At 44.1% G+C, this 251,744-nt stretch overlaps 13 protein-coding genes and 2 long non-coding RNA genes across 35 annotated transcripts; 10 read left to right on the forward strand and 5 right to left on the reverse strand.

Moving 5' to 3' along the window:
- The first annotated feature begins 1,677 nt into the window (after positions 1-1,677).
- SPTAN1 (spectrin alpha, non-erythrocytic 1) lies at positions 1,678-53,241 on the forward strand. 13 transcript variants are annotated; one of them, XM_075112402.1, is made up of 58 exons: positions 1,678-1,780; positions 10,318-10,557; positions 11,183-11,308; positions 13,831-13,971; positions 15,085-15,231; positions 15,846-15,979; positions 16,776-16,920; positions 17,015-17,169; positions 18,438-18,573; positions 19,121-19,222; positions 20,003-20,140; positions 20,592-20,702; positions 21,157-21,234; positions 21,407-21,562; positions 21,909-22,113; positions 22,250-22,431; positions 23,253-23,496; positions 23,822-23,944; positions 24,737-24,954; positions 25,721-25,813; positions 26,190-26,324; positions 26,826-26,974; positions 28,334-28,393; positions 30,660-30,858; positions 32,113-32,217; positions 33,018-33,041; positions 33,385-33,420; positions 34,095-34,142; positions 34,769-34,860; positions 35,254-35,398; positions 35,516-35,697; positions 35,881-35,980; positions 36,121-36,318; positions 36,441-36,587; positions 37,140-37,243; positions 37,352-37,514; positions 37,998-38,012; positions 39,754-39,885; positions 40,242-40,379; positions 40,742-40,846; positions 41,065-41,273; positions 42,154-42,274; positions 42,413-42,534; positions 43,087-43,219; positions 43,686-43,784; positions 44,066-44,225; positions 44,456-44,532; positions 44,697-44,906; positions 45,172-45,468; positions 45,967-46,079; positions 46,861-46,878; positions 48,687-48,749; positions 50,032-50,086; positions 50,596-50,792; positions 51,200-51,253; positions 51,726-51,872; positions 52,056-52,203; positions 52,926-53,241. In XM_075112402.1, exons 2-58 carry the CDS (start codon positions 10,321-10,323, stop codon positions 53,049-53,051), a joined length of 7,497 nt encoding a protein of 2,498 aa, XP_074968503.1. In that variant the 5' UTR covers positions 1,678-1,780; positions 10,318-10,320; the 3' UTR covers positions 53,052-53,241. The 13 variants fall into 13 exon arrangements, with proteins under 13 accessions (XP_074968503.1, XP_074968493.1, XP_074968490.1 ...); XM_075112392.1 differs by lacking the exon at positions 48,687-48,749 and having other exon boundaries at positions 1,691-1,780; XM_075112389.1 differs by lacking the exon at positions 37,998-38,012 and having other exon boundaries at positions 1,691-1,780.
- DYNC2I2 (dynein 2 intermediate chain 2) lies at positions 53,235-61,431 on the reverse strand. Its single transcript, XM_075112409.1, is given in 11 exon segments — positions 53,235-53,648; positions 54,226-54,383; positions 55,188-55,420; positions 55,863-56,030; positions 56,774-56,883; positions 57,443-57,600; positions 59,362-59,471; positions 60,209-60,463; positions 61,183-61,274; positions 61,277-61,385; positions 61,387-61,431. Coding segments are annotated over 11 exon segments (1,653 nt in total). The 5' UTR covers positions 61,408-61,431; the 3' UTR covers positions 53,235-53,409.
- LOC142065784 (uncharacterized) lies at positions 61,232-73,104 on the forward strand. Its single transcript, XR_012663537.1, has 3 exons — positions 61,232-61,367; positions 71,671-72,279; positions 72,664-73,104. It is a non-coding gene; the product is annotated as an uncharacterized LOC142065784 (long non-coding RNA).
- Positions 63,464-64,288, forward strand: LOC142065785 (uncharacterized). Its single transcript, XR_012663538.1, has 2 exons — positions 63,464-63,600; positions 64,065-64,288. It is a non-coding gene; the product is annotated as an uncharacterized LOC142065785 (long non-coding RNA).
- Positions 73,105-76,748: 3,644 nt separating the features above from the next.
- SET (SET nuclear proto-oncogene) lies at positions 76,749-85,055 on the forward strand. Its single transcript, XM_075112408.1, is given in 10 exon segments — positions 76,749-77,179; positions 77,181-77,279; positions 77,281-77,416; positions 78,824-78,881; positions 79,911-80,053; positions 80,775-80,878; positions 81,058-81,171; positions 82,733-82,903; positions 83,004-83,150; positions 84,160-85,055. Coding segments are annotated over 10 exon segments (1,395 nt in total). The 5' UTR covers positions 76,749-76,780; the 3' UTR covers positions 84,184-85,055.
- A 5,025-nt stretch (positions 85,056-90,080) lies between these two features.
- PKN3 (protein kinase N3) lies at positions 90,081-110,736 on the forward strand. Of its 2 annotated transcripts, none has more exons than XM_075112404.1 (22): positions 90,081-90,474; positions 93,948-94,230; positions 94,791-94,939; positions 96,410-96,539; positions 96,654-96,805; positions 97,176-97,371; positions 97,679-97,870; positions 98,131-98,240; positions 98,731-98,874; positions 99,814-99,889; positions 100,868-101,054; positions 102,121-102,232; positions 103,129-103,205; positions 104,700-104,766; positions 105,364-105,455; positions 105,812-105,988; positions 106,078-106,140; positions 106,698-106,774; positions 107,349-107,491; positions 107,727-107,834; positions 108,414-108,494; positions 109,511-110,736. In XM_075112404.1, exons 1-22 carry the CDS (start codon positions 90,454-90,456, stop codon positions 109,721-109,723), a joined length of 2,850 nt encoding a protein of 949 aa, XP_074968505.1. In that variant the 5' UTR covers positions 90,081-90,453; the 3' UTR covers positions 109,724-110,736. The 2 variants fall into 2 exon arrangements, with proteins under 2 accessions (XP_074968505.1, XP_074968504.1); XM_075112403.1 differs by lacking the exon at positions 90,081-90,474 and adding an exon at positions 90,728-90,750.
- A 570-nt stretch (positions 110,737-111,306) lies between these two features.
- On the reverse strand, positions 111,307-117,609 carry ZDHHC12 (zDHHC palmitoyltransferase 12). Its single transcript, XM_075112410.1, has 5 exons — positions 117,474-117,609; positions 117,016-117,152; positions 115,936-116,022; positions 114,432-114,598; positions 111,307-113,822 (listed from the first exon to the last, which is right to left on the reverse strand). The coding sequence occupies exons 1-5, from the start codon at positions 117,556-117,558 to the stop codon at positions 113,513-113,515; spliced, it is 786 nt and encodes a 261-aa protein (XP_074968511.1). The 5' UTR covers positions 117,559-117,609; the 3' UTR covers positions 111,307-113,512.
- Positions 117,610-122,834: 5,225 nt separating this feature from the next.
- On the reverse strand, positions 122,835-141,613 carry ZER1 (zyg-11 related cell cycle regulator). 2 transcript variants are annotated; one of them, XM_075112405.1, is made up of 16 exons: positions 141,473-141,613; positions 136,413-136,676; positions 135,394-135,544; positions 134,656-135,092; positions 132,873-133,049; positions 131,648-131,762; positions 130,986-131,132; positions 130,544-130,717; positions 129,639-129,854; positions 128,912-128,953; positions 128,456-128,575; positions 127,883-127,998; positions 127,563-127,751; positions 126,488-126,585; positions 125,984-126,086; positions 122,835-124,875 (listed from the first exon to the last, which is right to left on the reverse strand). In XM_075112405.1, exons 2-16 carry the CDS (start codon positions 136,568-136,570, stop codon positions 124,818-124,820), a joined length of 2,301 nt encoding a protein of 766 aa, XP_074968506.1. In that variant the 5' UTR covers positions 136,571-136,676; positions 141,473-141,613; the 3' UTR covers positions 122,835-124,817. The 2 variants fall into 2 exon arrangements, with proteins under 2 accessions (XP_074968506.1, XP_074968508.1); XM_075112407.1 differs by lacking the exon at positions 141,473-141,613 and adding an exon at positions 137,975-138,113.
- A 1,179-nt stretch (positions 141,614-142,792) lies between these two features.
- Positions 142,793-156,125, forward strand: TBC1D13 (TBC1 domain family member 13). 2 transcript variants are annotated; one of them, XM_075112633.1, is made up of 12 exons: positions 142,793-142,929; positions 143,050-143,123; positions 143,705-143,745; positions 144,238-144,299; positions 144,591-144,690; positions 146,824-146,906; positions 147,065-147,224; positions 148,040-148,247; positions 148,946-149,109; positions 150,594-150,754; positions 150,985-151,042; positions 151,747-156,125. In XM_075112633.1, the coding sequence occupies exons 1-12, from the start codon at positions 142,907-142,909 to the stop codon at positions 151,810-151,812; spliced, it is 1,200 nt and encodes a 399-aa protein (XP_074968734.1). In that variant the 5' UTR covers positions 142,793-142,906; the 3' UTR covers positions 151,813-156,125. The 2 variants fall into 2 exon arrangements, with proteins under 2 accessions (XP_074968734.1, XP_074968735.1); XM_075112634.1 differs by lacking the exon at positions 143,705-143,745 and having other exon boundaries at positions 142,860-142,929.
- A 143-nt stretch (positions 156,126-156,268) lies between these two features.
- On the forward strand, positions 156,269-165,452 carry ENDOG (endonuclease G). 3 transcript variants are annotated; one of them, XM_075112637.1, is made up of 4 exons: positions 156,269-156,788; positions 157,302-157,411; positions 158,127-158,433; positions 165,328-165,452. In XM_075112637.1, the coding sequence occupies exons 1-3, from the start codon at positions 156,300-156,302 to the stop codon at positions 158,410-158,412; spliced, it is 885 nt and encodes a 294-aa protein (XP_074968738.1). In that variant the 5' UTR covers positions 156,269-156,299; the 3' UTR covers positions 158,413-158,433; positions 165,328-165,452. The 3 variants fall into 3 exon arrangements, with proteins under 3 accessions (XP_074968738.1, XP_074968737.1, XP_074968736.1); XM_075112636.1 differs by lacking the exon at positions 165,328-165,452 and adding an exon at positions 158,557-158,859; XM_075112635.1 differs by lacking the exon at positions 165,328-165,452 and having other exon boundaries at positions 156,270-156,788; positions 158,127-158,859.
- LOC142065834 (kynurenine--oxoglutarate transaminase 3-like) lies at positions 159,256-176,762 on the reverse strand. Its single transcript, XM_075112509.1, has 26 exons — positions 176,662-176,762; positions 174,546-174,667; positions 172,118-172,176; positions 170,992-171,142; positions 170,533-170,682; positions 170,080-170,166; positions 169,828-169,956; positions 169,364-169,484; positions 168,615-168,691; positions 168,270-168,359; positions 167,704-167,890; positions 167,406-167,482; positions 167,032-167,118; positions 166,536-166,601; positions 164,898-164,996; positions 164,768-164,810; positions 164,445-164,564; positions 163,796-163,955; positions 163,069-163,158; positions 162,674-162,723; positions 162,303-162,433; positions 161,815-161,887; positions 161,360-161,458; positions 160,554-160,656; positions 159,835-159,982; positions 159,256-159,643 (listed from the first exon to the last, which is right to left on the reverse strand). The coding sequence occupies exons 2-26, from the start codon at positions 174,627-174,629 to the stop codon at positions 159,569-159,571; spliced, it is 2,556 nt and encodes an 851-aa protein (XP_074968610.1). The 5' UTR covers positions 174,630-174,667; positions 176,662-176,762; the 3' UTR covers positions 159,256-159,568.
- A 3,722-nt stretch (positions 176,763-180,484) lies between these two features.
- On the forward strand, positions 180,485-203,221 carry LRRC8A (leucine rich repeat containing 8 VRAC subunit A). The gene is made up of 5 exons (XM_075112639.1): positions 180,485-180,568; positions 181,050-181,204; positions 182,128-182,253; positions 192,310-194,473; positions 197,652-203,221. The coding sequence occupies exons 4-5, from the start codon at positions 192,317-192,319 to the stop codon at positions 197,925-197,927; spliced, it is 2,433 nt and encodes an 810-aa protein (XP_074968740.1). The 5' UTR covers positions 180,485-180,568; positions 181,050-181,204; positions 182,128-182,253; positions 192,310-192,316; the 3' UTR covers positions 197,928-203,221.
- Positions 203,222-206,770: 3,549 nt separating this feature from the next.
- Positions 206,771-216,013, forward strand: PHYHD1 (phytanoyl-CoA dioxygenase domain containing 1). Of its 2 annotated transcripts, XM_075112643.1 has the most exons (11): positions 207,003-207,121; positions 207,932-208,090; positions 208,643-208,718; positions 208,848-208,895; positions 210,533-210,588; positions 210,776-210,838; positions 210,940-210,961; positions 211,314-211,442; positions 213,046-213,162; positions 213,330-213,456; positions 213,646-216,013. In XM_075112643.1, exons 1-11 carry the CDS (start codon positions 207,089-207,091, stop codon positions 213,689-213,691), a joined length of 876 nt encoding a protein of 291 aa, XP_074968744.1. In that variant the 5' UTR covers positions 207,003-207,088; the 3' UTR covers positions 213,692-216,013. The 2 variants fall into 2 exon arrangements, with proteins under 2 accessions (XP_074968745.1, XP_074968744.1); XM_075112644.1 differs by lacking the exon at positions 213,046-213,162 and having other exon boundaries at positions 206,771-207,121.
- DOLK (dolichol kinase) lies at positions 215,867-221,427 on the reverse strand. Of its 3 annotated transcripts, none has more exons than XM_075112640.1 (3): positions 221,360-221,419; positions 220,532-220,753; positions 215,867-218,343 (listed from the first exon to the last, which is right to left on the reverse strand). In XM_075112640.1, the coding sequence occupies exon 3, from the start codon at positions 218,236-218,238 to the stop codon at positions 216,667-216,669; it is 1,572 nt and encodes a 523-aa protein (XP_074968741.1). In that variant the 5' UTR covers positions 218,239-218,343; positions 220,532-220,753; positions 221,360-221,419; the 3' UTR covers positions 215,867-216,666. The 3 variants fall into 3 exon arrangements, with proteins under 3 accessions (XP_074968741.1, XP_074968742.1, XP_074968743.1); XM_075112641.1 differs by having other exon boundaries at positions 220,532-220,601; positions 221,360-221,405; XM_075112642.1 differs by lacking the exon at positions 220,532-220,753 and having other exon boundaries at positions 221,360-221,427.
- A 56-nt stretch (positions 221,428-221,483) lies between these two features.
- NUP188 (nucleoporin 188) lies at positions 221,484-250,607 on the forward strand. The gene is made up of 44 exons (XM_075112638.1): positions 221,484-221,541; positions 223,447-223,501; positions 224,105-224,178; positions 224,770-224,854; positions 225,520-225,600; positions 226,057-226,101; positions 226,731-226,823; positions 226,982-227,101; positions 227,513-227,724; positions 228,494-228,608; positions 229,131-229,331; positions 230,053-230,142; positions 230,712-230,777; positions 231,296-231,415; positions 231,871-231,997; positions 232,134-232,289; positions 232,662-232,788; positions 233,421-233,508; positions 233,601-233,677; positions 233,843-233,957; positions 234,289-234,409; positions 234,641-234,707; positions 235,140-235,268; positions 236,455-236,588; positions 236,972-237,078; positions 237,914-238,120; positions 238,777-238,946; positions 239,288-239,357; positions 240,017-240,084; positions 240,705-240,900; positions 241,411-241,488; positions 241,844-241,929; positions 242,366-242,511; positions 243,636-243,817; positions 244,201-244,401; positions 245,077-245,169; positions 245,382-245,540; positions 246,327-246,464; positions 246,849-246,923; positions 247,654-247,863; positions 248,605-248,736; positions 248,878-248,948; positions 249,390-249,519; positions 249,749-250,607. The coding sequence occupies exons 1-44, from the start codon at positions 221,516-221,518 to the stop codon at positions 249,917-249,919; spliced, it is 5,214 nt and encodes a 1,737-aa protein (XP_074968739.1). The 5' UTR covers positions 221,484-221,515; the 3' UTR covers positions 249,920-250,607.
- The last annotated feature ends 1,137 nt before the right edge of the window (positions 250,608-251,744 follow it).

Genomic DNA, 251,744 nt, shown 5'->3' on the forward strand with positions numbered 1-251,744 from the left:
GGCTGTAAATGTACTTTGGAAGTCAGGCCTTTAAAACCTTTAACCTTGACTTTGAAATTGACTGGTAAATCAATTAAATTTATATTTGGAGTATATATTTTATAAACTGACTCTGGAATTCTTTAGACTGGTGTTACTGGTGATTGTTCTGGGATGCTGGAAATCTTCCAGTATCCTTTTACCAGATAACACTGACATAATACCAGTTTCATTAGTATACTTGAAAATGTTCAGCTTTTCTTATACTGAGCGGAGATGTTTTAATGCATCGTGTGCATCTGCAGTTACGCTGGAGACTCACTTTAGCCAAGGTGTTAAGTGGCACTGGCTGTTTGAAAGAGTTGCTTGCCTGTGCCAGAACACAAGGAGGGATTTGATGGTCTATACAATAGCTTTCTTTTTTTGCTGGCAGGTACTAGGGTTTTCTAACATTTGGGAGAGGGGTGGGAATATAAGCATATATTTTTGTAAATAACAAAGGTGATATCCTTTTGTGCCTCAGTAAAGTGCATCCAGATACTTAATATTTAAAATATTTAAAATTTAAAATATTTTTAAAAACACTAATAATTTTTCATGTAATAATGAGCGCACATCAAAAGAATCCTAATAAATCAATATTTATTTTTAGATGTAGCTGAAGATTGCATCTACTGCTTGGACTGGTGGTTGACATGTGTTATGCTATTCTGTTTTTTGTCACTTTAGCAGTGCTATAAGGTCTTATGCATCCATTAATGGTATTTTCATATGCATATTCGTATCAAATATGACAAAAGGAGAGCATGTCAGATGTGAAAATATAGTGCATTCAGGACAAGATCCATTAAAATTGCTGTGAGTCATACTCTTCCTTGGAGACAATAGTTCCAGGCAGTCCCACGGGTTGTGGTGCAATGTCACTGCAAATGTGTTTTTTCCATTTAAGTGCTTTTTTTATGAAAGAGAGTGTCAGTAGCTCAAAAATCACTCAAACCCACTCACTACTTTGATCCCATAAAATTCTTTCTGCCTTACCCAGCCTCTTAAAAAAAAAAAAGAGAGTAGAGTAGAATTTCTTTGCCATGTCTATTTTAAACATCTAGTTCATACTAAAGTCTCATTTTTCTTTTGAATTTATGCATAGGCTTCTCAAAACTACATTTTCCTTGCCAAGCATTTGCAGGCTTCTTTGTGATTGTGACATTCTGCGCTGCTTCAGAAGGACAACGGTACCCATATATATTTTTAATAATGTAAAACTAATAAGGCTGCTCCTTTTTGTCTGGCCTCTTGATTTAAATTGTAAAACCTATCACCCATCTGCTGCAGCAGCTCTGGTCTCCAGGAGCCTGGGTTGACTCTGGCTGAGGAGAAGGGGGCAGAAAACGCAGTTGCCACCGTGCTGCACGGACATTTTAACTGCTTCCTAATGTAATCTTGTATTTTTTTCCCGTGTCCCAGGCTGGTCACCTCAGGGCCGTGAGGCAATGCCAAAGCCCCAACGCTAAGGGGGCGGGGGGGACGAACGCCCTGACCCGCCTCTCGGCTCTTTCCGGAACCGCTCGGCTCGCTCCGGTTCTCCCCGCAGCTCGCCGGCTGAGCTCGGGTGGGTGGGGCCCTGCCCCTCCCCCGGCTCCCGAGTCTTTCCGAAGCCCTTCGGCCCTTTCCGTCGGCTGGGAGACCGTTCTGCGGCGCTGACGTCACCTCCGGGCCGCCCTATAAAAGGGCGGGCGCGGGCGGCGCGCTGTGTCCGTGGCGAGGGCGCGGAGTCGGCGGGGGAGAGCTGCGCACCGGCCCGGTGAGGCGGCGGGAGGGCGGGGGAGGGGGGCGCCGCGCTCGCCTTCGTCCCACCCCGCTTGGGTACACAGACCCCCTCCGCACCCGCTTCTCGTTCCGCCGCTGCGGGGACAGGTGTAGGGGTGCGCGGGGGAGTCTGGGGCCGGCCCTGCCTCCGGGGGCTCACCGCGGATACCGCTCCCTCTCGCCCCTCGCGGCGGCTGCTGCCGCGGGGGTGTGTGTATATATTTATCTATCTATCTATCTGTCCGCGGCCCTCAGGGGAGGGAGGGCGGGGGAGCAGCCCCGGGCTCGGCGCGGATAAAAGGTCGGCGGCGAGGAGCGGCGGGATCCGCCCAGGGCAGCCTCGACCCGCGGCAGGAATTTCATTCAGCGCCCTGGGGAGGGGATGAAGAGGCGAGTAAATATTAGTGACAGCGAATCTCCGTCCCTGCGGGCACAGCGAGAGGCCCCCCGCCCCGCCCGCCCTTCCCTTCGCCCGTGTCCGGTGAGGTTTGCGGTGAGACCCTGCCGCTCCCCGCCCTGAGGGAGAGATGCCGGGGGACAGATGGAGAGAGAGCCTGGCGCTGTGCGGCAGCCCGGCGGAGGGGATTCATTGCACAGCAATGGCTTCCCTCGGCTCTCAGCAGCTCAGCCCTGTCCAAGGTCAGGAGATGCAGCGAGGAGCGGGTGTGAGGGGAGAGAAGGGAAGGGGGCGAGCGAGGGGCCGCCGGGTTCGGCCATGGCTGGCGAACCCTCTCCTCAAGGAGGGAGATCGGTAGGGAGATCGCTGTGTGAAAGGACGAGCGCGTAAATGGCTTGTGCAACAGAATTGTCCAGCCAAGCAGGAAGGCATGTAAAAGAAATCCTCCCAACCTGTGTTCCTTTCATATATGTGTCACTTTGGTATATAGGTCAAGTGCTACGGTTTCCTTCATAAAAGAATCAGGATTTGTTCCTCCCCTGATTAATATTTTTTTTTTTAATTTTAACATAAATCAAAGTAATGATGGTAAATTTTTTCTCAGTTAATTGCCCACATACACCTTATCTGGTTATGATGATATAAATCTGTATTGCTAGGTCATAAATATATACCAATAAGGTAATCATTTGACCTGATATTCAAGGAAAGGCATAAGCAATTACCACTGCATTTTTTTCAGCAGGTCCATGTTGGGATTTTTAGTAGCTATTTTACCATAGACCAGCTACATGTTCCAGGCTGAAATGTACGTGACTGTTGAGCAGTCTTTCATACATATTTAAAGACGTGCTGAAGAGCAGTTGTCTGGAGATGGCGAATGAACACATTAAGGGGGGAAAAAAGCCCAACCCCAAACCAAAAACACCAACTCAGCCTGAAATGGTTCTGTATCTTTCTGGAAAAATACCAATCCATTTTCTTCTGGCATTTTGTTTTCAGCAAAGTGCCAGAAGATTCTGATGACTCTATTCACTGAAAGGCCTTGGTCAGGGATTCAGATTTGTTCAAAACAAATATTAAATCCCACTGTGCGATTTTTATGCATTTAAATGCAACTGGCAATGAGTTCTTCTATGAAATCTTCATTTGTCCTTACTTACAAATTGTCATGAGAAAATAATGAACAAAGATTGAAATGGGATGCTCTCTGCTGCATTGTGTGCAGGAGCTCTACTAATGGGATTGTTAAGCTCTGGAAAATACTTGAACTAAGATAGTGGGTTACATTGTTCACAAGAAGTAATTATTTCTATTCCTGTTGAAGAATACATCTGTATTGGTCGGACTGAAATAGAAATTTTACTTTAAAATCAGATTTAGATGTTAGGTTTCTGTGAGATCCATAGTTGACGAAGTTAGCAAACATGGGTTTTTTAATTACAAAAAAACCCCGTAGCAACAATAACAAAAATGTTGAATGTCTAACACTGTCTTTTAAGCATTTTTTTACATGTTTTTTTCCTGCACGGCAGGAGAAGCCTTAAATCTTTTGAGACAGTGTATGTCTTGGTATGACATTCCTATTTCTCAACTGTTAAATTTATAACTAACCTTAGTAATTTATTGCAAATATCTTATATCTTTGCTGCATTATTTTTGTCTACTGAATGTATTTATGGGGTTCTAATTGTTTTATTCGTAAATACAGTGCTTTTTGGGGGTAATTGCTTCTCCTGTATTGGAGAAAATAGTGTGAATTCCTCCCCTTTCTCCAGTGCATGTTATTATAGTGTGGGAGTTTGTTTTTTCCATTTGTCCCTGGAGTGTAGGCAGCAGAAAAATGGGGTGGAGCAGCCTGCAGATGCTGTTGATGGAGATTGCCAAGCGTAGTCCAGCATAGTGCTCCCATAGCTGACCATGGATCAAACGGAGTGGCAAGCTGCCTTCTCGCTGCTGCAACTGATACACGTTAAGCTATGCAAATGCCACGAGAGATATGCACTAGCTTCAGCAGGCACAAAGGCACCTAACTGCAGTTGTCAGTGAACCACTTCAGGGGTTGCAACGTACTCAGGGGGAAAATGTAGGGTTAGAGAGGCAAGGAAATTTTCAGCTAAAAATTCAGTGTGTTAGATATGCTTAACGGCTGCGCAATTAGCCATCTCAAAAAATACCTTCTGCCACAATAGTTGTGTGCCTGTGTTTTTCTGTGGCACTTGAAAGCAAACATCTTTGTAGATATTTATATTCAAAACCTTCTTACTGAGTTTGTGTCTTTAAAGTAAGCCACCCCACTTGATTACATTGTGGCAAGAAGTGTAATTTGCCAAGTCCAGATAACTTTACTTTCAGTTTTGACCTTCAGGTTATGGTAGTATTTTTTTTAACTAACTGGAAAGGTTAGTACCTATGAGGCTAATTAAGTTTTCCGGTTGATATTTGTAATCTTTTCTACATGGGGAGGTCTGTCGCTTACAATAGCTGGTGTAACAATTGTTGTATGTGGCAAGGAACCAAAAGGAAAGTATGAAACGTGTACTGTTACGGAATATGTATTTTGAAAAAAGAAAAAAATAATTGAGCCATGTCCTTATGCTAGTCATTAGTTGAACGTTATCTTGATTTCCCCCTCCCTTTTAGACTCTACATTCCTCCATCATGTTGTCATCGTTTCGTAAAGTCAAAGTCCAGGTATTTTTACATATTGCATGAAGTGTCAGCGCCATACTTGCCTGCCTTTATTGCAATGACCTGTTTGTTACAAAAAGCCATTCGTTCAAGAGTTTGTTCTATAAAACAGGTGCTTTATTTGTACTTCAGTGCTGAGTCTGACCTGCCTTTCCTTTAATACTTTGAATTTCCTAATTTCTGTCTGTGATGCATGATGTGTGAAAATTTTATAGTTCTTACAGTTCAGTATGATAGGCTTTGGTGTGGATTAATCTTCTAAGAGATTTTTATTTTAAAAAGTACTTGAGCAGTATCTATTTACTTACAGCATCTAAAAATCAATCGTGATAAGATTTACATTGTAGAACACTATGCATTTGCAGTGGGCTTTGGTTCCTGTTCCATCCACTTGCATGAATTTATAATCCTTGTATTGTTGTGGGTAACGGTTCATACATCTGTGTTGTTTTCTGTTCAGTCATGGTAAAATAAATAGGATGTGTGGACCAAACATAGCTGGGTAACACAAGCAACTAGATTTTATTTTGAAATGATAGTAATGTGATTGTTTATACTACAGTTAAAATTCTAATGAAAAGATAACAAATGGAAAATGCTGGGGCTAATTATATAATATCACATTACCTGTAAACTCTGCATTTCTGCAATGCAGTCAAGGTAGTTTGCTTTCTCAGGAGTCTCAGCAGAGTGCAGTCCTTGCCAGCCCTGCATAGTTTTATCAAAGGTCTGTGGTGATATTAAAAACAAAACAAAGCCAAAAAAACCCTTGTACATAAAAGCACCAAAATCAGATAGACAGTTCTGTTGCTCTTATATGAATAGTAGAATTAAAATTTTAAGACTAAATGCATAAAAATGAATGGGTCTTTAATAGTCTTCTGTATTTCAAAAGAGCATAGTTAAGGCTGTGCACAAGCCCTCTAGTCAGCCTAAATCACTAGGTTTGCAGCTTGCTTTAGTTCAAACATAATTTACCTTTCTTTTTTCTTTTAATACTATAGTTTCTTGTATCCCTGTGATCCCAGACTTACATTTTCGGGCTTGTTTGAATTATATCTGTGCTGCGGTTAGTCTGTATGAGACCACGGCATTAAGCAGTGGCTTCAACACATCTTGGGGTTTGTACTGCAGCACTTGACTTATTTTTCTGGCTTGGAATTCATAGAGGTTTGAGGCTGTGGGTGACCTTCCCTAACACCAGCCAGGAGTATTTGGACACAGGGTTCTGCTGCACATAGTCCACCCTTAAAATGCCTTTATTTTGTGGATTTAAGTTCCTAACAAACCAAACAACTGGGCATTAATTTTGTGGTTTAAATCTCTAGTATAGGGTATATGATACGACATCCTTCAGTTACTTCTTAGTAACACAATATGCTTATGTGGTTCCCTCTGCAAAAGCAGGAGCCAGGGCTGCGTGTAATTTTCAGAAGGATTCTCTTTTATTTACCTGCACTATTAGTACATACTGGCTTAGCACTAAACTAAACGAGGCAGTTGTGGTGTTTTTGTGTTTGAGACATATGTAGTGGCTTACTTCTTCCCTAGCATTTTGAGGAAGCTGTGAACGGAAGAAATGAAAGTTGGAAAAGTATATGTTATTTTTTTCCTTCTGTCCTTCCCTTTTGAAGGTTATTTTCACATCCAATATTAGAATTTTTTTTTCCCTTAAAGAAGATCGGCAATTGTGCTGGTTTTGGCTGGGATAGAGTTCCGTTCCTGTCCCCCAAGAGGGAGGCAGGAGGGAGTAGCTAATACAATGAATGCAAAGAAATGCATCAAGCTGCTCATGTGTGCATACTGGGGAAGCAGGGAGTATTTGGTAGAGAAAGTATTTTTATTACAGGCTATTACTAGGGTCATGCATGCTGAATATATGTAACACACATCAGGACTTGTCTTAAGAGAAAGTCATTATTTTACTACATCTGAAGATAGTGATCTTTACATACTGATATCTGATTGCTTTTCAGGCAAAAGAGTGTAATTCTTTAAGCTTCATGTAATTGTGTTTAAAAATATGCTAAAGTCTTTTGTGTAGTGCTGAATGTATTTCACAGTTGAGTTTTCAAATCCCTGAAAACGTGTTTTGGTAAGGGAAATGCTGACAGCACTTATGTGTGTCTGCCCTGGTGGCACCGCTGTAATTCCTGTTCAACCCACCTCGATACCGCTGTTTCCTGAGCTTGAATGATGTTGCTGACATCATTGTTGTTGCACTGCGGTGTCTATAAATACCTGTAGTCGTGTATTCCCACGCAAATTTTAGTGTACCATTATGCATAGTTTGTATCATCTGACGAAGGCTAATCATTTTAGATTGAAGGATGAGAGTAATAAATTGTTTTGGTGTTTTTTTTAATCTTAAATTTACTTTTTTGTTGGAATGCTGGTTTTTGGTTGGTTGGTTAGTTTGTTTTAAATACCACCACAATAGTACAGTGTAAAGAAGCATTTCTGTTTATTTTTTAGTTAGACATAAGCTGCGGAGTGGCTTTCTAAAGTTAGTCATACAGCATAAAAGTGCAGTGGCAAACGCCTCCAGGGCAGTTAGGATCTGCTGGTTTGGGGACGTCTTTGCGATGACGCCTGCCTTGGCTGCCTGGAAGGCCGAGGCTCTGGCCAGGAGCCGGCCGGTGCCGCTCCTGCTGCCTGCACCGCCTGGAAGGTTCGCTCTGCCTGACCTTATCAGCCGGCGCAGGCGGTGGCAGCGATGTGGAGAATGTTGTCTATGCGCACAGCGCCGGGGACAGGCCGGTTATCTGGGGTCGGGCTGGGCATTCACGTCCATCCCAATACAAGCTATGTTTTTTCACGTTAAAAACATGAAGCACAACTTCTTGTTGGCGGTTCTCTTGTTAGGGCTGCAGAGATGTATCAGATGCCTTCGAATGATGTAGTTGAACCAAGAAGTTTTAGAAACATCTTGGAGAACTGCTTCATATTCAAGGGGGGTGCTGCAGTTCTAGCGTGAAAACACCAGAGGTAGACTGCATCATTCTGCAGCATCGATGACTTTTGAGTTCAGAGCTCCCTGGTGACTGCTGATCGTGCTCTGGCAGCACACAGCCTTGCTGACGTCAGCTGATCTGCTGCAGGAAAGAACAGTCTATTATTGCTAGACCAAAGCACTTCTTTTACAATTGACTAGCTCAACTTACTGTAGTTATAAAAGGAGCCTTTCTTTTAACGAATTCCAGCAAAAAGATGAGCCAGATTGCAAGACTTGTGTGGTGAGAGGCAAACCAGCCACCAGCCTAAATTACAGGAGGTCTCCTATTTGGTTTTTTAAAATATAAAAATAACTTAAATTATAATTTAAATAATTTAATTATTTGCATAATTTAATTTAAATATTTTACTATATTAAAGTGATTTAAAATCACTTGGGCTGTGGAGGTTACTTCTAATACTGAAATAGAAGTTGACAGCAAAAGACCATACCATCTTCCAAACTAGACTAACGAGGATTTAATTTTTTCTCTGTAACATAACCACAATAAGCAGAGAGACAGGCTTCAGCCATGCAGTGCATTTAGACCAACTGCCAGTTTGTTATTCCTGAACGCAATTCAGTTTAAAAGAAGTGTGGTTGGAATTCAAACACAGTGTGACAGTGCAGGAAAGGAGGTTTTTAGCAATAGCTTGCTCTCCTGGAGGGAAAAGGCTGTTTGAAAGAATGCTTGAAAAAACAGCTGCTTTCTCAGGGAAACAGATTTGTGGTTGGGCTCAGGTTATGTTCAGGGTTTTGATCTTCTAATACTCGGATACACTAATCAAGTGGAGCTGTTGGTACCACTGCCAGATGAAACCTGGACTTCATTTATGTAACAGTCTATGCCGACTGGGTTGGGTTTTTTTTTTCCCCTTGCCCTCTTTTGACAATAATGAATGGAACACCCGGGCTTGGAAGAGAAAGCAAAGCTGAATTTTCTTTCCTTCCTTAAACTGCCGCAATGCAGTTGGGGCTCTGAGTTCACTGGAGTAACGACTGCTGTTGAAATGGCTGTCCTTGCAGGGTGGGACTGTTGGAAGAGAGCTCAGGAATGTGTGAATTCGCCCCCATATGTTCCTTTCTATCAGCTGGTCCCTTTACAAGTGCTTGGAAACCAAACAGAAAACACGGCCATATAGATCGCTTTCCAACCTGTGGGGTTTTTCATACGATTACGCAAGATACGTGTCTAATTAAAGCATGTGGCGAAGTAATTACTAAATAAAAATTTAATATTTAACAATGCAAGATTGCCTGTGTCTTTTAGTATGCGGCTGTAGAATGGGTTTCTTCCCTATCTTTGATAGGATCGATGGGAAGTACATTTAACTTGATGCCTACAAAATTTTTAATACAAGCGTTAAGTGAGCTATACATGTAAATGCTTCGACATCAAAACATTAATTGCATAATTGTTCAAGCACAGTGTTTGTTGCAACAGCTTCTTGATATGCAGAGTGAGTTGTCAAGTAAGTGGGTAAATATCCAAACTCTGATGACAATAACGATACTACTTTTTTAATTTGTGTAAGAGTTCCGTTCCAATGCACAGACATCTTTTTGAAAATCAAATTGCTCTTTGAAAGTTTAGGAACTGCAAATTAAAGGTTATCCCAGTTTTGATAGAAAGGCGATAAAGCAGAACAGTAGTCAGTTCTTCGCTGTCTGTGGTAACTGTAACAGGTTTTAGCATATAAAACACAAGGATTTTTAGTTGAAGTGGTCAGAGCAAGATCACTAGTTACATGGAATGTGCCTTGAGTTGTCTAAGGGCAGATTTAAGAAGCAGTGTGAGCTTCTGTACTGGCTTTTGAAAGGCTATGTAGGAAGTGGCAGGGTGGGCTTGTAACTTGTTTTTAATTGTCTGAGCGAACAGAGAGGAGATGCATTACACACATGGAGGCGTGTGGGTGTATATATATGTATAATATATATAGATATGTGTATATATGTACATATACATACTTATGTGGACCAGTTAGCTGTTGTTTAAAGAACAATAGTATTCTTACTTTAGTTTATCTATATCGGGTATTTTAAATAAAATGCTTCCAGATTTTATATGTTGTACAAGAAACATGTCTATATATCTACATATATATATGTGCACAGAAACACATTTTTAACATTTGTATTAGGCACTTGCATGCCACAGTTTGAGATGACATGGCCTTTATATGACTGCAGCCATATTTTTCCAAAACAAGTAGAAGTTAAATGTCTTTGTAAATATTCCTTTTCCATTATTTTCAGCTAGAAGTGTGCTTTTATTTATTTATATGTATAATATTTATATCTTTTATACGTACCTATGCACACACAGTAAGACTGTAAGTAAAGCACATGAGAGTTTGAAAAAACCAGGCTTTTCTTTCATGGATCTCTTCCTACCCTACCATTGTTTTATAATACAAACAAAATGTTGGGGTGTTTTTTTGGCTTTCAGAAAATGGATCCGAGTGGTGTAAAAGTGTTGGAAACAGCAGAAGATATCCAAGAAAGGCGTCAACAAGTTTTGGACCGTTACCACAGGTTCAAGGAACTATCTTCTCTAAGGCGCCAAAAACTTGAAGATTCCTATCGATTCCAGTTTTTCCAGCGTGATGCAGATGAGCTTGAAAAATGGATCCAAGAGAAACTGCAGATAGCATCTGATGAAAACTACAAAGACCCAAGCAATTTACAGGCAAGTCCTACTGCCGTTTTATGTTCCTGTACTATTAATATTAGGGTGTTCCAGGTCAACTGGGATAGACAGAACAAACACATAAATGTAACTTGATCTGAGAGTGGTGAAGAAAGATGGATGCAAATACATGCAGCCTTGCAAAGCGTATTTCAAAAGCCTAGTTTCTTTGCTGATATAATTGGAATATTTCTAATAATGGATTAGATGCTACATCAGCATAGAAGAAGTTACATGGTGCAATGTAGTGTAAAATCAGCTTTGTTTAATCCTAGAATTTGTTGGATGCTTTGGCTCTGTAAAGAAATGTGAATTAACTCTTACTGCTTCCACAAATAAAAGGTATTTGTAGGAAATTAACTTGTGTGGGTGGAGCTAGCTGATGGGTTCTCAGATGTTTGAATGCTCCAGTGTACAAGAGAAAACACAATAATGAAATAACTAAAATTGGGATGTTTGAATCCACCCATGAAACATACGGTACAGCTATGATTTCAGCTGTGCTATTTTATTGTTTGTTTGTCGGTATTGAATATGCATAAAATACACTAAAAATCTTCATGCTGGGAAATGTGGAGGAGGGCTGTGCACCAAATCTCAGTCATGTTCTGTGTTTTACTTGTAGGGGAAGCTGCAGAAGCACCAAGCCTTTGAAGCTGAGGTGCAGGCCAATTCAGGGGCTATCATTAAACTGGATGAGACTGGAAATCAGATGATTAATGAAGGCCATTTTGCATCTGAAACCATTAGAGTAAGTTCTAAAACTTCCCCCTCTTCGTTAACATGCTTTTCCTTCAACGCTTTGTACAGATTGCATGGATAACTCTATATTCTAAAACTGTAAAATTCAACTAGTATTTGATTAGTGAAATCGTAAGAGAATTAATTTGTATTTGTAAAGCTTACAGATATTTTTCACTTTCATGAGCACCCAGCTGGTATCTTTTCTTGGATCCAGTTCTGAGGTGAACTATCTGCCAATGGAGTCCAGGAACTTGGACTGGAAAATCGTCAGTAATTCAAAGATGTGTTGAAAGTCACAAGGCAAATGATTAATTATACTTGTGGTTCTTCCCAAAATGGCACAATATCAAGAAGCAGCAAATTCACAAGGCCTGGTGTCAGGGATGTTGACTGCTTTTTTTTTTTTGTTTATACATTGCATTTTTATTTTCTGCAATAATAATTATAAGCAACACAAGCAACCATACCAGTAAACTTCACACATCTATTTTCTGTGTGCTCTGGCTCAGATCAGGTCTCTAGTGATCTTTAGTTTCTGCTTAAGTTGTACTGTCCATACATTCAAATCTCTTCGAATTTGCATTCCACTGCTTTTTCAGTGAGCTCCAAGTACAGTGCTCTGACTTCTCTGTTTATGCAGCAGTGACCATCTATTAGGACAGCTGCTTCCTCAATAACAAGTAGTAAGCTTTCTTCAAATCCTTTTCTGAAATCTACTGTTGTTTTTTCTTTCTTTCTAAGTCTCCCAACCCGTATAATGCAACGACAAATGTGCTTTTTAACTTATTGCTGCTGTACTAGATAGGTTTACATTTGACGTTATCCGAGTGATTATCAATGTTTTAAGAAGCCTGAGCAAACTAAATTATAAGCAATGACTTCACTTTTACTCCTTCTCCTATGAGTTCTCATTTTTTCTCTGGTTACGTTAGTGTGTTCTCTCTTTATTCCCACACACACACAGACGCACGTTCATGCACGTACCACACCAGTAAACACTTACTTTTGTTCTGCATCCCAACTTCTTCCTTAGGACTCATTTTGTTAAATCTGCTGTTTCTGGGCCTCAGTTGCTTCAGTGTTGTTTATGGTTGTGTTTGTCTTTAATGCAAAGAACTCTCCTTAGGGTTGTTTAAAGCTTTTTCCTTTATCAGATTTGTATGTGAGCAGTTATAACTTTTCAAAAGGAGAACTCTTGTGATATTTTTATAGTGATTTTCTGCTCAACTGATATGTTAATAATTTCATTTTAACCAAGATGGTGAATAAGAAAAGCAGAAAATTTTTTATACATTATATAATAAAAAAAACCGTAAGGTAATGACTAGTTTAGACATCTCATTGTGATCATATAATCTTTACCACAAATAGGGGGAAAAAACCCAAACAAACCATGCTTTCTGTTTGGGTGTTCTTAAATAATACTGTGCCTTAGCTGCTCAATATAAGTTATTTGTGTTCTGTCTGGAGTGGTAATTTGCCTTTTAATGGTTCAGTCTTTCACGCCATACCGGACTGCACAGCGCCCAATTGTAACGGCCACCCAAGTTGGGTTCCACATACGAGTAGGTAAAACTTTTGGCTGTGCAGTGCAACTTCTTTTTGCAATGTCTTCTTTCTTCCTTGGTTGATGGTTTGTGCTGTCCTTTTGGGCAGTGCTAGGAAACAGTGTGAGCTCTTTCCTCCCTTGAAACGTACCTAGCCGAAGTTCTCTAAATGGATTGAATGGGTACCCGCCCATGCTAAATGTTCAAAAGCTTCTCTAGCATGACTTTCAAGTTTCAGATCTCGATGAGCAAAGCATTATAGACGATGGGTGTAGCAGATACTTTCCTGTTTTGCAAGTTGCGTTTCTGTGTGGGAGTGTGGTTTTCCTTTTAATTGTCTATAAAATTTCTGGTTGCTTCCAACAGTTTAGAAAAGCAGAGTGCAGCCCGAGACTCAATATTAAAACTAGCAATTGCTTCTAGTATTTCAGTATTATGTTGCTTAATAATGTTGGGTAAACGTATTCACCAGACTAATGCGAAGAGAAATGGTTGAAATACTGTAAAGTGGTACAAGTTTGACTTGAAAAAAAAATGCATGGTCTTAAATAAAAATTAATTCCAAAATGAAGATGAGATTTGCTTATTGGTAGTTGAATACCATGTAGAAGACTGAATATTTGAAGGGGACAGCAGCAAATCGTTTTTGGTCTGACTTCATGCTAGCATAGAATTTTAAATCAAATCTTACCTCAAAATTTTTACCTCAGTTATGTAAGCGTAACTATTAGATAGCTTTTATTAATTAATAACAGGTGTTTAAATACTCAAGTAATTTCTAATTTTGTGTTGTTACATCACTTTACATCATTTGAAAACTACTGACTGGGATGAAATTGTTATGAGGTTTGTCCACCTTTTCTCTAATGTAAGGTTGGATGTACAACTTCAGGGGAAAAAAAATCTTCTGTTAAGGTCAGGAAAGGAATAAATCTAATCTTCTCTGATACAGGAGTTTAGTAACAATATCCTGTCGTTCTAGACTCGGCTGCAGGAGCTGCACCGACTGTGGGAATTACTGTTGGAAAAGATGAGAGAGAAGGGAGTCAAATTGTTGCAAGCACAGAAGCTGGTGCAATACTTACGGGAATGTGAAGATGTCTTGGACTGGATCAATGACAAGGTATAATTATTACCTGCCTTTACTGTGTTATTGATGGAAAATTTGATGTGTTTGTGTGGAAATTTTCTATCAACACGTAGTTGCTAGAGTTCAGGTAGTCACAGAGAGCTTTATTTAGGTTATTCGTATTGCAGTAGGTATGGAAATTACTATTCCTTCTTTTGCAGCCACAAAAAAAGGTAGTAGACTAAGGGAGGAAGCCTGCATGTTGGAGAGCATAGTTAACGTAATTAGTTCTTCCTTTGTTTTGAGGAGACTTTCATATTTCTCATAGTAATCAAGTTTCCTGTAAGGGAAATCTACAACATGTAAAAGCAGATGTTTTTTAGAAATGTTCTGAATGATCTCTTATAGAAAGTAGCCAGCCTAACCAGCAAGCAGCGTGTATGTAATTAGTTAATGATTGGAATATCTTTAGATGTACATTGTAAGGACATTTGCTGCAAGAGAACCGTTGGCTCTTGAGTCTTTGAACTCTGAGGAAACAGGCCACAAACTACACTATCAAGGAAAAAAGCCACAAAATGATCATATAGGTTTTCTTAATGATGGCTTGCTATTTTATGTCACTGTGGGTTCAAACTATAAACCCTGCATAACTGTTACTTAATATGATGATGCACTTTTCATAACAAAATCTTGCATCAGAAGCCTACAGCAAATGCTCTTAAACAATCTAAAAATGTAAACAAGTTCTAGTCACTGTGTGTGCTCCAAAATAGCATGGGCAGTTATTGTGTAGTTTTACAAGTATGCTTTTTCTGTGCATATTTCCTTTCAGTAATTTAGGTGGTTGTAATAGTGATCATCGTGCACAGAAAACTTATGATAGTAGAATTAGTTATACTCAGTAACTTAAAAACTTGACCAAGCAAGATGAAAAAATAATACCCTTAGTGATCTCACATGTTTTCTGCAATAATAGAAAGATGTTGGTGGGGTTGGAGTTTAAAGGAGGAAATGGTGCTGTTTTAAATCTGACTTTAAATGCAGTGGTTGTAACTGTCTTTTGACCTACTCAAAATTAGGACAGTTTGCTTCCCAGTTCCTAGTACTGATTTCCCATAGGTTATACTGAAATCGAGGTGGGTTTTTTTTTCCTCAATGTGCTAGGAAGCAATAGTGACCTCAGAAGAGCTTGGGCAGGACTTGGAGCACGTTGAGGTTTTGCAAAAGAAGTTTGAAGAGTTCCAGACAGACCTTGCAGCTCATGAGGAAAGAGTAAATGAAGTGAACCAGTTTGCTGGCAAACTTATCCAGGTAAACATTCATGTGTGTTGAAAATCTCTCTTGGCAAGTCTGGTATGACATGGCAAACTTTTGTCTGCGACTTCCTCTTTTTCCCCCTGGTTTGGTAGTGGATCTTTTAAGTTTTACTCTACATGTGCCTAGATCTTTGGCTGTCTTGATCTTCAATGATCATCATTTGATTCACTTGTTCTTGTGCTGAACAGCTTGAGTAACTGCCCCAGCTGAGAATGTTCCTGAAAATGTAGAGAGTAGTGGTTAGTAATTGGGGTTTAAATGTATTTCCCTTGGATGACCAGGATTAATATATCTTTTCTTCTGGTATATCATCTGGGGCATGATCAAGGAGGGAGACAAGGCAGGAAACATTGCATTTCAGGAAAACAGAGGTTCTGTTTACAGCCCTCTTCCCATTGACTAATTAGTGCATACGGAAACTTAAACTACTGCAATAATATTGAATATTTATACAGTGAGGTTTCAGGAAAACTATCAAATTGAATGATCATCTGGAAAGTACAGTTATTATAAATAGACCTCTTGAAAACCTGCGGTATTTCGAGGTTCTGTCAATGGACGTAAAATCACAGAGCAGGTGAAAATAGCATTTTTCCTTTGCTTGCTAGGAGCAGCACCCTGAAGAAGAACAAATAAAGTCCAAACAGGATGAAGTAAATGCAAGCTGGCAGCGTCTTAAGGGGCTTGCCCTTCAGAGGCAAGGAAAGCTCTTTGGGGCAGCTGAAGTTCAGCGTTTCAACAGGTACGATCTTGGCTGGATCTGCTGATGTGATGTAATGTTTGTGTGGTTTGGTGATGCATTCAGCTGCATACGGTATTATGAGAAGAGCTACTGTTGTCTGTTATGTTTTTGCTTTATTCTTCCTTTTGACTTGTTGAATGAGGACTTTGTTCTAGAATTATCTTAGAATAGTCATTCTCATTTAGCTTTTCAACACTTGGCAGTTTTGTCATTCTTACCAGTGGCAGTTTTGCTTCCCTTTCCTCTGAGGGCTTTTTCCTCCAATTCTGTCCTAGATGAACCTTAAAAGGGGTGGTTTTCTTGTCAAATGGATGTCAGTCCAATTGTTCTAGGGGTCTTTGAGCAGTGTCTGTCTGTCCTCATTTCCAACTACATCATTTTGAGATTTGCTGTAATTAAGTCAGAGAAGGGTCCAGAGCGGGAAATGGACCTACTAGGTAATGGTGCTCAGTGGTGCTATAATTCCTTGTTCGCATCTGGAGACACCATGTGAAGAATGACCTGCCAATACACTTCAAGGTTTTTTGAGATTTAAAAACCAAAAACAGTCTGATTTTTTGTTTTGTTTTGTTTTGGTGTGTGTGGGTGTTTTGTATTTATAATTGGGTTTGTTTGTTTGTTTTTATTATTTTTGTTTGGGTGTTTTTGTCTTTAAAGGATGACTGTAGTTGACTGCAGTGTTTATATATATATGAGTTTGTATGCCAGCATATCTGGCAAAAATACAGGAAAACATCCTGCTTTCTTCCTTTTCCATACAAGATAGACTGCTTTCAATTTGTGCTTTGTTTTGAAGGGATGTGGATGAAACAATCAGCTGGATTAAGGAGAAAGGGCAGTTGATGGCCTCAGACGATTTTGGCAGAGACTTAGCCAGTGTGCAGGCTTTATTGCGTAAGCATGAAGGCCTGGAAAGAGATCTTGCAGCTCTGGAAGATAAGGTACCCATATGAGATGCATTTTACCTACAGTTTAAATGAGGTAACCTGCTAGTAAAAGGCTAGAAGCTTACTCACTGTTTGTGACTGTGTTTAGGTTAAGGCCCTTTGTGCAGAAGCTGACCGTTTGCAGCAGTCTCACCCAATAAATGCTTCTCAAATTCAAGTGAAACGGGAGGAGCTGATTGCCAACTGGGAACAGATCCGAACTCTGGCAGCAGAGAGGCATGCTCGCCTTAATGACTCCTACAGGTAGGAATACTGTTATGCTGAAGTGACCTTTCTTCCTTATTCAAATTCAACAGAGGGCTCTTGGGGGGAGGAGGAGAAAAGGATGCTGTTTCCAAATTTTTTTTATGATTCTGGTGTTTTCAGAAGTTTTTTTCACCAAGTTACATTTTACAATAACTTCTTGTAGTAAAATAAATATTTATAGGATAAACACAGCTTTTGATCAGTCTCTGGATGCGGATCAATTGTAAAAATAGACACACTGATGTTTTAGGACATGTGCTTTTTTCCCATCTGAGTTGATACCTGCATTTTGAAGTATGGTGTCTGACAATACTTCAGTTTTGGTAGGGGTTTTTAATACACGTATTAGAAATCTGTTAACCATGGAGTCCTTATGATTCTCTGTGAAGACTAATGTATGGTATATTGTTAGATGTCATGTTCTAGACTAAATGAAGCATCTGTCTCTGTGATAGTTGCTTTGTTGCTGTGGCATTTTTCTTCATCCAACTTGTTTCAATACTAGGCTGGTTGTCTATGAAACATAATCTGTTAGATCACTGTTGAGAAGCCATACTGAAAATAAACTTATCTTAATGTGGTGGTTAGTTTACATCCTTTCTGGTTTTGTTTTTCTGCTGTTTGTTCCCTCCCATGATGCAAGATTTATGGTGGTGCAGACCCACACAAGGAATCATTTTTCCTTTGCCTTCCCTGTCATAACCTCTTCAAATCATTTAACAGCAAATTTAAAAGGGAAACAGAAACTGATCACACTTGCTGATAAGTGTTAAGCATATGCCAAAGGCAATAACCATGAAGGCATGCTGAAACGAATCTGAGAATTTATTTGCTTGTTTTAAGGCTGAGGCATGTGCAGTTGAAAGTTTCTGTCTGTTCCCCCTACACATGCACTGTGTTATGGCTGTGACAGAAGCAGCCCTGTGGGCTATCTTGAAACACTCTGCTTGAGAATGGTTTGATTTCTGTTGTCTTCAACATACGGGCTTGTAGTTACAAATATTCCTTTTACTTTCAATATAAGTTATATGCAAAGCATGTCTTTGAGAAATTGATTTTGAACCTGGCGTTTTCATAACTTTAAAAGGCTTCTTTTTTTTTGATTGAGAGCATATTTAGTTATTTAATATTCTGATTTGATTTTGGTATTGTTTTGTTTCTGTCTGAGGAACAGCTTTTATGTTTGTAGCCCTTTCTTTGAGGTAAGGATGTGAAATCATGCAAACAAATCATTCCAAGCCATTTTTTTCTTTTGCTTTCTTAAGGCTGCAGCGCTTTCTTGCAGACTTCCGAGACCTCACCAGCTGGGTGACTGAGATGAAGGCTCTGATAAATGCTGATGAACTTGCCAATGATGTGGCTGGAGCAGAAGCCCTTCTGGATAGACATCAGGAACATAAGGTATAATGGTTATACAGCCAAATCCAGTCAGCAACCCTCAACAACCGATTTGTGTGTCTAATACAGTCTTTGAGTCAGAACTGCTGATGTTGTATCACTAGAATCCTTGGATCATGCAACTAACACAGTACTAGATTGCTGTCCTGAGTTAGTATTTTTACTTTGTTTCTTGATAGCCAATATACACTAATAAACAAGTATTTAAGGATGCTTATGGTTATATTTTATAAAAAATAATTAGACCTGATAGTCAGTTGGGCTATTGTCTATTTTAGTCCTCCATCATGAGGAATTGCTATAAGTAAGCAGAAGGACTGCAGCTTAAAACCAACCTTTGGTTTCATTTTAATCTGTGAATTTATACTTACCTGCATTGTAAAGTAATACTTTTCATTCTAGTTTTCATGTTAAGTGTAATGTATTTAAAGATAATTGAATGTTTATCATTTAGGTATCCCGAGTGTTGTCTCTGTGTTGTTTTCAATAGCAGTTTTCATATTCTGACACTCTATTCTAAGATACATTTTGGTAACATCCCCTTTCATAGGGAGAAATTGATGCCCACGAAGATAGCTTCAAATCTGCTGATGAGTCTGGCCAGGCTTTGCTTGCTGCTGGGCACTATGCTTCTGATGAAGTTAAAGAAAAGGTAAGTTGAGAGCAAGAGCTCCTAGAAGAATTTTGTCTTTCTTCTGTGTCCCTTAATTTAAAAGTTCATTTCTTGTTGAGATTGTGAGCTGCAAAGTATCATCCCTCTAGGTTACAGGGCTTTTTAAACGTATTTAAGTAATATGTGTTTTTCATTCTCAGATTGACAGCTTCTGCCTATCCATTAGTAGGAACTATTAGGACTGTTAGTACTATCTATTAGGAGCTATTAGTCTATCTTTCCTCAGAAGAAAAAAATGGGTTATCTGTTCATCTAAGTTTAGGTTTGCTATCAGAGGTGTCAGTAAATTTTTTGTGTTTCTGAATTTTGACTTTCAAACTAATGGGGCCTCTCATGAAGTCTGCATATTGAAACATTGGTAAGTCAGACAGTTCAAATGCTGTGAGTGTGCACCAAAGAGATTTCAGAGGCTGAGAGAGCAGGATGGTTTGCTGAAGAGCCTCTTTTACAAATAAGTCTGCAATCAAAAAGAGCACTTGTCCATTAAATATCTCTGTGTAGATTTAATTTGGAAAAGGAGAGATTTCTGACTGAAGTCAGAAGGTTGTAGCCACTACTCGAGCTTGATAAGCTGAGGAAAGGCTTGCCCTGTATGAGGATGATGATGTCAGTAACAGGGGAATGATTCTTTACACTGGAGGTCATTTTCAGTCCCGCGTTAACCACTTTTTTAGAGCCGCAACTTGATATTACACTGAGATGGAAATGAACCAGACTTTTAAATAAAATTATTATATATTCCTCTTCCCAATCCATTAGCTGACCATCCTCTCAGATGAACGATCTGCCTTGCTAGAACTATGGGAGCTTCGCAGACAACAGTACGAACAGTGCATGGACCTGCAGCTTTTCTACAGAGATACTGAACAAGTTGACAACTGGATGAGCAAACAAGAAGTGAGTGCATATCTTTGAACTCTCCAGATATGGCTGACTTTAATTTCTGGCTAGTCTTCTGTAGACTTAAACAATTGGTATTTACTGGTGGCAGTAAATATGCCACTAAACATGCACTGGTGAGCAGGGTGCTGTGCAGAGTTATTTATCTGACTGCCCAAGCTGCTTCAATGACTGTTTCCATCTAGTGCTGAAACTAATAGTTGTGGCAAGTTGGTTTGACATTGCTTTTATGTGTGCTAACTCTTGTAAAATGCTGTTCGAACAGGAAGCTAAAAAGAATTATTCAGAGCCTTTGGCTGTTAGAGGTGTACAGGGAAACACCATCCCAATATATCATCCTTTACATTTCAGTAATATCGTATGGTAGGAAACATCACTGGCCATGCTTGAGTTGACTCAGAGCAGCTGAGCATGGAAACATTAAAATGTGTTTGTTTCCTTACTTTAGGCATTTCTGCTGAATGAAGACCTTGGTGATTCTCTGGACAGTGTGGAGGCTCTTCTAAAGAAGCATGAAGACTTTGAGAAATCCCTAAGTGCACAAGAGGAGAAAATCACAGTAAGACTTTCACATTAGGTGATCGCTAAATGGGCCAGAAATGAAACAAGTTAATTTGTTCACTGGGGAGGAGACACTGCTGGAGGATGATAGAGAAGGATGGGGTTTGCTCTGCAGAATGATCTACTGTTATGTGGGTTGTATTACCTGTAAATTATGAGTGTTGTCTCTAAAATGGAAAATAGTGGAAAAGATAGGATAGGGCTCGATTGCTGCCTCCGAGAGCATATCATGCCAGCACATGTGTGAATGAAGATTTGTCAAAAATCTGCACTCTTCCACATGCAAGGAGATGGTACGGATGCAAAAAGGTGTAACAGTACCCATCTTAATGGCTTTCTGTTAGTTTTACTGTGATAAACTTTTGAGAACTTATCCACGAAGTAAATTTGCACCAAGTAAATGGAAACAATTTTTATTGCACCAAGTAAATGGAAAACTGTTTTCTCTTTAGGCATTAGATGAATTTGCTACTAAATTGATTCAGAATAACCATTATGCCATGGATGACGTTGCTACACGCAGAGATGCTGTAAGTATTTAAAATAGAATTGGACTATAGATTTTAAACCGTGTTCTGATTTATTATTTTAAATGGTACAACTGCAATGTATGATAAGTCAGTGAGCTCTCCCAAAAGTACAGGCGCAGCAGTGGTCCTTACAAGCTTAAAGAGTTTAAAAACCTTTACTTTTATTTTTTAGCTGCTTAGCCGCCGAAATGCCCTTCATGAAAGAGCTATGTACCGCCGTGCTCAACTTGCAGATTCGTTCCATCTGCAGCAGTTTTTCCGAGACTCTGATGAGCTAAAGAGTTGGGTTAATGAAAAAATGAAAACTGCAACAGATGAGGCATACAAGGTAAACACAAAGAACAATGTTAGAGTAATTTTAAGGCAATCCCAGGCTCAGTGTAATCGCTCTAATGATACGAAGCAGTGGCAGCCAAAATGTTGCTGCTGATAGGCAGTATTAATGGCAACAGGAGGAACTTTTTTCCCAGACCCCAACGGGGTTTTTCCCATGATGCTGTAATTGTGCTTATTGAATAACTTAACTGTTCTGATTTCAAAGGCCTATTTTTGGCACCAGATTGTCTTTTGTCACGTTGGCATGTATATGAATTTAGTCTAATTCCAAAAATTCTTCAGAGACCTATAGATAATAATTTTGGATTGAAAGGTTGTTATTCTTTCTTCATCTGTAGGATCCATCAAACTTGCAAGGTAAAGTTCAGAAACATCAGGCTTTTGAAGCAGAGCTTTCTGCTAATCAGAGTCGTATTGATGCATTGGAGAAAGCTGGCCAGAAGTTGATTGATGTCAATCACTATGCATCTGATGAAGTGGCTGCTCGAATGAATGAAGTTATCAGCTTGTGGAAAAAACTTCTGGAGGCCACTGAGCTCAAAGGTACGACTTGCTCAGAAGAATATGGGCAATTCTTTTTCTAGACAGTTTAGCTGGGAGAAGACTGGAAATTAGTTAAATGAAGTGAAAATGTAAGTCATCTTTCCCTCTTTTCTTCTTGCCACTCTGTCTCGGTCAGGTATAAAACTGCGTGAAGCCAATCAACAGCAGCAGTTTAATCGCAATGTGGAAGACATTGAGCTGTGGCTGTATGAAGTAGAGGGACACTTGGCTTCTGATGATTATGGAAAAGATCTTACTAATGTTCAGAATCTTCAGAAGAAACATGCCCTGCTGGAGGCAGATGTTGCTGCCCATCAGGTAAGGGAAATAATTTTTCTTCCTGCTCTTTCAGATCTGCTCACTCAAAAGTATTCACTGCAGAGACCTTAGCCGGTCTGTAATTTCATAATTTTTGTAGCTTTTGCCGTTGCAGTTTATTTATCAGAAATAGGTTTGAACTGAAATGTAAATTGTATGTTTCTAAGAACAGTATCTTCATGACTTTGCCAAGATTAGCTTTTTGAAAAAGTAAAATGATTCCACACTGTGACCTGCTGACAGCACAGCATTGTTTTGTGCTGTGAATACCAACTTAAAAAGATGTGCTGTGCTTTGTGTAGGAAATAATTCCCCTTAGACTCCCCATTTGTGAACAGCTTATCCTTGTTCAATTTGCTTTCATATAGCTCTAAGAAATGGGAGGAAAGGGAGAACAGATCAGTTTTTAGGTATAGAACTTTACAATGAATGGTTCCTACATTTGCAAATGATCTTTAGGGGAATTAAATCCACAGCAAGACAATCAACAAAATCTGAGTTCCCACAATTGGAATTGTCAGTTGTTAACAATTGAAAAGCGGTTCCTCTAGAGTAGCACATCTGTATAGCCAATGTAATTTCAAAAATATTTTGTTTATTAAATTGACAGATTAAACCCAATTACATTTACATAATGTATTGAATATTATCCAGGACATAATTATTACCAGAATTACTGCACTGGTAGTGTGCAGCTGAGGTTCTCTTATTCTGTCATAACATAACTTATTACCTAAGACCTGAAAATACTTTCAAATGTTTTCAGTCACTGCAGCCATCTTCCAGAGATTCTGACAATGCTGTTGCTGTATTCATTTTAGGATCGTATAGATGGCATTACCATCCAGGCACGCCAGTTCCAAGATGCTGGGCACTTTGATGCTGACAATATCAAGAAGAAACAAGAAGCTTTAGTAGCTCGTTATGAAGCTCTAAAGGATCCCATGGTAGCTCGCAAGCAGAAACTCGCAGATTCTCTTCGCCTGCAGCAGCTTTTCCGTGACATTGAGGATGAAGAGACCTGGATTAGGGAAAAAGAACCTATTGCAGCTTCAACAAACCGAGGTTGGTCCATCCCGACATGTCCAGAATTTAGATGTCAGGATTGCTCTGTTATAACTTGTCGTTTTATGGAACATTCCTGGGAAATTTCTGAAATGTTTAGTGTAGTTAACATTCCCTGGAGTTACATATTTGCCATCACCCCTGGTTCTTTAACTGTTATGTTACTTTTACAATACCAATGGGCAACTTAGTTTCCATAGTGCTCTGTCTTCATTGTGGTAGTACTTATTCTGCAAGTTTGTCTAGCACTGGTTGCAGCTTCACTGAAATTTTTGTTTAGTCTAATGACTCTGAATTAGCTGATTAACTATTTTATGTCTTTCAGGCAAGGACTTAATCGGTGTCCAGAATCTGCTAAAGAAGCACCAGGCTTTGCAGGCAGAAATTGCAGGCCATGAGCCCCGCATTAAAGCAGTCACACAGAAAGGAAATGCTATGGTGGAGGAGGGTACGTCTCAATGTTTTTTAACTCTTCCTCTTTCAGAAATCCATGTCTTTGTTGCTGGACTTCATTTTCTGACCCTGTACAATTAAGAATCGCTGCCTGGTTTTATCCAAGTGATAGACAGGTACCTGCTAGCAGGATCAACTTCTGGTCATTCTTTCATCTGAAAATAAAAATAGGTTCCTTGATGGGAACCCGTCACGATTTTCACAGATCTCCATCTGCTCTTGACAAACGTATACGAGCCCTATATTCAACAGCTTTGTGCCTATGATATTTAGTCTCCCTTTTTAAATCTATTAAAGGCTTGCATCTGAGACACATAATCATGACGAGAGAGGTCCACAAAGACAGTAAGTGTCGGTCATTCCTGCTTTTAAATAAGTATGTATCTTTATTTCTGACTGGGTGTTCTTAACACCAGAATACTAGAAGGAAAAACATCCTTCTAGTATTCCAGGATCCAGAATGCAAATCTGAAATAATACTTGTCTGTTTTCAAAACTCTGCCACTGGAAAGAGATGACCTCTCCTGTTTCATCGTTGAGAAGAAATGTTGTGATGTGTCTTGTTTTGTTCTTCATGATTCAAGTATTCGTAGTACAGTTTGATTGACAGGTTCAGTCTGAGGCAAAAGGACAAGCCAACTTGTGATTTAATTTTTCTAGTGAGAATGGGCTACATAGGTTTAAACAGGTCCAATTTCTATGACTTTCAAGCAGTACAAGTCATCTTTCAGTGTGTAGTATTTATGCCTCCTTAAGTCCATCTGTTCCTTCTCTTTTTGTTACGTAGGTCATTTTGCAGCTGAGGATGTGAAAATCAAATTGAATGAGCTAAATCAAAAATGGGACTCTCTGAAAGCTAAAGCATCTCAGCGTCGACAAGACCTAGAGGATTCCCTGCAAGCTCAGCAGTACTTTGCTGATGCTAATGAAGCAGAATCGTGGATGAGGGAAAAGGAGCCCATTGTAGGCAGTACAGACTATGGAAAAGATGAAGACTCTGCTGAGGTATTTGAGATTGTTGTTTGAAGTAGTTTTGCATAATCACAGCGGGGATTTGGCCAGTGGTAAAAAAATAAAGAGCTCTGCTAATTTCAGGATTCTTAAGAAAAAAGGCAGAAGATTCTTGTATCAAGCTGAATTTTGGCTCAGAGTCAAAAGGTGACAGTTTTTCCTGTGTCTTAGTTATTGCACATGAAATCTTGCTGTTCAGCATACTACACCAATTGCGAGGAAACTTTACATTTGTATTCAGTCTTTTACAGGGTTTTGTTTTGGTTTTTTTTGTAAAGTATAATAAGACTAACATCAGCAAATTCCTTATGCGATGTTGCGTTTCAGTATGAGTCTGGTTTTCAGTAGTTCATTGGTCTGGAAGTAATTTTTTGTCTAGAGTTATTTTACTAGTATCATTCTGCAGTCAAACACCATATCCCAGGCACTGCTGACTGACATTTCGTCAAAATGAAGTGCAGTTTAGTTTAAAGGCATACTTTCAAACCTAATGCTATATCCAGAGTGATACGTGATATTCCCAGTCAGGGTCAGAACGAAAGAATGTATTTGAGATAAGGTAGAAAAAAAAGGACCAGAAGCATTTGGACTACTGTCTAGCCTGGGAATAAATAGAAGTAGTTATTCTCAGGGGAGTCACAAGACTGGCAGCTCTGAAAATCCCACATTCCCTGTGTATGGAGCCAAAGTATGTATTTTAAGCAGGGTAGTATTTGTAATATGGCTAGGTGTGCATGTTCTTTTTATCATTCATTTTCAGGCTCTTCTGAAGAAACATGAAGCTTTGATGTCTGATCTTTCTGCTTACGGCAGTAGCATACAGGCGTTAAGGGAACAGGCCCAGTCATGCAGGGTAAGGAAAGATGCTAATCATGTTGCTAAAATTCTTGGGTCAGCAGAAGGTAAAGACAAAGCTTAATAACAGTTTTTGCTTTTGAGAACTTATTGCAGACTGTATTTGATTGTCTCAAAAAATTTAGCGGCCTGTTTTTATAACTATAACAGGCAGCTATGTTGCATTGAAAGAAATAAGTATAATGTGGTGGTTTTCAAGGTTTGAACCCAGACAGCACCTAAAATAAGTCTATCTGCATTACATTTATTTCAGCAAGGATCATTTTAAGGCACTACAGTAGCATTAACTAAGGCTGAAGTATTTTTTAGGACAACTACGTTGATTGTAATAAACCTGGAACAACTCATTTTTTCTTGTGGTCCTTCTTTGTTAGCAACAAGTTGCTCCCACAGATGATGAAACTGGAAAAGAGCTTGTTTTGGCACTCTACGATTACCAAGAGAAGAGTCCCCGGGAGGTGACTATGAAAAAGGGAGATATCCTCACCTTACTCAACAGCACCAACAAGGTACGCTCTTGCCGTCTGCTTTGCTGAGCTGCTTGGCTCAATCGGTGGTGTATGTTCTGCGGAGCATTTTCAGGTTTGTTTTTTTTTTTAATAAGAGCATTCAAAGAAGTTAAAGAATTTGTAAATTTATTCCACATTCCCATTCAGCACATTAGCATACATCTTCGGCTCATTCTCATGACTCCTCTATAGCTGCCAAGTTTTCTAAGTCAGATAAATAACATAAGCTACAGGGCATGTGTCTGTGAGAAAACTTACTTCCCTACATTTGAGGAATTTTTGACCAAGCACAAGGGGAGTCATGGAAGTGAGACCTAGATGTCTTCAAGAGACAGTTTGTTTGAAATAATTGCCAGAAAAAGAGCAAACTGTTGTGAGCGTCGCTGGTTTTCTTGGGTTAATAGAAGCCTCTAATTTGCAGCTTTCAATTGCTCAGCATACTCTATGCTTGATGCTTGCCTCACAGTGGTTGCTTTACACCCCCCTCTCCTTTCTTTCCAGGACTGGTGGAAGGTTGAAGTTAATGACCGTCAGGGCTTTGTACCAGCTGCCTATGTGAAAAAACTAGATCCTGCCCAGTCTGCATCCCGAGAGAATCTCTTGGAAGAGCAAGGCAGCATAGCACTGCGACAGGAGCAAATTGACAACCAGTAAGAGCTAACTGATGAGATATGATGCCTACCCAGCATTTGCTGGCTTGGCTTTTGCCTCACATATGCCAGAAGTTTAGGTTGATGCCTCTTACACTAGGAAGTAATTAATGGGAGCAAAACAAGGGATTCCTTTACCAGGGACACCATACTGAGTTCTTTTATTCTTACTCTAGATTTTCCTGTTGCTTTTTCCATTTTTTAACTGTACAACTCATTACACTAGAGCTCAACTTGCTGTCTGACTTCAGTATTTTATGTGTTCCTTTTGTTGTTGTACCTAACAACTTAAACTTGTTTGTGAGTTATATCTGTCCTAAGCAGCTCTTGTATTTGTAGCTGTCAGTTCTTAATGTGTGATCTGTTTTTGAAAAGCTTTCTTAAATTTGGTTACATAAAGTACAGTACCCTCCCTATATAGGGCTGCCTCTGGAGGTGACCTCCTTGGTGCTAGCTCATTACGTTTTTTCCTGAAACGTGGTGCCAATATTTGTTTCCATTACATGGGGTAAAACATATCCCCCTCCTTTTTTGTTTTCTTTCATTTTGAGAGGAACATGCCATTGCAAATAGAGAAAACTGCATGGCTGCTTGGTAACAACCTCCTGAAGCACATGGTGGTTGTAGATTAGTTCAAGCAAGAGCTGTGCCTGATAGCTGTGAGCTACTGGCTCATCTTATCAAGCCACTTGGAAGCCAAAGCTGAAAGTTTAATGCATGCTGCCATCTGTTTGCACAGCTACGCTGTCACTCTGCATGAGAATTTCTTCCCACTCAGTTGTTTTGAGTCACCAGTTATTACAGTGGCATACAATAATTACTAGCTTTAGTGCTAGAAGTTAAAAAAATAAAAAAAACCACAAAACCAAAACCCACCACACACAAACCCAAACCAAACACCAAACCAACCCCCAAAACCAAACCAACAAACAAAATCTTGTACCAGTGAGAAGAAAGGATGCTGGAAAACTGACACATTGTTCAGGATTTTAATAATGCATGACTTTCTCTGTGGGTCTGCATGCTGCTTTTAAGAACTAGAACAGGGGTTCCCTTCTTTTAGAGCTTAGGAGAGGGGACCACCCTTTAGTTTACAATCACATGGCACAATGATCAGGAAATGAGGAGACCTTATAGAGAGAGTTCAACTGTACTGCTGAGGTTTCTGTATGTGAATTGTACTCCTGGTCTGATTTGCTTTATTTGCTTCTGAATGACACCTAATTTTCTCCATTTAAATGTGAACTCTTAACCATCTCCTACCACAGATGACCCACGGATGGAGCTGCTGCTTTCATTATTTTTGTTAATCTGACTAATTTTTTGCATGCATTTGCTGTGCTCCCTCTGTCTGTGCAGGACTCTCATAACTAAGGAAGTCGGCAGTGTATCTCTGCGTATGAAACAGGTCGAAGAACTGTGAGTAGGATTAGCCCTTTCTAAACCATGCTGTCTCCATACTGTCACTCTTCGTTCTCCTTTTGTTTGTTTCTTTCTTTGGGAAAGCTGCTCCAAAGAGACATGAAGGAAGCAATTACTGCAATGTGAATTATTTTAGTTTAGATGAGTGCTGTGGTGTGTGTTTCATGTGTTCTTTATAGCCAGCCACCCAGCCAGCTGCTTACCTTGTTGGTCACCTCTGTGCTGCTAGATGGGTTGATGACATTATTTTCCATTACACTGATTTTGCTCACCAAGTGAGGTTTTAGTTTTAGTGTTACCTAGACTGTTTTCTTTAAAAAGCATATATTGCATTTTATGAGGTGCAGATAAAAATATTAGTTTTTATATATAAATATATATATAGAATATACATACCAAGTATTACGTTGCATATGAATGCTTGGAGTTTGGGAAGGGTAGGGTGGTCATAGGTAAAGTAACATTTGTGCTGGGTAGTCAAAAATCATTAGTTTGTTTATATAGAATGATTTGTTTAAAATTGTAACATTAATGTAATTTTCAACATTATATTTAAGTCTCCTGGGAAAAAACAAGTTTGTGTCATGTTCTTGAAAGTTGCTGGGAGATACAAAGTAATAGTGTTCATTGGATGTGCCTGACTGTCTTTTCACAGAGGCTATATTTCTTGAGATTTAAAAGTGAAAGTATTTTGTTAATCTCTGAAGTGTTGCAAAGCAACTTTGAGGGAAGGTCTGCTTCTAAAGGAATTTTGCCTCAGACCCTCTGTGAGCTTCACCAGTATTTAATACCTAAAATTGTATGGTGAGGCAAACATCTGCAGTCGGGGCAGGTTTCAAAACAGTGTTTTCCTTGAGTCAGGGTAGAATGTTTCCATTCAAACCTAAATATGAAAGATTCTTAGTCCCCTTCTATCCAGACTTAAGTCAGGATAGACAGGAAGCCACAAAGTCTCTGCTTCCATGGAAAGACTTAAAGTTATCAGTTTGATGTATAGACGTTACAGCCCAAAGTATCAAGGATTTTCTTCAAGAGACTTTGTTGCCTCTGAGCTATTGGTTAGGAAACCGCTGCATCGGTGAACTCTTCAAGGTGGGAGGTTTTATTGCTCAGTATTTGCCTGTGTGCTCCAAGGTGGGAAATGAAAATATTGTAAGGCTGCCCTTTCCCCATTTGAGGCCCTGCAGGTATCTCAGCAGTGTTTTACATAATTTGATTTAGGAACATCAAAATGGATTATCTCGTGGCTTAATAGTGAGAATCAGTTGCTGCTGTTGATCACTGCAGTAGACCGATGTGCAGTCTGATTCCGGATATTACAAAAAAAAAAAATCTGGATGCAGCTAGAATATCTCATCTTCCGTAAGACTCAAAATAGGGTAACAGTTAGAATGGGTGTTAACGGTATGGCTCTTCTGAATGCAGGTTCTTTAAAAACAGGCATTATGCATTGCTAAAAAAAAAATCTGTAATTCATTATCAATGACTGTAAAACTTATGTTGGCTTTTTTCAGCAGCAACTTGAGAAAGGTCTTGTAGAATCATCTGTGTCTACTTGGTTACCAGGAATCAATTAGGAGACATCAGTTTTCTGGTGGTTTTAAATAAACGGCTGGTCTTTTGAGGTTTATTTGCCTGTTCAAACCAATTTAAACATTTTAGAGGTTTTACTTTGCATTTATTCTAATATAAACAAGAAGTAATTTCACTGATGTTGGGAATTCCAGAGATATAAAAACAGTGTATGTGAAATTAGTTTCATGGATTTCCCACATGAATATAGTTGCATTATCAAAGAAATAACACCTTTTTTTAAAACATTCAGCAGATTTTCACTGAATAATGGCTAGGTATTTATGTCAGTAGCTGGGAGGCTAGTGGATTTTAATAATCTGATAGCAAACTCAATGTACTGTAGGAAAATACTTCTCAGAAAGTAAGACCCCCTGGAACCATTCCTGCACTGCAGTGCTCCTGTAGCTTAAGAGCCTACCCCGACCTAAGCTGTGATTTGGGTTTGCTTTTGCCCAGTGAAGTGTTGCATGTGGGATACATCATTTTGGTGTGCATATCCACATAGAGGAGGAAACATGTACAGTTTACATTTACCCAGTCATGTACAAGTAGATCATTCTGTAGAAGAAGAGTGTGTAGACTTCAGGGATTTTCCCATGTCTTTGGGGATACCGGTACTTGGTAAGTTACTGTGACTCTGCTCAGTTCGGTCTGATTGTTCCCTGCTTTCCTTTTTCGCTTGTTCCAGGTATCACTCTCTTCTTGAGCTGGGAGAAAAACGTAAAGGCATGCTAGAAAAAAGCTGCAAAAAATTTATGCTTTTCCGTGAAGCTAATGAGCTTCAACAGTGGATCAATGAGAAGGAAGCTGCACTCACAAATGAGGAAGTGGGTGCTGATCTGGAGCAGGTGGAGGTGCTACAGAAGAAATTTGATGATTTTCAGAAGGTATGGTGTAATGGTGTATAATGAGTGTGTCGGTTTTGGTCTCTCCCCTCGGGCTTTCCGATATTATGTCCGTGATAATTTTTCATGGCTGAGCATAGTTGAAAAGGAAACATAGTTTTGATTGAAAACAGAAAGGTATATATGAATTTTTTTTATTTCGTTTTGTGAGGGTAGAGAGAATCCCACATTCGAAAGTTTTCTGTTTGGTTACAGTCTCCAGGTTGCTACATGCTTCCCAGCTCCCAGAAAACTGAAACTCTCTTCCAATACATTCAAATGTAGAACCTGCTAAGCTTTGGAGGAATTTTGTTTTGTGTAAAGCATAACCTTCAGTTAAGCTATTCCTCCTCCTTCTTGTTGAGAGGAAAGATGCATTTTAGTTTCTATCCATGGAGTGTTTCCCAAGATATGAAAAAAATAATTCTCTGCTTCAAAATGCTGGTAGCATTCCAGTTTTATTTCTTCTCCCAGATTTTGCAACTCTAGTTAATTTTTTTTTCCTTTGTATGAGTTGTGAAAGAGTTGCTTGGACAGATATATTTATTCTGTCTACTTTGGTAAGATACTGAACACTGAAATGCAAAGATGCCTGACCTTATATATTGGGAAAGACAGTGATTTGACAATTCTGTGGACATTATGATGTTTACAGCTTGAAAGTAGGCTAACAAACAATTTAAGCCAACCCAATACTGTAGGTAAGAAGAGGGATAGTAGTTACTGGATTTGGGTTCTTTAAAAATAAGCTGATGGTTGAAGTGAAAATGTGTTGCCTATTAAATCTTAAGTGCAAGTTCTCCACTACTACTTTTTAAACAAGTTCCCTTTCTGCTTTATAGAAAGCTCTCTGTCAGTCTGTTTGGTTGGAAGCATATAAGTGTTTTGGTAAAATTACTTTTTCGATTGGCCTTCTCATGCAGTAATATGGATGATAGCTTTTGATCTTCATGTTGGTAACGTTGTAAACCTGACAGTTTAAAAGTGTATTCCATTCCTGATTGTTAATTAACTTTGTGTACAGAAAGCTCTTAATAGCATGTTTCTTTATTCCACTGATGCTTGGCGCTGGCAGCTGGGGTTTCTTGGCACAGACTCCCATGCCTTGTATATTCACTGGTAACTGTGAAGGTCAAGTTTGCTGAATTCCTGCTGTTTACAAACCACGTACTTTTTGGCACCCCTGATGTGCCAGCTTGTTCCATGTGTTTTGCTTGTGTGAATGTTAATGCTGTGATATTTTACTGTTCTATGCAGGATTTGAAAGCTAACGAGTCACGTCTGAAGGATATAAACAAGGTTGCGAATGACCTGGCGTCAGAAGGGTTGATGGCAGATGAAGTGCAAGCAGTACAGCAACAGGTCCACTTTTTTTCTGACTCAGTCTAATCCTCTTAAAGGAGGAAAGTCTTCTGCTTCTCCTTTTGTCTGTTGTCTTCTGCTTTTTGTGTCATTGCAAGATTCAAGGAGTTTATTTTTTGCTCTCTGGTCTGATAATACTGGTATTCTTACTAGTGATACTTAACGCCTGTTCTGTAGTTGGGCCATCACAAGGGTACCCTTTAAATGATTTCTTTTTAAATAGTGCTATAGCAAATTGCACCACCTAGAGCTTTCTTATTTTCTTCTCTTAGGAATGGAAAGTCTTTAAAATAGTGTTAAAAGTCTTGGAGAATCCATGCATTAGCTTTACTTCATATAAATTTGAAATTTCAGCCTTCATTTCTTTGAAGGAAAGATGGTGAGGAATGCTAGGGGAAAAGAGAAATAAAGTAGAGCTCAATCTACAGTGGGAGGGTTTTTGTGGGCTTTCTGGTTTTTTGTTTTGTTTAGTAACATACACTCCCCACCCCAAGCTTTTCACGTACTTGTGCTATTTCTGTAAATAACTCTATCCAGTTCCAACAGAGTATTGAAGCAGCGTGTTTGTTTTCTGAGCTCGAAGATGATGTGTTGCAGTAGATGGTTGAGTAGTCTAACTCCCATTTCTGCTACACGTTTAGGTTGTACGAGCACTGTTTGGCTTAATGACATGCTGGTAACCCATTTGTAGAAGGACGGAAGCATATCCGCTGCTATCTTCCCTTTCTCAAAAACAGTAAAAACTTACTTTCTATTAGAAAATAACAAGTTGTTTCTGTTTGTCCTTTTTTACTTTGCAGGAAGTCTATGGTATGATGCCCAGGGTAAGTGTCAATTTCTGAGATAGTGTGGCAATTTTAACAGGTTTGGGATGTACAAGTAGAAGTTCAGCCGTAATTGTAGTTCACTTCCATGAAGGAACTCAATAATGACTTTGAATGGACATAAAAAAATTATCTTATCTTTGTTCCATTTATTTCCTGAGTGTCTTACCCCACACCACAAATCAATGCAGAGCAGGATAACCCAAAATGATGCCAATACTTGTAAAAATTTATGTACTCTGTTAAGGATTGAACATGGAGAACTTTCAAAGATTTTTAGTATATTTTGATAGTTTTAGATTTTGCTTCCTGTTTAATGCTGTTTCTTTACATTTTCAAACAGGATGAAACCGATTCTAAGACGGCCTCTCCTTGGAAGGTAGGTGTCATTGCTTAGTAACACACAACAGTAAAGTGAAACAAAAACTACAGCACATCATCTTTTTTAGACCATACACCTTCTGATGACTTTAAAAAAAAAAATGATGATTTTTTTACTGTCCCCATGACTAGGGTGTCCGTTTGGTTGGTTGGGTGGGTGTTTTGTGTGTTTTGTTTTGGGTTTTTTTTTTAATTCACTTACTGAACGTTGACTTTACGTTTTCTCTTTGCTGCCCTTAAGACAGTTATTGTTTGTTTCAATTTACACTAACATGATAGTGCTCGCTTGTAAATTTCTAACTATTCTTACTCTGATCTATAATACCTTGGGTATTGCAACTGATTATTCATAGTTGCTTTTGTAATTTACTTGCAATTATTTTCTTATTGTTTACTTCTTTCATCTTAAACAACAGTGTATTCAAAACACTGTTCTAAAGAAGTATATAAAAATGAAAGAATTCAACAATTTTAATCGAAACCTCTAAAATCTAGGGTGTTTCTCTCCTGCATTGTGGAGCATTGTATATTACAATGTCTGTATTTTTGACTTGGGCCAAGTTGTCATGGATTTTTAAGGAGGTTTTTTCTTCAGTCTGATTTTTGGATCTGATTGGTTAGAGTTGACTTTAATGCTGCATTTTTTTTTTTTATTTCTGCCTCTTCATATAGTCTGCACGTTTGATGGTACACACAGTGGCAACCTTTAACTCAATCAAGGTAACAATACAACTTTTTCCAAGTCATTCTAAAAGCTGAGAACATTGTTTCACTTTCCCTTCCATAGTGTTTGACTTTCGTTGTTCTTTATAAACCCATTTGAATGAACTTACTGAAAGAAGTATCGACATATACAGCATTTGCTTCTCAGGTTACATCAATATCTTACTATATACATAAAATCGTTTGGTTTTCCATCTCAGGAGAAACTCTTGAAAATATTTTATTTAACAAGGCTACTTGAATTTGTGCGTGCTTCTGGAATTAAGCAGAATATAGTACCCTGCACCTGTAGTGAGAGGCCAGTCTTGACTCTTCATTTATCTTATTGACTGATGATGTTTATATACTGTAAAAGAAAGAATCTTCTGGCATTGCTATCAGTATTCTCAGTAGACCCCTGAAATAAAGCCTGTAAAAATGGAGATGAAGATTATTGGCATCTTTGTAAATGTCAGCAGAATGAAGAAGGTGAACAATAGTGAACAAAATGTTACTGGATACTGAAGTTTTCTGTTTGATGTCATAAAGCTTCAGTGGGTCCAGTACATGAGTTTCTCATTTAAACAGAAATGCTATAAAACTGTGGTCTGCAATATCAGCGGGATTTTTTGTTTGTTTTGCAGGAACTGAATGAACGCTGGAGGTCTCTGCAGCAGTTAGCAGAGGAGCGAAGCCAGCTGTTGGGCAGCGCTCACGAAGTCCAGAGATTCCACAGGTGAGGTGTTTGTATCATATTTGGTCTTAATTCAGTAAAATACTGTGTCTATAAGAGTTCTAAAACACAGTGGGACCTATTCTAAACAAATCATGCTTCAATCCCCAGCTTGTTCAGTGGAAGTTGGACCACTGGTGGTCCAACAAGAATTCTTTATATTCTTCCTAGAGAAAGAAAGACTTGTTAATGTAAAAGCATGGGATTTCTGTGGGCTTGAGAGATCTGGACTACTGTCCTCTTTTGTCAAAGTTTGCTTGTGTCATCTTGGGAAATAATTTAATAGAACCATCAACTACTTGAGCTTCTCTGGAAATCAGTGACCTGCTAGGCATCAGAGGTCCTCATGTGACCTCCATTTTAATTCTCTTTTTGCCTTCCCTTCACTCAAATCAGAGATGCTGATGAAACAAAAGAATGGATAGAGGAGAAGAATCAAGCATTAAATACAGACAATTATGGACATGACTTGGCCAGTGTGCAGGCTCTGCAGCGCAAACATGAAGGCTTTGAGAGAGACTTGGCAGCTCTTGGAGACAAGGTGAGGTTGTGAGGAGGACAAAACCCAAAGCTTGCTTTTTATCTAGCAGAAATGATTGAACGATAGAAAAGATGCTTTTTGTCTTCATTGTGTTGATGTCCCTTTCTCTAATTCTAGGTTAATTCTCTTGGTGAAACTGCCCAGCGTCTGATCCAGTCACATCCAGAATCTGCTGAAGATCTCCAAGAAAAATGTACTGAGTTGAATCAGGCTTGGAATAGTCTGGGGAAACGTGCCGACCAGCGCAAAGAGAAGCTTGGAGATTCTCATGACCTGCAGCGTTTCCTCAGTGACTTCAGGTAAAGATGCTGTTCCCCTCCCCCCGCTCCAGGTTCTCTCTCTGGTATATTATTAATGAAGCATATATGCCTTATTGTTTCATGTGAATATTTCTGGGAAAGGTACAGAAAAGGACTGCTTTCCCTGTTCTGACTTATTTCAATGGAGGGAGGGAAAAATTCTCCTTTAATGTGTGTTCACAGGGACCTTATGTCTTGGATCAATGGAATCCGGGGCCTGGTCTCCTCAGATGAACTTGCAAAGGATGTGACTGGAGCTGAAGCTTTATTGGAAAGGCACCAGGTATGTGAAAGATGAGAAGTGTGTATCATAAACATCAACAAATGTTTCTTTTTCTGGCACTTTCCATTTAGAGTTCCAAAAATAGATCAGTTTCAGCTCTGTTGTCTATTTATTTAATAACACATCTCTCTACCTTGCAGGAACACCGTACTGAAATAGATGCAAGGGCTGGCACTTTCCAGGCATTTGAACAGTTTGGACAACAGCTTCTGGCTCATGGACACTATGCCAGCCCAGAGATCAAGGAGAAACTGGATATTCTAGATCAAGAACGGACAGACCTAGAGAAGGCCTGGGTCCAGCGCAGAATGATGCTAGACCAGTGCCTAGAACTACAGGTACTCTGCTGCATTTTTAAAAAGAAAAATAACTCCTCCTTTGTTAGAAAGCTTATTCTTTCATACTGACAAGCAGTGCTCTTGGTCTGTCTTTCTCATGCTTCGGAGTTTTTTCTCTGTAGCTGTTTCATCGGGACTGTGAACAAGCTGAAAACTGGATGGCTGCCCGGGAGGCCTTCCTAAATACAGAAGATAAAGGAGACTCCTTAGACAGTGTGGAGGCACTCATCAAGAAACATGAAGATTTTGATAAGGCAATCAATGTCCAGGTGAGGAGTGTAGCTGAAGTAAGGGGAAAATAGTTTAGTTTTTCTTATGCAGATTATTAGCAAAAGAAGTTACTACCAGTATGGCTTCTGAAGTTCAGTTCTAAGTATTCAGCCCTTTGGGATCTGCTGCAGAAGTTTAGAAGCAGATGGGGTGTATTTCACTGCCTACAAACAGTATACGAATAGTGGTAAGTATTTGTGTAAATCTTACTGGTTTGAAACTATTTTTCTCTTTTGTGGTTTGGGGTTTTTTTGGCAACAGAAAAGGTATATTTTCTGTTTCTTGTAGCACAAAGCTGCCTACTTTTATTGAGAGATCATACTGTTGTAGCTTAAAGTCCAAAAGATACTTTTTTCCTAAATGCCACAGGTGAAAGCTCTTCTGAAGTTGAGCTGTCCAGTCCTGTAGAAGATAGACTTCCTTCATAGAGTCACGTTTATAATAATATACCTGTAAAGAAAAAAAACAAAGTCTTGTTCTGTTACAGACCCTGCTCATTACTTGCCTTTAAAGAACAACAGTTGTAATTTATGGCTTCTTTTTTTTAATAGGAAGAGAAAATTGCTGTCCTACAGTCTTTTGCTGACCAGTTGATCTCTGCTGATCATTATGCAAAAGGAGTCATTGCTAACAGGCGCAATGAGGTTCTGGACAGGTCAGTATTGCCCTATTAGATGGCTTTGGCAACATTATGTAGCTGTTAAATGTGATGCCGTGTGCAGTCCTAGGTTTTAATTCAACATATGTGTTTAATTGCATGCAGGTGGCTTCGTCTGAAAGCTCAAATGATTGAAAAGAGATCGAAGCTAGGAGAATCTCAGACGCTTCAGCAGTTCAGTCGTGATGTGGATGAAATAGAAGCTTGGATCAGTGAAAAGCTCCAAACTGCAAGTGATGAGTCATATAAGGATCCCACAAATATCCAGGTGAATATGGTTCTCGGCTCAAAAGTCAAAATACAATTTTTAACTTTGCAAAGCATACTCTGGTTTGAAAGAACACGCTCAGGAATTCTTGTTCAGTGATAACGGAATTATACACCATGTTGGACGTGGTCTCTGTATAACAAGGAGAAAATGGAAGAAGTTACATTATGCATGAAGGGAGACCCAAAATAGAGCTCACTTGGTAATTATTGATGCATATAATTAATGAGGTATGTGGTATTTGCAGCAGCAAGTTCCATGAAGAAACTTCTGAGTAGCTATTCTATCTTTCTCCCATCTTCTAAATAATAAAATAAGGAAATGGAGTTCTTGGGTCTCATCTCTGTCTTGTGTTCTAAAATGTGAAGTCTCATCTATATTTCAGTATTAAGGAATAATTAATTAAAGTGACCTCTTATGTTTTAATACTGGTTATGAAGTAGTATGAATGCACTGAACTACTTCTCTCGATCTGTTTTATAGCTTTCCAAACTGCTGGTAAGTAGTTTGGACTAGCCCTGGTATGTGAATTTGTTTTCTTTGTATAGCTTATATGTGAGCGCAAGGTCTGGTTGCAGTCTGTTGCTCCATCCATCAGTTCATGCAATCTCTTTGTTTTCTGTTAGCTTTTGACCTACATCCAGGTACAGCTATAGATCTTCATGTTATGGGTGTGGCTTTTTTGTTAATGCCTATTCAGCATCATTTATTTATGTTTTCATTTTGCAGGTGTTCTGCATGATCTGTTTAATTTGTGGTGCATTAGTGATGTAGTTTAATGGGTTTTCTTAGGAGTTAGCCCATGGGAAAATGGCCTTCTATCCTCCTTCTTCAGAAACTTGGCTACTGGGCCTGTCATCCTCCTGCCTGGATCTAGAGTGTGATGATTTAACACGTGACGTAATGTGAACTCTCTTGACTTGCGTTTGTAGAAACAAATGCTGAAGACGGAGGATTCAGTAAAATGATAGACCTAGATGGCTTAGTTCTTGCAGCAGTAGCATAAAAGGGAATAATACAGAAGGAAGACTCTGGGAAAAAGATATGTACCAGAGAGAAAGCTGACAGGACTTGTAAGAATCCAAGAAGTGGAGTAAAATGAGAATGTATGGAAGGAAAAGATAGAACAAAGAAAGGGGAAGCGAACTAGAGTAAGAAAGTAAAGAACTGTTCTTTGTCACTTCAGGCTCAGGGACAGTACTTTTTTTTTTTTTTTTAAATTAGAATTTTGTATTAAACCAAAAAGGCTTGTCTTGGATTTGTTGTCATGGTAATTACATGCAGATATGCAATTGGCAGCTTTTTAATTTAATTTTACATGTTGGTAGATCTAGCTTTGAAGGATATGTTTTTATAACGTCAGCATTCAGGATTAACGGTTCCCAAAATAAAGCAGTTCATGCAGAATTTCTCATGCCAGCGCTATAGTATTTTCCATCTTTTATTTTTAGTCTAACATTTCCCTTCATTCCATTCTCTCAGGGCATCGTATACCCATGTCCAACGTTACTAGCATTTCCAGTTCATACTTGTAAATTCTGTCTTGTCATTTGTGTGCTGTTATCTTCCTGGTGGGTGGGTGGATCACATAGATATATGGGAGAGAACTGCATAATCCCTCTCACACCGAGGCTCCTATTGTTCTCATGGTGCTCTCAACTCAGCAGAGAATTGTTTTTAACAAATAATTCACAGTTATTTTATAGAGTTTACGGTTGTTAATTCATGATTTATGTATATAATGTGGTCATGTATGACCGTCTAATATCAAAACTCTGCAGAAAGCAGCTGCAGCAGTCATGCCTCTTCATTACCTATAGATTAGGAAGGGAAACAGAAATTTGAAATTACTGTAGGAGTAGAAGGATTGATCTACTGTGCTTCTGCTTAGGGTGTGTATAATTGCTACTTTTCACAGGTGATGGCACTGAAAATTAGAAAGCTTTACTTGAGTAACAGCTAAGCTTAATGCAAGGAATGTTGCATGAGCAGCGTAAAACGCCGATGATGTTGCCTGGGTTGTATGTGTCAGCTCACAGTTGTGCTAGGTCAAAGCTTGATGGTTACTCAGATTAATGAGAGCTACTATTTGAGTGTGCAGTAAGTATTCTTACTGAGAGAGAGAACTTCTTTAGACCAGGCTATAAAGAAAGATAACTCATGCTCTCCTCTTGGCCCATGAGAACAATTTAGGAGCCCTTTGTCCAGTCTCTAACAGTTTTGCTTTTGTCGTACTCAGAGCAAACACCAGAAACACCAAGCCTTTGAAGCTGAGCTCCATGCCAATGCAGATCGGATCCGGGGAGTCATTGATATGGGGAACTCCCTGATTGAAAGAGGAGCCTGTGCTGGCAGTGAGGATGCTGTGAAGGTAGGTACAACAAGTCTTAGAAGATTTGCTTAGTTTTTGCTTTGGGAAGTGTTGGGATAACTGGGAGTGGAGAGTGTCCCTCAAAAACAAATCTTGTTTTGTAGAAGCTTTTCTATTTCAGCTATGCAGTAGAAATCCAGGTAATCATTCTGCTTCCTTCTCAAGGGTGACAAGTTCTGCAATCCCATGATCAGGATGTAAAAGTGGAACCGAATTAGAGCTAGGCAGCATGAAATAGTGACTGCGTAATTTGCATATCCAGGATGAGCAGCCACACTTGTACCGTAGTCTGGTTTTGCATTTATCAGAACTTAGGTTTTCAGTTTGTGGCAATTATCTTTTCCATTTTATAACAGGCACGCCTAGCTGCCCTGGCTGACCAATGGCAATTCCTGGTACAGAAATCAGCAGAAAAGAGTCAGAAACTGAAAGAAGCTAATAAGCAACAAAATTTCAATACTGGAATCAAGGACTTTGATTTCTGGCTTTCAGAGGTAAATGAAATTGGGATGACTTACTTGCAAGACTTGTTTTTTTAATTTTTTATTTCCTTTGCTGATGTTAGATTTTGCGGAGCACCGACCACCTTTAAGCAAGTCTGGTTTTATTTTGAAAAAATCTTTATTATGATTGAAAATATGGTGGATATTTTTATACTGTTATTGATAAACAGTAAGGTGAGAAGAAGCGTGTTTGCATAGAATCTGTTAGGAATTAAACAGGTGATGAGGCCAAGGTTTATTCACACTCTAGAAAACTGAGAAAAGAATTTATGCAGTTTTAAAGACACTATAATTTCAAGGGTTTTGTGAAAACACAATTTGTTCTCCATCACGTTTTCCTTCCCCACCCCCAGGTGGAGGCTTTGTTGGCATCTGAAGACTATGGGAAGGACTTGGCATCAGTTAACAACCTTCTGAAGAAACACCAGTTACTGGAAGCTGATATATCTGCTCATGAGGTATTGCTTTCTCTTTTCATTTCGGAAGATCTATCATAGTAGTCAACAAATTCTACATTACCTCTTCAACACATGCTGCAGTCAAATACTTGTTGAAACACGTTTTCTGAATAAAAACTGTGACTCTGCACAGCAGTCAGTTATGATTTTTTTACTGACATAAAAAACACAGAAATGAGATCCAAGCAATTCACACACTTTTTCACCTGCATTTCCAGGATCGTCTGAAGGACCTGAACAGTCAGGCTGACAGTTTGATGACCAGCAGTGCTTTTGATACATCCCAAGTAAAGGATAAACGTGAGACCATTAATGGACGCTTTCAGAGGATTAAGAGTATGGCAGCTGCCCGCCGCGCAAAGCTGAACGAGTCCCACCGTTTGCATCAGTTTTTCCGTGATATGGATGATGAGGAGTCCTGGATCAAGTAAGTTATTTTGGAGGTTCTAAGCTCTGGCACAAGGGCATGTGCTTACTGCCAGCTTGCTAACAACATTTGTAGTCTGTAGTATGGTTTTTTATAACTTGCCTTTTCCACAAGTATGTGTCTCTACACGAAATCACCTTTGCCCCCCAGTCAAGGAAAACGACATTTAAAATGGTTTCAGCACTGGCTTGGGTGTGGCTCCTTATCTACAGTTTTCTGTGGTCAAACCCCAAGAAGGAAAGCTCTGTACTGGAAAAAGTAATGCTGTTTAGACCTGGGCCAGATAAATGAAATTTTACTCTACTCCTTTTGGGAAAGTTCCTCACAAAAATTCAAACCTTACTTTTTCAATCTGAAGTACTTTCACAGTATTTTCACAGAACATTCTGGTAAGTTGTAGTAATTAATCAGATGCTCTTTCCATATTGGTGTTAGTGTCCTGGGAGGAGGGAAGGAACTGAGCCTGATTGTAATTCATCAAATTAGAGCACTTATTTTATCACACCTGTGAAATAAAAGAATAATATTGGATAACGGCAGGTAAACTTTACAAAAGGTATCTATCTTCTTAGAAGGAAAACAGTACAGAGAAACACTATCCTTCAGAAAGAAATCATAGACCCTCTGCTTCCTTCTTTCTTTCCCCCACACATGACTCCTGAATGTGCTGCCAGGAGCTAGCTGCTGTTTGCTGATAACTTGTGTAGACAATTTTTTACATCCAAGATTTTTGTGCTGTGGGGAGCATTTCCTTATTTGTAGTGACTTTGGAGTTTTTGTTTCGTTTGGGGTTTTTTTGTTTTTTTTTTTTCTTTTGTCAGGTTTGACCTATAGAAGTAATTTTCAAATTTTCTCTTTCTCTCTTCTCTCCTGAATTTAGAGAGAAGAAACTGTTGGTTAGCTCAGAGGACTATGGCAGAGACCTAACCGGTGTGCAGAACCTTAGGAAAAAACACAAGCGCTTAGAAGCAGAATTAGCTGCCCATGAACCTGCTATCCAGGTAAATGCCTCTCTCCTTGACAGATTTCTTGCTTGCGGCAAATGTAAAAGCCAGTAATAGGTTTACCGGAATCCAAATAGAATGCTTAAGAAGAGAGCAAGTGATATTCCATTAATTATGTGTCTCTCTGCTTCACAGGGTGTTCTAGACACTGGTAAGAAGCTTTCAGATGATAACACAATTGGAAAGGAGGAGATACAGCAGAGACTGGCTCAGTTTGTGGATCACTGGAAAGAGCTAAAACAGTTGGCAGCTGCTAGGTGTGTGAGACATGTTTTTGTAAAAATCAGTATTAATTAAAACAGTTATATGGACTTGTAATGACCAGATTTACTGAATTTCATGGGTTTCAGGTATGGGTCAGTAGTCAGTAATATGATGGAATAGCACAAGTCCCTGATGACAGACTCTTAGAGAATATTTAAAAGACTGTAGTGATAACGTTCCTCAGTAGAGACATGAGTCTTTTTGAGGTATGCTGTGTTTGGCCTTTTCTTGCCCCAGTTGGAAACCGTGGACTTGAAATTAACTGGCTTTAATCCACTACCAGGGTGTTTTTCTGAATAGAAGCTGTTAGGAGAAAATGATCCATTTTAGTCCTTCAGTAGCTGCAGGCTTTGTGGCACCGTGATTTCTAGAGCTGCAGGCATCACAGTCTGCTGCTGGAGAAGTGAAGTGTGAGTGGTTGTGTGTTTACAGTTCAGTCTCTGTACGTTCTTAGGTTTTCTGCTGCTGTAATTTGTTTGAAATCTTATATCTAAAAGCCCTAAAGCAATGCTGTGACTAATTTTACCTTTCTTTTCCCATTCCAGGGGTCAGCGTCTAGAGGAGTCTCTGGAGTACCAGCAGTTTGTAGCAAACGTTGAGGAAGAAGAAGCCTGGATCAACGAGAAAATGACACTGGTAGCCAGCGAGGATTATGGGGACACCCTTGCTGCTATCCAGGTATGGAGAAAGTTGTCAGCTCTTTGTTGTTCTTGTAGCACTATTGTTGGCTAGAGCTTAACGAACCTTTTCTTTTCTGTCTTTCTAATTTAGAGAATTGTTGGTTCCTTTTGAAGGCCTACGCTGTTAAAAAAAAAAAAATTAATGTTACAAAAGCATCCCAAGTATGTTATGTCCTGTAGAAATTACTTGCAATTTGGTGTAGCTTTGTATCTCTTGACCTCTAATGGGCATTCCTGGTTAATTCAATTGGCTGAAGTTATATCGGAAGACAATAAGACAATATAGGTCTCCTGTTGTCCACAGAAAAAGAGCAAGTTGTGCTAACCAGCTAAGATTACTAGTTTTTGTCAGAAAAAGTTTGTGCTAGCTGACCTATAACAATAAATTATTTTCTTGTTTTTTTTATTTTTAGTAAGTGGTGAGAAGTTATTTTAAAGTAAGTGACTGTGTCTCGTGTTTGCAGGGCTTGCTGAAAAAGCACGAAGCATTTGAGACTGATTTTACAGTCCACAAAGACAGAGTGAATGATGTTTGTGCTAATGGAGAGGATCTCATTAAAAAGGTGAGCATAAACTGGTGAGGAAGAACCTTCAAAGGCTACCCAGGACATTTTCATGTCAAAGTAGAATTAACTCCTCTCTGAGGACTGATTTGTCCTCTCTTTGAAAAGAGCTCTTGCTCATTTTTTGTGGCTGAATAAGCTGTCGGTGTTAACTGCTTTCAAAGCTATTTCTCAGACAAAATATTTCAGTTGAAGTCCTTGCTCTGTCACCAACTTACTGGATGCCTTAAGATCATATGGTGTGTGTTTGTTGTTTTTTTTTTTTTCCTCTTGTCATGTAGAACAATCACCATGAGGAGAACATTACTGCCAAGATGAAGGGCCTGAGAGGCAAGGTGTCAGATCTGGAGAAAGCAGCAGCTCAGAGGAAAGCCAAATTGGATGAGAACTCTGCCTTCCTTCAGTTCAATTGGAAAGCAGATGTGGTGGAGTCCTGGATAGGTATGTTCTGTACTGGGGTGCAGTACCCTGTCACAAAAAACCTGAAATGCGACTTCACTTCAGAAGATCTCAAGTAGCTTCTGACTTGCTGATGTAACAAGCAGACCTAAACCCAAAGTAATCAGCAGTGCTATATCCGATTTATGCTTCTGAGTTAACCTGATGTAGAATAGAGGGAATGTCTGAGATGGAGACATTGAAGTTTTTACTAAATTTGTTTCATTTTCCAGGTGAGAAGGAAAACAGTCTGAAGACAGATGATTATGGACGTGACCTCTCTTCTGTGCAAACTCTACTCACCAAACAGGTCAGTGATAATGCTGCTTCCACCCTGTAAGTGATGGAGGGAACAAGAGGACTCTCCTGCAATACACAAGGATCTGGTATTTGTTTGAAATATATGTAGGATATTGGAACAGTTAAATAAAAATGCACTCTGAAATATTTTGTTCTTTGTTTTCAATGCTTCAGGAAACTTTTGATGCTGGGCTTCAGGCCTTCCAGCAGGAGGGAATTGCAAACATCACTGCTCTGAAAGACCAACTACTAGCAGCCAAACATATCCAGTCAAAGGCCATTGAGGCTCGGCATGCTTCCTTGATGAAACGCTGGAATCAGCTACTTGCTAATTCTGCTGCCAGGAAGAAGAAACTCTTGGAGGCTCAGGAGCATTTCAGAAAGGTAAGCGGCCAAACCATGGGGCTACAAAAATCTAATTGTTCTCTTTTTAAAAAAAAATGCAACGTTTGCGACTTCTGCAGCTTTTTCATTTGCTGCTAATGGTATGGAGATCCTGGAGACTTGCCATAAGAATTTTTTAGATGTTTTCATGAAGTAATAAAAGCCAACTGTCATTGATACATGCTAAATCGAGATAAACTCATATTAGAATAGTTACATTCCTGCATAACTGAACTGAACAACTGGATTGTTTTCTCTTCTCAAGGTTGAGGATCTGTTCCTGACTTTTGCAAAGAAGGCATCTGCCTTCAACAGTTGGTTTGAGAACGCTGAAGAGGACCTGACGGATCCTGTGCGCTGTAACTCACTGGAAGAAATCAAAGCACTGCGAGAAGCTCATGATGCGTTCCGTTCTTCACTTAGTTCTGCCCAAGCTGACTTCAACCAGCTGGCAGAGCTTGATCGCCAGATCAAGAGCTTCCGTGTAGCCTCCAACCCATACACTTGGTTTACTATGGAGGCTCTTGAAGAAACCTGGAGGAATCTGCAGAAGATTATCAAGGCAAGTCAGAGGGAGAGAGAGACTCTTTTCATAGTTTGTGACCTTTCAAGTCTTCCCTGGAAGTTGTCCTCTAAGATAATCAGTACAGGAGTTTGTCCCTACTACAGATGGAAATATCGCAAAACTTGGGAGCAAAGAAAAAATCCCATTAGCTATAAACCTGTGCTATTATCAGTTGCTTTCATGGTCTTCTGTTTGCGGTCTTTCAAAAGACAAAGCAGGTGTCCCTTGCTTCCTAACTGTAAAATGTTTAATGTCCCTGCTAAGCAGTGAAGTAACTGCTGGTTCAATTCCAACTCTCAAGACTTCAGTAGGAATGTTCTGTGTTGTCATCTTAGATGATTTTGTCTAGATATCCAGGACGCTCTTTGAGCCCTCAGTCTTGTTTTGAGCTTCAGAACTGTGCTGGTATGCAGCTCTTAGTTTTGGGGTTTTTGTTACAGGATGAGGACAATTGCATTATTTCTCTGTTTGACATTATTTTTGTTCATTTCTTAGGAGCGTGAATTGGAGCTGCAGAAGGAGCAGCGAAGACAGGAAGAAAATGACAAACTACGCCAGGAATTTGCTCAGCATGCTAATGCTTTCCATCAGTGGATTCAGGAGACCAGGTATAGTGCGTCTGCCCAGGAGCTGCCCTTAGAGAATTCCTCAGCCAATATTTGTACCCATCCTACATCTCTTTGGTCTAAGTTGTAAATATCTCCAGGTGAAAAACAGCTATTCAGGACTTGTTCGTTGCCTGCAGTTGGGATTTGAGGGAGGCCCTGTTAGCCATGGGGAAGAGGAAAGCCCTGAAATACCAGACTTCAGTTACTCCTGAACTAGTCTGCAGCACAGCTGGGGGGCTGGGGAACAAATAGCTAGAAGCAGACTGTGTGAAGTGCCGCTGGCGTTTCTGTTAATGCTCCTTTTGTATCAAATAGTATATTAGAAATCCCTTTAGAATTTCAATAGAGAAAGAAGCTGTGAAAAAAGCGTAAGACTATTTTGTAAACAATTAGCAGGAGTGCTGTCTAATAATGTCCTTGCCTAGGGAGAGGGAGTAAAGATTTAACAATCGTGTTAGAAATAAAAAATTTCAAGGTCGAGATTGCAGAGCACTGAAGAGCATGTTTCTGGAAAACAGAGGTAACTGTGCTCAGATAGTGCTGTTAGCCACTTCTGATGTGCTCTGGTTGTGGTTCAGAGGAGGTGAGTTCTGTTTTCATGTAATCCTGTGATCCTCTGTCTCTGTGCGTTTACAAAGAGTTCTGTATGTGTCTTCATGAAATAATGAAATATAAATACAATTTTTAACTTCTTGATGTTTGCTTCCCACCCAAATCTCTGTCCCTCTCTTACTGTCTTGTCTGTCCTGCTGCCTGATGTTTGGATCTTCACATTCTACAGGACTTACCTGCTAGATGGGTTAGTATTGAATTTTATATCTTTAAAAAATTGGTGATGTGTTCTGCTCTGTCTTTGTGTTTTCTTCTTGTCATTACATTGCTTGTGAAAGCTGTGCTGAAACCCCTTTCATTTGAAGAGTGAAATCTGTGGCTGAGGTGCACAGACACAGGAAACAAGATTTTTGGAGTAGATTAAGTATAAACCAGTAGAAACATAAGAATTTCCTAGTCAAAGCAGAAGAAATTATTAATGGATGGCCACTGGCATACCATGGAAGTCCTGCCTTCTGTTCACGCTTTCTCTGAGGGCTTGCACAAGAAAAGGCTCTTAATCTGCTGAGGTATATGAGCACAGAGAATAGTCGGCCTTTGGAAAACAGCTGACATTTCTAGTTTTCCAGCATTCAGAGACTTGCTTAGTGAAATAAACTTTTCCATTATAGCTGTTCTCAAAGCTCCAAAGTATTGACCGTTTTTGGTAAGGAGGAGGGAAGATTCCTATGAAGAGGCTTGACTGAAATTACGTATCTTAAAACTTTGTAGTATGCAAATATGAACGGCCCAGTTTTTAATCTGCTGCATAACCATGCCCCACAAAGATTATGTTCTTGATCGGAGAAAACAAAACCTTCCAACAGGAGCCCATGAACTTGCCTGGGTTTGCAGGCAGTTTGGTGCCTGCAGTTTTAAGTCCACTTAGTTCCTGATGAGGAGGCATGCTGGGCATTTGTCAAGAAGTGGAAGGGAAATAAGATCTTTAAACGTCTCCAGACTGCCAAACCCTCTGAGAGTGTGTCTGTCCATTTAAATCTCTTCAGTATTAAAAATCTGCAGCACAATGGAAGCTTTGTAATAAGACATAATGTAAAATGCGAACAAGTAGTGTATGGGCCTGGCGCAGAGGCCTGCGTGTCAGCCCTGTGTAACGTGCTGGAGAGGAGGCAGGGGCCCTTCTCATGAAGGGAGGAGGCTTTTCATAATAGAAGGGTGGAATCTTTGCAGATAACTCTGCTTCTTATTTGCTCTGTAATGATCACAGTGTCTTGTGTTCTGCTGTTTCTGCCAGACAAAAATAATTTGCCCCAGTTTTGTTGTAAAGTTTAATGGAACTGAGCAGATTTTCCTGGAACGGATGCTGAATTCTCTGCTCCTTTGTAGAGTAGCATTGTAGATTAGTTCTGGTATCCAAGAACAAGCGAACAGAAAGGAGCCATTTACGACAGACGTAGGGTCAGAGTTCGAGATCACCATGCCAAGCCCTTTTGTCGAACAAATTACCAGAAGGCTGCTGATATGCCAGGCAGAGTTTGTCCTTAATTCTGCGTGAATAGATGAAAAAAGCAGATTTAGCTCAAAGATACATTGGTTATGCTTAGCCTTCCTTGGCAGGAGGGCAGGCAGAGCTGCAGAGAATTTTTGAGATAAGAGTTGCCGTGTGTGCACCTTGCTTTTCAGTGTGCTGTAGTCGCTTGTGTGCACCCAGCACTGCCCGAGGGAGCTTTGCTTTGGGGAGGGGAGGAAGGATAATTTGGAGTTCAGGAAGAAGAATGCCTTTAAAGAATCTGTAGATGAGTTAACTGCAAGACTTCATCTCCTAGCGAGACTCTCTTTTTTGTGCCTTACATGAAAATAATAACAGATTATTTTTGTGTATGTGCAGCCAGCATTTGAATAATTTTCTTTCATTAAGCACTTGCTTGTGTTTGCTGCAAGGTGGTGCTGGCTTGGAGTGTGGCTCCACTGCAGTGACCATGTTTGGGTGTGTTCTTTCCTCTGTTCTTTCTTTCTTCCTGTTTGGAATTTATTTGGTTTCTTTTCTTTGACTAGCATAGCGTATCGTCGTGTCATTCGTGTCTATCAGTATGAAGTTGGGGATGATCTATCTGGAAGGTTTTTTCCTCTTATTTTTTTACCTCACTTTGGTTTTCAAACGCACTCTTTAATTCCAAGGCTCGCTTTCCTTCCAACTAACTTTCACGGCTTAAAGATGCTTGGAGGTTTGTTTCCCTGTTGACTCTTTCCTTTCCACGGTTGGTTCCCAGCTTCCTGCTCAGGGGCCTGGGCGTGCGCTTTGTCTCTTTAGACGTGCATTGAATCTGAGCCTTAACCCTGTGGTGAGAAACACTCAGATGCATTTTGATTGCTACAGAGTGATTCAGCGCTTGAAATCCCCTTCTCAAGAAGCTCAAAAGCACGTAGGAGGATAGATTTCAGTGGGCGTGAAAACCTGGTTTAGTGACTTAAATACCAGTGACTTCAGTTTTAGGAACCTAAATATCAGAGAGTCAACGGAGAGGATGGCCCACCTGCACAGCGCCCAGGCTGGCTGGCTGTGCACAGGTTGTTCCTTATGAACTCTCACCATACATGTTGGAAGGAAGAGATTCTTAAAACGCTGCTGCTTAAAGGTTGCTTAGGGCCTTGGGGAGAAAAGCAGCATCCAGAGACTTTCCGTAGCCAGTCCGTATGAAGTAGATCTTGGAGACCATTACCACAGTGGTGGTATTTATGTACTGGTGTGGGGGCTGCAGTGTGCCCAGAGCTCAGTGTGGAAATCAGACTGGGAGGAGTGGGCCATGCCTCAGCTGCTCTGGGCGCAGGGTGGGAGAGGCAACTGTCCACCAGCCACTGCTGCGTAGGAGAGGACTATAGTTTTCTGCAGTGATTGTGCTACATTAAGGTTACTTTTAAACCAAACCAGTAGTTTTCAAGGTCTTTTTTCCCCCCATTTTTTCCCACGTAACACACCTCTGTAGAGCTTCGGTACCTGACTGGCAAATGCAGCCCGTCTGCAGCGAATCACCTGTAGTTCATGTGTGCGTGTGTGTGCTGGGCACGGTGGGGTGGGACGGGACCGCACTAATTTCATTAGGTCCAGTAAAGGGGGCGCTTTGGATCTGGCATGAAGTGTGGTTGCTGATCATGTTGCCTTTCAAATGGGGCTAGAAATTAACTATATAAAGAAATAAGAATCCAACAAGATGTACACATGTCAGTCCAAAATAGGATGAGTCAGAATAAACAAAACACAAAACAACCAGTGTTTAAATATCTACAGGAGAATAATACTGCTGTAAGGACTTTTAATTTCAAGGAAGGACTGTTAATTTCAAGCCCCACCTGCCATTTTTTATGGGATAAGTGCTCTTTCTCACTGTGATTCTCTGTTTAGGTCTTGTATGGTGGAGGAATCGGGAACACTGGAATCGCAGTTGGAAGCTACTAAAGTAAGCAATGCTCACCTGTTGCTAAAACCCCTTTCCCAACTGATGACTTGGGAACACAGGGTGGGAATGGAAATGCGTAGAACTATACGGTAAAATCTTAGTTGATTTTACACATTCTGAGTACTGAAGAGACCTTGGTGATTATGTATTTACATATCTGATGTCTAGTTATATCACAAGCCATTAAACAACACGCTGATGTAGTTTTCCTTTTTGTTCACTTTTTTCTAAATAAGCGGGGTGGGGCGGGGAGGAGGCAGTATTTTCAGCATGTTTCCTGGTAAGAGGGGGTTTTTGTCTCAAGAACCGTTTTGCAAGCCCTGTTGGTTTCCAGTAGTGTGCATGAAAAGGAACCTTGTTTTGAATACTATTTTACAAATCCCAGCAGGAAAAGAAGAGTATAACCCTTCCTCCCCTGCCAGACTGTGTTCTGATTTTTTTTTAAGGTGGGTTGTTTTTTTTCCTGTTGATTTTGGTTTTTTTTTAACCTCTTGCCTCCCTCCTAACAGCGCAAGCACCAGGAGATCCGAGCTATGAGGAGCCAGCTGAAGAAGATTGAGGACCTTGGAGCAGCCATGGAAGAGGCACTTATCTTGGACAACAAATACACAGAACACAGCACCGTGGGGCTGGCACAGCAGTGGGACCAGCTTGACCAGCTGGGGATGAGAATGCAGCACAACCTGGAACAGCAGATTCAAGCTCGGTATTGCCTACCCCATGTGCACTGTAAAGCATGTCCCACCTGGGGGGGCGGGATAAAAGATAGGAGATGCATCTGCCTGTGTCTAAAGACAAACCTTGCATGATCCGTGCTAACGAGGCTCCTCTGTGCCCTGACTAATGGGTATAGTGAGCTTGTAAACCCCATGCCCCACCTCCTGGCTCTCTTCAGAGGGATGAAATCGGCAGTTGTGGAAAGAGTTCCTGTTGGCTATTGGCAACGACCAGATCTTTGAGGAGCTGATCTATTCTATTGAGCTGTGGTGATGCAATGTATTGTTTGCTCATTCCTCCTCACCTTCTAATGCAGATGCTGGTTTGGGGTAGATAGACTCCAGCGGAGATCTGCAGTTTAGGAACTGTTCAATAGCTTTGCTTCTTCCTTTGCAGAAACACGACTGGAGTCACTGAGGAGGCTCTGAAGGAGTTCAGCATGATGTTCAAGTGAGTCGCAGGGAAAGCATGCCAGAGGAATGCTTGTGAGATATTTCTGGCACGTGGGTGGCTCCTGTTCACAGGATTCTCTGACCAATCTCTTTGTGGCTCCTTTGTCTGCCCAGTTTTGCACTGAGCGCTCTGATCTCTGCCAGATGGCAAGAGCCTCCAGAGCCACCCGCTGCTGCTGGGTGCAGCCCCAGCTGCGCAAGAGCCTCTCCTGGGCATGCTCACTCGTGGGCACAGTGGTGTAGGAACGGGGAGTGCCAGTGGTTTCCATCTGGGAATATAGCCAGTTTTTGGACGCTTTTTAAGCAATGTAAAGAACTTGTGCTTACTTTTCATGTATGTTAGGCCTATTTATTGATTCAAGCTTGCGTGTCCAGAATAGTGGGCTAGTTATAATCTGTTCTAGTTTTCAGCAGTTTATAGCTTTCAGTACTCAACAACTGACACTTGAAAATGTGGGCTTTGTTTTTAGGCACTTTGACAAGGACAAGTCTGGACGACTTAATCACCAGGAGTTTAAGTCTTGCTTGCGCTCTCTCGGCTACGACCTGCCTATGGTTGAGGAAGGAGAGCCAGACCCAGAGTTTGAGTCTATTCTTGACACCGTAGATCCCAACAGGTACATGAGTTGGACCTTTTTAGATTGCAAATTAACTTCAAAAAGTGACCTGGTGTTGACAGTCACCTGCATTAAGACTCTCACCCCTCCCAGAAAAGCTGAAGCCGTGCTCAGGAGGTGTGGCAGTGCTGTGCTCTGGATGTTAATGGGCGGCAGTGTTCACATGCTGTGTTTTACTGGCAGGGATGGACACGTCTCGCTGCAGGAGTACATGGCGTTCATGATCAGCAGAGAAACAGAGAATGTGAAATCCAGCGAGGAGATCGAGAGTGCTTTCCGCGCCCTCAGCTCAGAGGGGAAGCCCTACGTGACCAAGGACGAGCTCTACCAAGTGAGTACTGCTCGTGGCCCACCAGGGAGGAACGGACAGAGGCTTTTTGTTTATAGACTGCTAACAAAGCCCAGTGCTGGTTGCTTGGCGATTCATGTCACTGTAGTTGAGTCAGTTGTGACCCTGCAGAGGCATGCTCTGCAGCAAACTCAGAAATGATGTTAACAGCCCTTGCCAGTTGCTTTCTTAGCTCTATAGGGGAAGAGGAAAAGCTTTAAATGCCGAAGAGCTATGCGGGTTGAGTAAAACAAGAGCTACTCAAGGGCCTGAGAAGGGGTTGCATTCACTGTCTATCCTCAGAATATCATCTTTTCCTTTAATCATTTGGGAGACTAGAGGGAGATGTTTCTCCAGACAGTGATTCAAAGGAGAAACTTTTGTATCTAAGCTTAGGCGGTATGAACATCTCCTCCCTCTCACAGCCCTGCCAAGACAGCAAGTTTTTCCTGTCTGAATCCCACCAGCTGGCAGAGCAATAAAGAGGTTGCGCTGCTCCCTTGTATCAGTTACCTGTTCTCTTTGGTGGGAAGACTCAGGTCAGGCCTTCCAAGCCCTAACCAAATAGTGCCAACAGCCAGAGCATTTCCATGCCGGGTGTAGTCCTGCTGCTCTGGCTCCTGCTCCGAGCTGGGAGCCCCTGGGAAAGGGTGGGCTGCTTGTAAACGCCCCGTGCGCAGCCTCAGAGTGCCCGTCTCCATTTCCGCGCTGTCTTTGTCTTTCAGAACCTGACCCGGGAACAAGCCGATTACTGCATTTCTCACATGAAGCCCTACATGGACGGCAAGGGCAGAGAACTTCCCTCTGCCTATGACTACATAGAATTTACGCGTTCACTCTTTGTGAATTGATCTAAAACACTAGTACCGGAAGATGCAAAGAACATGCTCACGTTTGCTGACTGTAGCTCTGCATGTGTCTCTCTTTGTGCTCTACAATAATCAATGTTACTTTATGATGTAACCTTAAACTGCTTAGCTTAAAACTTAGGGAAAACAAACATTGCAGTGTGCTTCAATAAAAGTTACTGGTCGAACCACATCATCTTGTGTTTAATGGCTAAGTGCTGATTTAACTGTTATGTGGATGAAACTCCAGCTGTCAGGGTTACGCGTGTTTTACGGGCCAATGCTGTGGAAGAGGTGAGCAGGCAACTTTCCCTGGAGTTGGTGCAGTAACAAGCTTCACGTGGCTCGTTGTGTCGCTGCCTCAGTCCGTGATCTCACTCGCCAGCTGCTCCAGATGATTAATTTCCCTGGGTCCCTGCTCAGTGAAGTCAGAACTCAGCTGCCAGACTTTGACTGTACCGGCAGCATCCCCTGCTGCCAAGAGCTGAGGTTGCTTGACATTAAATTCAAAGCAGTACACGGGGTTTTCACCCGCAGCCTGCTTTATGGAAACAGCAGGCTTCTGCAAGCTCTTCTCAAAGTCAAAGAGGTGCACAGCTCCTGTAAAGAAGAAACATTTATTGCACCTTTATGGCAACAGACTTCATATTTAACAGCAGATGAGCATCTGCTTAGTCTGGAACTTCAGAGTTTTTCTTTTTAACCTGTTTCCCCTTCCCTCAGATGGTGTCTAGGCTGAGCCAGGTATCCAACATCGCTGCAAAACAGTGCAGATTTATCCTGCTGTCGGAGACCTGAAACCAGCTTCCTGAAATCTCCCTTCCTTAACTCAGAACTGTTCAGGTTATTTTCTAGGGAGAAAGTTCTTGGTTTAAACCATTAGCTCTAAGAAGTAAATGTCAGAAACAAGGAAGCTGGAAACAAATTTTAGCCGCAGTAATCTTGCCATATTATAGCCCTGTAAATGGCTGCAGCAACAGAAGTGATCAAACATGAAAAATAACAGTGACTGAAATGATCTTGCTCGAGTTAGAAATTACTCCATTACTGCACAGTACGAACAATGGTCATTGCTCTCTGCTTGTGGGAAATGCTAATCAGTACAATTGACTTGTACTAATTAATACCCAGAACAATCTTAATTTTATGTCTGAGAATAGGCCCTGCCGTTACTTGCCTTCCCCAGACGCAGCTGCGAAGACCAGCGGTCGAACTGGAGACCAGCGTACGCAGAAGAGGTACTTCTTCGATAGCTGAAGAGAGACGAGGGGTTGTGCCTGCAACATGGAGTGCAAGTGAACCTGTCCATCGGTCCCACAGCTCAGAAAGAGGTTCCTGGGGGAAGGAGGGAGCAAGAAACAACTTTCTGGGATTTATTGCTAAAGATACAGAACAAAAAAAAAAAATCAGTCAAGGAGTGTAATCTTGGCCAATATTACAGCTTTGCAAAGGTCTGAATGTGTTTCCTAAAGCAGCAATGTCCAAGCTGTACCCTGGGATGTGGTTTGTAGGGACACAGCTTTGTTACTGCCCTCAATTAAGTTTAATGAGGGCTCCTGTTGTCCACCGGGCGCCAAGGGGTTGTGGGCCAGAGCTGCCTGAGAACTGCTGATCTAGACGGGCATTGTTAGCGTCGTGTTTGTCTCATGCACATTCAGCGCAGCCCTGGGCTGTCAGCACGTTTCATAGAAATGGCTTGGGGCCTCTTCTGTGGGCGGTGGGTAAATGCAGACAGAAAGGTGAGCTGCTTTAAATTCGAGCAGCTACTAGTAAGGTTTCTGATGGGCAGTTCACTTAAGCACTGATAAATCAATTCAGCTCCACCCCTTGTCTTTAAATTGCTCTTTAATATTCATGTCTCAGATGATCTAAGGAGGGTGCTAATGTTCTGTGCCTGAGTACAAACGCTAGTTTGGTACTTGTGTTGTGCCCACACGCAGCATATTCGAGTGGGCAGCTTCACCGGCGCCAAGGGACATTGTTTCTCCTACGACAGGAAGTTACTTGATCAAGTTCCCGATGCCAGGTGCCCCTTGTCACACACCCCCACCCCCGGGGGCTATTTGAAAAATGCACATGTAGAGCCAGGCAGTCATTTACGTCCAACATGCAGCAGTGGTGTCAATGCACAGCACTTGCCTGTGGAAGGGCGAGCAGCTCACAGAGTACACCGGCCCACCGTGCGGGGAGAAGGCGAGCTCCGCTGGTGCCCTGAGTGGAACAGAACTGCCCGTCCGATGAAGAGCCAGCGTCTCAGCTGTAGTGGAGCACTTCAGGGAATAGCCACCTTCCACACCGACAACGAACACATGGGGATCGAAGTGTGAAAAAGAGAGCGAGGTCACCCCCACAGCTGCCTCGCCCCAGGCGAACTGAGAGAAAAACAGACACCGCTGTTGTGCAAGCTGGGGGCTCCAGTGAACTGCGCATACCGTTGGAGGGGCATGAGCTGGCCTGCCAGGGACCCACTGAGCTGTTCGCTGCACCCCTTGCACCAGCTACGCTGGTTGTAGCATTGCTCAGCCTTTAACTGCTGCAGCAGCCTCCTACAAGGGGATTAATGTGAATTAATATAAGCAAGTTCCCTTCTCCATCCCAGCAGCTTCTCTTTAGAGTATGGCAAAACCTCAGCTGTTGCCAGTCTTCCAAGGGGTGAGTTCAACATGGGAAAGGAGTTGGGGATCAAGGGTTAGTGCACGTGTTCAGGAGGGGCTTCTCCTGGCCCTTTGCATGTGGAAAGTGAGCTCTGCCACACGGGCTCACGAGTTAAGAGTGGTTTTGTCAAATCATCCCTCTTCAACCTGCTGAACTCACCTTCTTCAGCTGAGTGCTGCGAGGGATCTGCTGAGCCACCATGGCGAAGCCTTTGGCCAAGGCTAGCCGACCGTCTCGATCCTCCCTCCATACCAGGATCTTCCCATCTGTCGACACGCTCAACAGCTGGGCGTGGTTTCTGTGCTTGGCATCAGGTAACCAGTTAACCTGTTCCGAAAGGCACTCATGCCAGTGGGCTGTCACGGCTGCCAATCCCAGGCTCAGCAGCCCCGACCTGCCACAACAATACAGGAGCAGAGCCAGGCCAGTGACCTTGGTGCCAAACCAGCCGCTGCTGGGAGCTGGCACACAGATGCAGACACTAGGAGAGAAATGCTGAACTCCGTATTGCAGTGACTATGGTTCACCTGCCGCTGCTCTTGAGACATGGCATTTATAGCACTTCCACCCAGCTCTCAACAGCAGCATTTTCCTGACTTTCAGATGAGAAGGTACACAGAGTGCCTGGAGTCACAGTACCCCAGAAGGACAAAAAAAAAACGTAAGGAAGCCAGACTGCATGACAAATTGGGACCCTTCATGTAGCTTTAAGCTTCCTACTAACGACCAGTCATGTTTTGCTGCTTACATTTTTAAACCACTACAAGTATTGTTGGCTGCACCTTTATCAATAAACAGTTACAGCATGGGAACAGGCTTTCTCTTCTCTTATCCTGAGTGGAGAGCCGTTACTTTTACTTGCAAGTGTCCTGTTCAGCAAATACCTGTTCAGTAGCTAGAACTGGGAAAAAACAGCCAACCAAAAGAGAACATAACCACTGAAACGTAGCAGCCTGTCTGAGAGCTTCAGGTAAAGCACCAGTACGTTGACTATGAACTGAAGGTATGAAATAGAGCAATGGCAACTCCCGCCTCCCCCAGCTGCGCCCACTGTAGATGTTCTCTGTTACCTGATAGACTGGATCAGTGTGAGTGTCATCCGTCATCCCAGTCCTCCAGATCACAGGGTCTTCTGTTCTGCCAGTATCCCATACTACCAGCTCCCCACTGAACAGGCCACCTGAAAGGACAAACATACCAATAAAACATCTAAGGGCGTTACAGGAGTACCGCAAGAGGCAGTTTGCCCTGTTAGTACAACAGCACTGGGGATAACTTTTCTTACTGCCAATGAGTATGACCAGCGTTCTGGGAGGAGCATTCCTCAGCAGAAAGGGTGACAAATGCACAAATGAAGCTCCAGTGGAAACAGGCCCACCTGCTTCAGAGGTCTGGCAGCTACACACAGGGCACAGTCAGCTCTGGTGTAAGAGAACCTTGCTCTACTGAGGTAAGTACGCTCTTCCCACTTGCACCCAGGGCTGAATTTCCTTCAACCATCTCTCTCTGAGGAGATGATATAAAGACAGATGTCACTGAAAGAGCAAGTCCCAGTTCCCAGTCCAGAAGCAACAGTGCATTTATCAGTGCTCGTGAGCTTTAGTTCCTCAGTTTGAGAAGCTGCAACACCAGCACTTCTGCAAGAAATCTTAGGCTGAGCTGAGAGAGAGAAAAAAATGACCCAAGCTGAAGGAAATAAGGGTGCATTTCAGATAGGCTCTGAGGTAAGAGCAACCTACCAGCTATCAGGGAAGGCTGGGAGGGGTGGAAAGCCAGGCACATAACAGAGCTGGGAACATCCACCACCACGTCAGGGCGCTGTGGATTCAACCCTCTTCTGTCCAGATTCCAGGTACAGACATAGGATTTTTCTGTGCTCCAGTCCCCGGCGCCCAACCTGAAGAAGAGAGAGCTACGTCTTGCCTTGTCTCTTCCTTGGAGGATCCCAGTCTAGCAGAGCTCTGGCGTTCCTGACTTGTCATTTATATGTGCTGCTTTGTGGCTTGAAGGAAAACTGAGCTGAAGGGATCATGAGGTGATGAAACTTCTCTGCAGGCTATTATATACGCACCATGTGTGACTGTACTTAGAGAACAAAGTGCCTGCAAGTTAATCTCAGATATGATTTGCTATTCCAAGACCTACCAACCATTCAAATAATGGGAACACTCTGGAGGGCACATACAGAAAGTTGCTGTGAGTATTTGGGAATGAAAATCCAAGGAGACCAAATTGCTGCTGATTTGCAAACGGGCCGAGTTGCAAACCACGCTTCCTCTAAACAAGGACTCAAAGATCCAGGCTTTCCACAGCAAGGAAATATCTTACCTGGAGGCCAGATAGGGGCTGAAAAGACTTACTGAGTTGTGCTTGGCCTGAGATAAGCAGCATGATTTGAAGTCCAGGTGCCTCCACAGCAACAGAGAACATGCTCACAACTACCAAATGGTGTTGCTGACCCTGCACAAATCGTGCCACGCACCCCAGCTCTAGAGATTTCAATCCAGTCCTAGGCCCATCATACTTGTAGGCCACAAGTGGCTCATGAATTATTATTCTGGGATGCTACGACACACTTGCCACTCTACTTTGTTATTTCTGTTTCATTCATCGCACACCTACCAAAGCGTTACGTGTATTCTGTCACTAGCATCACACTGACCAATGTGATGTCTTGCTACAAGGAGACTATATGGAGGACAGATCTACAGAACAGTCAGTGGCCGGGACAGGAAGCAATTACTTTGAGCCTGACTTCTACTGCCTTCATTTGCTGCTCTTAATTCTTTTATTGTAAGAGATATGACCAAATAAAGGAAGCAATTCTTCATCCAATGGGTAGTTGGTCTGTGAAACTTCTTATTAAAGGATGTTGTAGGTGCTAAAAATTTACACAGATTCACACAGACTGTGTAAGTTCACAGAAGGGAATTCTACCGAGGGTAACCACAGATGGAGAAACCACATGCTAATCTGAAAACAGCTGTAGACTGGGAGAGCAGAAGGGGCAAGAAATATACAGGTTTGCCCTGTTTTACTCGTCCTGATGTATTCACTCATGGATCCCCTTTTTGCTGGGGCTTTTCATCTAAGGAAACAGTATGGAAGGAAAAAGGAATACGGGCAGCAGTTGGGCACAGACAGGAGAGGCTGCTATAGATATTCATGGGATTAGACAAAAGTTTTATCCAACCCTCAGTTCAGAAATTCCTAAATGTTTGTTAGCACGTGTCTGTGGCATCACGCGCATGCGTGAATGGGTTCCAGGTTCATCCGGGGTGCAGAGAGACCACATTAAAACAACACGATCTTCAATGAAGATAAGCACTAAGCACGTACTTCCCAACCTCACCCACACACATTTGCAAGTGCATCGGCTCTTTGTTTTCTTTCCAAACAGAATCTATCTAGAAACAAATCGGTAAGAGAACATGCATTCATTTTCAGGGCAGGGGGGAAGATGGGAGGAATAAAAGCCATCACTTAAGACTGCCCTGAGATTTTGTTTCTTAGAATATTAATTATTTAACTTGCATAAGGTGTGTGTATATATACGTCTAGTTTATTACTGCAGAGGAAACAAACATATCTAAAACTCAGGTCAGCCTGAGACATCACATCAACCTCATCTGCACTCTCAATCTGTTCAGATACTCACCGACCATATGAACACGCAACAACAGAGCCAGTTGCATTCCACGAGACGCTGGTAACCTGTAGGTTTTGATCCTGAGCCTCTGGGTATGACAACGTGTGCAAACACAACACCTGGAAGAGATCAAATTCAAGTACTGAAGCAATAATCTCTGAACACAGAGAAACGAGAGCTGTGCATGCCCCTACATATGATTGTATGGTTACGGTGTAGGCTTTCCCTCTGTCCCAGTAGCAGAGACACATACATGAAAAAGTTTTTTAATTCCTATAGGAATTTCCTATAGGAAAAAAAAAAAAAAACCAACACAAAAAACCCCAAAGATGTGACCCTACCAAACCAACTGTCACTTCTTAATTACCTCTCACAGACTGCTCACTTCAGGGGCTGTGCGACAGGTCTGGAAGTCTAGCACTCACTAAGTTTCACAAGCAATGTTGAAGTACCAACACATACTGACTGACACAAAGTGCTTCCACTCTTGAGCACTGTACACTAAACAAATATAATCTAAATAAGAAGAGCTGCCAAATCACTGACAGCAACTGTTCCAAGATAACTGCTAGGCTGGCATGGTCTAAAGGAGCTCTTGGGAGCTGAAGGTAAGCCTGCCCCAACTGCAGGCTTCCTTCTCACAGAGCTGCTGCAACACAGTCACAAGCAAGAACAATTTTACCAAGCAAGGCCAGGCCACAAGCAAGGGAGAAAGCTGGAGAAAATAACTAGTAATTTCTAATTATTAGAATCTAGAAAGAACAATCACAGAAGTAAGAAATAAAACTAAGGAGTTAGAGCCACTGCAACCAGCTCTGCTTGGGTAATGACAAGGATCTGAATTCTGTCAACTTACTGTTTCATTCTGATCTCTCCAGTTCACTTCAAAGCCATCAAAGGCACGGCTTTTCCAGTTTTTATTTAGCTCTTTGACAACACCATCCTCCACTCTCTGAAGGAATGATAGAAGGCTAGTGTAATCTACTTGGACTTCTTGCTGGAAGTCTTGGACAGCATCTTTACTCTGATCCGTCTGCACACCAGCATCTCGGCTAGTGTGAGATTGTACTGCAGTTTCTGCTGTTGAAATTTTCTCAGTCTGGCAGCTTTTCTAGTAAAAAAAGACAGGCACTCTATAACCCAAACAGAAAAAAACCCAAACAAACCAAAAAACAACAACCACCAAAAAAGAACGGTGCACAGTACAGTCAAAGCATCCTCCCTTTTTGGCACTTCATAGAGACATGCAAGCACATTTGCACCCCTCTGGTTCATGGTTAAAAGCAGGGTGCCTCCGTAACCGCCTGGGTGTCGGTGATGTATTTGTGACCTTAACATGATCTGATATGAGACAGAGACACCCGAATGTCAGTCAGAATCAGGGCATGTACTCTACAGCATGGAACTGGGAGAATGAGAGAACACAAAAAGGCAGCAAGCCTCCAGAGCAAACACAAAACACCGAACGTGATGACTGGCACAGTATTACCGGCTCCCAAACCACCAGCTTCGTGGCAGCCGCACGTGTGATTCTTTTGCAATTTGTATAAAGGGCCTACATTAGTAAAATGCTGCGAAGGGGCAAAGCCAGCAGGCGGCGAGTGGCACCTCGGGCCCGCCGGCCCTGCCCCGGGAGGGATGCAAACTCTGCAGGGAAGATCTCCGTGTCTCTCAGGAGCAGCCACACCTGCGGGGGAGTCAGCAAGCCGGAGCCCAGCCGCCCCTTCAGCGGGAGCAGGCGGAGGGAAGAGGCAGCCCGCCCCGCCCCGCCCCGGCCCCTCCCGGCGGTACAAGAGCGAGGCCGCCCCGGGGCCGCCTGGGATCGCTCACCGGCTCGCAGCGTGCGCTCCGGGCGCTCCTCCACAGCGACTCCACGTCGGCGCCGGGCGCCGTCCGGCCTGCGAACATGGCGGCCAAAGGGGCTCCCACCGCCCGCTCCGCCGGTTCCTATGGAAACGGGAGAGGCGCTGAGGGATGGCGTCACTCCGAGCGACAGGGCCGCCAGCCTGCAGGCGGTAAACAGAGCCGGGCGGGCGCCATGTTGGGGACGGGCATGGTGGGTTTGTGCTGGGCGGGCGGCGGCTCAGTGGGGTGGGGGAGTGCAGTGCAGTCTGGGCCCGGCACCGACGGGTGCCACGGCCGGCACTTTTTTTAGTACTGTGGGTCCGGCGGGGGCTTCTCCTTCCCTTTCGGCCGCCCCAGCCGTGCCGCGCGCCCCAGGCCACACAAGTGGCGGCACAGGCGGGAGGGCGCGGGGGCTGCCAGGAGTTAAGATGGCGCTGGGGGACCCGCGTCGTGCGGGGAACGGTGTTTGAGGAGAAACCCGAAATTCGGCGGCTGCGGCGCGAAGTCCCGCAGCGCTCGGCGGTACAAGCTGCTCCCCTGGTGGCTGCTCTGGAGCCGTGGGCGCCCGTCGCGGGGTGCCGCTGACAGATCCCTTGGGGCACCTCGGAAGCAGGCCCGGGCCTCCGCTCCGGAGGAGAAGGAGGAATTATTAGTGATGCTAAAACCAGGTTTAAGTACGGCGCTTTGGCTAGCCTGTGCTTGCTAAGGAAGTGGGCTGGGGGGTCAACATCAAACGTGTGTGTAAAGCCTGGTGCGCGTTTTGACTTTGCTTTTTACGTTCGCTGGTTTTGATGAGGGAATTATGGTAATTTGTGCTGTGGGTGAATTACTGTTTAACCTCCCTGTGCGCTCGCTGCATGCGAGCTGGGTTGCCAGAGCTGGGCAGCTCTCTCCCCGGGAATCGAGACCACCAGAGAGGTGTAGTTAACCTGGTACAACATCTGCCTGTCGGTGGGCGTGCAGCTGGACAGTAATTGAGCTGCTTGTGTCTGCAGAAACATTTACTGGTGTCACAGCTTCCTTAAGTTTCCTTAAGTAATTATTTATAACAGGTATGACTCTGCTTCTAGGTTTTTTTCTAATTGGAACTCCATTGGAACAACTTTGTGATGAACACACAGGCTAAATTTAGCCCTGGCATAAGCAGGCACAGATGCACTAACTTCAGCGGAGTTATTCCTGCTGTTGCTGGGAAAGAGGTTGGCTAGTGTGTGAAAAATCAAGATTACAGGATACAGAGTAGGCACTCGTGAGAACGGACGTAGTGCTGCTGTAGCACATGTGCATCCATTTATGTCAGAGCCAAGTGCAGTGGTTCTGAGGAATTTAAAATATAAATAATGGTGAAATAAGATTCCCTAAAACTCATGGTAAAGAACTATTCTAGCCATTTTACAGATAGCAAAACTGAAGCAGAAAGAGGTTAAGTGGCACCTCCTGCAAAAGCAAGGGAAAAAGGTCCTATTAGAACTGAAGCCTCCAGGTTTCAAACCCCATACTGTGTATCTCTTGTGATTCTTCACCTGGTTTGTGTGGTCCTTCACAATGCTCCACAGCACAGCTAAGAACATAAATGCGTTCTTGGGGGGGGCTGGTGGTGTGTTCAGCCCCATGGGCTCTCTGATAAGCACAGGAGTTAATCTGAATTTCCAGAGTTCAAGTCCGGTACCTCCTGCAGCTCCAACAGTGGCAGTAGCAGACTGCTTTTCAGTGACAGGATGCCAGTCTGATCCCTTTCCACAGTCCCCTTCCCTTGTAGGCCGGCCCCTGGCACCCCTCTTTTGTCAGAGCCATGAGGCAGTGAATAATGGTCTAGATGGGCCATGGGATTGACCAGGAAGGGTATTTTTTTAATGTACTACTTTGCAGTACAGCTTATCTTTTATTGTTTGAAATGTGAGGACGTGAACTACACTACATAATGACAAAGTATACTCCACTGTCCTTTTCTACCAATTTTCACAAAAGTGAAACGTGTCAAAAGCCACAGCTCTAGAACTCTTTAGATTTTCAACCAGGTGTCTCTTGCTGTGGGTTTGAGACTACTTTGCCATCTTTCATCCAGCTTTCTGTTTCCACCTTGTTTTAAACATTGTTTACAAGCAGCTTTAAAAGACACATGAGTATTGGAAAAAATTCACTAGTTTTGTCACAGCAGGATCCCAGTCTCTTCTCGGGAGAAAATACTTGTTCTGCTTCAGTGTATTAATTCAAGAGCTAGACTGCTAGTTCATAAAGCAGTGCTCAGCTGCTATTATTGGTGAAATCCTAGTACAGTGCTTACTGAGAAATGCTTATTTTTTAAGAGATCAGCTTGAAGATGCAAAACAGTGACAAGATAACCTGTCCCTTCATGAGTGAAATAAATATATTTTCTATTGAAATTCGACAACCCTATTAAAAGTAAGTAAAACAGGCATTGCTGGATCAGGTTTTCTACTGCAAATAGTTAAATGCAGGAAGTAAGGGGATTTTTTTAATCTCAGTTTATTTTGTGTTGAATAACCTGACTGACACTAAATATTTGAACCCAATAGTAGAGTTGTATTTTTTAAGAGGTTCTTAATGTTTAAGATTTATCATCTATAAATAGACCCTCTTAAGTCATCATTAAATTATCTTTAATTGGTATGATTGGAACTGCCAAGGAGTATTACTGTTTGATAGTAGAGTAAATAATACAAGTGTGAATTTATATACAGTCTGCATGATACTAAAAATGCTAAGTGCAGACTGCAATTTAGAAACTTCAAATAACTTGTCAGAGGGAACTTAAGGAGAAAAGTTTGTGTCTGAGATAGCGAAGTGAGATAAGGAAACTGGAATTTTAATATGTGAAACAGAACAAAAATATATCATTTTTTTAGCAAGTAATATGTGAAGTTACTGCAAATGAAGCACACATTCCCTGTAACGTGGTGCATGTCTGGACTTCTTCCCTGAGGATGAGAAAGGCACAAACAGCTCCAGAAGACGACTGTTCTAAGTAATTGCAGCTTAATCCTTCTTTATTCCAATATCTCTGATTTGTTGCGGTTTCAGTATATCAACAGTATTTCAATAAATCACATCTTGCTTTTTCTTTCTGGCATGGCAGCGTCCAATATGGAGATGTCTTTGTTTTAACATAGTAACACTACACTGGAAAGTAGGTAAAATCAGGGAAATTGGGGGAGGGTTGTTACTCGCCTGAGGCTACTAAGTCTCTCTGAAGTGGCTGTTACTACTACTGTGCTGATCTGTGCTTTCTTCTTTGTGCTTCATGATACAAAGTATTAATAAGTTTTCACTTTCACATAATGGAGCAAATCGGCATCAGAAAACAAACAAGAACAAGGGAAGACTGAGGTAAAGAGAAAGTGTGGGAAGAAGCACTGGGGGAGAAAGTATCAGAAAAAAGAATGAGAGGTAACAATAAATGTGCACGCTGGGGGTTTGATTTCTGTGACCTGGAGCAAAACAAATATTCTAAGGTGCATCTCAGTAGAAATTCACCCACTAGTGGGTGCAGTAGCTGCTCTCTTTGTGATGAATGAACCAACTGAGTTGTTGAGGCTCCCGAGAGCAGAATCAGCAGCCTCTACCCAAAACAGACACATAGCTGAGTCTTCCCCTTTTACACCTTCCCCCAATTCCTTCCACCCCAGACAGATGCAAGCAAGGATGAAGAAAACAACATGAGTAGCTCAAACAAGAGTGGAGTGTCAGGCCATGAGGAAGAGCTCTTGGGGCTTAGGTTGGCAGTCGGGCCTGAAATGGGATGAAAGTTATTGCCTGTTAATGGTTCTGTTCAATGAACAGAATTTATGTATTGTCATTTATTAAAGAACCAAAACCAATAACACAGCCAGACAACAAAACTCTTCAAACAATAAAAAGGGTTTGTATCTGTCACTCCAGAACCTACCTGTCTCCCCAGCTAGTATAACCAGCATGACCTAATTCTGTTTCCCTGATTGTTAGTTTCAAACCTGTGTGCTACTGTGTAGCCTAGCATGACAAATTTAGTTTGGATGAGGTCTGGGTACTTAAGTGCATCGCCTTTGAATTAACCTGAGTATGCAATATAGAGTTTGAACTGCCTTTGTGATGATACTTTGTGGTGGCTGTTTGGGTACAGACAACACCTGATCAGTTATTCCTGTACTGTTTAGCTTTGAACTAGACCTTTAGAGTGAGGTGATTTTCTCTACTGATCTAGAAGCTAGTCTCACTGAGGCTCGGAGGTTTGCGTTAAATGGAAATATCTCTAGAGAAAAATAGAGATACTACCCAAAAGGAAAATTACTGGAAAGCCCCTTATGTCTGCAGCATTATTTAAAAGGACACCTTTCTAGTTGATAGCCTGGTGTAGCTCATTCCCTGAAGTTTTTGGTGACAGCAGCACCCTGTCGTGCCACTGTAGGTGGTGATTTTTGGAGTTCAAATATAAGACCAAGAACTAGTGAGTCGACTGAAGTTGGTGCTACCTGTGATACTCATCTCATGCTTGGAACATACCACAAGCATTTATTTTACCCTTGCCAAATCTCTGCAAGGTCAAGAACTGCTGGTGCCATTTTTTGACAGGGCAAATTTCAGCTTTCAGGGTTAGATGACTTGCCAAATCATGCTGGGAATTTATGGCAGAAGAAAGAACAGGACCCAAGTTCCTAAATTGCAGAGTGGTGTTTCAGCCATATCCAATATGTATTTTGTGAATGCATTGCTAATGTGTACATCTTATTTCTTTTTGTTAGAGACTTGTGATTTTTAAAACATCAGGTATTCACACATTCACTAAACCTGAAGGAAAGAAAGGCCATCACAGCTGTTCAGTGTTGAGAACACAGTGTCCCTGTAGACAACCAGGTGCTTGGTAGCTTAATGAGGGTTCAGGTCCTTGTGTGGACTCAGTGTGTTACCTCAAGCTGTGTGAATCCTCCAGCTATTGCTTCTCCAGTGCCATTTGTAAAGGGCTTGTGCATTTTCTCTAATTTCTGACCTCATTTTCCCGGTTCCCCCTCCCAAATGTCCCTGCAAGTGCTGTGCCCTTTTTGCTTTGAACACCTTACTTTCAATTTAGGCAGAAAACATGTTGCCTCATTTCTGAAGTTCTGTTACACCTAGAGACATGATATGTTATAAAAAGAATCCATCTCCATTATCCATCAAAGATCTATTATGCTTTGTAGAATTAGAGTTGGGGGGTCCTTATTAAATATTATGGAGATGATTTCTTGCACTGCACAGGTATTGCTATCCCAAATTCATTCCTTCATTGATAATAATAAGACAAAGATTTTAGTCGAGTGTAACCAAAATGGGAAGGAGCACAGGGAAAGCTTGCTTTGTGGCAGGTGTCAGCAAGCTACCACCACAGGGGCGCAGGGACACCACGCCAGCGGGTTTTGAATGGCAAGCAAGAGCTGGCGCAGGGCCAGGAGCTGTGGCATATTGAGAAAGGAGTCTGTGAAAGGCTCAGGATCCCAATTCCTGGCTGCTGTGGCGCTCCGAACTCGGTGGCAGCTGGGAGCCTCTGTCTTGGACAGAGGCTTGATGCTGTCAACAAGGTGACTGGCAGTGTCTCTCTCCTTTTAGACTCAGCAGCCTCTAGTTCCTGCTGCGTGCATACCAGCATGCCCACCACCTAATCGCAGAAATAAAAGTACAATCTGGCGTGCCACACTTAAAAGGTAGCAGACGCTTTGCAGCGCTGACAACATGGAAGAAAATGCTGAGATCCCTTAAATTAATCCCATAGTCAGTAACCATGTGTGGCTGAAAATTATTTCTGTTCTGTGCATCACTTCATCAATTCATACTACGTCTACAGTATCTCAAGCAGTTGTTGGAATTTTAATTGACATAATAAGGCAGCTGGCTATCTCACAAAGCACTGCAGACAGGTATTATTCATCCGAATAGAATTGGCTGCCCTTTGCAGAAGTGTTGTTTCAGAAAAGGGCATTCAGAAATAAGTAGTTACATTCCACTCTGTAACATCGGATTTATACTTATGTAACGCAAGCAGAATTTGCATGATAGTTCTTGATTCATGACTTGCATGATAGTTCATCAGAAATCTATACGTGTACTTAATTTCAAGCATGCTACTTTCATTTCTTATACATGATTTTTATGAATACGCAATGATCAATAAATACATCATAGCTTTACTGGGGTGCAGATGTGTAATTTAGGAGTGGAGACTAAAATAATGTTCCTACTGTGACGTTAGCTAATACAGTAGGAAAGACCAGTTTGCAAGGACTCCTTTTATTGATAGAAATTTCACCTCTTTTTAGAGGGTTTGCATATTGTCAGTTTAGCTAGACCTGCAAAATCATCTTAGGCTCAGTGTGAAAGCCGCTTCTGAAATGGCAAATAAAAATATCCTGGTTTGATTGGTCTGTTATCCCAAGTATAACAAGGATCCCAAAGGATCCTGGAGCATATTATACAAACGCACACAGAGATAACTTTACAAAATTATGCACGTCAGAAAGATTATCATCTTCTCAAAAGCATATGGAAGATTAAGGGAAGCAGAATATGTTGTATAGACAAATTGGATGCATCAGTATGTTTCGACTGCTACAGATAATGCCCAATGATTTTCAATAATCATTTTATTGCCTTTATGAGAGGTGAGCTTAGGAAAACGACAGGATAGTAGCCTCAAATATTTCTGGTACTCAGAAATAACTGAATGAGCCACCAGTATAGCCAGTTTGTGTAACTTCTTTCTTTAGTGTGTATGCAGGGTTTGCAACGCAAGTACTGACGCCAGTCTAACTTAAGAAAAAAAAAAAAGAGTGAAAACATGACAAAATGGGGTTTAAGAAGGCATGAATGTGGCTCTCTAGGGCGAAGTGTAAAAGACAATTGCACCAATTACACGCTGGTTTTGGAACTCCGTGTAGCCTAAGTCTATTGAAATATATATTTGTAAGCGGGAGCGGTGGGGCGGGAGAATGCACTGGAATGAGGCCTGGAGCTGAAATGCTGTCGTAAAGGCAGTCGGAGGAGGGAGAGCTATAAACTGGCTGCAATCCTCCAATTTAAAAAAAGGTCTGGAAACATTTTAATGCCAGATTATGTGACACCTTTCATTCCTGTTTTTCTTTTGTCCTCAGTTTTCCATTTAATTGATTGAAACTTTTCCTATTTATGCTACCAGTCGTGGAAGCTGGGTTGACTAAAGGCATTTTGATTTTGCTCTATTCTAGCCTGGCAAACTCCTGCTTATGCAACAGCTTATACCTTTAATAACACCAGTAAAACTGCATCAGTACTAAAAAAAACCAAAACACCCAACGGATTTCTCAGCATCAACAAGGCCTGAGAGAACTTGCTGCAGTGCTGGGATGTGACAGGAGGCAATTTATAAGGAATTAACTCTGACAGTCACTTTATACAGCTGATTTTCAAAGATCTAGGCACTAAAGATGTGTTAATGAGGGTACTGAGGCTTCATAATTAATTATATTAGCATCTCTTTGTTACTCCTTACAACAGTAGTGCCTGGTTGACATTTCAATAGAAGTCTGATAGTATTCTTTGTTATTATTATCCAGGAGTACAGTTATACCTTAGCTCCCAGAGGGCAACGTTGCATGTAAATGCCTCTGTGAATTGCAAGGGGCTTTGGATCTCAGCAAAAGCCCCTGAAGGAGACCCTGCTGGATACTGAATGGATGTCAGTAAAATTTCTCTAGTCTGGAATCTCTCTTCAGATATGGACTCTCCTCCCCTTTCATTTCTCCCTGCCCTCCCCCCTTCCTTTCCCCTGTGCTGGTCCTTCTCACAAGGCTTAACAGCAGCAATATCCAGCACTTGCTGAATGTTTAGTTCCAAACCTCTAAAGGAAGGAATACTGACCTGAACGAAACAGTGAACAAAGTAACCTGAAAATAGGGAATATTTTCACATGCTTGAATTTTCAGTGCAATAAAGCCAGTGCTGCCAGAAGGAATCCCAGAAGTGGTGAGTCAGATAATAGATGTACGACTGCGGTGGGAGGGAAATGGTCTCTACTTTGTTTTACACCCCCCCCCTTTGTAAAGGCAATTATTTTCCAGTCATACCACTGCAAAAACAGACATTGGGTTTAAAGGTTATTTCCTTTGTGTGTTTCTGAGAGACGTTATTTTTGAATCTGAAAGGGGAAGGATGACTTTTTGTCAATTATCTCAAATTCTACCCTGAAAACTTCTACAGTATCACCTGAGGTGGCAGATCTGCTTATTTTCTTTATTGATATATTCCACTTGCTTGTGTTAATTTAAGCAAAACTCACACACACACACAGAAAAAGCTGGTTTTTCCCACCGGTTACAACTGCAACCTTGTTATGGTTAGGCGAAGTTAAGGGCACAGTTTGACAAACACCTCCTCTAAGTAAGCAAGGCTTGTGCAATGTGTTCCTTACCCTTACCTTGTTCGTTCCTGCCTTCCTGGGTCCCTTTCTTGTAACACCGTTCACACATCTGCACCAGGGAACCGGATCAGAGTACTAGTCTGAGTTAAAGATCAATAGTTTTTATGGGGACTATTTCTAATTGAAATCAGCTTCCCGATTCAATTTAACATGGGGCTACAGAAAAAAAACCCTGCACCAGCACAGTTCAGGGACAGTGTGAAGGGGAAGAGGGGAGGATGGTGGGGAATGCATAAGTAGGAACTTCTACCAAAAGTAGTTTGTCAAACTATGTCCTGAAAGACTTTACATTCTTCCAAGCCAGAACCAGCTCTTTGCTTTGTGTTCACATAGCACCTTGCGCAAAGAGATCACAGTCGCAGAACTCTCAGGACTCCCAGAGCTATTGTAGCACCAAAAAATAATAAGCATTCCTACAGACTGACACAATTAACCAAATTCCACTTGCAGATCTTCATTGTTGGCAACTCGTGCAGCATTTTATGTAGCTGAAGTTGGAGACTCATTCTATTCCTGAGTTCTGTCTCCAGCTCTAATGAGGAATAACTCTGGATTACTCTGGCATTCAGTTAACCTACCAATAAAAAAATTACTTTCCTCACAGAGCTTTTTATATTTTTTAATGGGCTTTGACATTCTCAGATGAAAAGAATAATGTGTACAATGTATTATTATAGCAAAATCTGTATATGACAGATCCCTACGTATTTTCCTCTTTTGTTTCACCTTTTCTGTCACTACACTCCTACACAAGACTCAAGACACACTGCAAATGTTTGAATAATGCCAACTTGAAACTACAGAATTGTAAATAATGTACTCGCTCTTCACTGAGGAAGTTGTGTGTGTTTATTTTCATCTGATAGTTTCTGGATAGAAACAGAGGTTACTCCCCCTGAGAGTTCAAATAAGATAGTGCTCTACATAACAAGGGAAGTTTTTAATGATTCCCACAAAAACAGCTGCCACTTCGTAACAAGAATGGAATACGCATAGTGTGTAATTTTAGTCTCTGCTGCTGTTCCTGAGGGACCAAATCTTGAAGCGTTACTCAACTTTGTTTAAGATTCAGCAAGAGTTTTCCTGTGTAGGACTGAGGGGATGATAAATAAGAGTTTCAGGAATTGGCCAGAGTTAAAATCCTGGAAAGCAAAGGTTTATAAATTCACTTTGTAGAAAAGTTGGCTCCCTCTTGATTTTCCCATGAGTGGGGAAGAGGGAGAGGATCATCTGAAAATCTCCTTGCAGGAGAATGAAGTATAGTTTTTCCTAGACCTCAACACTGCTTTACCTCTACTGCTTAGTTACCCTAAAACTTCAATTCAGCATTCATATACATTTATAATACTATAACTTCCGTGAATTTTTATCCATATCTATTGTGTCTCATTAGAAAGCCCCTACCTAGCTCTAGAGCTTCTGCCCTAGCTGTGAGGAAATTACAGCCTTTCTTCAGACAGAGCACCCCTGAAGGAAATTGAAGACTAGTAGCTGCTTCCTTTGTGAATTATTTCAGGGCTTTCTACATAAAAATTTGGCTGGCACAGCTATTCCAGAATAACTCCAAGTATAAATACTGCAGCATTCTAGTTTGGAGGTGTTTTTATTTGTGGTTGATCATTCTGCCTAGGAATACTTCTTGTAAGTGGTCAGTTTTTCCAGCAACCTCTGTTTAAAGCTTTCATTACGCAGGACTGTATATAGTAAAACAAAGCCTCAAAGGTAAATACAAAGCCAACCACATATATCACATTTAATCACCAGATGATTCCAAATAAGCATCTTGTTTTTCAGACATTTTCTGTGAAACTGTAGCTGTATTGAGCTTGGTTGAAGTCTTCCATTGCCTTAGTGCCGGATGGATTGGCTCTAATACTGTCCTGCAAAACTTAAAATTGTGTTTCCCTATGGATAGCTTTTGGACATCCACTGTTTGAATGCATCAATGAAGTAAATCTAAGTATCTGCCCTTCTAATGCCCTGCAGATAGTGAAGAGATGCGTTTGCATATGCCAATACATGTTTTCAAACAAAACTTTTGTACTTTTCAGATCCCATCTTGGACTGTGAACTCCTTGGGGAAGAAGAGATGGATATTCACATCTGGACAAGCTGATATGAAACATTTTTGCTTTTAGAAGTTGCAATTCAGTAGCACTGGATTTATAACAGCATCTCTGTATGTGTCTGTTGGCACAGTCGATCAGTAGTTCACAGCCACAGGGCTCCATCTGAGCCAAGTAACAGGACAACATCGATGTCCGAGAGAGAAATTCTGAAAGAAAGTCAAGAAGGGCAGGAAACTCCCGCAATCAAATGACTCTCTGGGCAGGGACTCTTCATTTCACGATGCAGAATGTGACTTCAAGAGAATTCTCCAATAAACAACTTCCCCGAATATTCTGGGGATCAGATCAGTTCAGTTCCCTACAAAATTCACAGCTGTACACCTTCTGTGAAAAATAGCAGCAAAACATTCTTAAGCACCCACGTATCTGAAAAGCTTACGTCTGATGTTCAGAAGTGTCTTAGTTTTCATTGACTTTGAAGTTCTTTTACGATTTTTGAGAGTATTTTGACTGTCTCTGTCTCTAATATGTGGGAATGAGCACGTGTTACATGACCATCCAGCTCTTCACAGATTACAAGGAAGTGCATTGGTAAGTTAAAAATGTTGGTATAGAAAAAAATAAAAATCAGGTTTAGCAACTATGACTAATGGGAACTTTACCAAAAATAATAGAAATAAATTTTTAAAAACCCCACTTAATTTATTCAACTACGTACTATTAGGCACTCCCTGTCGTCTGTGTTACTGAACCACCATCCTGCTCCAAAAGCAGTTATCAGCCCAGAAGTATTTTCATCTGAGTGTTTAAACTGCAACAACTGTAAGGACACATGGAATATTCTTCTGTCATTATCTAAACATTCAGTTCTAATATGAGTGCTCGACTGGGAAGGTCCGTGACTAGTGGAGATGGACAAACAGTTGGATGGGAGGTATTTGACTGTTTAATATATGTGCCGAACTGTCTTTCTAGGGTCACGGAGACTCGGCAGTTCCTGGGGGCTGTCAAACTGATTACACGCAGCAAACCAGCTGGTGTGTTTCTGCCTGCTGCTTAGAGTAAGCACTGATATGCCAGTCAGACCTTACTATCAAATACAAGCTTCTGTGTGCTTGAGATGTTGTGCAGCCTTCAACTCCCTGGTGTATTCAGTAATTTAAAAGCTTTCATATATTCTACAAAATTTTGTCTTGCACTCCAAGGGGGAATCTTTGTTCCTAACACAGAGCCCAAGTCTGCAAGTTCTTTGCGGAGGACCGGGCTCCCAGCATAGATGTACAATTGTTAAGCAGTTGGTTGCATTTCAGCAGTGGTAAAATGATCCTTGTCTTATATTTCTCTACAACAATTTCTGTAAAGGCTGTGAGATTCTTTGGGATGGAAGGCTATAAAAACGTAAGTTGCTATTATTTATATTGACTTGCATGATTTTACAAATGCCCATTTTGCATTGCAGAAGTACTTAGAAGGAAATGTACTCTTCTTTCTTTTCACACTTCATTACATTGTATTTAAGAGGATTTAGCACATTTTCTGATTTCACTTGCTTAATGGGGGTTCGTGTTTAAAATTTATAGCTGACTTGACATTCCAGAAACTAAGCGCGATTACCAATTATGTCTCTGTCTTGTAGTAACATACCTAAGGGAAGAAATACTGGGAGATCTGAACTTTTACATCAAGCAGCAAATACAAGATTATCTTTATGAAGCTGTTTATTCAGTTCTTGAGAAAAACATACAGTTACTGCTACACTCTATGTAAACTGTAAGACCATTAATCATGATTAGCTGCTGCCAACCCCCCTCCCATATATCCAAATATGCATAAAGGAAAACTAGTACATATTTTCTTCATTCATCTGACAAAGTCATTGCCATCCTGAAGGCTGCAAAGATCTAACTCCCTGATTTGTCAACACCAGATTACTCATGCACTGAGTGTGAAAGATGCCACACGCAGTATAGTTTTGCAACTTGAACCGTAAAACCTGAAGTTCAAACAAAAGCAGGAATACTTTTCTTTGGAGTGAAGCAGGGAAAAGAGCTATTTGTGATATAGGCAGCACAGCTATTTGGGCAGGATAGTTCAGGAAAAGATGTTACTGCTCTATTATTTTTAATGCCATCAGAGCTGAGAAAGGTCTTACAAGATGAGAGGAGGAGGACATCATCTTCTCTAAATACATTCACACCCGCCCTACATCATAGGATTATAACTGCGCATTTTAACCCCTCAACAGTTATTCAAGGACTAAAACTGTCCTAGAGGTTAGTTCCGGATAATAAAAAACATTAGAAAGAAGCATTGGGAGGTAACTGAATACTTATAAATTAAACCTCTGAGTCTTTATTATTTTTTTAGTATCAGGGATATTAAACACAGTTGCATATTAGGTATATGCATCACATCTCATTTCTGGAAATCTTTTCTAACAGCAGGTAACGCATGTAGCAACAAGGCTTTATACTATCTAGATATTATTTTCCTTCCTTTGTAATAAAACTACACAGGTTTTGGGGTACCTACACAGAGGAACAGCTTCAGACTGAGCTGAGAGTTGTGCTGCTACTTGCTTCTTCACAAATATTTGAGTCATGTTCCTCCTGAGCGTACATGTTCACAATGCAGCAAGAACAAACAGTGAATCAATTCAGCTGCAAAAGCTGCTGGAGTTGCTCTGCTTTCATCCTTCCTAGGGCTCAACAACTACTCTAACTCAGTGGCTTAGTTTTACAACTTCATTTCTCTGTAAAGTGAGGAGGAGAGTGCAGGGAGGGCATCATGCTGTGGATTGTTGTCAAATTCTTTGAGCCAGGCCCCAAAAGCATGTAAGCACCTGTTGTTTTAAGATAATTTACGAAAAGAACCCAGAAGTTGACTGCAGTTGAACTGTGCAAGTGAGGCTCTCTTTTGAAAAGCAGAAAATACAGGCTGTTAAAGCAATTGTACCTGGTCAGCTGGAGTGAAAGGATCTATAATTGGAGAAGTATTAATGTTAACATAATTCTCCTAACAGGAAGAGAACTAAGGAAGAGTTAAGACAAAAGGTTTATTAGGAAGCTGGGGACAGCACACCACCAGCACTAAACTGAAGAAAGCAAGGAAAAAAGGAAAGTAACTATGGGAAAGAACACTACTTCCTCCAAAAAAAATTAAACTTTCTGCCTTCTCTTTTTGCATGAAAGTATAGGTTTGTACTCTGTGTCTCAAAATTAAATATATTTTAAAAGTTACTCTTTTAATATTAATCATTATAATTAATACTCTTGTTTTCTTGTATAATAGCTAGTTTTAGGGTAGGATAAACAGACTGTGGGAATGTTTTTAACAGTATAGCAATTAAAATTCACGATTACATAACTTTAGATACATTAGCGGAACACCTTAATCAGGTACTTCAAGAATACCTAGTAATTTAAAGACTAAATAAGGGATTCTAGTAGGGAGCAGGCAGGTGCCGCTCAGATCATCGTGTTCCCACTTGGAACTGGCTTTCAAACATATGGCCCATATTTTCAAATTGTGAACCTTCAAAGGCTAATCTAGAGAAAGACAATAGAATAATAAATTACAGGTGAGAAAAAGAGGAAAACAAAATCAAGGAGATACAACTGTATAGTAAAGTGACTCAAAACAGAAGGAAGAAAATGAAGGCACGCACATAGTCTTACCTTGTCTCAACATGAAGATATCCATATTAATTGATCTTGGGATATGCAGACAGAGTATGAGAGGAGTTACCTCACTGCAATGGGCTTCAGTAAGGCCTTGACACATCCCTCTTTGGAAGGCTTTGAGGAAGTTGCACTTCCAAAATTGCAATGCTTTGCTTACCTTACCTTTTGTGCCCAGCAGTTGAGAGCTCATTGCTGTACATGAAAGCAGAGGACTAACGGGTGGCAGCTCCTCTCTCCTGCTGTTTGCACAGGGAAGCAAAACACAAACCGTGGATGTGCCACAGCAGTTGTGGGTGGCAATGGAGGCAAGGACATAGCTGGTGGGAAGTGACAGCTGGGAATACAAAAGAAAAAGCAATTGGGATTTAGAAGCAACAGGTGGGAGCAGGAATCAAAAAACTACAGTAAGACCTCTGAGGAGGCAGGAGCTAATCCAGGCCTTGTTGACTAAGTCCATTGGAAGGGCAACTTGAAGAGATGACCAAAAAGGAAACAAGCAGGGAGAATGGGATAATATTGTGTGACTGGAAAGCAAACACAAAAGGCAAGTTGCTCCTTCATCAAAGCTTTATTTGTTTCTTAGCCTGATCTATAGCATAATATTCATCTGTGGATGATATGCTAGGTATTTGGATAGAAAAGAGCAGGTTGGCTGTTACTTTAAGAGCGAAAGAGGGCTGTAGCTGTGAAGCTGCAATGAGCTCTTCCATGACAGGTGGACAGGAAAGGGACAAAAAGGGTTATTTAAAGTCTGCTTACTCTTGCTGCAGTGGCAGGTGTGCTGGCAGACGGCTGGAGTCAATGACCTTCTAGAGTTGTGATCTCACATTAACCGAGTGGGCTGGATGTGACTGACGGGGCCTCTGTGCCCTTAAAACGTTAACGTCTTAAGGTATTTGCTCTGGGCCGCGTTCCAGCTAAGGGAAGCAGCTCAGTGATATGGGGGTCGCCATGTCCCCCCGAGCGAGGCAGGGTGGAAACGCCACCTCACCTCACGCAGACCCTCCAGATAGGGTAGGCGCTGGGGCTGGTCGGGAGGGGCCACCTCAGGCAACGGGAGGGCCTGGGGCAGCGGCCGGCCTGGGATCATTTGGGGATCGGCGGTCCCAAACGTGTGTGTGGCCCCCATTTTCCCTGGGGGCCCGTGGCCAACCCCCCGAGTGGGGGGATCGCTCCTGTTACCGGCCGCGTCTCCACACGGAGCGGGGGCGGCCCTGAGGGGACGCGCGGCCACGTGCGCCGGGTAACGGCCGCGGCGCGCGCCCGCGTGCGCGCCCCACGCCGTGCGCGCACATCGTCGCGCGCCACCGCCCTACTCCCCCGCCCTTCTCCCGCCTCTCGCGTCGTCCTCTGTGTCTCCGCGCCGAGCCCCGCCTCCCCGCTCCCTCCGAGGGCGCAAGGCGCGGCCAATGAACGCCCAGCGTGGGGTGGTGGGCGGGGCAGGCGGCTGGCGAGCCGCCTATCTGCGGCTGCGCGCGGACCGCCCGCGGCGAGGAGGCGGAGCCGGCGCCTGCGCGGAATGTCCAGCTCACCTCTGTCTCGAGGAGGGGAGCGAAGGGCGCCTGCGTGTTCTGCCGCCCGCCGCCCAGCGGCCGGCAGGGGGGCTCGGTGCGCCTGCGCGCTACGGTCGCCGTCCCCCCCGTGCCCCGGAGGGGGGGTTGCTGCGCATGCGCGCCGCGCTGCCCGCCCCTCGCCAGCAGCAGCAGCAGGAGGAGGCGGCGGTGGTGGTGATTCTGGCCGTGGGGAGCGTGAGGCACAGCGAGCGCCGCTGCCGCCCCCTGTTATCCGGGAGCCCCAGCACCGGGCGGGAGGAGGCGGGAGCGCGCCGGCGGCGGCGGGAGCCAGAGCGGCGGCGGCAGCAGCGGCGGCGGCAGCAGCAGCAGCAGCAGGAGGAGTCAGTGCCCGGCCCCCCCCCTCCGCTCAGTCCCGTTACAGCCCCCCTCCCTCCGCGCTCCGCTCCGCAGCCACCAACATGTCGGCGCCGGCGGCCAAAGTCAGTAAGAAGGAGCTGAACTCCAATCACGATGGGGCCGACGAGACCTCAGGTGAGGCCGCGCCGGGGGCGGGAAGGGAATGGCGGCAGCCGCCGCGGCCTCCGCCTCGCACCGCGCCGCACCGACCGCCATTTTCCCCAGCCACACGGGCCGCGGCCGGGCCGGAGGCGGGAAGAGCGCGGGGTCGGCCGGGCGGATGTGCAGGCCCCAGCGGCAGCAGGAGGAGGCCATGTTAGCGCCCTTTTGTCTCCGCTCCCCGGCCCGGCCTCCTTCCCCACGGGCGCAGGCGGGGCCGGGCGGGGGGCGCTGCGGCCTTGGCGGAGCAGCGGGACCCCCCCGCCCCACCTCCCGGAGCAGCATCCGCGGAGCCTCATTGTGCTCCGCCGCCGCCATGATGCTTCGCCGCCGCCGCCGCCTCCTCCTGGTCTCGGCGCCGCCGCCGCGGCCGCGTGGTGCTGCCCCGCCGTGCGGGGATGGAGCGGCTCCGCCGCCGCCGCCGGGCCCTGCCCGCCCCGGGGAACCACGCGGTGCTCGGCGATGGAGCCGCCGCCGTCCCCCACGTGTGATCGCGGCAGCGATTTTTTTTTTTTTTTAAAAGGTCGCCGCGCCGCGGGTTTCCTCCCGGCTGCCGCCGCGGGAAGGGCGCAGCGTTCTCCTTCCTCCCTGCCATCAACTCCGCCGTCCGCGCCCCGCGGTCCTGCCCCTGTTGCCGGCCTCGGTCCCACGCGTGCTTTCCCTACCCGGCCGCCCTCTCCGTCGTGGGGAAGGGGGAGCAGCGCGTCCCCCCGCGCGAGCTGTCCCCTAACGCGGGCTGAGCCGTGCGGGAAGCTCACGGGGGAGGAGTGAGCCTGCTGCACTGCTCCAGCCACTTCCCGCTGCCCTTCATTCATCTCCCGGCGCGATCGGTAAACACTCCTCCTGTAACCGCGACCCTCGCCGGGCTGCGTCGAGCGCAAGTTCCGAGCAGAAAACACCTGCCAAACGGCGACTTTGGGGTGTTTTTTTGTTCATAACCCTCCCTTCGAACGGTCTTTTTGGTTTTTGGAAGGCAGCACGTTCCCAGTTACGCTATTTCTGTCCTCTCTAAATTATTTAACGTCCCTTCAAATGTGTTGGCCATAGCAAATGCGGCTTACAACTTTTTAATTAAATTGGTATTTATCTCCCATGATTGACTTATCGCTTAAGTTGACTTGTGAAACTGCGTAGGGGAACGTGAGCTATGATTTCTAGAGGTAAACTTGCTTTGCATGCCGTTTTGTCAAAGTTTTCTGTGCTTCAGCTGTAGTACGACCTGGAAGTAGCTGAAGCTTTAAGGCCTAGTAACACTTCAGACACTTGGTAGAAATATGAGTGCTTCTGAAGTAGATCCCTAGAGAAGGTCTTAAGCGAAAACCCCAGGTGATTTGTCAGACTTCGGAATGAAGGGATTTTGATGCATTTTCGTTTGTTTTTCAGAAAAAGAGCAACAGGAAGCAATTGAACACATTGATGAAGTACAGAATGAAATAGACAGGTAAACATTAAACTTTTAAAATGTTCTAGCAGAAATTGAAGCGTAACTTTCAAAAATAAAAATGGTTAGTAAAGTAAGCGCTTGGCAGTAGTTCTTGCTGTCTTTAAATTCCACCAAGATATACTTGTGTTTTGATTTGATTAGATGTAAGAGTTATTTGTGTACGATAAAAAATTTTAAGTAGTATCCTGGTTTCTTGTTTAATTGTGTATAATTAAAAGGGTGGAACTTGGGTTTAACATTTTAAATTAATGGTGATATTTTTAATAATAGAAATGTATTTCTTACTGTTTTTTCAAATTCGTGTGCTGTTTGCAAAAGTATTTTCGTGTTTGTGTGTAGAACCAAAAACTTGGTTGAAAAGTTAGTTTTTATTATGTATCTTTTTAATTATATAGTCATGTGCTTATAGAATAATATGTAGAAAGTGTCACTGAAACATTAGTTTCATATCCCAAAACTCTCTGCGGACTCTGTATTGGTATTTGCCTGGACCTTATCTCCATGCACTCTGTCCTACAAAGGCCACAGGTGACTATTGAGGCTCAGGCCGCATGAAACTGTTGCAGTATCAGGGCTCTGCCTTTCTGCAAAACCAATTAAATGTTATGTCTTAAGATTTTACTTGTGTGGAGTACAAAATAGCTTTACTGTAGCTTATAGACTGCCCAAGACTTACAAAGAGCAGGCGATAGTGTTATGTGTTATCCATCTTCAGGTCTTTTGCAAACAAAATGCTTAAGAGGTAAATACTACTTTGCTTTGCTAAAATAAGGGTCTGTCCCTCATGTAATGCTGCAAAACATGCAATGTGTTTTGAACGTTTCACTAAGATCAGTGAGATTTGCTTCTGGTGGTGTTTCTTAATAGTTGTTACAGGTTTGGGCCTCTCTTTGTTTGAAATGCCCCATTTGTTAAATATGGCAGACTAGTCTAATCAGACCCATTCTGTTTTTAGCTAACTACTGATGATGCATCTCTAAATTTCAGTTGTCTCTCCTATGGTTAACATGGCTCTTTCTATTACAGACTGAATGAACAAGCCAGTGAGGAAATTTTGAAAGTAGAACAGAAATACAATAAACTCCGCCAACCATTCTTCCAGAAGAGGTCAGAATTGATCGCCAAAATCCCAAATTTCTGGGTAACAACATTTGTCAACCACCCACAAGGTATATTCTTAATAGCCCCTTTTTTTCTTTTTGTAAATTCAGTGTTTGCTTGTTTGTTATGTGAGTGTCTTGCAGCTCTGAGGGTTTTCTAGAATTGTTGCTGGGCATATGTTTAAACAGAAGCCTGCTTCATATGCAAACACTTCCTTTTTGTTCTAGAGAGCATTTTATAAGCCCTTTATTTCTTGCATTTGTTGACTAAAGGAACATCTTGTTCACTAAAATCCCGCATTGCTTTTCTTTCTGCATTTTAAATGACAAGTTTCCCACTTTTATTAGGTAACTGGGCCCTTTATAGACGGGAAGAAAAAAAGGATTCTAGTTTGGTGGCTTTTTTTTCTTAATTGGAGGTGAGCTCCTTCAGACCCCTGACAACAGACTTTCTGAGAGGACAAAACAAGTTTGTAGACTGCTTAGACTGGGCAAACTATATGTGTGAAAATATGTTTCAGAGAGAAGGGTAGATATATGCAGATAGCTTTTGCTGCTCTCTGATGTTGAACTACAACAAGGAAACGTAATGTTTTCACCTCAAATGACAAACGACACAAATGCTAATTCAATAGTCTGTTGGCTGGTAACTCAAAAAAAAAAAGAGCTACAAGAAGTTGTCTTGGACAGATGTGTTGCTTTTCAAATCTTACTGTCAACTTCCTGTATTTCATCTGCATGATACATGTTTCGTAGCTTTGTTAATGTGGGGTTTCTAATTCTGTCTTAGTATCTGCACTGCTGGGAGAAGAAGATGAGGAAGCACTGCATTATTTGACCAGAGTTGAGGTGACAGAATTTGAAGACATCAAATCAGGTTACAGAATAGATTTTGTAAGTACTTCAAATAATTTATTCACTTGTGATTTTTCTGTGGTGTTTTTTTTAATGTAATTGCTTATTGGGTTGTAGTTTGTAACTTAATCTCTTCAGTTATCCATTTAATACTGGGTTTGACTTGGCATGTGCCTTTACATTATGTGGGTTCTAACTCTTTGCTTTCAACTCTGCAGTATTTTGATGAGAATCCATACTTTGAAAATAAAGTTCTCTCCAAAGAGTTTCACCTCAATGAAAGTGGAGACCCATCTTCAAAATCAACTGAGATCAAATGGAAATCTGGAAAGGTATGTATCTCCACATCTGGAAGAAGCGATCGCTGCTCTGTGATATCATCACTTCAATTATATTCCTTTTCACTTTTTTCTTTTTATTTTGTATTGAAGCTGCCTTGTCCTCCCTTTTCTTCCCCTCTCAACCCCTTTGATGCTTCTCTACATACATAGGTTTATGCCCATCTTGCAGCATTTGGGACACCCTGTTTACATGAAGATCTGTAGTGAGTTCTAGCTCAGTTGAGCACCACTGTTAGAACAGTGAAAAAGTAAAAGTATGACCAGATGAAGAGATTAACAAGTGCATTAGCTTGTCTCTCTTTGGTGTGGATTTAGACTGTGTTTTGTTGTTTTCTTAAGATAACTCTTGAATTCCAAGGACAGCAGGGCTTTGGGTGGTCAGATGGGGTGTATGAATTTATTTTCCCTCTTTATGTTCTCAACTTCATTTCCAGACACTACATCTTCGTAGAAGTTGCAGCCACACAATAATGTGGGCATGTCTCTCACCCAGACAGTATTCAAACATAATTAACTTGCTGTGATTAGTTTCTGTAAAAGTTGGGAGCGCTTTCATGTTATCCTGAAGTTTTTGAAATGAGTATTTAAAAGTACAACTGAGGGTTGCACTTAAGTCACTGCTTGTTTTTGTCACCCTCAGACTGCAAAAAAAAAACTTAATATTTTTTCATTGAGAACCAGAACTTTTCCTCTTGCCCCAAAAGTTATAGTCCAGTACAAAGTAGCTGAATGATCTTTACAACATATCACAAAATCAATGTGAATTCTGGTATTGTTCTTCATTAACAGTCTAAACATATAAATTATGTGATTGTATCGTGAAAACAAATTCTAGAAGTTTGGAATTACCATATGATCAAAGAAAGAGTGGATTTAAGTAGTGGATAGTAATTTTCTTTTCAGACTTAGCAAACAGATTGTTGCAAACTTAGGAAACTTATGGGGTAAGGTGGTAGATACAGGACTCGTGTGTTCTTGTGACCGTATGTTTTAGCAGTGTTTGTAGGTTTTTTGACTTACTGCAAGGAATGACCTGAAGACTTCAAAGAAGGAAGTGTTAGGATAAGAAGGCTAGGCAGTTCTTTATCTCAAGTTAAAGACAGAGGTGTGGAGATTGAGCATTTCTTAAATTGTGTGTATGTAGTAGCCATAGCATTTAGCTACAAATACAGCTACTCTGAGTAGCATTTAGCCATTGTAAGATCTTTTAAGTTCAATATATCGTTAAACACTTGTTGTACTTGTGCTTCCCTGTGATAGGGAAGCAAAAATCAAAGGTAAGATACTATGAATATTCAGTATTTCAGCGGAGGTCATTAAAAGAAACAGGTGGTTTTACTGTTTTCTGATGTTCTTGAGAAATGCAAGTGGTATCTCTTTCTGTGTCATATTCCAGCTGTTTCTTAAAGACTTCTTCCCTCTAAAAGAGGGAGTAGTAAGTGACTTCTTGTGGTTGTTTAGACAAGTATGGTTCTGAATGGTGCTTATTTAAAAAAAAAAAAAAATCCATGTAAAGACCACTTCTTAGGGGACTTCTTAACTTTGTTTTCAGGATCTGACAAAACGTTCAAGTCAGACACAGAACAAAGCCAGTAGGAAGAGGCAGCATGAAGAGCCAGAAAGCTTCTTTACCTGGTTCACTGACCACTCCGATGCTGGGGCTGATGAACTAGGAGAAGTCATCAAGGATGACATCTGGCCAAATCCGTTACAGTACTACTTGGTACGTGCAGCACTGAGTTGTTGAGCCGTATGCATAATAGCACTGTGCAAGTGAAAGTGAATTTGATCGCTGTAGTTAATGTCACATATGTGTCTTTAAGGTTCCTGATATGGATGATGAAGAGGGGGAGGGAGAGGAGGATGATGACGATGATGAAGAGGAAGAAGGATTGGAGGATATTGATGAAGAAGGAGATGAAGATGAGGGGGAAGAAGATGAAGATGATGATGAGGGAGAGGAAGGAGAGGTGAGTAATCTTACCGCTTCCATCTCTGGTGTATGAGAATTAAAAGAAACTTACAAGAGGGATCTTGTGAAAAGCTGAGCCATTGATACAGAAGTAAAATTGTTCTTCTCTGTGCAATGGCTGGCAAGGTGCTTGCAGGGGAGAAGCAGAGCTCTTGCTACCTGAACTTGTGGAGTGGTTTCAGTGTAGTAATGAGTATGTTTGTGTATGTGAGAGACAGTGCAAATAAATAGTTTTAGTAAATTCGTAAGGGAAATGCTCTAGAAGAGCTAGGATATTAGCGTAACAAAATTCTTATATAATTAGTGAACATTCTAGCAACGCTTTACTTGTAAATGGCTTTTGTTGATGCATCCAGTTCTGTCATCTGTCTCCCACCTGTTGGTTTATTTCTGCTTATGGCCACCTTAGCTGAGACTCTCTGTTGGGTGCAGGAATTAGACATTTCCTTTAGCAGCAAATGGGATTACAGGGACAGTGTTGAGGGTGCTGGTAACTTGAAGTTTAGAATGTCTTTGTTTCATGTATTTGGGCATGGTGTGTCTGCATTTCAGCAGCAAAAAATTACTTGTATTGAGATGGGAGGGCTGTTGTGGGCCCCTGAGTACAGGGCTCTATGACGTAACCCAGAATTTAGCACCTGGAAGTTGAAGTATTTTGGTCCTCAGAGTTTGAAATGAGGGGGGAAAACATGCCCCCTTCACTTTCTAAATGTTAAAGTTACATCAATGTTTGTGGTGATTTTAAGTCACAGTAGTTTTTCAAACCTAATGTTTTTTCCTTGGGACATCCAGTTGTTACCCGATTTCTATGTAGACAGGTTCTCACACCAAGTGTTACTGCTCCTTAGTGAAGAGGGAAAGAGAGGTCGTCATACAGCCTGCTATAAGTAACGCTGTAGGGCTATAGTCTGTAGGGTAGTAAAACATTCTGGTTATTGCATTCGAAAGTTGGTGCTATCTGAAGCTTAGTGATTAGATTTTTTTAATTGTTGCTTATCTTTCAACAGGAGGATGAAGGAGAAGATGACTAATTGAACACTGATGGATTCCAAAACCCCTTTATACCTTTTTAATTTTTCTCCAGTCCCTGGGAGCAAGTTGCTGTCTTTTTTTTCTTGTGCTCAGTCGCCTTGTTCTCTTGAGGTCTCTTTTTCTCTCCTCTACACCATGGCTCACAATTTATTTTGGGGGAAATATCTTGAGCAGAATACAGTGGAAAAGAATCTACCGGTTTCTGTTTCAAGTTCATTTTTATCCCTTTCCGTCTCAAAACAAAAACTGTTTATGGAATCAATACACCATGTTCTGTGGGAAAAAAGAAAACCTTCTGCTCCCTTCACTCTGCTGGAAGCTGAAGAGTGCTAGGCCCCTGTGTAGTAGTGCATAGAATCTAGCTTTTTTCCTTCTTTCTCTGTATATTGGGCTCAGAGATTACACTGTGTCTCTATGTGAATATGGACAGTTAGCATTTACCAACATGTATCTGTCTACTTTCTCTTGTTTAAAAAAAAGAAAAAACTTTTAAAAAAAAAAAGGGTTATAGAAGGTCAGCTGGGGTGGGTTTCAGATGTTTGGGTGGGTTAAGTGGGCATTTTGACAACATGGCTTCTTCTCCTTTGGCATGTTTAATTGTGATGTTTAACAAACATCCTTGCAGTTTAAGATGACACTTTTAAAATAAAATCTTCTCCTAATGATGACTTTGAGCCCTGCCACTTGATGGAGAATCAGCAGAACCTGTAGGATCTTATTTGGAATTGACATTCTCTATTGTAATTTTGTTCTTGTTTATTTTTAAATTCTTTTTTTTTTTGTTTCACTGGAAAGGAAAGAAAGATGCTCAGTTTTAAACGTTAAAGTGTACAAGTTGCTTTGTTACAATAAAACTAAATGTGTACACAAAGGGACTGGTTGGTCTTCACTGAAAGAAACAGTTTTAATATCCTGTTTTGAACTTGCTTGTAGTTTCTTGGCATTTTTGGGGGCATTTGGTCAGTATTAGTGCAATGCAACATTGTGGTTGCGTGGACTGATAATCAGTTAATTTAGTTTCCACTATTTCAGTACTTGTAAACTGTTTCATTTGGTAGTTACTACTGCACACTCTGTTTCTTGAATTACCTAACTGTGTAAGACAGGGCTGTAGGTACACATGCCTTGTGTGAAGACAGAGGTTTATATTAATATTTTTGCAAAAAGAAAAATCACTTGAGTCTTAGATTTTTTTTTTTAGTAACTTGCAGTACTGTATCTCCAGTAAATTAGTTTGCATGAAAATACCATGCAAGCTCAGAATAAAAAGACCAAGGGGTCTCATAATAAGATTTGGGTGTTTTTGTAAGTCTTTTTAGTTGAAAATAAATCTTAAGTGCAAGCTAATTTTTTGGACTATTTCAAAGAGCAAGATTCTTAGCGAAGCTCATGTATAAAAAGTTGCTACTTCACTGCTTTCTTTCCTTGGTAGCAGCATGTATATATGCTTTAGATATACTGTACTCTTTTTCATTTTAAGAGACTGCATTTGAGTAGCTTGTAACAATTTCACGTAGAGGTTGTTGGTATTGGTATTCCACAAAGTGTAATGAAAGTTGTTTTAACATGCTGTGCTTTTGAAATATTTAAAAATATGTTGTATCAGCTAATCTAAAATTCAAACAGCTAGTTCTCTTTGGATGTGTAGAAAAGACTGTCTTCTGGGAAGACTTGCTGTTATATTCTCTGATTCCTTTTCCTCACAGAATTTGCTATAGTCAAATTCAGCTTTTTTTTGATATTTAAGAATATACTTAGCAGAACAAGATTAATCTCTATTTGAGACATGCCCAAATACCGTGCATGGGGGAAACATTCTGTAAGTGTCTGGTCCAGCTTGGATTCAATCCAGTTGTCGGAGACAATACGACGTCCGGTCTGCATGTGATCAATGCAAAAATAAGGCAACCGTTTGCTTTATTCCATCTCAACAAAAGCTTCTGTCCTGATCCTGCTTGAAGAGCAAAGTAAAATGTTAATTCGTTTCTTACCATCTAGAGAGAGAAGGAACAAAACCTATGAAGTGTATAAACTCTAGATTCTTCTTCATTTGATTCCTTTTTGTTGTAAGATTGAAAACTGCTTCCTTTTGTGGTAGAGGGTTGATGTGCTATTACTTGGCCCTGATGCCTTGTTATGTAGTCCTAATTGGTTGTAGTTCTTCAAGGAAAATAATTTTTTCCTAGTCTAATGCTTTAGGAAAAATACCATGCCGTTGTTGCACCCCTGTTGGTTACTAGCAGAAAACCTACAAAAACTGCTTTGAAAGTAATCGGAGCTTCAGATTCTGTAAAATCAAAAACCATGAACAGGAAATGAGAAGTCTGGATAATGAAATGCTACTTCTGAGATTTTTCTTGCACATCCTTCAGGATTTTACAGGGTGCCAGGCCACTTTTGCTACTGTACTGATAATACTGACTTTCCTGTGAATCTTAAGGGTTTACTCCTGGCAATGGCTAAAGAGTAAACTAACATGCAAAAAGAATAAACAGTATTTAAGTGTAATTTTTTTTTCTAGCAATGGAAATGAGTAGGGATTAACACATCTCTGCAACACTGAAAAAGTACTACAGATGGCCATCATGTGCTCTGACTGTTCACTTAATGTCTAATTTGGCTGAATCTATGTAATGGGTGTCCAGTTTTACTTGATTTAATTTGTATATGCGTATAAAAAGTATTTAAAGGTAGACATCCACCTTGGATAAGAATGGGAGATCCATTCTTATTAAATATGTCTATATCATTAATTCCCCATGGCTGCTTGAGCTCACATCCAGTTAATCCTGCTGAGAGAAATTTGTCCCAGGTAGAAGCTGAATTCAGGCTTTGTGGCCTGAGTTTCCAAGGTTTGGATGCAGAGTTGGCAGTGCTTTAATAAAGGTGAAGCAACTGTGCTGGGGCTGTATGACTTAAATGACTCAAAGGTTATTTTTATTTTAAGTTTGAAGTTTAATTGCTATAAAATGGAATCTTCTGTCTGTAATTTCTAGTGCCAAAGGAAAGCAAATACATCCATGTGTGTGTAAATACAGTTAGGGTTTTTTTTAAACGGATTATCTGTGTGTTTATTCATACTTGTCAACATAGTTTTTGTCCCTGTAAACAAGCATTATCTGAATTGATTTCTCAATCATTTATGCCATTCATTTGAATCTGTAAGCTTCTCTTTGTATCACACCCTAAACCAGGTGCATAACGATAGTACTTTGTTTATTGGATACTGTTCCTGAATTTTGAAGCCATGCTTTTTTTTTTTAGTCTGAAATCAATGAAATAACTTCTGATGTATCTTCAAGATATCCTTCTGTTTGAAGGAATTAAAGTACATTTAACTGTTACTTGATGTTACCCTTTCTAAGAGTCTTTTTCAAAAGAATCAGTTCTAGTCCTAAACTCAGCATCATCTTTCAGGGGTGAGGTTGACAGTGCTCACTTCTGTTATGGATGTCACATGCCCAGTGTGATAAGAGTGATGGGAGGTCACAAGTGACTCGAACAAGATGCTTTCTTCTTCTGGGGAACAGATTTATGCTTAATCTCTTGCCCTCCTTCACCTACATAAAAAATGGAAACTTCTAAGGCTTTCTTTTGATCATCACCACCTCTGAGTGAATGTACTCGAGCAGAGGGAGTCCTGTAAGACATAACTCCTGCTGCCTGCTAAGTTGCCTCTGCTTCTTTGCACGGTGGAGCCGGTGGGGGTCCTCTGGCCCCAGGCACAGCCGAGGAGCCGCGGCAGCCCGGCTGCCGCCGGCAGCAGTTCTACAGGGCTGTAGTAGCGCTCCCTCCGGGTGCTGACCCGGGAGGGCTGTTCCCTGGCCGGGAAGGAGCATAAAACGGGAGAGTTGGCCAAGGTAAAAGGCGAGGGCGCTCCGGGAAGCGAGGGCATCCTTCCCCTGCGCTTCCCCCTCACACCCCACAACCGCAGACAAAACGGCAAGAGGCTTTCCTGGAGCCGTCTACAAGCCGGTGCCGCACACGCCCCTTCTCCTCAGGTTCAGCGGAGGACAGGGGCTGCCGGTTCAACGGCAGGGCATGCCTCAGCCCCTCGCACCCCCTCCGGGTGTGGAGACCGCACAGCTCGATCCCGGACCGCCCGCCCCCGGGCCGGTCCCACGCTCCCTCCTCTTCCCTGTGCTGGCAGTACCTAGCTTGGAGCCGCACCTGGAGGGCTGGCCCAGGCCCGGGAGCGTCCCGGCACCCGGAGGAGTGGTTCCCTGCAGGATCCTGGAAGGGCCGGACAGGCACGTCGTGCTCCCAGCTATGACACTCGTCTTCCCGTGGGACAGAGGTTGCTGAGTGGGCAGGAACTGCTGATCCCACACACCAGCCCCCTCCATCCGCAGGATTCGCAGGGGACAGCTGAACCATGCCTGTGGGATGGCCTGAGGCCCCAGATGGGTATCCAGGGACATCTCTGACCAGGAGGCAGGCATCCTCCTCCTCCGGGACCACCCGCGCCCTGAGGGCCAGCCACTGACCAGCCCCATCCCTCAAGGCTGGGGAGCTTGTTCAGGACCTCGGCTGACTGCTCCAGCTCCCCAGGCTCCCTGAGCTGTACCCAGCCCTCTCCCTGCCTCACCCACAGGGGTACAAGACCTGAAGGAAAGAGGGGGAAGTCCTGCTGTGAACCGCGAGGGTGGGCAAACCAACCTCCACCACCACCGAGGGCTCCCACCAACCTCCCTCTGGCTGACTGAGCCAAACACAGTCCTGATCCCTGCCTGCTGAAGCTACGGTAGTGTCCCTGCTCTTCTGAAACTCAATCCACACCTATAGTTTGACCTTACCCTTTCCAGTATTTCCACTGAATGAACAGTCTAATTAAAATAATTCTTTAAACACTAAACAGAGCCTGGCCCACGTTACAAATAGCAACAGGTTCCAGAAGGGTTTTTATTAATCTAATGCACTTGCTTTATTAACAACAGGAGCACGTGAAAAGGTTTTATAGAAGTTTAAGGCTTTACTAATTCAACTAAGTTAAGCTAGATTTAAATTTATCTTTTTCTTATTATTTCCTTTTACTAATTATTCAGTCGCAGATCATTTACAAAATGTTTATGCTAGAAAAAAAACCTGTTCTAATTAAATAAAAGGAAAATATTTCTGTTTATTAGTATATTTCTAAATTTGTATGCAGGGATACTATAGCCTCTGGATGCCTTCTGACTCAAAGATGCATATTGCTCCAGGACTGAAAAAGCATACTAGTGCACTAATAATATTATGCACCACTTCTGAGGAGAGGTCTCACAAGTGATGGTCTTTACCACCTCAAAGCAATAAGTATCTTTTTCACTTGTTTTTACCACTGGGCCTATAGCACACTGCATATTGGTCCTGCATGGCACGATGGCAGTACAGTGGCATGGTGGGTTTAGATTCGTGGTAGCTGTGGGATTGCTGTCAGCCTTGCCAATGCTTTTGCGTTATTTTTTTTCACTCAAATATTTAGCTGAAACCCCAGATCCTACATGCGAGGGGCAGTGCTGCAGAGAAGTTAGTCAAAAACCAGCACTGGAGACAGGCATTGCCCCCTTTCCAAGGAAGCATCCTGCCTAAAGGAGAGTTGCACTTTGCTTGTTCCCTTACAAACGCCAGTTCCTAGTTAATCTGGAGAACTAAAATTGGAAACCACCTGATCGACTCAGCACAGCAAACCGGGCCCAGCCTGGGGCCAGCCGCAGGGATTTTTTCCTCACAGCACCCAGCTCACAGAAGAGGTGTCAAGGACCGAGCAGGGCCCAAGTTAAGGAGATCTGTCACTGCCTATGTACCCGTACCGTCCCTTTGGCACAAACCCACAATTTTTGTGACTACAAAGGACTCTGACACCTCCCTCCCCCCCCAAGCCTCTCCTTCCCTAGCAGCCCGACGCGGAGGGCGATGTCCGCGCTGGGAAGCGGGAGGTACCTCAGTCTCCTCAGCGTCCGGCCTGTCGCGCCTCTCTCCTTCCCGCCGCCTTCCCGGGCGCGCTGCGGGACCTTGCCGCCAGGTCTCGGCTGCGCATTTCCCCTCAGGGCGGGCGAAGGCAGCGGGACCAGCTCCTGACAGGGGTGGGAGCCGCGGCTGGCCGAGGACCCCGCGGGGCAGGGCCGGACGGCGTGCGGGGAAGGAGAGGCTCCCCGCTCCCCCAGGGCGGCCCGCCGGCGGCTCTCCCGGGCCCGCACCCCGCGAGAGGGCGCTGGAGGCGGCACGTCGCTTCCCGGGAAGGCTCAAGTTTGAAAAAGTGCCGGTTGCTGGCGGTGCTGTACGGAGCAATGGCGGCGGGGACCCCGCAGGTGAGCGCCGCGCCGAGGGCTCGGACGGGCGCCGGCATGGCGGGCGGGGTGAGCCTCCCTGAGGCGAGGGGGCTGCCGCACTCCTGGGGGCCCACCAAAAGGGTGGAGGGGGCTCTCCCTCCATCCTCCCGCCGGGAAAGTACAGCTCCCCGCTCCGCCGGAAGCCCCCGGCCCCGGGGAAGGGGTGGCGGTGGTGAGAAGCGGGGTTTCCCGCTGTCTCTCCGCCTCTTGCCGGCGGCCGCGCCCCGGAGAGGTGGGTGAGGTTGCGCGAAGCAGGTGAGATCCCCTAAAAAGTCCCTCCCTGCCTCAGGGAAATGAGGTTCGGGCCAATTTGGTGCCCGCTGAGGAAGTCCCCCCTCGGCATCGAGGGGGTGCTGGGGGCGAGGCGAGTCGAAGCGGGGCGGCTGCTGGGGCTGGCACCCGGGAGCCGGGGGAGGGCAGCCAGCCCTCCACGCTGGGAAAAACATTCATTTCTGGAATAAGCTCCCCGGAGTGGAGGAGATGCCCTGCCCTCTTTCCTCGGGGCGTTTCAAGTCTATTCTGGGAAAGAAGGGTTGGAGACACCCGCACAAAGAGCTGCCAGCGCTGCGGCCTGGCCGCGTTCTCCCCATCTCGGTGCCTCCTGGCCTCGCTGACTTCCACCCTTACCAGCCCTTGCACGGCTCAGAGTGGGAAAGGGGACTGGCTCCAGACAGGATTGCAACTGCTTTTTTCCGAACTTTGCAGTGGCTTTTTCTTGTAAAGAGTGAATGTGGCTAGCATGAGCCTGACTGACACAGGCCTCATCCCTACAGCACAAAGTTGCCGTGAAAGATGTGATTTAAAATGTCCTAGTGAACACGCGTGGTCTGCAGGGGGGCAGCCTCCTCATTGCTAGCTCATCAAATCAAACTGTAAATCAATTTCTGTGGCGGTGGTGAAACTCTAAGGGGCCAGGTCTGCTTGGGGCTTTGTGCAGGTGAGGCTCATTGCCGGCCTGGGCATAACTGAGAGGATGGGATCTCCTTGGGCTGCAATCCAAAGGACTGAGTGGAACTTTGATACTGCTGAAATTTTTGCTAGTTAGGAAGGAGTCTAGACACTTTGGGATGACATGAGTCTAGCAGAACCCCTGGGTGAATTTGGGCAGCCCCACTACAAGTACCAAAAGCAAGCTAATTTAAGCCAGCGTGGGTATTTTCTCGGCAAGCTGTAGATGTGTTTTGGGATTGCGTTGGAGACATACCCTGAAGGAATGACCTTCCCTGGGAACCCAAGAACAGCTGCAGCATGGGCTGTGGCAGTATCCCAACGCCCCATTGAAATTCCAGAGTCAGAATGCAAAACGGATTGACCCAAATGCAAATTCAGCTTTCCCATCCTCCTCAGTAATAGAATATTTTATTCTCCTGGTACAAACAATGTCAATGTTATGGCATGCTATAATCCATAGAGGGGAAGAAGGATCCAGTAAAACATACTGTTCTTACATTCTAAATATATCTAGAAAAATAGCATGGTGCATTAACTGGTATTCAGACTAGCTTTTGACGAGAGTGTTGTAGAGGAAAATTGACCTGAGAACTGCCCAGACTGTACTTGTTCTCTGCATCAATACGCAGGTCCCTGTCTTCAGTACCCTCTATCAGCGTTACTCTTGCAGCACTACTCATTCTATTGCTCTGAGTGAATCAAGAGGGTGGATTGCTTACGCTTATTTGCATAGTTTGGATAGAAAAGAAATCTATATACTTTTTCTAATTTTTTAAATGAGAATTGCTACCAACTACTTCCTTTTAGTCACTTGCTACAGACTGGGTAGAGCTTTCTGATTTTCCAACTTAGAGCTGGTAAAGGTTGCCTGTGACTCAGGAACTCCATGATTCAAGTTCTTCCTCACAAAACTTTGGATGTTTTTCAAAGCTCTGGCTCAGTTCCTGGCTTTACTAATTGGGCGAGAACTTCCTGGAATCGGGATTTTAATCTGAACCTTTTTGTTTTGTTACCAATCTGAACAACTCCTATTTTGGCTATTGTGTATCTGTTGCAGACCCAGCTTGGTTTTAGGCCAACTTTAAAATAGCTTTTTTTTTTCCTTCTTCTTTAATTATTTTGCTATTAGACTTAAATAATAGCAAAAAATGATCAAGGATGTCTGGTTGGTAAAAAAATATACTAATATGATTAAATAATTGTTTCTGTGTGAGCGGCATAGGGTTTGGATGCCTTGCACGCTCTGTAAGTGCAGTGATGTACGCAAGTAATACAAACCCAGTGTGGTTTATTGTTGGAAATGTGGTCAATCGATTGAAGAGTGTGAAAGCAAGTCGGGATTCCTGAGTTCTGTCTTTAGTCACTGATGTGCTGTGTGACATTAAGTTGGTCGCTGTAGTGGGGCTTGACTGTGCAACTGTTTCTTTTGCATTTAAGCAGGACGTATGATGAGTCATTAATGTTAGGCTATTAATATAGTAATTGCTCTCAATGCCTTAAAGCCACTCTTCTGTTGCTTGTATCTGTTTGTTATGGTGTTAGTTGGCATCCTCATGGATAGTTTTTGCTGCTCCTGTCTGAGTTCAGTCCTTTTTTGGTCAGTGAGACACACCACTGCTGCTACTGCCTACACGGTGTGTGTCCAGAGTTTGTAAACAGAGCATCTCTGTCCAGAGCTGTTGATGAGGCATATATCACTAGAAGAAGCAGTATTGAAAATTATGTAAAACAAAGCCCAGAACAAGCTTGAATGCTACTAATGCAACTCAAAATAATCAGCGTTTGAAAGCGGCCTTACTGCCTGTAAATCACAGCAGAACAGAGTTTGAGACAACAGTCTGGTTCCCTTTTCAGATACAGCAGAAAGTTAAGCTTACTCTTTTGCTTGCTTATTTGTAGAAAGAGCTGTAGGTTTTACATTTTCCTTCTTCAGGGGTAACAGCTGAGAGTTAATGTATGCTTGTGACATTCCTAAGAATCTCTAACAGGTTAGTTGAGATATGTCTTTGAACAGTCGGCACGAAGACACATTCAGGTAAAAATCTGTATCTGCTACATCATACTAGTAAAAGTTAATGTTGATCAGAACAAGGGCAAATACTGGCTGGGCTTTGATACTTGGAGAACAAAGTTGTGTGTAGATGTTAAATAACAAGAGGACAAGATGAAGGTTTTTCTCCATTACGGTTTAAAATCAAATTAAAGTATGTCAAGATCAATGTTGTGTTCTGTCCTCTGCGATTTAAATGTAGGTCTGTTCTCCTTGAAAATTTGGTGAAAAGATTGGCTTCAGAATTTGTGTGAACAAGTTTCTAAACAAAAGTGGTGGACTTGGCAGTAATAGGTTAGTGGTTGGACTCAATGATCTTAAGGGTCTTTTCCAACCTTAATGATTCTATGAAAATGAAGAAGTGGAATCTTATGAGTGTATTGCTATATTATAAAAATTGTTGAACTATGTTATCTCTGAAATCCTCTTGCCCAACACTGCTTGATTGCAGGGCAGCTGTCTCTTGCAGCTGGGCAATGGTGTGAACTTGATGGACCCAAGCTTCCAGCAAAAACTGGAGGGTGAGAAGGAACTACTTCGACGTGCTATACAGAAAGAACTGAAGATTAAAGAGGGAGCAGAAAATCTGCGCAAAGCGACAACAGACAGAAAGAATCTTGTTCATATAGAGCATGTGCTGAAGTCTTCCAACCAAAAACTGGAGCAACTGCATTGGGAGCTGCAGGAACTTAATGCAAGGATTGTAATAACAGACAAAGAGGAGATGAAGACAGGTAGGTCTTGGGTCATGATTGGCAGGAAAATTGTGTTATAGTTCTTCAATATTTATACAAATTGAATTGCTATATTTTTCTGTTGAGGACTCACAAGAAGTGGAGGTTTCTCCTGTTGGTATTTAGCTGATGAGGTGATCTGTGCAGAAGAAACTTGTGAATGGGGCAATAAAGGTGAAAGGAGGCAAGAGGAATGATTGGTGTAGGGAGAAGACCAGCTGATAGTGCTGGGCATGGACAATATTTAGAAGCACTCTGTAGGTGGAATTGAAGAGATTTGAATAGAGTTTCTGGGCAGTGGAACATCCAAATATCTTACAGGATGAATGAATAAAAAATTGGTAGAGTGCTTAGGACAGGTTCATCGATAAACTAAGAAATATTTATAGATATGAGCTAGAGTTTCATTTGAAACAGTGCTTTGCAGCCAGTTTTGTAGGCAAGAGCTTTTTGTAACTTATTTTATAACCTAACCTTCTTTTATAGAGTCACCCATCTATAACCCAGTGAAACAACACAAGAAAAGATGTCTAATGGTATTGATTGTATTGTTTGTACAGATGGATCTGTGTCTCCAGATCCTTGTCTCTGGGAAAGAAACCCCGACCCCATGGCAAGGAAGGTTGAAGCTCTGAAAAAGCAGCTGCATGTTGAAATGAAAGTGAAACAAGGAGCTGAGAACATGATCCAAATGTATTCAACATCCAAGGTAAGCAGGAATAAACAACCATTTGGGAACATGTATTCCTAGATCAAAATTGGTATTTAAAGTCCAAAGTCTCCGGTAATTGATGCGTGAAAGAAAATAATTTGCAAAGCTTACTTGACTGAATCCTGAGCATTTTGGTGCTCAGCAAAGTGACAGCATGTCGTGCTACTGCACAGGGTAACCAATACTCCAGTTATGTGTTAGACTTGCATGTTATGGATTTCGGGAGTTTAGCAGGAATCAATAAGGAATTGGATGGTGCAGATTTAATTTGTCAAGCACTTAAGCCAATCTATAATTACTGGATGTTTGGAAAAGGCTATTCTGAAAGTATAGTTTGTTCCACTTTAGCCTGTGATGTGGTTGCCTGTGCCTTTTTCCGAAGCATCTGGCAGTGATCACTGTTAGAGGGGAGTTATTAGACCGTCAGATGGGCATAGTCTGGCAGTTTTGATCTTTTTGGCAGTTCTTACATGGCAGATGCTGATTGTGCTTCTGCTTTTGAATGTTACTTAGCAATATTAATGATAGAGTTGGGAATCACATTGTTTTAACTTAGCCATGTAAATCCTTCTGCAGTCTTAGTGGAAAGTGCTAGGTACGTAGAAAGTCGCTCGTGTTATCATCCCCAAACAGATGAATGGCCCTTTGGAGGGACCTGCCTCTCCCTACCAGCCGCAGATTCTACGTTACTTCTGCGGTGTAGATGCTTAACTTTGCTGGTCAAATGCCAACTTAGGGATGTTAATGCATCTAACCTCAACACTCATAGTGACTCTAGATTAGAGGCAGGAAAAAGTTATCTCACAGGAAGTGGCACAATAGATGTGCTATCTCTAGATAAACTGTTGCAAGCCTGGGAATGTAGTGAGGAGGGTGTAAGAGGTACATTCAGTCACTGGCTTGAGGAAAGAAAGTTTAAAAAGCATTGGTATTGTATGCTGAGTTTTTGATATGTCTAGGTTGTTTAGGATAGAACACATAATGTAATATCTCTTTATATGAAAAAAAATTTCAGTTGTGTACTGGTTTCATATTAATTCCACTTTCTGAGTTTGGCATAATCATATTTAAAAGTCAAAGGAAAACAAAAGAAAATCCAAGTTTATTATGAAGCTTAATTCAGTAAGACCAGCAGCGTAGAGAGTTGTGGTATTTTTATTTCTTCAAAACCTCTGCTCACAAAACACTGTAAGCACTGTTAGCCAGTGAACCACAGGTCTCAGTGACTGCAGGGTTTGGTATTAACTGGACATGTCCTTGACCTGTCCTTTCCCTCTACAAATGGAAAGTGATCTCAAAGTCCTTGATCCTCAGCAGTGTCCTTTACATAACTGCTTATGTATGCCATTTCAGGATCTCTTATGACCCTTCTTGCAGGTACCACCTCATCCACATATGTGAACGCATCATCGTAATAAGTTTTTAATGACCATGGTTTCCTCTCTGCATATGCTTTCTTTTTGGCAGGAGCGGAAGCTGCTGGCTACAGCTCAGCAGATGCTTCAGGACAGCAAGACAAAGATTGAAATAATCCGCATGCACATCGTGAAAGTATCTCAGTCAGCAGGAGGGATGGAAGATACAGTGGATCCAGCAGGTAAGGTGTTTTATGTAACTGACTCAGCGCAGAACAGATGCGTCGAAAGCCCCAAGGTCCAGAATACTCCAGTTAGCTTTCATCCTTGTCTTGTTTTATCTCCAAAATGGCCAGTGAGGATGGGGACTTCCATCAGTGCTTTGGAGCTGCGTATTGAGGAGCTGAGACATCACCTGCGCATTGAAGCTGCTGTAGCCGAGGGGGCAAAGAATGTGCTGAAGATCCTAGGAGGGAGTCGGGTACAGGATCGCAAGTTTTTGCCTGAGGTAAGCACTTATTCAGACCTTCTTGAGAGCATGGTTTTATGCCTCAACATTAGTGATTAGCATGAATGAGTAGAGTTAACCAAGAGTTATTAATTTGGGAAGTTAAGGTTTCTCTGTGAGGACAGACCATTTGGGATCACTTTCCCTTCTAGGGATAACATTCCTTGCTTTGGTGAAGTTTCTCAGGAACATCAGAATTGACATGGATGGGGTGGTCAGGATTTATAGGAAAATATTTCATCTTTTTCCTTTATTAGTAAGATGTTATCTGGTCTTTTTTTTGAAGCTTACTCTAGTAGTTCATAAAGGATTAATAGTACCTGGACTGGGACTGTACATTGAAAATTTCTGTCCTACTTCATATTGCTAGGCTCAGGGTCGTTTGCAAGAGTCCTCTCAGAAGATTGACCTGCTGCGCTTGTCCTTGGAACGTCAGCTTACTGAGCTTTCTCCTGATCACCCAAAAAGAGCACTCATCAAGCAGGAACTAGTTAATACTTCCTCCCTGGGAGCTCAGCATGGCAGCATCCAACCCACTTCAGTCATCAAACCTACAGCCCTTACAGGTACATAAATCTGCATGGCACGTTGTTGAGAGGAGAATAGAAGGGAAAATTAGTTGCGTTTCTTCTCATTGTTGTAATGCCTCTTGTTATATGACATTTGATTTTCTGGGAACTGGGCTTATTTCTTCTAGGCCAGCCAGAGCTTTCTGATCATATGGATTTGCAGTCTATTAATCTGGAGTAGATTTGAGCTATTAACCAAGAAATCATGAATCTGATAAGTTCTTGGACCCCTGTGAGGACAGGCTGACTGGACTCACTTCACCTCTTACATAATAATATTCTTTACTCTCCTGAAATTCCTCAGGAACATTGGAAGTGAGACTGATGGGGTGTCAGGATCTGTTGGAAAATGTTCCAGGACGTTCACGAATGACTAGTTCTTCTCCCATCTGTGGCAGCCCAAGCGATTTGAGGTCCCTTTCCCGAACACGAGTTGGCCTGGGTATCCATGGCCGTAGTGTTGCAGGAAAGTACCTGCGGAATGAAGAGCCTTGTAGTGAGTATGGGGTTCGCTATTGAATTGAGTGGTGTATGGGAGCATGGGGGCTTCTCATCAGGGTACTAGGTTAGCCTGGTATGAGTGTATAAGAAACCTGGTTTCTGCAAAACTCAGGGAGAAAATTAATTGCATTATACCTAGTCCTCCTAGTAGAGAGTACATTTAATTGGAAATTACATTAGATTGCGATATTCACCTTCAGCATGAGAGATTTTCTTTGGTAAAAGAATATAATCCATGCATTCTTCCTTGTCCAGATGAGGTCCTTGCTGTGCTCAAAGTGGACAATAAAGTGGTTGGCCAAACAAACTGGGGACCAGTTAATAACCAAGCATGGGACCAGAGCTTTGTCATTGAACTGGATCGGGTAAGTCTGCCCCAGATTCTGTATGTTGTATTTGTTTTTCCATTTTACCTTACCTGATTTGCTCACCTCGCTGCCATTCCACTTGATTCAACTCTGTGTTGCTGCCGTCCCCATGTCCCTTTATGTGCCAGTTAATCTTAGTCTTCCTCCGAAGACAGTGCATCTCTGGCAGAGATTCAGCCTGAACAGCATCTGTTGTCCTTCTTATCTGAGCAGTTTTATTTCATCTTAACAGCAAAGTGGCTCTCACAGAGATTTCTGAAATGGGAAGCCAAGATGACCATCTCCAAGAGGATCTTTAGCTAGGAAGATCTGAAAACATCAGATAAAGCAGGGAACAGAAGGATTAAAGAAGTTTCTTATGCGTACTATTTAGCTTATTGAATTCTTACAAAAGCGTGCATGTGCTGTTTCCAGAGCATGGGGCGGCATGTAACTCTTCTGCTTTTTTTTTTTTTTTTTTCTCCCCACCACTCACCCATCCCACCAGTCTCGTGAGCTAGAAATTGCAATATATTGGAGAGACTGGAGAGAGCTATGTGCAGTGAAGTTTTTACGTTTGGATGATTTCCTTGATAATGAGCGTCATGGGATGTGCCTCTCACTCGAACCCCAAGGAATGCTTTTTGCAGAGGTATAAATGTCAGCTTTGTTTCTTTTTCAGAGAATTCTTGTTTAGGGTGCCTGTCAAGGGATGGAAAGAGCAGTGATCTAGAAGGGTAGAATGACATCTGAAATCCTTTTGCATCAAGGTCACATATAAGAATAAGGAACAACACAATATAATAGATATACACATACCATAGCCTGGAGTGACTCTTCAGCTGCTCCACTGTAATTATGTGTGTGTGCTGTGAAATCCGCTGGTTTTTATTTGTTTTCATTATGAGTCGTCGGTGACACTTTAATTAAACATATGGCTTAATGGTCAGAATTGAATCACAGAGTCTGTAGAATCAGAGATCCAAATTCCCTCTGGGCATGCTTATTTTATCATCTTTCTGAGGCTAATAATAGTTTGAAGTACCATCAATGAAGAGATCATCCAGATAATCCCTTAAAAGCCACAGTACTTTCTCCTTTGTGTTGTGATGAAAGCTCCTGTGGTTATCTTCCCAAAAGTAGGATCTTGACCTCATGTACCAAAATTTGCTGCCTCTCCCCCTCATCTTGTTTTTTGTGGTTTTGTTTTGTGTAAGTTGTTTTTGGGGTGGGTTTTTTTGGGTTTTTACTTCTGTGCTGTGGACTACTGCATTTTTATCCAGCAAATGGCTGCGTTCTTTATGCATGGCTGGTAATTAGGTTATTTTTGTTTGGGACATGAATTGGTCTTAATTCTGGGATTTTTCTGCATTTCATGTAGCAGAAAATTCCAACATCTAAAACCACAGTTGAAGTAACTGATATTTAGAGGGTGAAGCTAGAATAACGCAGTCTGGAGTCTATGGGAGTGACTCCTAACTTACCAAAAAGATATGAATGGAGAATTTAATGAGAGAGCAGGCATGTGTGAAAGTTTGTGTTCACAGTGTAAATGAAGAATCCTGACAAATCCTCTTTGCATCTCTGACAGGTGATGTTCTGTAATCCTGTCATTGAGAGAAAGCCAAAACTGCAGCGGCAGAAACGCATTTTCCCCAAACAGAAAGGTAGGCTGGTGGAGAACTGACTGCTTACTATCTAGGGTGTGTAGGTGAGGTCAGGGGTTTGCACAAGCAGGCTGGCATGCACTCCTGTCCCATTAAATCTGTGAGACATTTAAATGCTTGCTAATTACTGTGTGTAAGTAGGTGGCTTTTTTAGAATGAGAAAGTTTGTTTGGTTGCAGAAAGTGCAGGTAGCCTGGCTGCAGCATGGTGTGTAATGTGATATAGTGGTGTGTCTATTCACAACTACCATTGTTAGGAAGATATAATTACTAGTTATTTAACAGACTTCTTAGCAAGATACAGGACTCAAGCTGTACTAATTGAACCAGCAATGCTGTTACTGATGAACAGATATTGGAAGGTTTCCTGGAAAACTCTTTGAATTATAGAAGACTATAGCCTGAACAGGCTTCTGATTGTCTGTCAGGTCTTTAGAGCTGGCATCTCAGATTAATAGTTTAGGGACTGGAATAACTTGCTTGCTTACTTTTTTGTCTGCAAATTCTTCCTTGTGAGACTGAATAAGGTAAGACTTTACATACTGAGAACTCCTGGCAGTGGGGATTGATGAGATTTGAATATTTATATTCTTCAGGAAGTAGTAAAAATAATGAAAACATCCCAAAGGTTTTACTCTTTTTAAGACATTTTCAGAAACCTTCTGTTAACAGGCTACATGATTAAAATGCAGTGTTGAAATAGAAGAAAACCTGATTTAAAAGAAAATGAATTTTTAATATTTTATGCAATTTCTACTTGAGGATTGTTATGATATATGGAACTGAATGTAGATGAAATAGTAGATCTGTTTCATCGTCATCATAATTATTAAACTTTCTTCCCTGAAAAAGAGCCCATTCTTCCTAGGGTGGGCTACCTTTTTGAGTAACGCATGGTTGTTCAGGGGAAAACGATAATTTAACATTACGCAAGATTGTAATTTGTAATCTCACTGGTGTTTTTACTCTACTCCTCCAGGGAAGGAATTTCTCCGAGCTCCTCAAATGAACATAAATGTTGCTGCTTGGGGCCGCCTGATGATGAGTTTCCTCCCTCCATGTAGTTCCATGAGCACTCTGAGTCCCCCACTTCATGGTCCCATTCACACAGACTTCCCTCCAGTTCCTCCACAAAGTCATGTTGAATCCATGTCCAAACTGAGTAGGTAAGTCATGCTTTGGGTGTTGCTGGATGACACTCTGGAATGGGTGTTAAATAGATCTTAAAATTCTGTTGCACCTTACTAAGGTGGAAGAAGATATAGGCGTGAAAATTGTATCTGTGGAACTTAATTCAGGATTTTAAGAAAAGCCAATGCTGCCTGAAACGGTGTGGTTTTAGTGGGGTGTTCGGTACGCTGTGGCTAGCTCTGGTTGTTAGCAGTTGGACCGATTTCCTGAATTGCTGTCCTAGCAAGCAGTGTGTTCCAGAGCCTGGGGAACTTATGCAGCTTTCTTTTCCTCTGCAGTAGGATCTGTGGGCATAAAAGAGGTCATAAGTAAACAGTGTGATACAAAAGAAACACAACCCAAAATCAGATTTTCAAAAGTTACTTTATATACACAAAACAATGTACAGGTTCTGCACTGCAAAGGAAAGAGAATTCCACTCCTTAAATGTCTTCCCCAGTACAGTAACTGAACTCTGTCCAAGGTCACAATGTGATTGTTGTGGTAAGAATGCACTCTTCTTTCATGAGGTTACATGAACCCCAACCACTAGCATAATGTAGCACTCAGAAGGTATATAACTAAGCTTTTAAATATGCTCTAGAAGAAAGTTCTTTAAACAATTTTTTAAAATTGTTGGAGTTAATTTTTTGAGAATTAGTCATTCACTGAAAGACACTATTCCCACTGATTCACAAGACCTAGAAAAGAAAAAAAAAAAAATCAGTCAACTACTGTGTTGCTATTAAAATCAAGACTTCCTTTAAATTCTTGACCATAGTGACTTATTTCTACACACCTATGTTTCATTAATTTTGTAGCATCAGAGAGCTACATTGGAATGAGAGTCTAACCATCACCAACTTAATAGCTCCTTTTCTTTTCATTCATTTAGGAGAGCATATGTCTTGCTACTTCACAGACTTGTGTGAATCAGTACACTGCTGTCCAGTGTACTGGACTGAACTAAACTTTGCTTGTATAGCAAAGGTGATAGAAAGGTGTCTGCATACAATGTTCTGCTCTAAGGCAATGTCCTTCAATTTTGTCTTACAAATGCAGTGACTTTCCTGTGGCAAAGCTTACGTTTGCTGATGAAGCACCACCCAAGCCTCCACGCCTTTTTTTGATGGCCAACTTCAAGGAGTCAACACCATTTCCTGCAGATTCTCCGGTAATCAACTGGGCTAATAGGGAAACTTTTCTTTGTTGGTTGGTGTTCTTTCAAGGCCTGGTTCTTCTTATTTGTTTATTACTGGAGAAATTAACTATACTTTAGGCAGGCACTGCCTTATTAGCTGGCTGATTTTCCAGTGCTTCAGAATTCAGTGAGCTATTTTGGCATGGAGCTTCACAAAAGTGTCGCACCTCTTTCTTTTTTTTTCTCCTCCCCCTTTTTTTCTTTTTTCCTTTTTTATTTTTTTCCTTTTTCTTCTTTTATCCTTAATTTTTTTTTCTTCTTTTTTATTTAAATTATAAGTTGTTTTTCTTGGAGAAGCAAAATGGGAGGTAGGTCAGCTTTGGGAGCTCAGGGAAAGAGCACAGAACAGATGACTGCACAGAGGAAGCAGGGAAGTAGGGTTGGCAAGCTTTTATGACCAGATGAAGTTCTTTGTCATTAAAGAGACTGGGAAAACCAAGAAGAGCTCTACTTTTTTGACAGGAAGGAGCACGAAAATTGTTTTGAGTAGTATAATGGTTAATGACCTGTGTTTTACCACATCTTACCCTTTCTCATTTGGCTTTGGTGATAGAGGAAACAGCATCTCTGATCATTTTGACACTCTGTTGTGACGAGATACCTTTTTTCCTAAAAGGAAATGTCTTATCCTAGACTTTTAGAAGAGTTTATTTTAAAGAGTTTAACCCTATCAAAAAAAATTGTACACGGGAATAGTTTTGTGTGACCATAGATAACCTGTTTTCATGCTGCTTCCCTCAAAGCAGAGTTGATGACCAGCTGTACATGGTTATACTGGATCATGACAGGGGAAAATTTGGATGCGGATGTTCAAGTCTGAATTAGTGATTCCATAGGATGACACACAGTAATTTTCTTTCTGTTCCTAGTGTGTGAAGAGGCTGCATGTTGAGGAGAAGTCTTGCAGCTCTGTTCTGACAGAATTTCCAATCCAAGCATCTCCAAGGTAACTGTGAACCGCATGGACTGTCTTGGGTCACAGATTAGAGAGGCACTGGGTTGAAATTTCTGAGCATGCAGTCTAAAGTTCTGCTCAAGATGTGCTTTGGTTTCTCACCAGCAGACTCTTAGTGCTGAGTGTAGACAACACCATGAAAGGTCTGGTGCACCTCATCTGCTTATTAACCCCAATACTTAGCCTACTGATAGACTGTATGCTGCAATGTAATAGGTGACTTTAGTAGAAGGTAAAGTCACTTAACTGTCTTCAAGTCCCTCCTTTTGTTTGAAGTTTTATGGTGTAGCATGTTTAGGAGTGTCTGCAATCTAAGTAATACATTTCAGAAATGCTTTTGGCATCCCTCACATTCTTCTGTTTCTATTGATATGTAAGATACACTGTCTTTCATTACATAGGGAGGCATAAAACAGTAAGTTGTTCATAGTCTATGGCAGGTATATATATACAATTCATATGTAGCAAGGATACACAGTAGTAAATATACCAAAAACTACACAAGTAAAAAAAAAAAAAATACTGTTGAACAAATACTGACCAAAGAAGGCACAAGTAGCAAAATCTAAGCTGATCTTGCAGTTCAGATCATAGAATTATGTTCATAACTTCATCATCATTTTTGAGGGGTCCCATCCTCAAACCCCTGTAGTCACGATGCAGTCAGGCACCTACCTGCCTTCTCTCTGGGAAGGCTGAGGAGGGAGTTAAGTCCTTTATGAGGAGATACTTAAGCCCTTCATTTCACTGAGTGGAAGAGTATGGAGTGTCTGCTGTGTTTTAAAGATGATCATGGACTAAAGCTTTTAGGGTATGGGTGTTTGGGTTTTGTTGGTTTTATGGTGTTTGTTTGGTTTTCTTTTTTAATTATTTCCAAGCAATTCTGCAGCCTTAGTTTCCTTGGTAACACCTTGTGGCTGACATAACGTTCTATAGCATCTCTTTATTCAGCTACTTTTTTTTTCAGCAACATCTGTCTGTCTGTTGTCTCACCATGTTTCATTTCCAATTCCTGTTTGAGAACTTCTCCTTGTGTTTTTGTCCTACTAGCACTTGATATATCTTCATGTCTGATTAACAAAATTGCTCTTGAGCCTGCTGAAAGGAGTGTAGGTGAAATTGAATTTTACTGCCCCAAGGATGGGGGTCAGGGAGAACTAATCCTGTTACGGGAAGTAACAGAGAGCAAGCCTTGGAGAACCAGAGTTGTTGCTCCTGTTGCCAGTACAGATGGAAGTCAGGCTGCTGCCACTGGGGGCAGCTTCCTCACGTTACAGTTATCTGCTCCTTTCTTCAGTGGCAGAACAGCAGCAGCAAGCCTAAGTTTTCAGGACTTCAGCCTAGGTGAGGAGTGGTTGACACAGCTGTTTGCTTTTCCTTTTACTATGCAGAGCTTCTTCCCCTAATACAAATACACACTCCTTTGTGACCTGTTTATGCATCTTCTAGGTATTGTCTCAGCAATTCTTCTTTGTCTGTCTGCAGGAAAAGGACAGTTCAGCTTGAGGATTTTCACTGCATCGCTATGTTGGGACGTGGCCACTTTGGGAAGGTAGTGTAGGAGTGTACACTTTATGGAGGAGGTCAGTAGGACTGTGGTTGTGAAGATCAGACTCTGCCTCAGAGTCTGAATAGAAAATTTGCAGCACAGAAGAGATTTGTTGCAGTGCAGATATACAAAACAAACGCAGCCCAACCACAGAAGCAGCTGATAATTCCTGTTAACAGTCAAAACACCTGATGAGTTGTGGCTTCAAAGCCTGGAGAAAACCATCCAGGGCGTGCTAAGTCATTTCATAAAGCACATCATTACCATCCCTTTCATCATCATTGTGATGACTAGTGGAATAGCTCCATTCCCAAAAACTGTGTGCATAGTTGTGTCCTGCGACAGCTCTGAGGTGCTCATGAAGCACTCGGCCAGCTGTGATACTACTGTTTGTGAAAAGAGTATAACTTACACTGATGTCTTTCTGGACTGCTGCGGCACAAGGAGCAGAAAAGTGCTCCATTTCTGGAGTTACTTGAGCTTGGTTTTGAGAATGACTGTCTGGAGTGGATGGAAATAGTTTGTGTCAATGGGAGTCAAAGTAATCCAATAAGGAGATAACAGATATGTTTGAAGTACAGCTTTTCTATTGTCTTTCAGGTACTGCTGGCCCAATACAAGCCAACTGGGAAGCTATATGCTATCAAAGCCTTGAAGAAAAAAGATATTATTAGGAGAGATGAAATTGATAGGTGAGCTTTGTTTAGAGATGGTACTGTTGCCAGAGGCTACATTAACACACCTGTAATCAACTCTTAGTAGGTATGATGTGTACCGGTTGTGGTACTATAAAGGTTAAAGGCTTGAGTAACTAAAAACAGGAATAAGGAAACTTATAACAGCGCTGCTTTCTAGCTTCTGGTGGAATAACACCTGAAGAACACTCTAAAACTCAAGGTTTGGAAGTAGGTAAGATAAATATTGTGTTAGCCCTCACCTATTTCTCTAACTTAGGATGAAGGAGAAAATCTTTACATCTTGTCTTTCTCAAAACAGGTTTTCCTGCCAAGTTTTAACATTGACGTTTTCATGCTTTGAATCCTGGCAGCTTGAACTGTGAGAAGCGAATATTTGAAGTGGTCAATTCTTCTGATCATCCATTCCTTGTGAACATGTTTGCATGTTTCCAGACACCTCATCATGCATGTTTTGTGATGGAATATACTCCAGGTGGTGATCTTATGATGCGTATACATGAAGATGTCTTTCCCGAGCATATGGCACAGTGAGTTAGAATTAGTTTAGTTTCCAGGCACTATAAATCTTTAACTTCATTCTCATAGATCTTTCCTGATAACTATTTCTCTCTTTTAGGTTTTATACAGCCTGCGTAGTCTTGGGGCTCCAATTCTTGCATGAGAAGAAAATTGTTTATAGGTAATGCAGCAAAGAATAAAGTATAAGAGTTCAGCAACTTGAAAGTTTATTTTCCTGTTTCTATATGTCTGGAGCTCACTATCTTGCTGGGGTTTCTAATCTTTCTGTCTGTCTTTATTTTCCCCATTGCCTGTTGCCATCAGCATGTTCATCGTACATACAGTAAAGAAAGCCATCTACAAGTTATTCATCTGACATGTTGCAGGTGATTCATCCTCTGTGACATGTCAATACATTCTGGGGGGCATCTGTAAGTCACTGGTTTCTTTTTTACTGCAAGAGTAGAGTAATTGGTCATGCTGTTGTGGGATGCTCTTTTCCAGATGAATAAGGCCCACCCAGCTCTAAGCTGCTTTGTGAGCCTTTCATTAAGAGGAAAATATCAATAAATTAAGGGGAATCTTGCAAATGATACATGATTTAAACCAAATGTAGACTTTACTCAATTTAGATTTTGTCTTTATTAATATCTAGTGTCTGCTTCTTGCAAAAAAAGATGTTGGATGGCAATCCTCAGACTTCATCCACCATTTTCTTTCTTTCTCCTTCGCCTGCAGGGACCTGAAATTGGATAATCTGCTTTTAGATGCTGAAGGATTTGTGAAGATTGCAGATTTTGGATTGTGTAAGGAAGGTGAGTGACTTTGGTGAAGCCAAAAGGGAACCATCAGTACCAGTTTAGGATTTGGGCTTTAGGAAACTGTTCACAAATACAGGTACTGAGGTGGCTCTGTGTAACTTGTAGTCATGTCCGTCTTGAAAATAAAATAAAATCCACCAAAAACAAAACAAAAAAACCCAACAAACCAAACAACAAAAAACCCTCACCTGTCTGGCCATGATGAACTTGGAAAGAGTACTTTGTCCTTTACTCTTCAGGAAACTTATGAAGGCGTTTACAATGTGATTGATTGCTCAAAGGAACCAGAAAATAGGATACTGCAAATTATGTACTTGAGCAATGGAACCTGCAGGAAGTTTCCGTGGGTTTGCTGTTTATTTAAGTAGTGCCTGTATATTTCTTCTTTGGAGTTTTTAGAGGCCTCAGGTCTCATACTTCCTATTCGCATTTACAAGCATCGATGAAGGCCCTTGCCAGTCATCAACATTAGGTTATCAAGTGATATCCTATGGCTTTCAGAAGGTGTGACTGCATGTGATCCATTGAGTAATGTGCTGGATTTTATGGAAGTGTTCTTTTCCTACAGGAATAGGTTTTGGAGACCGCACAAACACCTTCTGTGGCACCCCTGAATTTCTGGCTCCAGAAGTCCTGACAGACATCTCGTATACTCGGGCAGTAGACTGGTGGGGGTTGGGTGTACTCATTTATGAGATGCTTGTTGGTGAGGTAAGACCACCTTCTCTAAGAGGATCTCACTAAGCAGTCTTGGGGAAAGTAGTACCTGACAAACTGAGACAAAATTTTGCTGTTAACTATTTATTAGTACTTAAATTATATTTTTCTTATTCATAGTGTTTGGCAAGCACTAATTAATCCATACAACTCCCTGCTATTCTCATCCCTATTTAATAGTAAGGAATGGGTGCTATGTGGATTAAATAATAAAATGTCACAATTGCAGTCACCATTCCCTGGAGATGATGAGGAAGAAGTCTTTGACAGTATTGTCAATGATGAAGTCCGGTATCCACGATTCCTTTCATCTGAGGCACTTTCTATAATCCGTAAGGTAATGGGCTGGATGGGTCTCTGGGAGCCTGAGGAATTTGTATTTACTGTGTAAGTGGATCCAGAGGGACTCTGCTAGGACGGGGTAGCATTTGCATGGGTAATCTGGAGCTGCCTACACAGACTAAGGAAACATTTAAAACGTAGACATATTTTCCCTTTCCTTCTCTTTACATAAATGCTATTCTCCTGTCTGAGAATGACTAAGCAGGCTTCTTACTGCAGTCTGTTGCTGCTAAGTCTGAAATGGAGAAGTGTTGATTCAAGGGCAGGAATGTCAGAGTCATTCAGCAGAGATGCCTTGATTCCATTTTTGAGTGTGACCCAGTAGTCACAGGTGCACAATTAAGATGAGATGCTTCATGCGGTTTATAGCAGGTATCTCACTGATGTCGGCAAGTTGTTTACAAGGAACTAGGTCTGAGCTATTACTAGCAGGTTATGACCTCGCTCCAAAGTGAAGATACAAAGAAGATACTGAGGGGTCAGTCCATCTCCTTTCTTTTGTTTTTCTCTCTGGAATGTTATTTCCGTCCATCCTTGTTCCTGTTGTTTAATTTTGAACTGATATTTCCTGCAGCTTCTTCGGAAATGTCCAGACCGTAGACTGGGAGCAGGGGAAAAAGATGCAGAAGAGATTAAAATCCAGGCCTTCTTTAAGGTAGGAACTCACTTTATCCCTCTGGCCCACCTCTTGTGTTTAAGCTGAGAGTGATCTGCTTTCTGTTGGTATTGAGGTGTATTTCCAGTAGTTGCCAGTGAGGTCTTAGTGGTAGCTTCTGTTGCACCTCACTGCTCTATTCAGGAGTACGTGTTTCAATTCATGTTTGAAATGACATCCCTCAAGTGTGTTTTCTGTGGTCTGTAAGCTTCCGGAGCCAGTTTGTTACTTCTGATTGTGATGCTTCTATGTACAAATATTCCTACCTTTTGAGCCATCAACGAACACCCCTTTTTAAATCAAACAGCAACAGCCAAAGGTGCTGTCTAGTGATGACAGTGATTGCCAGTCAGTGTATTTGATGGCACCTGCATTTGCAGGATATACATGAATCCTAAGAGAAATTGAGGTTAAAGACACATTTGCTTTGGGTCAAGGATATATGTCTGTTCCAGGCAGAGGTGTTACCATTTCTCCTTGTCATTACCCATCTGACAGAAGTTATTAGCCTTGTAGCCCCTAGCTGGCTTTGCACTTGAGTAAGAAAAGAACTTGGATGTCAGCAGAAATTGCTGGGAAGTGCAGAGATCCACCTGGCCATAGCTGCACTTTAGTTTTGTCTCTCCTAGATACAGTTTGGGCTGTAACTTTATTTCTTGGTGTTATGAAGAACAGCCTTAGACTGCATGGAGTCTCTGTACTACCTGGCCTGCACTGACTATGCTGTTTGGTCTGGGCCTTTTATCAAGCCTGCACTGACTATGCTGTTTGGTCTGGGCCTTTTATCAAGCCTGCACTGACTATGCTGTTTGGTCTGGGCCTTTTATCAATTTTGTGCCTCTCTTTTTTTTTTTTTTTTGTTGTTGTTGTTGGTTTGTTTTGGTTTTTTTTTAGATTAGTAGAAATAGGATGTGTTGCAAATTATCTGGAAGGGAGGCTGCAATACTTCCTCTTACTTTCACATTTCATAAATTATCTTAATGTCAATCTGGTCTGTTCACTTCCTTCTCTTACAGGAAATTGATTGGGATGCCTTGTTTGCCAGGACTCTGAAGCCCCCTTTTGTGCCCACTTTAAGAGATCCGACTGACATTAGCAACTTTGATGAAGAGTTTACATCACAAAAACCAATCCTTACTCCTCCAGAGGAGGTTGCTGTCCTAACCCGTAAGGAACAAACTATCTTCAAGGACTTTGACTTTGTTTCCAGACACCTTGTAGATGTTTGATTCCTGTGCTTTAAGAACATGAACAGATTGTTACCACCTTGGGAGAGTGGAGAGAGGACTTGGCACAGGCAATGGAAAAGTCAACAGAATTCGTAATGCTGGTAGTGCTGATGGCCCCAGGATGAGAGTGCCCTGCAGGCTCAGTTAACCTACTGTTTTTTTCAGCCTCATTTGTTGGATGGATACTGGATGTCAATTATCTTTAAGGAGTAATTAATGTTTGACTGGATGTATCTTCTGCTGCCATAATTATAGATGGAAATTTAGAACTTAAACTGGACTTAATTTAATGAAATCAAATAACCTCTGCAACCCAGGTTACTTTGCAAAAAGCCAAAGGAAGTAGCACAGCTTTTTAAAGTTGCATAGTAGCAGGGGGAATGGCCATTTCTCACCTCTTTTCTAGAAAAGAGATGCAGCATTCCCTCTTTGTAATGATTTTATGCACATTTCCACTCATAAGTGTGCGTATGCCAGAGAAGGAAAGGATTTTAACACAACCAAGACAATGATGTTTGGGTTTGATAATGAAACAAGTAATTTTAAGGAAAAGGATTGTTTTTCTACTTCTTTGAGGTTGCTAAATCTTAGCTACTGTTTTTAACGATATAAAAAAGCCACAGCTTTGCACATGCTATATTTTTTTGAAAATAAAGATACCTTTCCTTACAATGAAATTTGAGCTTTTCATCTCCTTTGTGTTAGTTGAATGTTTCAGATCAGGGCAAACCATATTCTGCTCAACAGGCAGGATTTTATTTTTCTCTGTAAATGCTGATAGTAATATTTTCTTTCCTCCCCCCTTCTCAAGTAATTTGTGTACATATTGCATGGTGTCATCAGCTGTCACATACAAATGACTGCAGTGAAGTTTCCTCTCTACAGATTTTATCAATGTGTATATCCTGTATCTTTTTTTGGATAGCTAAATAATGAGAGTGTTAATGTTGGAAAACCAGTAAGTTAAAGGTGATTTCATTTGCCTGGTAACATATCTTGTAATTATACTTGTTAAGATATATTTTCTTCTCTTAAATTTGTGATGTTAGCTTGTTGGGCAAAAAAAAAAAAGCGTATCTAGAAATGATGCATCACACTGATGAAAAAATAGGGACGCACAGCTATTACTCTTTCAGTTTGTCTTCAACAGGGGTAGACAGAAGTTGAACGCAATTGTGCTATATCTGGAGATAAGATTTGGGAGCAGCTAGCGAGTCGCCGTTATTAAATCAAGGCTGGTCTAAGTGCTTCAGAATTTAGAGAGGTAAGAGAATGTTTGTACAAAACAAATGATTCACACAACCTAGATTTCCTATTTTCAGAGCCAAGTATATCTGCTTTTGAAAATTCCTGTGTACAAATATCTTTTCAACCTCCTGCTCTGCCTTGCAGCATAATGGTCCTTTTAAAGCAGGATACATGTTTTCCTCACCCTTGTTTGAATAGTAATGGTTGGTTTGGTGTTGGCCCTTGCAGTGTGTGCTGTGACTTAAGGTCAAGGCCTCTGCAAAGTGGTAAGTAGCATGGTGGGTTGTTAGCACAGGTGAAACCTAGAACTTGGGTTCAAAGAGAGAGGCATAAAGAACCAAATAAGGCATGTTTATTCTCTTAGTAAAATAAAAAGACTGTAAATTACCTGCTGCATTTAAAAAATAATTACCAAAGAGAGCAAAACTGTGTTTTGAGCTTTAGTACATGCTGACAAATTTTTATTTGACTGATACCTGAAGAACCAGAAATTGCTATGTGGCTGATGGGGCATACTTAAGCAAGTGCCACAAACAGGCATGAAAGACACTGAGGTGCTGGAGCGTGTCCAGGGAAGGGCAACGAAGCTGGGGAAGGGTCTGGAGAACAAGTCTGATGAGGAGCAGCTGAGGGAGCTGGGGGTTTTTGCTCTGCAGGAGGCTGAGGGGAGACCTTATCACTCTCTACAGCTGCCTGAAGGGAGGCTGTAGTGAGATGGATGTTGGTCTCTTCTCCCAAGTTACAAGCAATAGGACAAGAGGAAATGGCCTCAAGCTGCATCAGAAGAGTTTTGGATTGGATATTAGGAAAATTTCTTCACCAAAAGGGTTGTCAAGCATTGGAACAGGCTGCCCAGGGAAGTGGTTAGGTCACCATCCCTGGAGATATTTAAAAGACATGAAGATGTGGTGCTTGGGGACATAGTTTAGTTGGGGACTTGGTACTGCTGGGTTAATGGTTGGACTTGATGATCCTAAAGGTCCTTTCCAAACTAAATGATTCTAGGATTCTAAACTGCAGAATCCTTTTTGGATGGTATACCATTATTAAGAAAACAATTCTTAGTGTTCTGATATCCCTCTGATAGGAGTTTCTACCCTGAACAAACCAGACTGGACAGAGATTACAAACTCTGGAGATGGTCACAAAAGGGATCCTTCTGCTTTTGGACTGTCATGCTGTAACTACACTGTCCTTTCCTGAGTGCTCATCAACTTTAAACCCTGAGTACATCCCACCAGCTTGCCAGATGTGCTCTTGAGCTGGTGTTAATTCTTGAGCCAAGGCAATTAAGGGACAAAATAATTTTAACTAAGGGTTTTTTGTGGTGCTGGTGGCTTGGTTTTGTTTTTTGTGGTTTTTGTTTTTTAGCAGAATAGCATCAGGACTAAAATTCACACCACGGCCCTTTCTGTTTTTAAAGCTAAAATTGGTCAGCCCAAACTTCCTTTTAGTTCCTCATGGAAACTTGAAGTATGACCTTTTACTACAATGAAAAACAAGTAAGCTTGCTGCTATCCTAGAAAGCTATCGGCACCCTCTCATCTCAATGAAACAAACAGGACCTGGAATCTTTCCTCTTGCATTGAAACTTTGTATTCTTTTATTAAAATTTTAGAGTATGTTGAGGTAGTAGTATTACCAACAGTGTTACTTGAGCTAGGCAAGAAGTACCCACCTCTGCTACTGATTCTCTCCCCACAAGCTACAGGAAAGGCCTGAGCATGAAGTTATCTGCAGAAATAATTCCATAGGCAAGTATTACTTTGTCCAAAGAAAAGTGGATGGTTATCATTCTTTGCTGACTTCATTCAAAATAGTCTGTGAATTTTTAACGGCACCATCAACTTAAAAATGTCAGGAAGCTGGTCAGGGCATCACAAAGTACAGGCTAATTAACTCCTAAGCTGAATTTGGTGGCTTACTGATGTTTCTCATACATGTTAACACTATTAAGCCTCAAATCTTTGTGAAATGCGTAAAGTTTAGTCATATGGTCAAAATGAAATTTGGTTTTGACTGTCTAAATATTTACTCAAATATTTCTATTACGTGCCCAACACTACTGACAAAAGGCACTGAGGTTCTCACAGTGAGAACTATGCTGAAGAAAGGCCACAGGAATTATATTGATTCTGACTGGGTTTGTCTGTAATAGCTGCTGTTTTCTAGCAGCAAAAGGAAAGGGAAACTTTGGGGAAGAGACACGAACATGGGTGCTCACACTACTCATGCAGATGTAGATGCAGTTATTAAAAGGAAGTAAATTTAGAGAGAGACCTTTGATCAGTCCAGAAATCAGCCCTGCTGGCCTTCCCAGAACCAGTGTCTCCCCTTTAACAGTGTTATTTTTATTATATAAAAAAAAAACCCTGACTATCCTTGAAATATAATGTGCAGGATGAACAGGTTGTGGAACAGGCTGCATAGTTCATGATGTACTAAAGTTCTGTGCAAGGAAACAGCAGCAATTTCATTAGCAAAGCTTTACCCAGCAACCTGCAGCTGTGTTGGCACTTTACCAGGTTGGTACTACTGTGACTAGACAGGCTCATTGTTCCTGTGAAAATAGATTGTCTCCCATACAGTGAGGTGGCACGAACAGAAGAATCTCCAGAGATTGAGGATTATGCCTTGGTCAAAGGGATTCTCCAACTCAGAGTGTCGCAGGTAGGAGATGCGGTGATGTGACATGAATTCCCAGGTGGTGGTGTTGCATGAGATCAGATAGAGGTGTGAAATAAGCAGCAGCAGGACAACAATGGTGAATATGACTATCAGGAGGAAGGTCACGAGGAGGAGAATGTTGTGCTGCAGCCAGTCCCAGGACTGTTCAAAGTAGAGGCCTGACCTTTCAATTTAAAGATAAATAAGTTCATGGTTAAAGATGCAGAACTAGTTACATAAGCCAAGCAAACTTGATGGCGCATTTAAGTTTACTTCGTAACTAGTGAGCTTAGTATAAGAGTTTACAGTATATCAACTCTCTGTAGTAAATGATTAAGGGACTGCACCAGTAGTTATTTAGAATCTAAGAAGTTTAAAAGATGCTGGTTCCCCTGACAGCTGAGAGAGACAATCGTCTTCAGTTAACTCCTCTCCTGAACAGGCGTTCAGCTGAACCCCCCCAGGGTTTACAAATCCAAGTACTGGAAACAAAGATTATATTATAGTAACTGAAGCAAAATTAGTTAGCTTTTGTACTGTTGTTAATTCTGTTAATTTAGGCTTAAAACGAAGGTGAACAATGAAATCCAAATTATCAGATTCTGCTCAACTACTGATGAGCTCTATTGTTCCTCAGCAGATTCGGGGGCTCATAAGAGCTGATCTCCAGGATGCAAAAGAGGGTGAAGATATACAACCAATCTAGTCACTGCTATAAACCCTTTTGAGGGGCTCTAGGAGCACCAAAACTTTTAGCGATCTCAGAGGTAAAAGTGCTGACTCCAGGCCTTACCAAGCAATGTGACCTCCCCACAGCAAAACTACAAGCTGCACGCTCAAGTAGGCTATGAAGAGGGGATGATTCTTCTCTCCTACACAGTTCTCAATCCAGGGACAGTGATGATCGTAACGCCGTACACAGTGTTGGCACAGCTGGCAGTGCTTGGCTCGCATTGGTTGCTGCAAAACAAAAACCAACAAACACACACTAGCAATAGTCTACTGGTTCAGCTCCCTGTTTGGCAGAAGAGAGCATCATGCAATATCATCTTCCTCCATAGCAGTACTGTCCCAAAAGCACTCCATTTCGAGGTAACAGCACAACATAAACATTCCTGAGACAACTAAAGGGGATCATGATTCCCCTGGTACAGACCCAAATGAGTGAGAATCAAAGCAAATGCCTCTGCCACACTATCTCTATCTAGACATTTTCTTTATTACCTACCTATTTATAGGAAGTCCAGTGTGCAAAGGGAGATGGAGCCAGTCTGTTCTATTCAGGAAAGCATGAGCAGAGTGTCGAGGTGAAAAACTAGGACCACAGCTATTGAAGAAAGTGTGCAGGGATTGGATGTCTTTTATAGGACTGCACAGAGGAAGGAAGTGTCTCTGCTTCTGTGTGAATACAAGACACTTGCACAGGAAAGCAGCTCAAGTACCAGGAACAGAGAAGATGAAAGACCTGGCTGAGGTAGGTAGGGGTGCACGTGTGTGTGTGTCTCTACACACTCACGTCCTGGGTGTGCCTCCTAGGGTTTGTTTCCTGAGGCATATGTAAGTTTTGCCAGCTTTTCCTCTTGCAATAAGCTGACTTCTCCTGGTAGATATTCTTCAGGAATTTATGGAAGCTGGGATAATGCTGGATTTTACTAAACTGATAAGGATTGCTCTGAAAACAGGTATTTCTAGGCTTTAGGCAAACTGTTTTAAGAGTTAATTCAATTGCTCTAATTTTCCCTTCATTCTTTCTTTTACAACTCGGGCTAATATTTTCTTGCTTTTAGGCCTCCAAACAAGCTCATAGCTACTACCAGTTCTTATAGGTCATGCTCAGCTGCTTTTCTGACTATCAAGGTATTTTCAACTAGCCTTTTTGACAATACTGTGAAGACTGACTGACATGGGAGGAAGAATGCAGAATACAATTTTCCCATGGCAAAAGATCCTTATTTCTATGAGAAAGCAGGCACTTGTTTCAGCCTTGGAAAATTAGCATATATGCCAGTGTCCATCACTACTACGCCTTCAGCTACGCAACTGATCTGGATCACTTTTCAATTCAGGACTGTATCTGAATTCAATTTGCCAGTTGTATTTACTCTTCCTGTGAGTTTTTCAGAAGCAGGGTGACCCTATGACAGAATTAATCAGATCTGCCTTGCCTCCAAACCACCGAGCAGTAATGATAGAGCAGAAAAACACCAGCAACAGCAACTGAACAAAAATGTTGCCAAAAAAATGTAAGCTTGCAAATTGCTAATCCCATTCTCCTCTAGCATGTTATGAATGCCTACCTTCACCATGCAGTAACCACATCGCCGCATCTTAATATTACTTGGAACTTGGGGTATCGCCATGCTTTGTTCTTCGCTCTTGCCTGCCTACAAAAAAGAGAAATGGAGTGACTATGGAGGTTTTGTGTGCTGCTGTCTGAAGTACAGCAGCTACTACTGCACTTGGCATGACTGAGTTCTCTGGATCCCTTTACTTAGAGATAGCCAGCGCTGGTAACTGTTATCATTAGGAAAGTTAAAATAATTCCTTAGAATTCCTACAGAAGCTGCTATGTAAATACCGTGGCATGAAATTCCACTGCAGATTAAGGTTAAGATTCAGAGAGAGAACAGGCTACTGTAACCACCAAAAGAATGTTTGCACAGAGGCAGAAATAATTGTGGACAAGACACCACACTGATCCCAACGCTGTGCTCTGGGACAAAACCAAACAAGGTTAGACTTCACTTCCAAAGACGACAATGCTGTCTCTTCGGTATCAGCAGTGCTATTTATTCATAACACAGCCAACATTTACATTAATGATGATTAGAATTTATGCTGCTTTTGTCCTACGCAATCTGTAAGGCAGTGAACTTGGAGACCATCTCTCCCTTACTGAAACTTTGCATCTCTGTTTACCTCACTGTAACTTGTGTCCATGTCCTGTGAGAGGGCAACAAATCTATAAAGAGTTTGATGAACAGAGCTGCGACAGCGCTTTCTTCCAAGCTTGCCATTCAGTTCAGTCTTTTTGCACTTGTACCACTTACCGGTGGTTAGCATAAAATAGGTCACATATACATTCCATAGGGTACTGCAGCCTCTGATGCAAGAGAGGACTTATGCTCAAAAGGCACAGCACACTTACAACTGGAGTGTGGTGTAAAAGACACACTTAAAGTCTCTGACCCTATTGTTATTACAGAATATGAATCAGAGTCTGTCCAGCCTGATCTCCAATGGTCTGTGTATGTTTGCTTTATGCCAAGTGCAACAGAAACTGTTTCAGATTGTTCTTATCTAGATGAGTGGGAAAAAGAAAATAAGCCTATCGATCTTACAGCCTCACAGCTTTTTTCCATCACGAAGTGACATACCTTCGCTTCCTCTTCAGACTTAACAAAACCCGGATCCATGAGAGACACCTTAAAGTACAACAGGACAGAGCAGAAAACCAGTAAGACGAAGATCAGTGGCTGCAGCAGCTCGCCGCGCTCCTCTTTCTTTTGCAGATCTGAAAGGTACCCCCAAAAAAGAGAGTGGTAGTTTCTCGCGAAGTGTTTAGGATTTTTCTCTCTGGCCTTAACAGGGAGAAATCAGGCGGGGAGCGGGCGTGGAGCGAGAAGCGGAGTAGGAGGCAACGGCAGGGGGTCCCGAGCGGCCCACAGCCCCCTCTGCCCTCAGGGCGCCCCGAGGGCCGCGGCAGGGCGGGGCACACCCGTGCCTCCTCCGGGAGCCCGGCATAGCCCGAGCCGGGGCCGTCGCCGCCGAGCTGGGGCGGGCAGCCCCCCCAGCTGGGCCGGGGGTGCGGGAGGGCGGCAGCGGCTCCGCTCACCTGTGCGGTGCAGGAAGAGCCCCAGCGCCAAGCCCCCGCTAAGGGCCGTGTGCGCCGCCCTCACGCACAGCCCGCCAGCCCCCATGGCCGCCGACGGCCCGGAAGGGCGGGCAGCGCCGTCCTGCCGCGGGCAGCGCCCCAAGGCGGGGCTTGGCCGGGCTCGGCGTGGCTGGCGGCCGGCAGGCAGGTCGGGTCCTGGCTTGTCAGGCTCAGCTGCCCCTGAGTGGGAACCGGGGTGTCCCTGTCCTCCCACTGCTTATTTGTAGGGGGAAGCCTGGCTGCCGCCCGCGGGCCTCCATTTTCCCCTCACACCGTCTGCCTGTGTTTTGCCCGGCATGCTGGCCCTCCACCTCGGGGGCCTTTCCCGGGAGAAAGGCGCTTCCCTGCAGCCCTCCGTCCCGCTTATCCTCCCACCCTGACCGGCCCCCCCCGGGATCTGCACGGCCCCTCAGCTGGGGTTCATTGCAGCAGGTGTGGGGGGTGCAGGGCTGCAGGCCATGAGGGCAGCGTCGCCGGTAAAACCGTGTCACAGTTACACCCGAGGCAAATACTGATAAATATACACGTAAGCGATGGAAGGGGTCTTGCAGAGGCGTGCTGTTCGAAGGCGAGGGCTCAGGGTGTCGTCTGGGTGAGACGCCACACCGCGGTGTGTTAACTCTGGTCTCCCCAATTTATTCATTTCATCTGTTGATTTCCATCCCCTAGGGAGAAATGCAGAGGTTGTGCCTGGCTGAATGCGTTTAGACAGCCCTATTAATGTAAACAGAGCTTGTAAAACTGTCTGATATAACTTTGGTAGGAGGCCGCCAGGGTGGGTTTTGATGTAACTTCAGATGTCTGCAGTGAAGATGCTCTGATCTGAGCAAGGTCATTGGACTCCCCCAACAGCAGCAGAGGGAAGCAGGCGTCTAGAGAATGGTCCTTCTCATCTGAAAGCAAACATCTAAAAGTAGTTTAATTGCACCCTAGGTTTGTCTTTATCTTTTGCTAAAAGTACAAAAGCCAAGACGACTAGCTTAGATGTACACATTCACACTTTGAATGTCTGTCTGTTTAGGGGAGATAAATCTCACCACAGGCCTGTAAAAGTTCTGAAATCAGTGTTTTCTCTTTAAACTCTTCATTTTTAACATAGATGTATCTTGCTGCTTTTGTTCCTCCTTTCCCAGTAAAAATTTAGAAAGAAAAAGCACATTCTTTGAAAATTTATCCTCCAGCACCTGAAAAGTAGCTGATTCCTTGGTATTATCTGACCACAAATGGGGTGTTCTTGATTATTTTAGGCTTTTTTAAGTGAGACAATGGCCACCAACTGATTCCAGGAAAGTACCTGGCTGCAAAGGTCACTTAAGTGGTTTACCTGAGACAGCTGTGTTGAAATGTTAATAGAAATTGTAGTCTAAATTTCTAAAAATCATTGAAATCCTCTTTTTTTTTTATTCTAGGCAAATGCAAAGCCAACAGAAATCCTCCCTCAGACACCTCACAGACTGCATCAGTGCTTGTCAAACCTCGCATACAGATGGCCCTGCTACTCTCTGCCTGCTTTAAATATCCTGAAAATCTTTCTATTCCCTGAGTTGCAAAGGAAGCTTTTCAGAACAGTAGGAAGCCCAGAACAGTAACATCAGGCTCTGTCTACAAACAGAAAGAAAAGGTGGGTAGTGTCTTTCCGTTCTTTGGAGAAAGGTGTAAGTGTTAAAGCTTAATGAAGGCAATTTGAGTAGTAACAATATTACCCACTTGAAAGCGGAAACATTTTGATATTCTAGAATAATCAGTCCTAAGGAATGTATTTTCACTCTCTTTGTGATTAGAATTATTTGGTCTATGTTACACTTTTTATCTTTTCTTTCCGCTTCAAAACCTGTCTTACAGAGATCAGAGCTTATTTCTGTTTCAAGGGTTTCAACCTAAATGACTGGTTGAAATTAGGCTTAGTTCCAGAAAGCCTCTACTAACAAGTTTCTGAGTGGAGAATCTAGATTCTTATGGCATTCCAGCTAGGAATTTCATGCTGTTGGAAGCCTAAGGTATCTCTCTGTACTCTTATAACACAGTACATTTTCAGCTTCCATGTGATTCCTCCTCCTACCTCAGTCACCTAGAGTCTGATCCTTTAGAGAGTTTACAATGACCGTTGAATTAACTGGCAGCTGAACCCTTGCAGGAAGAAAGCCACGCTGGCCTTAAAGCAGATTGACTCTTTTAAGCTAGAGTATTTTCTTAAATACACAGTTTCTGCCCACTAAGCTTAGGCTGTGGAATGCAAGCCACAGATCTGTTAGAGAGTTCAGAGGCAATCTGTACAGCCAAATATTGTTCTGATTTTTTTTTCTCCTCTCACATAATTTTCTAACAATACACTCGTCCTCCACGCCTCTTTTCTATTGACAAACAGTATTGTATCCCTTGGAGCATTGAGAGGAAAAGCCACTGAACTGCATCATCAACACAGGGCAGTTCCTTTCATTTTTAATGAAATATATGACAGCAAATGGACTGGTAATATACCTAAATAAACCACATTCATAGACCAAAGGAAGAGGACATTGTTAAGCACTAGGTTTAATACACAGCGAGTATCCAATGGATACAACAGAAAAGTTAATTCATTCAGAATTGTAAGGAAGCAACGGTTGTGCATTTTTTTGCTGGATTTCACCATGTACAAACATTTGAACCAGGCCTCTCAACGTTAGGCAGGTCAATGGACAGAGTAAAAGCAGATGCTTGCTCATAATAACTGAGGTTATTTTTGTTAAGCAAAACAAGGAAATACATATTTGGTTAGCTTAAAAACTTTTTTTAAACAAGAAAAGAATTACAGAGAGAATCAGTGACAATTATATGAAATCAAAATATAGTCTGCTAAAGCAGAAGTGTTTCAGTTCAGCAGGAAATCTCCCTCATTCCTTTTTTTAAGTGCTGTCTTCTCATCCAGCCCCCATGTTGCTTTTCATCCATTCCTGACAACCATTACCCTCTGTGCTTCATGCACATGGGTGTTGTGGGGACCAGCTGTTTCCCTACTTTTATTTTTTCCAGCACAAGCTACCCTCTGAGTTGTGGCAGGCTCCTCCCTAAACACTCTCAAGAAAACATCTTTTCTGTGGAGTAGTGCCTGAAGGCAGTGCCCCTATAGCTCTTGCTCTACTGGTAATTAATTGCCACCTTCGAGTGATGAGAGGGGAACAGGCTCACAGCTCCAAGACTTTTCTTCCCACTCATCTTTTGCAGGGACCAGAGTGACTGCAGCAGAAGCCCAACCAGGATGAAAAGCTGGGTAGGATTCCATGCTGAACAGATACTGTTTCAGCCAGTAGGTAGGGGCAGGGTAATAGCAGCCATGATGCAGATGGGGCAGAAGAAGCAGAAGAATTATCTGCAATGTTAGTAATTGCCTCAAATATCACCGCTGAGCTTTCTTGGCTTGGTTTAGGTGAGAAAGTCTGGTGCTCTGGGTGTTAAGCATCATACAAGTAGATGCCAATCTGTGTAAGCAATTCCTCCCACAGACCTTTTAAAATGGAAGCACTTGTGGAAAGTTGCCCACCCATTTGCTTTCTTATCTATTCCAGAGAAAATGGCAAACACCTGACACCCTGCGTGCTGAGGACTGCTGTATTATTGACTTGGGCCCCTGAACGACAAGGTATCCTCCAGCCAGGAAGGAGACTACATACAGTCAAGGTAGAGGGTTATGTTGTTGCCACAGTCTCTGCAGAGAACTACTGAGTTGTGTTCGTGCTCTGCCTGCCATGCTTTTGAGGATTAAGGGAAATGTAGTAGTGAAAACATGCGTAAGAGTGTGAATGGGACAACAACTATGGAGCACAAGGAGACCCTCTGCCATGTCTTTACACGCTCTGAACTTCTTTCCAGCTGGCTTCTCATTTGACAGATAGAACCCTGTTCGTTTTCTGGGAAGGGTTGGCTCCATAATTCTGTGTAGAATTGAAGTTTCCTGGTTCACTCCTTTGCTCCAGCAAAGCTGGAAGTCCTGAGAGGCTGTAACAGTCAAGCATTTCAGGGTATCCAACTTCTCCTTTTACATTAGACCTTCATAAAAAATCAGCCACATTGCCCTCTCCTCCTTTGCAGAATACTGGTATGATGTCTGCAGCCAACTATCCTGTTCTGTCCTGAGCATTGGATCTATGGCAAGAATTCATTAACTCCTCTTTGGCTCTAAAAAGTGCTTTCAGGCCATGGCACATGTGTTATGCCTAGGGTGCAACAGCTCCTGTCCTTTCAGTTAGGGAAAGTGAGGTACAGCGTAGTTTCAAACTCCCAATTACAGGAATTCCTGGATTATGCTCAGGTGTTCAGAGGATACCTTCCTCTCTTTTCCTCCTTACTGAAAGTAAATGTTATTTTTCAGCTTGCAAAATTTTTTGGCTTGAAGACATTGAAGCTTGTAGCCAAAGCTCATGTTACTCTAACAGGGATGCTGTTTCTTTTAAAATGTTGTCTCAGGAGTTTACCTTGCTGGTGGCCTGACTCAAAATCTTATGTGTAGTGAGGTGTCACAGACCAGTTATAGTTCCCCCTTCCCCCTGGGATCAGTGACAGATTTCAGAAGGCTAAGCTTTCCTGGCAGGCTGGCTGACTCCATTAATCTCCCTGTTGCTGGGAATTTGAAATCTTTTTATCCTGGTTCAGGCTTAGGTACAGCTTGATGAGGATATGTGAGCAGTGAGGATAGCAGTTATCTTTACAGTGTGAAACAAAGGTTTGATGCAGCTTGGATCTTGTTAGTCTGGGATACCATGGTCCAGCTTGCAGCAGGTGAGACTTCAGTAATAGCTGAACTTACAGGGGCACTGGTTTGAAAAAGCCATATCTTTGGGGTCTTGAGGCAGACAGAACCAAGCCTGTAGTTGTGCCAAAACCTCAGCGTAAAACCTGATTGTTTGGCTCTCATTATGATGCAAGGCTGAGGTCTGCTCTAGCTGAGATGGGAGTTCCTGTGATGTGTCCCCTTCTGCTCCACTCCCACCTTGCCAATAGAGTCAGAATCTTGAGTCTCTCTGTCACGCAAGTCAATATTTTAGTGGGAGAAGCTTTCACTATACGGGCATTAAAAAGGAAAAAAAGCCTAGTGGGTGGCGCTGACACGTGAAACAACTTCAGAAGGACAGCATCACTAAACAGAGAATTAAGTGAGCAAAGCCTGACTCCCCTAATGCTCCGAGGCTAGTTGGCAAGTATTTGCAGCCTCTCTTAGTTTTGCATCTAGAAGGAAGATTAGCAAATGTTATACAGAAAACAGATCTTGAAATAAGCTTTCCTGTCTCAAAGCTCACAGGGACACAAATTCTTGGGGAACAGGAATAAGAGAAAAATACATTTCAATCAAACGACTGCAAAAAAAGTATAATTTGTCAAGTTTTGCAAACCATATGAAAACAATTCAAAAGTGACACAAAAATATATATAAGTTCGAAAAATACTTAAAAGAAAAAAGTACAGATCTCACAATATCAAAACAAATGACGTATGGTTAAAAGAAAAAAAAAAAAAAGACATTGAGTAACACCATATTGGCAGAAAAAGTAAACCTCTCCAGGGCAGCTGTGTTCTGTCATTTAAAGTGTCAGTTTGTGTATCTAGGATCTGTCTATTATGTGCTCAGCAGTGACAACATTAACTCTGAGCATTAGAAGAACCTCATAGCAGCGAGTCAAATTTGAGAGCAATGTATAACAAGGGACAAAAGAAGCAAGGGTTACTGTGCTCAGAGGCCTGAAATGTCCCAACTCACACAGCCGTGGGCTCCTTGTACGCCTACCAGACATAAAATCTTTCCTAAATCCCTTCTAAGGGAAGATTTTTGAATTGTGAAAAAACTGTGGCAGGGCTCTAAGCATGGACTGCACAATGTGTTGCTGAATGCCTGGGTGTGAGGCAAACCTCAGCCTTCGGCTTCTTCAGCCTTTATAGGCCTAGAGACCTACAGGTGAAGACCACCTTAGTGAAGACTCTTTCACCTACGTCACATAAATTGGAGTAATGCTGCCAATGCGAGCAGGACTGCACTGGTTAGTGCTAGTGGAAGTCAGGTAGGAATATGACCTTGTGCTTCCCAGAGGAGGGGGAAAACGTTGGGATGGAACAAGAGGTGTTATGTCAGGTGAACACCCTCCAAAGGGTGCCTGGAGAGTCTCCAGTCTCAAGAGAGGACTTTAGCACCTCCAGTTACAGCATCTGTGCTGCAGCAAGCTTCCTATAAAGGGAGATTACTTTGCCACTGAGCACGGTGTGCACTGATGCAGACTGAAGAAGAGTAGATCAGCTCCAGCCTGTTACTGGGGCTTGCACAAGTGGTACAAGCTGCTCTGGACTGGGGCCTAGCAGAGCTTATTATGCAGAGGGGAAATATGCTCTCTGGCATCTGTAGGCCTTCCCCATAAAACAGAACACAACTAAAAAGGTGGTGAAGGACTGGAATGAAGATGCATAGCCCTTTAAACAAACAGTGTTCCTTGGTGCACAGGCTCCCTTAGAGAGAAAAGCTCTGTGTTGCCAAGGATGTGTAACTGGTTTTACTGGTCATCCCTGACCTTGCAAGGCTGGGTGGGCTGGCAGATCCTACTGTGCTGCCAAAGGGGACAGAATAGACCTCTTGACTTTAACGGGAATGTCTTACTTCTGAATGACCCACATACACTTAGCAGTGCATTAATGTGAGTCTTCTGTAAAAAACCCTTAAGGGAGTGAATTGACTTGAAAGAACTTTCTTCCCCACTTCCTCCCTTTACAACTATCACTAAAAAGGTCAGTTCTTTTGGTCTAACTCTCTGGTATTGTGTCCCCCAACCTCTCTAACCAAATAAATAATTGATCACTGCCTGTAACCCCATTGAGCAGCCAATACCGATTCAGGACTGGTGTTCTTGCAGACATTACAGGACCTCATGCAATACAGCAAAAGGGAATTCTCTAAAAAGTGGGAAATAAAAATGTCACACTAGTGATCACACAACTAGGTCTTCAAGCTCATGATCGTTTTAGGCTCTCTGTGTGGTCTAAAATAAAAAGGTTAAAAGATACGTAATGTAGTTGTTTTTTGTTTTCTTTTTATACAGAAATCATACACACAGAACTTCAACCTGAAACTTCATAACAAAAAAAAAATTCCACTAATTTAAGGAAAGCATTTTGTTGTGCAAAAAGTCCCTCCCCCCTCCCCTGTTCACCTTCATCTACTGAGGGTCTCACACACACACATAAAGTTTCCTTCCAACAGGCGAGTTGGTAAGAAAGAGTCCTCCCTATATACAGTGGATTAGAGAGAAGCTGGATACAGTGCTGGCAAGAGGCATTAGATGATTGCCTCTATCTGGAAGTGTCCATGTTCTCCTCCTTAAAGTTACTGCAGTGCTCTATAACTTTCCTATGGATAAAACAAGGACAAGGAGAGAGGGTTTAGTTTAAAGCTTATTGCATGACAGTTGTGGGACAGTAACATAAGAGCTGTCCAACAGCTCGATCTCTGTGTAACTGCACACTGCTTGCAGCAGGCAGTCTCTTTTGAGATATGCATCAACCCATATTTGTGTCATACCCGTATACCCCACAAAAGCAGCTTGGAGCTCACAGTTCATCCCCTTGGAATTTCAAGTCATGTTAGTGTATATCCAGATCCACATGTGACCGTTTGTGCATCACCCCCACATCCAAATCATCAGATAACTTTGAATCACGCCAGGAAACATGTGCACGCAGGTGTTTGTCATTCACGCTGCTGTCACCTCCCTGCTTTTCCTGCTCTTTCTGTTCACCGTTCTTGCACTGTGCCACCATGTGCCACCATCCCCCACCATCTGCCGAACTGTGAGAACCTGCTGCAGGCTTTGGTCACTGCCAGCATCTGGCAACCCTTTAGCTCTGGGGAATGCCTGCTGCCCACCCACTGGGTCCGTACGCCCAGCCGATTTCTACCTCTCTTTCATATTCATCCTGCAGGTATGAAATTATAGCTCTCAGTTTGCCCATAATTATAAACTGCATCTGGCTTTTAAAACTCTGAGAGAATGACCCCAAAGGAGGGTCACATAACAAAGGAAGTTGGGGAAGCTCACAAACTCTCCCCACCTTTTGAAAAATCATCTCATTTTAACTGTGCAGTCAGCAACATTACTGACAAGCCAGTGTGATTCTGGAGCAGGGAGCCCACGCAGGTACGGAGGACAGTGATGACTGGAGACTATCAGTGTAAGAGATGCGATTAGCCACGTGGCTCCCCTGTCCAACAAGGCACCTCTATAACAAATTTGCCCGGCATCTGTCAGCCCTGGATGACCTGTGTGTATTGCCCACCTCTAAACACCTCTCTAGTCTTCTGTTTTCCCCTTCTTTTTCCTGCTCTTCTCCTGCATTTGCTTATTACCCCTTGTTCACATCAGTGCAGGCCTTTCTTTGGTAGCCTTACTTGATGTAGAAGAATAAAAACTAAACTACAGCTAAATTGAATGTATGATGATAGTGCATTGGTTTCCTACCGGGCCATTTCCTTGGTCTCTTGCCGTGCTGAGGCCATTTTAATCATGTCCTTCAGAAGGGGAATCCCACCTTCTTTGATCAGCAGTGGGCAGTACTTGTCAGCTGCAGAGAAAAGAATAAAACAGGTCCTTATGAACCTTCACAAGAGTGCTATAAAGGGTGGCAGGAGGGGAAGGAGGATGCCTGTGGCCTGAAAAGCCACAAAACTTTCCTTTTTTATGGAGCCAGCCTGCTAGGGGTGCCCTGGCTGTGAAAACAATGGACACAAAATGGCTGAGAACATAACAGCACACCCAGAAGGACCAAAACATTGAAGGAATTTCCTACTCACTAAGTCTCATTGTTTCTTGTTTGGCTGTGCTGCCTGGACATTCCTGCATCATTCAAAGAAGATTCTTGCTACCTACACAGCTAAACTGGGAAGACTTTTTCTGCTAACAAGCTCAGATCCACACCCTCAACTTATACAGCGCAGTGGATGTGATATCGAAAAGGGAACTTACGGTAGACAGAGACCAGGTTATACAGTGCCCAGGTAGCCCAGTGCTGGCTGACTGGGGAGATTCCTTGTGGAAGAAGTCGAAGGATTGGTTCAAATGACCTGCAAAGAAATATTGCAGAAGTTGTTAAAAATCCAAGAACTGCTTCCTTCAGCACCTTTGCCACTCAAAGCAATACAAACTCTGTGCTCACAGATACCACAGCAGTAAATCCATTGGCATGTAAAAGATTCTGGCATCAAAGACAGTCTGCATCACACGGCAATACTGGCAGGCTTACAGGCCCTACCACTTTAGCATAAACACACTGCCCAGATAAATAGCTGCAACGAATGCAACTGAGTCCAAGAACTGATTTCCATCCTCTGTCAGTATTTCCTCACAACAGCTGAGACCCAGCAGCACTGATCTTTTTGTAGAGGAGCCAAAGCAAAATTAAACACAGCCAAAGCTGGCTGCTCACGTGCAATGGCTGTGGTGTTTCTGCTGACAACAGTAACATGTCTATTCTGTAGCTCAGGCATTGGAATGCCATTTGTTTTGGATCCCTGCCAGGCACTATGGGAATACAGAGTACCTGATACCCTCTTACCCGAAGGGCTTTGGAGGATTCTGCCAGTTGTATTAACCCTTGAAGGGATTTCTGGGCACAGTGTCTAAATATCCCCCAGAGGAGAGTGAAAGCTACAGCAAGCGAGGTGACTTTCAGAAGCAAACAGACCTAAGGAGGTGCAAAGGACAACAGTCTCAGAGGACAACGCTTATGCAGTCCCAGACAGCCAGATCATGGGTTTCCTAACTACGCATTTTCACTAGAAATATGCAGGATAAATTTTGTTGGCTCCCACGCTTCTCCCATAGGAATCACCAGGCAAAGTGTCTAATTTCAGCAGCCTGTGTAACATGTTTTAAATGAAGACATAAAACCCTCACTAAATATGTCCCTGAGGATGTTTCTCCTTCACTCTAAACAGAGCCTCCATGCTGAGCTATACCTCTCTGCTCCTCTCTGTCGGTGCTTGCTTCCTGTGGCAATCCTGGCTCCTAGATGAGCGGGCCAAACTTTTTTATTCCTCACCTGTAATTGATATTTCTCCTAGAGTTGATATCCCAGCTCTGGATGGCTGCCCACATCCTCTTTACAACTTCCTCTCGGTGGGGCTCACATATACCCCAAGCCTCTGGACCATCAAACATGATATGGGAGAGCACACCACAGGCATTATAAGATACCTCAATCCCATCTGCTTTGCTCTCCAGCAGGTTGCTGCCAAGAGAAAAGAGATCATTTAGAGATGCTGATGCACTGAAGGTTTAGAAGTCTCCAGGTGGTTCAGGAGCAAAGCACCAGAGCATTCACCCTGACCCAGCCCAGCTGTTCATTATCCAGGCACTCACCTGAACACACTGATGAACTGGGAGGTCATGAGCTGTGGGCGGAGCTCCTTCACCTCTGCTACGTTGCCCAGGAGGCCCAGCATGTTGCGATGCAGCTCCTGTTTTTCTGGGAACTCCTAAGCAAGCAAAGAAAAGGATTGTACAAAAGTAAGGCTGTGGTGATGCTGAGAACAAGCAACCCTGGAGGAAGATTATATAGTGCATCTAGGAGAGTTGAGTGGTTTTGGGTAGTCAGTAATGGTTCTTTAGCAGATGCTAAATGTGATCTCTAGCATTCAAGATACATATGAAATGAGAGACTCAAGGCCAGGGCCCACTATTCACTGTTGCTCTACTTAAGGGGGACCATGTATAAGGTGGGGAAAGAGGATGATAGGTTGAGTGTAAGTTTCTCTGTTCTACTGGTTGGGTGGGCGGATGTGAGAAAGAAGAAAACATGCAAGCTTTGCCTCTTCTGTCTGTGCAACATAGGAAGTATTGCTTATAGATTAGCATAGCCAGGGATCCTGCCCAGGCACCAGCATTTCCACTGCTAATGTCAGCATGCCTCTAGAGGAAACCAGACACACTTACTTTCAAGCACTCTAAGAACAGTTTCATGCCGCTGTAGTTAAGGAACATCTCACAGTTATCGGGGGTCTCATCAGTGATGTTCCAGAGGGCACTCCAGGAGAACTCCATCACCTGATCACACTGCAGAGCCAAAGAGAAACAGAAACAGAGCTTTGCTAATGTGGGAGTCCAGTGCAAACCAACCACTTGTGTTTCCTCTCTGGTATCACCCTAGATCGCTCCAGAGGTAAGAAAACCTTGTTATTCACTTTCAACTTGTCAGCAAGTGGAGTTTTTGTTTAAGATTTTTGCCTCCTTGTCATATTCCCCTGCCCTCACCCTGGGACAGGAAATTCTGCAGCATCAGTTGAGATGTCTTGTGTTTGTTAGCGAAGCTGAGCTGGCGCTCTGGACTAATCTCCATGTGTAAATCACACTAGATAGAAAATACTCTATACTTCTGGGTGAAACACTCACCGTTTTATCAGCCAACTTCTTCTGAATCAACTTGAGCATTGTCTGTGGGCAGAGGAAGGGGAAGAGTGAGAAACAGTTCAAGAATCACAGAGCTAAAACTAGCTGCTGTAGTGCAGCATGTCTGGCTAAAGCCAATTTGCAGGCACATGCAGTTTTGATCCCTTGCAGAGAACCTACTTGGTATCCCTTTCTCTAAATCAGTGGGACTGGATTATGTTCAATGTTGCAAGTATTCAGAGCTGAACTATATCACAGTTCCCAAGCTGTTGAGTCAAGTCGGTTTTGATCTGTATGACAACATCTGGAATGTGGTATAGCTGCACCAAAGCAGTGACCTCCACAGCTCTTTGAAAAGGTGAGGAATACGGATTGACATGAATTTGGAAGCTGATGCAAACTCAGGGAAGATGCAGAAAGAGCTAGTCACAAGGTGGTACCAGTTCTGGAAATAATATGATGCAGTGAAGAGGTAAGGTATAAAGTTACACTGCTTCCCTGCTCTCACAGACAGCCTATCTCTGAGATCACAACTTCCAGTGCTGGTATGCAAGTAAAAGATGTCACGTGGGGGGTAGGTTCCAGGAAATGTTAGCATGGCTGGGACGCTCCTTCCCTCCTGTGATACTGTAAGGTTGGATCACCAGCTGGATGCATTTGGTGGACTGCTGCAAGGGAATTGTGCTAGCCTGGGTTAGGGATTAAGTAGACATCTTGGGACCATACCAACCATGACAAACCCCATCTTGCCCACAGCTTCTTTATGATCGTTGTCCACCTGGCAGACCAGAGCGTTACAGAGGTGCACAGCAATGCGCTGGATAGACTCATCCTGCCGGCTCTGGTTGAGAATGTTCAGCAGCAGCTCGTTGACTCGGCGGTACTGGAACTCCAGCTCTTCAGGAATGCTGAAGTTACACAGAGTCAGGCAGCAGTTTCGCTGTACCTGGGTCAAAAGCAAGCAAATGCTGGGCCAGGTGGCTACAAAAACATGGACCCCATCACCTCATGTCTCCTTGCTGCTTGGTACTGAAACCACCTTGCTTGATGACAAAGACTAAACTTTCTGTTACCCTCCTATCTAGCGCTGTGCTTTAGCTGTGCTCTACTGGTACCCTCTTCTCTCTTGCTGTCACTCGTGTCTCACACGGCCACACAATCACCCGTTGCTTTCCAAGCCAGCTCCTCACTGCCTGTAAGCTCTCTGTGCAGCAGTTGCCATTCTGCAACCCAGTGGCATCACAGTGTATAATGTCAGCTAGTTTCCAGTACTGTGTACTGGGATAATGGTTCTTTCTGTTGACTCAATACCCCCAATGCCCGCACCCTTTCCACCCCACAGTCAGTGCTGGACACCTGTGCTGTGTCGTATATACCCTTTGACCGCTATCATCAGGTAAAAAGGAGCCTTGCTACTTTCTTCCCCTTGTTCTGGAGAACATCGCATGGATAAGGAGCACCCTGCACGTAATCCCTATCATTGAGTGAAGGCAAGAAGCAGATCTGGGCAATAGCTTCTTTGGTGCCTTGGCTCACATCCTGGAGGCTCAGAAGACCCAGATGCTAACACCAGGCTAAGGACTTAATACACGGAAGGAAGACTATGGGAGCCGAAGGAGGCTGGGCTGCTCTTACTGTGACCTCCTGGTAGGACTCCATGCCATTCAGCACCACCTGGATGACCTGGCGCCGCAGCTTTACGCTCTGCTCCATGCGGTACTCAGAGTTGGTCAGGTAGAACAGCGCCGCGCTGCCTGTCACCTGGATGTTTTTGTCATCCTTGTGGCACTTGAGGGCTGTGATCACCAGCTGCAGAGGAACAACATGAAGCCTCAGTGCTACTGACTTGCTGTTGAGTCTTGGAGCGACTCTTATGGCTGTGTGGGACAGAGACTGTCACAAGCCTGCAAAGAATGCGTGGCCTAGGCATTGTAGAAACATGCTTATGAAATGGAGGTACCTAGTTCCACTGCACTACTGGCACTTTCTCCAGAATGGCTTGATATGGTGTCCCAGGGTGAAGAAAAGGCTGTGACTGCAAAATCTCCCTTTTAAGTGCGAGGTAAATGGGGCTTACCTGAAGGGCTCGCAGCAGCTGGCTACAGCGTTCAATACGGGCAATGTCAAAAAGGAGGTTGATGGCCCGGGAAGTTATTTCTGGCCGGTGTTCGGTGTAAGCCTCAATAGCATTGAGGACTTGCTCTTCATTCTTGTCTCCGCTCACCTGGCACAGAGGAACAAAAGGAGCCAGGGAAGAAATGATGAAGGAAAACCAACACGTGAAGGGAAGTCTGAGGGTGTATCTGGAAGGTCGAAGGGTACAACTTTTCTCTGCCCTGCTAGTAGGATTAGGCCCAGGATGATAGCAAAGAGGTTGAGTCACTTCTCAGCCCAGGGGGGCAAGAAATGGCATCTTTGGGGTAGGACAATGCTATTCACAAGTAAGACTCCTTTTGTCTTAAATCCTTTTCTTGTAGTCACAGACATCCTGGTCCTTCAGGCAGGATGATTTTACCAAGCCCTTCTCTGAGGCATGTTTTTTAAGCCTTGTAAAACCATGTAGCGTACAGGTCTTGCCTTCTGGCAGTTTTCCTGCATCATCAAGTAGCTATGGAAAGGTCAGAGCTCAGATGTCACACCTGAGACACTAAGAACTCCACTCTACTGGCAGCCAATTATTTTCATGTTCTTTCAACTTCTACCAAGTACCTAATGCCAATATCCTTGCAACCTCATTACCTTGTAGGCTGGAATATGCATCAGGCGGCAGAGAGATGTTTCAAAAAGGCCCAAGAACTGGAGTGGTCGTTTCAGACCCCGGAAGGGAGCAATGCTGCTCTTTGCTGGCTCAATGCTGAGGAAAAAAACCCAAAGATCACTCATGTTGGTACCATGTTTCTTCAGGTGTCTCCTGCCACAGAGACAGCCATCAGCTCTCCATTCATTCTGACTGTACTGCCCCATAACTGGAGTAATAGCTACACCACAGTGGTATGCCAGTCAGCTTCTCATGAACATAACATTAGACATTCAGCCCAGGTGATCCTGAGTGAAGGACTAAATGTATTCAGCAGAAACAGCAGTAAGAATTCATTCAGACAGAACGCAGCATTCCCGAGTAGAATTTGTCCTGGAAATTCAATAGCCGGGGTGAACATTTCTTCTTAGGAAAGGGCTGTGGATTTCACTGACCCAAACTGTTAGCATGTCCTCTGATAGACACGCTAGTCCGCTTCTGTGATCATGCAAGAATACTACTTTTGCTGCCGTGTTCCTTATTGACTGAGAGCCAGTATTTTTTTTTTCCACCAGCGCAGGTGGAAAGGAGCCAGTACTGTCCCACGTTTGCTTTTGTTCAGTAAGTGCTCAGGGAATAGGAGGGGAGAGTATCTGGCTGATCTGGAAAACGACACCTCTAGGTATGCCCCTACTGAGGTGCACCACAACTTTCAAAAGTTGATCTGCTCAGCATCCAGGTCAAATCCGAAAATTCTAAGTTTGTAAAACACTCAGCCTTCCTATGAACATTGATGTATTGACTCAGTGTAGAAATGTTGTCTCAGAAGAGCCTGGATTTCAGTGAGGGTAAGAATGTTTCATGTAGAAAATGTGTAAAGGGCTTTGGAGTCCTTTCAGAGGAAATGTAAACCACCATAAGAGATCCCTGGAAGAATATGTGTGGAAAAGAACTGAAATACTTCTTCAGATATGTGTGGGAGGCAGATGGGATGAATTCTTTATTACTCTTAAAAGTCCTTACATGTGTCACATACAAGAAACAGCTGATTCCCATACCAATCTTCAGCATCGGGAGAAACCAGTGATAGCGGTATCCTTTTAGTATTAGCTCTTTAGTATTAATTAGACCTCCAGAATTTGGAAACTTAGAAGATGCAACTGTTCCTAATTCATCTTTGACTGATCTATCCGTCCAAGCAGACCTCAGTAATTGCTGTTTCCTTACCTTGTCTGGCCCATCTTCTCCTCCATGCTTGGGATAGTGCAGTTCTCCAGCATGGTGTGCCCTGAGATATCGAGCGAAGTGAGGTTTACCAAGTTTTCCACAAACAGGTTTAGAACCCGCCGGGTCAGCTTGAATTTGTAATAACTGGACAGATGGTCTCGGGAGATATCCAAGTGCCTGCAAATGATAGAGAGGAGCTCAGAGCCTGGAAAGCATTAGCTGGGTCTTCTGCCTCTCTACCCAGGGAAGATGACAAGCCTCCTGTGATTACTATTTATTTATTATTATTATTTCCTCCACAAGATACAGGAATGTGGTTCTGTAATATCTGGCAGCAGGATCTGGCCCTGTGTCTAACCAAAGCATGCAGATATCTGGTAGAGGCTGACTTAGAACGGAGCGCAATGAATCATTTGGCCACACATCACAAAGGAAATTGCTCCAGGCTCAGGAACTGCTTTTCCCAAGCTCCATCACAGCAGCCACCTGAGCATTTCTGCCTGGTGATTAAGATGCACTAGAGGATCTTTGCATCCCCAGAAACATATGTTGCCTCATCCAACAAATTGTTAAACAAGTTTTTGTCTGCTTCCCCAGTCTTCTATTTTTTCCACCCTAGACTATTATGCTGCTCTGATTTCATTTATCTTTATGTATTTAGATGCTCAAGTCTTGGGGAAACCCTGATGCTAAGGGAGCGGTGGGACAGAAATCCTGTTGCCACGGGAGTAGTGGGACAAACTGACCAGCCATGTGCAGGTGGGGTCCCTTCCAGGACAGAGACTGCTAATGCTTCCCAAGCAGTAGCTAAGACCCTTGGGAGAGACTTTTCTAAATGGCCTAAGACAGGAGCCAACATCCCACTCACAAGTGTCTTCCACCTGTTGTCGACCAAGTTTCATTGCAAGTCACTGGGAGTTGAAGTATTTGGATTTAGAAAATTTTACCCAGGATGTTCCCTGAGACTTCTAGGCCATATGTTAACATAGTACCCCCTAGTGTCTGCAGCCAGTAGAGATGATGCTAAAGCCATTGCAAAGTATCCTTCGTGTGAATAGTAAGGCTCTTTGGCTTGGAACATCCTGGATCCCTTTCCTGATACCACTGTGCAGTTTGAATAGCAATTGCCTCAACTCTCTTTCAGGAAGTCATTTCACTGCCAACATGGCTAGGTCAGGAGTGCCTATCTACACTGCTTCTTCCCTTGGTTGCACCATCCACGCACAGTGTGCTTCCACAGGGCACAGTGAGCAGACAGTCTGAGCTCAGTTGTTCCTAGTTTTATCTCAGAGCCAGGCTTAAACTTCGGACGTTCCTGTTTGATGAGTGGTTTGGAGGACTGAGTTTCACAGTGTGATCACTATATTAGTGTATGTACACATCTGTAGTATCTTTTTTTGGCTACCTCTCGGGTATTCAGCTGTTCTTTTTTCTTTGGCGGGGGTGGGGGTGGTGGTGGTGGTCGGTTTGTTGGTTTGGGAGTCTTTTTGTGGTGGGGTGGGTATTTTTGTTATTTTTGTGTGTGCGTGTGCAGTTGTGGTATGTGGCGTTTTGTTTTTCCAAGAGGCAGTTTCTGCTAAGTGTTGTCATTTTGCAAGCAGAATGCAGGCTGGCTTTAGACCTGTCAGACATGGGGAGTGAGTCAATGAGTGAGCCCATTCATGGGAAGGTTTATAACTTGAAATTAGCAGTGGGCGGCTCTCATTAGCAGGCAAGTAGAGCACTCCTAAAAGACCTTTCCCTGTCAGTGGGAAAAGGATAAACAAAGAACAGATCTGCTGACCTGAGCTTGCGAAGCTGTGCGATCACTTGGATGTGCTCCTCTGAAAGGTCCATGTTGTAAAGCACTAAGGAAATCAGACTGTCCTTCCACTGGGTCAGAAACCCCACGTCATTCAGCTGGATCCCAGAGAGATCGAGAGCTGCAAGGGAGGCCAAAGGCCGAAGCAATGTCTCCACATTTACCCCTTCGATCAAGCGGCCCAGATTCAGGAAGCGCAAGCGGCTAAAGCCTTCAAAAGTAAAGTCCTTGACCAAGACCTGGCGAGTGGGGTTCACCAAACAGTCATCTTCACAGCCTCCAGGGTTCTCTTCCTCATAGAAGATATTACAGCAGCCAAAGAGGCTAAGGGAGATAAGTGTGTGACTGAAGCTCACCAAGGTTTGCAGACTCTTGGCTGTCAACTTCTCACAGTTAGTCAAGTAGAGCTCAACAAGATCCTGGAAGATGGGAAATCAAAGTTAGAAATATATCACCGGTAGAGTGCCCACCCTGTTTGCTACACCACCTCCCACAGGGAGAACCTGAGACCACATATCACCAAACCTGACCAGTGTCCCCATTCCATTCCCTACAGTGGCTTTGGAAGCTGAGAAAGGAGAAGCTGAGGTTCTCCTCAAGAAAATTTGATGGTGAAGGATGGAGTCTTGGGAATCTCTGGGTGCCTGGGATTCTAGCTGGTGCCCATGCAGCAATGCTGCTATGCAAAGTGGCAGCTGGTGGCTATTGCTGCAATACCACCTGCTTCCTGATGGCTTCCAGGTCCTGGTCCTGCACAATCTGTTCCCGCAAGTGGATCCGAGCTAGCCGCGTGCTCCGGGGATCTGAGAACAGGGTGAAGAAGCTTTCATGGGGTTCAAAGATGCTGTCCGTCTTCACCAACTCCACGTACCTGTGTTGGGGCAATGGCATTAGCACAACATAACACATGGGCTCACCTACAGCTCTACCACCTTCACTGGTTGTGACCAAGGGCATAAGCACATGCAGACTCCCTCCTGATCATCCAGAATAGCCTTTGGGGTGATTGGAGCTGGCCTATTACCTCTTCTTGCACAGAACTAACAATCCTTAGGAAAATCTCAGGCAAAGATTTGTGCAAGGTCACGTGTGTGTGTGAGCAAACTGGATTCTGGCAAGCACAGACTCCAGGATATTTTTTTCCCCCTAGCTGTTTAAAGCTAGTAATTTGATTTTTTTTTTTTTGGTAGTATTTGCAGAAAATTAGATGGACAGTTCTCTGCTGGACTTTGTGGGCAGGAGTTCAGCCAAGAGAGACTGCGATGGTCAAATTATAAACCCCTGGAAACAGGTTGCTCTGTCAAGCTATGAGAGCAGCCACCTTAAAATTTAACATCTGTTAGCACTTTGCATTCTTATTTCTCTGGCTTGAGAGGGAGTTGTAATGCCTCGGTGGTGGGAAATAGGAGGGCTCCTTTGTTGCTTACTGATGCTCTTGGAAGAAGCAGTGACAGTTTCACTCTGGGTTTACCTATGTGGAAATGATGATTTTCACAGAAACTAGAATGATATATAGCAGTACAACAGTCCCTGGGGACACTTCCTCCTGAAGTTAATGCAAATCCTTATTTCCAATAAAAGGATCAATTGAGAAAAAAAAAAGCGCTAAGAATTCTTTCCTTTTTTTTTCCCTTTTATCCTTTCCCATCACTCTTTTTAGAGAACTATATTCCCCCTTCCCTGATCTCCCGGCTCCTTCCCAAACCAGACAACAGCTTCTCTAGGGGCCTGAAACGTACTCATTGACAAGTTTGTCACAAATCTCGCTTGGCAAGAAGATGTCAGGATGGAGCCGGAGAGTTTCATTGTCCAGTAGGTAGCAGAGAGTCCCCTCCAAGTTGCGAAGGCAGTAATCTGTGCACAAGGTCATTAGTGACTCGGGGCTATCAGATGCCATCTTGAGGGAAGTTACGGGACAGGAAAGAGCAGAAGGAAGCTTTTGATTCAGTAGATCCTTTCCTCAAATGAAATTCCAGGATGAATTTACAGGGACATCAGGACAGCTACAAGCAGAGGGGAAGAAAAGATGCATTGAGAATGGCACATCGGCAAGTGTCCCGCAAAGCTGTTGTACCAGCAGCATGTCAACAGTCACATTTACAGCCCATCACTTGCTGACCTCAGAAGAACCTGCAGTGTTTTGGCCTCTCTGGCAGTATGTCCTTAATTCCTTGGTATCCCCACCCCCTGGGGACACTGCGGGAATGAGTTAACATGAAACCTGTTTGGAAATGAGGCTACACAGCAAGAAAATATTTTCTCGTTGCAGGGGTTATCTGGCTGACAAAGGCACTCTGAAAGGGAAGTGGCAGAAACCACATTGCTTAGTTTCCTTCAGAGTGGGCTGGATAAACCACCAGAAAAGCTACTGTCAGGACAATCCTTTGTATAGTTGCAGTGGGATCTGGTGGCCCCATATCTTGTGTCTGTAATTCTGTTTGCCATCGTTCCAAGTAAAATTTCATGTTCAAGCTAAATGGTTTTCTGTAGTGCCAAGTCAGAAGCTTCATGCAAGTCCTTGAACTAGACTGTGAAGTGCATCAGAAGCCAGAGGGAAACATACAGACTGGTTTGGCTTCCCTTTGAGCACAGCATAATGCAAGGTTTATGCACATGCTGGACATCTGTACCTGTAGGTCCCTGGGACTTGCTCGCCCAAAGCATTTCATATCTGTCACAAAAAAGTATGAGTGACTGACCTGGAAAAAGGTAAGACACTTTTGCCCTTCATTTTTAGTACAGGGTAAAGAAGGATGGGCAAGGCAGCTAATTAGGGAAAGCTATTCCTGTCTATTTTCTCATTTGAAAAGTCTCATGGCTCTAGTATTAAGACTCAGTCCCTGGCAAAGGAGGGCTTGCTGGAGCCTTGGAGGTGCTTAGCAGAGGTGACTGAATACCAGCAATGCCATTTCACTTTCAAAGGGTCAAATTACATTACAAGGAACACTTATGTGAACCCCTCTATATATATTTCCATGGGCACACAAAAATTGTGTTGAAGTGTTTATTTATTAAGTAAAAGCTGTGTCTTAACAGTAAGTATGTCTCTGCTGGCAGTGAGAACGCTGGTGCTGTGGAGTCAGTTATTCTCCCGTGCGCCACAGCTGAGCAGCCATTGCTGGGGAAGTTGTTGCAAAATGTCCTTAACTATATTCCGTTTCTGATCTTTATCCTGCAGCTGCAAAGATCACACTTGTCTGCATCTCCACCTCTCTGCTTCTCTAAAGCCTCCAGTGCTCTCTCCTTCCTTCGCTCCTGCAGTATCAGAACAAGATGGAAGAGTTTAACTCTGTTTCCTCACCTTAATTGCTATCCCCAAAGGCACCCGGGGTGGATCAGGCAGCTTTCCTTCTCCCCCTTCAGATGCTCTGTTCAGCCACTGCTTGGGCCATGACACCCATATGAAGGATCAGTTAAGGCTGTGGATGAGGTAACCTTTCAAATTCAGGCACCAAATGGTCTCTATGGGTGACAGACGCACAGCTGTGACTGAGCCTGCCTGGGCTCCCAGCCTTCCAGTCCCTCTCCATGCTGCAGAATGGACTTCCATGCAAACATGAAGGCAGCACAGGTTGGAAATCAAAGCTCTTTTCTTTCTTCTGTGTTTCATTAATTCTTTTTCTGATGGTGTGCTTCAGAGCCAGGGATGAAGAGTTGGCCAAGGAATTATTAACCCAATACAGAAAGGAGCCTCTCAAAAAGCCAGCAGAGCTCAGCAGAACTCCTCCTTGCTCAGCAATGGAGGAATGGCCGTGCTGGATCACTCCTGTGGTGCGCCCACCCTAGGCCTCGTCTCCCTGGGCCAAATCTCATTCTAGCGTAAGTGGGCAAAACCTTACAGGCAGAAAAGCAGACACAGGTGATGAACTTGCTTGTCTTTTGGCTTTACTTGAATTTGATTGATAGTTTTTTCCTTCCTATAAACATCTTTGGGAACTATATCTGCAGGCAACTGGCAGGATCGTGTTCTAATCCCAAACCCCTTCTGACCCACTGTGTTCTGACCTACAACTTTCAAAAGCCTTTCCAGTGGGGATCTCAGGCAGGTTCTCTGCTGGTTTTGGCTCAAGAGGCAAAAGGTCTCCACATAAAAGCAGATGCTGTGGAAAAAAAAAACAACACCCAAAAACTCGGCAATAACAAAAATTGTACTTAACATCCTGATCAGAGATAGTTTAGAAGGAGTAACCTACTCTTCTGGGTCACTGAGTCCTGAGCTGGGGTCAGAATAACACAAAACTGTGACTCCTCAAGGGTGCCATTACAGCTCAGGGACCTTTGAGATACACATGGCACAATGAAAATGAGTACAATGGCAGGACTTCAGTTCTGAAAAAGAAGGAAATCCATAATCCACAGCTCTCTCCTTTGCAGTTACATGAGGAGAGAAATCAAGGATGAAATGGGCCACTGAGCACAGAGCACTGTGAGGTCCTGGCTAAGGGAATGCAGGTGGGAGGAAGTTGTCCTGCGCTCTGCGCTGTGTCTGCTTTGGAAAGGAATCTCCTTCACCTCCAGAACAAGTCCCTCTGGCAGATTTTGCCTGAAGCTTGCTTGAGAGAATCTTTCCAGAAAGGCAAGATCAACAGGAAGATCTGAACCAGCAGGGAAACATGTTCTGCTATCCCTACCGGTTCCCCTGTGCCATCAGACTGGAGGTCCCTGCAGCCAGTGTTCTTCCACTGTTTACTACTGATGGCCAGAGAACTCGAAAACAAATTCCCATTGACAATCTATTATCACGTGCAGCTGGAAATGGCCAGTGCTTGGGACTTGTCCAAGCAGCTTAGAATACTAAAGGGCAAGGACTGCCTTCCTGTGGCTCTGACAATCCTCTGTTTCCCCTCTGCTGAGACCAGCACAATGTAGCTGGTTGATCGCAGCCCTGGAGAAATCAGCTGCCCTTTAACTTCTGAGATCCCCGTGATCCACCAACAAAATCCCATACAGAAGGTTAATATAGAGGAAAGTGGTTAAAACGTCCCAGTAACATAACACCAAAGAAAAGCATTAATCCTCATGATTTATTACGGATATTTGAGTAGCACCCAGACCCGCTGCTGTGACCTTTCATGCAGGATACGATACAAGCTAGTCTCTCCTTCCTCCGTTAGACTCAAGACATGACACATGGGCAGGGGGAGATGGAAGTAAGGAGTCTCAATAGCTGCACTGATCAATATTGTCTCTAGTTATAAGCTCAGTGTGTTGATAAAAATAAATGAACTACAGATGCTGACAAATCATTCACATTTGCCTAATCATTATCCTCAGGCAGCTTTCCACAGCCAGTAGATCAGCAAGCTGCCTGCGTAGCAGACTGCCACCAGTGCTTTCCAGTGGTAGGCAATGAGCTGTCTAGTGCATGTGTTTTTTTGAAAGGTCAAAGACAGATATGCAAAACATGCCTAAAATTCAAGTGCAGGAATCAAAGTGACTGGAACTACAGCTGCCAATATCTTTTCCAATTTATTTCTCTAATAGATTTGCTTTCATCTTAATGCACAAAGGCACCAAGTCCCTTAGAGGCACAGGAACAGGCGTGTAAAAGCCTGCGTACCCAACTACCCCCAGAAGCAGCCCTCTCTGTGGAGTAACAGCACCCTCCCACCACCCACGGACCCAAAGGAAGCCGCAGCACATGCAGCTGCGCTGTCCCCCATCACCAGCCTTCCAGGTCCTGACAGCCTGTTTGACAAATATTGCTCATTTGTAGGCTACATCTGTATTGTTACGGCATTTCAGGCTGCACTGGCATGCGAGGCTTGGGACTGCTCTTGGCACTCCTGGGGCCGCCCGTGCCAGTATTATCTACCTTGGACTTCAGACCAATCTTCTCTCCCAGTCACTCTCTCTCCAGACAGCTGCCCAAAGCCAAGCCTGACTCACCGTGGCTCCACGCCAACGGCATAACGTTTATGCTGTTGCTACAAAAATGATTGGCAAAACTGAGTTTTCCAGCATCAGGGACTCGTCCAAGGAGAGGCCAAACAATACGCACTGATGTGAACTGATCACGATGACTTTAGAATAATAAATTTAATGTAAATGCAGAGTTTGGCACAGATTACATTTTGAAGGAAAACTGCACTGTCATTTCAGCTGACATCTTGCAGCTGCAAATCACTGTGTTTTTATTAATCGACAGGTCATCACAGCTTGTGCGGGGAAATACCATCCCTGCCTTGCAGCAGGGACACTGAAGTAGAAGTAGATGGAACTATTCTGTGGCCCAGCAAAGCCTGCAATTTCCAAACTTGTCGGCCTGCCAAGACCGACATCGCGAACGAGATGACTTGTGCTAGCCAGGAAACGTGTTGATCTTTGTACCTGCCTGCAGTAAAGATGTTCCTTCAGATGACAGGATTATATCACGGGTTTTCTTTCCAAAAGGTCGCCGGCCCAAGAGGACACCCCCGGGAGCTGGGGGTTACTGCTCCGTGGGCACCGGGGAGCCACTGCCGCCGCCAGACTGCGGTGGTCTCCGTTCCGGCAGCCTGCGGGCGGGTCTGGCCGCAAACCCAAACCCCACCCGACGTCCCCCGACGCGGGGCGACTCTCCGTTCCCGAGGCACCCGGAGGTCACCTCGCCCGGCAGCACCGCGGATCCTCCAGGGCGGGCTGCCGCGGCCCGGGGCCCTGCCTGGCGGGACCCGGTGCTCCCGGCGGTCCCGGGGAGGGTCCGGGGGCTTGGCCGGGGAGCGCCGTGCGGCGGTGGTGCCAGCGGGCAGGCCCGGTGCGCCGGGCAGGGCGACCCCAAGGGGTGGGGGTCGGGGGTGGGGGGACGCCCGGCACTCACCTGGCGCCGGGCCCCCGCCGGGGGGCGGCGATGGGGGCGGCGGGAGTCGCAGCCGGTGCCGGCGCCGGCGCCGCTGCCGGGGCGGGCGGGGTCCGCCTGCTCCTGGGGCCCGCTCCCCCCGCCGCGGCCTCCGCTGTCAACAAACCCCGCCGTCACTTCCGCCAGCCGGGACGCCCGCACCGGAAGCGCCGCCGCTTTCCCTCACAACCCCCGCCCCGGGAAACACCGGCCAGCCCGGAACTCTCGGGCCGTACCCGCCGGAAGGCGGCACGGGGCTGTTGCCGGCCCTCCTCCCTCACGCACCGTGACCTCGCCGCCTCCCGCAGCGGTGGCGTGACGTCGCGGTCACCGCGATGACGTGGCTGTGATGATGTCACGGCGCGGGTTAGAGCGCAAGGGCTCGTTTGGGCGGTGGCGCCCTGGCCTTATCCCGAAAAGCGGGGTCGTTCGCCTGGGGCGCGAAACGCTGAACCACGCACAGGGCGGAGGTGTTTTATTAAAGTAATTTTTGCGCAAAGGTGGGTGCTGGGGGGTAACTGCCCAAAGCCAGAGCCCCGCACCGAGACGCTACGAGGTATTGATACAGTTAAATGTGTCAGTCACTGCTAAAATTCCCGCTCCCCCAGCTAATAACTGGTTAATTCCTTTCTCACTTCACCTTAAAGGCACAGCTCGCTTTGAATTTACCACGCATGCTCAGAGAGTGAGGGGCTTATTTGATGGGGGGAGTTTCTAGCCTGTGGGTGTGACTTTTAGTCTTATAATGAGGACAGTTCACCTAAAGAACACTTGGTTTTAGTCCTTATCGACACCCCAATTAGTTGTTCTCCCTGACTATACAGTTTATCACCCAGCGCTCAGCATCCCCATTCCCTTCTGCCAGTCTCTCAGCTCTCCTCAAGGATATAGTCGTAAAACAAGCGCTTCCCTCTCTCTCGGTTCCCTTCTCTGGCCGCCACGCTCTGTTTTGCCGGGCTCACGTGGTTCTTTTTTATTACTTAGAAGAAAATTCCATTTCCTTCGAGCCATCCCTGGCGGGGCCTGTCCGCGCCGCCCCCTCCGAGGGCTCTTGCCTGCGGGGTCTCCCTTCAGGCGGGCGGGGCGGGCACCTGCCGGTGCTTGCGGGGGGCCCAGCCCTGTTCCCGCAGCCCCAGGCGGGGCACGAGCCGCAGTGGAGCCCGGGCCGGGCCCCGGGAGGGCGCTCTAGGCCCGGGGGGCGCGAGGGGCGGCGGGCGGGATCGGCGGGGCCGCCCTGAGGCGGCCGCGGGGGCGGGGCTACCGCCTTGAGGGCGGGGTTTTGGAGGGGCGGGTTTTGAGGGTGTGGGGGGGGCGTGGTTTGAGGGGTGTCGTCTCCCGCCACCTTCCCCCGCCCGCGGGCAGGGTTTCCAGCCGGAGTGTTTAGGTGGCGCGCGGGGAAGGGGCGCAGGGGCCGCCATGTCGCGGCTGCACCAGAGCAGGTCGGTGTTGGGGCCCTTCCCCTGCCGGGGCTGCGGGGTCGGGGAAGGGGCTCTGCGGGGCCGGGGGGGTGCCGGTAACTAACGTTGTAACAGTCACAGCTTCCCTTCCTCTTCCCTCAGGATCGCGGACTTCCAAGAGGTGCTGGGTGAACCCACGGTGGCCCTGGGCAAGCTCCGCGATCTCTGCTTCAGCGGTGAGTGGCCCGGGGAGGCGTGGGGAGCGGCCCCGGCCCGGGCAGGAGGGCGCTGGGCAGGGCCCTGACCCCACGGGGGTCCTGCCGGCGGTGGCCTGGGGCCGGCGCTGCCCCTGCAGAGCCTGAAGCCGTAGTTACGGGGTGTCAGGCCCGAGGGCTGAAAGCTACCGCGAAGGAATCCCCTCCTAAAGCTGTTGCGAAGCGGCGAGTGTTGGAAGCCCGAGGTTGTGTTTTCAAGCCCGAACTCTGTCAGGCCGCAGCCAGTCCCCACCCGGCCTTTGAGCACAGCCACAAACTTCCAGGCGAACCTTTCCTTCCCTTTCAACTGAGACGCTTGTGGGTTTCATTGCTTCTGCTGTGCCCTGTCCATCACGTGCACGGTCCCCAGCTTTCTGCTTCCAACGACTGCCGCAGGTACCCTCCGTGGGAGGCACCGTGTATAACCCCTACAGCGTCCCTGTGAAAAACTCTTGCCCCCGGGGAGGAAAAGTGCTGCCTTGCCTGTTTGTGTGGTGACGTTAGCAAACCGCGGCGAGGAGACTGGGGCTAACGTAGTTATTTCTCTGCCTGATGTTCCACAGGAATTCCCTTTGATGGTGGGCTGCGCTGCCTGTGCTGGAAGGTGGGTTTTGCTTGGGGTGCTTCTGTTTCTTGCGAGCGATGCTTTGGGTTGCTTAAGTATGCATAGTATTTTGGAGCACTTAAAATTGCAAGCAAAAATAACAATCCAGAGCTTAAAAGCCACTCAAAATCAACAGCAATCTGTGGAGATCAGCAGTGGCACAACTGCAGTTGCACTTACTGACACAGGACAGCCATCTCTTTGGATGATAGAAAGTGGCTGGCTGCTCTTTGCATGAGGACCGCTCTCAGTATTAAGCTAGGAGTGTATTTCAGTCAGGTTTGCTTTTGATCAATCCTACAAATAGGTCTGTGTTGAAAACCAGTCCCTGAAATATTCCTGACTGTTGCTTGGTGAAGGACTAGGCTTTCTGGAGAAAGCTCCTAGTATTTTCAGAGAGCCAGTTCTAGCCGCTGCGTCTGGTTTGCTCATGTTACAGGTATAATAGCTCATTCTCCAAATGCTAATTGGTGTTGTCTGTCTTCTGTACAGATACTTCTGAACTACCTCCCCTTAGAGAAAGCCTTATGGAGCTCTTTGCTGAAGAAACAGAGGTGAGGACATTGGTACTTGGTCATTTATTTCTAACGATATCTGCAGAGGAGAATAGTTCCTTAAATAATTAAGTACCTTCATAAAATGAATTGTTCTCATGTGGAATGCGCTGTTCTGTAGGCTGTCTTCTGGGTCTGGTGGATTGACCTCTTCAGCTGAACTCAACTGAAGAGAAAATCAAATGCCTCCTGGCTGAGCAGGGTGGTACAGAGATCTTTTTGAACTCAGTCTTGGTGCTTATGTTGACTTCTGCTTCTGCTTCATTGCAAATTCCCCTTTTCTTCCTTTAGGGATCTGTATTCCCAGTTCCTAAAGGAAATGATTATCCAGCCTGGGATCGCCAAAGCCAACCTGGGTGTTTCAAGGGAAGATGTGACCTTAGAAGATCATGTAAGTGCTGTTAAGCCTTTGTGCCGCAGAAAGTTCCCCAAAGCTGTAAAGTGTAATTCTGGAGTCTGGTGCCCTGGGGTATGCTTGGCTCTGTTCTTAGACTTTGCCCTGCTAGCAGGAGGGACAGTTCCTAGGTACCAGCCTGGTGCTTGTGTCTTCGTAGCCTTCAGTGTGATTTATTGGCAAAGCACAAATAGTTCTGAAGAGAGCTCTTTTCATAGAATCATAGAATCATTAAGGTTGGAAAAGACCCTTAAGATCATCGAGTCCAACCGCTAACTGATCACTGCCAAGTCCATCAAGTCCACTAAACCGTATCCTCAAGCACCACGTCTACATGTCTTTTAAATACCTCCAGGGAAGGAGACTCAACTACTTCCCTGGGCAGCCTGTTCCAATGTTTGACAACCCTTTTGGTGAAGAAGTTTTTCCTAATATCCAATCCAAACCTCCCCTGATGCAGCTTGAGGCCATTTCCTCTTGTCCTATCCCTTGTTATTAGGGAGAAGAGTCCAACCCCTGCCTCGCTACAAGCTCCTTTCAGGTAGATGTAAAGAGCAATAAGGTCTCCCCTCAGCCTCCTCTTCTCCAGACTAAACAACCCCAGCTCCCTCAGCCACCCCTCGTAAGACTTGTTCTCCAGACCCTTCACCAGCTTCGTTGCCCTTCCCTGGACATGCTCCAGCACCTCAAGGGCCTTCTTGTAGTGAGGGGCCCAAACCTGAACACAGTACTCGAGGTGCAGCCTCACCAGTGCTGAGTACAGGGGCACCATCCCTGCCCTGCTCCTGCTGGCCACACTCTATTCCTGTACACGCCAGGATGCCCTTCATCTTCTTGGCTGCCTGGGCACACTGCTGGCTCACGCTCAGCCGGCTGTCAGCCAGCACCCCCAGGTCCTTTTCCTCCAGGCAGCTCTCCAGTCACTCCTCCCCAAGCCTGTAGCGTTGCATGGGGTTGTGGCTGAAGTGCAGGACCTGGCTATGTAAATCCCTTCTCCCCTCCTTTGGGGTTAGCTGCCCAGGCTACGGGTCTCCAAGGGAAAGGGAGAGGCTCACAAGAGGTACCTCTAGCAAAGAGATGCTCTCCTGGGAAGTCAGGTCCATGGGTGGACTCAGAGCAAGCTACTCTGAACAGAGGATATAAAAGTGGCCAGAGAGTCAAGGTGGACTATGGCATGGAAGGCAAGAGACTCACTGATTTCTAGTTCTGCTGCTGGCTTCTTTTTTTTTTTTTTTAATTTACTATTTCCTGCATTCCTTGGCTTTTTCCTTCTCTGAAAGTGTTGTTAGGAGTGTATGTGTTGGAGGAGGGAAGGAAGTAACTAATAAGAAGAGGCTGTAAAATGATACAACTGCTTCCATGACTTGTCCTGAACATTAACTTCTTTGCTAGCGTACAACATCTGTGCTGCTGTGGTCCCTGGAGGCCTTGGTGCTGTAAAATTGGCATGTTTGTAACATTCCACACACTGGCAGGATACAGTGATCTTTGAATCTCTTGGAATGTTACCCCCACACCCCCCTTTTCTTCTCTTGGTTAGTTGTTAACTTTGCATGGATTCTTGATCTGGAGAGAGGGAAGTTTGTGTGGAGGAGTAGTTAAGTCTGTCATATTGGAAAACTGGTCAGATACAGGATAGGCTGTTCACGTTAATGTGTATTTCCTTTTTCTGAGCACAGTCGGGGCACTTAATCAACCTTCTCAGAGCTGAGATGGGGGGGAAGCTTGTAACTAATAACCACAGTGCCTAAGTACTGCATGGGTGGGTAACTCTTACCCTAAGTACAAAGGCTGTCTCTGTTGTACAGGTTGGAACTTCAACAAGGCATCTTGTTGACATGGGACAGGATAGCTGATTTGGGAACAAAGTCATTAAGAGGCAGGTGAAAAGGGATTAGAAATGTTGGCTTCTGCCTCTCTAGGCAAACCTGTGTGCTCACTCATTTCACAAGCTCTGATCTGCTTCCTGCTCACTGTGCGAAGAAACAGCACTAAACAGCTAGTGAGAAAAAATGAAACCTGATGTGCTAGGAGTGTGCTGGTACTAGATGTGTATACGATGTGTATATACTGAGGATTTTGATACATGTGAAACATGCTTGTTCTGTTTCTGTTTTTTTATTTCTTTAGCCCCTCAATCCAAACCCAGACAGTCGATGGAATACTTACTTCAAGGATAATGAAGTGCTTCTCCAGATAGACAAAGATGTCAGGTGTGTGAGGCATAATGACTCAGGCTTCTGAACCTGGGTGGTTTGGTTAACACTTTGTACTTTGAAAACAAAGTTTAATATTAAACTGAGCCTTCCATTCAACATGGGGCATGTACTTCCTTCTTCTTATGCCTGATTTCCTTCTGCATCCATCCTAGGAGGCTGTATCCTGACATGGCATTCTTCCAGCGCCCAACAGAATACCCCTGCCTTTTAATCCTGGATCCCCAAAATGAGTTTGAGACGCTGCGCAAGCGGGTGGAGCAGACCACACTCAAGTCGCAGACGGTGGCACGAAACCGCAGTGGGGTTACAAATGTGAGATCTATGTGGGGGCTGTCTATGGGACAAGTCATCTCAGCTGATATGGGGAAGGGTGTTTCTTGGGCTTTTTCCTGTTCATCTCTCTGCAGTTGAATTAAGCAAATGCCCTGGCAGGTACTGTGTATTCTGTTGGTTAGGCAGCTTTGTAGAACCAGTTGACATGCCTGACAGTTAGTAGGGAATTACAGGTGTGTTTGATTTTAAGTATTATTTTCTCCTGACTTCTGGTGGAAGCTGGAGTTGCAGGAAGATGAGAGTATTTTGTGCTTGACATGTGCCTTTCTGTATGGGAACACAACACTGAAGGGTTGATTTATTGAAGCTGAATTTAAATAGGCTTCCAGAACTGGATCTCATAAACCTGCAATTAGGAAAAGAGCTGGGTGTTTGCTGAAATGTGTGTTGCCTCTTTCCTCTGTCATGAGTGTTACAGTACAAGTGCCACACGCTGTTGGGGAAGGTGGCTTGCTACCACAACAGATCTATACTTTTCCTCACACTACTAATGAAGAAGTGGAACTGCTGTGGTTTCGTACTGCACAGGATCAGGTGGTGCAGTGATTCAGGGGAACTGTCGGTTATTACAGACTGCTTTGGTCTTCAGGGGTAGCCACTACTAGGACTTCAGTACCTTTGCGCTTCCATAGTTAAGTAACTTTTATGTTTATGTGAACACCTGCCTGCTTGGTATAAGCTGCCCAAGTTTTTTGGGGGGCTTTATGTATTAAAAGCCAGGCTTGTCATGTGTACAAAACTATCTATGCCAGTTGGTTATTCTGAATCAGCCCTAGTCTTGCCTTGCTCTTCAGGTCAGCTCCCCTCTTAAAACGACTTCTAATTCTCTGAGTGAGTATGAAGTTCTGCCCAATGGCTGTGAAGCTCACTGGGAAGTGGTGGAGCGAATCCTGTTCATCTACGCCAAGCTGAACCCTGGGATAGCGTATGTTCAGGGGATGAATGAAATCGTGGGGCCTCTTTACTACACCTTTGCTACAGATCCTAACAGCGAATGGAAAGGTGAGGGACTCTATTGGCTGCTCAGTAAAGGCTGTCATGCTGCATGCTCTCTGCATAAAGAACTGTTTTGGGAATGAGGCTCTCTTTAAACAACTCTGTTTTGACTGACCGGGGCCAAAAAGCAAATAACAGCAGGAGATGAGGAATTTTGGGGAACACAGAAGACTGATAGAAACTGAATGGGCTGTGAGTGGTGAGGACATGGGAAGTGAGGATTTTTTTGGGGTTTTTGTTTCTTTTGCATGGATCTAAGTTGCACTTCTTGAAATGTAAAATCCTTTTAGAAGCTCTTGTTTGCTCGTGTCATCTATACCTGGTAAGAAAAGAATGGAATGGGAGTACTTTGCCAGTTGCTTCTACGTCATGGGAGCTCTGTGGGCGTGTGCTGATGGTGGGGAGAGCAGATGGGGTTCTTGGGCGTAGATAAGTGGTTTGTGACCCGATGTCATGAAGACCTAGTGTCTCATACAGGGGCTGTATTTGCAGTGGCTCTGTAGACATTTCTAGTTTCAAAAAAAAAAAAAGTACCTAGTCTTGTCCCAAACCAAGCAAGCCAAGATCTTGTGGAATCCACTGCTTGAATCCAGTACAGCAACCAGGTTAATGGAGCAAGAACAGTTCTAAGTCTGTGTGCCTCTGTCAGTGATGCATCCTCTCTTCACCCATCATTTTTAAAAAAATTTCCCCCCCCCCCCCAGAACATGCGGAAGCAGACACATTTTTCTGCTTTACCAATCTAATGGCTGAAATTCGGGACAACTTCATTAAGAGCCTGGATGATTCTCAGTGTGGTATTACCTACAAAATGGAGAAGGTCTACTCTACCCTGAAGGAAAAAGATGTGGAGCTGTATTTGAAACTGGTAAGGAGCTAGGTGTTTCTCTGAGTCTCTGCTGGAATGCAAGCAGCGAAGCTTAATACTGCATTTAAATGTCAACTGATTTTGTTAACCTGTTACTGTGTTTGAATAGGAAGGTTGAAAGAGTGTCGGAACGGCTTTGCTTATAGTGCATAGAGGCTCTCTTATCTATGAGCTGAAACAACTTCTCCTTGGAGTAAGCCTAGAGCAAGCTGACACAGCAAGGCCTGCCTTGCCTGACTGTGAAAGCAAACAGTAGTTGTGGCAAAGCTGCCAGCTGTGAGTCTGAAGAGACTTGGCCATGATCCCTAGTCACCTGAGTTGAGGCCTAGCTGGAGCTGCAGTCTTTACTCTCTGCTAGTCATCAGGCGAAACATGAGGTTTGCTGTAGAGTTCCTTGGAATTTGAGGTTACAGAAGTTGTGTCACTGTCTCTAAGAACAGAACAAAAACCAGCCCCCACTCTGTGCGCACGCTTCTGTTGCCACTGGCTGCCCTGGCAGCACTAACTTAAACTGCATGGAGATCATTCCCGAAGTAAATGGAAATCCAGCAAGCTGGACCATATCACCCACCTAATTCTATCATTCCCCTTCATCCAAGGGTCTCTGAGTGCCTTGGGTTGATGTGGGTTTTGTAGAACATGTAGGGGACAGCTTTTCTTGAAAACATCTTCAGGTCTTAGAGCCCATTTGGTGTGAAAGTCCAAGGAGAATTTGGAAGGGAAAGCTGTTTTTCTTTTTCCAACCTTCAGCAAATCACACTGAGATTGTTTCTGTGTTTAGAAAAATCAGGATGTATTTCTTCTATAACCCAAAAGATGGTTTGTCAGCACAGTGACATGACCCACAGTGTTGGCTGGTGGCTGATTCAGTGGGGAGAAAAGAAACTGCTTACTGTTCGGCTGGCAGGAAGTGGTCTTGGCCAGGCAGCAGCTGGTCCTTAAGAACATCAGCAGGATCCTGAACTTGTGTGAAAACAAGAAAACTTCGGGCTAGAAGTGCTTACAGTATGGTTTACTGACCATCAGCTTCTTTTTGTGAATAGTAAACCTTTTGATAAATACAGGGCTTCTGGAAAGGAGAGGAAATCCTGACCAAACAGTGCCTCTGCTTGAGGGGGGAGGGCTGCGGCTTTGCAGATAAAATGCTGTTCAGATGGGAACTTTAAAATTACTTGGCAAGTTTAACGGAACTAACACAAATAGTGCCTTTAGGAAGATAAGCTTCCTTTACTTCATGTTGTGGACAGAGGAGCATTTTCTGGCTTGTCGGTAGACATGGAACATGGCTGCACTGAAAATCTCTCAATCTAGCTTGAATGTGAGAGTTTTTAAAGGAGGCAGTGGGTTTGCTGATGGCAGCAGGAGTTGGCAGCTTAGAGCTGTATCAGGGTGGAGGTGGGGATGGAAGCATGGGGTGCATCTCTTATTTGTAGGGAACTGGCTGAGAGCATGTATTCATTCTTTGCGTGGTGCGTGTCTAACAGCAAGAACAGAACATCAAACCCCAGTTCTTTGCCTTCCGCTGGCTGACGCTGCTCTTGTCCCAAGAGTTCCTGCTGCCAGACGTCATCCGCATCTGGGACTCCCTCTTTGCTGATGATAAGCGCTTTGATTTTCTTCTGCTCGTCTGTTGTGCCATGTTGACGTAAGTACATAGGTAGCCTTCCTGCTCTTCTTTCCCTCTGTTACCTAAATCTGTGGATCCAAGAGCCTTCTGTAGGCATGTGTTAAGGCATCTGGTGAATAGGTTATAGTCACTTGTTACAATGGTAGCAAAAGGGTTTTCAAAAGCCTCTGTAAGGGCACAAGTGTGGTCTGTTTTTAAAGTTCCTCTATAAAGAGTCAAAAGTAGCTGGAACAATTTCCGTCTTTCAGACTAATTCGGGATCAGTTGCTGGAAGGAGACTTCACTCTGAACATGAGGCTGCTACAGGTAAGGATTAAATATAGTGGGCATAGGGAACAGTTTGAAGAGTCTTGAAATAGTACCATGAGAGAGGGTGATGGTATGAGGGAGGGTATGCCTGGCTGAAGAGAAATACCAGATTTCTGACGTTTGCATGCAGAAAAATCTTAAGGAATCCTACAGCTTGCTCATTACTGGAAGTGTGAGTCTTTTGCTTGTGCACCCATTCCAGCCTACAGAGAAATTGTCATGGAATGGAGGTTTTTAACTTCTTTTGGTCTGAAAAAAATTGAGTATTTCCCAGAAAAGATGTGAAACACTATGTAACAGTGTTAAATTTATTGTCCAGGAGCTTTTATTTAGTTGTGAGATCTGTGAGAGCCCAAGGTTGAAAATGCCTGAATTGAACAGCAGGGTATCTCTGATTCTGCCAGTTCCTGCTTTGGGCTGTGCAAGGTACTGGCTCTGATAAGGCTTTTGGCACAAAGACAGCGCTTGTAGTCAGCCAGCTTACTGTATCCTTGGAGGACAAATTAAAAAGAACTTTCTTGAAGGGTATTGAGGCTTGATCAGTTACAAAACAGGAAACTGTTAGCTGTTAGGGGAGTAACTGAACGTGGGTGTATAATAGGCCAAGAATGCTGTTGTCAAGGTTTGCTGTGTTTTGAGTGAAACAATGTGTAGAAGAAATGCTAGATAGTCACTTATATCACTTTGTTTCTTTGACATAGGATTATCCTATCTCTGATGTTCACCTGATTTTGAAGAAGGCAAAGGAACTTCAAGATTCCAAATAGTCCATGAGCCTAACAAAAGGTGTCAGAGGAACTGTATGGCAGCAGATCCCAGGAGATGCCCCTGTGCAGTGTGGCGCATTAAAGCTCCTAGTGGTCTCTGCAGGACTTCAGGTTTCGTGTGTGGGCTACCATCCATCTTGAAGACTTCCTTCTACTCTATTTATTAGCTCAAGGACTGATTACTTCCCCCTCTACTTGGGTCCTGCACTCCAGATTTTTTTCAAATCTCAAATGCCTCTATGCTGCCAAAGGCAGTTCTTTGTATCTTTTTTTTAATGACTTTAAGTTTGGGGAGAAAGAAACCATCTGTCTGCATATCCCTGAAGGGAGGGACTCCTGTATCATGGAAGTAACACAGGGAGTAACTTCTGATGGAGAAGGGACAGGCTGAGACCAGTGGATTTTGGTGGGTGAGTATAGAAGGATCTTCCTCCCATGAATGGAATGTATCCCAATGAAGTCATGCATCCTGCCATTCAAGCAGCTTCTGGATCCTTCTCCCTCGTGTCTGCACTTGGCCATCCCTGGGGTGTGCAGTGAAGATGAATACATCAGTTTCTGGTGATTGTAATCTGATATCCAGCAGTTTGGACCCCTTTGCCTGGGAAAAGACTTTGAGAAGCTGAGATGGGAAGACATGATTACAACTGGTGGCTTTGTGACCTGAAACTGCCTGAATCCAGAATCGCCTTATCAACAAGGTCTCCTTGAAAGCAAGACTCTGGTGGTTTTAATCAATGAGTGAAATGTAGTTTGAAGTCAAGCCTTACTATGCACAGCCTTAGAGCAGGAGCCTGTTGCTGCAGGGAGACCTCAAGCTGCTTTCCTGGCTCTGAACTGGAGCATGTTGGCTACAATCATTATTCTGAAATTCAAGAAATGGGCATCTAGTCATGTGCAATGAAGACAGCCGTATTCAGGGGCTTATACAGGCATGGCTCTGGGGTTTTCTGCCTCAGTGGCTTGCATAATATTACCCTGCATGAGCTCTGGTCACGGTAACCTTGATACTGTCTCACAGTACTTCTTGACAGGAAGAGACAAGGTACAGGTCCAACCTACAATTAAGAGCCTTTTCTGGTGTAATCTGGTGGGGCTGATCCACTTTTCTGTGTACCGGTCCTGTTGGAGTCACAGTCCTGAGTTGGACACTTGTCTTCCTGAGAGGGGAACTGCTGCATTTCAAATGCAATGGAGCAGGCTCAGGTGAACATTGACTAAGACAAACTACAGAGACAACTGCTAACCTGCCAGCAGTGTCAAGCTGATCAGAAACTGTAATCCTCAGACGGAGAAACTGCCAGCACCCAGGTGCTTCGGTTGTGCAGGAGATCTTGAGTGAACACTAATCCAGAGTGCTTTTCCCTTTTCTTTCTGTGTTGTGCTGGCTCACCTCTGCGTAGCTGTTTGACACTGCAGTTTTCGGTATTTATGGGTATTGACTTGTTAAAGGTCAGTCGTCTTTGTAAGATCTGCTTAAGCTGCTGATGCCCTAGAATTGCCCTAGCAGGAGGGTTGTCAGCCTTCAGCTTTTTTGCTAGTGTTATTTCCTTCACTGAAGGCCAGTTCTTTACAGGCTGCTGTAACTCACCAGGGTGGGTGGGGAGACCGGAGGACAGGTTGGTGCACGCATATGTGTTCTTATTGGCAATCCCAAGCAATCTCTCTGCCTCTTCAGGAGATGTTCAGGTGTCACTGATGCAGCCAGGTGTTGCTGCTGTGGTGCAGCAAGAGCAACTGAAGACTTAAAACAATCTGTAATTAATACCTGTGGCTAACAGTATCCCTCTCTACTGCAGTCCCTTCTAGAGGGTAGAGTTTTCCTCCAAGAAATACAGAACTGCTAGACCAGGACAGCTGTGTGATGAAGCATCCTATCTGCTCTAACCACTGGATGGATGTTCTTCCTGCCTTGTATTGCTGAGCTATTCCAGGTGGTCTCATGGTCTCAGCTCTTGGGTACCCTGCCCTAGAGAGACCAGTAGTCAGACCTCATGGCCAAACAGCTAGCTGGTAGGCACATATGTAGAACAGGAGGGTTGAACTCTTGGGAGAATTGGACCTCCTCCAAACACTTTTGCCTCAGAACTGCTCTAAATACTGCTGTAGCTCTCTTACATTCCATGTACAAGTTCTGCCTGCACCTCTCCAAATACCTGGGCTGTCCATTTCAGGTCCCCCTGGCAAGTGCAGAGTTCCTTTATGCTGTGTTTTCTCACTGCTAACAGGAGTATCCATGAGGGTTCCTGCTCTGAATAGCCAGAAGTCTCCTTAAAATAATCCGAGAAGGCAGCAGGCAGATCGGGATTAAAGCATTACTTGTAGATGAACTTCTGCTTGTTTTCAGAGTAGTGTTTGGGCCCTGAGGTTGACCTCCAGCACCTGGCTCAGAGCTGGGCATTGCCACTGCAGGTCTGTAGCATTACAAACCCTCGAGGAAGACACTGCAGAGGTGGCTGCTGAAGTAGCAGTGCAGGTGGCTCTCTGGGTACAGGTGTCATGCTGTCTCCTCCCTTCTGAGGTGCTGAAGGACTTACATTGTGCTGTCTTCTCTTTAGGGGTGATGGTGATTTCTTTCAGAAGGAGTCTGCAGTGGTTTAATGGGATGCAGTGAGAGCTTGGCTGATGGAAAGGATTCCTGGGATAAATTCTCTAGCCTTATCCGGACTATGGCTGCTAAACTGATTGAGTTCTTCTCTGGGGAAAACTTGTGACAACATTGATACACCCAGACAGGCTGGTTCCTACATGAAAAGCTGTTTTATGTCCCTCCTTTTCCCCTCCTGTGTGGTAGGACTTCTGTCCTGCTGTTGAAAAGGGCTGTTGAAAGGAGCTGTATTTTTCAATTACTTGGGTCATCCATTTCTTTATTCCAAGACTTTCTACTTTCTATAAGAGCAAAACCAGATTTTCTGAGGGGAGAAAAGAAAGCCTTGTTACCAGCTTTTGAATCTCCTTGTAAGTTCCTTGGCTTCATTCCTCAAAGGCTTTTGGTGACTGTTGTTGTTGTTGAAGTCAGATGGTATTTAATTAGCGGTTCCTTGCTTGTGTGCCCAAGTAACAACTGCTCCACCCTTGAGATGGTTCAACCTCTGATTTCTTTCAATCCTAGTCTCCTGCAGGAGCAGCAAGGTTGGCTGAAGCAGCAGTTTTTTGGGTTGGGAGGTGTCTGTCTGGGGTACCTTGGGGACCCCAGGGTCACAGGGGCCTAAACAGAGGATGTTTAAATAGTTCTTACAACGCATTCCTCACAGGCAGGACTACGGCCAGGCAGGGGAGGGGGGACCCATCTTCAACTGGGAGGAGCAAGAGAACACGCTGGATGTGGGGAGAGATGAGCCCTTCCTGGGAGGAGGAGGTCTGCTTTACCTGCACCTCGCTGTAATTCAGGCTTTAGGAAACTGTGGCTTTGCCGGTGAGGTAGAAGCAACAGGATACTAGAGATCAAGTTGTTGATGGTGGTCACTCAGAACACTGATTTTGAGTTTGAATTTTGTGACCTAACCTAGAATTATTTGCACTTCGACAGCAGAATGAAGGCCAGAAGTTGTTTTGGGGTGTTCGGGAAAGCGGAGGCTGTTTTCCCTTAATGAGTGTCAGCAACTCTTTTAGCCATTTGGAGCACTTTTGTAAAATGCCCTTTCCCTGAAAGAGAGGAACAAATAACGCAGGTTTTTTGGTTTGTTTTTTTTTTTTTACCTTGTCTGGAAGGAATTGCCACAACAGGTATAGAGAACACTTAATCACTCTAAAACTTCTTTTATGCTTCTTTTAAACACTATTTTTATAACACTCCCTTCAACTAAACGAGTGGCTTTGTGCAAACGTCTCCTGGTGATGTGACTCGCGTTGAGCTTGGAGTTGATGCTGCTACAGGCGGTAACTATAGTATTTCTAAATGCCGCCTGTGATAGCGACCGAGCAGCAGCAGTGAAGCCGTGGCAGGCAGAGCCCTGCAGCGCCCGATGGGGTTGCGAGTGTAAGCTAGCCAGCCTTCATCGCCGCCTCCTCTTCGGCAAGATGGTTTTGCTTTAAACCAGCCCGCGGGGGGGAGCCGGTGCCTTTCCTCCGGCAAAATGCGGGAAAGGTAATGCTGCAACTGCGGGCGCTCTCGGGGCGGGCGGGTGCGTGGGAGAAGTGGCACCCGCGGGTGGGCCCGGCCTCTCCGGCCGGGGGGTCCCGCGGGTGCCCCCGCTGTGTTCCCCCCGCCGCTCTTTATTTTTGTACTTTCTCCCTCGAGCCCTTCTCGTGGCCTCCGGGACTCCCGTTTAACGCTGTTCTCTCGTTTGTCCTAATAAAATGGTTTCTTTGCACACCGGTGCCTCTGTCGCCGCCGGCGGGTCCCGGGAGATGGCGGCGGGGAGCGCCCTCTCGCCCTTAAAGGGGCGACGCTGCCGCCGTGGCGCCCTACGGCAGCGACCGACCGCGCTCCGGGCAGCCGCGGCCCCTTTAAGCGGCGGCCGCTCCCGCGGGCGCAGCGCACGGCCATGCTGCGGGGCCGCTGGCTGCTGCCCGCCGCCTCGCTGGCCCTGGGGGCGGCCCTGGTCGCCCGCCGCCGCCGGGCCGAGGGCGATGGGGCGGAGGGGCTGCTGGCCCGCCTGCCCGTGGTGCCCGCCGTGGCGGCGGCCGGCGCGCCGGTGCTGCCGGGCTCGGGTCGGACCGAGCTGACCAAGTACGGGCTGCCCGGGCTGGCGCAGCTGCGGAGCCGCGAGTCGTACGTGCTGTGCTACGACCCGCGGAGCCGCAGCGCGCTCTGGGTCATCGAGCAGCTCAACCGGGAGACGCTCGGCGGCGCCTCCGACCGCGCCGGCTGCGATTTCCAAGAGGACGACTCGGTCCATCAGTACCACCGCGCCACCAACGCCGACTACCGCGGCAGCGGCTTCGACCGCGGGCACCTGGCCGCCGCCGCCAACCACAAGTGGAGCCAGAAAGCCATGCAGGACACTTTCTACCTCAGCAACGTCGCCCCGCAGGTAGGACGCGACGCGGGTACCGGCTCCACGCAGCCCCCGGGGCGGGCGGAGGGGGGAAGCCGGAGACCTGGGAACGTCTCTGGCGCTTCCCTGTGTTTGTCCCTATGGCGGTTCAGGCAGAGAGGCCCCGAAGTGAGCAAGCTCACTCGGGGGTGCTGTACTGCCTGCTAAAGCGAACAGCAGCGATCCTGCAAATGCGCCCGCCTGCGCGCTCCTTTCAGGCCGTGGGAGACGCCGGTCAGTGCTGCTCGTTGCAGGAGCAAAGTTAAACAGGCGGATCGATGCTTGCAAAAATCATGGTCTGAGGCAAGCGGGCTCTATTCCCGAGTGTGTGACCCAGGACCTTGCCGTACGCAGTGACGAGAGCAGAGGTGACAGGGGAGATCTCTCTGGAAAGTGCCTGGGCCGATGTGAGATGAGTTATAGAAAAGATGGGTGTTATTACTCTGAACAGTGAAGAAATTCCCCAGAGACTGACTTTTGCTGCCTCTGTTGCCCTGGTCGTGTTTCTAGAATCCTCATTTAAACCAGAATGCCTGGAATAACCTTGAGAAGTACAGCAGAAGCTTGGCAAGGAACAACAAGAACGTCTATGTCTGCACAGGACCCCTTTACCTGCCCAGGTAAACACAAGGGCCAAGCTAGGACCGTGCTTGAAAGAAGCATCATGCTGGGAAAGGAAAGCAGGTTGAGGGGGGAGCAGCTGCTCCCAAATGGGAGTGATCTGCTAAAGCCCCATCAGTAGGTAAGCCCAGCTTTACACAGAGGTTCTGCAGAAAGGTACTTTCTTAGGATTAGTTTGTCCATTTCCCATTCAGCTGATTATTTTGTGATTAAAGGTGGATTTCTTCAGCTACAACATAACCAAGTTGCTTTTGTCTGCAGTCTTTAACAATCTCATAGTAGTAGATTACTATATTATTAGATTAACAGATTAGATTGAAGACCCCTTCCCTGCGGAATAAAGCTTCTGCATTTTATTCCACAGACTAGTTCTCCATTTAAGAGCATAACTTTATTTATAAAGATCTTTACCTAGGGCTAAAGAGCAGCTGATCTCATGCTGAGATCTCTTCAGCAGCAGGAAACAGCCTGGAAAGGCTAGTAAAGAGAGATAGCAGGGAAGGGATCTGGGGCGGAGCAGACCCAATACACAGCTCAGCCTCACTATGTCACGTAGCTTCCATTTCAGCAATATTTTTAGAGCCCTACTGCAGAAGTAGGGCTGCTCCCTGCCATGCTGTGGGGTGGGGGCTCACTGCCAGGGGTGGTGGAGGGCTGAGGGGGTGGATGCGGCACCAGACTAGGAGGTGACATGGGATGTTGCTGTTGGTGCAGGATGGAGCCCGATGGGAAGATGTACGTCAAGTACCAGGTGATTGGGAAGAACAACGTTGCTGTCCCCACTCATTTCTTCAAGGTGCTCATCTTGGAAAAGGAGAGTGGGGAGATTGAGTTGCGCTCGTATGTGATGCCCAACAGCCCTGTGGATGAGAAAATCCCCCTGGAACAGTTCCTGGTTCCCATTGAGAGCATTGAGCGAGCCTCAGGGCTCCTCTTTGTCCCAAACATCTTGAAGAGAACAAGTAACTTGAAAGCCATCACAGCTGGAAACAAGCGTTGAACCTCAGCTAAACAAATCCAGGTACCCCCTGGCAAGTGACTGACAGCAGTCACCTGCAGAATAGTTCCCTGTGCAATTTTAAATGTGAGAAATAAGAATCAAACCAATGCTTCTCTTTACCCTTCCCCTTGTTTTGCACAACAGTGAAATGCACACATGTAGTAGGTCTCAGGTCCTGCAGAAGGCTCCTAGGCACTTGACCCCATAGTATGTCTTTAGAATTCGCAGTATGTATGGAATGCACCCCTGTAATTGCTCCCTTTGAGTTGTGTTTGGCTCATTAAGACACAAAGGGAAGTTACTTCTGCTTTTCGCAGAGAAGAATGGGAGCAGGATGGGGGAGCAAGATGGATGCAGTGGGAGAGGTTCCTGCCTTTCTGTGGCCGAAGGATTATATCATTGTTTTCTTTCAGAGGATGGTTTTAGCAGTAAAGCTTTGAACGCTCACAGTATTGGTTCTTATCTGCTCTTACCAAAGCTCTGAACCTCAGCAGGAGGTGGGGGGGCGACAAGGCCAACTTTCCCAGCTGCTTTCCTGTTTGAGCTCACTGTAGGTAGAGGTTCAGGCAGCATAGATGGAGCCAAATTGTAACAAGCTGTTGCTCATGTGCTTTAGTGCTAAGGTCCAGCTGAAGCGACAGCCCTTTCTGCTGTTGGGCAGGATGAAGCCTTGGAGTTGAAGGGGGGCCTGGGGGAGTCAGGCTGAGACAGGAACAGTTTCTTGGCATAGGATTAAGTTCTGCCTGCCTTTAAGTCTGAAGGCTACACTGAGCATGCAGGATCTCTGGACACTGAGTGCCCACCCTCTATACCAAGACACTCACACACAGACTTCAAGGCAGCTGAGGCTCCATGTTGCTTTATTCCCCACCCCAGACATCTGGATTATTGACACCCAGCCTGCTGCTAGGCTTGTTCCAGTGCTGAGAGGCAGCAACCAGCCCTTGGCTGGACTGTGGGGTCAGGAAGGTACAGACTTACTAGTCCCAAAAGCAGCCAGGCGCTTGGTCAAGCAGCGCTGCCAGCTTTAGTCACGCTGTGTCTTGGCCCCACCAGGCTCTTGCTTGGAATGATCTGCCCAGCAACCTGCATTTGAAGAGCCACTTCCTCAAGGCAGCCCTCAGCTGGTGGCAAGGTCAGTGGTTTCTTCCTTCGCTCAGCTGTCACTGGGTGTCTTCACAGCCTCATCGATGTGAGGTCTCAGTGCAGACAGAGAGATCAGCAGTGCTTCCTGGAACAGACCCAGGTGGCACTCATCAGAGAGCAGTGGTTCTGAGTGCCAGGCAAGCCGGCCGCTTTTTGCTGTGGTGTCATCATGGGGAGCGACATGTGGGCCACGTGTCACCGCCAGAGGCAGGAACACAGCACTGCTCTGTGCACACAGGCATTGTGCCCCACCGCACCATTAGCCACCTGCCCTACCTCTGTCCGGATGGTTCTGCTGCCTTGGCTGGGACAGGTGTTCAGGTAAAAGTCAAACAAGACACTTGGGTCGGTGACCTCCAGGTTTGGGTCCACATCTACCCCAGCTTCCAAGCCCTCAAGACCTCCAAATACGACAAGGGCATGCCTAGGGGAGAGCAGAGGGACAGGGTGAGAGGGAAGACTGGATCTTAGCCCCATACCAAGGCAGATGCTACACGATTTACACAGGAGAGCTGCTCATGTGCCTTGAACCTTCAAGTGGCTTAAGAATTGGCTTCACAGAAACAGTTCTCTTAACTTTGTCTGCAAGAAGCAGACTCATTCCTTTTGTTCAGGTATCTGGGTCTGTGTTCAAGCTCCTCTGTGCTGCTGAAGCAGGCAGCTGTGTCCCTTGCTGACAAGACCTGATGCAGCTGCCTCCCTAAGAAAGCCCCACAGCACTTGGCCACTGTGACAGTACCTGCTACCAACTCTAGAGAAACAAGAAAGGAATTGGCCTTGTCCTGGGGTACCTCCCCCAGCTTCTGTCATACAGAGGACTGTGCATTGGTACAAAAGGGAGCAGCAGAGCACAGGAGGGAGCTTCCAGACAAGTTTTGCACTTTTACCTAGGTGTGTTCCTGCCTGGCAGAACACCAAGGCCACAGTGCAGCTCTGCTGCCTGCACCAGGCTTCCCTGGGGACTCTGAGTGGGGCCAAGCAGGTAGGACACAAACCTGAAGGAAGGGAGAGTGGCCTGGTCCACAGAGCTGCCCCGCTCTGAGGTCCCAATAGAGAGGTCATAGCCTTCCTTGAACGGGCACTCTGAAAAGACAGCACCTGGGAAACAAACACAATATGGGGTTATTCATGTGGCACCCTCGCCAATACCGTGTGCCTTCTGGGCAGGCTGAAATACTCCACAGGTGAGTGGTAGCAGCAGCAGAAATTGCTTTTCAGTGCCACTCGCATATCAGGAGACAGAAGAATGATTCCTCTTTGCTACATAATTCCCTTGCTGCAGGAGTCTGGCACCATTCTCAACTGCAGCACTTTTTCCTCAAAATTTAAACAGGTGCCAGGAACCATTCCTTGACTAATGGCTTACAATTTTCCTAGGAGGTCCAATCAACCAGAAGATGGGAAAAGGATTTTGCAGGGCTCTGGGGCTCAAATATCACTGTTGGCTTTGATGTATATGAGCAGGAGGTAGTTATCACGGAAATGGAGATGTACTGGCTGGAGATGGAGAGCACCAACTCTCGTTGTCTGCTGCAATGTGGACATCTGGCACAGCAGTGAGCATAAGTACAGGGCAGAGCACTGGTGAGTGACTGGGGTGATTCATGCCACCAGCTTTAGCCCTTAAATTTCATTGCCACATGGCTGCTAGCTGCACGTGTAAGCTGCCTTTAAGACAAAAGTGATTTCAAAGAAAGAGATGTTGACGCGAGCTGCAGATGTGCAGCCAGTAGGCCTGAAACTGGTGTGGAAGCCCAGGCAGAGACAAGGCAGAGAGCAGAGAACCCCTGCAAATACTTACTCAAGCAGGACGCAAGGCGGACAGTGTAACCCCAGTACAAGCCTGACACTGTCCGAGGGTGGTGTGAGGACACCACGGTGCCTTTCCGCACTTTAGCTTCTGAAAGAGATGCACAGAGATTAACAACCCCTGTAATCTGCTAGATTTGACCAGCCATATATGGCAGTTTCTCCCAGGGTAGGACACCGACTTGGTGTGCAACTAAGAACTGTCCTTCTGACCACGTTCTGGAAAGCATGCAAGTATGGTTGGGCTGTTTATTGTTGGTCAAAGAGCTGATAGTTCTTTCCAGTTAACTAGGGAGGTACAGTAAGGGTGTTTTTAAAATTGTATGTGAAGCGAAGGGAATGTGCAGAGGTGTTGGGTACCTTTAAACATTAGTAATTTGAAGTAATGTGGAAGGACCAACTCCTGCAGGACTGAAGTTTACCCATGCTAATGGAGCAGTGGATTACCTGGCTTCTGGGGTTCCTCCAGGCGCACAGTGACTCGCAGACCGGGGTTCAGCTGTCTGTCAATCTGCACCTCCTGCAGTGACAGTCACCATCAGCGTCAGACATTCTGGAAGCACTGGGGAAGGTGGGGAAGAAGGGAACCCTCTGAGGAGGTGGGGTCTGTTCTGGCCTGGAGCTGGAATAAGGAGCTCTGCGATCAGGGCCTGTGTGGTTCATGCAGTGCAGAGCAGGCTCAGGGTGGTTGGGTCAGCAGTCTAAGACTTATTTTGCTGCACAGAGGTTCAACTCCAACAGTGAGGGGCTGGGATGGGCAGGCCTGCCATGACTTGGGAAGCTATAACCATTAACGGGCCAGAAGAGACAAGACAGCAACAGCCCATGCCAGCCTGCTACGGCTTTCAGAAACTCAGCAGTACCCACCCTGCCTGCTTCAAATCTGCCAGAAAGACAGGGAAAATTGTTTTGGAATCTGTGGGTAACAGACATACCTTCTTCATCCCACAGTTAACAAAAGAGCCTTTGCCTGGCTTAGTTGGCCGGTCCAACACTATGCCTTCTCGGTACTCTGAATCCTCATCCACCCGCATGTGGTGGGGGCTGTCCAGGGGGTTGAGCAGCCCTAGAACAGCACAGAGGAAAGCAACTGCTGAAGAGAGAACACAGACTGTGGGAACACAGCTGTAAGTACAACTGCTCCGCAGCCCCCTCCCTGTCTGATCCAGCCTACCACGGCACAGCACCTCATCAATGCTCTAAAGTGGGGAAAAGTTTTTCAATTCTGGGCATGCCGTGCAAAAAAAGAGCCAGAGCTCAGGAATGGGGAGCGAACAGCCTGGGACAGAGGCAACAAAATCATTACCTGCAAACTGCAGATCCTCATGTTTTGGAAAAAAGGATTTCCTCAAGTACCTGTTATCAGAGAGAAGGTTCAAATGTGAAAACAGTTGTTTCTAAGAAATCCAACTCTCAGTTCTAGCCCTGTTTGACTCAAAGGAGTCAAGTACAGAGAAGAGCATGTTCTGCTCCCTCAAGCCCCTGATCTACCACTAACATACTATGCAGGTTGTATCCTGCATTCACTGCTCTTCTTTTAAACTCCTGAACCAGACATGTGAAACAATTAGATCCTGTGTTCCTGCATAATTATGTGACACAAACAGAATTTGCCTCCTGCTCCCATAGCCTCTAGCATGATACCCTTGAAAGTCAGTTCTGATGCAAATCTGATGCACCGTCTGACCATGGTGGACTTACTGAGGGCACTCCAAGTACTGCAGGATCCGAGCCAGCTGCACACAAGCCTTGCCTCTCCTCCCAATTCCTTCAAAGTCCCCCTCCACAGTCCTGAAAGAGAACAGCCTGTGAAGTCAGCATGAGACAGTACAGCCCCACATGGCCAGGTCTCCAGAATACCAAGCCTTGCTCCTTAATCTGAAAATAGCAGCACCCTCCACCCATAAGAAATAGAAAGGCCACCTTATAAAAAGGCTACTCCAGAGGCAGAGAATGTTAACGAACCATATTTGAAACTCTCTGTAAGCCAATTATATCTCAGTTTTGCTTTTGTATTGACACAACCTGGCACTGGGATACTACTGAGCTGGATGCTACAGGATTGATGGCTTGGCCAGTTAACACAGATGCAGGTCCAGGCTGAAAAGCTGAAAGACAGGAATTTGTCTTCCGTAAGGATATAGGCATGCCCTGTCCCTCCGCAGCAAGATTTAAGAGTACAGGAGAACCTGTACCTCCTGGTGCTTTGTCATCCCCATGCTGGGATAAGTGGTCCTAGTTGCCAAGACAGTCAAGTCAACATCTTTGCCCAATGGTATAGGGGCCCTCTAATCCTGGCATTTGAGAGAGGCTCAAATGTTTGCTTGAGGTACCCACAGTTTTTTCCTGGTCTTAGCTTAATAAGAGGTTGAAGAAATACAAAGCAGAGAAGAAACTCCTCCTGCAGAACAAGGTGGCTCCTTCTTACTTTACATCTTCTCCATCCTCGTCAAACACTATGATCTCATCCACACAGAAGATGGTACAGGCCCGGGCAATCTGTCCAGCAAGGTACGTCCGCAGCTCCAGCGACTGAGCATTGTTCAAGATAGAGCCTGGCAGGGCTACACTCAGCGTGTAGTGACGCCCTGGGGAACAGAGTGCCATCATTAAGGTTGGAAAAGACCTCTAGGATCAAGTCCAACTGTCAATCCAACACCCCCAGGCCTCCTAAACCATGTCCCCAAGTGCCATGTCTACACATTTTTTTATCACCTCCAGGGATGGTGACTCCACCACCTCTCTGGGCAGCCTGTGCCAGTGCTCAGAAGAGACCCACAGTGTGACAGCTGATGTACAGCATTTTATATACTACTTCAACTACAGATGTGGCAGAGGGGAATAAAGCAACCTCAATTTCTTAGATTTTAAGCACAGGTTTTCTCTTAATGAAGGTTTCTTGTGCAGTGCTTGCTGCATCGTGTTCATGCTGGTTTATGCATGTGGATTGGCCTATATTGGATCTATCAAGCTGAGCATCACTTTTTCTATCAATATGTAAAACTGACTGACTTTAATGACCAAGTTCTCCCAGCTCTCTCAGCCCAGGCCTCCCCACCGGCTCACAGCAGCATCACCTTTGTCTTCCTTCTGCTCCTCCTGCTTCTCGGCTTGTTTTTCTGCCAGCTCCCGCATCCGCTGTTTCTCTAGTTTCTTCAGGAGCTTTATTTCCTTCCATTTTTTCTTCTCCGCTTTCCCTGGAATGGAGAACAGCACCTGGCTTCAAACCGCGAGCGCCCAGAGCGGGGCGGCACGGCCCCAGGGCCACTGTGAGGGCCGCGCCGGGGCACCGAGCGCTCGGGGGGGGCCCTCCCGGCCCCAGGGCCCCGCCGGGCACCCCCGCGGCTGCGGCCCGCTTCGCCGGCCTATCCCCAGCCCCCTGGGGGGGGCCCGGGCTTACTCTCCTGCTTCCAGCGCCGCCAGTCCACCTTCCTCTCCTCAACCTGCGGGAGAACAGCGACCGTTACCGCCGGGCTCCCCTCAGGGGCCACCCCCGGTAACGGCGGGCGCCGCTGCCACCCGCGCCCCACCTGCACCCGCTTGGCCGCGCCGCCGTCCGCCATTTTCCGCCCGCGCGCCCCGGCCACGCCCACCCCGCGGTCGTGATTGGCCGGAGGGCGCCGGTGCCCGCCCGCGGTGGGGAGGTGGCCGGCGTCACGTGAGCCAATGGCCAGGCAGGGCAGTGTTTAAGTCGCCTGCGCGGGCAGTCAAGCTAAGCAGGGACTGCTTCGTTCTGCGGGAGAATGGGTGACCTACAGGACGCCATGGGAGGGTGCGTCCGCATGTGGGTGTCTTTGCACAAGCACTGCCTGTGTGTTGGAGGATGGATGGGGGGAGGGAAGATGCATCCTGCGCCTTGCAGGGTGTGTTATGGCCCAGAGCAAGAGCCTGCACACGTGGGGATGTTGCAATTAATCTTCATGTTAATAATCTAATTGCATGGTGGTTCATCTGTTTCAGTGATTGCAGCTCTCCCAGCATTTGACACATGTGTGGGTGCAAAAGGACCTTCCACAGCACCCTTGCCTGCCCAGTCTTCACAGGCAGGTGAGACTGGGTGCAGCTTCTGTGGATGAAGGCAGGAGGTAGGTGTTTGCCTCGCTCCTGCGGGTCAGTGCAGCTCTGTCTCCGCAGGTATCGGTACCGCCAGCTGCAGCCCAACACAGAAAACCTGCAGAGCCGCTACCCACCAGCCTGGGTGGGACCAACAGCCACCACTGCGGGACGCAATGCAGATGTTGCATAGGTGACTCCAGAGAGCTGCGTCAGCCCTATAACCATTACAGAGACATTTACTCTTCAATAATTGTAGTAATTTCACTTTAATAATTTAACCGCCACAAATAGTTATCTCACAGTCTGGTGCACATAACTCCTGCGTGATTGATGATGCTGTTTCACATTGTTATCCAGGTTGAAATCAAGAATGATGCAAGAATTACCTTTCAAAATGCTGCTTATGTTACCCCACCACCTACCAGCGGGGCGGGTGGGAGGCTGCGGGGGCCACCAGCAGCAGGGGCAGCCTGAGGCCGCTGTGCCTTTGCTCCCTGGCTGCTGCATGTGTGTGTCAAAGGCCTAAAGGTTTTGCTTTGCAGCCTGGGCAATGCTGCCAAGCCCTGACAAAGTACCAGGGATGGTTTGGCAATAGCCAGGCTATTTATGAAATCCTATTTCTTGGGGGAAGCCAGTTACCGATTCTGCAGCCACCTTCCCCAGAGATGTGTGGGAAAAAAATAATGGGAAAATCGTTAATTATGGGAAAAAGCATTTCACTGGGTTTATAATTTTCAGGATCATAGGAATCAACCTACTGATGGGTGGTGATACTGTACCGTGGGAACGTAGGTGCTGGCGGAAATGCTGACCTGTGCCCTGGGGTAATTGAATGAGGATGTAGAACAAGACAAGTCACAGTAACCCCCCGGCATAGCCCTAAAGGTGGGTCCTGAAACACCTTTTCAGAATCTGGTGGTGGAAAAGATCTTGCTGGATGCATCCCAGAACTGATTATCAAAGTCTTTAAACATAAGAGGAAGAAACGTCGAATACTGATAGAAAATGTGGTTGAAAGCAACGAAGTGTGCAGCCAAGCAAAGCAAGTGGAAGAAGAGCAGTCATGGCAGATGAACACCAAGGAGAGCCTGGTTGTCGCTGCAGTGTGCTCAGAGACTAGTTTTTTCCTGTTTCCATTTTTGCAATATGTCGTTTGCTGCCTTCAGTGTGGCTTCCTCCTAAACAAATACCTCAGGTTAGGTCAGTGGCTTCCAGCTGAATCCCCTTTTCCTTCATTGCAGTCATCATTCATATAAAAATCTCATTTTGGAACATTGCAAATACCCTGTGTTCAGTGTGACACGGGCACAGCGATCTCTGGGGCAGACAGAGCCACTGGGCAGCTAAATGTAATGTACACCCAGAAGATACTTTGCCTCGACCAAGAAATGTGGGATGCTGGTGGGGCAAAGCTGAGGATGGCACCACCACACCTCCCATCCCTGGCTCCACTTGCATGTCCGCAGGAGGGAGTTGGACCAGCCATGATGCCATGCTCAGGTGGTAATGCCCAAGGTGCTCTGCATTTCTTCTTGGCATCTGTCTCATTAAACCAGCCCTGATTATTACTCCTAACCCTGCCTTCCTTTGTGCTACCACATATCTCACCTTTGCGAAGCAGAACCGGATGAAATGGTCGTAGTTGTTCTTGTGAGCTCCACAGTAGAAAGCAGAGAGTGGGATGGCAGCAAGTCCCTGGGAAGGGGAAACACGTGGAGCTGAGGTCACTCTTTCTGGGCTGGCATGAAGCCATCTACTTATTGCTCACAAGTCTCACGGATGGGCTTGTAGATGCACTTGGTGCCCTGCCTGCTCAGGCTGCCAGAGTAGAGGCCAACTGCTGGCAGACACCCCAGGCACCCCCGGGATGAGCTGCCGGACCTGGCAGTGGTGTTATGCTTCTGGCTCCCGTGAGCGCAGCCAGTGGGGAGGGCACAAACCTTCCCGGGGCAAATGCAGCAGAAAGAGCCAAATGCATTTACCTTGTTCTTGACCATCCACTTTGCAAATCTGGAGTCATAGGGCTCATCTGAGTCAGGAACATCAGGGACATCAGATTCTGCAGGAGAAACACAGCAGTGCAGAGGTGGGGGCTGCTGCTGTGTGCCTCAGCCAATTCCCAAACCCACAGTCTGTGGGAGCTTGGATGGGAAACCCGCTATTGTCCGTCCCTGCTTTGCTGGTGGTTTATGCAGGTTCCTGTCCCTGCTAGTGGTAGCACTCCAAGCTGGCCCCCCATAGTCGGCCCTGCCTGAGCAAAACCACAGCTGTGTGACTCACTGAACTTGGAGATGTCTGCCACCAAGAAGTAGGTGCCCTCAGGGATGATGGGTTTCATGCCCACAGCATCCAGGCTCTGGACCAGCCAGTCTCTCTTCTGCTGCAGCTTGTTGGGCAGTTGGACAAAATAGCTTTCTGGTTTCCCATAGAGCTCGAGCTCCCTCTGGAAACCCTGAGCCACAGCCTCCTGTGATGAGAGAGGAATCCGGTGAGAAGATGATTACGGCTTGCTTGAGAGCCAGTGTCTTTGCTCTGATGCAATTCACAGGTGATTAGGGAGCAGGGGGTGATTTCTCATTGCACCAAGCCAAGCTCTCTGCCTTCAGCCCCTCCAAATGGACCCTTGGATTTGTGAATGCAAAATACGGAATATGCCCCAGGCAGGCTGGACTTTCCCCTTCCTCCCAGGCACAGGGTGACTGCAGGGAGAGAGGAAGGAGCCTCTCCAGGGCACCACACATCACCCTGTCTGTGTCTTTCAGGTCAGCCATTGCCAGAAGGACCTTCTCTCACCACTGCTTTGGTGCGTTGGAAATTGTAGGGGCAGCCGCAGGGAGCCACCTTACCTGGGCAACTGTGGCGCAGTGGTACACTGAGTTTTGGTGCACGGTACGGAGGTGCTGCAGCAGCTGGTTGGGTCCCACGGTCCAGCCGACCTGTGGCCAGGAAAGGAGGAGGAAGGTGGTAAGTCTCTGGGTACCTGCTCGGGCTCCCCTTTATTTGCCTGTGCTGGCTTCATTCTATTTTCCAGACAGGCCTATTGTAAAGCAGCTTTGGTATTTTCAGACCTGACTCAAAGCTGAGTATCTGGCAGCAGTGTCCCCAGTGCTGTGCTGTGGCAATGGGACTCACGCCCTGGAACAAAGGGTTGGGGATGGGGTGACAACAAGGTGCCCCACAGGGGAATTCACCTTCCATCCAGTGGCACTGAAGGTTTTCCCAGCACTCCCGATGATCACCGTGCGGTCCCACATCCCTTGCAAGCTGGCTGGCAACAAAACAAGAGACGCAGTGATGGCAAAGCTTAGCGTGCTCGCTTTGGGCTGCATTAATAACGTGGTGGGAGCTCTTTGCCCACCATAACCCATGGTGGCCTCTTGTGTTCACAGCATGTCCTTCACTTGGATGAGCCTCAAAGCACATCCCAAGCAGGCAGCCAGGTTTCTCAAGAGCATCTCTCTGTAATTAAGTGTTTTGCTACGCATGTACCCAGCTGCAGGGGTTCCCAGAGGTGCCGAGCACCACCACCCTGCAGCAAGGTGATTGCTTGTTACTGCAACAGGAAGAACAGGTCTCTGAAATCATGTTGAAATGGATGTCCCAAAATTATAGACACCAGAAAACTGTGGTTTTACCACATGTGGGAAAAAGGTAGTTTCTCTGGAGTCAAAGGGCTCTTTGCTCTGGATCTCGCGCTGTGAAACCAACACTCTGTTTCCTCTGCCTGGCTCTGGAATTTGGGGCTCCAGTTTAAGACCTGGTTTGGAGGCTGAGACTGAAGTGCAGCAAAATACCTCTAATGGGGATACATGCCTGGTAGACCTGTGCATGCAAGCAGCCCATGTCATAGCCAGGGGACCCCAGTTGAATCACCAGTTCCCTCCCTGAAAATGCTGTACCCAGAGAAGACACCCAAGCTCAGCCAAACCATTCTCCATACCGATGCGGATGTGCTGCTTCCTGTCGTAGACCAGCCACTCGTACACTTCATCGCTGATGCACAGGATGTCATGCTTCACGCACAGGTCTGCAATGAGCTCCAACTCCTCTCGGCTGAATACCTGTGGCAGGCAGGGAGTGGAGCAGAGTTGCAGCAGGAGCATTTCTGAGGCTCCTGCCTCTCCCTGCCACTGTGCAAAGGCAGCATGCCCTGTCTGTACCATCTCCCAAGCCACAGTGGGCAGCAGCTGGCTGCAATGGTCTAACAGGGCAAAGCCACTGCTGGCACAAAAGACCAGGCTTAAAAACACCAAAAGAGTGTGTCCAGAGTGCAGTGCTGCCACAACACCCATTTCCCTTATGTGCAAGGAAGGTCAAGTCACTGCTACACTGCAAATGTGGCTGGGAGAGCTGTAGCACTCCAGCTACTTTCAGGGCCAGCCACAGCAAAGCCAGAGGCGTTACCTTGCCCAGAGGGTTGTTGGGTGAGTTCAGGACGATGGCTTTTGTCCGTTCACTGAATTTAGAAGCCAGTTCAGCTGGGTCCAGCTGCCAGTCTGCACTAGACATCAACTTTCCATCTTTAGGAGCTTTCTAGAGAGAACAGAGGGGAATCTTGGCTTGCTTTGTTACCTCTGCACTTTGCTTACCACTCACCTCTTCGCTCACTTTGCTACGACTCTTCCCTCGTCACCAGCTTTGCTCCGACCCACTCACCGGTCTCAACGGGACAAACACAGGCATCCCACCAGCCATTTTCACCATTGGCTCATAGCAGTCAAAGAAGGGCTCAATGATTATCACCTGGAAGAAAGGGACATGTCAACACCCTCCTGGTCCTGCTCAGACCTTCCCTGATGGTTGCAGAAAGCAATGGGAGGGACGGGAAATTTTAATCCCTGAATTATTGTAGTGGAGAACATGCATTGCCAGTGAGCAGTGTCAGGGAAGAACAGCATCATTCAGGGCAAAGGGTTTTTGGCTTATGCTGAAATGAGACACTGCCCTGCAGCAGAGAGGTTTTTTCCTTTGGAAGCTCAAATATTGGATAAGGGGATAAAACCTTTCTGCTTTACAAAAGCATGTAAACCTACTCCTGGCAGACCCACAGCCAGGAAGGGCTCTCCTGGGGGTAGGCTGCCTGTGCAACAAGCCCAAATCTTGGGTTACCTCATCGCCTTCATCAATGAAAGCCTGGAAGCAGCAGAAAAGGGCCTGGTACGCTCCCACAGTCACCATCACATTGGTCATTGGATCCAGGTCTCGTCCAAGCAGCTTGCCAAAAAACTGGGCTAGGATCTTCACCAGAGGTGGGTGGCCCTGTGGGGTGAGAGGAGGGGTGGGATTTGGGTTGCAGAAACCTCCTAAAACACGGATGAGCCCTTGGAAGGTGCCTGGGCAGCCAAGCACCCTGTGACCGAGAGTGCGGGGCATCTTCCAGCTTGGCTGCTCCAAATGCCCTGGTAAAGCAGGGTGTTACAGCCCTGGGTGTGGGGGCCCTGGGCTGAGGCTGGATGCGTGTTTTGCCTCATGGTTTGCCCTGTTTATTGCTGCCTGATGAGCCCTGAAGCAGCCAAGGCTAATGGAGAGTGAGGGGGTATTGCTGAGGAGGGGGTTCTGTCCACGCACAAAGGCACGGGTGTACTGGTGCAGCATGTGGTTCTCCCTGCTGAGAGCTCTCGCAAATGCCTCCTTCAGAAAGTCCGGTGGGGAAAAGTCAGGGAAGCCCTGGCCCAGGTTCACTGTGGAGTAGGTGGCAGCCAGTTTTACAAACTCCACCCTGGAGAGAAGAAAGGAAGAGAAAGACAAGCAGTTACAGAGGGTCTGGGCAGCACTCTGGCACCAGCTCTGCTTGCCAGCATCCGTTTGGAAGTGAGTGAGGTTGATGTCCCTCCTGCAGAGCCACCCGTTGCTCACAGATGGACAGGACCAAGCACAGGTTATTTCAGACACATTTCAATTAAAGCAAGGACGAGCCACAACTCTACTCAGGGGTGGTTTTAATTTGTTCTTGAAGGAAGCAGCCATTGTGTTGTCTGGGTGTGTGGTTGCACCTGAAGCCACGCACCACTTCTGATCGGACCAGACTGAGCAGGAGAGGTCTCAGAGGTTTTACAGCGCATACCTGTTCTGCAAAATTTAGCAACTAGACACTGTGAAGGCCTCATCAGAGGAAAAGGCAGGCTGAACTCAGTGCTTGTATCACCCAAGAGTCGGCTCATCGTCAGTTTGTAGCTTGAAACCAGGCCAGCAGAGCTCTGGGGAAAGCCTATTTAAATATATTCTTCAAGCATGTAGTTTTCCCAATGCCATACTGTGCCTGGCAGGCTGGGAAAGGCATCTGCAGCATCCCTTGGCCTGCCTCTCTGTTTGCAGTGCCCTAGGGTGGCCTTGAAGCAGGTGCCAGGCTGCAGCCAGTGTGCTGCAGCCACTTGGCTTAGATTTGGGTGCTGCTGGGATCAAATGTGTGGATGGGTCGAATGGAGTGCAATGCACTAGAAAGGTGCTTCGGCCTGCCTTCCCGCAGGATGCTGTGGGACACCTGATATGGCATCAAGTGTGACCGCAGGTACAGAACTGAGCCAGAGTGAAGTCCCCCAGGACAAACTTGCCCTGATGTGGTTCCTGAACAAAAATGCAAAGCAGCCCAGGGAGACTGCTGCTCTGTGCTGTGGGCTGCAGTGGTTTCAGTCTGGTGTTAGGCTGCTTAAACCACATCTACCACCAAGATAAACCAAATATTCTCTTAACTCACCATACATTCTTATCTATTCCCTCCAGCCTCCGAGCTTGCACTGGCCTTAACATTTTTGCCTGCAAAGAGAGAGAAAAAAAGTGAGTTTGAAGCTTTTACTAATGGCAACGGGACCACACGCAAAGGAAACGTGGCCTCCCCAGGTGTGTTTTTCTCAATAGAAGGTGTGCCTTTTAATATTGCTTCATGGATTGTTGCTGACCAATGTCAGAGCAGTAACGCTGTTGCAGTGGTTTCTGGAAAAAGCTTCACACACTTTTTATGAAAGATCAAACAGACAAGAGCTGGCAGAGGAGGATGTTTCATTTACAAGTTTCAACAAGAATTGAGAAAACAGATGAACAAAGGCAGTGTGTGTACGCTCACTGGGGAACTGGCAATGCCTTAAACCTCATTTTCAGTTGGAATAAATCATGGGGTCAAACGAGCTCAGCCAAGCTGTAATAGCCAGGCCAATGACCCTCAACCTCAGGTTTTTGCCTTCCATAGCCTCTCTTGTCCTCTACTGGAAAGATCTTATTTTCTACAGGCCACAAAATATCCCCTTTTCCTAGGAGAAAAAGCTTTTTTTATTCCACACTGCTCTAAGGAGTAGCAGAAGTAGTATTTGCTGCTTTGTCCTGTGGAAGGCCTTGGTGAAAGGAGTAGCTTCAGATCCTAAACAACATGTTGGTTTCTGCACCTCAAGTTCGTGGCAAAACCAGGCAGCAGCTGGGTACAGCCAAGAGGGGAGCACAGCACACAGGTAAGTCTGATGTACAGAGACACCAAGGTACCATTCGCCTGAGTGATATGTAATTCCTACATGCATCATGGCTAGGGGTGGTGGGAAGGACAGTAGGAAATATTGAGAGCAAAATCCTCCTTCCAGTCAGATAAGCACAGTGGGAGAAAGTCAGATGTGCTTGATGGGAATTTATCATGAGGACAACGAAAAGCAGCAGAGGCAGAATAACTCAACAGTGTAGGGAAAAGGTAACCCGATAGTGAAGGGATTGGAAACCAGAGACAAATGGTGCTCAATGCACCAAGAAAAGCCAATGCGGGGACATGAGGAGGGTGTGTCTGAAGCAATGAGCCAAGAGAACTGTTGTCACCATGGCAAATAAATTACATTTGAACAGGGACAAGGAGGTCATGTGCAAACAGCTGAGATGTGAGATGCAGAGCCAGGATGTGAGGGGACAGGGTGGTCTGTGTGCTGCTGTGCCAGGATGGTGGTGGGGATACCGCTTCAGCTCCCCTCCCCAGGCTCAGCTGAAGTGGTAACTCCCCACTTACCTGCTCACCTCTGCTCTTGCCAGAGGGCTGCACCAGAATTTGAAAAGTGCCCCAATGTTATTTTGTGTTGAGGTCTTCGGATTTTTATACAGCTTCAGCCCTCGTTAGGGATCTTTGCAAATAACTTGCTGAGGAGCCCTGTGTTTCAGAAGGCACTGGATGGACTCTGAGCTCCCTCATGGTGCCAGGCAGGTAGCCAAGGGCGAGCAGAAGTCGCTGCCTCCTCCAGTTCCCTGCTTTGCTGTTTCTGCACAAGCTCATGGATATTACAGTCAGCAAGATCCAGTCCCTGAACTGATTTTGGTGGGAGAAGGATTCGTGGCTTGGGAAGTAAAAGATAGCTGGAAGTGAAATATTAACGTCTCCAGTGCTGTTCTCTTGCAGTGGGGCTGCCATTGGCCACTGTCCAGAGAATTTAACATCTCAAGTGTGATGGGGGTCAGTGGGAAGGAGGTGCTTTAAGCCTAGAAATTTCCAGTTCTGAGGAGAGGCCTTGTCTCCTCCAGCCCTTTCAGAAAGGAAAATGACAACTACATTCTTCTTTTGATGTCCTCCCCATCCCATCCCCAGCCTGCATGATGCTGTGTGATGGGTGGCTGCCCATCAGGCTGGCGAGCAACACAGGCTTGGGGCCATGCAGCCCCCAAGTCTGTTCCAGCCTGTTCTGCTCCCTAAACCAAACGACGTGTTTCTCCAGTTGCAATTTGCCTGGCAGTCAGACAGGATATTTGAGTGCAAATGGAGAAGACTTACTGGCCACAGCCTTCAACCACTGACACCCTGCTGCACATGATTTCCTTGCTCTGCATGTTTATATCTCCAAGAGGGATGCTGATATTTCCCAAGTACTTTGCGACCCAAGAGGCTTTAGTACAAGAGACCACCAGGCGAGGCAACCCCACAAACAATGAGGTTTCTTATGTATGAAGAATATTCGCTTGCTTATGAGATGTTCCCTTTAAACAGGCTACCTGGAAATAAGCAGGTACAGAGGAGATTGCACCAGTGTAGCTTTTCCTGGTGTGCCCTATCTGCCATCGCTGCCAAGGCTAGCTCCTGGGCAGTGAGGTCCCCCAGGCTGCACACCACTGCAGCCTGAGCCAGGGACCAGCCTGCTGGCCAGACAGTCATGCTGGGCATTCAATACCTCGCTGGAGTATGAGCTATATCCAGCACTGCTCTTCCTCTCCAGCAAGAAGTGACGCAGAGACGGTCCTGCTCTTCTGAGCATGCCACGGCTCCTGCTGTCTCACGCCTACGGGCACGGACCTGCATTTCCCCCGGACACAAAGCAGAGGGGTGAGACAATCGCTCCACGGCTGCAGGAATAAAGCAAACGCTCCATGTTCCTGGGAACGAGGCAAGTCCAGACCCAAAGCTGTGGTTATCCTGCCACAGAAAGGAAAAGGGGGAACGAGCTGCTTTGGGTGTTGTCGCTGCAACGTCAAACAGCCCTGGGACTGTACTTTGTGCCCATGACACACACAAAGTCAGTATCACAAGGGCAACTATGACTTCTGCCTCCTCTCCCCAGTTCCAGGCTCCCCCCACTTTCCTCTGCACTGGGGGGAGCGGTACAGACACCAGTAAGAGGACATCCTCTGGGAATTCAGCGTTCAACATCAGCTTCCCATCCAGTTTTCTTGATTCCAGGTATCTCTTGCCTCTGCTTTTCCTCCCCTGCAGCACCTCCACCTTCCTCACTGGTGGGGCTGTGCCTTAGCAGGGTCTGTTTAAACACCCCGGCCTCTTGAGGTGGGCAAGTGAAACAAGGGGCCTTAGGGATGTACGTTGGGCGAACCTACTCCGCGCAAACCCATCTCTTCCTCTTCCTTCACGTTCTTAAAGTTACAAACAACAAAAAAAAATCAAAGCAAGAGCGCTGCTATTTTTGAGAATCTCTGGCCTGTCAGCTGCTGCAACTCCAGGGTGTTTAGTCACAAGTTTTATTCTGATTAAAAGATGTCAGCTTCCACCTCCAAAGTGATTTTGGTGTTTACCTTTCCATCAGGGCCCCAAAGAAATTAATTTCTGTGCCTGATGCAGCCTGTTCCTTCACCTCAGGTCCCCTCAACTATTTTACAGCATTGCTTAAACATGCAGTATTTAAGCTAAAATAAGTTTATGTTTTGTTAGGTAATTGAGATAAAAGCAGTGAGTCTGGAGGATGCGTCCACCTTTATTTTGACCAGCCATGGATTAATTTACTTAGCTGCTAAAAAGTGAATTAAAAAAGGTTTGAAGCTGGTCAGCCCACAGGTAAGTTCTCAGTACTGCTAGGAGCACCTTCCATCCTTACATGCGGGATGTGAATCCCCACAGTTTCCATTTTGTGTTATTTTTTTGTGTTTGCACTAAAGTGCAAAGCAACTGCCAGCTAGGACCAGTGGGGTTTTACGCCGCTTTGCCCAGGTGGGAAAAACCAGCACAATTTATGAAAAAACGGGAAGCTACAGCATAATATTGCTCAGAACTGCAAATTACACACCTTGTCCCTGTGTATGGGATGGCTGCATGTCAGGGACGGGCACTGAGATGTGGGGGGACACTGCTTTGGGATGCAAAGCAAATGAGTGCTGGAACGAGGGGACTAACCCTGCAGGTGACAAAATAGAAGTGTGGCAGTAAAAAGAGCTTAAACAGATTACAGAAAACTACAGAGCTAGTGCAAGAGCTGTGCACGCTGCTCCTGCAAAAGAGCTAGAGGCAGCATCAGGGTCAGGGTGCGGCTCCCAGTGAGAGCAGCCGACCAGAGCTAGGGCAGAGAGCTCTGCCTCACCTCCCCAGCCCTGGACAACGTTTTGGAGCGGGGTCAGCCACCAGAGAGTCAAAAAGCCTGGGAAAGGTTCAGGGAGCTTCTCACCTGGTTGAGCATTTCAGGCTGTGCTCTCTGCGAGGGAGCCGGGTCACGTCTTGCCCTGGCAGGGTGCACAGGACCAAGCTCACTAAGGGTTTCAGAGGTGACAGCTGAAAGGTCACTGCGGGAAGCAGTCTCTAACCACCTCCTGCCCTCCAGCCTGTGGGCACCAACCATCGCCTCTGCCCCGGTGCTCCCCAAGCACCTCCACAGTGCTGGCCAGCCTGGCTGCTCGCAGGACCACCCAAAAGGCTTTGGGGACAAGGGTCCCCCTGAATCCATCATAACATGGGGTGCAACACCACTGTGGGAGCATGGGTGAATGTAGCACCAACAGCCAGGAAGCGCACGCACGTAGGCGCAAGGCAGCTCCCGGAAGGGATGGTGGGGAGTAAACACGACTTACATGAAGCTGGGCCACGCTGCCTTATGCTGAGAAAGTCTGGCACAACTGCCCAGGCTGCATTTGCACACATGCCGTCCCAAGCGTGTCCCTGAAATACTTCATCTGCAGCTGGAACTTCCTGGGAGGAGTCAGAGAGGCTGCAAGAAGGCAGGAGTCGAGCTACAACAGTCTGATGGGAAGAATCGTACCGGGCAATGGAAGATCCCAGATTGCTCTCTAAAGCACCAGGGTGAGGGAGGAGAGGGCTTTTGGGAGCAAGTCCCTTCCTCCTGGAGGCTTGGAGCCAGAGCTGCCAGAGGATTTTGGCTGACTGGGAAAATATCCCAGCATGTTGTTCAGATGGAAGCTCGTACTGGCATAATTATAGCAGGATAGTTTTTGTGGTATGACTATAATAACTTTGGCATGGCAATGGCAGGAAATTTCCTGCTGAGTGAAGCCTTCAGTCATTCTGAAAAATTAATTTTTAAATCAGTCAGGCACTCTCAGAAATTTCACCCTGCAGGCTTGATATTGTTAGAGAAGAGGCTGGATTACAGGTACAGGAGGTGAAGGCGTCAGGGTTAGGTTCATCAGAGGATAATGACCTACCATCACAACACAGCCTAAAGCAGGATCCTGCAGCATCATCCAACCCCTGGGCTGTGGATGGGCAGGGAAACAGCAACCTCAGGGGGGGTTTCAGTGCGTGGATGCAGGAGCTGAACTCACCATCACTCGTTTGAGAGGTGACAATTGCTCAAGGGAGGCATAGAGAGCAAATTGGCCTCTCTCAGCTTCCCTCTTCTTTTTGTGACAAGGCTTTACATGCACTGATGAATCAGGTCATGTAGCTCCCTTGAGTGAGTAATTACTGCCTCCCTTTTACAGTAGGAAAAAGTGAGCCACAGGGAAAGGAAACAGCTGACGTCCACTGTGCCAAAGGTTTCCAAATCCTATCCCAATGTCCGGCCACTGGGCTCACAGCATCCCCGCCATGACTAAGTGAGAGGGAATGTCAGTGCAGGCAGAGGCAAACTCTTTGTTTTCTAAACTTCTGTTTAACTCAAACACTGATACAAACAGATGGAAGGAAAACTTGTGTTTGCTTCCGTAAGAATGTACACAGCACATCCTGAGCCATCTAATAGCTCAATACCATTTTCTCCTCTCCCTCCTGCTGCCCTCACTATGCTTTCTTTGCCCCCTGCTCTGCCAGGTTTGTACCTTCCCTGGTTGTTGTTTGTCCCTGAGTTGAGCTCACTTGATGAGCTAAATTAACAAAAAGCCAAACTGTGAGAAAAGTGGACAGTTTTCTGTAAGGTCTGTGAGTTGAACTGACTCAGGGCAGGGTGGGTGTGAATGCTAAAGGCACTGCAAGGAAATAGAGATCTGGGTAGGGACCAGAGCAGAGAGGAGTGGGGAGAAGAAGGGATGGACAAGAGCATAAGCCCCCACCTTCTTTGGCAGGATTTGGCATTTATATTTGTTCAACAGTAACATGTAACTTCACCTTGATGTCCTCTTGAAATTCAGCAGAAATTGGTGTATAATATGCAGGCAGAGAGTGAGGAAAAGGACGCTATCTGACCTTCCTGGAGTTTGTGCTGTAAAACTTGAGGAAAATTAGGACCCTCTCTTTCTTCAGGCCATTTTAATTTAACAAGTGCATCTAGACATGAAAAATTCTTCTTAATGATTTTTTTTTTTAATCTAGTTACTGCACTGGGCTGGTGAATGTCTACAACACTGTCCCCTGGCAGGTGGGATCATAGCTCCTCAGGTACAGGTCCTGTGCCTGTTGCTACAGGAGGATGCTAAGACCTATAATGTTCCTAGAAAGCCACAGATATCCTTGTTTTACTATAGCAGTGATCATTGGTGTATACAAGTTAAAATTGGCTGTACTTAACCACTCAGGACTGCCTCTTGTACACTAATGAAATTTTAATGAATGCCTTTGAACCATCCTTTATGAATTTTTTAAAAAATGATGCTGCCAAGGGTCCTCCAATGAGTCAGCCAAATGAGAATAACCATTAGTGAATCAGCCTGCTTTTTTCAGGTACCACAAAATTACTGTTGGATAGATCTTTGTAACACACAGATGTTACTATTCCTGCTGTGAGGAAACAAACACTGTATTTTTCAGTGGCCTTAGTTTGGTGAGCTGTTGTTAGAGAAATGGAATGGGGTTTTCAAAATATTCCACTTTAGAAATGTCACATAGGTTAGTTCTTAAAGAAAAAGTCATAAAAGCTGCCATTTAAACTATTTTCATTCTGTTATTGTTAACTGGCTAACTAGTGCTGACACTAGTCATATCCACTATTTTTTATTTGAGGCATCCTGTGAGATGTTCACCAGGTTTTCTCCACTGATCTGGACCATGTGCCTCTGGTCCCCAAATATGGGTGATATCTGTGGCCTTGGTTGTTGCTCAGTGATCTGAAGGATGGGAACAAGGCATGAATCAGAGTTGTGTGCTGGCGTGGGTATGTGAGAGGAGGAATTGGTGGCTAGGCCTGGGCGGTGTATCATCCCTCCTGCACAGGGCACAGCTGCAGATTGAGGCAGATGAAGCTGATTTTAACTGTTTAGGAGCTAAGGAAAGGGTTTAATGTCACCTGAGAGGAGGTAGGGCCCTGGCAAGGAAAGGCACTGCCTCCTTTTTGTCTGTGAGCCTGGAGGTAATGCACACCAGGTCCAGGCAGCTGAGTGGATGGTCCTCTCAGGGCTCCTCATGGCTTTAACCATGCTGAGGGGCTAAAACTGAAATGACGTGATGTCAGGGCATGCAGCTATAATTTTTTACCCTTCTGTGTTTTCACAGCAGTGACACCAGTCTGAATCAGGGCCTGAAGCTGTCCTTGGCAGGTCTAGCTTTCCTCCCTGTTCCTCCTGAGGGACAGAAGGTACCATCCATCAGTGCCACAGGCTGCAAGAATGAGGTGCTGTACATAGAATTACATTAAACGCAATAAGGATGGAAGGCTTGATGATAGTGTCCAGAGAAGGGTAACAAAACTGGGGAAGGGTTTGGAGAACAAGTCTGATGAGGAGTGGCTGAGGGAGCTGGGGATTTTTGCTCTGGAGGAGGCTGAGGGGAGACCTTATCGCTCTCTACATCTACATAAAAGGATGTTCTTCTCCAAAGTAACTAGTGATAGGACAAAAGGAAATGGCCTCAAGTTGCATCAGGGGAGGTTTAGATTGGGTATTAGGAAAAATTTCTTTACCGAAAGGGTGGTCAGGCATTGGAACAGGCTGCCCAGAGAAGTGGTGGAGTCACCATCCCTGGAGGTGATAAAAAACAGCGTAGACGTGGCACTTCAGGGCATGGTTTAGAAGGCATGGTGGTGTTGGATTGACAGTTGGACTTTATGATCCTAGAGGTCTTTTCCAACCTTAATGATTCTATGGTTGGATGATAAACCTTAATGAAGAGGTAATTTTTTTTTTGCAAAAAGGATGAATTCTGGACTTCAAAGGCCTGCTCTCCTGCCACAGCAGGTGAAGGCACCCCGCTCCTCACCTTCCCCTTCGCCTCCTCAGCACTGGGGCTGGAATTGTGGCGGTCCCTTTAAGACGCTCACCATTTTGCGCGCTGCCCTGCACCAAGATGCCGCCCCGGCCCTCACTTTCCCTTCCCCACCTCTCCCTCGCCTCATTATCCCCACAGGTGCCGCCCACTCACCCTCGTCGGCCGCGCCCTGCACAATGATGGCGGCGTGCCCGTCTCGTCATGCCCGTTCCCAAGATGGCGGCGCCCTCCACCCCATCTCGCTCTAGTGGCGGTAGCGGCGGGACGGGCTGATGGCCGCCATGCGGGGCGGGTGAGGTCAGTTCCGGGGTGGGGTCGCCGCGGTGCGGTCAGGGGCGAACAAAAGGAGCCGGCGTTGGGGAGGGCGGGGGAGAGGCGGGCCAGGTGGGTGCTTTGTGGTGGGGGCCGTATCGCGCCGCGGTCCCCTCAGCGGCCCGGGTGCGGGGACGTGTCCTCCGGGTGGGGTGGCTGTGAAGGGAGCGGGACGGGACCGGACCGGACCGGCTCCCGCGGTGGGTAGGGCGGGGGGCGCAGCCCTGAGGGGAGGGCAAGACAACGGCTAGGTGGGGCTGAGCTGCTCCCCTCGCACCCCCTCGGGCGGGATTTGCTGACTAATTCGGCAGTAATTCGTTTCCTCCGTGTCCCTGCCCTGTCAGGCGGCGAGGCAGCCCGCGGCGGCGGGGAGCCGGTGGGTCTCCCCTACGTCTGTGGGGCGAGGAGGGGCCGTCCCTGTGTGCTGGGTATCCCCTCCGGGGGACCTCGCCTCTCCGGCGAGGGGGAGAAGTCCTGCCTTCGTTACCTGGCAGGAGTGCTGGGGACGGAAGGGACGCAAGTTGGTTGGTTTTGTTTTATTTATATCTTACAGAGGATGTATTTTCTGTTTCTGGAAGCCGAGGTGCTGTGGCAGGCTTGCGGGCAGATGGGGCTGGTGCAGTCAGTGGCAGTGCGGAGCCGGTCCCGAGGTGTCCGGGCTCGGGGCTGGTGCTGAGGCCGTCGCCTGAGAGGAGACAGGGGGAGAAGGTCAGAGTCCTTTAAACGTTCCCTTTGCAGCAGTCTGTTACAGCTAAAATATAATAGCTTTGATTATGAGGGAGTTGCCTCAAAATCTGTCACCCTAATTGTAACTTTGGGGTCAGGAGGAACATATTATTGAACACCTTCACCGGTATGGGGGTTTTTGTGTGTGTTTTTTTTCTCTTCCTTCCTAGTGATGTCTCTTAATTTTTCCCTATTGTTGACAAAATGATTTCTGAAGTTCTGCAGTCCTCTTCTATATAGCTAGGAGGCTGGATGGTTGAGAATCTCTCAAAGCCTAGGTCTGTTCCCTTGTCTGTTTTCCCATGCCCCATGCTGACATGCAGGAAGCAAGAAAAAAACAAGCGCTGTTGTAGTTCTTGTTGATGGTGCTGAACTGCTGCCACTTTAAAAAAACTCATGTTCGTAGATATGTGTTAAGAGGAAAGGGGACAGTTGCTTGAATCCAGAGTGATTAGGAAGATGATCTACATATAAGGATACTCCTGATAGTAATATTTTTTAAAAAATTTAAACTTCTCAGACTAGAAAGTAGGTAGTAAAGCTGTTAATCCTTTTTCCCATCTAAAAATTTTTCCTCTTTCTTCCAGGAGGTTAATCTGTCTCTGCCACTTCAGGCTTAGTTATAATAGCAATGTTCAGCATCTCTTTTGGCTGGGTCTGCAACACCTGCTTTTTAGTAACTTCTGTTGGAATGACAGATGTTGGAGGTTCCTTCCTCCAGAGAGTTTTACTTAGCTCTTAGAGCTCTTACCACCTTTCAAGGTATCAGGGTGTCTCTTTCTGGTTCCTAGTGATCTTCTGAGTTGTTCCTTGCTTCTTGGATATCCTTTACCAAGCTTTTACATAACATGGTCCCTCTGTGAACTTAGTCCCCTCCTCTTTGCTGATAATCTGTTTCATTTCAGGGAAGCTGTTCCCATGGCGTGTGGGGAATGCAACGCTTCAGCACCCGCTCAGGATCCAGCACGCAGGAACATCATCCACTTCCAGCACAGAGAACTGAAGTGCAGATAGCAGAACCCAGCTACAGGGTAAGGGCTACAAGCCAGCTCTGGAGTGGTAAAGTAAAACAAACAAACAAAAAAATGACCGGGATACTACTTAAACGCAGTTGCAGAGCACGGGGTAGTGATGAGATGACTGATAAGGAGCAACGGGGAAAGGTAGTTGATCAGAGGGTGATATGGGGAGAGTGGTGGCATGCTAATTGAATTCTGTGAGCCCTTAGTCAGCTTGAAGATAAAAAAAAGAGTAAAGGAGCTGAGCATTGTCCAAAGTAGAATATAACTGTTATATATTCATCCATACATCTAACTTCTGGCCAGATAAAACCCCCAACTTCTCATTGCACTAAACAGAACATATTTGAAGGGTGTCAGTAACTGGTTTGGTGACTGTTGCCTAAAAGGAACGCAGCTGAGAATTACCGAGAACTGTTCAGTTTGGTAGCTGTTCTTCCTCTTCCTGCAGGGTGATGTTTGTGTAGCTGTATAGCCATCTCCTAGGCAATTTTTCACAGTGAACTCAGGAGTTCTGTGCTGGCTAGTCACCCACGTGGGTGTCAATTAGGCAATGACAGAAACTAGTTGCAAGAAACTCCCTGCTTCCTTGGTTCTTCGCTAGGATAGTGATGAAAGGTATTGCAGAATTCTGTGCTTATTGTCAAGATGAGAAATGCTGGCCGGATTAGCAGTGTTCTGAGCAGTGAGATCTGCAGTATGTTGCTTCCAGAATACAAGTATCTCTAAGACTTGTTTAATGTTCTGGTTAGTGTTCTGCCTGTTCACTAATTGTTTTTCATACTGACCCTCTCACTGTGTTTGGCAACCTTACCCCTATTCATGTAGGTCAAAGACAATGTGCATAAACATTTCCTTAAAGTATGCCAGAAGCAATGCATTAAAGGCTAATGTTTTCATGTTTGAAACGTGCAGTGCCTGAAGCCTTCCAGTGGTGGCTTACTGAATGCTTGGAGTTGATTACATTCTAGTAAATGCTGCATGCATTCAGAAAGATGGTCTGTGGTTTGGGATTCTCTGATACTCTTTTTTTTTTTTTAGTAAGCAGTAGAGGTCAAATATATAAGTTATTGTGTTATTGCTGTGTGGTTGGAGCAGGCTTATTTAGAGGCCTGCGTGTAAGTCTTCCACATTCTTTCTAAAGTGTGTTGTTCAGTAGCATACTTCAAAAAGGAAGTGAAACTCCCTTCTGGTGTTAGATTGAGCCTAACTGTTATCTGGGAAAACGGGTGAGGTGTCAGGTGAGTGCTGATGGAGCACAGAGAAAGGTTTAGGAGTTCTGTGCAGGGCTTCTTAATATGAGGGGGGGATGTGTAGATATTGTTTCAGTAATGGTTGAAAATTAGCATATTCAGCTGCAGTGTGGTGAGCCTTCTTTGTGCGTTTTTTCAAGTGTTTTCAAAAATAGCCTCAGTTTAGGATATGCACACTAATACTGAACAGGTGTTTAACAGTCTGCATGTCTTGAAGAGCATATCTTCAATGCTTCCAAGCAGCTTTTTCCTTAAACTGTTGATGTGGTGCATGTATTTTGTATTGCAACTTGCAGTCAGTTCATACAGCTGGATTATACATGCCCCTGCTGCTGCTGTGAAACTGCATTTGAAACTAAAAGCTAGTCAGTCATGACCTCCCTGCTGAAATGATAGTGCTTCCTTCTCCTTGTGTCCTAAGCATTGTTAAGATTTGCTGTAAAATTACCTTGGCAATTGACAAAGCTCCTCTTCTGTGACAAATTTGCAAGCTGCTTCTCTAGCTACAGCCTACCTTTGTGCACTGTAAAGCTGTGTACTGCACTAGTGAACAGTAAGCCTCCTTGGTTTTATCAGATCTTCCTGATCAAAGTTTAGATGGCTTGTCTCTTATTAATTGACCACTGTGGTCAGAAAATGTTCTGAGCTGGTAGTCAGAGGCACTGTTTTGGAGCTCATAGTCCTGAAGGCAAGGGTTATAGGCTATGGTGAATATGTACTTATTTTACTTCTCTCCTCAGACAGGGGCTAAATATTATTGTGCTGATAGCTGATGCCTTATCTTGCTTTGCTCTCATCTGAATGTGCTTTCATCCTGTCTCATCTCTTTGAGTTTGAAAACAGCTGTGGCAACACCTGTGGATTTGTACATGTTGTGACAGTCTATCTACAACCAATTAAGATTATTCTTGCTTAAAAGTTTTTACTCACTTTAAATGTGTCTTGATTTCTTAATTGGTGGTTAGATGTCAAAGCTCTGCTCTGTCCACCATTTCTGTCTTTAGCTGAAAACAGTTGTTTAACTTCTCTTGTATGATTCTTCTCGATGCTGGAGTTAAATGCTGAATAGCCTTCTCCTGCAGCTGATGCGGTGTTTGAAGCTGGTCTGGTTGTTACATGTTAATGCTGTTGCTGTCTGTTTATCTTTAGTTACTAACAGAATTAATTCAATCACTTGCATTAGTCAGTACAAGGGAGTGTTTCATTGTGTCCTGTTGGAATAAGGCAAGCTCCAATGACCTGTCCTTGAAGCATCTTTTTTATGGCAAAGAGAAAATTAATTTTACATAGGAAGCCTGTGACCATGTATGTTCATCACTTATAAGCTGACACACATTTTTCTCTGGTTTGCATCCCTGTTGCGAGTCATCTGATAGCACATAAATTTACATATCTGTATGACGCCAACATATAGTCCCTGCTCCAAGTGTCAGCGATGCTGATAACTTCAGACTATGTCCAGTTCTGTGCAGCTGGGGCAAAGTACTGTCAGCAGTCAGAAAACGTGGCAGGCCAGGTCTCTGGCATGGATTGGTCTGATAGTGCAGATGTTCTTCCCTGTACTTGTTAGGACATGCTTGGTTGTGTGATGGTAAACAGGAGCTGTTGCACTGAACTGTTAAGAAAAGAATGTCAGTCCTGCATCTGACAGGAAGTCAACTAAGGGGTAGCTGTAAAGATGATAAAGTGCTATCTGTAGTGTAGACGGATCGTTCTTTTTCGTGAGTTTCCCTAAAGATGTTCTGACCCAGTTTGTTCACTTTGCCCTGCTGTATCTGTGACTTGGGTGGGGCTGCATGTTGCATACAGCTGCTGGATGGTTGTGTGAAAACCAGCTTACTTTGCTCTCAGTGTTCATTTCGCCGGCTGTTCCACTAAGTGAAGGGTGTAAGTTCTAGCAGCTGCTGTTCCATTACTCTAACCGCTGGTCTAAATAAGTGACCCTTTAGACTTCACATGTTCACTTGTCTACCTCAGAAGATGTTTTGTCCCACAGGAGGGATTAATTCTTTTAATGTAGAAAGGGTCTCAAGTAGGGATAACAGTTGGTCAGGGCTTTGGCATCTGGCTTCACTGCTCTTTCTTTCTAAACAGCAAAGGACAAAATCACTTGAGTTGTTCCATCTCATGTCTTGTACTTTTCAAGTTGGTCACATGGCTGTCCTTGTACTTGGAAGGTTTGCTGAGGGGTGCCTGAAAGCAGCTGTTTCAGCCTCCTTTTTTTTTGTTTAATTTTGGACCTAATAAACACAGGGGAGGAGACACATAAATTCCAAGTCTCATTTTTTACCAGCAAAGCTCTTCTGTTTCCTGGTTTTTGAAGAAAGAGCTCTGTCATGCCCTTCTTTAGGATTTCAGGTGGCAGCATGCTGGGGAGGGAAGCTTTGCTCTGTTAAAAAGTTACTGAAACATGTTGTAGCTCGTCGACGAGCAGGGCTATAGTCTTAAGAGCATCTCAAGGTTTTTCTTTCCCTTATCTACCTCTGATGCTGTTGGCACATGAACAACTCCCTTGTTTTCTGGTCTTTGGAGAGGTAAGAAATTCTGTCAGCAGTCCTTGACTTCTGCTTTGCAGTCCACAGTCTTACAAGGAAATCCACTGAGAGTTAAGAATATTTATAGTGGAAACTAGAGTTGCAAGATCCAACATACAATGTATCCATGTCTACTTATCTAAAACTGTATTATGAGACTGCCTCACTTGGAAGCTGCATGCCACTAAAGGTGAGGAGGACTTCCTTGATTTCAGGTAGGTCATGGAAGTAAGGGGTGGAAACTTAAATTCTTGTGCATGTCATGAGATCTTGTGTGTAGTCCTGTTTTGCCAGTAGGTCCATTAGTATCAGAATGGGCAATAGAAAGGAGGAGTAAAGAGGAAGCTGGATAAAGTATTCAGCAAATGATGAGTCAAGCTGACAAACTAGCCAGTGAAACAGAACAGTGATGTTGTTTCTGTTCATTTTGTCCCTAGCTGGATATGCTGGCCAACAGTTGCAGGCAGGAATTTCAAGTGCTGCTCAGCCAGGTGTCTGTCACAATAAGTCCATCTTTACTTGTTTAGGTTCGATGGTTTTAGATAGGAGAATTGTCCAAATTGGAGGATGTTTGCTCCTGCAGCTCTGTTAATACCTTGAACTTGTTAATTATCACAAGGGTCCTGGGTTTGTGGAAAGCATTCATTCTCTCAGCTCTGTCAGCCTTTGTCTAGTAAGGTACATGCTGCTTTACGATGTCTGTCAGCCAGATATGTTTAATCTTGTTTCTGACCGGTTTTACTATTTAGGTGTGGTGTGCTCAGGAGGTCCCTGTTCTTCTAACATGAGTGATTATCTTTCTCCTCCAGGTGTGTCTAGTAAAACATGGGATTAGTACCTGGTGATGCTTATGGTTGGCTGAAGTCTGGGTAGGTTTGGCAGCTGGTTATGTAAGTCTGAAACTGCTCTTTCTTCTGTTTTATCAGCCTGTTCAGCACTATTGGTGAGGCTGTGTTGCACATAGTAGGTACATGCCCAGCAGGCTGAGGTAGGGATGATGTCTGGCAAAAGGAGTCCATTTTGGGATGTGAACTTGGATCCAGGTGGATCTGCAGGCACTGAATGTGTATGTAGTCTCTAAATGTAGAATGTGCAAAGATTTCAGGAGCGTATTTAGGCTGAATTGATCCTGCTGTATGATAATGAGGCTTTAGCATTCAGATCTTTCCCACTATGATCTCAGATATTGCTGCTGTAAACTGTCCTGGAGTTGGTCTCTTTGGATATGTATTGTAGTGCTCAAAGTAGTGCTGTTTTGGTGCAGCTGAAACCCTCAAAGGTAAAGTAATTTCTTGGGGGGTGGGGAATGAGGGACTGCTCAGGGACTGTGGTAGCTAGGAAAGCACTGTGGAATGCAAAAGCTGAAACACCTCTGAGACAGACACTGGTAAGATTTTCTTCCCCCCTACCCCCCACCCCCGTGCAATACCTAAAGCCTGCCTATTGAATTATACCCTTGGAAACCTTACTTTATGCTTCTGATGGTATGTTGACAGTTTAGGCAGAGATGTTCTGACCTATCAGCTTATGCAAGTTTAATGAAATCAACTTGCCTTTAAACCTGAATAAAGCACTTATTCAAAATCTCAGTATTGATGCCTTCCATGTGGCAGAGCTAACTACACTGTAAGCAAATCTGAGCTCCAGCTGGAAAGTTCTGAAACTTGGGGTATATATGAAGGAGCTTGGATCCTTCTTCACCAAGACTGCTCTGACACAGCACTTCTTTTCTACTTATGACTATTCCTGCCTATGAACTCTTTCACGCAGTTCATGTGTTCTATGCTGAGCCTTCAGTGAGGCTACATGACAGCTGACTTAGCAAATGAAGATTCTTCACATTAAACACTTTACTGCTGACAAAGCACACTAGAGTTCAACTTCTGAAAAGAGTAGAAGCTTGAGATCTCTGCAGTCTGCCTGCTGGTCCTGCAGAACTTGGACTGGTCTTGGTCACAAGGGAGGTAACTTTATTTTTGGCCAGCTGTCCTCATGAGAGGATTGTTCTTAGTATTATGCCAGATTAATATCCTCTGTAAATAATTCTGTTCCGCTGCCTGTGCACATGTTGGGAAAGTCTGTGTTCCAGCTACCTGCATGGTTTCTATGTAATGTTTGGAATCACAGTCCCTATGGGAAGAATCCTACCACTCAGGGGAGTGTCAAGTGACAGAGATAGCCCCTGAGAATCTGACTTCTTGGAGTTAGTCTGCTGCTGTCATCAACCGCAGCAGCAAAACTGCTTGCTCTAACCCAGAAGGGAGAGTGTTGCAACAAGAATCGCATTCTAAAATGATTACAAAATGGAGTCCACAAAATAAAGATGACATTTGCATCTTGATGCAGAACTGTCTTTCAGGAACTAGAAATGAATTACACGCATGGGAAATCTGGGTGAGGAGGCAGGCAACTTTCCCATCTACTTCCTTGAGTTTTGGGTGGGCAATTTTCCCTCTTACTGCAGATGCTGGGAGTAAGATTAGATAAGACATAACAAATTTCAGCTTCTGTAAAGGTGGCCCCTAGGTTTACTGTTGTTCTTCTGGGATTTAAACAAGGTCTCTGCCGCTGCCAGGAGGAGCGGGGGACTTGCTATGAATGTCCTTTTCTTCCTTTCTGTCATTGTTACTGGAAGGCAGGAGATTTCCTGCTCCACCCTACCAAGGTTTAATTGCTGACATTGAGCCACAGTAGACTCTCATGGGACAGCCAGATGATTTTTTTTAGCTGTCTTGTAGGTGTACAATGTAAAGGGAAATTTTCTACCCCATGTAACTGGTAAATAGAATTAGGGAGCCTGCTGTGCTAATTTCTTGTTGGTTTCTTCACTAGCTATCTTGAGATACAAATCAAAGTGAGTGCAAGGTTAATTTCTTGTGAGAAGAAATTAGGTACTTCCTGGATTGGGAAAAACTAGCAACCCAGCACTACAACTCAAGTCTGCAAATGCCTTCAGGAATTGGGATCTCATTACTAAAAGATCTTCCCTATTTCATAAGTGTATTAGGGGTGACTGAAGGGCCTGACAATTTCTGCAAAGGTTTCCCTACCAGGAGTGATAAAGCACAGGAGGAAGGATCTTTGGGGAGAAGTGGTATCTAGGCAAGAGAAGGAAAGAGGCAAATACATTTTTTCCTTGGTGTGGGGTAGGGAGGAAGAAGGAGTTATTTAAATAGGGAGCAGTTCTTTTATGAACAATATCGGTGTCTTTTGCTGCATGTTTCTGAAAAGAGGAATAGAATCTTACACAGCATTTATGGAGAGCAAAGAATGGTATAGCAGCATTTGTGTTACATCTTAGATGTAGTTTAGAAGGACTCACTACAAAAGCTTTCCATCACATCTGGCAAGAGAGTTTAAGGAAGAGGTGTACTTGCTGGCAGACTGCCATTTGACTCTCATGGAGCCTTAGGGCGGTGTGTGGTGAGACCTCTGGCTCTTAACCCAGGGGCCTTTGAGAACTGAAGCTCACCTGCAGGCAGAGTTGGATTTCAGAAGCTAAGCCATGTCAAAGTTAACTGTTCCAGCAGAAGACTGCAGTAGGTTTTGATGTTCTCCTATTTTGTTCTCCTTTCTCTCTTATTTGGACCATCCAATTGCAGGACCCTACTCTCTGGATGATTACAGTGAGGAGGGATGCAGAGAGTTACAGGGAGGGCATGTGTGTTTTTGTCTTGTTTGTTTTTCCTAGTGGTCCTGCCCTGGCTTTCAAAACTTTACAGAGAAGCCAGGAAATTCAGGTACTGAAATTGTCTTGCTTTCCTAGCCTGGTGTAATAGGGGTCCTAACAAAAAAAACCCACAAACAAAATACCCCTACAAACAAACAAAAAACCCCACCAACCAAACAAAAAAGCAACAAAGTAGTATGTATTCTTTTTGGTGCTTTTGAAGAGGGAGGGAATGGATGGGTAAGGGGGCTGGGATAGTATAAGACTTCTGTCAGAGCTATAGCTGCTTCTGCAGAAAATACAAATGTGAAATGGGGTTTGAATTTGAGTTTTCTTGTCTGTGTAGACAAACTGAGGAGACATACATCACCAGGAGCTGTTTAACTGCTGGTTTTATCTGAGGTGTTCTGGAATGCAGGGGGTGTAAAGAAAACGTCTGTACCCTGTTTTATACTGGAATTAGTATTTCTGTAGTATGCAGAGACAGCTCTTGTCAAATGTATCTTGCAGATGGACTCTTTTTTCTCTGAGGTGGATGTATCCAGAGAGGGAAGCTGAGGCATGGTTGAAATGCCTTGCAGCAAGCTAGTAACAGGACTGGGAGGTGGGTTCTGAACACCCTGTCAGTCCTCTTATTCTAGCTGTTCAGAAGATGTTCAGTTTTGTCTGTCCTTCCCTGTGAGTGTATAATCCTCTTGCCCTAATCTGCTCAGTGCAGTCCATTCTGCAGAGGCATGCCAGCCACTTTGTTAGTGCTCTGCACCCTAACAAGACAGTAGTTTCTTCTGACAGTGCTGTATATGGCTATTTGCATCCCTTGTTTCTGCATCCTGTGCCAGGATTGCATGAGTTTACTGGTTGATAATTTAAGAGATTTGCTGGTCTGACTTGTTTTACTAAACTTCTAAAACAGGTATTGCCATTTTATCTCTCAAATTCCCCACTCAAAAAAAAGAATTGCATTTAGAGTTACCCCAGTCAGTCTTTTGTGATGGGCAAATGTAGTATTGGAGCTGGATGGGCAGAAGGGCAAACACTTCTTGGGGATGGCTGTCATCTTTCAATCTACCACCTCTCGTTTCTTGCACCATTCCCGCATAGCACTATGTCAAAGCTGGCATTTTACCATTTATTGTCGTAAGCAGCAAACCAGGGAATAGAGTTCTGTATTTAGTATTGCTAGTGAATGTGGTGCTTTTTGAGTTCACATTAGGAAGGGTTTCCTTTGCAGTTCTGTGCTAGAAGTTGATTTTTAAATACAAACTTGAATTCTACCAAAGCAGGTGGTGTGGGCATCCGACTTGTCAAAGAGAACTTTCTCCCAGCCAGCGGTATATAGAAACCTGCTACCAAACCTCAGTCCCCCAGTACTTGTGGGGACTGTTTGTACAAGTAATATCTTATGGGTTGGCGAAATATGATGGAATTTTTGCTCTTCCTCCTTTACAGTTGAATTCATGGGAGTTTCAAAATGACCGAAAGACTAGTGTTTGCCCTACTCCTGAACTTTGCTAGCAAGTATGATGTGATATTACTGTGCTTTTTACCATCATTAGAACAAGTTACAATGACTTCATGTTCTTTGGTTGTGTTGCCTGTCAGAGAGGGGAATTTTGTGAGCTCAGTTATCCTTGGATCAGTCAGGCTTCAGGGCTTTCTATGGCTTTTTGAAGAATGTGGTCGAAGTTTCATCTGGAAGTCTGAAGGACAGAACAAGCACTGCCATAAGGCCTCTGCTTCCCAGAACCTTTTGATTTCCTTTGTGACACTTAAATCCCAGCTGAGATAAACTCTAGGTGGGAGTGGTTGGCCAGGGAAGTGAGTTCTTCTTTTAAGTATATCTCCCCCTTCCTCTAATTCTGAATTAAATAAGGCAAAAGGCAGCTGTTACAGGATGTCAGTACTGAATCTACCAGAGGGAAAGTAACTAATCTTTCCTTGGAGAATTAATGCAAAGGAGGGAAGCCAAAACTACTTACGTGGAAAGAAAAGTCGTCATATCAGGCAACTTTGTTCTCTGTTCCAGCTTGCTTTGTCAATGTGATGTTGAGTTGCATCAGTGAAATGGTTCTAAGAAATATAACTGTATTGTATGTAAATCTTCTTCCTTGCCCCTGCAGTTTGAGAATGACACAAATGCAGAATTATTATTTTTCTAGCTCTGTAAAAACAGTAACAAACTCATGACAGCTATACTCTGTGTGTGGATTTTATCACTTCTAACAGTACTGGAAAATGCCTTAATCCCTGAAATAAAATCCCTAGATAAAACAGTAAATTTATAAATACTGGTCTGTCCAGGGTAGTTTAAGTCTGTCCTGCAAGCTTTCTTTAAGTGTGAATGTCTTGTCCCACAGACTGCTAATGATAAGTACCAGTTCTGATGTTTAGTGACAATTCATCTGTCAGGGGAGACAGCAACAAACTAACTTCACAGCCGCAGCTGTAGCAAATTATTCACAGGAAGCCTCATTCATTTGTTTCCAAGTGACTTGAAATTGGGCCTCTGTCTTGCTGTGCCAGTGCTTAAAACACAAGTTTCCTGATGCCCTCTTGAAAAGCAGAGCAAAACATTTTAAGCTAGTAATACCAGCTTCTGGTTTCATTTCAGGTGAATCATGATTCCAGTCACTGAATTGCGCTACTTTGCTGACACTCAGCCAGCATACCGCATCCTGAAGCCATGGTGGGACGTCTTCACGGACTACATTTCCATAGTGATGCTGATGATTGCAGTGTTTGGAGGGACGCTTCAGGTCACCCAAGACAAAATGATTTGTTTGCCATGTAAATGGGTTACCAAAGACTCTTGCAATGACTCAGTCAGAGGTTGGACAGCCGCAACCCCAGAGCGTACCTACTATAATTCTAGTCTTGTTCCCTCTACTGATACAGGGCCTATGGGGATCCGATACGATTTGGACAGGCACCAGTATAACTATGTGGATGCAGTGTGTTATGAGAACCGTCTTCACTGGTTTGCCAAATATTTTCCTTATCTGGTGCTGCTACATACACTCATCTTCCTGGCTTGTAGCAACTTCTGGTTCAAATTCCCAAGGACCAGCTCCAAGCTAGAGCATTTTGTGTCTATTTTGCTTAAATGTTTTGACTCTCCGTGGACAACGAGGGCATTATCTGAGACAGTGGTGGAAGAGAGTGATACCAAGCCAGCGTTTGGGAAAATGAATGGCTCCATGGACAAGAAATCCTCCACAGTCAGTGAGGATGTGGAAGCCACCGTTCCCATGCTGCAGAGAACAAAGTCTCGAATTGAGCAAGGGATTGTGGACCGTTCTGAGACCGGTGTCTTGGACAAAAAGGAAGGTGAACAGGCCAAAGCACTCTTTGAAAAAGTTAAAAAGTTCCGCACGCATGTGGAAGAAGGAGATATAGTTTATCGCCTGTACATGAGACAGACCATCATCAAAGTGATCAAGTTCATTCTGATCATCTGCTATACTGTTTACTATGTCAACAACATAACATTTGATGTTGACTGTAAAGTGGATATTGAGAGCTTGACTGGCTACAGGATGTACCGCTGTGCTCATCCTTTGGCCACTCTCTTCAAAATCTTGGCATCTTTCTACATCAGTTTGGTGATATTCTATGGCTTGATCTGCATGTACACGCTCTGGTGGATGCTGAGGCGATCTCTCAAGAAATACTCCTTTGAGTCCATCCGGGAAGAGAGCAGTTACAGTGACATTCCTGATGTGAAAAATGACTTTGCTTTTATGCTCCATCTGATCGACCAGTATGACCCTCTGTACTCCAAGCGCTTTGCTGTCTTTCTGTCAGAGGTGAGTGAGAACAAACTGCGGCAGCTGAACCTCAACAATGAGTGGACTTTGGAGAAGCTGCGCCAGAGGATCACCAAGAATTCCCAGGATAAGCTGGAACTGCATCTTTTCATGTTGAGTGGCATTCCTGACACGGTCTTTGACCTCATTGAGCTGGAGGTCTTGAAGCTGGAGCTTATCCCTGATGTCACTATTCCCCCAAGCATTGCTCAGCTCACCAGCCTTAAGGAACTGTGGCTCTACCACACAGCTGCCAAAATTGAGGCTCCAGCCCTTGCCTTCTTAAGGGAGAATTTGAAATCTCTCCACATCAAGTTCACAGACATCAAGGAGATTCCTCTTTGGATTTATAGCCTGAAGACACTAGAGGAGCTTCATCTGACAGGGAATTTGAGTGCTGAAAACAACCGGTACATTGTGATAGATGGATTGAGAGAGCTGAAGAGGCTGAAGGTGTTAAGGTTGAAGAGTAACCTTACCAAGCTGCCACAGGTGGTGACAGATGTTGGTGTGCATCTTCAGAAGCTTTCCATTAACAATGAGGGCACCAAGCTCATTGTTCTCAACAGCCTTAAGAAAATGGTCAACTTGACAGAGCTTGAGCTGATCCGTTGTGACTTGGAACGGATTCCTCACTCTATCTTTAGCCTCCACAATCTGCAGGAGATAGACCTGAAGGACAATAACCTAAAGACCATCGAGGAAATCATCAGCTTCCAGCACCTACATCGTCTCACTTGCCTTAAATTGTGGTACAACCACATTGCCTACATCCCCATGCAAATAGGCAACCTAACTAATTTAGAGCGCCTTTACCTGAATCGTAACAAGATAGAAAAGATCCCTACCCAGCTCTTCTATTGCCGAAAACTTCGGTACTTGGATCTCAGCCACAACAACCTGACTTCCATACCACCAGACGTTGGACTCCTTCAAAACCTGCAGAACCTAGCTGTGACAGCCAACAGGGTAAGTGAGCAAGGAGCTGAGTGTTACTGTGTGAGTGAAAGTAACCCTGGCACTTCTGTTATGTGTGATTAAACATGCTACAGTGGTTTGTGAAATACTCCTGGCACTGCTGGTCTACTTAAATTCTCAAGCTTTTGTTTCTCTCTGAGGGGTTTATCTAAGGTGAAACATAGGCTTGCCCCAGAGTTCTTTGCTTTCTTAGAACTGCCCTTGTTCCGCAGCATTTCCTCTGGTAACAGTGAAACTGCTACTAAGTAGAAATTGGAGGCTGGTTAGAAATCCTGCCTGTCAGTTGTTTCTCTGCAGTTGGAAGCCTGCAGTCTGTAGCCAAGTACATACACTATGGCAGGAGCCACCTAGGGTGTGTATGTGCATGCCTTACAGCTTTGCTTACAGTACTTTGCATTTCCAGGGAATACTCCATAGTTTGGTCTTGTAAGCATGGACTTTTTGTGAGAAGATGGATATGGACAGGCTTATGAAAAATGGTTCTTAAGCTCTTGCTTTTAAAATTTGATGTCTTGTTCCGCAAAGGTGACTTGGGAGGGAGCAAAAGCAATCTTCTGCAGCATCCTTAGTCAGGGCAGAGTGAACTAAACCAGGTTTATCGTTTGGCAGACAGATGTGAAAGTGAACTGTGGCAATTCCTTGACTTTCAGAGAGGAGGAAAGATGATGGCACCTTGCTATGTCTCAGTATGATGACTGTGGGTTTTCTTGTGTAATCCTGGATAGGATAAGTCTAAGTCTTAACTGTCTAAGCACAGGGCAGGTTAGAGGGGATGACCAAATGTGCTATGCTGCTCCATTACCACAAGTTGTTTCTTGGCTAGTGTTGGAGGGCGTTTATTTGCTTAAAGCAAACTGTACCCATGTTTTTTTCTGAATCTTTGTTCCTGTGTTTGGGACTAAGACTTCATTTACAATGTATCACAAAGATCAGTCTGTAGCTGGGCAGACTGGTGTGCTGAGTGGAATGTCTTGTTGAAGCTTTCATTCACTCTGTCTGCAAATTCCCAGGGTGCTCTTTTTCTCTTGGAGTTTATTACCACCTGAAGTTGCAACAGGCTCTAACATAACTACAAATTGCAGACAGATCTAATTAGTGGCTTCTGAGTTCGTCTGAGAACAGACAGTAGGATTGTCCTGGAGCAGTCCTAGTTTTCGCTGTCATCTATCAAGATCCTTACTGCTATTGGCAAGATGTATTCATAACTGAACGTTGTCGAATTCTCTGTGAGAGGCAGACAGAGCAGCTCTAGTGTAGTTTGGCTTTTCACAGGGGAAATGCTCTCAAATCCAGTGTCTAATTGGTAACACAGATTGGCATTACACAGGGTTCCTAAAATTCCAGCCAGCATTTTGAAGTTAGTGTCTGAAAGTTCAAGTCTGTTGTGCCGCTGCAGAATAACGGCAGACAAGCGGTGGCTGTTCAGCTATCCCAGTTTAAGAGCTGCTCGCTTGGTTTTTCCTGCACGAACAGACAGGATGGCTGTATGTCTGTATGGGTGGCTTAAGCTCTCGTAAACTTAATGATATGTGCATATCATTTCTTGTTAAGTTAAAAGCAAAAATATTTTGGGGGGGCAGGCGGGGATGATATGAGGAGTTTCTGAGCATGGCATTAAGCAAAGATGAGGGAATTTTAAAGATTCTTAAGGTGCTGTTCAGAACTTGGATAGTTCTGTACCATTTGTCTTCTGGCAACCTTCCTAGCACAGCTTCCAGAGGGTTAATCTGCAATGTATCCTCTGCAGTCTTGGGGTGGAGCCTCTCTTGGATGAAAAGAGTTAGAGGCAGCTGCATTTTCTGCAGCACAGTGTGGCACCACCCCTTTCTCTCTGAAAAAATGCTAATGCAACGGGAAGGCTGGAGCAACCTTCTCTTCAGTGTTTGCTCCTTTCTCAACTAAAGGTGGTGAAGACCCAGTGAAACAGCCAAGCTGTTTGTACCCTCTGCAGGTGCCTGTGTGAGGCCGCAGTTGCCCTGGGACTCCGACAGCCTGGTTGGTTACAGTAAATAGGGACAGCAAGGAACACAAGGACTGGTAGGCTGGTATTTCCCAAGGCCAGGAATTGTCTCAAATGTCCTCTTCTAACTCAGCAGTCTTAGCAAATAGAGACTTCTGGAGTTGGCTGGTACCAGTACCATTCTGGGAAGCAGGCTGTATTATAGCACATTGTTTCCTTCCTAAACCAATACTTGTCCCTTAAATAACACTCTTATTTTCAAGAGTCTGATCAAGAGTCTGAGCATGTTGCTGTTTGCAAAACACTTGACAGTACCAGTGGTGACGACTGAATTGAATTGTCTTTAATTGGTCTGGGCTCATCTTGGCTTTTCCTTGGACTCCATCTCATTCAGAACTGATTACAGTCTGATTTTGCTGTGAGTGATATCATGCATAATTTAAGTTTTCAAAAGGACACAGTTGCATTTAAAGGCAAATGATAGCCTCCAAGATGAGACTTTGAATTAAGGGGAAAATACTGAATTGCTACATTAGTTCATAGTCCTGTGTTTGTTAAACCTTAGCCATATTATTTTCCTAGAAATTCTTTTGGAGGACTGGACTATTAAAAGGCTTTAATAGAAATAAGCCTTATTAAATTAGTGACTCATGGATACATGAAGGTGGTGATGGGAAAGCTAACAGCTGGTGGCTTCTTTTTTTTGTTGTTGTTGCATTTTGGCAATGTCAAAAAAGCCCTAGGCTTTGGAGTCTAGAAAGCTCTTGCAACACTTTGTGGTGTTCAGTATAACACCAATTGTACAATGGCTACTTGAAGCAAAAGGGCTAGGATCCAATGATGGTATAAAGGGTTTGGAGTGGGAAAAAGCAATAGTGATGGGAGCGTGTGACAGTATAGACCACCTGTGAGCATGTTTCTGGTCCTCTAATGCTGTCCCTGATGTCTTCTGCTTTAGCCACCATCATTGGTGATCTCTGGTAACTAATGCAATAGTGTGTCTGAAAGAGAAATCCATACAATCATGGTGTAGTGACTTTTACTTTGGGAACAGTCCTTATGATGGAAAGCAGGAGCTCACTCAAGGGAAAAGTAGATGATTGAAAATAGGTGCTCTGTAAACCTTGAAGCATTGTGTGGGCTTGTTTGTCTCTTATGAGCATGTGTCCTGTTTGCTGGTGACTTTGCCTGTGATTTATCTTTTTTCAGATTGAGAGTCTCCCACCAGAGCTGTTCCAGTGCAGGAAGCTGAGAACCTTGCACCTGGGAAACAATGTGCTGCAGTCACTTCCATCCCGGGTTGGAGAGCTAACAAATCTGTCACAGATAGAGCTGCGAGGGAACCGCTTGGAGTGCCTGCCTGTGGAGCTGGGAGAATGTCCTCTGCTGAAACGCAGTGGGCTTGTGGTAGAGGAGGACTTGTTCAACACACTGCCCTTGGAAGTCAAAGAGCGGCTGTGGAGGGCAGACAAAGAGCAAGCTTGAAGCCCTGAAAAAGGGAAGAGCCTCTGACCAACTAGAAGGAAACAAAAGGCCATTCCAGTCCCCTTTTCCCCAGATCCTCCCTTTTATTCCCTCCGATCACTACCAGACTAGCCAAGGGGTCCCTGAACAAACATGACTCTGAGGTGGCTTCTTGCCTCAGATGGAGGATGGGGGAAGCTTGGGATCAGGATGAGGATCAAGAGAGATTAATCGGCCTCTGAGCAAGGGCCAGTGGAAGTGAGAGGTGATGCTGTTGTTCTGGACAGGAAGTGGGCTGAGGTGGATGGTGCTGGTGAGAAGAAATGACCTTTGACTGGAGGAGAAAATGGAATGTGGGGATTGCTGCATTACTCCAAACGGGGCTTATATGTGTCAGGGACTGAGAGTGTCCAGTGTCCTTCAAGGAAAGATCAAGAGACTAGAAAACCTCTTGAACCTCCATCTCTTTCTGTGACACCTGGTACTGTTTCCCCTCTGACTCAGAGATTCAGTCAGCGAGGCCCCACAGTGGGGTGAGATAGGATACAGACAGCTGATTTTATCTAGATGCTGGCATTAGGATTTGGGGGATAAACTTCTCTCAGACATCAGCTGGAATGCAGGATCTTTTTTTTTTACCAATTGTCTTTCCCCTTTGCACTCCATTGCCCTTCACTCCTTTGCACTCCATTGTCCTTCTCCTCTGCTCCTGGAGAAGGAACCAAACCCCCTCAAACTCTATCTGCTCATTTAAGATTGCACTATTTTAACAGTTTCAAGTCACTTATGGTGATGAGTAGATCACATAGCATCCTTCTCCAGCTGATGTGCTGGAGGCACTAACTGACATAATTCCAGAGCTTTAGCCTGTTCTGAAATGGATGGTTGTAGTGCAAGTGAGAAAGATCTGGATAAAAAACAGTCAGACTGTCTAACCTACTCTCCCAGAAGCATTAGAGTTGCTTCAGGATCTGGCTTTTAAAGTTATTAAGCTACTTTTAAATTCCTGGTATTTTGTCACATATCAAATATGAACATACAACTGGCCAGTGTGTTGGGGCATCTCCTGGGGTTGGTGGTGTTAGTAAACAGGAACACTCGGGCTTCCTCTGCACAACTTGCCCCTCCACCCCCTTTAAGTTTTTCATTAATGCAGTCTACAGAGCTGAATGATTGTTCTTTTCTGTTGTCATCCTCACTTTTAACAGCTGTCAGTTCCTGTTACACCTCTTGACCTAAATAAGAGGCTAATGCTGATTGAACCTGGTGCTGGAAAAGAAACCTGTCCTCCTGTTCCCCTTTTCATTCCCTCAGCATTAAGGAGCAGTATGAGCGTCCTCTGTGGACTGGGCTCCTCTAGATCCCTGGGACAGAGCAGTCTTTATTGAAACAAGTCTGACCTGTTTGGTATTGTTTGACAAAAAAACCCCAACCTTCTGCACTGGCAGGGGTAGATAACTTGTAATAGCTACTGATAATCAGGATGTTCTTAAGGTGGGGCGGTTAAGGTGTGCCTCCAATACATCCGAAGTCTTTTCTATCAGAAGGAAGAGGATGCTCAAGGACTTGCAGGTCCTCGTAATACTCTGCATCAGACCAACAGGTTGGCCTCAAGGTGGAGTGCTGCAAGCTGAGGAGTGAGAAGTTTGGAGGCCTCCCATGTGTACAAAAGGGGGAAGCTGCAGCCATCTCCAAAGTGGTTCCTTGCAAGCTGCCAGTGAGTGCCCTGGCTTAGGAAATCATGGTGATTGTTTAGATGTTGGGGCAACAAGGCACGCTGTGGCTTTCTTCATCAGATGTAAGATATGAAATATATACACTAAAAATGCTGAGACCATGAACAATGTTAACTGGGCTCTGGATTTGTTGATGTTCAGATGCTTAAATAAAGCTATGTTAAAATCCAGGAGATCTGTTTATAAAACTGCTTTTAAGAAAGATGTAAATTCTGCCTCCCTTAGTCCATTCATTATGAAATGTTTAAATAGACCAGGGAATAATATAATTAGATATCTTTATCTGGAAGGCAAGGTACTGTAAAAGCTCTTCTTGTTTCTAACAGGGTTATTGTCTTGAAATTATATTAGAGTTGGGGCTGCTGCAGAAAGGATTGGAAAGTATTGATGCTGATGATGCTTGGATTGTACTTTTTCTATTTGCACAAGCATTTTGGATCAACAGAGAGGGCAGAAGTGGCTAGGTGGACTTAATGCTTAAGTAAAGCAAGAATGGCTTCGGGCTTAGCTACAGGAATACTCTTTTCCAGTCAGTTCCTCGTGGTGGTTGTGGGGGCTGTTTCAATTGTGAAGGAAATGTCCTTTCTGTGTGCCAAAAGACAGCGCTGGAGAGTAATGGCTACTAAATGGAGGCTTTAACTCTGTTTTGTATTCAAGGCAACCAGGTAGCTGGTTTGCAACAAGCGTATTTTAGAGTAGGCAGAGCTGAAAGGGCAAACGCCTCACAAGGTTTTCACCTAGCTTACAGGAGCAGAGAGATTTCTTCTGTATGTCTAGCTCATTGTAGATGAGTACTTTGACTCTTGATTCTAGCTGTGGTCTTAGTTATACAAACTAAACTTTACACAGCTATGTTAGAAGTTTCTATAAGCAGCTCCTGAAAGTATGCTGCGGTGCTTCTAGAAGCTTGCAAGCCTCCTGAACTGCAATGTATCTCAGTGCTGAGTCCACAGGACAAGTGGACAATAGGCTATTCTGCTAGGAGTCAGAGACTCTCTGTAACTTCTGATCAAATTAGAGCCATACTCGTGCTGCTTGCTGAGTAGAGGCTGCCCTATGCCTGAGGTGTACAAAGCAATTGTAAGACAGGCCAGTATTGATCATGCATGAAAACACTAGCTTTTTGCTGCTCTTGAAGTATTCCAAGCTCAATATTTGTTTTGGTCATGGCTGTTAGGGCTTGAGATAGCTTCCTGTGTGGTAAAACTGGGATGAGCAGTCTAACTTCTTGTACCAGAAACACAGGTGGCATAAAAATACATTGCCGCTCTGGAAGACAGCAATATGTATTATGTATTCCTGATATGTGCTTCTTGGTCTTCCCTCAACTAGATACTGATTCCAGAGTATCAGTCTTGTCTGAGATGGAGGAAGCTTTAAAACTTCAAGGATAGGGTCTAAACCATGAAGTCCTGAATGTGTTTACTGCTCAGGACTCCTGCAAAACTCAACCCACAGCAGAGTGAGTCATCCACTTCCCATACTTGTCTGGATTGCTCAGTCTTTGAGGGATGAGCTTACGTCAACAATCCTTTCTCATTTGCAAATATTCAATCAGCGTGTACTGTATCTCTTTAAGTTTCGTTCAAACGGAAGTTTGGGGCTTTATTTCTGACATTGATCTGTACATTCTTAAGTTCAATTTATGCAGACAATCAACAGTCTTGTCAGTGTCTTGTTCTCCTAGCAGGCTTTTCAAAGCATTCTTGTAGTAGCAAACCAGATTATTTATTAGCTGCTAAACCATACAACAATTCTAATTGAAACCCACTCTTTCCATAATAGCACTTCTGAGCTGAATGAGTCCTTGGAGCCCCTGTAGATCACAAGCATGCTCATCCCATGTTAGGACTGAAGGTTAATAAAATGGCATTCTACCTTTCCTGCTAAATACCCCAAAAAGTAATAAGTTGCAACTAATTATTTTGAACCAGCTGAAAGGCAAGGAATACCAAACTGATTAAATGTGTTAAATTTTGCTGTATCTCTGAAACTATGCACTGGAATGTTTAGCTGAATTTGTTCTTTGTTTAAGATTTTCTGATTTTATTATGTGGTCCCTAGTTAATTTAGCAGCTGGAACTAATTTACTCTGCCAGTCTGAATGGTTAAATAGTTGTTACAGGTGTCTTTCATGATGTGGTGTTCTTTGGTATTAACTGACACTTCCTGATAATATCCTACCTCATTTTTTATTTTTGTCATTACCATTTACACACTCCATTTAGCTCACTTCATTTTAATTAAAATAAGTTCATTACTGTAACTAGTATTAAGCAGCTTTGTGTTGCTGAACCATGCTGAGGTCCTCTTTTTTTTTTTTTTTACTGAGAAGTGATTCTAGGAATTTTGAGAACAATAACACATCCTTTGCAGAGGATGAGTTGTAAGGAAAAAAGTTTCCAATATTATGGATTCAACAGCTGCGATAGTTTCCTCTCCTTACCTTTCTTCTGCTTTGGAAAGGGACTTGTGTGGTTTGAGTTCTTTCAATCTTTTTTTTTTCCTACTCCCCCTTCAGGAAAGGGGTAGCTTTTTTTCTCATTGATAGCTGTGCCTTCTGAAGAGGTACCTTAATGTAACTGCTCCAGAGAGGCACTTGTTCCTTCAAAAGTATTTGTAATAACCTGCCTGAAGCCAGCTGCTCCCTCTGATACTTTTTCTTTCAACTGTGGCGAGATTTCTTAACTTCTAGTGTGACTTCTCACTGACAAACAATATCATCATACTGCAAACAGCAGCATCGTCTACTCTGAAATGTTATCTAAAGTAAGGCTGTGTAAATGCTAACTAGTAAAACTATTGCTTAAACTTCACTTTGATTTTATTTTTGTCATTGCATTTTAAAGTTATTGTTTCCCTGCTGTTTGGCCATACGGTGGATCCTGTAGTTTTACTAAGCATGTGCCAAAACGGAGTGAGTTTTCTGCCCTACCTGTGCTCTAACAGTGCATGAAGCAGAACTGAAAGCGGGCAAGAGTATTGTTTGACTCAGACCTTCCTCCCTCCATCCCTCCAGCTGCAGTGGTAGGTTAATGTTAAACTGCTTTGGTAGTATGAAATCCTCCAGAAATCTCATCTCCAAAATCCCTTTTCAAATGTAGCTGTACTTGAATTGCCAGACCCCAATAGCAAAGGTGAACTTTGTGCAAATTCACACAAAGAAAGGCTTAATTTAGGATTTCTGGAATTACCCTTCCTCCCTCTCAGTCTCCTTTAAAGGAAGTTTATGGAACAATGGGGAAAATTTTTTCTAGAGGAGACTTGAGGAGAAGGGGCTAATGAGTCTGAGTCATCTTCTACAGCTGACAAATGTTTCTAAGTGAGACACTACTCATGGCTTAAACATTGTTCACTCCCATTTTGTAAATGTATGAGCAGGGTTGTGGTTTGGCATCCGAGACCTGCAACTTGGTGTAACATTTCAGAATCATGACATTCACTTTGTATGTGGGATTGTTTGGGCAGCTGATCAACAGCACCTCCACCTTAAGCACTGAAGGCTGCTATTGTTTTCTCTGAAAGACTTGTAAGACTGGACACTTTAACAGAATAAAAAATTTTAATTTTTAATTTGCATTTTCCTTTTCTGACTGCTTTCTTTTCAGTTTTCTGTATGGAAAGGCACTTAGTCTTTCACTATCTCACTTTCCAGAAGACAGATGTTAATAATTCCAGCTATTGTGTAGGATTATTGGGTTGTTTTATTCATCATGTGAGTCCTTGTGGATTATGAATAAGGAAGAAGTAGATATACAGTGAAAAGGGGTCCTGCTCAGTGACAATCCTGGACTGCCTTATGTATTTCACCATCACTTTAATAAATGGCTGGAACAGTTTGTTGCCAAATATAAGACTGTTGGAGTACTGTCAACATAGACCTGTGCAAACTCAGTTGGGTTTTCAAAATGTATACTGTGCTCCCCTTCCCTAGGAAAAGGGATAGGGACTGAAGTCAGAAAGAAGAAAACTGGAGAAAACTGCCTGTTGCCATAGAAACAGTATCTTCAGCCAACTACTGGTAACAAGTTACTTAAGTGTTTCCTAGCTGCCTACCCCACGCACTACTTTTTCAACTGAAAATGCTGGCAGATAACATCTTTCCAAATTAAGCATGTTCATGATGTAGAAAGGTATTTCTCTTCTGTTTTGACTTCCCTTGCTTCCATTGTCCGAGGCGACTTGACCACAGTGACGTTGGCCGCGCTTCAGCGACAGGAAACGTGAGCAGGCTGGGAAACAGGTGAAAGGTAGTCTGCGATGCTGCTTATTGGCATTGATGAGTTTTAATGAAACGCTTAGCAGGACTGAACCAAGGAAGGAGAGGACAAAATGCCTGTTGTCATCTAAGGCTCACTTGGACTGCAGCTCCTTTTGGCAAGGATTTACCAGCTCTTTGAATAGCTGAGCGAAAGGAAAGGGTGAAAGGTACCATCAAGGAAAACTGGTGCTTGCTGGATTCCTGCAGGATTAATGTGGTGATGGGGAAAGAGCCCAAGGGTAAAGAACTGATCTGCCTCTGTTGGAAAAAGACTCTTAATCCTGGTAATTCCAAGTTTTCTATGCAGCTCACTGAAAACCATAAAAATGCAGCAGAGGCAGCTGGAACTATATTGATTTTATTCCAGTAAAATTCTCTAGCTCTGTGGCACAATAAGCTTTTTACCTTGCTGATTTTTGAAGAAAATAACCATCTGTGTTTTTACCTGCTGATGGCAGTGAGAATTCTCTTGATGGAAAATGACTGCTTTTCTGAGGCTTCTGATAACTTGAAAGAAGACTGCCAATTCAGGGGAAACAAAAGTATTCTAGCATCTATGCAATTTTAAATACTAATATACAATTTAATACACTGTAAATACTCATTATTGTTTTCATTGTTCCTGTGCTCCTTGCTTCTCATTAAATATTCTGTCACTTGTTGCTGATCATATCAAAGACTTCAGGAGAGGTGATGAGATCTAGCTGAAATTTTTGATTGCCTAATCATCCTGGTAGCTCCAACAGCAGCAGTTTTGATGAGACTGGTGAGCTGCTTAAACTGGTTCTGGAGAACTGGCAAGCTGGCTTGGCTCCAAATGGTTTCAGTAGGAACTCTTATTGAGGAGGAAACTAGGATAATTGTGCCAGTCAAAAAGGCATTTAAAACATCTGTGCTTTGTCCGCTGCAGGGTTGTCCGTGTTCCCGAGGTCACTCACTCCTGTACCTTTCATACAGGCATGGGATGGGCTTTGGCAGCCTCCAATGGAGTTTTCCAGAAGTGCAATTTCCTTGCGGAGCTGAAAAGAGAAAATGTTTAGAAGTCTGCAAAAGAGCTCTAGCAGGGGAAGGAAGAGAAGGAAAAGGGTGTCATTTCCCAGTTTTGTCCAAATACTTTCTACCTTCCTTTTAAACTTGCTGGAAGAGAAGGTATTTGCAAAGATGACATCCTTCTCTTTGCCTTTTTTTGGGCATTATGTGGTGGGGGTGGTTTTCCTCTTGCTGAAAAGGTCTTTTAAGGCTCAAAATAGAAGCACGTCTGGAGTGGCATGAAACTGGAGGACTCCTAAGGTCAGACAGTGATGAATGCTCCTGTAACCCAGATGGGTCGCCTCTCCTAGTTTATACAGTCAGTTACCTTCTGGTACTTGCTGTGTCGTGTGCTGCGCTCTGCTGTTTATATTGCTCAAAACAATCCGTAGAACAGGAAAGCTGTGGTTTACTGTCATGCGTATGAACTAAAACAGCTTCTGAAGTAATCATGTGTGCGTAAGGTGGGGAGTGGAGAAGATGACGTGCTAAATTGCTGGGAAAAAAAAGACCAGGAGTAAGAAGTACCTGACATTATGCATGACAGAGGTAACGCAGAGGGGGCTGAGGAGTGGCATAGGAGCGTGTGTGGAGAAAGCCTGTTTCTCCAGGATTGCTGCCTCCCTGGTGAGGTGGGTCCTCACGAGATCAACTTACAGGCGATAGCTACAGCAGGATAATTTTTCACTAGCTACACATCTTCCTTAACACTTCAGCTCCATCAGTTGGTGACAGTCCTTTAACAGGAAGAAGGAGGTACTTGATTATTTTTTTGAGTTTTGCAGCATTAGCGGTGGTTTTCCCCTCCATGTTTGTAGCCCAGTGATTAAAGTCTCTGGCAAAATTTAGCTTTCAAACTACCAAATTCATATCCTCTTGTGTGCAGAAAGCTTGAAAATAAGCTGTAAATGCTCAAAAAGAGAAAAATCTGATTTCCCTTTTTGTTAAAAAATAAAATCAACCTTGAACAAGATGGGGAGGGATTTTTATCCAGAGCTGATTCCCTTACAGAAGAGAGGATTTTTTTTTTCCAAACAACATCTCTAAGATGGATATTCAGTTGCCAGCAAATGTATTTGCAAGTAAACACCTTCCCATGAGCGTCTTGTACTACTTCATTTTGGTGGGGGTTTTTTGGTTTGGTTTTTTTTTTTTTAGTTTGTTTTTTTTTTGGCTAGGTGAATGATGCATCAGACTGCCCCTGTGATGTTAGTTCTCTGTGGAGTGCTGCTGGAAGGATGTTTCTGGTGCTTACTTCAAGAGCCAAACACTTTTCTTTTTTTGTCTCCCTCTGGAGGGAAAAATCTTCCCCAGGGATTCCTCTGCAATGGGAAGAACGTGCTGGCAGGGAGCGCCATCTGGCATCCATTCTTCACTCCTTTCAGCCTTTGAGATCTAGTTTCTGTATTTTCTGTCTGTGGTTTGAACTGTGGCTTTGGGCTCACCTATTTACATGGACATCTGGAGCTGCAGGAGGGTGAATGGAGCAAGTGAAGGTGTACATCCCCACAGAGCAGCTGTGAATGAAAATAACATATGTTCTCTATGAATTTTACCAAAACCTTACTGAAAGCTCTTTAGCTTTAACACCCTTTAGTCTGCTGTTTGTCATCTCCTGGGTTACTGGAGTCCCTTTCGGGTGCTGAAACACCACAAGGACTTGCTGACAGAGGAAAAAGGGCTCTGTAGGAGCCTGAACTGACACTTTAAATTTGTTTCAAAACTTTTAGATCTTTTCATCCCACTTGAATCTTATTTTACCTTCTTCATCTTGTTTTACCACTGTGTTTACCAGCTTAACTGCTCTCTTTTAAAATCTGTGTTATTAATGAAAACAGTGATTCCTCCTTGGAGGTAAGAAATGAATCAAGTTTGTGATCACACCTGAGCAGAACACTTTTGTGCACTTTAAGTAGCACCAAGAGCCAAGGCAAAACTCTGCAGCGCTGAATGTCCCCGCCAGGAGCAAATGGCCAGAGATGGGGACAAAATGCCTTGAGAGGCAGCTCTGCTGGCTGTGCAACAGTCTGGCTGCCCAGTGCTTGCTGTTATCACGTGCCGAGAAAAGGATCACGTGAAGAGGCGGGGAGCCAGCCCTGCAGAGCCTGGGTGGCATTGAGGTGTTGCTGGTGGGATCCTGGGACCTTCTGCCTCTAATGGCGTTTGTAACCCAACACCAGATCCAAAAGGTAAGGGACTGCACACCGGGAAGGGAGCATGTCTGTAGTGCAGGCAGGTGACACTACTTGTAAGGCATGGTCACTACTAGTTAACCCACGACCAGGCCTAGCAAAGATCTGCTTTACAATGGTTTATGTTCTCAGCTTCTTGTACTGCATTCATTTTGGGTGTGTGAGGACCCTGTTGTGGCAGAGGGCAGCTTGACCCACAGAGCTCTTGGAGGAATTCCTCTCATGCCCTTCTGCCTCCACTGCTCAGCTGTTGTCCGTGAAGTTGAAATCTGCCTGCCAAAGGATAATCTCCAGGGTATTCTATATAAAGAAACAGTAGTGCTATCAGAGTTCATTTTGTAAGGGATTGCGTAGTCAACCATAAGAAATCACTCAGGGATTTTTCCCTTAGAGAAAACAATGTTTTGCAGCTTGCAAAGGAATCTCATTCTTATTTGGAATCCAGGTGTGACTGCTCTGATCAGGTTAGAAGTCTTTGTAATTTAATAGTTGCTGGTCACACGCTTAGATAAGATATCCCTAAGCCACAAAGGCTCTAGCAATATCTTCTCTGCTTTGTGGACTGAGGGGTTGAGATATGTTGTTCTTAACTTTATGGAACCTAAGCCTTGTTATGAACTATCTTCTTTGCAATAGAAAACCCTCCTGATACTAAAAATTAGGAGCAGGTTGTCCAGCTGCAGAGCTGCCTTTGGGATGCTTTTCACACTGAGCTGAGGCACAGTGAAGGGCCAGAACTGTTTTCTCTTGCTTTGTGCTGCTGCTTCTGAGGACTGTGGAGGAGAGCAGTCACCCCCTCTCTTCCAGTTCCACAAGGATGGCTTCCTTGCCCTAGAGCATTTTTTCACCACAGAGGAGTGTGACAGCATGAGGAAACAGATTCAGAAAATCATAGCAGAGATGGAAGTGCCACCGCACTGCCGCACCGAGTTCTCCACCAAGGAAGAGGAGCAGCTCCAGGCGCAGGTACTGAGAAGGGCAGGGCTGTTCCCGTTGGAGCACTGCAAGAAGAAAGGGGAAAAGGCAAATAGCTGCTCAGGATTCACTCTGGGGGAACGTGGCTGTTTCTTTTAACTGAATATAACACTAAGAGAGGCATTTGATCTCCAGCTTTCTACAAATGTTTGGTGGTGATCTTATTAGAGGGTGAAGGAGGAAAGGGCACGTGTGGCTCTGCTGTGCTTTCAGCCCCCACAACTATTGCCCCAGGTAGCCATAAGCAGCTCTTACAGATAACTTTCTCTCTGTTTGCAGAACAAGCACATAGGTTATTTTCCAGGCAGCCAGCAAAAGAAAAAGCAAGGGTAACCTCTATGTGAGGGGTTCTTGTAAAGTCCTAATCAATGCCAAGAGATTTATTATCGTGGAAAGCCTTTGTATGAGTGATTTCTATTGTCTCTGTTTTGTTTGTGCTGCGCCTTGATGGGAAAAAGATGCAGGTGAATATTAACACTTTGATCAATGTTTGTTTATGTTTTTACAAGGATACTGTCTTTACTGTGTTGTCATCCCTGGCAGGGTAGCTCGGATTATTTCCTAACCAGTGGAGATAAGATTAGATTCTTCTTTGAGAAAGGCGTTTTGGATGAGAGAGGTAAGGTCTGGCCTGAATTAGCCACAGGGAGGGGACAGGAGAAGGCTGAGTGAGGGGTCTGGCCAGTTTCCAGCTCTACGGATGACTTCTGTTTTGAAAACAACATTAAATTCTGGTTTTGTTTTGTAGGTAACTTTCTAATTCCAAAGGAGAAATCCATCAGCAAGATTGGCCACGGTATGTTTAAAGGATGGGGTTTTGAGAGAGATGGACAAAAGGGGTATGGTTTTCAGACATGAGGATTTCTCCAGACCTACTTGCTATGAATAACCTTGGCCATCTGAGTTAAAACTTTTCTGAGCAGGGAAGTGACTTCTTCCCTCTTGTGTTGCTTCTCTGTGCCTCCTGGGGATCACTGCATCAAATATCGCAGACTTCACCCCCTCTCACCATTGTGGCCACGCAGCTCCTGTCTTTCCAACCCCAGGCTGTTTTACTCTGTGTTTCTGCTTCTTCAACTTGATTTCTACACCTCAGTCTGCTTTTCCACATGTCGCTCTGTCACTGTCTGCAGTTCTCCCTGTGCTGCCCCTTCCTCTCTGCTGTCAAAGGACTTAAAAATATTCTGTAAGGAACCTTTTCAAAAAACCTTTCTAGGAGGTTTTTCAGCTACGCGTAGCTCAGAGTCACTGACACGCGAATGTTTGGACTTCAGTCCTTGTCTCTTTTATGTAAGAGATTGCTCTAGTAAATTTACTACCTAAGACAGGTCACGTTTAGTACAGATCAAACTCCGTCTACCATGTCCTGTACAGGGCTGGGTTGCCAGCACTGAAGCTGTCCTCCCTCCTTTGGTGTCACCAGCACATTTTCTTCACCCTTACTGGTTTCAGTTTGACCTATTTCCTCTCTCCCAGCTACTGAACTGGCATTTTGATCCCTTTTGCTTTCAAACAAAACATAGAAAAAAGAGCAGAATTCACTGCATCTCTGAACACATGATCTTTGCTCAGATTAAGCTTCACTAAATGTGGAAATTCAGTACTGAAATTTCTTGGTGCTTTGATTGCCTCAGGAAAACACCCCTCTCCCACCCCCCTGCCATTCTGTAACACTTCAGCTTTTCCCCAGGGGAAGTGAAAAGAGCTGTAGATGCCTGCTGACTCATAACTTAACGGCCTCTCTAGAGTAAAGTAATGGCCTCTCTAGACTTTTTTGTGATTACTCCATTTGGTTGAGTCCAGTCTCATTCCTTGCTCGGGAACAGCCCCTGCTGGACCCGGTCATGTGTCCTCCCAGCAGATTTGACCACGATGAGATGGAGGTTCCAAGTCTTTGTTTTACAGCTCTGTCAGAGCTGGGCTGTAGCAATTATCTGTGTGCAAACAGCTTTGACCTGCAGGCTGTGGCCCTCTGCAAAGGGCACCAAAGATAAGCCCTAGCTCATTTTTGCAGTAATTACTCTTTTGTAGGTCTTAAGAACTGAGTTTTTAAAGGGTGAATTCACCTATGTACCTCAGGGTCATGTATAGTGGTTGTCGTGTTAGCATTTATGTGATATAATACTTAATCACATAATAATTTTTGTTCACTCTGTTATACTCACTATTTTTTATATAGCTGCACTTTGTGGCTAGTGAGTGATTATATTTTTGGTTTCTAAAGAAAACTGTACATATCTACAAGTGCTGTATCACCTTAGGCATGATAAGCCATGTATATCCACTCTTGGGAGGGATGAAACTTTCTGGCTGCCATCCATCTTTCTTGGCTATCATCTCGGCAGCTGTCAATGATGAGCTGCAGAGATGATAGCCAAGCAAGTTCCCTTCTGTTAATGAAATCTTCAGTCTAAGCCTCTTCTTTCCCCTTAGCTTTACATGCTTATGATCCTGTCTTCAAGCAAATCACCCACTCCTCCAAGGTGCAGGTGAGCTGTTACTGTTTCCTAGAATGGTCTGGGGAAAAAAAAAATTATGAAGTAGCTAATCTTAATTTTTCTAGACTCCTAAGGGTAGTAATTTTGTCCATAAAAGGAAATTTAAATCTCTTCAAATAATAATGCTTTATAGTGTGTAGAAAACAGCAAACATAAACCTTGGAACGTTTTCTTGCAGGAATTGGGACGAAAACTAGGCCTTGAGAAACCAGTGGTTGTACAAAGCATGTATATCTTCAAGGTACAGTGATTAAAGTTGTCTTGTCACTCAGGAAATAAGACCCTGTTAGGTGGGAAGCTGTGAAACTCTTTTCTTCACACGTCACCTTTCTTTCCTTTCAGCAACCTGGCATTGGTGGTGAAGGTGAGATTCATATTATCTATATATCACACCCCAAATAATACTCCTTTAGGAAAGGAATATTACCAGGAAAGAGGCTCAGAATCAGACTTTAGCCTATGAGTTTTGTGGTCCAAACCTTCTTAAAATTATTTAAAAGCATCCATGTTTTCCAGAAATGTTTCTACATAATCTGCAACTTGTACAGAGAGCTACTTTTTCAGCCTGCTGCAAATGTAAGATAGTATTTTTATGTAAGGTTTAATGTGTATGGCAGTGTAGGTCAGGTCAGAAGTCAGGGAGAACAAGCCTGCTGTCCTAGCGGTACTGAATTCCTCAGGTATTAAAAGACCATAATGACTGTGTCTCATTCCAGTGACCCCGCACCAGGATGCCACCTTCCTGCACACGGAGCCTCTGGGCAGAATCCTGGGGTTCTGGATTGCCCTGGAGGATGCCACGCAGGAGAACGGCTGCTTGTGGTTCATTCCTGGCTCACACACCAGTAAGAGTCATGGTAGTTTGGTGCGTACTGTGGAATGCGCTCCCTCGTCTTGATTAACGGTGGAGGGTAACACGGACTGTGTTATGGTTCTCTGCATCATGTAGTGCCTGCAGAAACACGTGACTGATCTTGTTTGTCGAAAGGACGACTTTATTTACTACAAGGATCTCCCTCTGTGCTGTTGTCAAGTCTAAATTCTACAAACACATTTCTCAGCAGGTTATTAACTGCTTCACTTTGCTCTTGGCCACCAGTCCATCACAGGAGTCTAATATGACAATATTTTTAAATAAAAAAATACGTAGTATACGTCACTGATGCTGTGTTTAGTTTTAAGTTGATATCTAGCCTAGAAACAAAGAATCGAGTGTACTGGGGCAAGGAAGGACAGTCCTCCTGAATTTTTATTTACTCCAGAACCTGTTAAGGGGGGGTCGTTAAAACTGCTCCTTAATTTTTTTCTCTTCACTTCAGTGTTATTTCAGAAGCTTGCCCTGCAGTATTCAGAGTCTGCCTTGCCAGGCCTCTGAGATTTAAGACTTCAGTGTAAAGAAGGTCTTAAACTGCTGAGTCCTTTCTTCCTGCAGTGAAACAGGTCATTGCTGTATGTTGGTGCTCCTTCCGCAGTTTTGACTGTAGCCTTGAAATTGTTAATCAACTCTGATCTGGACTGCAAAGAGTAATAATCCTCCTTTTGCCATCCAGAGTAGGATTACACTGAGAAACCACCTTTTTCTTTTTTTTCTTTTTTTTTTTTTTCCATCCACTCCCAAAACAGTTTCTTTTCCAGGTTATATCCCCTTCATGAACATTCCCTTTTTTGCCCCAGCCAATAAAATTGTTAGTCCTGACAGCCCTGCGTAAGGGGAACAGAAATCCTCTTCCACACACACAACTATCAAATATTGGTATGAATTTCAGTAAACAAGGAAAGCCTCCAAGTCTATGCAAGGATCACTAGGACACCATCGGAGAACAGTCAGTGTCCCCAGAGAACACAGACAAGATGACCTGAGGTCCCTTCCAACCCTTCCAACCTGTTAAAACCAGATTAGCACAGATTCATGTAACGGCTGATGTGGCCAATGGTAGTTGCTGCGTGTGTAACCACTACTGGATTACAGCACAGTTTTGTTTTTCACTACCTCTAGGGCACACTAATTGGCTTTGAACTGTTGCTTAACTAAGCATTCGCTTAGTGTAATCATAGTGCTCAAGATTTTAAGGCACTCATCCCTCATAAATTCTGGAGCTGGCTGCACTCTGATTGCAATTTATGCTCTTACAGAAAAGAGAAATGGACCAAAGGCTGGCTTCGCATAAGTGTATGACTATTTGTGTTCCTAAAAGGCTATGTTGTAAAGCACAGAAAGAGACAGAAAGGCAAACAAAAGGCAGTTCTTTATCTGTTTCTGCCACAGTTGGAAAATCCTAAATCTTTGCTTAATGAAAAATCCCACCCAAATTAGTAAGGAAAAAATTGAATATACTATAATAATAAAGTTTCTCTCATTGCCAAGAGAAATCATGGATATTTTCCTCTGCTGTGCAGAATGTAGCTAGTTGTTTAATTTCTGTGTTTGCTTATTCTGTGGATTTGCAGGGGGAATTACCCGGAGGATGGTCCGTGCAGCTCCAGGTACCTCAACATGTGTAGAGTTTATAGGGTCAGAGCCGGCCTACGATAACAGCCAGTTTGTACCTCTGCCTATAAGTAAAGGTAAAACAAATTCTGTTTTAACAGAATTTGTAAAATTCTGTAAACAAATCTGCTTTACAGCTTAAGAAAAACAAGACAGCTAAAATTTTATTTTAACACTTTCAACTATATTTTAAAGCCAGCACTCACAATTTGAAAAAAGCAGTGCAGATGTTCTTTTCAAACAGGTGGACTCATTCTCATCCACGGTGAAGTCGTCCATAAGAGTGAACTGAACAGCTCGGAGTCTTCTCGCCACGTGTTCACCTTCCATGTGATGGAAGCCAAAGACACCAGCTGGAGCAAAGAGAACTGGTAAGGTCACCATCCTAACAAGCAGCTGAGGAAACTAGAGCCTTTTCAATGCAACACCCAGGATAACCTTTTATTGGTGGTCATGCATGTCACACAGTTTCTGTTAGTACCTCAGTTAGCACTGATTTCATACCCATAGAACTGGTACAGCCTCTGAAGTTTTGTTTTTACCTCTTCCTTCCTTCCTAGGCTCCAGCCAACTCCCGAACTGCCTTTTCCATCGCTCTACACTTGAAGTTAGTGATCAGCTTCTGGAGTCACTATCCCATCAATATTCCCTTCTCATCATTCATTCATGTTCTCTTTAAATACGACTTTCATGAGATCAGCTCTCAAGCTTAATTTAGCCCCATCTCAGAATGAGGACCCTTGACACAGCCGAATACTCCTGCATTAGACAGAAGCTTCTGCTACAACATGAGCCCCACTAGTATGAGAATAGTCACCCAGTCCTTTTGGTAAGGAAACTCCCTCAGTCTTGAGAATAGACCATTAAAGACCATTGCAGCTTGACTAGGACCAGTTAAGAAGTATTTCTTATTGCAAATACTCAGTATTTTTTTTCCTGTTTAAGTCAAGAGCTCGTCTAGTGCACTTGGCTGTATTGATCCCTGTTGTGGGCAAAATGAAGCAGGAAGTTTACTTTGCTAGAAATATTTAGAAGGTTGATTATAAAACTGTAGCGGAGCGTTCAGTCTCTGGGTGTGTTGATTAAAAATATTACAGTTCTTAAAGATTCATATTAAAATTATGAAAACAAAAACTCCCAATCAAACTCCTAGCATTTAAAATAAAAATAGAAATTCTCCTTTTCAACTCCCTCATCTTTTCTTTGAGGAAGACACAGTGTGACCTTCTCCCAACAGATGCAGCCAGTGCTAAGAACAATATCTCCAAAACCCCAACAAAAGCAAACCAACTTACAGCAAGGTGAAACCTAAGGGGTGTTAAGACATTTAAGTTGCGCCGAGGCATGCGCCAGCCTGTGTCCTGAACAGAGCAGAAGCTGTTGAGGTGTAACTTCCATGGTGCTGGCGCAGTGGCAACCCTGAGATATGAGCCTGGTATCATCAATGCACTAATTACGCTGTAGTGACTTTAAGACTGCTCAGAGTCCTGGCAGAGTAAGCCCCAGTTCTTACTGACTCATCCCTTTCAAAAGTATATTGCCTGTCTCTGGCATTTGTTTGATGTGAAATAGTCAAATTTGGTTTCGTTATGGTAAGAAGTTTCCCTTCAGCCCTTTGGGCTTTGCTGGGCGATGCAGAATAGGTTCAGTAGCGCAAAGAATTAATCACAGCGGAATGATTGAGGTGGCCGTGGTAGGATTAGGAAGCTGAGCAATAGCAACAGCAGTAATGTTGAGCTTAAAGTTTCTGCAGGTACAGCTACCACCCCTGCAGGTATAGCCCTCCCCTACCTTTTCTGCAGTTTGTTTGAAAGCTGTGAGCAGCGCGGAGGGAAAGTGAGTGCCTTTAACGCTGGTGCAATAGCACCAGCTAATAAAATATTATTACCTTAGTGGTGAAGGTTGCGGCTTGTGGTGGAAGCAACTAAAGCTTTTTCTGTATCTTTCCATTAGAAGCGTTAATTTAGACTAGCACCTTTCTGCTGAGGAGTGATAGTTTGTCCCCTGATTTTATGCACCTGCAATGTACAAAAACATCTAGTGCAAGTGCATAAATAAAAGGAAGAGGCTGGATTGAATTTGCAGGATTTCCTGTTAAATGTGGAGGAAGCCCAGCCTAGCACAATGAGAGTTTGGTTTCCCACAAAGAGTATCTGGTAACTTATTGCGTTATTAACCAAAACCAACTTGGGACAATTCTGGCTTCCTCAGGAAAAGCAGCGTCAAATCTCAGGAGCCCTGCCCAGGCAGGGGGGTAACTTGGGCAATGCTGCCTCTCAGCTCTTTGAGTCCTGGCTTGTCGCAAGGACAAACACTAATACTAGATACTGGGGCCAATTTTGCTGTCTTGGTGTGCTGGCCCAGAGCACTAGTGTCACTTCACCCCCAGTCTTATTCTCCTACGACACAGTCTCAGGGCAGTATTGTATAAGGTATCTTGCACTCCCACAAAACTGTTCCCAAAAGTGAATAAAAGGAGTGTCAGAAGTTAACTTTGCCCTGCAAACGAGGATGTTGGAATACAAATCTTCTGCTTGGACACTTCTCAGGGCAAGGGGAGAGGCAGGGAGGATGTGTGCTAATGTGTCTGTTCTAACGGACACTTGGTAAACTGGTGAGAAGAGCTTGTCAGCACAGAAATGTTTAACACATAAAAATTATGAGGGTTTTTTTTTGCCATGAAATGGTTATTTTAACTGAATTCTGTCCATTTATTTGTTGATAGAAGCATTTTTATAAATTATTTATTAAATACCTAGCTGAAAAAATGTGAAAACTAGAAAGCTGCAAGAGAAGTTTATTGACTTTTAACAGATTTTTCTGCTTTCATGATTAACATGTAATTAATCTTTTCTGTGACTTTGGGGGAAACAAGCATATTGAATATTATCCCAAATGAATTTAGAGATTAAAATCTTGAAGACAAAACAGTTTTCTTGTTGCATAAATCTTCTCAAACCTCCCACACCTGCCCCAGATAAACTTCACTATTATAGCTACTGAATTTGAAGTCATGTTCACACACTGCAGTGCATTAGTATGGCTCTTGTTGACGGTGACTGCATACATTGGGAGTCGTATTCACTTTGTGTAGACAGTGGCCACCCTCATCATAAAACAGGCTTTAAATGGTGCTTATACAGAAATTAGTTCGGATACAAGACGGCAGGGCTCAGTACAGTAAGACAAGTTTTAGCTCTGATGCAATACAGAGCTAGCAAAATCTGAGAGGTTTGCTTATGTTTTTTCCTCTCGCTGACTTACCTCTTCTTCCTCTATCTTCTGTGCCTCTGAGCACCCAAGAGAGACGTAAAAGTAGCATTTGTGTTTAATAATCCAATTTTCAAGTCACGGTTGTGTTCTTGTGGGAACATAAATCAACTCATGCTGTTTTAAACGGGAAAAGAACCAAGACCAAACCAAAACTTTTATTTTAAAGAGGTCTTTTTCATTTCTATTTTTTAAACAATTTTATCTGCTGTACCAAAACCAGTGTTTAGATCAGTGTTGAGCTCTCAATACAGTGCATATTGTACTACTTTTCTCTAGAAAGGGAGAAACCTCTGCTCCTTGAAGTGCTTCTAAGCCATAAACATGATCTGGAGGTAGAGAGGCAACAGCAGGTTATCAATCTGGGTAGTATAGGCTTCCAAAAGAGAAACTAAACTCACAGATGCCAGAATCCAGGCATAGCTGGAGTTCAGATTCACGCTGCTGTCAAAGATCAGAATAAGAGCCACAGCAATGATCTGAGCAAAAATAGCTGTCATTGTCCCTTCAAAGGTCTTCTTTGTTCCTGGCCATTTAATTTCCCCCATTGTACTACCAAAAACGGAGGCAATAGTGTCTCCTACCCCTACTGCCAGTACCCCAGAGTAGGGGACCAGTGCTCCCGCCCCAGACAAGGTACCTTTAGGAGCACAAGATCTGGGGAACAACCATACTGGGAGGGACATGCCAAGGAGGAGATAAATATGAGTCAAGATTAGAGGTCCACTGTCTCTCTCATCCAAGAAGAGAGACAGCAAATGCCTAAGGGTTTGGCCAAATGGTTTGATCCTGAAGTACCGAATATACTCTAAGAAGATAAACACTGCCAGACACAGTACTGCAGCAACGTAGAGAAGCTGGCGGTCATAGATAAGCCCAGGAACATAAGTAGCTACAACAATGAAATGGAAATATTTCCTGGTTATAGTCGAGGCCTGGTGTTTTTTAGATTCAGATGATCTCTTAGCATTCTGGTAGAAAACTACACCACATGCTGAAGCAGCCAAAAAGGTCCAATATACAAGAAGGTAAACTCTTGTCTGTGTCTGAAACAGAAACTGGAATAGCCAGAACAAAGGGTTCCTCTGGATCAGTCGGTACAGCCAAGGCATGATGACCCCTAAGCCTAGCACTGCTGTCATCATGTGGAAAAACATGGAGGAGATCCACGTACCCGAATCCATGAAAATGAAGAGCACAGTGAAAAAAAGCCCAAGAATAACAACTCCAACAACTGCTACCAGAAGGAAAAAGTCTATGGGATCACCTCTGCCCTCGATTACATTCAGTGAGCGTTTAATGAGCTGATTGAGAACAAAACTTAGACCTCCGAGAACTAGCAATGCTTCTCCAGGAGTAAAACATCGAGGCAACAAGTACAGCAAGATCATACTGAGGTAGACAAAAATGAGCAGCACTTCTAGGACTTCTATCACTTCTGAAACAGTCAGAGAGTGCTTCATGGTATAGATAATTATACTGCCAGCAACACCAGTAAGTATGCAAGTGTTGGTTGGCACAGGTTTTGTGATGCCAACCGCTATTACAGACAGAAAGAGAGCAACCAGCATGCCTGTGGAAGCTACAACTATGCCAAAACGTTCGAAGTACACAATGCCAGCAGACTTGCACCTCTCCTTCATCACTATCCCCAACAAGGGGGTGACCATGCTAGCTGGCAGGAGGCCACTGTTCGCTGCTGTACGGAAGTGGAATACAGCCCCACCCAGCTGGAGCAGACGGTCCCATTTGAATTGGACATAAAAAGCCTGGACGGCGAGAGCGACAGCGCACCAGGAATACCGGTCCCACACTACTGCGTGCACAAAGAGAACGATGACGAACACGATCAGGGATTCCACCAGCACTGGCTTGTTTAACATGATTCCAGTCCAATGTGGCTCAAGATTTCAAAATATTTATCAGGTGTCCTGATGTGCCCAATAGTCGTCCATTAGGAAGAATTTCCTTTCATGCTACTGCAATTCCTGTTAAAAAAGAAAAAAAAAAAAAGGCAAAAAATTAAAGCAACTACTAGGAAAGCTAAAGTTTCCGCACAGCTGTTTTGTTTTTAAGCTCAATTTAAACTGATGATTATGTGCCAATTTTTATGTCAACAGACAGGTGAATTAAAAAAAAAAAACAACCAAAAACCAGTGAGGTAATGGATCAGCCAAAACTGTTATACCTCTCTGAGAATCAGGGAAGTCAACCTGCGGTGACAGAAATGATCCACTGAATACTGGGGCATTCAGATACAGTTTTCAATATTTCTGTTGCAGTGTCTTTGAATTTAAATATGAAGCAAACAAGCCATAAATATCCCCAGAAGGATTCACTGTGATGGTATGAATTTAAATTATAGTTAATTTAATAGTTTAAAGATAGTTTTAGAACCTTATTTTGTATGCAGTTTTCACTGTATTTTTACAGAATGTTTCTCCTTTTGTTAAATCTTTCTTTTCCCACTGCTGTGCAAAACCCTCTATGTACCCCTCTCTCCTCCTGTTCCCGGTGTTATGATTGAACACTTCCACTACTGCAGCAGATATTTAATAATGCTAGGTAGTATTTACAATAGAATTAGAAAAGAAAACATCACAATCACTAAAAAAAATTGTCAAATGGCATACTTTATCTAATTTTGATCTATTACCAGAGCTGTCAAGATAAGCTAAGTTGGAAATCTAAGCACAGAAAAATCAAATGAACAGAAATAATTTTGCCTGCAGCCACGACAGGATGTTCATCGCATTCTTAGTATTAAGCAGCTTAATTTGTTTTGCTTCTACAGCACTGCTGGGTCATATTTGTTACAGTGATACCTATTCTACAATACGCTTCTAGTCCATCTTGACATATTGGCAATATTCTGTTTAATGCCAGATGTGTCGCAGCGACATGATTTAACCATTATACAGCTTCATACTGAGTAAATGAGTCTGATTTATTCTTTCTTATGTTTAAAGAAAGGTATTGGCTTGATTTCTTTTTAACCCATGGCACAGCCTCTTCCTCCTGTCAGATATTGATTCCCATTTCTAAGCAAGAATCCCATGCTTCTATTTTACACAGACTCTAGATCTGTATCAATAAGCGAGATATTTTAATGTTAGTCAGTCGTTAATGACATTAGATAAATATTAGCGAGTCTCATCCCAAAAATGCATTGTTACTTTGTGATTTGTTTAACTAACCTCTGGTGTGCACGGTTTTCCTCATTCTTCAAAAGTAAACCATGCAAAACATTCGTGATCATGATTTAAAGCTGTCATTGTTTCCTGTATCCTCTCGCTCCCTTGTCTTATTAACACTGCGTTTACAGCACTTCACCTTCTCTGAATCAAGGCTTACAGCCAAGGACAGCTGCACTGCAAACTAATCTTTCCTTTAAACTTTTGAACTATATGATAAATAGTTGAGATAATCAGCAATGCACATAATGACTCTAAGTTAAATCATATCTTATCTTCTTCGAGGCATTGTGGGCATTCAAGCAGTATGCAATTCTCACCAGCGTTTATTGCTTTCTGGCAACCTTTATTTTTCTTTATTCGTAATTGATATTTTGTCTTAGCCATTTATAAGCCAAGGCCATTATACTGGCATCTCTTAGGGGCTCTTAGAAATATGGAAATAGATACCTTCAGATGGCAAAAGAATGGCTGGATCGTATCCTGCTGGATACAACATCCCCAGCTGAAACTTTGGATTGCTTCATCCTTTCTGGCCAACCCTTAAGCTTCCAGTCTCATTATTAATATCTACATTAGCTCCCTCACGGAAGGCTAGAAATTTATCTGAAGTTCTGGTTTAGGTTTCATCCGCTGTTGAATGGTGTCACCAGATTATAGAGCTGATAGAAGTCTTAGTGGTACTACTAGGTAACTATTAAAGTTTGTACCATCAAACTCCCTTACACTGTGGGCCTGGAGTGTTTAGTTATTTATGACTTTGTACTGAAAACTCTTAATTATTAATAGATTGCTTTTTGGCATCCTTATTCCTATGGCCTGAAATACTTGATTGCCAAACAGCTTCATTACATTTACTGTTGCGATACAGCTAGATCATGCCAAGTGTAACCTTTTTGCCATCACAATCCATTTTTAAACAGAACAGGAGAAGAATTAATTGTATAGTCAATAAAACATAACTGGCATGGGCAATACCTACCTATGACCCATAACAGGTTTGGGGTCCCACTCCTTGTTGTTTCTGAGCCCGGGGAGGGGGAGGCTTAAGGCTTATTTCAGAAAAGGCAGGGTAAATACCACATGCTAGCCAAAGACTGAAAAAGACCTCCCACTCAGTCTGGCAACGTTAAGGTTGCAACCCAGCTCTTGCATCAATAATGACACATGACAACTTCCCCCAGCAGGCAGCCTGCCAGCTTGGCTGTAAGACAAGGAAGAACCTCACCAAATGAAATGCAGGTCTCCTACTCTAACGCAGTGGCTTTGAATTTACAACACGATGCATTTCACTGCTGAATTATTTAATTTTCTTGTGCCTGCTGCAATTCCTTCCTCCACACCTTTCGGGTAACGGGAAGCCCCTCAGTACTGCTGCCCTCTCACACATCGAGGGACCCATCGATTCCAGTTCCAAGCCGGACTAGGGGTTTTGTGCCCGTTTCGTGATCTGCGCCCTGGCTAGGGAAGCTTCCCACTGAGGTGCTCCCAAATGCCCGGTAGCCCTCGCCTCGCTGCAGCACCTGCCTCCTTCCTCTCCTCCCTGCGTCCCCCGCAGCACTGCGGACTCCGCTCGCCCTCTCCTTCCGCGCCGCCCTCCACCTCCTCTCCCACTCAGCTGCGGCACCCCGCGACCCAGTCTTCGCTACCGGGAAGCTGCGGCTCGGCACGGGCTGCAGGGCGGGTGGCGGCCGCAACATCCCCTGGGAGGTCTCGGAGCCGCTGCCCGGGTGAACCTCGGGTCCCGCCAACGCGCTGCAGCCCTTCCCCAGCCGCCCGCCCGCAGCCTAGCAGCCGAGCGGGAACCCACCTCCCAGGACGCCGCCATCTTGGCGCTGCCGCCTGTCACATGACCCAAACGGCCGGGGAGGGGGCCGGGGGCGGAGCGACGGCCCTCACCACGTGACACCGGCGCTGGGGAGGACACGCGACTCCGCGCTGCGGGTCACGTGAGAGGGGAGCGAAGATGGCGGCGGGCGGGCTGTGCGCGAGGTGCGGAGTCGCGGCGGCGGCGGCTCCGGTGGGGCGGGGAGGGGGACTGGGGGCCGCTCCGTTCTTCGCTGCGTGCGGGGCCCCCGCCGCGGGGCGGGGGGGGTGGGAGGGCAGAGTGGGGCCCTGCGGGGCGGGGGGGGCAGCGCCGGCGGGGGGGGCACGGGACGGGGAGAGTTAACGGCAGCGGGGCCCGCGCCGGCCTGGGCCCGCCCCCCGCGCGCGCACGGAGGCCCCGCCCCGTTCCTCGCTGAGGGGCCCCTCGGGGGTACCCCCCCCCCAGGCGGCTGAATTTCGTGACTTTTTGGCGATTTTGTGTTTCTTTTATTTTGCCGTATGGTAAAAGGTAAAATGTTAAATAGAACTCTTTACAAGGTTTTGCTTTTGTGAAGCTGGTGTCTCGGTTTACGCCAGCGTCCCGGAGGTGTCTGTCAGACCCCCCCCAACCCCAGAGCTGTTCTCGTGAAGAGCAGGACGTTCGAGGATTGATTTTCACCCTTCGGAAACTTTTTGCAAATATAAAAATCAAAACAGATGTGGAAGATGTATAAAGGAAGCGATTCAATGAATGCTAAGTTCAGTGATCACTTTGGATGGGTGCTGAGCGCTTTTATTGACGTTTATTGTAACGTTTTTCTGCTCTGGAGTGCTCCTAGATGTCTAATTTTTATTAAATGAATGTCTATAAGCCCTAATGGGGACAAGAACACTGCTGTTAAATGTGATTGCGTAAAGAGAGCTTCCCTTCCTTAGCTGTCTCAGAGCCTAATTAATGAACTGGCAACAAACCAGTGTCTTTTATTCACAGAAGAGGTTAGGAGGGAATGAAAAGTAGAAAGATTGGCTTTGCCAGGCTGGTGCTTGGTTCTACAAAGAGCTTCTTTTCTTGGTAAAATTCTGTGGCCTTTTGGTGCTCTGTGTGGGCTGGAGAGGTGTACGCACAGCTGGTTGCTGACCTAGTCGTGGGGAGGTTTGTTAGCGTATACACAGGGAGGTGCAGCTAGCTATCAAGGAATTAGCAGGTAGAAATTATGTTGATAGGTGTACTGGAAATAATAGGTCTTACCATTTAAGTGGCACCATGTGTCAGAAGTTGCAGATGACTTTCACTGCCATAGTGTGTTATTTTGATGCTGCTGTTCTAAAAATAAGTTAATGAGTGTTCTTGCTTTTGTAGACAGCCTTTGCATGGGGAGCTCTGTTGTTTAACTCCTGATTTGTATTACATTGCTAACAAATCAGCATTTGTCTAAGTTCCTGGGGTACTCTTTCTGACAAACATCCTTTTTCAGAGCTGTTGTAGGGAGACTCGTTTTTCTGGGTGTGTATGCCAGGGCCAGGATTTAACCGTTACACCTTATAGGGCTGATTGGCTTTTCTACAGAGTCCTCAGAAAGAAACAAGAAGCCAAGGGTAAATGTTCTGAAGACCTGCGGCAAATCATTCTACCTTATGTAAAGCTGTTGCAACTTTTCACTTCACCCAGTTTTATATTACACTTAGAGTGGAGGATGAAACTGTTAGGGAAGAATTTGTCTGGAGGAGAGTGTTGAATGTAACTGAATAAAATACTGGTCTATACTTCCATTAGGTTTCTTTTTACTAACCTCAAATGTCCAACTAGCAAAATCAAATTGAGCTAATAAACTGATAGAAATGTGATGCTGCTTTGATGTGAGTTTGCAAGTCTTGCTACATCAGTTGTCACTCTCTTTGGGTCTTTCCTGCGTTCTTCCGGGACATCTGAAACTGGTTAGCTAAAAACCAATGTCCCCTAAATCAGTTTTCATACATTGCATTGCAGTGTGCTCTGAGTTAATGGCAGCTTTGAAAAAGGTGTAAGCTAAATGGAAGCCTGAAATAGCGTTCATCGGTAAAATACTCCCCACTTTTTCCCTTTGTATACAGGAGCGGCAGAGAATTGTGGACAATTCTTCTGGGCAGATCAGCTTTAAGGGAACCAGTAAGTATGCGAATCGATAAGCATGTTTGCCTGTCACTGAATGGACTCTGTGGCCAAATATATCATTTGTTCATCTCTTTGGATACTAGTAAAAATATGTTTTGCTGTTTTTTCCTCTTCCTCAGTGCAATTTTTGTTCCTCTGTCTCCATTACTTGTTCATTCTTCCACTCCTTGTTTATAGCTGCTTCATGAACTACCTGGAAACGTGTATGTGAAAAGGTGGTTCCCTTTCTGGAGCGGATACAAGTACTACTTTCTAGACTGGCTGGCCTGGGGTATTCATGAGTGGTACAGCTTGCTTCCTTATTTTCTGGAATGGAGCCTGTGCTTTCAAGAATTTGCCCAGAGGTTGGAAATCCAAATGTTTCTGAACCCAGTCCATTGCCTCCTATTTCCCCTCCCTTCCCTTGATTAGGCAAGGCAGTGAGCTTTCTCATACAGTATGCACCTCGAATCAGTCTGAATCATAAACACTTGTCTTGTGTTGTTCCTGTCTCTTTGTGGTGGTGGAATTTCTTTGCTTCACTTAAATTTAACGAATCTGATACTCAGAAGTGTATGCTGAGGAATCTGTTCAGTAGTATTTGGTTCTTTTTTTTAGGCACAGATTGCGGCAGAGTTGAACAAGCACTGGCAAAGATTATTAGAGGGACTTTCATACTATAAACCGCCAAGGTATAGTGATTGCTCGATTTCAGAAATCAACCTCTAAAATGGGATCTCCTAATAAGTAGAGGAGCATGTTGACTATTCCTCTCTGATTACATAAAAATAGATTTTTACTCCCTTGCATGACTTGAGATTTCAGGAGAGGAGTAGCAAGAGAAAGTACTTAATCCACATAATGTTTTTGGGCTTGAAATACAGACCAGAAAGAAGTAACAGCTGTTTTTGCTGTCATTACTAATGTTAGGTAGTTTTGGACCTTGCTTCTGCTGAGCTGCAGCGATCGTGTGCAAGCGTGCAGCCTGTGGACAAGTAACTCCTCTTGACACTCAGTCGTCCCAGAAGGATATCCAGATTCCCCACTGGAGAGGGTGGAATGAATATAGCCTACATTTATTATAGTAATAATTGTGAACAATGTTAAGTTTTGTCTGGTGGGAAGATTACATAATATTGTTGTATGAAATACTGAAAGGCCACTGAGGAAAAAGCAAATATTCAGTTTAAACTGACAAAACTGAGAACTTTGAAATTAAGCCTCCGGAGTTCATTCCTTGGGATTGCTGCATTTTTCATGACTAAAATTTCTTTTTTCTTTAGTACGACTTCTGCAGAAAAAATAAAAGCTGATAAAGATGTAGCTGCTCCAATGAAAGAGTTGGGTCTGAGGGTCAGCAAGTTTTTGGTGAGTGAAGGGGCTATTCTGATTATTTTTTATCCCTGCAATTGGAATGCTTTGTTATTGGGATTTTATTACTTAAGTAAGCTCCTTGATGTCGGATAGAGGCAAACTTAAATTCCTTGCAGTTCAAAACTACTCTAAAGGATGTTAGAATTACATGTTGGGGCTGTAGGTGAAAATTTTAAAAAGTCATTAGTGATCTTGAGATGCCTCAGTTTTCCTGGTTAATGCCCCCTCCTGCTGCAAAGGGCCCTGCTTTTCAGAAGCAGTCACCCACTTGGGTTCTTTCAAGACATCTGAACTGCTCAGCCAAAAACTGATGTCCCTAAATCAGTTGCCATGTTTGAAAATCCTGTTGGTTTACCTGCAAGGTTATGTTGCTTCAAGCCAGAAGTTGGAATTCGGTGACTGCTGGTACCCTTTTTTAAAATCACTGTTACCCGTTGGCTGAAGTTAAACTGGCTACATCTAAGTGACATCAAAGCTTACGTATTTAGCTTTAAACAGCAGTGCTGACTAAAGCAAGCATCTGCCTGATGCAAAAATTTCCTTTTCACATATTTTGGAAGTTAGTTGTTTTGAAGAGCTGCCTGAATATTTGGAAAGAGTCTTCGTCTTCAATGAATTCAGTTGCCTTATTAATTTCAGAGAGTCTCTCTGTTTTTCAGGGGCTGGATGAAGAGCAGAGTGTGCAGTTGTTACAGTGTTATCTTCAAGAGGATTACAGAGGAACAAGGGACTCCCTGAAGGTCTGTATCTCCCATTTATGTTCTATTTACTCCACATCTTTCCGTAATACCAGTAGTTTGTTGATGCATGTGGTCACATGTGGAGTGGAAATGGCTTTGTAGCTTTTCTTCTCTGAACGTACAATGCTAAAGTGCTGCTTTAAGGAAGTGTGATAGCAGATATCCAGGCCTAACTTTCTAGTATGTCTTCCTGTTTGAATCTTTCTGCAGGAACTCAGCTCCTCTCTCTATCACAGGAATACAGGAAAGTTCGGATTTGTGAAGGAGAGTGAATGGAGATGAAGAACAAACACGTAGTTACAAACTGAGTGTTTTTGCTTTGTACTTTTGGAATCTGTCTTTCAAAAGAAATGGAGAAAAATTCTTTTGTTTATTTCAGTCTTTTTTTTGTGAATATGTATTTTGTCAGTAGGTATTTCTGCAGCAGATATTTATTTTATTGTGTTTTGCTTACAGACAGTTCTTCAGGATGAAAGGCAGAGTCAGGCTCTGATGCTTAAGGTTAGTCGTTTCCATTTGTGTTTTCTGTTGCAAAGATCTATTGACAGAGAACCAGCTTTATTTCTGTGGATCCAGAAAACCTTGGAATAACTGAAGTATTCCTTCATGTAAAGAACAGATTCTAGAAGATGCTTCTGAAATAGAGGGATGTGCATAAAGATTTGAACAGTGTTAATAGTTTCTACAGAAAGGAAATTGTAGGCTTAATATCAGGGAATTTAGCTGGGCAGATGTATGCTCACATGTTTTCCAAAGCTTATAGGTTTATATGTTATTCTCTGAAGTGACAACTCTGAAATGGAGACTGATGGTCATATCTGGCAGAGGATAGTAGGGATAAGGAATGAGAGACCTGTCTCTGTCTTTTTGCCTTCTTTTTCCAAGTTTCCTCACATAGCAGTGTAATTATAGATATGTCCCTATGGGCATATTTTATTGAGTTCTGTAAAGTTAATTAAGTGGGTTTTTTCCAGATAACTTAAAAACTGCTTAATTGAAACTCCATCTGCAGTAATGTTTTTAGCACTGTATATTCTTGTGATGAAGGCCTTGGCAGTGTATGGGAGGGGGAAGTGTCTGGGAGTTGGATGCAATACCGAACTGATATCAATGACACTTTATATTCACAGCTTGCTGACTATTACTATGAAGAGAGGATCTGCATTCTGCGCTGTGTCCTCCATCTACTTACTTATTTTCAGGACGAGAGGCACCCTTACACAGTGAGTACAGGAACCTTTTCCTGGATGTGATGTAATTGAAATAGGCTAAATATATAAGTGGTGTAGTAGTTGTCCACTTATGATTGTAAAATGCAAGTGAGCGAGAAGTTGTGTGAGAAGAAATGTGAGAAGTTAATTTATTTATTTGTTTATTTAAGGCACAATACTTCCAGTGTGTTGAAAAGTTGGACAAGGAACTAGTTCCTAATTACCGGAAACAGTTTGAAGCACTGTACAAAGCAGAAGCTCCTACATGGGAAACACATGGAAATCTCATGGTATTTTGTTTCTTGCTATTATTTATGAAACTTACAAAGTCCTTATATGTAGTGTACTGGAAAATGTGTATGTGCAGATGCAGTTAAAAAGGATGTTTCTCCTGGTCCAAGAAACCTGAAATGTATTTTCTCTCTAACAGAACACACTTTTGCTCAGAAACAGAGTTGTACGGAACGTATTGTTCCTTATAATAAATCCATGGAATGCCCATGGCTAACGCATCCATTTATGTGTAGTTGTTCATAATCTCTCTGTATCAGCACACCTTGTTTTTACAGTGGCTTTCCTTGCCATTGCTACAAACTGCTGCCTGCACAAGCTGTTGAACTGCTTCAACACTTCTCAGTTTCTAACTGCTTTGGCTGACCTGTGAGCTTCGACATCTGATGGTAGAAATTTCCCTTGTGCAGACAGAACGTCAAGTTTCCCGTTGGTTTGTGCAATGTCTCCGTGAACAGTCCATGCTCCTGGAAGTCATCTTCCTCTACTATGCATACTTTGAAATGGCGCCTGATGAGCTTCTGGCATTTGCAAAGATGTTCAAAGAACAGGGATTTGGCACTAGACAAACCAACAGACATTTGGTAGATGAGAGCATGGATCACCTGGTAGATCGTATTGGGTAAGTATCATGTATATTTGCGAAGTGAGTTGTTTTCCTCAGGAAAAAGCATTTATAACTCTTGCTGCTGCCTCTTAAAATCACCCCTATTTCAAGCCAAGCTTATTGTGATGAAGGTGAAATAGCTTTTCTGGTCACCTTGGAGGTTTGTGGCAAAATGAAGGTGTGATTGCAAATTAGAGAGGTATCCACATACTAGCTTTAATCTAGTATATAATCTTGTCTCTGGTAAGAATGGCAGCGAAGACACGGTGCCACTCCTTCTTAGGTGGTCTAGTGGTAAAGTGAAATTGCGTTTTCACTATCCTGTGCTAGTAGTCTGGCTGCTACCTGTGTGAAGGCTAGCACTCCCTCTCTGACCTGTATTGTTAACTGTGTTGCCTCAGTTCAAGCTATTGTGGGTGTGCTTACGAATGGCAGTAATGTCTTCGTTTTGCTGCATGGGACGTACCTCGAGCTGCAGCCAGGGCGAATGAAAATCCTGCCAGGTGGCAGAGAGTTACAAAGGTGGAAAAGCTATCTTCAAATTTCAGTGACCTTTTCAAGCAGAAATTGTAGTTCTGAAGATTGTAATCTGTCATGTACTAGCATTTCAAGACAAACCCTGGATTACCTGTTATTAATTTAATGTAATTTCTTATTGCTTCAAAGAACAGCTGAAAAAGGCAAACTAAAGGTTGTTTTTGACCACTTATTGGTTTAAAAAAATCCTCTGAATTCTTAAATAAAGTTTCTGACCTACTTGTTTTTATTCTTTTCCTGCTTGTAGCTACTTTAGTGCTCTTATTCTGGTAGAGGGCATGGAAATAGATTCCCTCCATGAGCGTGCTTTGGATGACAGGACAGAGGAGCACAAGTTAGCCAATAATGACCGCATCCACCAGGTAAAGCACTGGCAGAGTAACCCCTCATCAGGCCTAACAATACAGAACTTCCTGTGATTACCCAAGCAGTGCTGTTCAAAGATTATGTCTGTAAGTTTCTCATCCTTGGGTTTGTTGATAAAGTGTTGGAACTAGCATCCACATAACATTCTGGGGCAAGTAAGAACAAAATTAATTCCTCTACCCCTTATATTTCCTTGGTTATCCTGGGCCTTTCTCTAAAGAAAGATGCATGCAAAGAAACAGGCATTGTGAAATTTCCAGAAGGGAATGAAACAAAAGCTTTGTAGTGTCAGTGCTTTTAGGTGAGAGAACATCTAAGGTTAGACCAACTCTAAGTCAGTAAACCATGCAGAAAAACAGACCAAGGCTGCAAGTATATAATTTGGTCAGTTGCTGGTTTGAAATAATTATCTGCAAGGGAAGGGTGACTTAGCAAGAAGACACAATCAGCTATATGCTTGCTGAGTATTAACTTCCTTCAGATCTTAATTATTTTGCTTTTGTCTTGTCTCTGTGCAGGAGATGGACAGTCAGTTGTTGCAGTTAGGGGATGTCTCACATCATGCTCTGGTCCTTCTGGCCTGGGCTCTGCTCCGTCACACTGTAAATCCAGAGGAGTCAACAAACATTATCAGGAGAATGGGCAGCACTGCTATCCAGCTGAATGTTTTCCAGTATCTGACAAAGCTTCTGCGATCGCTGAGCAGTGGGGGGAAGAATGTGAGTTTCTTATAATCATATATGTAAGCTCTTCAAAATTTTCAGCTGCTACTGATGTAAAGGTATGATGGGAAGTGGATGGTTTTGAACCAATGTTCATTCAAACTGAATCTGGTTTTAAGCAGAGTATGCAGTAAAGCATGTTTTATCATCTTACTTTCTTTCAGTGAGGATCAGAAATCAAGTTGAAATGAAACAGATTTTTATGCTCAAGGAATTAAAAAAAAAAAAGCTTTTGCAAGTTGAGGAACTACATCTCTTTTGACCAGAATAGACTGCATTTAATTACATTTGTTGATTTGCCTCCATGAGCGTACTTGCCATTGGGGATCTTGAGTGTTAGGTGATCTAACTCTGCACTATTATCTGCGTATGGTTTTGTTAGACAGTACCGTGTATGAGAGTAAAGTACTTCATAGGCAGAAACCAGTGAAGGCAAATCCTTTCGATTTCGGTGAACACTGAGTGCTGCTTTTTTGATGTTTGGAAGGCATTTCTAATGATAATGGTAGTGGCAAGATTTCTCATTTTGGTGAAATATTTCATGCTGACATGGAGCTTAACTAATGACTGCTTCGTTTTCTGCTGCCCCTGTGCTGACTGCAGCAAGGATGTATATGAAAGGCAGTTACTCAGTTTGTAAAGCAGACTGAGTACAGTTACAGTGTGTTCTGAATTTGTAGTCTTTCCTATAATGGCCTTGTGTATCCTTTCTTTCCAGTGTACTGCCAGCACAGCTTGTATGTGTATTTATGGACTTCTTTCCTTTGTCCTGACATCACTGGAATTACATACATTGGGCAATCAGCAGGTAAGCATCCAAGGCTCATTGCTTCTGTTACCTAATTTAAAATAAACTGTCATAACTGATGCTAATTACTTTTGTTAAATTATAATCCTGCATTTGAAACTGCAAACTTTATGTGACTTAGATCTAAAAGAGTGATTTGCTGGTTTTCCTACTGCATTTACACAATGCAAACTTAGTAAAAACCTGTGCAGACTGGCTGTTTAATAATGGAAGAGTATATCTTGCACTTGAAGTCCTCTGGATCTGAAACTAATTGTTGATGTGTTATTGCCAAAGCAACAGAAATAATATGTACTCCATTTCCAAGTTTGGAAAGACATCATATAGCCCTTTGCAGACATAGTGCACATATCTGTCCTGGCCAGTCCGTTCATGTTAAAGCTTTAGTCTGGCTGTGTGTTGGGGGTTTGGGTGTGTTGGGTGTTTCTTCCTGTTTTGACTAGAGGAAGTAGTTATGTCTTGGCTGATAAACATGGAACTTAAATTCCAAAGATGTGGCAGAACTTGGTTGGGATGAAATTCCCCGTGTAAAGTAACTTTTATTTTCTTGGTCCTCTCTTCCTTTGAAGGATATAATTGATGCTGCATGTGAAGTTCTGGCAGCTTCCAGCATTCCTCAGCTCTTCTGGAAGACGGTGAGTGTGTTGGCAACTTCTTGACTTACCTTGCCTATAACTAAAACCTGACAAAACATCCTCTTTTAGGAAGGGAACAGACTGTATTTATTTAGTTTCTAGAAGGGCCTGAGGAGCGAGTGTTCGTTTGTATCTATCTTTGATTTACTTTTGCCCTTTCCTGCCTTTTAGGTACAGCCTTGGCTTTACTCTTGAAGGATACTGGAACAAGTTTTAATATAGGTGATAGTTTAAACCAGGGCTGGGTTGCAAGGATTGAACTAACTGCTGGCAAAAGCATCATGCTTATTTTTTGTTGTCACAGAATTAGGATATGTAATGCATTATAGTCTTACTTCCTGCCTTATACTTGCACACTGCCTCATGCTTTAGTCTGTGCAAGGACTGGAGTGATACTTTTGTGCATGATTAATGTTAAATGTACAACTTAAAAAGGAACTGTATCCTTGTACTGTATTGAGACCTTTTTAGCATTTGTTTTTAGTAATATGACATTTGTTTTCTGTTTCCACCTCCAGGAACCTACTGCGGGTCTGGGTATTATCCTGGACAGTGTGTGTGGGATGTTCCCCCATCTTCTTACTCCTCTCCTTCAGCTGCTCCAAGCCCTTGTGTCTGATAAATCTACTGCAAAAAAGGTACAGGATCTCTCTTGGTATTTGGGAGGTGATTTCAAGACAGGGATAACATGCTGTGTGATAATGCTGTGTGATTCTTTCTTTCCATTTTAACCGTTTATCTCGCTTGAATCTTAGATAACAAACATTAAGCTTTTGTTGAAGAACAGTGGACAGGGCTCCTTTTTAGTCCTGTGCTGTTGCGGGACACTTATTTTCTGGCTTTTAGAAAACTTTTCAACTCTAATGCCTGAAGATTAAGATACCGCCTAATTTTTCAGGCTGTACTTTACTCAAAAGAAGTTCCTGATTAATTACATGAGACTTGTCTGGACATGTGGGCTGTCTAATAATGTTTTGGTAGGGTTGATGTCATGTCAACAACACTTGCCTATTCCTGGAAATTACCTAGTTGATTAATTTTTAAGAAGGTCTGGCTCTTTGTCTGTATTGTTTTAAGCTCTCTCTGTATGCAGGTATACAGTTTCCTGGATAAAATGTCGTTCTATATCGAACTGTACAAGCATAAACCTCCTGATGTGATCTCTCATGAAGATGGCACACTTTGGCGAAGACAGGCCCCAAAGCTCCTCTATCCACTTGGTAACAAAACTGACTTAACCTTTTACTGAAATACCTTGGGGATTTTTGAAATGCTTTGAGGAATTTAATTCTTTATCTGGATTCTAACTCATCGGTAAGTTTGTGATATTTTTTCACCTTCTTCTTCAATATTCAGGACTAGGTCAAACAAATCTGCGGATACCTCAGGGAACAGTGGGCCAAGTGATGCTGGACGATCGGGCTTATTTGGTACGGTGGGAGTATTCCTACAGCAGCTGGACACTGTTTACCTGTGAGATTGAGATGCTGCTCCATGTCGTATCAACAGCAGGTGAGATAGGCTGGGAGCGTAAAAGAGAATAAATAATTGTTAATTGGTATCAGTTTGAGGTTCATAGTACGATTGAACAGCTCTAAATACTCCTGAAGGACCATGGAACACTTTCCTAGAAACCTGATTTTTAAATTATTATTATAATTCTGTAAAATTCACTTCAGAAGGCCAAAAGCATGTGAGATGTGAGTGTGTGAGAGCATAGTGAGATGAGATAAATTATAGATGAGAGAAAAGTTGAGATAGATAAATGTTTTTTGGTATGGAAGATGATCTTGGGATTGTGTGGTAGGATTAATGTGTATTGTTCCAGATTTGATTATTGCTTAAGTAAGATTTTGCATGCTAGTGTTAGTTTTCTTTACCCAGATGTGATTCAGCATTGCCAGAGGGTCAAGCCAATAATTGATCTGGTTCATAAAGTCATCAGCACTGATGTATCAATAGCAGATTGCCTTCTGCCAATCACGTCACGAATCTACATGCTCCTGCAGAGGTAAGTCACTGCCTGGCATGAAGTCACTAACAGCTGGGGTACCTGAGAAGATATAATGAGCTGGAAGGATGGCTAATTACTGGTTTTGCCAAGAGCATTGCAAGAAGTGTGTCTTGGTGCTTGAACTCCCCAAGACTGGTGTTCAGTTCTCATGACTGTTCCGACTTCACGCTGTTTAATGCTTTGATGCAGCAGAATGGCCCCTCTTCCACTTCTTTCTTGAGTGTTGTGCAATTGTAAGGCATTTTTTATTGGTAGCTGTATTTACGTGAAAGGGGAGTAAAGCGTATCGTTAGAGCAATAACTTCCTGGAGTTAAAATTGGTTGTGCTTACTAGCTCTCCGCTCAGTGTTAACTGCCTGGGAATTGATGTTCTGCTGGATACTCAGTGTTCACTGTGACAGTCTGCCGTCTTGCCAGCCTTGCCTCTTGGAGTAAATTGATCTGACTCAGGTGTGAGGAGGAGGTGGCAAGTCTAGACTGAAAGTGCAGATTCTGGTGTCTGTATTTACCTCATTAGGTTTTATACTTGTGTAATTCAGTGAGAGAGAAGATATTTTGATCAAAACAATAGTATATTGGCTAGGCCACAGGTGGCAGTGGATTTTATGCATAATATTTCTTTTTCTTAGGCTAACAACTGTAATCTCTCCCCCTGTGGATGTTATTGCTTCCTGTGTCAATTGTTTGACAGTACTGGCTGCTCGGATGCCAGCCAAGGTAAGAAATGACCTTCTGGGTTTGCTAGGTCTGAGAACTAGTAGACATGTATATGTGAGTGAGAGGGAACATCTGTACTTTATCTCTTGCAGGTTTGGACTGACCTTCACCATACAGGGTTCTTACCATTTGTTGCCAATCCAGTGTCCAGTATGAATCACATGATTAGGTATTCATGATTCCCCAGGCCTTTTTTTTGTTTTTGGTTTTCTCCTAACCTATTCATAACCTGTCTTAAGAACTTTTTGCCAGTGTGAAATCTATGCATCTGACATCTCTTGCTCATGTCAGAGTCCTGCTATTCATGTAATGAACCCTCTTGCTGATTTCACAGTGCAGAGGGAATGAATGCTGGGGGCTATGGAAACCTATTGATGAGCATAGAACAGCCTCAAGGCGAGTACAGTGTTACCATCTCCTTCCTGAACCTGATCACGACTCTAGTCCGGGTGAGTGCTTCAGGAATGGTGCATGTGAAGTCAGCTGTAGGCTGGTGTGATAGGAAAGTGAAATACGGCCATGTCCGAGATTCCCTCTGCAACGGGTCTCTATGAGTAATCATTGGTTGACACTCCCTTTGTGCTACTGCTTGTGCTTTCTCTGTAGTCTGATTCTTTCAAAAAACTGATTCATCTGATCTACAAAAGAACAGAAGTTGCTTGTAAATCAATAAATGCTCAATAGTTTTCTCATGCTTTAAAGACATATGCATATCTTCCTGCAAAAGGTTTCTTGTCCTTTTAACCAGAAGGGGGACAATAACATTTCTGTTTCTCTTAGGGACAGCTTGGTAGCACGCAGAGCCAAGGACTTGTGCCTTGCATTGTGTTTGTCCTGAAGGAGATGTTACCAAATTACCACAAATGGCGTTATAACTCTCATGGAGTAAGAGAGAAAATTGGTAAGGACGTTGAGTGGGGGGAGGAGGATGAGGGTATCAAAAGGATCACCTGTCTTCTCAGAGAGAACATGTGAATCTTTATTCCTTTTTGTATCATTCCTTTCTAGCAGCCATTTGGGATCTGCTTTGGACATCTACCAGTGTTGCTAGATGCTGTGATTTGTTTGAAAATATTAGGAACTAGGCAACAGATCTTCCTGAACTGAGTAGTCTGTTTCATCTCTGTTTTAGGATGCCTTATTCTGCAGTTGATCCATGCTATACTGAATTTGTGCCCTGAAATGGATCCTCGCAGCAGGTAAGACAGGTGATGGATTTCAGATCTGAAGTAGCCTGGCTTTCAGTGCAGGAGAGCTCTGTTACTATCTTTTTTGTTTCAGTTTTTGAATATAAATGACTAGGGGTGAACTGGCACAGTTGCATAGTGCTGGTTTCATCTGTTTGCAGTGTTACTGAGTACAGGAAGGGTAGAAAAAGATTAGGGACATTGTTGTTTAGAATTCCTGGTGAAGAAAGAGAAAACAGTAATTAGATTTCCTAGGACAGACTGCCATCCACTTTCCTGTTTGGTGTATCCACTCTGAAGAAAGTAGAAGGGAGAATAACGTGGGGGTCAGTGGGGGTGTAGAAATTAAGAGGTTACTTTGTGGTAGTTTTCTGAGGGCTATGTGGGAAAATACTGGAAGTATCAGCTGCTAGTGCTGATGTCCTGTATGTTCGTTTCTCACAGCAATGCCCCCAGCCTTCAGTCCTTGTGCATCTTCAGCCTGGCCAACACTGAAGCAGGGCAGGCTGTCATTAACATCATGGGAATTGGTGTGGACACTATTGATATGGTAATGGCCTCCCAGTCTAGCAGGTGAGTGGTGTGTTTCATTTCAGTAGTGTGAGGAGAGAAGCAAATGATAATATCTGAAATGTAGCTTTAATTTAATTGGGAATCAGCATAGCAGCTAGCCACGACAGCCTGCCTCGTATGGTCTGGAGGAACAAGCCTTGTTTGCTCCAGAGCCATATATAGTCTTTTCTGTACGCTATCTGTTTAATGCAGTTGTTTTAGTTTTCTATTTCTAAATTATATTTGGAGCCTGCTGGTGGGTGTAGATGTGCTCAATTGTTTAATGTTTGCTAGCAGTTAAATTTTTTTGATAAAGGATTCACTTGAATGCAATTTATAAGATTGCATGAGTGAATTGGAAGCAAGATGAGTAGAGCCAATGTTAGAAGTCTTGTGTCTTCAAGTAACCCCAGAGTTCAAATGAAGCTCTACTCATGAATAAATTGTAATAAACCTTGAACTGTAATTTTGGAATTGCTAGGGATGATCGGTCTTTTCAGGGTGGTTCTGAAGGCAGCTTGAAGTACTCTGGAAGTCTTGAAGATATCTCCAGTGTTGAGCGCCTTAACCTCCTTATGTGGCCCTCACTGAGGCTTGAATCTTTCTCCTTTCCTCTGTTCCCTTTTCCTTGCCAACCTTGCTTGACATATGGCCAGCCAAACTTGCTAGCAGGTTGTTTCTGTTAGAGTTTGCCATTTTTTTCTTTCAAAACAAGTCTGGAAGGGAATCCAGACTTGTTAAAGAAAAAGTGAGACCTATCTGAGAAATCTTTTGGCTTTAATGTCTCTTCAGAGTGTTTATCTGATAAGGAAAATCTTAGGAAAATACCAGACTTACAGCCAGTTTTCTCTCTTCATCCGGTTTTGGTACTCTATAATTTTTGTAAGACTGGTTCTGTAAATGTTTCTTTCCCTGTCTTAACACATTTTAGATCTCTCTATGCCAAAGTAGGGGAAAAAGCGACAATAGGCTGTCAGGCTATTTTTCTTCTTTGTTTGATGCTGAAAACTCGGGGCTGGGTGGACTTTTTTTTGTGGGTATGTGGGGGTTTGTATTTCAGCAGCTGTTATGTGGTGACATGACAGACTGAGTAAAAATATATTATAACTCCTGATTGATGGAGTATAGAATTTCCTCTTTGAACGTTGTACAAATAATGGTCAGTTGTCAACACAGTTAGTTACTTTGGTTTCTTTTTGGAACACAGTGATGAGTCACAAGGCCAAGGTCAACTGCTGATCCAAACAGTTAAGCTGGCATTCTCGGTTACCAATAATGTCATCCGGTTGAAACCTCCCTCTAGTGTGGTATCTCCATTAGAACAGGCACTTACTCAGCATGGTATGTATTTCTCTGTGGGGATGGCCTGGGCAGCTATGCTTTTTTGTTATTTGCGTATAGTCAGTGTGTGTCTCATTACAAACAGTAGATAAGATATCAGTGTTCCAGAAAGTGGTTTCTGGTGATGGCAGAAGGCCTATTCTCCCTCCTCTGAGGCATTCTTCTCCTCTGGGACAGCTTCTAAAGTATTAAGCAAATGTGGCTTGTTATTCACTTCTTTGTAAATGGAAACCAGCTGCCATTAGTACCTCTGGCTGGGCTCATGCCTTGTTCTTTTGGAAGACTGACCTAGTTCTCACCTTCTGCTATGGAAATCATTATGTGGTAGATAGTTACACCTTGTTGCAGTTTCTTCTCTTTGATTTTAATCATGTTCTCTCCAGGTGCTCATGGAAACAATCTTATTGCGGTCTTGGCCAAATACATTTACCACAAGCATGACCCTGCACTTCCACGCCTGGCCATCCAATTGCTCAAACGACTGGCTACGGTAAGATGAGACTCACACAAGTGCTCCTTTGCTTCTCCCCTTGTGATTGATTCCACCACTGAAATTCTTTCAAGATAATTTCTTCAGGCTTTTTTGTATTGGGGAGCCTAATGCAAGTCAGTTGAAGGCACTGTGGACTGAGAGCTGTAAGACAGAGCACATTAAAAATCACATAAAGGGCCCTTGGTTTTTTAACATAATCCTCTGCTGTTTCAGAAGTCCATCAGTTGCTGAGAGGCTTCACACGAGTGGGGTGTTTTCTGCAAAGTATTTGCATCTCCAGTTGATCTCTCCACATTTTTGAGCAACTTCCTCAAGTCACTCTTAAATACAATTCCTACACCTTCTTAACTAGACCTTTAACGTCTTACTGAGAAGAGGATCCTGTTTAAGTTTTTATCGGGAGCCTTTTAACTAATTTAACCAATTAATTAACGGAAGTAATCAACTTTGCCTTTTAGACTTACTGCTTTTGGCTGCTGACCTTCTGAGAATGTATTTCCAGTTTTATTCAAGCATATAAATCCAGCTCTGGGTTTATTTATTTCAAGACACATTATTCTAAAACTGTTTTTCTCTTTGTCTTTTCTAGTTTTGTCATAACGCTTGAGAAATAGGTGAGGGATAGAGCAGAATTGCTAAAGAGGAAAACTTGGATCACTTTGCAAGCTGCTTCTGCTTAATGACAACTTAGTTTTGAGTTCCGTCACATATGTTTGTTCAATATAAAATATTTCAGAGTCTCAATTTGAAATGCATATCATCTTTTATATAGAGGAGAAGCATTCTGTAGAGTTTGATTATTCTTGCTTCTGATGTTTCTTTCCTTTTGCAGGTTGCTCCCATGTCTGTTTATGCCTGCCTTGGTAGTGATGCTGCTGCCATCCGTGATGCCTTCCTCACCCGCCTGCAGAGCAAGATTGAGGACATGCGTATTAAGGTCATGATACTGGAGTTCCTCACAGTTGCGGTGGAGACACAACCTGGGCTCATTGAGCTGTTCCTGAACTTGGAAGTGAAAGACGGCAGCGACGGGTCAAAGGTAGAATAGCAGATATTTGCCCAAGGACTCACTAGTCTTTCATTGTAGCATTCGTACCAGTCTTACAGCACTAGGCTCTAAAATCTGATAGTCCTGACATGGAACCTGATGTACTTAATGTAAAGATAAATGCAGCTTGTGCTTGCATTTAATGGGTGTGCTGCTATCCCAGTTTCACTTTTCCCTATAGCCAAACAGAAACTTTCTGCAACGTTTCAAGGCAGATACTGAGTTAACATAAGAACATCAGTTGGGTCAGACCAAAGATCCCTGTGTCCCACTGTCTTGACTCTGACAGTGGTCAGACAGTGAGGAACCTGAAGATGGAGGTACAATGGACAATGTTAATTTTCCAGAATACCCATTCTGGTACCTTGCAGTTCAAGGTCTTCTTGGGCTGGGACCTTCTGAAGGCGCTCGGTCTTACTAAGTCTTAGCTTAGCTAATTTTTTTTTTATTCCCCTAAAAATATTTTTTTCTCTCCTGTGTCATAACTACATTCCTTGTAGTTATATGCAAAATCTATGATGGCATCATGTGCTCAAGATTTATTTGTCTGTGTATTGTTCAAGTGGAATCAAGCACATTCTGCTTTAATAGGTGCCTACATAGTGGTTCTGTAGTGATGTACCCTGTCTCGTTTCCTTTTGCTGTAGGAATTCAGCTTAGGGGAGTGGAGTTGCCTCCAAGTAGTCTTAGAGCTGATAGACTCCAAACAACAGGAGAGGTACTGGTGCCCTCCCCTCTTGCATCGTGCTGCCATTGCCTTCCTGCATGCTCTGTGGCAGGACCGTCGAGACAGCGCCATGCTAGTTCTAAGGACAAAGTGAGTTCTTGTTTTTCTACAATGTATTTTTCTTTCTTTTTTCCAAAATACTTTTTCTTTGATTCATCAGACTTTTCAGGGACATTTGCATCTTAGTTTATGCGTGCCCTGCTAAGGGTATGCAGCATATGGGCTTTGAACTTAGTCTCTCACGAAAGAAGATGAGAACCTGTATGTGCATGTTCAGAAGCAAATATATTTCATTCTCTTTCTTTTATACAAAGCTGTATAAGCATGTATTTACCAAAGTGTATTTTCTGTGAAGTTTGGAACAGTCAAAATGCTGCTAGGCATGTGGCATGGGGGACATAACTGACTTTACTTCTGTATATATCTCTTAGGCCAAAGTTCTGGGAAAATTTAACCAATCCCCTCTTTGGGACCCTTCCTCCGCCTTCAGAATCGTCAGAGGTGAGTTACGTCCAAACAAAAAGAAGGTAGTTGTGTATTTCTCAGAAAAGGTTTCTAAGTGATACATGTGGCTCTTCCCTCTGCTTGCAGTTTGCTAAAAGCAGGTATGATCAAGTGGTTTAAACACAGGCAGGAGATGAAGTGAGTGCTTCCTGGCTTTGCAGAGACTGTACAGCTGTGAACTGTCTTTTGAAATTCTCTGCTCTTTATTCATATATGAAACAAAAATAGATGTTACCTAGCATCTGTGGTAACACTTTTTGGAAGCTGTGCTGTCTGTAGTGTATCCATGCTAAACCTTGTGTGATGTTGGGCAAAAGAAAGTCTCCTTTCTTTTTTTTTTTCAGGCATAGCTCAGGCTGACTGGTATCACAGAGGAATCGATTAGGTTCTTGCCATTATTCCTTTCTATGGGAGTTTCCCTCTTCATTTTGAAAGTCCTGTGGCCTTGCTCAGAGTGCTGCTTTGAACACAGCATTCTTTCCTTATCACCAGTCCATGGTCAAGTGACATAACTATTGCTATCATGGGAGAAACAGGTCTCCTGCAGAGCTAGAGTATCAGTCACTGCCAGCAGATGGGTAGGGATAAATCAGAATTCCACTCACCTGCAGAGCCAGGTGCTCAGATTTGGCTCTTTTTTTTTTTTTTCTTTATAGCTCAGTGTCTTGGATACCTGTGCCTTAATCATGAAAATCATCTGTTTGGAGATCTACTATGTTGTCAAGTGAGTCTTTGGTAGTCTCTCCTTTGTCTCTGTACTTTTTAATGATCTAAACTGTTTGTGTTAAATCTTGATAGACCGTGCAGGCTTTGAGGGACAATTTGAAAATGTGGGAGGAGCAGTAATTTATAAACAAATCACAAATGTGCATTTGAGATTCTTGCAATCACCAGTTGCAGAAAGAGATGTTACAGTGTTTATGCAGCCTGTAGGTCCAATTGTTAGTAATAGTATTTTCCTTGTGCCCTGGAATGAGAATATATAGTATTTATTAAAACTAATTGTAAACTAAGCTAAGTTCAGCTACTGTAGTGATTGCTGAATAACATTTTAGCAGTTTTCTCCCACTCTTCTTGTTTTTTGGAACATAACTGCCCTTTCACATGTTGAAAAGTGACAGTTATCTAAAATCTCCACTTAAAACAAAAATCATAGATTTTCTTCAGGGGTTGTGTTTTTCCTTCACATTTGATGCAAAAAGTGGGATTCCCTGCACAGGTCTAATATGTGGAATAACCTTCACTTGCAAGCTGTGCCCTTGGCTTTCCTACCTGAATCTCAGAAGAAGTATATTTTCTGACCAAAGAATAAATGAAGATAACTTGTCCTCTTGATTTGGTCAGGGGCTCACTGGATCAGTCCCTGAAAGACACGCTGAAGAATTTCTCCACCAAAAAGCGCTTTGCCTATTGGTCAGAATATGTGAAGTTACTGGCGTATCATGTGGCAGAGACAGAGGGTAGCAGCTGTGCCTCCATGACAGAATATCAAATGCTGATCTCAGCCTGGCGGATGCTGCTGATAATCTCTACTAGCCATGTAAGAGCTACCTCTTATCTTTCATGATAATCAGAAGTTAACATTTTGAATAATACAATGTCAACTTCTCAGGGCCAGCTAAGCCATAATGAAGAATTCACTGGTTTTTCTTTCCATTTTCTTGTATATATATGCTTAAAACACAAGTTGGCATGAGCGTGGTACAAGAGGTTAGAGTAGGTCGTGTTTTGCTGTTTGATCAAAATAAGCATATTGTCTGTCTGAGCAGAGGAGGGAGGTAGTATATATTTTTTATAGCAGTTCTAAGTAATTCTGTAATCCTGAAGAGATTTTGCTGAGTGAAGTGAGGCAGGGATACACCATTAGGGAAATTAGTCGTGGCCGGCTTCTTGTCAACTGTTAATGTAATACTTCAGTGATTTCTGTAATCACTCAGTAGCTATAAAATTTGGTGAATTCTTAAAGTAACAAATTAAAACAGTAGACTGCTGTTAGACTGCTAAGAAGGTGCATCTTTTGTTCTTGATTGATCTCTGTCTTTGATCTTAGGCAGATATAATGCACCTGACTGATTCTGCAGTTCATCAGCAATTGTTTCTGGATGTGCTAAATGGGACCAAGGTTTTGGTAGGTGCTGCTTCCTGTCAGTTCTTTGATTTCCCAATTGCTCATCTCCTTTGTACTATGAGGAGTTCTGTTTCTGCAGCTGCTCACCATCAGAGGTTTTTAGATCCTGTGAAATTGGGCTAAAACAAAGTCTCTCTCCCCGAATTGATGAGCTTCTTATAAATCTTTATTTTGTATGTGTTATTCTTGTCATCACTGGGTGACCCTGCAGAGGGTCCCGACTATGGTTCCCTCGATGCTGCTACCTGCTGAAGAACAAACCTGGTCGTTTGGTGGTGGTGCTTGGGCTGAGGATTTCTTAAGCGTTCTTACATGTGACTGTTGCAACTGTAACTCTTGCAGTATTTCTCCTTAGCTTCTAGTTCCCATGTCAGTATCCTGTCTGCAGCTGGGGTCTATGCTATGTACCCTTCTTCTGATCCTGCTGAAACAGTGGAAGAGGTACGTATTTTGTTTTGACAATTTCTATTTAGCAGTGACTAATAAAACTTGGGAGATTATGTTTAAGTGTTTTGCTCTAGTGAGATTCCCTTAGTGATTTGGGGAGAAGACTGAAACCTTATCATAAAATTCTCTTTTCGGATGGCAAATGTCTGTAGGTTGTTGCTGAAATCTCTTGTAGTAATACATTTATGGTTTGGCATCCTGCTTGCTGGTGAAAATTGTGTCAAAAAAGCTTTTGTGATAGTCAGTTCTGCATTCTCACTGTACTGTGGAATGTCTTTAGTGAGATCCAGGTGGTCACTTAAAGTTTACTTGGAAGAACTGTTTTTATTTGTGTGGATCATGTAACTTACGATACACACAGCTCAGTCAAGCCAATATATTTATTGAGGGATCTTGTCTAATCTGAAGAGCTCTCCCTTTTTGTTGTCAGCGAGTTGGGTTCTGTGGATAAAATCATAAACTCCTTGACGCAGATTCTGGAGGGAGTACTACAGGCAGATCAGCAGATGATGGAGAAAACCAAAGCCAAAGTGTTCTCAGCTCTTATCACTGTGCTGCAAATGAAGGAGATGAAAGGTGAGGTGGTGTATGTACGAGTGTCAAGAGCAGAGCTGCCATGGCTGAATATACCCTAACACTCTAGTGTTTCTAAGATAAAAATGCTTTTGGCATTAGTAGTAGGAGAGGATGCTGAATATACTCACCAACCCATGGGACTTCTCTACTTTTTTCTTACTTGTTTCAGCTAGTTTTAGCAAGAGATGAGGTTTATCATTCACAGTATGTATATGTCTTCCCTTTTTCCTCAACAATAACCCCTATATTCCATCAGTTTGATAGAGACAAGATAGGGTTCCCATGTGTTTTTGAAAATAGCTCAGTGGGTGTGGGAGGGACACCCTAGTAAGGCCATCTCCAACAGTGATTGTGGAGCTTAGATTCTGACATTAATTTCTAGTTAGAGATAACAAAAGGCCCAAGCACAAGGAAGTCTTCGGCGGGTACATTTTGTTACAAACAGAGAAGCTACTCTGGTCATTACTTCTGTCACCTGTGGGCAACTTATGTTGCAGTGGCACTTGAACACCCTCAGTGGCATCTGGGCAGTATTTCTCTACAACACATACAAAGGCAATCGTGGTGTTGAGAAGTGTATCAGCTTACCTTTCTGTGCAGTTCTTGTCCCACTGCTGGGGCTCTGCAAGCCCATATATTTTGGAAAATAGAAAGTGGAGGTTCGGGGGTTTTTTTAATTTATTTTTCCTGTTGAATTTGAGTTTCAAGTCATGCTGGTAAAAGTTTATTGTAATGCTTTTGATGAGAATGTGGTATTTATATGGACTCACAGAATATAGACTGCACCCACTGGACACTACCAGCAATCTGGAGAAATGGGTAGAAAATGCTGTAATGAGCAGTTATGGAATAATCTGTCCATAGTAGTGCTTGATTTGTCCTTGAAATGTCATCAGTTTATATGACTTTATTATCCAGATGACCATTTAATCCCTTATTATATCCTCCTAGGCTTGATCAGCTAACATAGTCACAGTTACTTCTGTTCTATTTTGTAGGTTTTGAAATTAAAACAGAATAAATACTAGCGCCAAGAAACGTGGCCCAGTGATGTTATCAGTTGAACTGGAAACCTAACACACAATTCTTGTACTTAACCGTTGTCTATTCTGTGTGTGTCACAGTGAATGAGATCCCACAGTACTCCCAGCTGGTGTTGAGCGTGTGTGAAACACTCCAAGATGAGGTAATTGCACTCTTTGATCAGACTCGACACAGCCTGACCTTGGGAGATGCTACAGATGACAAGGACAGCATGGAAACAGATGATGCCTCCCGAGTTAAACACAAGGACCAGCGAGATGGGGTAAGGGACCTGTTCATCTGCTTTGCAGCTATGTTTCTTTTCTTTAAAGTTCTCTGTGTGCTTGGAACAACTTGCCTTGCAGCCCTCTGCCTTCAAAGGAAGTTCCGGCAATTTCTGTTTCAGAATTACTCCGTGTCTTTTTGGTACACATTAGTCTGGGAAGTTGGCTGTTGCCGCTTCTTTTCCAGAGCTGTCCTAAAAAATGTTGTCACAATTGCTAATACAGCCAGGAGCTGTGCAGAGTATAATGTGAGGGATACCAGCTGCCTTAATTTGGGATTCTGAGAATGATTGAGCTTTAGGTTGTGTTAGTAAATGCTTTCAAGATTTTCTTGGCATCCATGTCAAGCTTATACCTCGTTCTCCTTTCCTTGTCACCGCAGGTGTGTGTTTTGGGTCTGCATCTGGCTAAAGAGCTCTGTGAAGTTGATGAAGATGGAGACTACTGGCTACAGATTACTAGGAAAGTCCCTGTGCTTCCTACTATCTTTGCCGCATTGGAGATCAGCTTGAGAGTTAAACAAAACCTTCACTTCACAGAGGCCTCATTACATTTACTGCTGACCTTAGCAAGGACTCAGCAGGTGAGAGATGCAGAGAAATGAGAGCATATAGCTATATATTTTTAATAGGAACTGTATGTCTCATTATTCTGCCGGCGATGCAGCTGAACAATGATCTGTAGATGAAGTGTTTATTTTAGAGGCTGGCAAGCAGTAGGTCCTCTCTGCGTGCCTGCCTAGTTTGCTTTGTTTTTCTTGATAATGGGATGTCTCGGACGGAAGAGCTGAGCCAGCCAGAGCAGACCTGTAATTCAGAGCAGGCACTTTTGCTGAATGTATTCTTCTGCAATACAAATTATCCTTCCTAGTTAAAACAGCATTAAGTGTTGGAACCAGCTTTCTCATTAGTTGCAATAAAGCGTTGTTTATTACAAATTCAACTTTGTGTGGGGCTTTAGGAGAAAGCAAGGTCATTCCAAAGCCAGCCCTTTTCAAAGATTATGTGTGTACCGACCAGGTGATATTGGGATGGAATTCATAGTACAGTGACGCATGTCAGATTTTACTGGAAGAAGAGTGTTGCTTTTCTTGATACTGAATTTTTAACAACACAGAGAAGCGTGTGTAGATGAAAGTTCTCCAAATGGGTGGTGATGGTGCGAAGGACAGAAATATCTAATTAAAAATAAGTCTCTTTAGTCTCAGAGAGGAAAGAGATATGCAGATTTTAACAGTAGTTTGTTCTGTGTCTTGTAGGGAGCAGCAGCAGTGGCTGGAGCTGGTGTCACACAGAGTGTCTGCTTGCCCCTCTTGAGTGTGTACCAGCTCAGCACTAATGGCGCCATCCAGGTGCGTGCTACTTCGTTTTGGGTGGGAGTGCGCCAGGACAGATTGCCATGCCCTGCCTTGTGGGCTGTGGTTGGAGCAGAGCCCTCCTGGTCTGGGCAGGACAGCAGCCACCCCTAGAGCCCAGAGATGGTGTGTGCTACACTGGGCAGCAGTGTGGCAATAAGTAATAAGTAAATAAGTAATTTATTTTTGTATCTGTCCGATTTATTCAGACATCTGCTTCTTCTCGAAAGTCTCTGGATGCCCCGTCTTGGCCTGGAGTCTATCGTCTCTCCATGTCACTGATGGAACGCCTTCTTAAAACACTTAGATACAACTTCCTGACGGAAGCATTAGACTTTGTTGGTGTCCATCAAGAGAGGATTCTTCAGGTGTGTCATATACTTCCTCTGTGATGGTTCACTTGGCTTCTGTGTTGCAATAGCAGCAGAAACATGTCAGAAAGTGCAGAAGCATTGAAAAGAGGCTCCTGCCTCAGAGGGTTTACAGCAGAAATAATTCAATAGCAGAAAAAGGAGGATAGAATATACAAGCCACATAGTTAGGCCGGGATGGTTGTTATGATACTTGTTAGAGCTGGGCAGTCACCATCTGTTCCTCATGTTCACTCTTGGGGTTATAACTTTGCTACAGGTGTTTAATATGCCTGCTTAACACAGTAGCAGAAGTGAGAGTTTGGTTGGAACTCGCTTTGTGGCTGGCTGCTTTGCAAAGAAAAAGATGAGAGCTGTTCTTGGAGGTCGTTTCAGCTCAGCCTTGCTCAGATAATGAAAATGCTGTGGTCAGAGTTCAATCACCATTTGGGTCAGCAAGCTTTCACATCCTGCAATACTGAAATACCTGTACTGGCTGGATTGTGTCAGTGCAGACATCCTGAAGAGTCCTGTTTGTAACTAGGTGCCAAATTATCTGTTTATAGGCATGTTCCCCAGACAAATAGCAGTCTTAATATGGCAGTCTTATATGAAATGCATTGACCTCTGACTGTGAATATAAAGTGCTGAGTCTGACCCATGTGCTGTGCAGCTACTTTCATGAATGCATTTTCTGTCCCTAAAGGCAGATCCTGTGTATTTCAGCTTTTTCTGCTAGAGAAGGGAATGGGCTTTTTGTGATTAAACTGTAATTGCCCTGATTTACTTCTCCTTCCTTTCCAGTGCCTGAATGCAGTACGGACAGTACAGAGCTTGGCCTGTCTGGAAGAGGCTGATCACACTGTTGGCTTCATTCTTCAGCTCTCAAATTTCACAAAGGAGTGGCATTTCCACTTGCCACAGCTAATGAGGGACATGCAGGTAGGAATTAGCATACTGCTGTGGATAATACATGCCTTGGAGTGCGGGGATTTGCATGTGTTAAGAGAAAATAGCACTATATCACCTTTTATTGCTGCTCTTTTAATAGGAACTCTTGCTGAGGTAATTTACATGTTTGTTCTGTCAGTACCTTGTCTGAATTGAGTGAGGAAAGGTAACTTGGGGGCAGGCAGATGGTAGCTTGGAATTCAATGTTTTGCTCCTGGTTCTAGTGCCATGTGACTCCGAGAAAATACTGAGAAATCAAGAGACTGCATTGATCGCAGTGTTCTGTTTAACTGTGTTTTCTAGCTACCACCAATGGTAGCAAATAGATGGGTTTTGAGCTTTTAAGAGATTTCTCCCTCATCTTATTTATTTCAGGTGAACCTGTGTTATCTGTGTCAGGCCTGTACCTCCCTCCTGCACAGCCGCAAAATGCTCCAGCACTACCTGCAGGTGAGGATGGGGAATGTAAGCCGAACTGTAAGTTAGGAGTGTTGCATGCCCGTGCTCCCTGTTAAAAGGCAAATATTACTCAATATCAAGGCTCTTGGATGTTGAACTGATTGTCAGTAGTCCTAGCAGTGATTATTGACAATCATCAATAGTTAGGATTTGCACTTCTTCACAGCAAAAAAAAAAATGTGTAAAGAGTAGTCTGGACTTTAAAAGCTCTGGACTGTGTAAAGTCAGTCCTAGAGAAACAGCAGCCTGCGTTTGAATGATGCTGTTACCATCTTATAGCTGTCTATACTGTAGCAAGAAAGCTGCATTGCTTGTAGTGCTCCGTACTGCCAATAATTAAGCCACTGTTGATGTGGTGTCCTTGATCTGATTTTAATTTGTTTAAGAGAGATAGCTCTTGTTCTTGGGGAATCCTTAGATTCTTGAGGTGGAGACGATGCATTGCTACTGATGTGTTATTTCAGCATGGCTGAGGCTTGGTGTGTTGATTAGAGATTCTTTTTCTGGAATGTGGAATCTAAATAGCCTCTGCAGCTGCCTCCCTGCAATGCAGTGCCTCCCCTGATGCAGACTAAGTGTAGATTCTCAGGCTCCTAGCAGGTGACAGACTTTGGGTGCCTTATTTCCTCAGTCCTTTTGTTCATAGCTCTTTTTTTCCCCCTGAAGTACTGAAAAATAATCATATCTGTATTGAAGAGTTTATTTTTTACTTTCTCCACAGACAAAAAATGGTGATTCCCTTCCATCAAGTGTGACTCCACGAGTGCAGCGTAATCCTCAGGCCTCCTCCAAACATCCCAGCCCTGAGTCAGAGGCAGCAGAGCAGAAAGCACTGCTTACAGTGCAGTACAGCCTCTTGAAAATCCTCAGCAAATCTCTTGCTGCCCTGCGCCATTTCACCCCTGATGTCTGCCAGATCCTCCTTGATCAGGTAGAGAAGGAGGAGAGATGCTTCTCCCTGAAGTGGGGAGTTCCCAGCATTTCAAATGATGTTCTGGGTCTGTGCAGCGAGACACATTCTGTCCTGCTTGAGATGATGACCCCACCATACATCTGTTGTTCTGCCGCACAAAGCAGGAAGGCAGGACACAAGGATTTCCCCTTAGGAATCAGGCACTGATCAGTGTGAAAGGGAGGCTTGGCTGAGCTTTTGTGTGATCTGCACAACGCTGTGTTCCTGTAGCGTTACTGGAGCAGACTAGTAACCCAGCTAGGTTTGTAGCCTCAGAATGTCGCTCTTCAGAGAAGACACCCTCTTGTTATCCTCCTGTGTTGGTGTGACTTAGTAGCTGGTCTCCAAGATCAGAGAAGGAAGGTTTAATCCTTGATTCTGGTAGTGTCCTGCTGCTAACTTTTCGATAGTTAACTTCCTTTTCCTGTGCCTCTATGTACATATGCCTGGGCTTTTGAAAACAATCTGGAAAAAGTCATTACTTAAGCTTGCCACTTGGTGGCAAGCTGTGTTGCTTGGGAGCTGGAGAAGGCTGATTGTGCAGTACTGTACAGAATGCTCTCTACTGCTCCGTCTGCATACTTGAGATCTGGGAAATGATCTCAGTGCTTCTAGTTTTCCATGCAAAAAGCATGGTACAGGGGACTAGGTATTCCTGGTACTACAACAACATACTCATGGCCTCAGGGGTCATTCACTCCTCTTTCTGTTTCTCCACAGTCACTGGACCTTGCTGAGTACAACTTGCTCTTTGTTTTGAGTTTCACCACACCAGCCTTTGATTCAGATGTCGCACCTTCCTTTGGGACCCTCCTTGCCACAGTCAACGTGGCCCTTAACATGTTGGGAGAGGTACTAGCCATTTCTCTGTTTGGGAGAGCACAGCACTTGCAGTGATCTCACAGCACTCATTCTGCTGATATTTTGAAGAGTAGGAATATTGCCTCTTGTATCTCCTGTCTCTAATGCCTGTCTGTTTTTTTTCCCTTTAAGCTGGATAAGAAGAAGGAACCTTTCCCTCAGGCTGCAGGGCTAAATATGCAAGAGGGAACCAAAACCCTCAAGTAAGTTTCTAGCTGTTTGATTTAGTTATGGCCAAGAGCAGGACCTAATGCTCCTCAGATCAGAACTGAGGTTTACATTCATGTCACTTCAGAGCTGCTCACTCTGAATCCAAGGAGTTCAGGTAGCCCATCAGAAGCTCTCCAAAGCAAGCAGGGACTTTTGTGGCAGGGTGTGTGAAGCCATCCCATCCTAAGATGCAGTATATAGAGTTGTGTGATGCTTATTTACCAGTATATTTGAATCAGACTTCCCTGATGGCCAACAGGGGTTTCTACTCTGCGGACCACACCTTTTGGGTGTCACTGCTTGAGCAGAATGTGAACAGTAGCAGTGTTTGCTCGTGCGTACCCTGTGTGTGAAGTCTCTCTAAGAGTCTTTGACCTTGAAACTAGAGTGTGCTGACCTTTTTGGTGCCTGCTGATTTGTGTTTCTCTGCGCAGGTCTCTGCTCATGTTTACAATGGAAAACTGTTTCTACCTGCTCATCTCCCAGGCTGTTCGGTACTTGAGAGACCCAGCCGTGCACCCCCGTGATAAGCAGCGGATGAAACAGGAGCTCAGTTCTGAGCTGGTAAGTAGCTTGTACCATGCTTTCTCGCTGTTCGGTGTAAATGTATCTTGTGGGAGAAGGTCATTTGTCTTTGGCTGCTCAGTAGAGCCCATTTCCCAGCATGAGTCAGCCAGAGGCATCTTGGCCTGCACGTACTGGTGCCTGTTCCTGTGCCACCGGCAGCCTGTTTGTGGGGGTAAAGGGGCATGTGTTCAGAAGAAGCTAACTTGTTACGTGCTTCTAATTTCAGAGTACACTGCTCTCCAGCCTGTCTCGTTACTTCCGCCGTGGTGGTCCTTCTTCACCTGCCAGCGGGGTTCTTCCCTCTCCCCAAGGAAAGTCTGCTTCCAAGCTGGGTCCTGAGGGGCAGGAGCCTTTGTTTCAGCTCGTGCAGGCCTTTGTCCGGCACGTGCAGAGATAGATTCCATCCTGCCCCTGCCTCCCTTTTCAGGACCTGCAGGAGAACAATTCATGTCCACCACAGAAGGCATCACCTTTGGCAGAGCTCGTAACAAGGAGTGGGAAAGGGAGGGAGGCCTGGTGTGGGCAGTGGTGTAAACCGAGCTGTAACATCAGCAGCGCCATCCCACTGAACTCTTGCAACCCTGTAGCGGAGTGAATGTAAGGAAAGCCGAGTGCGGCTCTTCAGTGATCAGCCCATGTGCACAGCCTGGCTGCTCCATCTGCTAGAGCATCCTGGCTGGGTACAAGTGCTGAACAGTCAAAACCTTTATTTTTATAGCTTGTACCTCAGCTGGGGAAGCTGTGGCTGGATGGAGAGAGGAGACAAACTTTCCACTGGGCATTTACTCTGCTCTTAACACAAGGTGCAATCTGCCTCTCCCTTGCAGTCAGCGTCCAGTTAAGGCACAACCAAGGGATCAGCCAGCAATTCAGAGACCATCTTTCTACTGCTATTTTTGTACTGAATGGTTCAAGCAAGACGGTGTATGTGTGCTCACGCCTTCCCTTCACCCTGCAGCCTGTGTGTTGTGTGCGTTTCTGAAGAGCAAAGCCTCAAGGTTTTTAAGTCAAAATTCCATTGCTCCAGTCTTGCAGATTTTTGTAACTGTGCCCTATTTATACTGATATTAAAACCTTTATAGACAGCAACTGGGTTCATGGTGTTGTATTGGGCACAGCAGCCTGCAGCACCAATTGCCCATCCTGTGTAGTACTTCTGCTGCATGAACTGGGGGCTGCAGTCGCAGCGAACAGTGAGGCGAGTTGCGGCTTGTGAGTGATGATCCAGATGCTGTTTGAAGTGATTATCGTCAAAGGTTGATTCCCTCGGCTTTCCCCCACCTACTCCCTTTCTCTTACTCTCATGTTGAGGAACTCGTAGGAGGATTTAAACAAGCATCACTATAAAATACTCCTCAGGAGCGATTCTTCTGCACATGATGGCATGGACCATGCGCACAGATTACTCTGTGCACAGCTCCAGGCTGCTACTCTGCCTGTTGCAGCAGGAGGGGATGGTGCAGGTTCAAGCTAGAAGACTGACACTGTCTGTAGTGAAGTTGCATTGTGCTATTGTAGCTCTCCCAAGTAGATCAACAAACCCTTTAAAGTTCCAAGGCTCAAATGTGTGATGGACACAGTAAGAGCAGGTCAGTGATTGTTGCTTAAAATTAAGCCTGAAATCTAGGCAGACTTTTCTAAAGTAAGAAATCAAATTTCAGTGTAGCTGTGAGCTAGTAACGTACCAAATTTTTCCTAAAGAGACATTTGATTGCTTTACCAGTCAGAACCTTTTTAATCTCGATGGTTTTAAGAGACTAGAGTGAGACAATTTGAGTATGTTGCTTTGCGGTGGTTTGGTGGTGTTTTTTGTTGTCGTGTGTCCCTGTCCCCCCCACCCCGTTCCTCCCCCCGGTAAAGCTTAAGTGATGGCAATAGCCTAGCACACTTGTTTGATCTAGTTTTACTTGTTCTGGAGGATTTGGAGGGATTCGAACTAGCTGGCTGGAGCAAAGTGGTTTTAAAAGGAAGAGGGGGCTTGATTACCTTCCAAAAGCTCAGGTGAGCTGCACTGACAGCGAGGGAAGTGGTGTGACAGTCCTAACCCTGATCATGTTTAGATGGGGCTACCTCTGACTGTGAACACTTTCTGGCACAGGGACCTGTGAATGTGAACATGGAGACTTGAAGGTGAAGAACTGCAGGGAAGATAAGTCCATGACAGGCAGCTACAGGGAGTGGAAGTAAAGCCAGCATTCAGTAGACCTGAGCAAGTTCAGCAG

This window comes from Phalacrocorax aristotelis, chromosome 17, assembly GCF_949628215.1.
Source record: "Phalacrocorax aristotelis chromosome 17, bGulAri2.1, whole genome shotgun sequence".
NCBI classification, from domain to species: Eukaryota; Metazoa; Chordata; class Aves; order Suliformes; family Phalacrocoracidae; genus Phalacrocorax; species Phalacrocorax aristotelis.

Coding starts and splice junctions, on each gene's coding strand:
- SPTAN1 (XM_075112402.1), top strand. CDS start 10,321: ATGGATCCGAGTGGTGTAAAAGTGTTGGAAACAGCAGAAGATATCCAA. Junction 39,886..40,241: donor GCAGTGAGGATGCTGTGAAG/GTAGGTACAACA, acceptor ATTTTATAACAG/GCACGCCTAGCTGCCCTGGC. Junction 40,380..40,741: donor TTGATTTCTGGCTTTCAGAG/GTAAATGAAATT, acceptor CCCCACCCCCAG/GTGGAGGCTTTGTTGGCATC.
- PKN3 (XM_075112404.1), top strand. CDS start 90,454: ATGGCGGCGGGGACCCCGCAG. Junction 105,989..106,077: donor TTTCCCGAGCATATGGCACA/GTGAGTTAGAAT, acceptor TCTCTCTTTTAG/GTTTTATACAGCCTGCGTAG. Junction 107,492..107,726: donor ATGAGATGCTTGTTGGTGAG/GTAAGACCACCT, acceptor TCACAATTGCAG/TCACCATTCCCTGGAGATGA.
- ZDHHC12 (XM_075112410.1), bottom strand. CDS start 117,558: ATGGGGGCTGGCGGGCTGTGCGTGAGGGCGGCGCACACGGCCCTTAGC. Junction 117,153..117,473: donor GCTCTTCCTGCACCGCACAG/GTGAGCGGAGCC, acceptor GGTACCTTTCAG/ATCTGCAAAAGAAAGAGGAG. Junction 114,599..115,935: donor GTGGTTACTGCATGGTGAAG/GTAGGCATTCAT, acceptor TTTGTTTTGCAG/CAACCAATGCGAGCCAAGCA.
- ZER1 (XM_075112405.1), bottom strand. CDS start 136,570: ATGGCATCTGATAGCCCCGAGTCACTAATGACCTTGTGCACAGATTAC. Junction 130,718..130,985: donor AGCTGCTGCGAGCCCTTCAG/GTAAGCCCCATT, acceptor GTTCCTCTGCAG/CTGGTGATCACAGCCCTCAA. Junction 126,087..126,487: donor TAACCTGGTCTCTGTCTACC/GTAAGTTCCCTT, acceptor TTTTCTCTGCAG/CTGACAAGTACTGCCCACTG.
- TBC1D13 (XM_075112633.1), top strand. CDS start 142,907: ATGTCGCGGCTGCACCAGAGCAG. Junction 142,930..143,049: donor TCGCGGCTGCACCAGAGCAG/GTCGGTGTTGGG, acceptor CTCTTCCCTCAG/GATCGCGGACTTCCAAGAGG. Junction 143,124..143,704: donor CCGCGATCTCTGCTTCAGCG/GTGAGTGGCCCG, acceptor GATGTTCCACAG/GAATTCCCTTTGATGGTGGG.
- ENDOG (XM_075112637.1), top strand. CDS start 156,300: ATGCTGCGGGGCCGCTGGCTGCTGCCCGCCGCCTCGCTGGCCCTGGGG. Junction 156,789..157,301: donor TCAGCAACGTCGCCCCGCAG/GTAGGACGCGAC, acceptor TCGTGTTTCTAG/AATCCTCATTTAAACCAGAA. Junction 157,412..158,126: donor GGACCCCTTTACCTGCCCAG/GTAAACACAAGG, acceptor CTGTTGGTGCAG/GATGGAGCCCGATGGGAAGA.
- LOC142065834 (XM_075112509.1), bottom strand. CDS start 174,629: ATGCTCAGAAGAGCAGGACCGTCTCTGCGTCACTTCTTGCTGGAGAGG. Junction 169,957..170,079: donor TGTTTGTCCCGTTGAGACCG/GTGAGTGGGTCG, acceptor TGTTCTCTCTAG/AAAGCTCCTAAAGATGGAAA. Junction 168,360..168,614: donor TCAGTGCCACTGGATGGAAG/GTGAATTCCCCT, acceptor TCCTGGCCACAG/GTCGGCTGGACCGTGGGACC.
- LRRC8A (XM_075112639.1), top strand. CDS start 192,317: ATGATTCCAGTCACTGAATTGCGCTACTTTGCTGACACTCAGCCAGCA. Junction 194,474..197,651: donor TAGCTGTGACAGCCAACAGG/GTAAGTGAGCAA, acceptor ATCTTTTTTCAG/ATTGAGAGTCTCCCACCAGA.
- PHYHD1 (XM_075112643.1), top strand. CDS start 207,089: ATGGCGTTTGTAACCCAACACCAGATCCAAAAG. Junction 208,091..208,642: donor AGGAGCAGCTCCAGGCGCAG/GTACTGAGAAGG, acceptor CATCCCTGGCAG/GGTAGCTCGGATTATTTCCT. Junction 211,443..213,045: donor CATTCCTGGCTCACACACCA/GTAAGAGTCATG, acceptor GTGGATTTGCAG/GGGGAATTACCCGGAGGATG.
- DOLK (XM_075112642.1), bottom strand. CDS start 218,238: ATGTTAAACAAGCCAGTGCTGGTGGAATCCCTGATCGTGTTCGTCATC.
- NUP188 (XM_075112638.1), top strand. CDS start 221,516: ATGGCGGCGGGCGGGCTGTGCGCGAG. Junction 227,725..228,493: donor CACCTGGTAGATCGTATTGG/GTAAGTATCATG, acceptor TCCTGCTTGTAG/CTACTTTAGTGCTCTTATTC. Junction 238,121..238,776: donor ACGGCAGCGACGGGTCAAAG/GTAGAATAGCAG, acceptor CTTTTGCTGTAG/GAATTCAGCTTAGGGGAGTG.